General features: G+C 37.3%; 3 protein-coding genes across 5 annotated transcripts; all 3 read left to right on the top strand.

Moving 5' to 3' along the window:
- The first annotated feature begins 39,493 nt into the window (after nucleotides 1–39,493).
- Nucleotides 39,494–183,523, top strand: ABCC9 (ATP binding cassette subfamily C member 9). 3 transcript variants are annotated; one of them, XM_061204518.1, is made up of 41 exons: nucleotides 39,494–39,510; nucleotides 40,642–40,756; nucleotides 43,239–43,299; nucleotides 44,641–44,802; nucleotides 47,346–47,487; nucleotides 52,332–52,453; nucleotides 59,662–59,828; nucleotides 61,177–61,419; nucleotides 63,294–63,488; nucleotides 65,497–65,649; nucleotides 66,166–66,321; nucleotides 67,497–67,631; nucleotides 69,890–70,052; nucleotides 74,224–74,264; nucleotides 75,194–75,336; nucleotides 83,000–83,108; nucleotides 87,412–87,519; nucleotides 99,187–99,259; nucleotides 100,145–100,250; nucleotides 109,662–109,700; nucleotides 111,153–111,254; nucleotides 113,419–113,503; nucleotides 114,806–114,886; nucleotides 124,703–124,840; nucleotides 124,967–125,092; nucleotides 129,097–129,193; nucleotides 139,132–139,361; nucleotides 140,209–140,357; nucleotides 140,573–140,642; nucleotides 143,029–143,186; nucleotides 146,923–147,015; nucleotides 157,598–157,700; nucleotides 167,952–168,053; nucleotides 168,644–168,764; nucleotides 170,034–170,164; nucleotides 170,913–170,991; nucleotides 172,877–172,985; nucleotides 174,345–174,448; nucleotides 176,694–176,827; nucleotides 178,856–178,918; nucleotides 183,238–183,523. In XM_061204518.1, exons 4-41 carry the CDS (start codon nucleotides 44,661–44,663, stop codon nucleotides 183,373–183,375), a joined length of 4,650 nt encoding a protein of 1,549 aa, XP_061060501.1. In that variant the 5' UTR covers nucleotides 39,494–39,510; nucleotides 40,642–40,756; nucleotides 43,239–43,299; nucleotides 44,641–44,660; the 3' UTR covers nucleotides 183,376–183,523. The 3 variants fall into 3 exon arrangements, with proteins under 3 accessions (XP_061060501.1, XP_061060499.1, XP_061060498.1); XM_061204516.1 differs by lacking the exon at nucleotides 39,494–39,510 and adding an exon at nucleotides 40,087–40,292; XM_061204515.1 differs by lacking the exon at nucleotides 39,494–39,510 and adding an exon at nucleotides 40,087–40,288.
- Nucleotides 183,524–201,209: 17,686 nt separating this feature from the next.
- KCNJ8 (potassium inwardly rectifying channel subfamily J member 8) lies at nucleotides 201,210–209,348 on the top strand. Its single transcript, XM_061204820.1, has 3 exons — nucleotides 201,210–201,670; nucleotides 202,498–202,938; nucleotides 207,962–209,348. Exons 2-3 carry the CDS (start codon nucleotides 202,565–202,567, stop codon nucleotides 208,860–208,862), a joined length of 1,275 nt encoding a protein of 424 aa, XP_061060803.1. The 5' UTR covers nucleotides 201,210–201,670; nucleotides 202,498–202,564; the 3' UTR covers nucleotides 208,863–209,348.
- Nucleotides 209,349–267,438: 58,090 nt separating this feature from the next.
- Nucleotides 267,439–268,380, top strand: LOC133100553 (small ribosomal subunit protein uS5-like). Its single transcript, XM_061204783.1, has one exon. The coding sequence runs from the start codon at nucleotides 267,445–267,447 to the stop codon at nucleotides 268,333–268,335; it is 891 nt and encodes a 296-aa protein (XP_061060766.1). The 5' UTR covers nucleotides 267,439–267,444; the 3' UTR covers nucleotides 268,336–268,380.
- The last annotated feature ends 19,978 nt before the right edge of the window (nucleotides 268,381–288,358 follow it).

Genomic DNA, 288,358 nt, shown 5'->3' on the forward strand with positions numbered 1-288,358 from the left:
TTATTGTTGCCCTAGTGGCCAGGAGGAAAAGTGGGGATGGATTCTGACTGTGGTTCAGACTGTGCTTCAAGGGAGGGCTTCTGTATAATTGTCCATTAAGGGGGCAGTTCTGTCCCTTAATGGGGAGGAGTAGGCCATTTTCTGGGCTCTAACGGCAGGGGAATTTAGAGATTTGAGAATTTTGGATGACTCCATCAATATGTCAGGGTCTCACTTTTTCCCATATAAGGCCTGATCTTGGCACAGCAGGCAGAGCAGAACCTTGAGTTCTGCTACTCTTATTAAGTGTTGGGCTTGGTCCTCAGCTTTCACTGCCCACTAGCTATAGAATACTAAAATCTTTTGCGTGCTACAAAAGATTCCCTTGGGCTTACAAACTTAACTTTTAATTGCCAATTAATAACGTTCAGCCTTTGATTTTTTCCAGCTTGTCAATTGAGCTTAACACTCAATTCTTCTGTCCTTGTAGTTGTTGCTTACCCTCTACTTCTCAAATGCCAACAACATCACAAGTGCTTGTGTACTTTCTTTCACCAGAATTCCATTGCAGGTCACCACCAATGAAAGTTTTAACAGTAGCATGGCAACCTTATGCAGGAAATATCTGTGTTTCAGCTTCTACCGGTACTAGAATCCTCATTACCAGTTGAGTGGCACATAATCCAACCCCCAAATCCCATCTTAGTGTCTGCTTTCTTGGACTCCATTTCCGGTACTGATGGTTGCAGAAATTAGAGAGAAGGGAGTTTATTAGGGAGTGCTCTTGAGATCAACATCTATGAAATGGAAGAGAAAGAAAGGAGACAGGACTGTACAAAGGACATGTTGGCCTTTGCCATAGTCTCAACAAAGGCCTCAACTGACCCCAAGGGAAGTTCTGAAACTGGGATGTCCTTTAGGGTTGTCTCAACTTGGGGCAAGGCAGCTAGACTTTTATGCTCCTGAGTCAGTGAATACAGATCACCCTGGGAAGGCAGCATGACCTTGGGAGAGATGGGACTATTTAGCAGAGACATTCACCAAAGAGACAGCTGAGGCTGTCTGGTGAGCATTCTTCCAGCAGTTGGGGAAATAAATCCTTAATTTATGAAGGATGTATGGGTGGTGCATCATATCGATTACTGAGAACATGAGGGAACTTCTGGACATGGCTCATTTCAACAAGAATATGGGGAAATGCATGTGCAGTGGTTGGGCCATCTCTTATATTTTCTGTTTAAATATGCTTCATCACCACTCTGCTCTGCACTAACTGCCTCATGATACACAAGTGCATCTGCATCCATGAAATAGTCTCCTTTCAGAGTATCAAAGAGGACTTGTTTTATTTCCCTTATTGACCTACCTGGGCTTTCTACCATCTTAAGAACACTTAAAAAAATTTTTTTATACTGAGAAAGGAAGTAGGAATCTTTGAATCCAACCTCTTTCTCTTTTCCCCCTCTCTTGGCTTCTTTTCTAGTTTATAACATTCCTTATGCTGCATTCTCTAATTAATTTTTACTGTGAGTTATAGATATACAGTAAATATTGTTCCATTGTCTAAGTCCACCAGACTTGCCTTGTGATTTATAAATGGAACTTTGGAATTTAGGAATTCCTTTTCTCTTTAGCAGTTCTGGCTCTCAAAGTAAACTCTCTACAGAGTAAAAAGTTAAAAAAAAAATCTAATTTGGCAATCAAAGCTGACTAGGGAATTTATGGTTCTCCTGAAAGTCATTGTTTCAAAGGACGGAGAGTCATAAAGAATCAGAGTTTAATTGAAATGAACATAGTTGTGTTTAAAGTTTTCCAAATACTCTAGTTGTTATATAGCCGTGTCCCAAACTTTACATATATATTGGCATAATATATTTAAAATTTAAAAATTATTTGCCTCCCATCCCTGTTTTTGTATCCATTGCTAGACTCTATTCAAGTGGTAGAGACAATTTTTTATATGCACTGTCCTGAAGAGTTGGGCTGATACAGTGTACAGCAAATAAGCCAATTAAAATGCTTAACAGGATTTGGAAATCTATAGCAGAAGCAAATAATCTTGAAAACAAAGCTATAATTTGAAACAGCAAGGCTCTATTGAAAGAAAAAAGGATAAACGAATTCTGACTTACCTGAGCCAGTATAACTTGAAGCAGATTCAAAGGATACAGGATATGACACCAAAGTCTAAATTATACTACCCCCAGGAAAGATATAAGAGCCTGATGAGATGAAAGAAGGAAGTAGAGGTGAGTATTATTGAGAGCTTAGAACAAGTTGGTTTCTAAGAAAAGTTCTTCTCTACCTGCTTTCTGGCTAGGAGAACTGAAATTCTAGATAGGTTTGGAAGTATTGGAGAACACATGGTCCCCATTCTCTGGACTCCTGAGAGTGATATATGAGACCACAAACCTCATAGAGAAGTTCCATGTGTAACTTTACTGTGCCTTAGAGGTAGATGAGCAATGACTGAGGGAGGTGACTAGGCTGATGGGCCTGGGTGTGGCCTTAAAGAGCCACAATCAGCTCAAGGGACAGACATTACAATTCCATCCAATACCCTTTCTCCTTTCTCCCCCCACCCCCTGACATATGAAAGAAACATTTCCCAGTCCTCTTACAGTTAGGTGGGACCATGTTCCTAATTTGGCCGATAAAATGTGATTGGCAGTGAAGTTGTGTCAAGTTGGGGGCTGAAGTAGTGAAAACTCCCAAGTTGATTCTGGTTCTCTCTTCCCTACCACGGTGACAGAGAACCACGCAGTCTGGATAATATGGCTACAACATGGTTAATGAAATCTTCTTCAGCATGGTCCCTGAGTGACTATATGGAGCAGAACCGTCCAGAAAACCTCACTGGACAGGCAGCATGAGTTAGAAACAAACTTTTGCATGTTCAATCGCTGAGATTTGGGGTTAGCTTTCTTCCTCTCTCTTCCTTCCTTCCTTCCTCCCTCCTTCTCTCCCTCCCTTTCTTTCTTTCTCTTTCTTTCTTTTCTTCTTTCTTTCTTTCCTTCTTTCTTCTGCATAGCCTCTCCTATCCTATCAATGGGTAAGTAGATAAAAGTTCTCGAGGTTCCAAATAGCAGGAATCTGGAGGACCTAAAGAGACCCAAGGTTGGAATGAGGAAGATTAGTGTATGTGGATTTGGGCAGTAATTACTGGTTTCACGATGGCAACAAAAAGTCTAGATGTGATACAGCAAAGGCCAAAGACACTTTTTTCGTTACTGAGTAATGTGTAAGTATCATGTAAGTAATAATTATGTAAGTAATATATATGTAATATGTAATGTGTTCTCTAGAAATTTAAGTTTACTCTAAGGAAAGGGAAGAAGATGAAGAAAGGTAAAAGGGAAAATTTTGAGAGATTGGTTTTTTTTTGTTTGTTTGTTTTTTTATGGCTGTGCTGGGTCTTCGTTTCTGCGCGAAGGCTTTCTCTAGTTGGGGCAAGCGGGGGCCACTCTTCGTCGCGGTGCGCGGGCCTCTCACTATCGCGGCCTCTCTTGTTGCAGAGCACAGGCTCCAGACGCGCAGGCTCAGTAATTGTGGCTCACGGGCCTAGTTGCTCCGCGGCATGTGGGATCTTCCCAGACCAGGGCTCGAACCCGTGTGCCCTGCATTGGCAGGCAGATTCTCAACCACTGCGCCACCAGGGAAGCCCGAGAGATTCGTTTTAAGTAGTGAATTGCTCACTTTAAAAATCAGAAATAATGTCATTACCTTAAATGCAGAATTTATTTTTTCCTGTCATCCACAAAAAGTGAGAGTTCATAATGTAAATAGAGTAGACAAAGCAGAATCAAAGATAGTACCAAAAATCAATAAAAACCAGAATTGGCTTTATAGAAAATTGAGCTAGTGAAGAATTTTTAAAACCCTGAGAATGAATGAGGCACAATAATTAGAAAGAAGAGACAACATTAATTTTATTTCTAGATGATAAGATGGCTAACTTTAAAAAGTCCAATGATTCAACAGCAAAACTATTAGAACAACAAAAGAATCTCAGTAGATTCTCCAGTTTCAATACAAGTAAACATTAATTCAAAACAAATGAAACCACTAATTTCCCAAATTTAAAAAGCAGAAGTTATAAAATACAACTTTAAGATGTTCTATTCATACCAGTATATCAGTTATGTATTTGTGTTGCATTTTGTCACTAATCACAGAGTTTGGTAAGATGTCTAGTTTTTAAATAATAAATAAAATAATTTTTCTATATAAAATATCACAAGCTATAATATACAACTTTAAGATATTCCATTTACAATAGTGTATCAGTTATGAAATGCACTTTGCTGCTTGTAACAGGGATCGAAAATAAAAGCTGTATAAACAAAATAGAAGTCTCTTTATCTTTCACTAAAAAGAAGTCTAGAGATAGACAGTCCAGGGCTAGTATGGCTCTACAATTATCAAGTTTCTTATCTCTGCTTTGTCATCCTTGGAAAATGGCTTTTCTATCATTAAGTTTGCCCCATGTTTATAATGGCTGCTGGACCTCCAGCCATCACATTCATAGTCCTAACAGCAGGAAAGTGACGGTCAAATGGTTCATGTATCCTAGCTGTCTGTTCTCACTTTAATAAACCTTTCTAGGAGGGTCATCTAAAAAACTTTCACTTATGCGCCATTGGCCAGAAATTAGCCACAGGCCACACCTAGCTACAAGGGAGACTGAGAAATGTAGTCTTTTAACTGAGCACTTTGCCACCTTGAATCAAGCCAAGATAATTTTATTAAAGGAGAAAAGGAGAATGGATATTAGTGTTGGCAAGAAGCAATCTCTGCCGTAAATAGCATTTAAAAATGCATAATGTTTAGAACTATTGAAGATCTGTTCTTGGGCACATAAAATAAGATTTGAATAAACTAGGTTTTAGCAAAGTTGAAAAATATCTGAATGTAATTAGAATGCAATGGTGGCCTTGGGTGGGAGAGACCTGAGGATGGAATGGATTGTTGTCAAGTTTCTAGCTTTTGTTTGGGGTGGCGTTTGCAGGTGCTTTTTTCATTACTAAAAATTACTAGCTAACAATAAATAGAAGCAGACCCCATGTGAGCAAACAATAAAAGTGTGTCATGAGCCAATATTTTGTTATTCACCCATTTCACAAAAAGGTGCAATTTTTAAATTCTAATTTTTTAAATTCAAAAATAACTCTAAAATGCATATGGAAAAATAAATGGATGGGAAAGCCAAGAAAAAATGGGAAAAGGAGAATAAAGAAAAAAATGTGCACTGTCAAATTTTTAAAACTCCTAACACATTATTTTAACTAAGCACTTGGCTTCTTGGAAGGAGGAACTAGATCCTAAGTTCTAAGATCTAGTCATAAGCCCACCCTGTCATAGATTCATGGGTGACATCCTTTGTGTATTTTTTTTTAAGTTTTTTTTAAAAAATTAATTAATTAATTTATTTATTTATTTTTGGCTGTGTTGGGTCCTCGTTTCTGTGCGAGGGCTTTCTCTAGTTGCGGCAAGCGGGGGCCACTCTTCATCGCGGTGCACGGGCCTCTCACCATCGCGGCCTCTCTTGTTGCAGAGCACAGGCTCCAGACGCGCAGGCTCAGTAGTTGTGGCTCACGGGCCTAGTTGCTCCGCGGCATGTGGGATCTTCCCAGACCAGGGCTCGAACCCGTGTCCCCTGCATTAGCAGGCAGATTCTCAACCACTGCGCCACCAGGGAAGCCCTTTATGTATTTTATTGGGAGTAATGGAAAGGGACTCATCGTTCATCTTTCTGCACCAAAGAAAGGTGATCCTTGCTGTGCTCATCCTACTACGTTTTCCCATGACTCATCTAAGGATTTCAAGGTGCCTTTTTATGCTGTGTCATTATCACCTTCTGCAACAACTGTTGGATACTTAGCCCAATATCCATCTTCAATTTCTGCCTTGATCTTATTCAGAGCCACCAGTGGTGTGGAAGTGAAAATGTGTAACTACTAGGAAATTTTCTCAAAAGACAGCTGGCGTGCCCCTTTTGGCCCTTCTACCATTTCTTCCGTCCTGCTGCCTAAAATGCTGAAATGATGCATTTGTGAGCATAGTGGATGGGAGAGCTCCGTGAATCTCTGGGGTCCCTGTGAGAGCCCCTATACCAGGCTTGTGCTGCACTCTCTGATCTTCCTCACACACCAGAGCATGAACACACGCTTTTCAATTTCATTAGTAGGGTCTCTGTTATATGCAACTGAATCCAATCCTAACGGACGTAATTTCCTTCTATTGGTTATATGCCAAGCAATTTAAAGAATCAGAAGCCATGGGAAGCCAGCAGCAGAATGCTAAAGAGAATCTACATTCTGAAGCAGGATCTTGAAGATAGTGACGGAAAAGAGTCTTTTTCTTGTGCATTTGAAAAGACATCCTCTAAGACGCACATACATTATATTTTACTGGTATATTCTTACAAATAGAAAAATTACCCCTTCCAAAGCAGTCTCTTGCATCCTGCAAAAGCCTAAGAGCGCCTTGTATTAGCAATATGGAGACAAGATTTTGTATTTAAAAATAAACAATGGAATGTTAGTAAACAAAAATTCTCTGGGATTAACTAATGTTAATTAATCAAAATTAAACTTGCAGGCCAGAAAGCATGTTTGATGAAGCATAAATTGTCTATATAATGTCCAGGCACAGAGAAGTATGCCATTCCTATATGTTTGCACCTCTGCGATATTTTTGAATTTTTGTTCATTGACACAAGAAATAATCTTATCCAATTCTTTTAGATTGGCTACTAACCTGAAAGGTAGAAACCCTTATTGCCTTCCCATCTTGCTTTATCTTTTTGTATACGCTTGTGACTAACCTGATATGATATTCCCTGACTTTACACCAGTAGCCCATGCAAGCCAACTGCTGCCAACGCCGAGGCTTGCTCTCAAAGGAGGCTTTGTAAATATTGAAGGGAAAGCTAAGAATTAGCTATTTGCTTCTGTAATTTAAAGAGGCATCAAGAGTGTTTTAAACCTTATGTAAACATTCAGAGAATGACCAGAATAGAAATTACCAGAGATATTTTGTTCCCTCAGGGTTGTAAGAGACTAAAATGCTTTTTTTTAAATTATTTTTCCTTCTCCAACCATAATAAACACATTTATGAAATGGGTTAAAACCCTTTAATACATGTATGTTCTTAACCTCCCTTTTACTTTTGCCCACTTAAGCGGTACTAACTCTGTCTGCCCCGTGTCCTCTCCTCCTCCAGCATCGGAGGACAGTTCTACCTTTCCCAGCTGGGTTCTCCTAAGAAATCAGGACGAAAGTGATAGGAGCAGGACAAATACTATGATAGATTGTAGAATTAAGCAAAAATGGAAAAAAGAGAGGGGCCATGTATAATCTCCATGATGTTTGTGGTAAAAAAAAAGGAAAAACATTGAGTTATTTTGAGATTACTATTTTTGTATATGGATTGTGTAATTTTGAGTTATTGCTCTGAGACTTTAATAAGTTCATGGACTTAAACCCTCATAACTCTTCAGAGAGGGCTACCCTAAACTAGATCCATATTTCTCAGCTATTGAAAACCATGTTTTTTTAGATACACATAAAACTCTCATGACTACCCTACTTCCAGGGATGCTGACATAGCCCTCTAGGGCATAGTTGAAAGTCACTGGGTCATCGACCAAGGCAATCTAGTCAAGCTTTACTTTCTGTATATTGAATTATGAAAGCAATAGAATGCTTTTTCAAGAATATAGATATCTTATAATATATTGAGTGGTATATGACTTTTCATGCCAAAAATTGGATATGTTCCTTACTATCACTGTTACTTCAATGGAAAGTCCTTGCTCCAGATCTGAAGTGAAAGTTGCATAGATCCCAGCCAACAACCCAAAAGTCAAAAAGCAAAGTATGGTCAACTGGAGGAAGGAGCTGCATAGATGTAGGGGAGCTGGGAAGGAGAAGTGAAAAGTAAAAAAAAAAAAGACTTGGAAGCAAATGGAGGACTGTTGAGTACAGAGTGCAGGAGAGCTCTCACAGGGCAGGTCTCATTGGGTTAAGTAAGCTTTGCCAGAAGCTACCACCAACCCTAAAGGATCATGGGATTCCTGGCTGTTCCATGGCTCTAGCCTATGACAGGCAAACGGATTCCTCAAAAGTCTGTGGGCACAATATCCAATGGTCAGGGTCACTTCTAAGTTAGAAACTGCTGCATTGCTTCTTTGCAAGTGTATTTGAATCATGTTTCTCATCCTTCGAAAAGTGTAAAACAATTTTGGAAGAATTAATTATTCTTTTTTTCATAGCTAGTTAGATAATGCCATTTTATGATAAGATGTTTCTAAAAATTTGAGTGCCACCATAAAAGACACATCTTACATTAAAAAATTAAAGATAGAAAAAAGTAAAAATAAACATTTAAGATAGAGACAGTCTTCATGTTTTTTCCGTTCCGTGAATATATTCTCTCGGCAGTTTTGTTCAAAGGATATTTGTTTGGAGTCCATGTTACACTCATTGCTGGAGATACGGTGAAGAATAGGACCTTATCCCTGCCTTTCAGAAATGCTTTCAATGTGTCAATGCTATCATTCTTTCTGCAGTTACATTTTCTACAGTAAATTAGCAACATGCTGACATTTTTACGAATATTCAGTCCCTTAACTCAGCACTAGGGGGCGCAACACTGCAGAAGAAAAGCTGTGAACCTTTGAGCTTCCCAATCACTATAGGACTATTGAAAATTACCAAATTTCAGAAACGAATGGCTGAGAAGTAATAGAATGTCTAACAATCTGTATGGTGAGCAAATTCTATAACCAGACAGGAAAGCACCTTCTAAGTGAGGTTAGAAAGTGGAAGTTGAGGAAGCTGCTTTGGATAGCTAAAATCTTTTCCAGGGAATTTTTTTCCCAAGACTGGGACTTTTAAAGTCCATACATTAAACAGTATCCAGGAAACGAGGACATATCACTCTTAAGGACTTTGCTGCCAAGTTTTGCTAATTCACTGGGATAAGGTAAGAATAATTAGGTAGAGAAGAGTTTTTGGCTGAGAGCAACACAGTTATGACCTTGTCATAATAAGGAGACCCCTGAAAACAAAGGACTTTGAATGATAATTATATTATGCAGAGAACATACTATGTTGTCCTTGGTTAAAAACATTTAAAAAAAATTCAAGAAAATTTGAATCAAGGACAAAGAATTAGCGGAAAAATGTTTCAATACTGAGGATAAAAAAATAACTAACATGTCCTAAGTGTCTGTCCTTGTGCTTTACATAAGTTATCCTTTAAGTTTCTCTATGACCCTAATGAGGTAGGCAGTGCCAACCACATTTTTCAAATTAGAAAATAGGCTTCATCTGAACCAAGCATTATACTAATACTTGATTACTTGATCATCACACTGTAATATATTTACATAATAAATATGATCAGAATCGATACAAAACATGGTTAACTTTATTTTGAAATTTCATGCAAACACTGAAAATGTATATTGTCTAAGAAAAGCTAATTTTTGGCGTTTGACATTTAGTGGAAAAATTAATCCTTCAGAAGTAAATTATACATCTTATTACCAAAAGAGAAAGCTCAGCTCACATTGTTCTTGACTTTTAAAAGTGGTGGTTTTAACTTTAACTCGTTTGAGCTGAGCATGTAATAGGGTGTGTTTAGTATCAGAAGGCACTAATACCCTATAAAGTCCCTGTAATTCCTTATGCAGATTCAGGTGGTGTTGATGCCACTTTCTTTTGGTGGTTTCGTACTATGAATGTGTCGACATGGATGTGGAGGTATGATGTACCGACTCAGATCCTTTCCAGTAATCCCGTGGTGTTACTGACGGGTATGTCAGATTTGCTAACTCATAGCAGAGATCAAAAGACACTATGAGCTCATATTTTGAGCACAAAGAATGTCCCCTGCTCCCTTATCCTAAATTATGGGATGCCCTACCATTGGGTTTACAAAGTGGTGGGTTCCCATAGAACCCTGGGAGGAAAGAGAAAAGTGATCACACCCTGGAGAGTATAGTTCCTAAAGCATTTAACCAGTCCCCAACCCCCAAATTGGAAGAGGCACTAGACTTGCATATTCTGAAATTTGGGAGGTTCTAAAAATTGGGGAATATTGTTAACTTTTCATCTGGAGATTTCTGAAGGAAGGAAACACACTGATGAGGGGGTTCACTGAAGCAGGAGGCCAGCAGAGCAGGAGAATGTCATAGGATACACTGAAGGGGAGGCGTGAGGGTCACCATATCCCTGTTCCTGGATGGAATGGAAGCAGTGCTCAAGGAGAGAGCCCACAGTTGCGCAGAGGGACAGGAGCCACTTGTATCATTGCTCAGCAGAAGGGCTTGTGCATCACTGGTGTGGGTCTTGGAGAGATGCACATTGGCTGAGAAAACGCCCATCTGCCATTTACATGGAGACACCCACATCAGTGGAGACAACTGACATCTGGCTGAATCTGATTGAGCACAGGGACCCTCTCTCCTCCCTCTGAAAGCACCCGGCTGTGACATTGTCTTTGGCCAGGAGCTCCAATTCCCGGGGCCAAACCAGAGCATGGCATCAACAGCAGAAGCCCGCGAGGAGAAACAGGATTGGAGAGAAAATCAGGGAGGTGGAGGAGGACTTCATGACAAGATGACGTACAGGACACGTTTTCAGATCAGAGGAAAAAACTCAATGGGCAGGATTGAATTCATCAGGAAGGACTGAGTCAGGTTGGAGCAGTGGTTCGTGGGCTCCAATCCAAACTACCATGTTTGAAGCCTGGCTACTCCATTTACTAGCTACGTGACCTAGAACAATTAATTGTCCCTGCACCAAGGTTTTTTGAGAAACTTAAATGAGTTAGAACAGTGTCTTGAACATAAGAAACACTCAATACATGTCAGATGTAAGGACAATGGTGATGACAAGTTCACCACCCAGACACAAGTGGGCTCAGAAACTTGACCCCAGTCAGGAGAAAATACATTCTAAGTATTTATGTAAGTGAGTTCCAATGCTTGATGTACACCTCTTTCAATGTGTATGTTTAAATAAAGCATGATTTAAAGTTGTAAATAAAATATTCTTTTAGCAGTTCTAAAACTTGTTGTTAATGAAAAGTTCTTATAGCTTATGCAGTCATAAAATATTACATGTTAATTAAAGTTGAGTTCATAAAAATAAATTATAACCGAAGAGGTTGTTTTATTTAAACAAAATAGAAACATTCTTTACTTTTTAAAATAAAATCTCGAAGCATGGATTTAAAATTACCATCTGGTTTTGAAAACAAATGGCTATCACACACACTACTTTTTGTAAGATGAGATGTTAATTCCTTTGGGTGGCACACAGACTAGTTCTGGTCCCTGCCTGCCCATCTAAACACTTACTCTTCTGTCATAATATCCATTCTCTTGCCTTTACACGAGTTTTTTTTTTTTTTTCCTGATCATAGACACACACACACAGAGATACTCACACAGACACACACACAGACATACACACACACACACACCCCTTTGCTGTAGACAATGTCTTCTATTTTCTTCAAATATAATTTTAACTATCCATGAATTCATTCTTTCATCATTCATTTTTCATTTATATCAACATTCATTTTAACATTCATTCTTTCAACAACTATTTCCTGAACAAATAATTTGTTCAAGTATCATTCCATGCCTTTGGAGTAGAGCGATGAACAAAACAGACAAGGTCCCTCATCTCAAAGAAATGGCACACTAGTGGGAAGAGATAGAATAGGAAGACAAAAAAATGAATAACATTGGAATTTAGATCGGTGATCAGAAAAGACTTCCTGAGTGATAAAAGATGCCAGCTGCTAGGACATAAACTCAATAGTAGCAGAGACTTTTTGCCTCTTCTGTCCACTGCTGTAGCCCTGGGTGCCTAGGACAGTGCCAGGAACGTAATTGATCCTCCATAAACATCTGTTTTTGATGCAAACATGAATGTAATGGATTCTTTGGAATGCAAGGGCAAAGTGTTCCAGGAGGAATGAGCTTAGCATGTTTGAGGGAGACATACTTTCATCATAAATTATCGTAATGCTTCATAATTTCGTGATCCACCTACTGGGTTTTTTTTCCCTTTGTCATTGTCTTCTGCTCCTATCTTTATTATTTCTTTTATTCTACTTTCTTTGGGTTTACTCTATTTTTTTTCACTTCTTGATTCTGATGCTTAGTTTACTCATTTTTTTTTATTCATTTTACTAATGTATGAACATAACAGTATAAAATTTATCTAAGTATTGCTTTAACTCTATCCCAGTAGTTTTGATATGCAGTGTTTTCATAACACATAAACGGTTTAATCTCAATTTGGATGTTTTCTTTGACAAGTTAATTACTAAAATGAGTATTTTTAAATCCCTAAATATATGGGCTCCTGGTTATCTTGTTTTTAATTTTGTTATGGTAAGAAAATATGAGTCTGTATGATGTCAATTCTGTGGTATTTGTTGAGACTTGCTTTGTAGCCTAATATGAAGTCAAATTTTGTAAATGTTCCACGTGTGCTACAAAATGATTTTTTTTCTAATTATTAGATGCAAGTCTCTGTCTATATATATTATATCAAGTATGTTAACTGTGTTGTTCAAATCACCCATGTCTTTAGGAATTTTTCTTCTGTTTGTTCTAAAGTTTAGGATCACTATTGTAGTCTTGTCGCCTTCTCCTTGTAATCATGTTAGTTTTTGTTTTTCATATTATCGTAATTCACATATATTGTTAGGTGCATGAACAAGTTCAGAACTGATGTATCTTCCTGCTGAATTGCTCCTTTTATTATAATGTTTTTAAAATATAACAGTGCTCCCTTCCATCCAAATGTCTGTTTTGTCTGATACTGATATGGCCATATTAGCTGGAACCACCATATCATTCTGGTTTTCTCCTTTCTATATTTCACTTGTGTCCTTTCTTTTCTTTTCCTATTGGATAAATCACGTTTTTTCAAAATTTTCTTTTATTCTCTTTTTATTATTATGTGGCAAGAATGTATTCACTTTCTATGCTTTAAGTAGATTAATTAGCAATGTTTATATTTAATGTAGAAAGTATAAAGATAACCAGTATCTTTCCTCTTAGACAATATCAAATTGGCAGAATGCATTAACTCTGATCTCCTCTGCTGTCTGTTCACACATCATTGTTAAAATTCATCTTGCTTTTAAGCCAGCATCTCCCCAAATAAGCATTTTTGTTGTATGGATGGTAGTCTTTAGAGTCAATGCTAGTTTAGCTGGGTCCATAATGTTTATCTATTTTCTTTCTTTTTTTGTTCCACTGTTTCTTGCACCTCAGAACTTCCTCCTGAGGTTAATTTTTTTCTCTAGTGAAAATTTACTACTTATAAAACCTCATAGTCACTGTCTGAAATGTCTTTATTTTCCCCTTCTTCTTTAGTGATATTTCAGTTTAGTTTAGTTTATGTTGACAGTTATTTTCCACTTTGAAGACATTCTGTTACTGTCTTCTGGCCTCTCTTGCTGCTGCGGATTACACGTTCCTGGTAGTCTAATTATTGTTTATTTATTGATAATCTGTCTTTCCCCTCTGGTTACTTTTAAGATGTTCTCTCTGCTTTTGCGTTGTGTAATGTCTCTTTAGGGTGCATTTACTTTTTAATTCATCCTACATGGGAACTGCGCTGTTTCCTCTCTTCCATGACTTCTGTAAGCCACTCAGCCCATATTGTTTTATATCTTGCCTTTCCACCGCTCTCTCTCCTCCGAGGAACTGCTGCTGCTCTATGGCAAACATTCTCATCCTTCCCCTGTATCTCTTAAACTCTGTCATCTTTTCCATTTTTAGTTCTTGCCATCTGTATCCTGGATAATTCATATATTCCGTCAAGTTGTTTTTTCTGTTATTAGTCCTTAGTAGCACTAATACTTCTGCTATTGCTTTTGCAGACTGTCTCAGATGGATTTTTCCCCATATGTTTTGTCATTTTTTTCTAGAGAGCTTGTCTTTAGAGGTGCTTGTTTAGTTTCTTGACAGAATTCCATGGGAGTGGGTTGGGTCATGTTCCTTCAAACCAGACACTTGAGATGAGGATTCAGTGGCCGTGCTTCTTAAGGAAGTGTTCCAGGAAACAGGCAAGGGAGTGGCGGACAAACCGGACAGCGAAGAGGAGGAATCTGAACAAGGCATGATCTCAGGCAAAGTCCCACAGAAAGTGATCTCAGCCTGATCTTGCAAGGGACTCTGGAGTTGGTCGTGCCACGGAGTTGTTCCAACTGAGGAGAAGAGCTGAGAAAAGCATGGGGCGGTGGCTGTGTCTTGGAGGGCATTCTCTGAAAAAGGAGACCCAGTAGGTGCTGGATGGAAAAGCACACCAAAGAGGGAGTCCCCCACCCAAGAAACACTAAAAAATGGGTCCAGGGGATCTGGGTGAAGCATTGTCATTACCCACTACAGTGTCTCCGTGGGTGCTTTTGCATTGGATTCTGCCAGGCACTTAAGAGCACAGCTAGCTGAGGACCAATATTTATGTTTGCTTCTAGCTTGGGGATTCTCTGATACCATGTGGGCTTCCATTCTAAAAAGTGAAGGCTCAGGGAGCTGACTTCTCATTTAAGACTTGTTTTCACCCAAAGTACAAGCCAAGCTGAGCTTGCATGTCAGCTCCCTGGGCAGCTGAGCCACTTTTTTCCTTCCTAGATCCTCTTTACATTAAGGGCACATCTCCCAGAAGGCTTTTAAGCAAGGTTTCAGTTCCAAACGCTAATCTCCTGCCCTATGCAAGGGTTACAATTCAGTCCAGGTACTAGCTTGTCTAACCATTCCCTCTCATACCACTCCTTAGGGCTGCTCAGTATAAACTGTAAAGTCCTGCACTTACAGCTCTTTGACTCTGACATTTACATATTTCCTTTTCTTTTGGGAGAGCTTAGCTATGCATCAATCTTTTCTTATTTTAAATCTAGATTTTCTAGGAGACTGTGGTGTAGAAGATTTTTCACATAAGTTTGTCTACCATCTTACAGAAATGGGAGGTCCCACTGTAACTTTTGCCTGTTATCATTATAAAAATATAAATAATATAGGAAACTATACTTGATATTTTGTAAAAACCTATAAGGGAAAAGAATCTGAAAAATTATATATATATTTTATATATATATATATATAAAATTGAATCACTTTGCTGCACACCAGAAACTAACACAACATCTCACATCAACTATTCTTCAATTTAAATAAACAAACAAACAAATAAATAAAAGAATATAATATACCCTCCCTGAGGGTAGATACTGTATTTTTTGATCTCTATAACCTGGGCCAAGTAAATTGTAAGCCTTTGATAAATGTTTTTCCAAAAAATGACTAAGAGGCCCAGAAAGTATCTACCTTGAGGAAACAGACTCTATTTTGTTAATAGTCCATATTTGAGACCACAAAAAATGTTTAAATATATACCTGAGAAAGGATAGCCCCAGGTATATATTAGTAGTAATGGCATAGATCCTTTTACAGAAAAAGAACTCAGTACTAACTTTTATTTTTCAGTCACTAGTTTAAAAATGACTTGAAGATAAAAGTGCCTTGGTACTTCCTCTCTACATGTTACTAAATAGCTTCACTTTCTCTTTAACTTCTCTGTCAGCAGCATGTCTTCTAAATAGCCACGTGGAGTAATTGGATTCTTCAAGACATACATTGTTCTGTTAATAGCCCCCATCTCAGAAATTTAGGTCTAAAACCTGAGACAGCTTTTGCTTCTTTCTCCTGGTCTTTCATGTCACTTAGCTCCCAAGTATGTCAATTCTACCTCCCTGAGTCCTCCCCCCTCAGCCTCACATCTCTATTCTTCGTTCTGGTCCAGGAAAATCAGGCCAGTCTGACAGCTGGTAGATGTCTCTGCCTCTAGCAGGTCTCTTTCCCATTGTCCAACCTACAGATACTATCAGTTTAATTTACCTAAAACACAGTTTTAATCATATGTTTTTCTCGTTTAAGAATCTCTGTTTCCTATTTCCTAATGAAATAATAAATTTTCTAATCCGCCATTGAGAGTTCTCCTGGATTTGGATCTAACTTATTTCCTTTTCATCTTTTCTACTTCTCCTTTATATCCTCCCTGCCCCCTCCCCTCCCCCACTGGCACTCTGGTCAAACTGAATCTGTTACTGTTTTGATTCTATTATGAACCCTTCTCTTTGCTGATTTTAGTCCTTTTACCTTGACTGTTCTTGGCTTAACTAAAAGTCTCAGTTACACTCAGCTTTTTAATGGTGGGAATTGAATAAATACTTGTGGCATTAACTGTTTTTTGAATTAAGTGCAAGTCCTGAACTGCGTATGATCCTTCCGTCAATTGGCCCTGCATTTAAATGATAGTGGATGTCACTGGAGCTTCAAGGCTTTTTCTACATTCAGCAGGAGTCACTGTAACCAAAGAATGTTAAATGCCCAACCCAATCCAAAAATGGGCAGAAGACCTAAATAGACATTTCTCCAAAGAAGATATACAGATGGCCAACAGACACATGAAAGAATGCTCAACATCATTAATCATTAGAGAAATGCAAATCAAAACTACAATGAGATATCATCTCACACCGGTCAGAATGGCCATCATCAAAAAATCTAGAAACAATAAATGCTGGAGAGGGTGTGGAGAAAAGGGAACACTCTTGCACTGTTGGTGGGAAAGTAAATTGATACAGCCACTATGGAGAACAGTGTGGAGGTTCCTTAAAAAACTAAAAATAGAACTACCAGATGACCCAGCAATCCCACTACTGGCCATATACCCTGAGAAAACCATAATTCAAAAAGAGTCATGTACCACAATGTTCACTGCAGCTCTATTTACAATAGCCAGGACATGGAAGCAACCTAAGTGTCCATCATCGGATGAATGGATAAAGAAGATGTGGCACATATATACAATGGAATATTACTCAGCCATAAAAAGAAATGAAATGGAGGTATTTGTAGTGAGGTGGATGGAGTTAGAGTCTGTCATAGAGAGTGAAGTAAGTCAGAAAGAGAAAAACAAATACAGTATGCTAACACATATATATGGAATCTAAGGGGAAAAAAAAAAAAAAAGGTCATGAAGAACCTAGTGGCAAGACGGGGATAAAGACACAAACCTACTAGAGAATGGACTTGAGGATATGGGGAGGGGGAGGGGTAAGATGTGACAGGGTGAGAGAGTGGCATGGACATATATACACTACCAAATGTAAAATAGATAGCTAGTGGGAAGCAGCCGCATAGCACAGGGAGATCAGCTCGGTGCTTTGTGACTACCTAGAGGGGTGGGATAGGGAGGGTGGGAGGGAGGGAGATGCAAGAGGGAAGAGATATGGGAACATATGTATATGTATAACTGATTCACTTTGTTATAAAGCAGAAACTAACACACCATTGTAAAGCAATTATACTCCAATAAAGATGTTTAATAAAAAAAAAAAAAAAATGCCATTAGCACCAAAATAATGAACTCCTCTCTTTCACCCTGTCGAGTGCAGGGAATTAGGTGTCGATGGCCTTAGACGTTTGCACTCTAGTCTGGATAGAGATTTTGGCTGTGTCTGTGAAAGGGCTCTTTTTACTTCTCTTTTGGTTTTCAGCTTATTTAATCCTTCAATTTTGGATCTTCTATCTCTTCTCTTTCAAGATGAGTTTTATGTGGAAAGAACTTCAAATTCAAACAGGCAGTAAGATTCTTGCCCTGCTAGTCTCAGTTTGGACCCTAGGCATCTTGAGTGGACCCTAAATGGGTCCTTACTGTTAAGTTCAGTGATGGAGAAAAGCTAGAGGGAGGATATAGAGATCAAAGAGTTCCAGGAACTGAAATGTTGAGAAGTTCATATCCTCGAGAAGGATAAACAGGAAGAACACGTCACTATTATAACCAGAAGAGGAGATGAATGTAGTTGTGTGCTCTATGCCTACAGATGTATTTTTTTTTCTGTAGCATGAAAATAATTGGTTTTAAAAAGTCTCCCTTTTATACTCTTTTTCTTAAAAAAATAATATGTTTCTGAGCTAGCTGGAGAAACAACTGAAATGCAACTTTTCTTAGTTTTCATTTTATCCCAAAGAAAATGAAAAATCCCCATTTGCTGACTGTATGACAGGAAATGGGACTGAAGTCTTGAATTCTGATTATTTTTTCTTTAGTACTTTCCTAAAAGTACTGATGCAATATTGCCCCTTCTAGTCTTTCCCCTCCTAACGTTGTCTTATAAAGTAACAGCCCAAATAAAGATATGTGAGAAGGATTAAGTTTCCAGCAAGAAAATATTTTCACAAATGATTCAAATGCACCTGAACTTTCGGCTATGGTTCCAAAGTATTAAGCATTATTCTGATTTTCTCAAATGCAAGTAGCTGGGCTGAAAGCATTCCAGGTTGGTATTAGTGTAACACACAGAAGAGTCAAATAGAAGTTCAAGACTATTTATGAGGAGTGTTACACACGATTCTGCCCAGTATGGTCAACAGACTTGTAACGGTCATGACTTTGTGGAGCCTGCCATTCTGTCTGGAACAGTTTTTTGACTTTTTATAAAGACAGAAGAAGGATTCATTGAGAATAACTCTGTTTACACTGTAGGTGATAGTTGTATTCAGTTTCTTACTGAGATTATGCTATAACCATTATCAGCTATTCAGTTCCTTTCTGATAGCAATTTTCATTCTTTAGGAACTGGAGGAAACTCTTAAGCAAATGTACCGGGTATCTCAGCTTGCATCCTGGGTTGTAAGAATATCTTTGTAAGTCTGGAACATTAGGCATGGACAACATAACTGTTTTCCTACCACGAAAATATTCTTCCTAAGGTAAGAGTGAATATGAGTACAGAGTTTGGTCAAATCCAACGTTATTGTCAGAAGAGAGTGTGTTTGCATTTGTCACTTAATTATCAATCAGCTCAGTCGTCCTCAGCCTGCGAGCAGGGAGCTGCAAGGAAAAAGGAAGCAAAACCTCAAAAAGCTGTCATTCTACAGCCTCCATGAGACATTGAGTCCTGGTGGCATTGGTGACACAGGGACAGAATGTAAGCAGTGTTGACAACAGCTGCAATGGTGATATGGATGATGGTAAAGGGCTGGTTTCAGTGCCTTCTATTCCTGCATATAAGGCATCAGAACCCCTGCCTAGAGATCAGAATCCTTGGTCCTGGGCAACGTGGCATCATCATTAGTACTTCCTGTGGGACAGTGTCTGGACAGTGATACTGTCAATGGGTAACAATGGCATAGCTGCCCCTCTTAGGTGTAATTCGACACATTTTCTCTGGGATCTGGACCGAGAGTTAAAAAAATTCCAAACAAACAGTAGGTTCCCCCATGGCAGTCAACAGAATGTTATTAGGGTCCATGTAAGACACCCACTGGATATTCTTAAATTTATTTGGGAAGATCTTCTGAGGGATAGATTTCTTGAGGAGTAAGTAGGATTGCAGATAGCTTTAAAAAAAGAAAAAAAGGATGTTTTTGTAATCTTTTTCTTGGATCCAGACGGCTGTGATTCAGGAAATGTAGGTGATGATCAGAAGAATGGTCTCTGCTTTTTCTTCCTGAGTCTTCCAAGCTCTGCTGCCCTTCTGAGGATCTGTGTAGACGTTGAGGTGTGCTGCTCAAATCTCCCTTCCAAATGGTCTGCCACCCAGACACGAGGAGTGCAGGACCTGACAGTCTCCAGCATTTGGCTCCCTTGGGATGTGCCTCAGCTTTTGAACAGAGGTCAAGTTCTCGGCGTGCCCCCCAGCCAGTGATGGAGCAAAGTGACGCTGCAAGGTGGTACAAGGGCTTAGCTTTGGACAATCGTTGCTCCAGAGATCCCTGATGGGCTGGCACAGCTTTTGCCATGTGTGTGTCATGGTCTGACAGCCCCCCCCCCGCCCAATCCTACCTCCTCCTGTTTCCTTTGAAGGTGTTATACTCATTAATAAACCATCGGCACACACAACTCATCTCAGTATCTGCTTTCTAGAGAGTCCAACAGGAAGGGTAGCTCACACTGTCCTTGCTCTATACAGTTATGTTATGATATTCTGTGCAACAAGATATCCTTCTGCCCTAGGACCTCCATTATTAATTTTTTCTTATGCAAAAAGTCAAGTTGATGCTGTTAAAAGAGACCAAGTTTGGATTCAGATTATTCTGGGTTTGAATCTCAACTCTGCCTTATTATACTTAGCAATGTGAACTTGACCAAGTTGTTAACTTCCATGACCTCTATTTTCTTATCTTTCCAGTCTAGGCCTGAGCTAGAAAGAGATCCCCCATTGAATGGAAACATGGATGCGTATAATTGCTGTGCAAAACAATTAAACATCCTCTTAACAGTTCCGAAGACAGAGGTGTCATTTTATGCTCACTGTGGGCTATATGGATGTAGTTATATTTACTCTTAAGTTTTTTCCTTTCCTTTATAAGAAGAATTTACCACTAACGTGTAAAACGAATGAAACATTATTTTTTCTCCTTCTTCCTATTGAAAAGAAATTCCCTTCTCTGTAAAATTTTCTTGCACATTTTTTTCCCTTTCCCTTCAATAAAAATTCCTATTTTTATATCTCATCTCCTGCCTCTCCTTAAGTAAATCTTTTCCTTAAAGTTTTGTATATTTTCCTGTCCGTTGACTAAGTTATCGTCATTGTTTTGTTTTCCGGTGAGGAGAGGTATTAGCTCTTGGTCTTTATAATTAATAGGTAGGATTTCAGAGGTGAATTATGTCCATTTGGTTATTTACTGCATTTCAAAAGAGAGGTTTCACTCCATTTAGCTTCCTCTCGGTCTTTTAAAATAATTACTTGAGACATTTTCCCTGGTGTTTTTCCATAGAAACAAAAATTGGGAGAGAGATGGAAGGAGGAGAATTATGGAAAATATTTTAAGTGAAATTAGCTTTTTTTTTTTTTTTGCTTTTCACTTTTCCTGCCAAGTTTAAAACCATGAAATCTTGACTAGAGACTAAATACAAAAAAGCCCCAAATAAACTGAACCTGGCTTAAGTATGGTTACATATTCCTATATTATGTTTTGAGAAGGGATCTTTTCGATGTAATGAGTATTTATAATAAATAAAAACCAAATAAGAGCATCTTATGATTTTATGTGTTTTACAGTTTGCCAAGGATTTTCACTTTATCTTATTTTATTCTTGTGTAAAAAATACCCAAAAGCCTGAACTGTTCCTTCTGGACTTTCCAGAGTCTTCTTTATACAACACTAACTAAGAATACTGGAAGTGTGTAATAGAACGTTAAAATGAAAGTTTTGCTTAAGACCTTAAGACCACAGAGCCCAGAGATTCCAGGCACACATGGGACAGTCCTCCCCCAAAGAAATATGTATATATAAAATATATTAAAATATAGTGTAAGAAACGAAGATATTTCCACCACCTAAATCAGTAAGCCTATTCTTAGCAATGTATCCAAAAAATAATTCAACACAGGAAAGTAGGTGAGTACAGAAGATCTCTATATGGGTTTATATAAAATAGAAAAAAAGACGAAATCACCTAAATGTTCACCTGTTAGCTGATTTCCTATTGATATTAGGATAAAATTCAAGATCTCTCTTATGACCTTCCCAGGTTTTGCCAACCTGTCTCATCCGACCCTTCTTTGTCCTTAAAACACTTCAGCCACTGGCCTTCTATTAATGCCTCAAAGGCCCTTCCACCACAGGACCTTTGTACATATTCTCTTGACTTACACCATGATTAATTTCCCTGACCTCTCTTACCCTTCACCTGACTTACTCCTCATCTTCCAAGCTACAGCTGAAATGTAATTTCCATGGGGAAACTTCCCTGGCTAGATCTGATCTGGCGATAATATGCTCTCATCATACTTTGTTCTTTCCCTTTATAGCACTTATCACGATTTTATTTTTAACAGTGTTTCTTTTCATTTATTTAACAGCTTTCTTCCTTGCTAGACTTAAAGTTCTAGAAAAACAGGACATGTCTCTTGTTTAATGCTGTTTTTTCCTACCACATGTGAGACACACAGTAGACCATCAATAAATATTTATTGACAGAATAAATCAATCCAAGTCTTAATTCTCTTTGTTTCCAGAAACAAATGCTCTGTGAGACTTGTGGAACCAAGAACATCAACCTGTGGATTTTCAGGACTTCATTTTCATCAAGTTCTAATGAACTGGGCTTTCTCTTGCTTAAGACAGATATTGTTTCCCGCCACCCCCCAATGAATCATGAAAAAAGGGAAATGAACTCTTGAAATGGTTCACATTTGCAAAAGAATAAAAAATCATTATTACGTGACTGGGCCAATGTAATCTTAGTGCTTATCTGACTTTGTTAAATGCCCTCAGGATCTGTTTCCCAGATTAGCCTCTGTGATCTGCTATTCCAGGAACAACATCGGGTTCTTTTTTTTTGACTCTAGCCTTATATCCTTTTATAGTATTTCCTAAGGAAGTTCATCTCTATTCACATCCTCAACAGGAACTTGTAAATATTCAGTATTACATTCATGTGTCTGAGTCTGTATTTCCAGATTTATAAGACACATAGTTATGGAGATATAGATCTTACTCATGCTTTTACTTTTGTATAAACATTATGAGTAGCCTTCATTCCTACAAACCATCTTTGGGGAAACTGCACTCTGGTTTCTACTGCTCAACTCATGTAACTATAGCATGATTCAGAACAAAGCTCATTGTTTCATAAACAACACACTGGGTTCAAAATCCTATTGGGCTCATACCTGCAAGTGTCCTCACTGATATTTCTCCAAGAACACAGCTCTCTGCTCTTCACCTCTGCAGTTCTTCCCTCTTGAATCTCTGCTCTCATTTTAAAAAGACTTAAGGACAGGAGAATATCAAGATCTCCATGAAGCTTGCTATGGGCTAGAGGGCGAAAATAAATAAATAAATAAATAAATAAATAAATAAATAAATAAATAAATAAATAAATAAATATATATATATATATATATATATATATATATACACACACAAATGAACTTATTTGCAAAGCAGAAATAGACCCACAGACATAGAAAACAAATTTATGGTTACCAAAGGGGAAAGGAAAGGGGAAGGATAAATTAGGAGGTTGGAATTAACATATACACACTACTATATATAAGATAGATAACCAACAAGGACCTACTGTATAGCGCAGGGAACTATACTCAATATTTTGTAATAACCTATAAGGGAAAAGAATCTGAGAAAGAATATATATATATATATATCTATATATATATATATCTGAATCACTGTGCTGTACACCTTAAACTAACATGACATTGTAAATCAACTATACTTCAATAAAATTAAAAAGATACTTTATTGCTAAAAAGTGTTAACCATCATCTGACAATGCAGGGTTGCCACAAACCATCAGTTTGTAAAAAAACACATCTGCAAAGCGCGATAAGGCAAAGCACAATAAAACAAGGTTTGCCTGTAAAAAAAGAAAAAAGGAGATGATAGAAGACTACTTGTTTGGCCTTTTCTCATTTGTCTTCTGGGTTATCTATGCTTTGCACCTGAAGGGAGAAGAGACATAGTAGTGGACACGAAGACCGCTGCCTTCTAGGCTAGCTTGATCTGGGGAGGACTGTGTTGGCTGGAACCGGAGCCCATGCTATGGGGGAGAAACACTGCAAAGCCACATTGAAGGGGGTGCCATGACTGCAGTTACAGAAAGAAAGGGCTGTAGCAATCAATTTCACATCTACTATGTGGTAGACACTGTGCGAGATCCACAGTAGAACGATGCAAAAAATGAGGTATTTGGGAAACAGTCCGGGATTCGGAGAGGGAAAAGCATAAAAGAAAACATTTGGCAGTTGGATGAGCAAAAGCAAGGGTATTGAGGTGGTTAGAGCAGGGGGTGTACTGGAGCTGTGAGTAGTAGAGTTTGGATGGAATATAAGGGGTCAGGATCAGGCAAGCTTTGTGAGGACCTTAAGTGACAGAGTGAGTCATGAGAGATTTGTGAGTGTGATGAAGATGCACTTTAGGAGGATTAATATAATATGTACGTGTAAAATGCTTTAGGGTGAGAGAGACCATTATTGTCTTAAGTCTTAAGTGGTTGATATAGTAACCAATGAGACTCTCAGAGACAAGGGAGGCAGAAAGAAAGGAAAGAGGTGGAGGGAAGTCATTGTTAAGAATAACATGGATGATTTAATAACTGTATGAGTCTGGAGGGAGGAAGAATCAGAGAAAGTGAGCATTGAGTTCAAGATCCCTCCAAGACTTTAAATCTGAGTTATCTGAACAATTAAAGAGAGAATTGGGAGCTGAGGCTAGTTCAGGAGTGCGGGAACGAGAAAGAGGGAAAGAGAAGGAATATACCATAGATAGTTTACATTTTGATTATGCCTACAGTGCACTCTAATAATATATGTTTCAGAAAAAAAGTTTAGATTTTTACTGAAGTCCTAAATATATGGAGAAACGTTTCCTGTCCAATAACGATATTCTGGGTTTTCCCTACTGCCCTCCAAAATTATGTCTAACCCTTATGTAACTGTGGAGCAAACATATTGCATTTGCTTGTTTACTTATTGCTCCTCTGCAGTGTTCTCCATGCTCGTCAAATCCTGGTTATATTCCCAGTACCAATAGGTTTCTGGTGGGCGTGGGGAGAAATACATTTATCATCTTTTCACTAGTTTCTTCACCAATGGGAGCAGGGAGGGAGGTCCAAGAGGGAGGGGATAAATGTATACATGTAGCTGATTCATTTCGTTGAACAGCAGAAACTAACACAGCATTGAAAAGCAACTATACTCCAATTAAAAAAAAAAAAAGAGATTGTGAAATACTCAGCTGATTCAACAGTGAGGTTGAATAAGATGCTTGGCGTACTGCCTGGCACAGAGCAGTTGCTCAAATTACCTGTCACAGTTGTGACTTTTCATGAAAAAAAGGAGTGAATTTTTGTACCTTCCAGGCAAGCTCATAAAGAAAAGATTTTCTATTCTCCCCTTCAGACTCCTTCTCTGGCCAAATGATTTGCATTATTATTTCCCAACACTTTCTGTTCTTACCTAAGTTATGAAGATGATTGACTGCTTCTGCTTTCTGCTTCGCAGAGACTGGTCAGAGAAAGAGCTGACGCAATCTGCAGAAAGAAGAGAGGCACTAACCACCTGGACAATGGAAAGTTTGGATTTGATTGTTTGAATAGTGATTTCGTTATCTCATGGCTAACTGAATAAGGAAATGAAGATTAAAGTTAACTTGTAATTCCTGTAGCCCAAGAGTTGTATTTGGCACGATGACTCAGCAGCATTAACTGTATTTAGAAGTATTTTCTGGAAGTTATCCTGGTAAACAATCAGTTGTGAGGCCATTATATCACCATGTTTCTCAAACTGGGATATGTGCATTGGACGCTTGACACCACAGAGTAATCATGGAGCATATTCCTAAGGCATGGATTTTACTCAAAGATATACTTTTTTCCCTATTAACATCAACTTGGATATATTACTTAGTCATTCAACAAATATTTATTGCATTCTGGAAGAATGTCAGATTCTGGGAAATACTGATTTAGAAAATGGATATGGCTCTTTGGTGGCGGTGCTGGGGTTACAGGGTATAATGTAAAATTTGTTTGCATTTTTTTTTTTTATCACCTTTATTGGAGTATAATTGCTTTACAATGGTGTGTTTCTGCTTTATAACAAAGTGAATCAGCTATACATATACATATATCCCCATATCTCCTCCCTCTTGCATCTCCTGCCCACCCTCCCTATGTCACCCCTCTAGGTGGTCACAAAGCACGAAGCTGATCTCCCTGTGCTAAGCGGCTGCTTCCCACTAGCTATCTATTTTACATTTGGTAGTGTATATATGTCCATGTAACTCTCTCACTTCGTCCCAGCTTACCCTTCCCCCTCTCAGGGTCCTCAAGTCCATTCTCGATATCTGCATCTTTCTGTCCTGCCCCTAGGTTCTTCAGAACCATTTTTTAAAAAATTCTATATATATGTGTTAGCATACGGTATTTGTTTTTCTCTTTCTGACTTACTTCACTCTGTATGACAGACTCTAGGTCCATCCACCTCACTACAAATAACTCAAATTTGTTTCATTTTATGCCTGAGTAATATTCCATTTTATATATGTGTCACATCTTCTTTATCCATTCATCTGTCGATGGACACTTAGGTTGCTTTCATGTCCTGGCTATTGTAAATAGAGCTGAAATGAACACTGTGGTACATGACTCTTTTTGAATTATGGTTTTCTCAGGGTATATGGCCAGTAGTGGGATTGCTGGGTCGTATGGTAGTTCTATTTTTAGTTTTTTAAGAAACCTCCATACTGTTCTCCATAGTGGCTGTATCAATTTACACCCCCACCAACACTGCAAGAGGGTTCCCTTTTCTCCACACCCTCTCCAGCATTTATTGTTTGTAGATATTTTGATGATGGCCATTCTGACTGGTGTGAGGTGATACCTCACTGTGGTTTTGATTTGCATTTCTCTAATGATTAGTGATGTTGAGCATTCTTTCATGTGTTTGTTGGCAATCTGTATATCTTCTTTGGAGAAATGGCTATTTAGGTCTTCTGCCCATTTTTGGATTGGGTTGTTTGTTTTTTTTGATATTGAGCTGCTTGTAAATTTTGGAGATTAATCCTTTGTCAGTTGCTTCATTTGCAAATATTTTCCCCCATTCTGAGGGTTGTCTTTTTGTCTTGTTTATGGTTTCCTTTGCTGTGCAAAAGCTTTTAAGTTTCATTAGGTCCCATTTGTTTATTTCTGTTTTTATTTCCCTTTCTCTAGGAGGTGGGTCAAAAAGGATATTGCTGTGATTTATGTCATACAGTGTTCTGCCTATGTTTTCCTCTAAGAGTTTGATAGTGTCTGGCCTTACATTTAGGTCTTTAAACCATTTTGAGTTTATTTTTGTAATGGTGTTAGGGAGTGTTCTAATTTCATTCTTTTACATGTAATTTCATTTTTTACATTCTTTTTACATGTAATTTCATTTTTTACATTCTTTTTACATGTCCAGTTTTCCCAGCCCCACTTATTGAAAAGGCTGTCTTTTCTCCACTGTATATTCTTGCCTCCTTTATCAAAAATAAGGTGAGCATAGGTGCATGGGTTTATCTCTGGGCTTTCTATCCTGTTCCATTGATCTATATTTCTGTTTTTGTGCCAGTACCATACTATCTTGATTACTGTAGCTTTGTAGTATAGTCTGAAGTCAGGGAGCCTGATTCCTACAGCTCCATTTTTCTTTCTCAAGATTGCTTTGGCTATTCAGAGTCTTTTGTGTCTCCATAAAAATTCTGAAATTTTTGGTTCTAGTTCTGTGAAAATTGTCATTGGTAGTTTGATAAGGATTGGTTTGAATCCGTAAATTGCTTTGGGTAGTATAGTCATTTTCACAATGCTGATTCTTCCAATCCAAGAACATGGTATATCTCTCCATCTGTTTATATCATCATTAATTTCTTTCACCAGTATCTTATAGTTTTCTGCATACAGGGCTTTTGTCTCCTTAGGTAGGTTTATTCCTAGGTATTTTATTCTTTATGTTGCAATGGTAAATGGGAGTGTTTCCTTAATTTCTCTTTCAGATTTTTCATCATTAGTGTATAGGAATGCAAGAGATTTCTGTGCATTAATTTTGTATCCTGCTACTTTACCAAATACATTGATTAGCTCTAGTAGTTTCCTGGTAGCATCTTTAGGACACTCCATGCATGGTATCATGTCATCTGCAAACAGTGACAGCTTTACTTTTTCTTTTCCAATATGGATTCCTTTTATTCCTTTTTCTTCTCTGACTGCTGTGGCTAAAACTTCCAAAACTATGTTGAATAATAATGGTGAGAGTCGACAACCTTGTCTTCTTCCTGATCTTAGAGGAAATGGTTTCAGTTTTTCACTATTGAGTACGATGTTGGCTGTGGGTTTGTCATACATGACCTTTATTATGTTGAAGTAAGTTCCCTCTATGACTATTTTCTGGAGGGTTTTAATCATAAATGGGTGTTGAATTTTGTCGAAATGTTTTCTGCATCTATAGAGATGATCATATGGTTTTTCTCCTTCAATTTGTTAATATGTTTTATCACATTGATTGATTGGTGTACACTGAAGAATCCTTGCATTCCTGGGATAAATCCCACTTGATCATGGTGTTTGATCCTTTTAGTGTGCTCTTGGATTCTGTTTGCTAGTATTTTGTTGAGGATTTTTGCATCTATGCTCATCAGTGGTATCGGCCTGTAGTTTTCTTTCTTTGTGACATCTTTGTCTGGTTTTGTTATCAGGGTGATGGTGGCCTCGTAGAATGAGTTTGGGAGTGTTCCTCCTTCTGCTATATTTTGGAAGAGTTTGAGAAGGATAGGTGTTAGTTCTCTAAATGTTTGATAGAATTTGCCTGTGAAGCCAGCTGGTCTTGGGCTTGTTTGTTGGAAGATTTTTAATCACAGTCTCAATTTCAGTGCTTGTGATTGGTCTGTTTATATTTTCTATTTCTTGCTGGTTCAGTCTCGGAAGGTTGTGCTTTTCTAAGAATGTGTCCATTTCTTCCAGGTTGTCCATTTTATTGGCATATAGTTTTTTGTAGTAATCTCTCCTGATCCTTTGTATTTCTGCAGTGTCAGTTGTTACTTCTCCTTTTTCATTTCTAATTCTATTGACTTGAGTCTTGTCCCTTTTTTTCTTGATGAATCTGGCTAATGGTTTATCAAATTTGTTTATCTTCTCAAAGAACCAGCTTTTAGTTTTACTGATCTCTGCTACTGTTTCCTTCATTTCTTTTTCATTTATTTCTGATCTGATCTTTATGATTTCTTTCCTTCTGCTAACTTTGGGGTTTTTTGGTTCTTCTTTCTCTAATTGCTTTAGGTGTAAGTTTAGGGTTTTTATTTGAGATGTTTCTTGTTTCTTGAGGTAGGATTGTATTGCTATAAACTTCCCTCTTAGAACTGCTTTTGCTGCATCCCATAGGTTTTGGGTTATCATGTTTTCATTGTCATTTGTTTCTAGGTATTTTTTGATTCCCTCTTTGATTTCTTCAGTGATATCTTGGTTATTTAGTAGTGTATTGTTTAGCCGCCATGTATTTGTATGTTTTACAGATTTTTTTCCTGTAATTGATATCTAGTCTGTTAGTGTTGTGTTCGGAAAAGATACTTGATACAATTTCAATTTTCTTAAATTTACCAAGGCTTGATTTGTGACCCAAGATATGATCTGTCCTGGAGAAGGTTCCATGAGCACTTGAGAAGAAAGTGTATTCTGTTGTTTCTGGATGGAATGTCCTATAAATATCAATTAAGTCCATCTTGTTTAATGTATCACTTGAAGCTTGTGTTTCCTTATTTATTTTCATTTTGTATGATCTGTCCATTGGTGAAAGTGGGTGTTTAAGTCCCCTACCATGATTGTGTTACTGTTGATTTCCCGTTTTATGGCTGTTAGCATTTGCCTTATGTATTGAGGTGCTCCTATGTTGGGTGCATAAATATTTACAATTGTTATATCTTCTTCTTGGTTTGATCCCTTGATCATTATGTAGTGTCTTTCTTTCTCTCTTGTAATAGTCTGTATTTTAAAGTCTATTTGGTCTGATATGAGAATTGCTACTCCAGCTTTCTTTTGATTTTTCATTTGCATGGAATATCTTTTTCACTTGCAATCTGTATGTGTCCCTTGGTCTGAAGTGGGTCTCTTTTAGACAGCATATATGTGGGTCTTGTTTTTGTATCCATTCATTCAATGTTTGCATTTTTAAGTTGAAAATTAAGATGACAAGAAATTTTGGTCTTGAGGGGGACTTTGGATTAAACTGCCAAGTTCATGAAGGTATACATTCACTCCCCTCAAATACTGAGGGTGACTCTAAGGAAAAGCTTGGGAGGTAAGTAAGGAAAACTGTAGAAGCATGAGAGAAACAAGCCCTAATGTGTTTTACTGGAACAGACACAGTAGTATAAGGTCCCTACTCTGCCTATAAACTGCCAAAACTGTGAGAGGTTGGCAGCCTTTAGGGAATAGATATTGTCTTCATTGAAACTAGTCATTAATCCCTGGCCCAAAGAATCCACTTTGCTTGTGGCTTCTGATCACTGGTAGAACAAGCATGACTTTCATTCTCTCTTATTATTCAAGTGAAAATTTGGAAGGGGCTGGAGAAATATATTTCTACCCTCCTATACCCTGAAAAGAGTGCTTTGTTAGACATACACAGAATAATAATAGCTTTAAAACAGCATGTGTTTAATTTTGTAAACTCCAAGTAACATATATGATATAGATAAGCACACACATATAATACACATCTGGAGTTTTATATATACCTACATGAATACAGAAAAGTTTAATAATTAGACATATTGAAATATACTCTCTAAAATTTGGGCAGATCTGACATACTGTATAAAATTGCTTCTAGAATTTTGCCTACTAAATTCTTAAAAATTTAAACATATTAAGAGAAAGTGAGTTTTAATAAAAATAAGTAATTGTAGAATTCACAAAGGGAAAGCAATTATATGACCTTTAACTAATGTTAATTAGTTTAGTATAATATCTCTGGATGTCTATTTAAAGGATTATATAGGAAATACTTATAACTACCATATTAAGTATTAACAGGTTTCTTTTTAAATATGTCAAGCAGTTTACTTTTTCAAGTCATATAATTAATACCTTTGAAATGTTTACAGTATTAATTTAATGAGCTATTGTCAGAAATACTCCAGATGTAAATAATTTAATCAAATTTATTACAATACCCAAATTAGCAAGATGCAAATTCATTTATTTTTATTATATATTAGAAGTAAAAATAGTTTTACTATTTTCAGCTTGAATAAATAAAAATGTATAGTTTCCTGAAGTAGTTCATTTAACGAATGACAAAAGTATGAATCTTCTCTATTAATTGTGGAGATATTTATATTTGCCAACAATCATGTCTTTACTAAATCTGAAGAATTTTAGAGCCATCCCAGTACACTTTTAATTTACAAATAAAGATTTGAGGTCCCTTTCCCATTCTCTGTCTACATTATTTTTAATTCATCCTTGATATTATTTATATAATTTTTTCTTTTAATTTTCTTCCGTTTCACCAAGCCAATATTAATAAACAGCATATCTAGATTTGCCTGGCCCAACTCAAAGAAACCAATACTCATGAAATTAACATCGCTGAGATTTTCTACCAAACCAATGTAAAGGCAATGTTGTAGATATGCTCCAAATATGAATCCTAATGGGCAAGTGGATACTATTGCTTCCTGATAGTTCATAGTCATGCACTGAACTTGGGTGGTCACTATGGCCCACCTAGAATGAGGAACTCTCCAGTTTGGAGGTGCCTTAGGCTCAGAGAGGGCTACTTAGAGCCATGCAAGGTAGTTCCTTGTTGTATCACAGAAGCCTACTTCTACATTCTATTCTTTTCTGCCTCACTTGGCCTGTAGTAACAACAGAAAAATAAAGAGTAAAAAAGGACAATTATCTGGAAAACTCAGATTCGGACAATTATCTGGAAAACTCAGATTCCTTTAACACATTTTCATTGATTGTCTATTGTTTCCCAGATAATGCAATAGATATTGAAGCTACAGAGTTGAAGACACAGTCCTAGCTTTGAACTTTTTGAGTTCAAAACCTCATGGGAAGAGAGACATATAAATAAGTCGAATACAGAATAGTTCAATAAAAGATATAACCACGAGCAAAGAATGTAATTAAGAAGCCATGTTTAATAGCTGCATGAGGGAGAGAACAGCATTTCAGACAAGTGGAGCAAAATCAAGGGCAAAGACCTAGAAGACATAAAAAAAAATGATTTCTTTATGGATAGCGGGTGTGCCATATGCCTAGAGCATAAGGTGTTTGGATGATATTTAAAAATATGACTGGGAAAGTTAGAGTGCAAACTAAAGCATTCGGCTTTTATTGAGTAGATCACTCTTTCCCCAAATTTAATAGTGTTGAGAATCACCTAGGATGCTTGTAAAAATATATTGGTTTCTTATTGGAAGACCCCTTCCCCTGATCCAATAGGTCTTGCCAGAATTAGGCCCAGGAATTAGCATTTTAAACAACCATTCTGGTGCAGGTCATTGGCAGACCATACTTTGAGGGATTGGGGAGGAGTGACATGATTAGATCCGTGTTTACAAAGATAAGTCTGGAAACTGTGGTAGAAAAGGGGGAGGAGGACAATTTAGTCACGGAAACACCAGTTGGCAGGTAACAAAATAGGCTCAGTGAGAGACAAGAAGAGCATGAATTAAGGCAGCAGCAGGGGGTGGGGAAGAGAGATATGATAGGTAACTTATGAAGTAAATCTGACAGACATTCATAATCAATTGAATGTGTGTTGGAGAGCTGATTCAGTCAAAATTGTATGGTATAGGGGATGTGGCAGCATGAACAGAGATTGGGAATCAGAGGAGTGTGGGGTCGTGGAACAGTAAGTTCAATTATTGACATAGTGAGTTTGAGGTGCACTATTTGGGCTTTTTTCTCCCATCACAGATAGCGGAGTCCTTCGCTGGTTATCTTAAGCAAAATGAGGAACTCACAGGAATCCTGGGACACCTTAAGGACTATGAGAAGAAGTAGGCTGTTGGCTTAGATTAAGGGACACAAATACCATCCAGACTCTCTCCTGTCTCTAGTCTTTGCTCTCTGCAGATCCTCATCCCTTCTTTCTCTACTTCTATCAGAGTCAGTCACTGAGGGAGAGACTGAACTCTCTTTTTTCTCTCGTTTCTTTTCAGTTCCAATTTCAAAATATTTGGGAAAGATCTTGATTGGTCTAGCTTTGGCCATGTACCCATTAAATGTCAAATGAGACATGGTTAGGAAGCTGGGGTCACAAACTAACATTGCAGCTCCTATAGTAACCAGGTAGATCAAGAGAAGGGAGAATTCCTCGGACAAAGATGCTGGGCAGATAATATTGTAGGATTTACCAAAGATGCCTGTGGGACATCCATTTGGAGAAGTCACACTTGAAATAATAACTAAGGGAATTTGTTGGCTGCCTTCTGCATGGCAAACATTTTGCTCGGTACGTATTTCATTAAGTCATTCCCAACAGTCCACTGTAGTAAATACAACATTATCATACCCATTTTCAACTGAAGAAATTGAGTTTCAGAGAAGTAAGATAACTTTGCCTGAGGTCATACAGCAGGTAGTAACAAAACTTTCAGGAAAGTCTATGCTTTTTGATTATCACAACCATATTAGCTAAAGCCATGAGGATGAATAAGATCTCTCCTAGAGGGAGTCGAAGGTGATAAAGGAAGAGAGTGTACAGTGGAACCCACTTTTAGGGAGTGAGCAGACAAAGAGGATTCATTGAAGGGGATTGAGGAAAGGCAAGATATTAAAGAGAAGAAGAGTTTGATGTGTTAAAACTAAAGGAAGCAAGTTTTCAAAAAGGAAGACTAAGTCAAGAGTGTCAAAGTGGCAGAGAGAAGCCAAACAGAACTAAGGCTAAAAGAAGCTGCAGCATTTGGCAATTACACCTCTTGAGAATCTTCTGTTCCCTGTCCCATTGTGACTGATAGTTTAGGCCCTCACAATCTCTTAGTCCTCCCCAGGACTACTGTAAAAGCTTCCTGTTTTGCATCCCTGTCTCCATTCTCATCCTCACCAATCTAACTTCCACATTGCATTCAGAGAGATCTTTTAAAATCAGGGACCACAGCATCTCATGCTTGCTTAGAAAACCTGGGAAGAAGCTCCACATTGTTTAGTTTGAAATATATCCCATCATAAGCCAGTCTCTAGCAATCCTTTCAGCTCCAGCTCACTGTATTTTTATTTATGCTACTTTAAGGTACTTACAGTTCAAGCATGCGAGGTCTTAGGAGCTTCTGAGCATCTGCACATGCTGTTCTTATTGCTTAGGAGACTTTAAGCCTTCTTTTTTCCCAAATTAGGCTGGTAATGGAAAGATTCTATACCTTGGTTGTAGTGCTAGTCACATCGCAGTATATATTAGTCAAAACTCATAGAACTGTAAACCTAAAAGATTAGATTTGACCATATGTAAATTTTACCTAAATAAACGCTACTTAAAGGAATCTGGAGAGTCCCTAAATATTTGGCAATTAAAACGTTTCTAAATAATCAATGAGTCAAAGAAGAAATTTCAAAAAAATTTTAAAAATATAAAGTCAATAGCACCAAAATTATTTTTAAGCTAAATAAATAAATAAATAGATATCTCTAACTAAACTGATCAATAAAAAGCGAGAAAATGAAAACTACCAATATCAGGAATAAAAAGGGATATCAACAAAAATCCTACAGACATCAAAGGGATACTAAGGAAATATTATGAATGACAGTGTGCGAAGACATTTAGAAATTAGATTAAATGTACAAATTCCTTAAAAAGCACAGGGTATATAAACTGATACAAAAAGAAGCAGAAGATCTGAATACTACCGTATCTAGTAAAGAAATTAAGTTCTTAAATAAAAGCTGTTGTACAAGGAAAACTCCAGGCCCACATGACTTCAATTTTAAATTCTATAAAAAACTTGAGGAAAAAATAATAATAATCTTACAAAATTCTTTCAGAAAACAAAGGCAGAAGGAGCATTTTCAAATTCATTTTATGAGGCCAGCAAAATCCTGATGTCAAAACTGAATAAAAACATTACCAAAACAAACAAATAACAAAAACTCCCCCCCAAACCCAAAACCAAAAGTCAAAACACAAAGAAAGGAAAAGAAAGCTATAGACTATAGTCCCTCATTAAGATAGAGGTAAAATTTCTAAATAAGGTATTAGTAAATTGAATCTAGGAATATATAAAAATAAGATAATATCATCACCAAGGGAAATTTATCCCTGGAAGGTAAGGTTGGTTTAATACTAAAAAAAAAATCAAACAATTAATTTCAGCTTATTCATGGAATAAATGAGAAAAGCATATGATCGGCATAATAGATCCAGAAAAAATTTGACAGAATTCAACATCCATTTATGATAAACTCTTTCAGCAAACTATGAAGAGCAGTAAATATCCCCAGCCTGATGAAAGAGATCTATAGATAACCTGAAGATAACATCTTAATAGTGAAAGACTGAATCCTTTTACCACTCATATTAAGAACAAGCCAATGATACCAACTTTCATTATTTTTATTCAACATCATATAGGAGGTGCTAGCTAGGGCAATAGGCAAGAAAAAGGAAACAGGATACAGATAGGGAAGAAAGAAGTAAAACTTTACTTATAGATGACATAATCATGAATGTAGAAAATCTTAAATGATCTGTAAAAATACTAGAACTCATAAATGGATTTAGCAATATTGCAGGATACAAAGTCATTTCTATATTCTAGTAATGAGCACTGGAAAATGATATCTTAAAATACTATTTATAGTAGCATCAAAATCATAAATATTTTGGGATAGATTCCGTGAATTGTGTATAAAACCACAGTCAGGAAACTGTCCACAGCCCATATGAGGTTTAAAATTAAAAAAAAAACAAAAACAATAAAAAAGCACCAACAATACTAAATATTGCCAAGACTGAGGAGCAACTGGAACTCTCATGCTTTTCTGGAAGGAATGTTTTAATCACTTTGGAGAACATTTTGGCAATTTCTGTAACGTTAAATGTACAATTACTATATGAACCAGCAAATCCAGTGCTTGGTATTTTCCTGAAAGAGATGAAAACATATTTACAGAATTTCATTGAAGCTTTATTCATCATTGTCAAAAACTGGAAATAACCCAAATGTATATCTATAGGTGAATGGATAAAAAAATTGTGGTATATTCATACAATGGAGTTCTCAGAAATAAAAAGGAATAAATTACTGATGCATGCAACAGCATGGATGAATCTCAGAAATATTATGCTTAACCAAAGAAGCCAGACACAAAAGAATTATACTGTATGACTACATTTATATGACATTTCTAAATAGGCAAAACTAATCTCTTGTGATAGACCTTAGATTAGTGGTTACTCTAGGTGGGTGATGGTGAGACTGACTAGCCAGAGGCACAAGAGAACTTCCCAGAGAAATGAAAATATTCTATATCTTTTTGGGATCATGGTTATGTCAAAGCATTTCAGATTTTACATGTATAATGGATGGGTTTTATTTTATGAAAATTATATTTAACGAAGTTGATTTTAAAATATATTGTATATATTTCTAATGAAAACAAAAATGTTTTGTCTTCTTTTATAGTTAACACGGTTCTGGAATTAAGAATTGATAAAATTAGAGACAAAATACAATTAAGCTCTAAGTATTTGAGAGAGGGAAACAAGTTGGCTTAGTCAGTTTGGGCTGCTGTAACAAATTACCATGGATTGGGAGGCTTAAACAACAAACTCTTATTTCTTACCGTTGTGGAGGCTAAGAAGTCCAACATCAAGGCACCGGCAGATTTGGTTCTTGGTGGGGGCTCACTCTCTGGTTTGCAGCTATCTGCCTTCTTGATGTGTCCTCACATGGTAGAGAGCAGAGAAAGCAAGCTCTATCTCTTTCTCTTCTTATAAGGGCATGAGTACCATCATGGGAGCTCCACCTTCATGACATCATCTAAATCCAATTACCTCCCAAAGGCCCCACTTCCTAATGCCATTGAGGGTTAGAGTTTCAACATGTAAGATGGGGGTGGGGGGACACAAACATGAGTGCATAACACAAGTATACCACTATCTGTAGATAAAAATCATATTTTCTGGAAAGTCAAGGTGATATGGCAAAACAATACTGGGATTATTGAGAAAGCTTAATAAAGTGGCTGGATACAAGATAAATATATAATCAGCTTGAAAACATAAAAAATAGTGTATTCTTAATAACAGTACAAAATATGAAAACAAATATGTAGAATTTGTGTGACCAGTCGTTACAAGAAATGTACAGAACTATATAAATTTAATATCAAGATAAAAAGAAGAGTTAAATGGAAAAGACAGAACACTAAAAACATGACATTTCTTTATAAATTAATTCCTAGATTTAACGAACTCCAATAAAACCTCCAAAAGAGAGTAGCTAAGAAAATTTTGAAAAGCGTAAACAGAGGACTGGCACTACCACAGTTAAAATATACTTTAAAGCTATAATAATCATATCCACCTGATCATAGTAATAGAAAAAACTGAAAAACAGATTAATTGAACAGAACAAGTAGCCCAGAAATAGATCTTATTATAAAATAATTATATATATATGACAAAGGTGGCATAACACATCAGGGAAAAGGAAAACGATTATTCAGTAAATGGTGTAACAAATAAAATATGAATTTAGGTTCTTATCCCATGGCATATGCCAAAAAAAATTCTGGAATCAAATTTTAAAAAACCTTGAAAAAATATAAATGAAGGTCAATATTTATTAACTAAAGCCCTGGAATACAATGCAGTGGTAAAAAGCACCAAATTTGCCAAAGTAAACTTTCCTTTAGGAAGAAGCACCAGGAAGGCAAAGACCCTGCAGGTCGGACTCATCACGGACCTCCTTGTGCACATGATCCAGCACATGGTGTGTGCTCTAATAAATCTGTATAGAATGTATAAAAAGAATTATTTTTATTTTTTGTAAAGGTAGAACCACCATCATTTTTAAATGACAAATTGGAAAAATATTTGTCCTATATATGAAACAGGATTAATATCCCTCTCTTATTATAAGTTCATGCAAATGATAGGAACTTCATTAAAGCCCATTAGATGAACAAGTATGTGAACAAGCTGATCCTAATAGAGGGAATACAAAAGTTTATGAACATTTGAAAAACGTTGGATGTTAATAACATGTTATGTGTGAAATTACAAGATTTTTAAAAACGTTAAGAGATTCATTGCTGGTTTGGGTGCAAGTGTAATAAGTCATCTCGTAGAGTTTGGAGAGAGTTTACACAAACTAAAGGTAGTTATGCATTCTGTATCTACAGCCTTAAAAATATTTACTACTTTTGATCCTGTAATTACTTTTCTGAGAATGTATCTTAAAGAAACTATCTGCTACAAAAAAAAAACCAAAAAAACTTTTATTAATAAGTTCATCATAGGATTAACCATGGTAGTGAAAATCTGGCAACTTTCTGACCAACAATAAGAAAATGGATTTAAAATTATGGTATAGCCACAAAATGAAACATGATGCAGCCATTTAAAAGTATTTCTACAAAGATTTTAAAATGCCATCAGAAAATAATTGTTTTAAAAGATACTGTGAGGAGACAAATTATTTTGCAGCTGCCAACAATATAAAATATGCATAGAAAAAATAATCACAATAGCATACGTTTTAGCTTTTATTGAAGGGGCAGGCACTCTCTCAGAGCTTTAAAGGGATTACCGCATTTATCCTTACATAAAGCCTATGAAGCATGCATTTTTTTATTCGTCCCATTGAATATGTGAAGAAATTGACAGACAGAGGGATTAAGCAGTTTGTCCCAAGTCTCTGAGCTAACTAGTAGGGTAGCGGGATTTGATAGCAGGCTGGCTCCTGGATCCATGCTTTTTAACACTACACTTGTTTTGTTTTTGTTAAAATATAACTAAATGTTTTCAGTAGTTTTATAAGTTTGCGGGCTTATTGGTCACCCTTATACTTTTCCATACTTTCCAAAGTTTGACTTAAAAAAAATCTTTTTTAAAGCATGACTTTTAATGGTAACAAATGACCTTATTTGTTATATATATATATATATCTTTGTTAGATATATATATATATCTAACAAAGATATATATATATTTGTTAGATATATGTATCTTATATATCTATGTATCTATATCTATACATATATATGAAATCTCAAAGTCAACTTGATTTTGTGTGGTCACACTCAGAGTCTGTATCTGGGGATTATCGGCACCCCTTATCCCAGTTCTCTCTTCCTAGACGCGCTGGGAGCCTCTGGTCTCCCTTCTGGCTTGTTCACGGGGTCCCCACGGTTCAGGCCACAGTCCCGGGGTCCCCATCCTGGAAGCGCGCTTTCTCCCTGAGCCTGCGTCGCGGCAAACAGCTCCAGGGTGCAGTAGCCACGTTTTCAAAGTACGCGGGCCCCAAGTCTCCGGGAGCCTCCCGGTGTCGCCCCACGAGGCCCCGCAGACCCCTAGCGGCCGCGACTCCCGGCTTCAGTCGCTGGCCGAGGAGGCCGGGCCTCACCCGGGAAAGCAGCGACCTTCCGAGAGGGAGGCGCCCGCGGGGAAAGCCCGGGGCTGGCAGGGCGAGGGGCGGCTCTGACCCAGAGTCGGAGCGGCCGCCGGGGTTTGGGGTTTGGGGTTGGGGTCTGGGGACCAGCTCCGGCTGCCCGCGGGCCTGGAGTGGTGCTCCTCGGGGGTCGCGCACAGAGCCTCGGAGGCACCAGCCCTCTGGGCCGACCATCCTTTCTCAGATCAGGACAGTTGACGAAAACAATGGTTATTTCACGTTGACTGACCCCTGATAAAAACGAGTGTTAATTACAGAGGGTTGCCCGGGACAACATTTACGGCTTGCGTCCGGGTTGGGGAGTTCTTGTGGGGTGAGTGTATTTTAAACACGTTATCTCCTTGAGGCTTTATGATCTCTCTGGTCGGGAGCAAGCGTGAGGGGAACTGATTGTAAACCCGTGGGAAGCCAAAGCCCCACTTTCTGGGGGCAAGGGTTAAAGGTCGCCCTTCGGGAGCGCGGCGACTGGTCCAGAGGAGTCACCAGGTTTCCCGGGGCACTGGGGCGATTATTCGGCTCGAGCTTGCGTTGCTCAAGCGAGACATTCCCACGCAAGGATACAGCCTGGCAGCCGTTTCCTCCGTGTGGAATGAGCCCTTCCTTTCCCCGGTCCGCTCAGGGGGAAAATGGTGAAACCCCGAAATCCGCTTCTTTATGTGGTTAATACAAGGGCGCATACAGAGCCTGGGGTAAAAAAAAATTACAAGTGCAAGTGACCTTGCGTGTTTTAACGTTAGGAAACTCGACTCTGGGGATAACAGAATCGTAGATTGTGAAGTTTCGGCGTCTAATGAATTGGGGAGACGCACATTACTTGTAAAATCCTTGTCTCGCGCGCCCCAAGTTTGCCGCTCCGCGGCGGAAAGCTGGGCCGAGCGGGGGTGGGGAGGGTCTCCAGTCCCAGGCGCGGCGTTCGCTCGGGGCTTCTTCCCAGTTTCCTGCCTCGGAGTCGCCGCGTCCGCCTCAGCCCAGAGCAGTTTGTGCAATTGAGAAACTCGATAGGAGGCAGCAGCTGATCTCCCACCACCCTAAAAATAATCCGCTCGGCGCCCGGCGTGCTTCGGCCAGGGGAGGAAAACGCTGCCTTCGGAGTAAGTGAGTCCGTGTCTTCTACATAAATAGCGTTTCAGAATTTTACAGAAAACTCTCAGCTGTCGATTTTGATCTAATCTTTCGGCAAACAGAAGACTCCCGCGCACTCTCGCGGCGCTTCGCCGTGGCCGTCGCTATTTCTAGGATGAAGGGACCGGGCCCCAGCCGGGGAAGAGAGGGCGTGGAGATCAGGTTTCCAGCTTTACTTAGAAAACTCTGGTCGGCTCCTGCTTAAACCAACTGGATGTAGTGAAAGGAGTTATTACATTTTTTTTTTCCCTCTCAGACATTTCCGTCTTGTTCATGAGGTAACTTTCCATCTGCTTAATTTGTGTTCCTCTTTGATTTATAGGAGTTCTGCGTCCTGCTTTGAATTTTACACTTAAGACAGTGTAGGAAGCCGGTGTTTCGAAGGTAGTGCAAGTGCACCAGTAGGGGTTTGAAGCAGCGTCAAGCGATTGCCCAAGGTATTTATTTGTTGCTTTATTTGTCCAGTGTGGGATTAAAAAAAAAAAAAAAAAGAATCACTGGAGTGTCTGTGTAAGGAATCTTAACTGCTGAGTTGTTCCAACATTGCCTTTGGTATGCAGTAGAACTTCGATGGGTGCTTCAGATCAGGCACTAAATCAGAAGTCGGGACTTTTTTGCTTGTGATTTCCTACTTGGATGTGTCATTCATACATAGATAGACAGATGTCTTTTACTTCGTATTTTATGACCCATGGACTGAATAACTTCAAATAACTTAATTACATTTGTTTTCCTAAGTGATCTGATCCTGAACGTACCCTAGATGATGATAAAGCCTTGAGTAAGTTCTTTAAAATGTTGTGTTTGTGTCTCACAACATAATTTGGTTAATCTCTGAATAACTGAAGAAAGAGTTATTCTGTGTGTGAGAATGCAAGCTTTTTATATTGCATTTAGCATGTTTTCTTCAGGTGTTTCCAGCATGTTAAATTCTCTGGGATTGCTGTTCCATCAGAACTGACACTGTCTGCTGGGTGAACGGAAAAGAGTGCTAGTTTTCACTTATTTACTTTATATGCATCAACTGAATCCAAATGTTATAAGTCCTGAGGGTGTGGAACTTCACCCAATACATTTCAAGGCATAAGAATACTGAGGGTAGTACTCTTGCCATGAAATCATAAGTTTGGTCATCAAGGAGTATTTTTGTTTTACATTTTCTACTCTACAGACCATCCCTAGAATCGAAGTTTCACTTTTGGTGTCTGTCTTTAAAGTTCATTCAGTCAAATTCTCCAACCCTATCAGCTATCATAAACAGTTGAACATCTTTCTGTGGGTTTATGCTTGTGGGGAGAAAAATGTCATATCTTCCTATCAGGCCTCCTTCCCTCTCCCTCCCCCTGGATGCTGGGGCCTCTGTCAGTGTTGGCTGAACTAGACAGCTCCAGAAGGGGTGGGGCTGTAGGTGTCATGTGACAGCATTTATCCAGCAAGAGCAGCAATTTAGACCCTTCCCAAAGCATTCCCAGGGTTCTGGGAGGGAAACCCTGAATGACAATTGGAGATTTAAGAATTAGTTGCAAAATCCTGATTGAATAAAACGCCTCAGGTGAACACAAACAATGTCAACAGATCTGCAATAAGTTTACTTTTTCCCTCTTTTTGTCCGTGTTGGGTTGTAGTAAGGGCTGGTTATTAGAATGTGCCGCATACAGCCTGGGTGTTGGGGAGGAGAAGGCTAAGGGGTAAGGGGAAAAGGATAGAGGAAGAGGCAGAAGAAAAAGCAAAAGGAGGGATGCAGAGAGAGACAGTAAACAGGCTGGGAGCCAAGGGGAAATGTGAGGTTAAGATTATGGTAGAAAAACATCATTCTAAAGTTTTTACTTCACCAGTATGAAGTATGCACTTTAGTGCCATTATGTCATTGTATATTTCCCTGTCTTTTGGATCATAACCTTTACATTATACCAAGAATGTTTGGGATTAATCTAGTCTGATTTATATAGCCTAAGACCACAGGGACTGTTTCTGTTATGTGCAGTGCTGAACTCCTAGTGCCCAGTGCATGGTCAGCATCAAGAAGTGTTTTTACACTTAATCAATTAATGGCCTAAAGTCCCAGACATCAAGTGCATGGCTGAAAATATTCTTTGACTTTTTCAGATTGTTGTACTTTTCTGATATTTTCTTTCCACAGTTACGTATCCAAAGGTTTCTTAATTGGTAGGTTTCAGGATTGATTAAATACCTGGCAGGCAGTGCTTAGCATTAATGAAGTATATATATGTTTTGCAAATTCAGATTATATTTTAGCATCTGGCTCAGTGATCATGATGAAATATCAAGGTTTATAAATGTAGCCAATTGGAATACTATAACTTTTGATAAGATTATAAAACTAGCTAAAGTAAAAATTATTTTCTGGTTTGTTCTAGGAAAGAGTTTATACATGTCTTTCAATTAAGAGTGAACTTAAAGTTTCCTTTTATCACTTCTATTAAGTAAAGGATGTAGTCTTAAAAATTCCATTACAAGCTATTATTTTTCAGTTTCTGTTTTCTTCATTTTTACCAGAAATACATCTAACATACAATTATAAACTCAGAACTCCCATTTTACTGCTAGCTTAAAAATCTCAAGTCCTTTTAAAAATTCCCTTATCTAGCTTAGAACCTTAACGGTTGGTAAGGATTTGGCAAGTATATAACCTCACCTTGAGTTTTTAAAAAAATATAACATTTTTTTTTTAAAAAGATGAAAAAAGGTCTTGACTAGAGAACATAAGAAAAAAAAGTGTTACCAGAAATAATATGAGAGGAATTCCATATGACCACTTACAGACTGTTAATACACAGACTTTCTAACTAGTTGTTCTATTCATATGTTTTATAAAATTTTTGTTTAAAATTTGATTTCTCCAATAGTTTGCCTACTGTTGCCAGTCTTTTCTGTATAACACATTTTGTTTTTTTCTAGGAAAAAATATGATTCGTGACCATTGGTAAATCAATTATCAATGAAAGGGAAGAGAGAAAAGGTACTATTTTAGTTATCTAAACCTTTGCCAAGCTTGAATAACCTAACTCAGAATCCAAGGTGACGTAACTATGGAAAAAAAAAAAAGTCCAGTGAGGTTGAAAGCTTAAACGGCTGCTTATTTTAATATGAATAGATAAGAGATTGCTTTAAAAAAATAGGTTGGAAGCTATGTGATGGAGTGGGATGAACATAGTTTATAGTCAGACACATGTATGTGGATTCTGGCTACTCTACTGGTTGGCAAGTTATTGAACCTCTCTGAACATCAATAGCATCCTCTGTAAAATATGAAGAGCTCCACAAACATTGCTTCATTGTTCTGAGGGCTTAAATAATGTATGCAAAGTTCCCAGAATTTAGTAGGTGCTAAATAAATAGTAGACATTATAAAAGAAGTTTTCCGAATGCTAAAACTCTTGCTGGCATTTCACATTTGATGAAATAGACCCTCGCTCTTAGACCATGTTTCAGCACAGCAGTAAGAATTCATTGAAAATGTTGTAAGTCAGACCTTGTCACTCCTCTGATCTCCACCCTCTCAGGGGCTCCATTTCATTCAGAGTAGAAGCCAGAGTCCCAACAATGGCTAAGAAAACCGTGTGTAATCTTGACCTCTGTTTCTTCTCTAAGCTTGTCCACTTCTCTAATGGAATAGAGCTTTCCAATAAAAAGGCATCCTTTGTTTCAAAACTTGAGTAGGGTGCATTTCATGTAAGAATAGGCTGTGACCCTGGGACCTGAGTAGTTTCACTAACTTGTCACTTGAATTATATTTAATTAGTCTTAAACACTTGATTTTTCTGTTGTTCAGAAAAAGGCTGTATGCTGGTTGCCTCTGGGTTGGTCTCTTTGTATTACTATTTCCTGCAATGAATGAAATGTTGCAGTAAATTGTGTCCAGCTGAAGTTGTTTGTGAAAGCATTTTCAATGAATGACTATGGGAAAGGATTTGATATTACACCATTTTGACTTTTCAGCCAGTTTCATTTTTCCCCCTCCTTTTTCTTGATAAACAACCATTTTTGGTTTTTGATTATTTATTTAGACAAACACTCCTTTGAGCTACCACTATTGGTAGATATCAATTATTATGTATTTTCCAAATTAAAATGGAATATTTTAATCTGGAAAAAATACCTATTGAAAAGTGGACCTTATGGAAGGTATAAGGCCTTTAAAGATAAGTAAATCTTGAATAACTTTGGCATAGAGTTTTCTACTTCCTCAACTGCAAAGATAAAGGGGGTTAATTTTATGATATAACACCTCTTTAAGGCTATAATTTAATGAAGGAGAATTTCATAATAAGAGGCTTTTCCTCCTTTCTCTCCCGTTTAGAGTAAACTATATAAGAAGAAATGAGCCTTTCATTCTGTGGTAACAATATTTCTTCATATAATATCTATGATGGTGTGTTGCAAAATCCCTGTTTTGTGGATGCCCTCAACCTGGTCCCTCACGTCTTCCTGTTGTTTATCACTTTTCCAATATTGTTTATTGGTAAGTACCCTACTGTCCTACAGTTCATCACTTAGTGTTTATAAGAAGAGTCTTGTTAATGGCTGAGATTTGGTATAATGTTGATGTAATTTCTCGAGCATGAGAACTAGCATGTAAGTCTGTGGGAAAAGAACAAGCAAGTATTTCGTTTTCCAATTACTTATGTTTTTGGCGTCTGATATTCTATAGATAAAGTAGAAGTCACATGCCTTCTTAGAAATGGACTTCAAGTAGCAGCAGTTTTTTTAAAAGAGGAAAAGAGAATTATATGAGATAGATCAAAAGTATTTGGTGAGTGCTTGCTTTGTGCTAGGTGAAGAGAATGAAAAATGGGTAAAACACAGTACTTGCCTGGAATATTCACAGGAATTTTCCAGTGAAACAAGTGTGTCAGAAAGTGAAGAGAAATGCCAACACCACCTTGTAAGCACGTTTAAAGATACAGGAACAAATTATCCTGGGCGTTGCCTGCCAGAGCAACTAACTCTCTTTGGGGCTGGTGGGGACAATGCATAGAGTGACATGTTTGGGGACTTGAAAGATACAGAGCGTGCAAGTAAAAAATAGGGTGTGTTTCAGGTAGAAAGAGTACATGTGCAAACTATTTAGGAAGAAGGTAAAAATATAGTTTTCCCTATTATTTTGCAGTTTACATATATATATCCACACAAAATACAATTATTTAGAGCGATTATGTATAATTTGTATAACTTTCCCAAAACAACCAAAATAGACCTTTTAGCATTTTAAAATTTTAAAATATTTTTCATATATAAACATGACAGAGGTTAATGTAGTAAACATTTATTGACTTTACCACGCTCACTTTAAGGAATCTAAAAGTATGAATACCATTTCCTGATCCTCTTACTCTTCCTGCATCCTATGTTACTGTCCTTTCAAAAGAGGTAACCACTATTCTGAATTTGGTGCTTAATATTCCCATGCATGATTTTCCTCATAAAAATAAATGAAAAAACAATCAGAGTGTTCTCTTAAGCAAGCAAGCATAATTTAAGGATCTGCTTTAAAGAAATGTTTAAAAATAATTTGTAAGTTTTTATTTCTTCATTGAACAAGTCTTAATTGAGAGATTACTATGTACCTAGCATTCTAACAGTGACCAAAGGATTTCTGTTATATGACATATATTATGCAGAGGCCAACATAACTCTTGGCACATAGTTATTCATGTCAAACAAATGCATAGACATTAAATATATTGGGACCAGGACTTCTTGTTGTATGTGCGGTGGCATTTGTAGGACATTAAGAATGCCCTTTGGCCAAATGTAGACCATTGTTTTTTATTGCAATTTTACAGTTAATAATTCCTTTTTGACATCCAGTTAACTTATTGAGAGCAATTATTATTACAGTCCTGTTCGCATCTCTAGCAGGGAACACAGAGGCTGGCAAAAGGGTATTTGAATCAAGTGGAATTGGAATTAACATTGTCAAAGGGAAATGGTGGAGAAAAATTCAGACTACTGATCCATAACATTGGCTACTTGAGTTAGTGAGAAATCATAAATAAATCTCAAAGAAGTGTCACGTATAAGGAAAATGGAAATGTTGCGGAAAAAGACAGAGCTTGCCTGCAGGAGTTTACAGCATAAATTCTAGTAGAATGTGTGAAATGTAACTAATTTTCAAATAATGAACAACTAAGATATGAATCAGTATTCTTTTCAAAGAATGCTTTAGGGGTCCCTTTTGTCCAGAAATACAGAAATTTCTTCCTTCAGGACTTTTAGCACACACCCCTGTTCATTCTTGAAGTATGTGGGGTTTCTCTATAGTCAAAAAATTGAGAAAATAACGGTGACAAAAGAGACAAGAGTGGGGTCCTTTCTTAGCACCTCATATATGAGTTGACATTACTCTGTGTTTTTGAGGGGAAACCATCAAAATTTTACTAAAACGTAATCTGGTAACTAATTCTTTTCTTCAGTGAGGAGCTAAGGGTGAACCTATAATGTTCTTGAGCCTCCTTAAAAGCTTGTCAATCAACAACGCTTTAGCTTTCTTTGAGAAAATACCACTAGCACTGCTGAATAGTGCTGGCCGAGTCATAGGTTATCATTTTTCTCGCATGATATGCATATGGTAAGAGTTGACTCAACCAATGGGTCCTATATTTCATCACCAAGTATGGGGGTTTTTTTTGGTCAATCCTCCCACAGATCCCATCTCTTGAAAGATTTGAAACTCCAAATTGCTTTTGTTAATATCATCATTAATTTATTTTTCTTTTGAGTGAATCAGAGACCTGTCAGTAAGAGCTTAATGAACATGAAATAACCAGAGTTTGTGTTATTCCTGAGCAAGGCAACAAATGTTAACGTGTTAACCTAGGCAGTCTTGGAAAAATTAATTGAAGTTGTTCTTTTTTTTTTAACATAATGAAAATAGCCCAGGATTTCTATTGCTATCCTAGAAAGGAATAAGGTTTCAGGACCCCCCTGCCACCCAGCATATCACAATGTAAATTATTTCCATGATTCTAATTGATCCTTTGTTTATCTCTTTACCTTTTTCAGGGTGGGGGAGTCAAAGCTCAAAAGTACAAATTCATCACAATACATGGCTTCATTTTCCTGGACACAACCTGAGATGGATTCTTACGTTTGCCCTCCTATTTGTGCATGTGTGTGAAATAGCAGAAGGCATCGTTTCAGATTCGTAAGTGACTCCACTGAGTTAATGGGATTACGCAATCCTAGTGGGTACGTTGCTATGGATAGTAGTTGAGAGTGTGACGTACCAAGTCAGCCTTAACTGTTTGGTTATAACTTATTAGGCGCCACAGCTGTCACCCACTTTATACGATAAACATGCATGTTGTCTGTATTTTTGTGGTGCTGCATCCTTTCTCTGATAATACAAGTTCAGATCTCTGGGGCTTGTGTTCATTGCTGTGCTTTCTGTTTCTTCGCGCCTTTGTCTACAAAGCCCTGGCAGAAAGTTCTCTCTTTTTAAACACTTTGACGTTTACTGTATCTTTCAAAATAGATATAAATAGCAAGAAGGATTGTCTATTTTAACATATAGCGCCAATGGTTATATATTTATGTATAAATATATATACCCAGTTCTCAGATATTTCAATTTACTTTGTAAAATAGCAAAGATAGATGAGGCAGGCATTAAAGGAGTCTGAGAACCAGTGAGGATACGGCTACAAATTGAGGCAAAGCACATAACTATTTCAAAATCAGGATTTGTCATGAAACCCCTATTTTTGAAGGAATTTTGTCATTCTTATAAAAGAAGAAGTTTGTATTGGGCAGTTAGAATGTAATGAATTCTATTGAACTTGAACATAATGTGGGAGAAATATTTTTATCACATAGTAACAGAAAATAAACTCAAGTAATAGGAAAATTTTGATTATGAAATTACACTAAATGGTATATCTTTCATTGAAGAATTGATATGAAAAGGTCTTTAAAGTCTAAAAGAGAAAGTTTCAAAAATCATTTTCCTCTTATCGAATAAGAACCTCTCCTGAGTTTTGTTTTTCTGTCGCAGTTAACAAGGAATGAAACTTAAAGAGTTTTGTCATGGAGCCATCTATTTTGTAATGTTTTATGACAGTTCTTTGCATATATGTGCACATCTTAGTTTCTGATTAAAAGTAAAATCAGAGACCCTAAGATATGTCGCCTCTCCAAGCATTTAGAAGCTTATTGGCTGTTGTCTTATTGAGAATTGCTTACAACTCTTTGGCATTTTTGTATTATATTGTATTAGCGTATCCAATTCTAGTCTTCATTTTTTTATTCCCTTAACATATAGGCTAACTCTCCATGTTTTTATGGACTTGTATATAGTGGAAGTCCCATGTGTCCTAAAAGCTTGGCATCGTGTGGGCAAGGATGAGTCCTCCTTTCCAGCCTCATGGTTGATGTGTAGATTCAGTCAGAGACTTAGGACAGAGGCTGAGCTAATAATGAGGACATGTGCTAATGAAGGAACCTTTTTTTATAGCCGTAGTGATATAAGAGACCCATGCTAAAAACAAGAAGAAATACACCTTTGATCTTGTGCTACCCTCTCCCATTCTTTTGCTGCAGACTCTTCTCCTTCCCCTTTTCATCCAGGACTCTCCAAAAGACATCTTCCAGTTACTTCTGAACCCAAAAATTTTGTTTGCTTTCTCTCATGCCTTGTCCTATTCTGGAAACCGCTTCTGCAAGTATCCCAGAGAACATTAATGATGCCTTCATGGACATCTTTTCCTCTTTAACATACTTATTATATTTGACACTGCTGATCATGCCTTCCTTCTTTCTTTTTTTTTTTTTAACAAAATTTTAAGAACTGTTTTTTACCTAAAATATCACAAATGCCCATTATAATTAGTGAAACAATGCACAGACTTTCCTGATTGAATATTTGATTTTCTTTTTTAGTAATACAAATATTAAAGCTATTAATTTTTCTTTTGAAACATCTTGTTTTGCACCGGTTTTCCTAAGAAGTATTCTCTTTTTTATTTCTATCTAAATTATTTGTGATTCTGGTGGAGATACTCTCCTAGGTCTAGGAATCATTTTCAGTTTGCTCTTTAATCTGATTTGATTGGTTTATTATTAGAGCATGTAATTTATTAAATGAATACCTTCTGGGACATTAACATCTTCATTATAGTCAAATATTTCATCATTTTATAAGTAATTAATGAGTATTAAGAAATAATATATATTCTTTATAGGAGACAAAATTTTATTGAGTTTACTCATTGGATTGCTACAGTCTTGTATGTTCATTATTTTTATATTATTTAATCCATCAAATTCGAAAAGTGTAAATTAAAATCTTCACTAGTATTGTGTTTTCATTTAGGTTTTCATTTCTATCATTTTCTCTTTTTTTGAAATTGTTCTTTTTGTTTTCTGTGCTATATAGTTTTTGGTTTTCTCTCTAACTTTCTGACTAAAGATTTTCTGCTATAATGGGATATTTATGCTTCTACCAAAACACTTAAGTCTGCAAATCTTTCTCTGAAAATAATAGAGGTTAAAGGAAAGAATAGGGTTTTGGGACACTCAAAAACTATACTACATTGTAAGTAGAGCAGTTACAATGTGATAGAAATCTTAATAAAAATACTAGTATGGTTAAGAAACATATTAAATTCCTAATAAAGAAATAAAGTAAATATGACCCTTACTGTAGCTTCTGCTATCTTTATTAATCCTTTATTGTTGCCTCCCTTACTGTTTGTTATTCTTTTTCTAACTTCTTGAATTGACTACTTAATTTATTTATTATAATAATTTCTTATTGAGTATGTTTAAGATTATAATTTTCTTCTGGGTATGGTTTTGACCACATTTCATAGGCGTTGATGGGTAGTGTGCTCATTTTTTAATTTTCTAAATATTAAGTGGCCTTTTGATTCTTTCTTTGCTTCAATAATTAAAGAGTATTAGAAGCATTTCTTAATTGCCGTAACGATGAACTATTTATTTCCTACTTTTTCTCTTTGATTATTTGAACTGTTTCTGGGAGGAGGTGGGTGGTTTTTAAGCCAGCTCTTACGCTATCATAGTACTATCACATTTTCATTACCCTCTTTGTATTAATAACTCCAAATGTCCCTGATTATGTTCCAGATCTCCACATACACTTGCCTTTTAGGCATCTTCTTTTGCATGTTTATTAGACACCTTCACAATCCACACATTCCTCTCTCCAATGGGCTCTTCCTCTTAAAATCTTATCGCCATCTGCCCAAGCACCCTGGGAATTGTTCTCTACATCTCCATCACCGTCACACTCATACCCTAACGCTAAGTCCTGTTCATTTTGACAGTCTTTTCCAAGTGAACATATGACTTTAAACATACAATTAAAGCTATTCATAATTTGCTGTTCTACCAACATTAAATTACAGTTACTTTGGAGCATAAGTTAAATGGTTTAAAGTAAGCCTGTAACATACCTGCAAAACACCTTCCTAACTCATACATGCAAATTACTTCTCCAAGTAAAGGTCTCATCACTCTAACCTCTAAGTTACCCTGCTCCAGAAGTGACTACTCTAAGGCTTACTGTGGTCCAAAGAGAAGGAAGAAAAAGACTGTCAAAAGACTGTATTATCTCCTTCATGTTACTGCTGCCAAAGCTCAACTCAGGCTTTCATCATCTCTCACCTGGCCTCTTCCCATAGTTTACTAACTACTTTCCTTCTTCTGTGTCTCTCCCCTCACCTCAGACACACACAGTACCTACCAACTCCATCATCCACACTACTACCAGATTGATCTGTCTCTAAAACCCTAATCTTATTCTACCACTTTCCTGTTAAAGTATTTCTGTTTTCTGCAAGATTAGATTTTAGCTCCTTACCATGGCATACAATGCCTTTCATAATACAACTGATCTCAAACTTACTATTTAAAGAACATTAAACTACTTGGAATTTTGCACATTCTGTTCCCTGTTTTTTAAGTGCTCTTCCACCACTTTCCTGACTAGTGGCTTCCTTTTTATATTTCAGTTCTCATTGTCAACTATACCTTTTCTGAAACGACCTTCCCAAATCTTCCTCTTTCCTTCACTCTTGAACTATTTACTTCCTTCTCTATACCGTTTGTGTACCAATATATTTCAATAATTTGAGAAAATGTAAATGTTTAACTGTATGGCATTATTAATACAAATGGACTTGAGGGCTGTCTACCATGCACATCTGTCCTGGCATATTTCCAATCCACCTGAAGCTCTTTATTGCCCTCAGAATGAAGTCTCGTGTCCTTGCAGTCACACTGAATTGCTTGTAGTGGTACCCTTGGACGTATCTAGACCCTCTGCCTGGAACAGTCTTCCTCTCCTTCCTCTGAGGCGCAATTCCTCTTCTTAAGGTTTCAGTTTAGAAGTCACTTCTTTCTCAAGGCTTTCTCTGTCTCAGGCACTAGCCTTGCATGCGTTCCCAGTCCCTTCACCTGTGTTATAATTCCCTATTTCCTATTGTTCTTCTCAATAGACTCTAGACTTTGTGACCACAGACACTATATCTTGTCTTGTTCACTGTTGCATCCCACAATCTAATAGTGTCTGCACCAGCAAACACATATGTGTTGAATGAATTAATGAAAATGGAGAAGTCACTGAAGGCCATAAAGTTTGGGAAAACTATCAAAAGAATAAATGTACTTTAACATACAGTAGAGTTCATATCCAGCTGATTGTTTTTACTTGCTTCAGGTGTTAAATTATTTCAGCAGTTCTGCCCTTCAATATAGGAATTGTTATACATTTGCTTTTGTTGTAAGCGTTGTAACATCTTGTTTAGCTGTATTTACCCAACCCTCCATGTGAGGGTAAGTCTTTTCAGCAGAATTATGTCTTCCAATGTAATCTTCCTTGTATGTTCTTGTAGCATTCTGTATATAAAATACCTCATTTTGTATTTTAAATATTGCTAAGAGAACGTTTTAATGAAAAAGTTGGAAACAAAATGTGATGCTGTCTGGAACCATCAGCTGTAGACACTGATACTGTCCCGCTCTCTGTAGACGGCGAGAGTCTCGGCATCTCCACCTCTTCATGCCGGCCGTGATGGGATTTGTTGCCACTACAACATCAATAGTATATTATCATAATATTGAAACATCAAATTTTCCTAAATTACTTTTAGGTAAGTATGATCCAAGTGTTGTAATTGTTGTTTTTTCCCCAAAGAGCTATTTGTTTTTCTTTTTCCTCATAGTAAATGCTCTCAGCGAGGGTAAGGATTGGATGGCATGAGAAAACCATAATAATTAATTCTTCTTTAGTCTCCCATTAAATGTGGAGATGAAGTAAGTTGAGTTATTATAGGCTGTGAAAACTCTATCCCCTCAGGATATCTGATGAGCAAGTCATCCCAGCTAGTTCTGCATGTTTCTGCCTCTGGTTTGGAGGCCTGAGGCATTTTCTGAAGATCCAAGTCTTTCATGGATGCCATGGGCATGTCACACTCTTCCTAGAATTGCTGTTGAGGCATCGGGGGCCTCTCTGCAGCGGAGTGTGGTTCATTGCATGCTGAAAACTGTACTCTCCTGAGAAGCAGCTGCCCCCAAAGCATAGCCCCTCACATCTACATCCTGCCTAACATTACTTTTTATAATCCTCTCTTGCCTTCTTGTCCTGTGGAAATCAGAGACTGTCTAAAGTTTTCCTAATTTTATTTTTTGCTTTATGCTGAAATAAAGAACTCATCCCAAATAGTTACATATAATACTGTGATCCATCCTTGCATTCCTTGGTGTACACTTTCATATAGAAAGCTGAGGTGAAGATACAGAACGTGGATTATGCATGGGCTGCAGGGGCCTGTGTGTCCTCTAAAGTGGTAGGCAGAGTTGTATGTTTTTGTGTGAATAAATGTTTACAGTTTTCTAAGGTTCATGGATTTCGTTTGATATTTGATGAAAATGACATTGACTACTGAATATAGCAGTTAGGAAAAGGAATGATTAAACCATACAAATATTATTTTATTTGTTTATCCAGAGGACATTAAAATTTGAAATGAATAAGTGATAAGTGCTGATTATTTAATTCTGTGTTGCGTCACATTATATGATTCAGCAAAGGTAATCAAATAAAAACAAGTAGTCAGGGTTCAATATTAATTTAAAAGGCTTGTCCAAGTCAGAATTATCTTAATAGAAAGCTGTTTGGTACAAAATTGTAGGCAGATATTATTACGGAAATCTTATGTAGATGCCCAAAAAAGGCAACAGCAAAAATGTATATAACATTGGGAATTCAATACTCTTGACATTAAGTTTCTGAAAAACTGATGTGGATATAAGAGTTATAAGATGTAATTAGAAAGGAAATGTGCAATTTAATAATATTTTGAAGGAAATGCAGTCAGAATCCGGCTCTAAATTTTTATGTAGATACAAGACAGAGGGCACAATTTGATCATATTTCTGGAAGGACTTATAGAGTTAAAAGCTAGTCTAACTTTCTCCTTATTTTAGGAGAGAAATATTTGGACCTAGAAGAATCACACATTTTAAGAACCCAGAACTAGTAATTTTGTCCCAACATTATATTATGAACATCACCAAACATACAGAAAGTTGAAAGCATTAGATGAATACTTATTTTTCTACCACCTAGATTCTTCAGTGTACATTTTCTTCTATTTATTTTATCAAATATCTACATGTTTCCACTCCCCTATTCATCCATCAATTCATCTTAATTTTTTGATGCATTTTAAAGTAAGTCGCAGGGATTGCTATTCGTCACTCCCTGATTATTTCAGCATGCATATTATTAGCTAAAGTTAAATATTTGTTTGCAGTTCTTTTTGTGAGATAAAATTTACATACCAAAGTACAGAAATCTTAATTTGTTAAATGCATACACCTGTATAACCCTATCATGATCTAGAACACTCATCATCCGTGAAAGTTTTCTTGTGCCCCTTACTAATCAATCCTCATTTTCATCTCTGTAGAGGCACATCTAACCGATTTTTTTCTCACCATGGATTAGAGTTGCCTGTTCTAGAACTTCACATAAATTGAATCATACAGTGTAAACTCTTCTGTGTAAGACTTCTTTCTCTCAGCATGATTTTTGGAGGGTCATCCATAATGTAGTATCAATCAGTATTTTGTTCTTGTGATTGTTGGGTTGTATTCCACTGTGTAAATATACCACAGTTTTTCCATTCTGTTGTCAGTAGACCCCTGGACTGTCTCCGGATTTTGGCTATCATGAAAAAAAGCTGCTATAAACATGCATGTACAAGTTTTTTGTGAATGTATGTTTTTATTTCTCTTGGGTAAATACCTAGGAATGAAATTGCTGGGTCATAGGGTAGGTACATAAATGTTTATATTTGTAAGAAACCACCAGATTTTTTCTCAAAGTGGTTTATTTTACATGCTCACTAACAGTGTGTGGGAATTCCAGTTGTTTCACATCCGTTTGGTGATCTTGATTTTCTAATTTAGCCATGCTGGTGGGTGTGTACTAATAACACATTGTGGTTTTAATTTGCATTTCCCTGATGACTAATGATGTTGAACACTTTTGATGAGTTTATTGGCCATTTGTTATTTTTGTGAAGTGCATATTCATATCTCCTGCCCACTTTTTATTGGACTGCATTTTTATTATTGAGTTGTAGGAGTATTTTGTATATACTAGACACTAGCATGTCATCAGACACATGTTTTGAGAATATTTCCCTCCCAGTCTGTGGCTTGCAAACTCATTTACTTAACAGGGTCTTTTGATGAACAGATTTTAATTTTAATGTAGTATAATTTATTATTTTTTCATGTATAGTTATTGCTCTCTGTGTCTTAAATCTTTGCCTTCCCTCAAAATATGTTTGCCTCATATTCTCCTGGGTTTTTTAAGAAGCTTTATACTTTCAGTTTTTATTTTTAGGACTGTGATCCATTTAAAATTAGTTGTGTGTATGGTATATGAGGTTGGTGTCAAGGTTCTTTTTTTTTCCAAATGTATAGCTGTGTTTGAGCACCATTTGTGGAATAGACTTTCCGTTTCTCATTGGATTGCTTTGGCACCTTTGAAAAAATTAAAGCAAATGACTGTTTAAGTATGATCTATTTCTTGGCTCTATATTTTCCATTCCTTTGATGCATTCATGGATTTTTATGCCATCACTATTCTGTCTTGATTACTGTAGCTTTGGAGGTCTTGAAGTCATGTATTACGATCATACAGCTTGTTTTCTTTGTTTTTCTCCCAAGACTGTTTTGGATATTTTAGTTCTTTTTTATTACCATATACGGGTTAGAATCAGGTCGTCAGTTCCTACTTTAAAAAAAAATTCCTTGGGGGGCTTATGATAGGGATCGCACTGAATGTACAGAACAATTTGGGGGAGAACTGACATCTTAAAAATGTTGAGTCTCACAATCCATTCTTTACTTTTTTAGGTCTCCTTTCATTTCCTGTAGCAATATTTTATAGAGATGTAGAGATCTTTCATGTCTTGTTAAAATTATTATTAGCTTTTTTGTTTTACCACTGCTGTTATAAATGGAAGTGTATTTAAAATTTTATTTTCCAATTGTTTCTGCCAGTGTGTAACATACAATGGGTTTTTTATATTGACCTTATATCTTGCTACCTTGGAAATTCACTCATCACTTTTAATTATTGCTCTGTAAGTTTTTTGGGATTTTCTATATAAACAAACATACCATCTGAAAGTAGAGACAGTTATACTTGTTTCTTTTCAAACTTTATGCTTTTTTTTTTTTTCTTTTTCTTGCTATATTGCACTACGTAGAACCTCCAGTAAGATGCAGAATAGACATGGTGAGAGTGAAATCCTTATCTAGCTCCTGATTTTAGGGGAAAATAATCTTTCATACTTAATTATAAAATTGATTATAGGCTTTTTATATAGGACCTTATCAAGTAAGTTTTTTTTCTATGCAAAGCTTTGCTTTCTCAAGGGTTTCTTTTTTTTAGTCATGATAAATGTTGAATTTTATTGAAAGACTTTTTTTCTGCATCAGTTGTAGCAATTATATTTCTGTTGTTTCTGCTGATGTACACTGATTGGTTTTTCAAATGATAAAGTAACCGAGCATACTGGGCTAAGCCATACATTGTCATGATTCGTTATCCATGCTACATATTGCTAGAGTTTGTTAGGGTTTTTTACATTTATTGTGAGGGATATTGGTCTGGGTTTTGTTTTGTTTTTTCTCACAATAGCTTTGTCAGGCTTTTATATGCTGGGATACACAGATGAATTGGAAAATGTTCTCTATTTCTCTGTTTTCTGAAGGACATTGTGTGAGATTAATTTCATTTCTTCCTTAAATGTTCAGTAGAATTCACCAGTGAAGTCATCCGGGCCTGGAGTTTTAACTAAGGAGGGATTTTAAATTATAAATTTATTTCTTTATTATAGACTCTTCAGAGTATCTGTTTCTTCTTATGGCAGTTATAGTTTTTGAGAAAATTTCCTTTGTTTTTTTGAAATTACATAAGCTTATTTTTATTTTACTTTTTTTTTTAGATTCAAGGGAAGTTATCTTTATTTTCTTAACTTTTTATTTTATATTGGAGTATAGTTGATTAACAGTGTTGTGATAGTTGATAGTTCAGGTGTACAGCAAAGTGATTCAGTTATACATATACCTGTATCTATTCTTTTTCAAGTTCTTTTCCCATTTAGGTTGTTAGATAATATTGAGCAGAGTTCCCTGTGCTTTACAGTAGGTCCTTGTTGGTTATCCATTTTAAATATAGCACTGTGTACATGTCAATCCCAAACTCCCTAACTATCCCTCCCCCTCATCCTTCCCCCCTGGTAACCATAAGTTCATTCTCTAAGTCTATGAGTCTGTTTCTGTTTTGTAAATAAGTTCATTTGTATCTTTTCCTTTTAGATTCCACATATAGAGAAAATTTCTATTTCATCTAAGTTTTTTGATTTATTGTCATAAAAGTTGTTCAAGATATTCCCTGATCATACTTTTTAAGTACATAGGATACGTAGGGATAACTCTTCTTTTATTCCTTAAATTGGTAAATCTGTGTTGTTTTCCTGATCAGTCTAGCTGGGGACTTATCAATTTTCTTGATCTTTTCAAAAAAATCAACCTTGTTGGATTTGTTCATTTTCTGTTATTCATTTTCTAGCCTTTCACAGTTATCTCTCATCTTTTTATTTTGTTCATTGTTATTTCCTTAGCTTTTAATGTGGAAACTTAGGTCATTGATTTTGGACCTAATTTTTTCTAAAGTAAATATCTAAAGCCACAAATTTTCCTCTAAGTATTTTAGTTGCAATTCTTAATTTTTTAATCTGTAGTATTTTCCTTATAACTTAGTTGAAATATTTTCTAATTTCCCTAGTGATTTCTTTTTTAACATGTGGTTAATTAGAAATGTATTTTTTTAACACCTTTATTGGAGTATAATTGCTTTACAATGGTGTGTTAGTTTCTGCTTTATAACAAAGTGAATCAGCTATACATATACATATATCCCCATATCTCCTCCCTCTTGCATATTGTTTAATTTCCAAATATTTGGAGATGTCTAGATATCTTAGTGTGTGGAAAAACCCAAAGGTTACCTCCATTATCTCTGCCTAGTGTTCACACTCTGTATACTTTGAGTGTGAGTGGACCTGTAACTTGAGTGTGAGTGGACCTTGAGTGACTTGAGTATGAGTGGACCTGTGACTTGCTTCCAGCCAATAAGGTTTGGCAAAGATGAAGATACCAAATCTGTTGAGACTGTAGCCCTAGTCCACGCCTGGATTGCAGCCTCATGAGAACCTGAAGCAGAGAACCCAGTTGACCCACACCAGGACCTTTGATTCACAGAAACTGTGAGATAATAAATGTGTGTTGTTTTAAATTTCTGAACCTATCATAATTTGCTAAACAGCAATAAAAAAGTCAATATGCTTATTGTTCTTGATTTTTAATTTAACTTCATCGTGATCAGAGAACATTCTTTATATGATTTCCATTATTTTCAATTTATTGCTTCTTGTTTTCTGAGTATATAGTGTGTACTAGTACCATGTGAATTTAACAATAATATAGATTTTGAAGAGGTGGTGTATTTTTATAATATTAAAATCAATCTTATACATATAAAGTAGTTCAAGGTGGTTGATAATGTTCAGACTTTCTAAATCTTCATTAGGCATATGTGTACTTTTTATTGTCTTTATGAAAAATGACACATTTATCATTATTAAAAGTTTAAAACTTTTCTGATAATACTCTGTCTTGAAGTCTATTTTATCTGATACTAATATAACCACTCCGAGTTTCTAATGCTTCTTGTTTTCATTGTATAGCTTTTTCCACCCACTTATTTTCAATCTACTCTTTCTTTATATTAAAGGTGAATCTCTTTAGATAGCACATAATTTGGTCCGCTTATTTGTTCTAAATCCATTCTGACAATCCCTGTATTTTAAGCTAAAAAAAAAGATATAAGTTTCTATGCCAATGTTCAGTTATTTTTCTCTAAGGAAGTTGTGATCACCCTTAAACTTTCTGGTTTTGATAAGTGTTGTCCAAGCGGGATTGTCTTATGTGTATTTTAGATTTCTTCTTCCTCATCTCATATTCATTTGTACTGAGCTTTATTCAAAGTTCAAAGTATACTGGATCCTTGACAACAGATTTCTAGGAAAGTTTGTGCTTTCATCTCATATTTCTGCAAAATGCTGGCTGTGGTTATGAGATGATATAGATCCCTACTTTTCTGACCTACTTGTGGTCTCATTTGCTCTGTAGGATCAGTGTTCTTCTCTGTGTACTGTGGATGCCTGTGGTGTTTTAAACCATTTGAGTGAGAAGAATCACTTACTATCTGAATTCTGATCAGTAAAGCAGAAACCCTATTACATTGCTACATAGATTCCATAATAATTCCAGGATAACACCCCTGGAAATTGCAACATACTTACTAATGGATAGGTTACGCAGATAACAGTTTGTTAACTCTTCATATAATCAGGGCTTCTTAAAAAACAAGACCAAAAGATAAAATCAACTTTAAAGTCTATAGAATTAATTACACGTTAAGTTCTGTAGAGTATAGTCTGTCCTTATTTACATGTCTCCTTATATCTGCACATCTATCCCACATAATCAGGGTGGAAGCACTAATATTTTAAAGTCATTATCATACTTGCAACTCAAAACTCCAAAAGTGCACTAAAGCATATCTGTTGTTTTCTTAACAAATAAAATTATCTGGAAATAGAATATCTTAAATTGTCTTTGTCAACATTGTATTTATATTGAAATTTCAGTGAAGCTTTAAAAAATAGCAGTGAAAGATTGTATCTTTTCTTTTTACTTTTTATTTTTCCAGCCTTATTCCTGTATTGGGTAATGGCCTTTATCACGAAAACCATAAAGTTGGTCAAATACTGGCAGTCTGGTTGGGGAGTATCAGACCTGCGTTTCTGCATCACAGGCATAATGGTCATTTTGAATGGACTCCTGATGGCCGTGGAGATCAATGTCATTCGCGTCAGAGTAGGTATCTAGTGATTTTTGTATAGTTACTGGAGTTCAAGACCCAAATATTAAAGATCATTGTCAGTTAAGAATCAGTATTTAAGAGGATAAACAGTGGAATATCATCTACGTGTATAAATATAAAATTGAACTAATTACTAAGTTTCAGACCATTAATGTTCCCGAAATCTCAATATGACCCTGGAATCTATTTACTGTATTCATTCATAAATATTGATCGAGTGCCTATGATGTGCCAGACATTATGCTTAGTCTATATTATCGATGAAACTGTTTTCATCAGGTAGTTCCATCATCCATGATTGGTCCAAAGCAAACCTGGCTTAATCAAACTAGTGTATTCGCAGAAATTTTGAATGGAAAAGAAGATAACCTAATCCAGTTTGCTCATTTCATTGATGAAGAAACTTCTGTAGACATAACGCTAGCTTTATAGCCAAAGTAACATGGTCAAGTCTCATACCTGGTCTGTGATTACAAACCTATTGTACTTCCCGCCACATAACGCTGCCCGTTATATAGTGTGACATACTAGTGACTGATTTTTCAATGTTCATTTTCCATCACAGCACTCTGAGTTTGCTGTGAATGACATGATACATGTTGCAATGGATAGTGGAAACAGCGAACATCAGCCAGACCACAAATTAACAGAGAGTGACTCAACAGTGGTGTTGATAACACATTTAAGCAATCTGCATGATGTAAAAATATTCATTTGGTTGAATCTACCACTAAGTATCATGAAATATCGTGAAAGGATATCACGAAAGATTGATTTTTAGTGATAACTCTCTTTTAAAGGGGTAATTGATTTTTAGCATTGGCCCCAGTGTATTAAGTGTGAAATTCTGGAATTTAATTAGAATCTAGTCACAACGAAAGGGAATTTTTTTTTCCTCAAAAGAATATTTCAGAAAGGGATGGAAAGAAGTATGAAAATATAAATTTTGGCCTCATGAAATGAAAATGTAGAAAAGGTTAAAATTTTATTATTTATTTATTTATTTATTTATGGCTGTGTTGGGTCTTCGTTTCTGTGCAAGGGCTTTCTCTAGCTGTGGCAAGTGGGGGCCACTCTTCATCGCGGTGCGCGGGCCTCTCACCATCGCGGCCTCTCTTGTTGCAGCGCACAGGCTCCAGACGCGCAGGCTCAGTAATTGTGGCTCACGGGCCCAGTTGCTCCGCGGCATGTGGGATCTTCCCAGACCAGGGCTCGAACCTGTGTCCCCTGCATTGTCAGGCAGATTCTCAACCACTGCGCCACCAGGGAAACCCAAAATTTTATTTGTAATATGTGGAAAAAGAATTAGGTTGTTATCCTGTGGAATTTTTCTTGCCACAGAGATATGTGTTCTTCATGAATCCTCAGAAAGTGAAGCCTCCTGAAGACCTCCAGGATCTGGGTGTGAGATTTCTTCAGCCGTTTGTGAATTTACTGTCAAAAGCGACCTACTGGTGGATGAACACGCTCATCATATCTGCTCATAAAAAGCCTATTGATCTGAAGGCGATTGGAAAATTACCAATAGCAATGAGGGCGGTAACAAATTATGTTTGTTTGAAAGATGCGTATGAAGAACAAAAGGTAAGTGAGTATCTGTTTTTCATGTCCGTGACTGTAGAGAATGGGCCTATTAATATATAAAGGCGCTAAGCTTAAATAATACCTACAGTTAAGGAAGAGCAGATTTTCTCGATCTGTCTTTCCCAGTAGTTTTGAGTCATGTTAACTGGGCTGCTGAGAATATACCAGAAGAGCCTATGAAATATGGTGTGTTAGTTGCCCAGTCACTACATGAGGAGGGACAGAGAGAAGACTGTCTTTTCTCTAGGACCAAATGGAAAGTAAGAATTAAGTTCAGTAATTGTATATGTCTAATCCTTGTCACCCTATATTAATAATTCATGGAATTTTTATTGTCTTTTTTCAAGTAGCTTGTCAATAATTTTGTTATTTAAAGGGAAAATATCCATGAATAACTTTTGAGAAACTAAAACCCTTAAATTAATTATTAATTAAAATGTGGATTCTGTATTTCAAAATTGGGGAACTAAATTAAATAAAGGGGCATCATCTACCTACTCCATGTATCATCCTATATGTCTGGCAAAATTGGTTTCTTCTTGTACTTTCTTTGGGTATTTATAATTGCTTTTAAAATTTTAAATATCAGAATCTTTGGATAGTTTCAATTTGTCTTGTTATCATTCTGAGTAGTTCTGTGTGATAGCCACCGTGGTAGATGTATTTTATATTGCTATCACCTACAGATATTATTGTAATTAAAAATAGGAGTATTTACACCAACATTGGAAGGGAATTGGGTATGATGGATCAATTAAAGAGTTTTTGGCTGTTCTAAATCAAGATCAACAAAGCATTTATGGTAAATGATGAAAATGACCTCTGTTTTGTGTCAAAAATGTGTGTTATGAAATTAATATTGCAGGAAATGGTTACTACAAACGAACCTGAGTCATCTCTCTGGTTTCACCTCTGGGAAAAGTATTGCATAATATTTTAAAAACTTCTTTTCTAAAGTAAAGATGAATGCTATAGCCTAAGCATAGCTTAAATTTTCTGAGTGCTGTTTATAATACAGAGTCACTTGAACTCGGTGTGTTAATGTCTTTTATCAATAAACTTTAAAAAATAACTGAATTATTCATCTCACAGGGAGTTGAATATGAAACACGATTGAACTGTAATGCATTGAGTTAACTTCTTTGCCACAATGAAGAAACTCTGTCTACTTCCTCTCGAAGATGTAATTAGGATTGTTCAGGTCTTAAAATCTTTTCAACACATGATTGTAGAAGTGTGAAGCCATGAGTTGGCTTAAGCAAATATGCCATTCTTCATTCTGCATTTCTTTAAGGAATAACTAGGAAACACAAGTCTAACGTAACTTTTAAAAAATTATTGACCCCCATTTATGGAGATGGGAAATACCTGGAGAAGAAACTATTTGAAGTTGGATGATCTCTTTTGTTTAGCTTGTAACTTGATAGGTGAATCTCTTGTAATCTGGTGATTTCAGAAATCTTAACTAGACTGTCAATAACCTGGACCTTTGTATTTTACTATTTTCTTTTCCATACAGTGTTATTTGGTAATATTCATGACAGATTTATTCATTTTCTAAATCAAAGGGAATTAAAGTTAGTTTGGTCTTAAGAATTTGGGGTCATCTTTTGACAACTAAAAATGATACAAAATGTTTGAAAAACTGGTCTGGTTACTCTTCATTCTCTCTATTTCATTAAAACACATTCAGTAGTTATTGTTTACAAAGGATGCAAGGATACCAGACTATATGTACTGTATTGAAAGGGATTCAGTAACATTTATTTTTAATCTTTTAAAATATCAGAAATATTGGAAGAGATTTCCATAGTTCCTAAGATTAATTGCCGCTCTATTATTTTGGTTCATCAAGTTTTCTTATTTTCTTTCAGAAAAAAGTGGCCGATCATCCAAATCGGACTCCATCTATATGGCTAGCGATGTACACAGCTTTTGGGAGACCAATTCTACTTAGTAGCACATTTCGTTATCTTGCTGACTTACTGGGTTTTGCTGGACCTCTCTGTATTTCTGGAATAGTTCAACGTGTGAATGAAACCCAGAATGGGACAAATAACACAACAGGAGTAAGTTTGTGGTGCTTTTGAGAGGAAACATATTTTTGGCAAATTTCTTTATAATTGCTACTTTTTTAAAATGCAGTTTTATGAGCAGTTCAAACAGGCTTATTTACAGAGAATTGAATGCTTTTTAAAAGAAAGAAAACAATAGTTTTCCTTGTAGAGAAAAACATGAGTGTATGTATTCAATGAATGGATGTGGCCAACAAAATTATTTCTCAGATTCAGAGGCTATAAACATTTAATAAGCGTTTACTGTGTGCCGGAAACGATGCTCAGAAATTTCATATTGATTATTTTATTAGATCTTTATAGCAATTCTGTAAAGAATTTTCATGCATGAGTACATGAGGGTGGCTGAGTCACTTTTTTAGAGGCCTATGACCAATGATATTGGCAATGTGATTTTTAGTATGTACTTTTATCTTTTCCTATATAGTAAAAGCCATCACCCTGTTTCACAATGATCAGGGCAAGTCACATTATACTTTTATTAGATATATGTTACTGTTGGGGACTATATAGTATAAATTATTTGCTGTTATAAATTTATATCTTATATTTCCTGTTCTTAAGAAAGTCTGCATCATGAACTTCCTACCTAGTTTCTTTCTAAAATAAGAGTTGATTTCCCTAGTTTCACATATAGAAACTCTAGTCCAGATGAATCAGTTTTCCTTTTCTATTCTCTAAATCTAATTTCCTGTCCTCTTTTCTTTACCTATTAAAATTGTACACATTTTCAAAGCCTGCAGTAAATGCTGCGTCTTCGGTGAAACTTTTTCTGCTTGTCCTCGTTGGAATTTGACTCTCCTTGGTACCCTTCTAACACGTTGTTCACTTTGCATTGGCACTTACCATGAATGCTATTTATAATGAAGCAGGTTATTTGGATATACTTACCTTTCTAGGTTGTGAGCTCTTTTAAACAGAGCAACTAGGAACAGTTCCCATTTGTGCACACAATGCTTAGCCCAGTTCCTTGCATATATTAGTGCTCAATTGTAATAGAGGTGAACCAGATATTTTACGACTGAATACACGTTTGTGATGTTTTGTCCCTAGTAGCCTGATTTACATACAGATATCGGAATTCCACATAGAATTCCATCATCCCTCTCCCTTACACGTATTAACCACGTATTTTTCTGAGAAGGAAGACACTTACACATTTGTATGTATCCCCAGGAAAGGAGAGGAAGGGACCAGAAGTAGAATTTAACGGATCTAAACCATAAAAACTGAAGAGTGCCCAAACTGACATGATGTGTTGATTTGAGTGTTGCTTTTCCCTTACTTCTAACAAACAAGTTACCATATGCTAGTTACAAACAAAAAGCAATCAATCTGTATATTCTTATGATGACTTCAGTCATAATCTGACTAAAACAGTTTTTCATAAGTTGTGTTTTGTCACTGAAAGTGTCATGTGGGTGAAATAAATAGCCAAATTATGTATTTTATAATTTATAATTTATTTCATTATATGAATTCAGATAGATGATGATCAGAAAAAGTCAACTCTGTAGAATTATTTTAAATTAATAAGGCTATGGAAATTGTATTTTTGTTTCATTGGTCTTGGAAATTTTATTTTTGTCCCATTGGTCTTGCTGACTGACTATCAGCTTTGTAGCTTCTACTTCTAAATTACAGTCTAAACTAACTTCTATCTTGGTTTACTATTTTCCAGTTAACTAAGGTAGACTATATCTTTGTAGAAAATGTATTCAACTTAAAAATTTTAAATGTACCTTTTTTCCTACAAATGCCTTCAGGCATTTCCAGCCATCTTAATGATCAATTTGGGATTTTTTACATTGAACTGGTTTGTATTTGTATCTGTGGATATTATGAGGAAAAACCAAAATTGCCTTGCTGTGGCTCATTCCATTGCTGTACTATAAAGATATTGAGTTTTTATATTTAACAACCATGTATTGTTTAATACATGCAAACTGTATACCAGTATATGAACAGTTTTAATTTATATCGTTTTTTCTTTTGGGATAAGACTTCAGAAACCCTCTCATCAAAGGAATTTCTTGAAAATGCCTATGTTCTAGCAGTTCTTCTGTTCTTGGCTCTTATTCTGCAAAGGACATTTTTGCAGGCTTCCTACTATGTAACCATAGAGACTGGCATTAATCTCCGTGGAGCCCTGCTGGTACGTACAAGCTTTGAATGATCTTGGCCTCTTGAAAATGCCACATACCATCCAGTGATAGGAATGGTAGAGGCTTCAGTTTAGTTTTTTCCTTCCATTTTCACTGTGATATTATGACATCAACACTTCTAGGATCTACTTAATAAAAAAGAACCACAGAGCTAATTAATAAACCCACTGAATTAAAAATAATACTTATAATAATATATTAAAATATTTTGAAATCTTGCATTTATTTATTTCTGTTACTATTTTTTCCAGAGATTATGTTTAAATTTGAATATATGTTTAGATTATATCACCAGAAAAAATAAGTTTCTATTCAGTTGAGGACTGAAAGTAACAATACTGAAATGAAAATAATGGTTGACTTAAGAAGATAGCATTATAGGGTTTTTCTCCTTTTTTTCAAAAATTTTTAAAAAGTTATTTTTTTCAATGAAAATAAATAAGCATAATGTTGATTATTAAGTTTAGAGCTTCAAGTACATTTCTTTTTTTTTTTTTTCTTTTCAGGCCATGATATACAATAAAATCCTGCGGCTTTCTACATCTAATTTATCCATGGGTGAGATGACCCTGGGTCAGATCAATAACTTGGTTGCCATTGAAACCAATCAACTCATGTGGTTCTTGTTCCTGTGTCCCAATCTATGGGCTATGCCTGTTCAGGTAGATCAATATAAGTAAGATTCTTATTTGCAGAGGAAATAAGAACAAGAAGATATCAGTTTTAAAATTTATTGTTTGTTTTTTCATTTGTAATGGAAATCCAAATCCATGTGTATATCATTCACAGTGCTTGGCACAAAGTAAAGATTTAGAATATGCTTTGTTTTATTTTATCACAATGTGTTTATACACAGATCAACTAGGTAGCTGCCTACATGGTGTAATTTAAAGTGCATCAAAAATTCCAGGCTGCCTCTGAATGACTGCATCAGAGGTGACCTGAAGGAAATTTTCATTTTGATTGGAATTCCCAAAGAGCCTAATTGATTAGTCACTAAACGTGTGCCGTTGCCTCCAGAAGGTCACTAATAAGCTGTTATCATTGGCATATAGGCATGGGTTAAAGGCTTTAACTGTATGGATACAATCATTAGTTGACATCTTGAGCTATGATAAACTGAGCTTTTGGGAAATTAAAAAAAAAAAACAGCAAGAGAAGATAGCAGGGTTAAAATCTGAGTTTTAAAAAAACAAGAAGAAAGTGACAAACCGGAGAGGCTAGGCCTAAGTGGTTCAGTCTTCGGTTTGGGAAATAAATTTAAAAAGGGAAGTAAGGTAAGATGGGGCACCAACATTAGCTTCTCCACGGTTTTAGTTAGACCTACCCTTTTTGTCATTAAGTGACTTCTGGGGTCATTGAGGAGCTGACAAGCTCAGATCATTTAGTCCACAAACAACTCTCTTGTTCTCTTACATTATGATGCTGGTTCTTACTTTCTATCCCCCTTGCCTTGATAAGCTAATACAATTCCAAGAGAATATGGGATGTTAAATTCATGGCGGGTGACAACATTTTCAAGAAAAATTTTGTGTTCTTTTAAAAATTTGAAGCCTGTTTCAGGTTGAAAGCATCCTTGGGACCACTCTGCAACTTCATGCAGTAAATTGGTTCGGCACCAGTTGTACACATCATGACACTAAAAATAAATTCCAGCTATTTAGCCTTCGCCAAAGAAATCATAGTAAAACTCAACTGTCACAGTTGAGTTGACTTCCAAATACACTTAATATAATAATTAAGAAACACTGTCATTTCACTAAAAAAATCCTTCCTTTCATGCAGTGGTCCCCACACCCCTATTCTTTTTCCCCTTGCCTTGTGTTTTCCTTGCTAGATCATAATGGGCGTGATTCTGCTCTACAATTTGCTTGGGTCCAGCGCGTTGGTTGGTGCTGCTGTCATTGTGCTCCTTGCGCCAATTCAGTACTTCATTGCTACAAAGTTGGCAGAGGCTCAGAAGAGCACTCTTGTAAGTAACATCTTTTGGAAACTTTATTAGGAAAATCTAGTCGTGCGGTTTTATTTTTAAAATATAGGAAATTAATACATACCACTCGGGATTATTTGGAAATCATTATATTTCATTTCAGTTCTTAGGCAGCAAATGGGAAATTTCTGGGTTGCTCAACAATTTTTAAAAGTGGATTTGACATCTAAGACGGAATGATCTTAGACTCTAAACACAAGAATCCCAATGCCTGATGTTTTCACGAGTCATGATGTGCTGAGGCTTTGGATCTTCTTGTAGATCACTTACCTATACTTACGGGTACTAGAGAACCCACTTATGGGTACTTTTGATTACACGTACATTGGATGTCAATTACTGACGTGGGAGAAATGGATGGAGGAACAAATAAAGGGTCAGATTTGGTGCTTCTGAAATTAAATGTCCCTAGGGTTGAATCAGACCATGTGATGAGCTATGGAGTTACACTGAAATGTTTCAGTGGCAGCTGCTCTGCCTGAGTTTGTTCGTGGTCAACTTGGCAAGCAAGAAAAAGCTTGATTATTGACCCTTTCTGGCTTCAATTTGCCATGAAATCATTTTATTTGAGCAAGAATTGGCTTCTTTTAAAGAAATATTTGCAAATAATAAAATTGTTGACAGCATGTTTAGAAATAAAGTTTGATTAAATACGAGCAAGGCTGTCTGTAAATCAGGCGTGAAATGTAAGGATGCTGCCACTGGTGGACTGTTTCCCAAGTCGGTGTTTCCACCGTGACAAGCAAGTCCCATGTCACACAAGTGGTTTTTATCACTTGTTTTTCTGCTGCTTCTGATGAGGTTACTCATTATTTCTGTCTGAGCCATCTACCCTCTTTACTCCAGGACACGAATACAGAAAGGTGTGGAAGAGGGACACAAAGAGGGGACATGACAAACCAACATCTGACTTTCATTTAGCCATTCATACCGATTTGTTCACTCACCAAAGCAGTCATTGATAGGCACTTAAGACCCTCAAGAGACAAAAAGGTGAATAAAATCAGATCATTTTCTAATGCCATTTGCAGCAACATGGATGCAACTAGAGATTATCATACTAAGTGAAGTAAGTCAGAAAGAGAAAGACAGATATCATATGATATCACTTATATGTGGAATCTAAAAGATGACACAAATGAACCTATCTATGAAACAGAATCAGGGACATAGAGAACAGACTGATGGTTGCCAAGGGGGAGAGGTTGGGGGAGGGATGGAGTGGGAGTTTGGGGTTAGCAGATGTAGCATTTATACATAGAATGGATAAACAACAAGGTCCTACTGTATAGCGCAGGGAGCTATATTCAATATCCTATGAGAAACCGTAATGGAAAAGAATATAAAAAAAGAATGTGTATAATATATGTATAACTGAATCACTTTTCTGTACAGCAGTAATTAACACAACATTGTAAATCAACTATACTTCAAAAAAAATCAGATCATTTGCTGCTTTTGCTTCCTCCTATCTGCCTTTTGCCACTCTGCAGATCCTTTTGAGAGTTCACAGGTGATATTGTACTTTCCTAGTAATTCTAATGTAATATTTGGAGGAAACCGAAACAGTTGACTAAAGAGAGGCTTTTGGATCTGCTACACATCTCTTTACAGTTAATCCAAGTGGTTGGCAATCAGTACATCTAATTTAGGCCTTACACAAGAGCTTATGAAGAAGGAGGTGGAGAGTTCTTGAAGTTAAAAATAATAGGCTTGGTTTCAATAAGTGTCTTATGAAGACTCAATGTGAACACACACAATACTGTACCCTCACATTCCCAAATCAGAAGCAAACTGACTTTTCTTATATTCATTGTTTCTCTTTTCCTAAGTATGAGTGATAGTTCTGAGGGGAGAAAGAAATGATTTAGATATTAGAAGGAGCCATTGGAAGCCTCTTTATCATTTCCCTACATGTCTGTGTGTGTTGTCTGCAGACATTATTCAAGGAAATCATGTGAAACTTAAGAAACTGCTTTTGTTTAAACCAAAGCAACAGAGGCATAAACAGTTTTTTAGGTGGAAAGAAATTTGAGGCCGTCTCATTCAACTCTTCATTTTCACACTGGAGGCAGCAGTACAGAGAGTTTCACTGCTTCTCCCGGGAATCTCACAGCCATCATTAGACTCAGAGCCGGGCAGAAATCACGCTCTCCTCAATCCCTATCTAGTACGTGGTCTTGCCTCTCTGATTCACTTGGATGCAGCTTGCATTGTTTTTTTATTCCTTTCTTTTATAGGATTATTCCACTGAGAGACTGAAGAAAACAAACGAAATACTGAAAGGCATCAAACTTCTAAAGTTGTACGCCTGGGAGCACATCTTTTGCAAGAGTGTGGAAGAAACAAGAATGAAAGAACTATCCAGTCTCAAAACCTTTGCTCTTTATACATCACTCTCCAGTAAGTTGCTGTTGCTCTGAGGACCACCAAAAAACATGTGGTCTGTTCACTTTAACTTGTGATCATTGAGACATTCTAGGCATCAGAGGAAGCCCATTTATTTTCTCCATTTGTGTGGTCCAATAGCCGCTAGCCACGCGAGGTTATTTAAATTTAAAGAGCAGAGTTAGACAAGCTTAGAGTCAAGTAGACCTGAATTCAGTTCTTTACAAATGTGTGTCTTTGCCATGTTACTTGACATCCGAAATCCTTGGTTTCTTCATCTGTAAAATGGGGATGGTGATGATTAGTAGTACTGATAATTGAAACCCTCTTATCAGTTACAGTTGGGATGCATCATGGGTTTTCAGTAAAAATTTGTTTATTTAAATTGATTTGACTGTAATACTATTGATCTTCTTGTCCCCAAACGTCCTTAAAAATTATGTGAGGTTGTCTTCCCTGTCTCTCTGGGAGCTTATGTTATTATATTTCCTCGAAGATTGCATGTGAAATGCCAGTTTTGAAAATTGAGGAGAAAACAGTGTCAGCATTTCCAGATGAAAGAAGCCAAACTGCATTCACATAAAACCCTCTTTTCCAATACACTTTCAAGACTTTTTAAATACAAAGCATTTTCTCCACAACTCTAATTTTTAAAAAGCAATTGCTACAAAAATATTATTGTTTTTTTTCTCAAAGAGTGACACTGAGTACTCTCAAGAATAATGAGTTCGTGTTAGTACAATTCTTCTGAACTTAGCCAAACTGCTCTCACTAATATTTGATTTAGTTTGTGTGTCAGTTTTGCTCATTTCTATTGTTCCCCAGACCTTCAACAACTTAAAGTTTTGGAGGTTTATAGATTGTTTCCTTTGAATTCTAAACTACTTGAGTCCTTAGAGATTATAAACACTACTTTTGTGAAACGGATTTAAGGAAAATATTTGGTTTATATAGCTCATTTATTCTAGCCCTAATGCTGGATACATTAGAAATGAAATGGGGAGGAGATTTATCTTCCAGCTCTGCACCACTGCTAATATGGTGTCAAAACGCTAGAAGATGGAATGATCGATATCCACTTGCTTATATGATAGTACTCTAAGCTGCTGGCTCCTACAATATATTTCTCTCTGCAGTGGACTGAAGTTCTCATGGCGAGGATGGATACAGCCAGAAATAATGATGATAATAATAATAATAACAAAAATATATTGAGATACTCAGCCAATTATTGCCATAAGTAGCTTTACATATGTCATCCTATTTAATCCTCACAACAGCCCAATGATTTTGATTCTTTTTTTTTTCTTTTTTTTTTTTGGCCATGCCACATGGCTTGCAGGATCTTAGTTCCCTGACCAGGACCAGGATCGAACTCAGGCCCCAGCAATGAAAGTGCAGAGTCCTAACCACTGGACCGTCAGGGAATTCCCCAAAGATTTTGATTCTGTTATTACCTTCATTTTGCAAATTAAAAGATTAAAGTGGAGAGAGCTTAAGTAACTTGAATTTCCCCCAAATCATCCAGCTACTAAATGGCAGAGGTGGGTTGTTAACTCACCTTAACCCAGTTATGTAACATTTGGGTTGGTTTTTGAAAGTCAGAGACAAAAGAGAAGAGGACAGAGGAGGCCATACTGAAGAGAAAAACAAGAAATCATGACGATGAAAATGCATAATCATGTTTTTATGATTATAAGCAGCAGGAATTCTTATATCAGTGGTGTTATGTTCCACTTACACCACTTCCAAGTTTTCCGATTTGGTTATGTATGGTGTTGGTGGTGGTGAAGAGCTTCCATTATCTGAGTTGAATGGACCTGGCTCTAAATCTGAATTCTGCCACTTCATAGCAGTATGGCTTTGACCAAATTACTACTTCTATCCTCCAAGCCTCAATTTTTTCATGTGTAACAGTGGAAAATAACAATCTCTACCATGTAGGATTGTAGTAAAGATTAGAATAGATTAAGGAATGCTGCAAATGTTGATTGACTTGTTGATTGACTCTATTCCAGGCACTACATCAAGGGCTTCCTACTCATTGTTTTGTGTAACGCACCTGGCAAGTGGGCTAGTGTTCAGTAACCTCCCTCAGTTTCCTCTTCTAAAAATTGGTGTAATGAGAATAATACCTTTCTCACAGGTATATTGTGAGAGTCAAATGAGGCAGTGGACGTGGCACTGTTCTGTAACTGTTAAAAATATTTTGTAAATAGTATTTGCAGAGTACCATAAATTTAGACCAAAAAAAAAAAAAAAAGAAAGAAAGAAAGAAAAATGTCAACTGTATAACATGGTGGTTACCGTTGGGTCTTAGAGTGCAGGCTGACCTGGAATGAAATCCTGCCTCAGCAACTTGTCTGCTATACATCCTTGGTCAGCATTTGGTGGCGTCTTGGTTTCCTCATCAGGAAGTTGGGCTGTATTCAGCATACCTGGGGGAATTAAAATAAGATAATGTATGTAATGTGTATAGAAAAGCACCTGAAACATAAAAGCACTTAATCTGTGGTATCCGAAAATATTGAAAAGCAAAGTTAAACAGGATAAATACTAATAAAACTGAAGGTCCATCTCTATGAATCAGTGTTCTTGCCACTGGAGATCATATCTGGGGGCAAAAGAGATTCTGTTAAATCATTTCCTAATCTCCACTGCCAAATGGTCATGTGCTGTTTATGGATTTCATTTTTTGGCCAAAGACAAAGACACGATTTTATTTTTTCTCTCTTCACTTTGATAGAGTTTTATGCGGAGAAGTGGGAAGAGCATGAAGCTTTTGACCAGAAAGGTCTGGGTTTTATCCAAGCTCTGTCATCTCCTAGTTTGGACTCTTGCCTGTGACTCATCTTTCCTAAGTGGTTTCCTCATTATTGCGCAGGGTAGTTGTAATCATTAAATAGGAGAAGGCACTCCCGTCATACCTCAGTAATTGTGAGTTGTTGAGTAGTGGCAGAGTGAAGTGGTGGTGAGTACGGTCTGAGGAGCCCAGCTGTGTGACCTCGTGCATCCCATCCTCATCTTTATGATGAGGTAGGAAGGGTCCCCGATAACCTGCACTGGGTGCAGAGTGCCAAATAAATAGTTTTTAGTAAAATAGCAGCTGCTGTCACTCTTCCTCGTCAAGAGGAGATTACTTATTTAAAGATGTTTAGAATGAGTTATAAATAATGATGTGGAGGAAAAGAATGAAATACACTTAGAAAAAAAAGGTCATAATAGCCAGAGAAAGATGAAGACAGAAACATGATTCTTCATCTGTACTGTTATGAGTCTCAGAGCCGTGTTTGGATTGCTGCTACCGTACACGAATTCGGATTTGATAGCTAAGCCACCTCTGGACCTTCAGAAGCACAGGCTGAGTCTGTACACGGTGGTAAGGACAGTTCATGAGAGCGGATCATGAGAGCTGGTGATAGTTTTTAGATGCACTGTCTTCTGAGTGTCAAGAAAACTAGATTATAGTTCTTGCTCTGCCATTGCCTGGCCCTGTTACCAACAATGCAGTTACTTTTTGGTCCTCCGTTCCTAAAACTCTATGGTTTATGACAAAATAACTACAAATCATCAACTTGGCTTTTTATTTTTCCTATTACTTCCAAATGCTAGTACTTCAGCCTAAATATGAGTTTTTCTTATTTCAGTTCTGCATATTATGCTTATCAAATGATAGTGCAATATATTCCTGGAGAGATATTTAAACAAGCAGAGGGCCCAGGATATGGAGCTATTTTATTAAACAAAAGGTCTATAAGTGAAAATTAATATCACTGCTGGAAGGAGATTTTTCACGTGATGTCAAATTCTTTTTATCTGTGTAATATCCCAATTTTTATATTTTTAAGTCAGTTTAGTGGACCAAACAAAATACAGACCGTGAATACTCTGAAGAATGCATATGTGTTAAATTCTAATAACTTTATCTAAATTTTGCTCTTTGTAACATGTCATAAAAAAAATAATTTTTCACATTTTCTGGTTAAGCCTCACCTATGGGAGTTCACAACTGTGAACCAGGAAATACCAACTGGGAAATGTTTGTGGACTCAAGACAAAAATGTTACTTAATGTACTTGGTCCTTCCTGTCTTCAAGGAAAGTTAGAGTAATAATCGATGATTAATTAAAGTTACTGAAATGTCTCACAGTTCACTGAAACTAATGTATTTGGTTTCTTTCCACAGTCTTCATGAACGCGGCAATTCCCATAGCAGCTGTTCTTGCTGTAAGACACTTTTTCTTACCTTAAGAAATGGACTTAAGTCAGTGTTCAGAAATGACTTAGGAACAAGAATGGGTGGGTGGTAACCTATATTACCTCACCTTCAGTTTTCTCTTTGCTGTCTCCATTGTGATAGTTCTAATCTGGGGTTTCTCAACCGTGGCGCTGTGGACCTTTTTGGGTCCGATAATTAATTCTTTGTTGTGAGAACCTGTCCTCTGCATTAGGATGTCTAGCAGCATCCCTGGCTTCTACTTATTCGATGCCATTAGTACCATCAAAAATATCCCCAGACACTGCCAAATGTGTCCTGGGGAGCAAAATTAACAGAGGTTGAGAACTTACTGTCCTAATCTCCATGACCTGGTTCCTGGACATTCTTACAAGATAGTGCTAGATCAACAACTGGAAAATGTTAAATGATTACATTATATTTCAAACAAAAAGGACAAACCCAGGAACTAGTATTATACTTAGAAATATTTGTAAATAAGTCTGCCTTGGATACTATTGTTGGTGATTTTAGGAAAGATCCACAATAGGGACCCTAAAACAATGGAATGTTTCCTTTCTTCTCTCAGAAAATTTAGTATTGGTTGGAAAGAGCCTGAGTAGGTGTGAAAAACTCTGGATTCTCTCATGGTTATTCCCCCATCTCAGTAATTTGACAGAAGTTAATTTTCTAATCTGTCAATAGAATCTGTTTTGCCCCTTTCACAAGTTTACTGCTAGAATGAATGTAAACCATTAAGTACTCTACCAATAGCAAGTGTTATTTTTCTTAGGGAGGGATTTGGATGAAGTAATTGTATTATATTTTTCAGAGTTGCAATGGACATATTGGCATAGTAAAATTTGTTAGGCTTGTAAAATTGAATGCAAGTATTTGTGAACCTTTCTCCAGCTTTCTCTAAAATCCTTTCTTTGCACAGACGTTTGTGACCCATGCGTATGCCAGCGGGAACAATCTCAAACCTGCAGAAGCCTTTGCTTCACTGTCTCTCTTCCACATCCTGGTCACCCCTCTCTTCCTGCTCTCCACGGTGGTCAGATTTGCCGTCAAAGCCATCATCAGGTATGTGCTGGAATGTCTGGAGCTCTTTGCTTGGTTATAGAAATACTATCTGCTCATGGTAGTAAGTTAGAAAAAGTATAAAAAGAACATCCAAATCACTGCCCAGAGATAACTTGTTAAAATTTTGGTATGCTACCTTTCAGTTTTTTATCTATTTCATATAAAAATAATTATTCTAAAATAAAAATTTTGAACTTTGGGGGGTTATTTTTCCCCTCATTAAGACCATAATGCATGACGTTTATTGGCTACATGATATTCCATTGTTTGGAAGTATTCTAATTTATTTAATGGTTACCTCTTTCTTAGACATTTAGAATGTTTCTATTTTCACCCATGTAACATAAATAATGTAAATTACATTTGAGAGAAGCATCTTTTCATCTTTAAACTTTTCTCTGATTATTTTCTAAAGTCAGATTTCTAGAAGTGGTGATACTTGTTCTAATAGTATGCATCTTCTTAATGCCCTTGATGAGTATGGCCATGTTGTTTTCCATTGAAGGAGACGTAGGTTAAAATGTGTACAGATTTTTAAGTTTTTTTTAATGAATATGGCCATAATGTTTTCCAGCAAAGCTGGGCCAGTTTATGTTTTTACCAGCAGTGATGGAGAATGTTCATATCAATACATATTTTCTGTTTTAATTTTAGTTTAATTTGGCAAAAAAAATCCAGGCTCACAGTCTCTGAAAATGGAAAAACTTTGCAAAACTGAGCGCGGTGTTTTGTTAATTTTAAGTAGACTTCTATAGGTTTCTAAGCAGTGTAGACTTTATCTCAGACTCACAATTTCCCATAAAAATAGTTGTGGTCTGATAATGACCATTTCCCCACCATTTTTACTTGTATTATATAATAAGTATGTTACCAAACTATATTATACTACCCTGTATGTGCCATAGTGCCATAGCTATGTTTCAGTCTATATTATAAACAAGGTAGTCTTAAAGTAGTATTTTGCTTTTTGCTGTAAGGTCTTATAAACCTTATAAAACCTCAGCATGTTTCATAAACAGTCATTATATTTATATCTGGCCTTTGAAAGAAATGCCAAGATGTTTCAATACAGAAGGAAAATTGAGGCCTTAAATATACTAAACATAGTGTTGTCATTAACAGCAATGTAGAGCATCTACTGTAAGGTCCTTTAAAATGAAATACTTTCCCAATGTCTATGTATTGTTAAGCAAACTATTTTTTAATATTCAAGATACCAGAACCTCTAGTTTTAGGCAATAGTTTATATTGGCTTAACAAAGGCTTAATACCAAATATCATTAAAATTCATATACCTTATCTTACTATAAACCAAGTTCTGATTGTTTACACTAATACCGTAACAAGATTTCAATCCTATTCTGTAAGATATGCTGTTAGTAACAGATTCTGGAGCTGTTAAGAGTTTAAAGCTCAGGCCCTCTGACCTCATCTGCCCTCATTTTCTTATTGCTCTGACTTCTGAGACACTTGTACGGATCACTGACTGATTTCTGTAGCACCACTTCCAAATTAGGCAGTGCTCTGGAAGGGAAGCGACTTCAAACAATAAAACTGATAAATGGCCAGAGTCTGCTATTTTGGTTCTTATTTTCATTTTCTCCACTTAATAGCTGTCCCTCTCACGGTTGCCTTTTTAATTGAATTTGACTTTGTGCTACAAGTCAAACAGAAAGCAGTTGATAACTAATAATAGATCAGTCCTCTGAAATCAGGAGGTTACCAAGCACCGAAAGGACTTTAAGAGTTGTTGTGAAAAAAAATTAATAAATCTAGGAGTGTGGGTTTCCCCAAGTCCATAGTATACAATCCTGCTGTAGTAAATCCTAGTAAAGCTGAGGGTGGATCATAATCCCTGTATATTTCTGCATAGCACTCTCTCTTCTGTACGTTCCAAGGAAAAGGCATTTGCCAGTTTGATAAAGACCAGTCTGTTTTCAGGGCTCAGCTCCAGATTTCCCAAGCCATAGGCCAAATAGAATCAGCTTATAAAAACTTGCTTCTCTAAAATGAATTTCAGTGGTTGATTTGTGGGTCCTAGGGAGATGACCAGTCAACAGAGGAGGCCAGTCCTTTTTTCCCACTGTGTGCTGGTTCTCGGAACCCAGATGAGCTTCTTTCCCAGTGTGAACTGGGCTTGGCATTTCCTTCTCTGCCTGGGAACCCGTGACCAGGCTTTAATGCCAGTTGGCCCACAGCGAGTTGAGCAGCCTGTTTATAATCGGAGACTTTGGTTAGCTGATTTTGAAACCTCCTTTTCAGGACTGTGGAAGTCATAAGTTCTTTGCTACACTCTGAGATGCATGCAGAAATTTGGTGGGTTAGAATGGGGTGCAGCATACTCCGTAACTTGTGTTACGCGTGCCTGTAAGAGATGTGTAAACTTCTCTGCTGGAGGAAAATTCCATGCCATGTAAAATTCGTTGCTTCGAGAAAATTCTATGCTTTCTTTTAAAAATGTTTAGCTTGTTAGACAAAGTTGTCTTTGCGGTGCTCACCGGGTGGGACCTTATGTATGCATAATAAAATGGAAGAAAGAGGCAGTTAAGATTCAGGTTATCTCCTAGTAACCCCAGCACCCCACATCATTTGAGTTTTCTGGACCTTTTATGGTGATGTGTTCCAGTCTACATTTGCAAAACGGAGGGAAGAAATGAAGAGAAGTAGCAAAGTCACTAGTTTCTAAAATATTAAAATACTTGAATTAGTGATTTTTTTCATGATGCCTGCTGTACTTGTCCTCTTTGCTTTATTTGTAAGAAAATAGTTTATGTGTTTTGCTTTTCTGGAGGAAAAGGTTAAGTTGCTATATTGTATCCTTTATAAATAATTTGAGTTTAGGTTTCTGGTACTTGATGTACAATGCAGTATCTATATCCAGAGATGTTATTTACCAAGGAAAAAAGTGTGTAAAACTAATCCGTTGCTTTGGTGGAAGATAACTCTTGTGTCCTTTCTCTCATTTACCTCCCAAAGGAAAGTACGCTTGGCTAGTCTACTGTGATTACCTTCAATCAAATAAATTGTTACTATATTTATCATAGACCATGCTCACAGGTTGACCTGGTCCACATTTACAAAAATTTCATGGTTTCCACAAGAAAACACATAACTGCCAGCAACAAAATCAGTTATTCCCCCAAAATATAGCACCTGTCCAAGGTACTCAAGCTGTATATAAACACCCAAACTTGAAAAGTGAAAAAAATATCATTGGTAACAAAACCTTAAATACTTTGATGAATTACCTAAACAAATGAGAAATTAGTAAAACACTAAACTAAAAGGTGATGGAGGCAGGATAGGGAGTTGTTTGGTATCAAGTTTACCTGCTTTCAATACCTGCACAGCCATGGAATACTCACTGTTCAACCACAAGCATATTATTTGGTGCCTCTATGGCTCAGCTTCCTCACTTATCAGATGAGCATCATAATGGTTCCTGCTTCTGGTGGTTGGGAGAATTAAATGAGATAATACATGAAAAATGCCCAGCACATTGCCTACATATTTTAGATATTTAACAAATCTCCGTTTTACTAATTTAACACCATTTTATTGAACTCCGTTTCGTGCTTCAGAGATATATCTTTCTGTGGATCCACATTCATTTATTAAGCAGTTCAGGTACCTTGCTAGGCACTGGGGATGGCAAAGATGAAAGATGGAGTGAAATCCACAGGAGTCCACAGTCTAGCTGGAGAGACTGGGAAGGGAAGGGAATTACAACACGCATGTTATGCTGTGATAGAGCACTACACAGAATACCATGGGCCATATATGAGGCTCATTGAAGCTTATCAAGGGAGAAGGGAGACAGTCCGGTCAGTAAAGGTTTAAAGGCGGTGATAGCTCCTTCATGGTATCTTAAAGAATAGGTAGGACTTGGCCAGTTGAATAAAAAGGGAAAACACATTCTGTGTGAGGGAGCAATGTATGCAGGGGGAAGGGGTGAGCAGAGAGGTGAGAGATCTTGGTACCTTCTGGGGGCTAAAGGTAATTGCATGTAGTTGGAGAAAGGTCCTGATGAGGAAAGCACTGGGAGATGAAGCTGGAGAGTAAAATCCCAATCAGCCTGTAGATGATGCCAAGGATGCTGAAAGCTGCAGGGTGGCCATTTGTTATTTTAAGGAGAGGACTGTTGTATGAGCATATTTGCATTTTAAAAATATAACCCTGGCAGCATGGTGGAAATTACTTCACCCTTGGTCAGGATTCATGCATTTTCCATAGTTGTTTTGCCTCTGTGAGTTCTGAAAGGCCCTCATATGAACAGGAAATGTTTTTTGTATTACCTATTCATTCACCAGACATTTCTTGAGGAATTGCTACGTTATATTTTTGGCACTGGGCTAGATTCTGAAGATGAAAATTTTCACTTTTTAAGAGTTCAGAGTCTAGTGGGAGAGATAGACAGTAATAAAACAAACAAAATAGTGCAAGGGACCCTAGGCCAGAGAGCCTGGAATAATGGGGATGGGGAGGGGAAATGGAGGGGGAGATTCAGAAAAGTGCTAGTATTGGGTCCTCCGATGTTTATTGTAATTGGAGTTCCAAAGTGGGATCTTATGAAGAGGAAAGAAGTTCTCCCCATGCTCCAGTCATGCCCAGGGACCATTGCTTCCTGATATTCAGCAAGAATGGGTCTCATTAATTTCATAAAAGCTTCAGTAAGATTTGTGTGTGCTAGAAAGTGAAATGGAGAATTGAATCAACTGACCTTACTTAAATGTCTGAATCATTGGTTTATTCCTTCTTTGATTGATTCAGCAAACATTCATTGAGTAATGTGTACCAGGAGCTGCTGGACTTAGAGTTACAAAGGCACACGAGCCTGGCCCCATACTTTCCTTTGTGTGCAGAGACACAGTGTGAGGTTGTCTAAAAGTATTCCTTTGATTGACAAAGCTGTGCTCCTTAAAATCCAATCTCTTCTAAACATTGGAACAGAATGACAATTAAAGTCTGTAAAAGTGAAGAAAGGATACTGCCATTTAAGATGAATAAAATGCCATTTCTAAGGCATTTCTAACACCGTCTTTCAAATCTATGTGATCAGGCTTTGCTGTCAAAGACTCAAAGAGAGTACAAAACCCAAAGCTCTTCTTTCTTTTTTTGGTTCTGAAATTCTTTTTAAAATTGCAGTAAAATATACATAACATAAAATTTATCATTTAAATCATTTTAAGTGTACAGTTGAGCGGCATTAAGTACATTCACATTGTTGTGCAAATGTCACCACAATCCATCTCCAGAACTTTTTCAATTTCTCAAATTAAATTCTATACTCACTAAATGATAACTCCCCTTGTACCTACCTCTCCTCCCAGACCCTGGTGACCACCATTGACTTTCTGTCTGTATGAATTTGACTATCTATCTACCTCATATAAGTGGAATTATGCAATTTTTGTTTTTTGTGTGCCTGGCTTATCTTATTTAGCATAATGTTTTCAAGGTTCAGCCATGTTGTCATAACTTGAATATATTTAAGTAAGTCAGGAATTCCAGAACCATGAAAAAAAGTATGGCAGATGCTCAAAAAATTAAACATAGAATTACCATATGATTCAGCAATTCTACTTTTGGGTGTATACCCAAAAGAATTGAAAGCAGGGACTTGAATAGATATTTGTACATTCATCTTCATAGCAGCATTATTCACAATAGCCAAAAAGTGAAACAACCCAAATGTCCCTCAATTGATGAATAAACAAAATGCAGCATACACATAAAATGGAGTATCATTCAGCCAAAGCTTTCCTTAAACAATTATTTTTTTTAGTGGAATCTAAAAAATACAACAAACTCATGAATATAACAAAAAAGAAACAGACTCATAGATATAGAGAACTAGTGGTTCGTTTTAGTAGTTACCAGAGGGAAGGGGGAAGGGGCAACATAGGGGGTAGGGCATTAAGAGGTACAAATTATTATGTATAAAATAAGCTACAAAGATGTATTGTACAACATAGGGAATATAGCCAGTGTTTTATAACTATTAATATAAATGGGGTATAACATTTAAAAACTGTGACTCACTATATTGTACACCTGTAACTTATATAATATTGTATCAACTATACTTCAATTAAAAAATTACTTTTATGGATTAAGATATACACACTACTATATATAAAATAGATAACCAACAAGGACCTACTGTATAGCACAGGGAACTATACTCAATATTTTTTAATAACCTATAAGGGAAAAGAATCTGTAAAGGAATGTATATATGTAGATATATATATATCTGTAGATATATATATCTGGATCGCTGTGCTGTACACCTGAAACTAACATGATATTGTAAGTCAACTATACTTCAATAAAAAAAAGAATGAAAAAATTATTTCTTTTAGTTTCCTGTAAATGAAATTTAGAAGTTAATAGACTGCCCTAGTAGATTTTATCTACCTTTATGTTTCCAAAGAAAGGAAGCGGTTTCTATGACATGCAAGGCTAAAGAGCTTAAAGTTCATGGACAACAGACTGAATTGAATTTACTTTTCTTCATTTTATTAGTCTGTCACAAAAACAAACTCTGCAGACTTCTCTGGAGGCACTTAACTTGACTACAAGCTGAAATGAAAAATAAAAAATCTTTTGTTTCAAATGTGTATTTTCTAGTTTCCTACCAACGGCAATCTTTCCCCTGTAAGTGATGCCTCAGGTGCCAGGCCAGTTTGCCCACTGTTAGCATCTTAGCGTGCTAGAAGGAGCATTTCTTGTCTTTTCAACTTCACAGACTTCTCTGTAGTGAATCATTTTATTTATGGGAGGATGTTTTCAAATTGTGTTCTTGTTTTCTTCGATTCATTTTACTCTTGATCCTATGACACTGGTTTGAGAAAATTAGAATGGGTAGGGTAAGGGGGCCAAGGGGTCTTGTGTCCAGCCTCTGGAGACCACAGTAAAGAATGTTTGTAAATTACTCTTCTAGAACAGGGCTTCTCCAACTGTACCGTGCTTATGAAGCATCTCTGGATCTTCTTAAAATGTAGATTTTGACTCAGGAGGTCTTGGGTGGGGCCTGAGAGTCTAAGTTTCGAGTAAGCTCCCAGGTGATGTTGATGCCACTGATCTTGGCCAACGTTTTGCATAGTAATATTCTAGAGGGCCCTCTCCTTGCCAGATTGTGAAAATATGTCCAATATATACAGTAGTCCTTAAGCAAAATAGCATAGTGGGCAGGGACCCATGATCTGTGTGTTATATGCTGTATGCTTTTACTTAACTGCCCTGTACCTTATTTCCCTTCATTTGTAACATGAGAATAATGATACTTCCTTTGTTGGTGTTATTTTTTTTTAACCACCTTGTTTCAAGTCCCTCTCCAATTCTATTGTCTTTGACAAGAAATACAATTGCAAAAAAAAAAAAAAAGTGCAAAGGAGAGTTGGTTGAATTTAGGGTGACCAGTTGGTTCTGGTTTTTCTGAGATTTTTCCATTTTAAGCGCTGAAAGCCCCAGGTCCTGGGAGCCTGTTAGCCCCCAGCATCCTAGCTGAATTCCCAGTTGGTCCTGAGAAATGACTCTCAGAGCTGGCTTGCTTACCATGGTAACAGTGGGGGAAAAGTTTGTTTATTTAGGTAGAACTTCATTGGTGGTGGTTTTATTTTTATCCCTTATTGTGTGCTTGCGTGTTTGCCTTTTGCAGTGTTCAAAAGCTGAATGAGTTTCTCTTGAGTGATGAGATTGGTGAGGACAGCTGGCTGACTGGGGAAGGTTCTCTTCCATTTGAATCCTGTAAGAAACACACTGGAGCCGTAAGTGGTTTTCTTTGTTACGGGAGCTGTGAATAAGGGACAGTCCTGAGGATGGATGATTGAAAATGGGTGCAATTAGAAGAAATCGTATGCTTTACTTTTAACCTATATGAAGAAAAAATTGCCACCTGCTTCTGCAAAAAACCTTACAAGTCTAAAATCAATAAAGAAATGTATAAGGCTTGTCTTTATAAGTCATCAAAGGATTATCCCAAGAGGAACACCTCATGTTCAATTCAAAAGGAAATAGAGAGGTTGTCTACCCCAAGATTTATATAAAAATCATACAAAATAAGCTTACAACTCTTGTACCATATTCTTATAATACCTTTAACTATGTTATACTTTTTAGTTTAAAAAGTGCTTTTTTGATACATTGTGTCTTTTGACTCATTTAATATATTACACTACATTACCTATTTTGTTTTCTAGATGCATATATTTATTTGCATGTTGTATAGTTTGAATAGAGTCACAAGATTTTAGTGGGAGAGCCAGAATTAGAACCTGAGTCTTGTACCTCCTGAACCAGTTTATTCATCCATTGCACAAATATTTACTCATATCTACATGAAGCCTGGAAACACAGTCAATATTATTTTGTCATGTTTTACCTGGACTATAATGTGTATTATATATTTGCCTGTATTTCCAGACTTATCAGCTATCCTGTGCTTTGTGCCAAGACCTAGCGATGTAGCTCTGAACAAGGCAGGCAAGATCTTTCTTGTCACAGAGTTTGCTTTCTTGAGGCAGGAGTCAGATGATAAACAAGTAAACAAGTGAGATCAATTCCCTGTGGGAAGAAAATAAAAGAAGATATTAGAGAGTGACTGGGGTCCTCCAAGCAGGGTGGTCATTTCCCAGGAGGCCCCTGTGAAGAGCTGGCATTTGAGCTGAGACCTGAATGAAGAGTAGGTACCTCTTCTGCAAAGACCTAGAAAAGGGGCCAGATCATTTCAGGCAGAGAACTAGCAGATGCAAAGACCCTGAGGTGAGAATTAATTTGGTGTGTTCAAGGGACAGAGGGGCACTATGGCTGAAGCCTAGTAAAGAAGGGAGGATAAGACGAGGTAAGAACAAGGATTGAGAGTCCTGTAAACCAGGGAAAGAGTTTGGATTTTATTGGCATGCAATAGGAAACCACTGGAGGGTTTTAAAGAAGGGACTCATATAATTTTGTGTATATTTTTAAAGGATCACTCTGGCTGCTGGGTGAAGAGTTGTCATGGGGGACAAGAGTAGAACAGATAGATCAGTAAAGAGGTCATTATAATAACATAGACAAGAAATGATGATGGTTAGAATTTGTTTTTGTTGCAGTTGCACTGGACCTTGAGAAGAAGCTATCAAGTTCAGCGCACACTTTTTAGGCTGAGCTGATAAACACTGGCTGATAGGTTGAATGGAGGGAATGAGGGAGAAAGAAGGCTCAAGGATGAATCCTAGGTTATTGGCTTGACTACTGGGTAGACGGTGGAGCCAATAACTGAAATAGGGAAGCTGAGAAATGAGTAGGTTGCTGTTGAGGTGGAATCAAGAGGTATATTTTGCACATGATAATTTTGAGATATTTATTGACATCTAAGAAGAGAAGTCCCCCTTGGAGATGTAAATTTAAGAGCCACTGGCCATTAGATGATATTTAATGGGACTGGATTAAACCACTTTCTTGAAAGCCATGTCTGAAAAATTCTGAAGAAAGTCTTTAAAATTAATATGTCTATTTCATAACAGTAAAGTAGAAAGAAGTTCTTCTAAAATAAGTTAATAATTAGTTATTCATTTACTATTAGAGAAAAATGTTAATGTATTTACCATTTATGTAACCAAACAAAAATGCATGTGCAGTCTCCTGACAGGAATTGACTGAGGCTTGGAAAACCTTCACCAGGAAGTCAGTCTATATTAAATTTTTATTCACATCATGCTAAAAATAGTTAAGACAAGCACTTGGCTGTCTTTAGACTTGCTGATTTCTTCTGCTTTTCTGGAGTTATTTTTTTACTCTCTGTTGAGTTATTTTGTTGAGCAGGTGTGATTTTGTCTGAGTAGGAACCACCACCCATGCTTGTAGACGCTGCAGTAACAAAGCCTGAAAATGCTTGTGTGCTCTTGTGTGGACACGGACACCAAGACAGGAACACATCATAGACTGTGTACACTTTGAGGCAGCAGGAAAGTCAAGCATTTGATTAGAACCTGCCTTGTCTCACTTTAGATGATAGGAGATTCCCAAAGAACTTATTAGATCGTCTTTCAGAGATGTAGGGATGAGCAGAGGAAGATGGCCTCAGGAAAGGGAACAGAGGAGGTCAAGTTTGAGGGAGTGGAGTGAGGGAAATCTGAAGAGTGGTTTGTATGAGATGAGGGATAGAAGAAATATTGAACTGAGCAAAGGTTGGAAGGAAAAAAGACTCCCCTTCAGTTGCCTCCAGTATCTTCAGAGTTATTGAAACCAGACTGGACTTCTGATGTCTTTCGGGGCCATTCATCACTGCTGATGGGCCAAACCACAAATGACAAACTTTTAAAAATGAAGAGAAAAAAGCTGTGTGTTTGAAAAGAACACTAATGGAAACTCCTACTTGAGAGCGCTTAAGATGCTATGTATTCTGTAAAAGCTTAGAGTTAAGTGGTTTTGGCTGCAGAATCTCCACGGAGAATTAGTGACAGTCTAGAGCCAGAGTTTCTTCAAATTACATCTGTGAGACTCCGACTCAAATCTCTGTCAACACGTCTCCTCCTCCCACCCTCTCCTTAGTTTTGTGAAGAACATGAAGTCATTCCTTTTGGAACTCTGGGCGCAATACTACTATAGATGTTACGACTTTAGAAGACAGAGACTATATGTACAGATATAGACCTGTCTTGTGTGGGAAATATACTCAGCTTAAAGGATAGTGGCTTTCTACATCTCTCATGTAAGGTTATCTGTGAGGACTGTGGGAAGAAAAACAAAACTAAAAATGTCATGAGCACTCTTTCTCTGTCTCTCTTTTTAAAATTTAAAATGCATTCAGTAGTTTCTGTGCAACAGAACACTGGTAGTCCTTCTCAGTGACTTTTTAATCTCAGTATTGAACGGCGTGTAGCTTAGCAATGTGCTATTTGGTAGTTTGATATTCTGTTGATACGCTGATGGATATAAATTGGAGGGCGATATCTCGTTCAGATTAAATTACTGATTATTTGAGGACATTCCTGATTCCCATAATAGAACTCAACGGATTTATCAAAAAGCTAAACCTGCCGTTCCAAGCCAAAGGAAAAAAAAAAAGTTTCACAATTCTAGAATCCTTTGCTTTTATAGGTAATTTAACAGTTTTAAAGTGTTTTACTATTTAGCTTTCATAATCTCTATAAGGTATTTAAGTAAGACAGATAATCATTTATGTCGAAATACTTGCTTACTAGATCTCTGGGACAAATTTTGAGCTTATATATTTTTCTAAATTAGAGGTTTACAGAACTGAATTTTCTACCTTCTCTTTAGTCATTTGTCTCTATGTGAAATTAAACTCAAAATTAGAGAATGACAAGTTTCTAGTTATGACCTAATTTGAGCTCATTTTAAGTATGTGAAGATTGCCTAGCTTTAGCTGGCAACCTCCGTTTTATGGAGACTTTCTTTAGTCCTTTGGCTCAGAGCAATGCTATAACATTTGCGAAAAACTAGATCATTCTACAGTGCTTATGGATCTCCTTATGAAATAATATACATATTATAGGCAAAAAAGTCCTAGATGCTTTTTCTCATTCCACCATGGATCTTCAGGTGACATATAGCCCAGTCTGATTAATGTGAGTGTATCGGATTCAAAATCCTTATGATTCAGAGGGTGACCAAAAATGCACTGTTGGAACATTTACAAGCCCGACGGCCTAAGAATTAGATTCTAGTTTACCCTGAGTTAGCCTGCTTGCCTTTGGCCATGACACACAGCTTTTTACCGCCTGGGCCTGTTCATCCAGAAAGCTGGAGAAAGACTATCCAAAGCCTAGTTTGGTGCTCAGCACTTTAACTTCTATCGTTTGCAAGTATCACATCTTCATATTTTTATTTTTCTTAAAAAGTTTGTGAATCAGGTTTAAAATTATTGTGTAACACTTTTTCATTATCATTTGCTTTTTTTTGGCGGCAGGGGGACACCATAGAAATAATTAAAATATGACATTCACTTTACTCATTTCTTTTTCTTAGAATTTAAGTGGAGAAGTAGCAATGTGAGTTAATGTTCAGTAAAAACTCAAGTTTTTTCCATAGACCTTCAACTTGTGCTCTTTTCCATGTGGAATGCAGCAGCCAAAAACTATAAACAGGAAGCAGCCTGGAAGGTATCACCTGGACAGCTATGAGCAATCAACACGACGTCTGCGTCCCGTGGAGACCGAGGATATCGCAATAAAGGTTATTTTATTTCCTGAATTCTTACATGAATAGAAACATTGATGTTACTATTTTATGGTGAAGTTCTGCAAAAGTGTCCTACATCATGTCTTTAAAGTCTCTTTAGCATGGTCACTCATTCTCGAAAATATTCTGATAAGTTTATAATTCTCAGTGCTGCCTTGCCTCCCAACCACAGCTTTGCACCAGCAGTTGTTTAAATAACTGGAGGATGAATCTTTCTTCTGAATCTGCGTTAGAAGCTAGTATCCAACGTACTTCCGCTCATACTCTTATGTTTATCTACCAAGTAGATTAATTTCTAGAGAACGCCAATATTACAGGTCCAATTTTTGAGGAAGTAGATTAGATAACAATTATCTACAACCAGGAAAGGCTTAGACCTGGGTTGTGTGCTTCCACCCAGCTTCCCAATACTGCCTTTGACTCATCTCAAACAGCCTTTTTTTTTTTTTCTTAACATTTTTATTGGAGTATAATTGCTTTACAATGCTGTGTTAGTTACTGCTGTATAACAATCAGCTATATGTATACATATATCCCCATATCCCCTCCTTTTTGCATCTCCCTCCCCTGCTCCCTATCCCACCCCTCTAGGTGGTCACAAACCACTGAGCTGATCTCCCTGTGTCATGCAGCTGCTTCCCACTGGCTATTTTACATTTGGTAGTGTATATATGTCAATGTTACTTTCTCACTTCGTCCCAGTTTACCCTTCCCCCTCCCCGTGTCTTCAAGTCCATTCTCTACATCTGTGTCTTTATTCCTGTCCTGCCCATAGGTTCGTCAGAACCTTTTTTTTTTTTTTTAGATTCCATATATATGTGTTAGCATACGGTTTTTTTTTTAATACAGCAGGTTCTTAATACTTATCCATTTTATACATATTAGTGTACATTCAATCGCAATCTCCCAATTTATCACACTACCACCCCCCGCCACTTTCCCCCCTTGGTATCCATACGTTTGTTCTCTACATCTGTGTCTCTATTTCTGCCCTGCAAACCGGTTCATCTGTACCATGTTTCTAGGTTCCACATATATGCGTTAATATATGATATTTGTTTTTCTGACTTACTTCACTCCATATGACAGTCTCTAGATCCATCCATGTATCTACAAATGACCCAATTTCGTTCCTTTTTATGGCTGAGTAATATTCCACTGTATATATGTACCACATCTTCTTTATCCATTTGTCTGTCAATGGGCATTTAGGTTGCTTCCATGACCTGGCTATTGTAAATAGTGCTGCAATGAACATTGGGGTGCATGTGTCTTTTTGAATTATGGTTTTCTCTGGGTATATGCCCAGTAGTGGGATTGCTGGGTCATATGGTAATTCTATTTTAGGTTTTTAAGGAACCTCCATAGTGGCTGTATCAATTTACATTCCCACCAACAGTGAAAGAGGGTTCCCTTTTCTCCACACCCTCTCCAGCATTTATTGTTTGTAGATTTTTTGATGATGGCCATTCTGACTGGTGTGAGGTGATACCTTATTGTAGTTTTGATTTGCATTTCTCTAATGATTAGTGATGTTGAGCATCCTTTCATGTGTCTGTTGGCATTCTGTATATCTTCTTTGGAGAAATTTCTATTTAGGTCTTCTGCCCATTTTTGGATTGCATTGTCAAACAGCCTTTTTTTAAAAAAAAGTTATATTATTGAAGTATAGTTGATTTATAATGCTGTGTTAATTTCTGCTGTATAGCAAAGTGACTCAGTTATACATATATATACATTCTTTTTCATATTCTTTTCCATTATGGTTTATCAGCAGATATTGAATATAGTTCCCTCTTCTATACAGTAGGATCTTGTTTATCCATTCTGTATATAATAGTTTGCATCTGCTAATCCGAAACTCCCAATCGATCCCTCCCCCACCCGTCTCCCCCTTGGCAATTACAAGTCTGTTCTCTATGTGTGTGAGTCTGTTTCTGTCTCATAGATAAGTTCATTTGTGTCGTATTTTAGATTCCACATATAAGTGATATCATATGGTATTTGTCTTTCTCTTTCTGACTTACTTTACTTAGTATGATAATCTCTAAGTCCATCCATGTTCCTGCAAATGGTATTATTTCATTCTTTTTTTATGGCTGAGTAGTATTTCATTGTATATATGTACCACATCTTCTTTATCCATTCATCTGTCGATGGACATTTAGGTTGTTTCCATGTCTTGGCTATTGTGAATCGTGCCACAGTGAACATTGGGTGAAGGTATCTTTTCGAATTATAGTTTTGTCTGGATATATGCTGAGGAATGGGATTGCAGGATCATATGGCAACTCTATTTTTAGTTTTTAGAGGAACCTCCATACTGTTTTCCACAGTGTCTGCACCAATTTACATTCCCACCAATAGTGTAGGAGGGTTCACTTTTCTCCACACCCTCTCCAACATTTGTTATTTGTAGACTTTTTAATGATGGCCATTCTGACGGGTGTGCGGTGATACCTCATAGTTTTGATTTGTATTTCTCTAATAATTAGTGGTGTTGAGCATTGTTTCATGTGCCTGTCGGCCATCTGTATGTCTTTGGAGAAATGTCTATTTAGGTCTTCCTGAGGAAATCAACAAAAAATAACTAGAAACAAATGACAATGAAAACACTATGACACCAAACCTATGGGATGCAGCAAAAGCAGTTCTAAGAGGGAAGTTTATAGCAATACAATCCTATCTCAAGAAACAAGAAAAACTCAAATAAACAACCTAACCTTACACCTAAAGCAATTAGGGAAAGAAGAACAAAAAGACCCCAAAGTTAGCAGAAGGAAAGAAATCATAAAGATCAGAGCAGAAATAAATGAAAAAGAAATGAAAGAAACAATAACAAAGGTCAATAAAACTAAAAGCTTGTTCTTTGAGAAGATAAACAAAATTGATAAACCGTTAGCCAGACTCATCAAGAAAAAAAGGGAGAGGACTCAAATTAACAGAATTAGAAATGAAAAAGGAGAAGTAACAACTGACACTGCAGAAATACAAAGGATCGTGAGAGATTACTACAAGCAACTCTATGCCAATAAAATGGACAACCTGGAAGAAATGGACAAATTCTTAGAAAAGCACAACCTTCCGAGACTGAACCAGGAAGAAATAGAAAATATAAACAGACCAATCACAAGCACTGAAATTGAAACTGTGATTAAAAATCTTCCAACAAACAAAAGCCCAGGACCAGATGGCTTCACAGGCGAATTCTATCAAACATTTATAGAAGAGCTAACACCTGTCCTTCTCAAACTCTTCCAAAATGTAGCAGAGGGAGGAACACTCCCAAACTCATTCTACGAGGCCACCATCACCCTCATACCAAAACCAGACAAAGATGTCACAAAAAAAGAAAACTACAGAGCAATATCACTGATGAACATAGATGCAAAAATCCTCAACAAAATACTAGCAAACAGAATCCAACAGCACATTAAAAGGATCATGTGCCATGATCAAGTGGGGTTTATCCCAGGAATGCAAGGATTCTTCAATATACGCAGATCAACCAATGTGATACACCACATTAACAAACTGAAGGATAAAAACCATATGATAATCTCAGTAGATGCAGAAAAAGCTTTTGACAAAATTCAACACCCATTTATGATAAAAACTCTCCAGAAAGTAGGCATAGAGGGAACCTATGTCAACATAATAAAGGCCATATATGACAAACCCATAGCCAACATCGTTCTCAATGGTGAAAAACTGAAACCATTTCCACTAAGATCAGGAAAAAGACTATGTTGCCCACTCTCACCACTATTATTCAACATAGTTTTGGAAGTTTTAGCCAAAAAAAAGAAATAAAAGAATCCAAATTGGAAAAGAAGTAAAACTGTCACTGTTTGCAGATGACATGATACTATGTATAGAGAATCCTAAAGATGCTACCAGAAAACTACTAGAGCCAATCAACGAATTTGTTAGAGTAGCAGGATACAAAATTAATGCACAGAAATATCTTGCATTCCTATACACTAATGATGAAAAATCTGAAAGAGAAATTAAGGAAACACTCCCATTTACCATTGCAACAAAAAGAATAAAATACCTAGGAATAAACCTACCTAAGGAGACAAAAGACCTGTATGCAGAAAACTATATGACACTGATGAAAGAAATTAAAGATGATACAAACAGATGGAGAGAAATACCATGTTCTTGGATTGGAAGAATCAACATTATGAAAATGACTATACTACCCAAAGCAGTCTACAGATTCAATGCAATCCCTATCAAACTACCAATGGCATTTTTCACAGAACTAGAACAAAAAATTTCACAATTTGTATGGAAACACAAAAGACCCCGAATAGCCCAAGCAATCTTGAGAAAGAAAAACAAAGCTGGAGGAATCAGGCTCCCTGACTTCAGACTATACTACAAAGCTACAGTAATCAAGACAGTATGGTACTGGCACAAAAACAGAAATAATAGATCAATGGAACAGGATAGAAAGCCCAGAGATAAACCCATGCACATTTGGTCACCTTATCTTTGACAAAGGAAGCAAGAGAATACGATGGAGAAAAGGCAGGCTCCTCAGTAAGTGGTGCTGGGAAAACTGGACAGCTACATTCAAAAGGGTTGTTTGTTTTTTGTTATTGACACTCAGCCATTTGTACTCTTCCCAAGCATGAGTGCTTCATAGGACAGGCCACCACAGGAACACAGGCTGAGGACTGAGTGTTGGGATCAGCCCCTGGAAGGGGTCAGGGTTATGCAGGAACCAGAACAGATGCCTGCAGTAGTCAAGGGCCTCTGGACATCAGAGCCAACGGAGTCTGGAAACTAGGTGTTTAGAAGACTAGCCACATTGGCTGCTGGGGCTGTCCCACTCCCTGCCCTGTCCAGTCAGAGTGAGGGATGCTCAGTGAGTGGTACAGTAAAGCCAAGAACCACATTTAATTCTCCTCTCTCTCTCCTTATTGCCCGACACCATACCTGTCCCACGATAGGCTTTTAGCAACTGGAGCAAATGCGTTACTGGATGGAATAAGCTAATGCTAGCCTTCCCTTTGCCATTAATTTGATGTGTGATTTGGGCAAATTGCTTCTCTAAGCCATGGTCTGCCCCTCTTGAGGTGGGGATGCCATTTTAGTATGGTTGTTTTGAGGATAAGGTATATATCACCTGTGAATTTCAAAGAGCTGTAGTGACTCATTTTTAAAATATTTATTTATTTATTTATTTATTTTTGGCTGCGTTGGGCCTTCGTTGCTGCATGCGGGCTTTTCTCTAGTTGCGGCGAGCGGGGGCTACTCTGTTGCGGCGCACGGACTTCTCATTGTGGTGGCTTTTCTTGTGGCGGAGCACAGGCTGTAGGCATGCAGGCTTCAGTATTTGCAGCGTGTGGGCTCAGTAATTGTGGCTCTCGGGCTCTAGAGTGCAGGCTCAGTAGTTGTGGCTCGTGTGCTTATTAGTTGTTCTGTGGCATGTGGGATCTTCCCGGACCAGAGATCAAACCCATGTCCCCTGCGTTGGCAAGTGGATTCTTAACCACTGTGCTTCCAGGCAAGTCCTGTAGTGATTCTTAGTCTTGGCTGTACATTAGAATCACATATATATATATATATATATATATATATATATATATATATATATATATATATATATATGTATATGCATATGTATGTGTGTGTGTGTGTATATATATATATATAAAAACCTGGGCATCATTTTTGAAAACATCTCTAGTAGTTCCCTAGACAATTATAGTGTACAAGTAGGGTGTGAACTAAGCTATTAAAAAGTAAGTAATGAGAGACTAGAAAGGGTCCTCTATGCTGCAATTCTCAAATATGCCTAGAAAAGTATTAGTGACTAAAAAAAGTGTTTTTTAATCGACATTTTCTATTCAGTGTAGTGGGAACCTAAAAATACATCTTTTCCGCGTGCCTTATTCAATTTATTTTCATTTTTCATGGAAAAAAGGAAGGTTATCATGATTTTGTCCCCAGAATTGACCCTTCATGCACCAAAAAACCCACAAAAAAACAACAAACCCCTGCTCATCAATGTCCTGGAGTCTGCTATTCCACTGAATGGCCACTGCAGTTTTAAATACCCCTTCAAGCTCGAATTCACCGTTTATTCATAGTGGAAACTCCCAAATTGGTTATTACTCTTGTATTTTTGAAATCTTTTTTATTGTGAAATACAACATACCTACAGAAAAGTACATGCAACATGTATGCACTGTTAAATGAAAAAGTAAATACCTGTGCAACCACTACCAAGTGAAGAACATCATCAGCTTCCTCTGAAGGTCCCCCCAGCACACACTTTAGCTGCACTCTCTCTATCTCTCCCCCGAGATATAATCGCCACCCTGACTTTTGTGGTCATCATTTCCTTGATCATCCTTGCTATGTATGCCTCCCTAAAAATGTGCTTTAGTTTTTTTAAGTTTGAATATGTGCATGTACGTGTATGTGTGTTGCTTCTTCTATTCAACATTATGTGGATATAATTCATCCATGTTGCTATGTGAAGCTGTAATTCATTCATTCTCATCACTGTGTATCGTTTCATTGTATAAATATACCAGAACTTATTGATCTGTTATACTTTTGATGGACTTTTGGTTATTTTTTTTGAGGCTGTTGTGAACAATTGCTGAGTCATAGGGCTGTAGATCTTCAACTTTTCTTCACAATGGCCAACTTTTTTCTAAAGTGGTTGTGCCATTTTACACTTCCATTAACAGTGATTGAGGGACTTCCCTAGTGGCACAGTGGTTGAGAATCCGCCTGCCAATGCAGGGGACACAGGGTTCGATCCCTGGTCCTGGAAGATCCCACATGCCATGGAGCAGCTAAACCTGCAAGCCACAGCTACTGAGCCTGTGTGCCACAACTACTGAAGCCCGCTCGCCTAGAACCTGTGCTCCGCAACAAGAGAAGCCACCGCAATGAGAAGCCCACGCACTGCAATGAATAGTAGCCCCCGCCCGCCGCAACTAGAGAAAGCCCACGTGCAGCAACAAAGATCCAATGCAGCCAAAAATTAAAAAATAAATAAAATACATAAATTTATAAAAAAGAAAAACAGTGATCGAGAATTCCAGTTGGTCTCCCTCTTCACCAGTGCTTCCAATATTTTGCCAAAATGTGTGTTGTGTGTTGGGAGGAGGTGCAGTTGTATCTTGCTGTGGTTTTTATTTGTAATTTTCTGATTTCTAATGAGGTTGAGCACCTTTTCCTATATATATTGACCATTTGGGTTTGGAGCTCCTCTTGTGAATTGCCAGGTCATTTGTTCCCCCTGTTTAAAAAAATTCTGGGTACTACTTTGGCACTTATATATGTTACAGAATTCTTTTCCCACTCCATAGCTTGGCTTTTCACTCTCTTTATTGTATCAGAAATTCTTAATTTTAATGTAATCTAGTTTATAGAACTTTTCCTTTATGGCTAATGCTTTGCTTTTTGCCTCCTTTATGAAAACGTTTTTGGGGACTTTCCTGGTGGTCCATTGTTAAGACCTCACTTCCAATGTCGGGGGCATGTGTTTGATCCCTGGTTGGGGAACTAAGACCCCACTTGCCACATGGCGTGGCCAAAAATTTAAAAAAAAAAAAAAAAAAAAAGAAATCTTCTTCTACCAAAAGGTATAAAGATATTCTATATTGGTTCTTAAAATCCCTGGAGCTACACCTTTTGCTTTTAGTACTTTAATTGACCTAAAATCTATTTTTGTGGTTGGTATGAAGTAAGTTTGTGATTTAGTAGGGAAATCAGTAATAAATAATTTTAGCTGTAAGTTTAGCAGTAGTAAATTTAGTGGCAGTCATTTTACTGCATTTAGTAGTAAGTCAGTAAGGTCGGATTTAATTTTTTATATGATGTCAGGTTGTCCAGGCACTGTGTATCAGTCACCATACCCACTGACTTTTAGTGCCGTCTTGTCACACAGATTTCTTTCTTTATTTTTCTCTGATTTGTCTGTCCAGTATTCCACTGTTGTGATTATTATAGCTTTCTAATAAACACTGACATTTTTTAGGACAAATTCTTACACCTTATCTTTTTTCTTCTAAAATATCTTAGCTATTCTTGGCCTCTTTTGGAAGGAAAGAAGCTTAGGTGCTCCAGAGTATATATATCTTTTTGTACTTTTCCTTATACTATCACTAGACATTTCCTTACTCCTTGCTTTAATGAGATTTTTTTACAAACTATATTTTACTCAGCATTTTTATTTATTTTCGGCAGGAGAGAATGGACAATGGTGTGTGGAAGGTCCTGCCTTTAGATTTTCAAAAAATTATTTCAATTGAGGTGAAATTCACATAGCATAAAATTAACCATTTTCAAGTCAACAATTCAGTGGCATTTAGATTCCCAAAGTTGTACAACCATCCCACCTACTAGTCGCAAAATATTTTTATCACCCCAAAAGGAAACCCCGTACCCATTAAGCTGTCACTCCCCATTCCCCCCTTATTCTTGCCCCTGCCAACACCAATCTACTTTCTGTCTCTACGGATTTACCTATGCTGGATATTTCATATGAATGGAATCATACAGTAGGTGGCTTTTTGCATTGTCTCGTTCCTGCCTTTGCATTTTAATTCATCCTTTCCCTTTATCCCTGATCCTTATGCCTATATCCCCTCATCCTCCCAACAGTACGGTGCCAGCAATAATATGCTCAGTATATGCACTTAAACACACTCATATCCCTGTGAAATATGTAGTATTGTCATGAGCATTTATATTTTCAGTTTCCTGAAATTGTTTGCTCCTTCTAGCTGCACCACTGCATTCTGTAATATCCCTGCCTTTTACTTGTCCCCTAGTGATGGCTGCTGGGTTGGCCTCCATCCTTCCTCCATCACAAACCATGCTGTGATAACCATCTTTGTACCTATCCTTTTATGAACCTTTGCGGAGATTTATATATTAGCTGATTTTCCAAGGTCAAACAGCTAGTTTGGGAAGCCAGGATTTTAACCCTTATGGTGGAGAAGACGATTTTGTAAAAGGGAGGAGGGAATGGAAGGGCAAATCACAGCGGGAGGAATTCACTTTGACTCTCCTCCATCCCTCTCAAGTGAGCTCTGTTCCCTCTTATACTTCTGTGTAGGACCAAATCAGGAGGTGACACTGTATTCTTCTGGTTCTTCCCTGCTGCTTTCCAACCACATCTTTCCTCTCTCACACTCTTGTGAAGCTATAGCGTGTTGTACCTTTCTCACGTCTATGATCAGAGGACCTCATAATCACTCACCCACCTTCACTGAAGATTTAGGTGCCTGTTTCCGAGTCCAGCTTTCTACCTTAGTAAGTGCCACACCTGGATGTGATTTAAACTTCCAGGTTCACAGCCCATCTAGTATCCCAGCCCCCAAGCCCCTTAATCGACCACCCCTCCATTTCCACAAATTCACCTGCATTCACACTTGGCCACCACTTAGACGCACGGCCCCTCTGAGATCTTAGCCTCTGTTATACCAGCCAGTCACCGACATCACAGCCCTACCCTCCAGCTCCCTCAGGGCTTCACCTTCACTGGCATTGGCTTTTTTTTTCCCCGCATTATTTTTTATTTATTTTTTTATACAGCAGATTCTTATTAGTTATCCATTTTATACATATTAGTGTATATATGTCAATCCCAATCTCCCAATTCATCACACCACCATTGGCTTTTAACCTCATTGCAACCTGCGGTAACTTGAGCCCCTTCTTTTCTCCCAGCCCTTTCACATCCTTCTGTAGCCGTTCAACCCCATGCCTTCTGCGCTCCTGTCCCCAGGGTGCTAAGTTCTGTGGAGAAAACGACTTAATGGTACAAGTTGGCATGGCCAGAGCTTCATTACCTCCACCCTTGGCTGACTCTCCATGGTCCTTGGCAATCCTTTCCCATTCCTCCCTTCAGCATGATTCTCCATCACCTACAGTAGCTCTTCATCTGTCACTAATCTCCTCCCACCTCGTTCTCTCTCTCCTTTGGCCGCCTCCTGTTTCTACAGATAACCTTCCCTCTCAATTCATTGAAAACGTAAAGGTTGTTATGGAGGGCCTCTCAGTTCCATGCTGACCCTCTCCTCAGCCCATCTGTATTTGCACCTCATTTAGCCTGCTCTCCACTTTCTCCGAGAAAGAGGGATTCTCAGCCTTGAAGACGGTAGATTTTCTTTGAGCATCCTTTGTCACTTAGCCACTGTATCTTAAACCTCTGCCCCAGCCAGCTTTATTCATTATTTCTCATAACATGTTTCATGGTTTTCTGATCCTGAACCTGTTCTCACTGTAGTTCTTTACTCAGAAATACCTTTGCTGAAATTCAGCATATTTTCCAAAACTAGCTAAAAGGCCCTCCTTTTCAAAATATTTTCTTTTCTGACTCATCTCAGATGTAAATGATTTTCCTTATGAACTGCTGTTGAACTTTCGTCTGTCTGCCCCTCTATTTGTACTTAGCCCATACTCTCTTGCCTTGGTTTACTACTGAGTTGACTGTAAGCTCAATTGAGCAGGGAAGCAGGGAGGATGCACTATACCTTCTTTGTAGCCCACATCAGTCCTAACGCAGGACTTCACGTAGACTGGGTGCTCAGCAGGTATTTGTAAAGTGATCAGTTATTGAGCCCTTCCAGGCCACCCTCCTTCCAGGACTAATTTCATGCATATCTATGTGATGGATATTATTAAGTGCCAAGCTAGAGAAAACTTACATGGAAAAACATAATCTAGCCTTTTCAGGTAACTTTGCACTCTAGTTGTTCATTTTAAGAGCTTTTTAAGGATATTTTTAGTTATAATTTAGATATTACCAATCTATTCTGCAAAATTCCTGAACAAAAATGTGCTTAGAAATTTCATCACTTGGGGTTTGGAAACAAAATATTAATTTATGAGCAAAGTGTAGCCTTAATTTAGTTTCCTCTAATTTTTCAGGCACCTTCTCTCCCCTCATCTGTCTCTGTTCACCCTTCCAACCCTTGGGTTCTGTTATACCTCTTTCGTTTCCCATTTTTGTAACTGTTAAAACTATCAAGTTTTCTTGACACATATTAAAACAATAGATTGCTTTGGATGACTCTAAGGTCTTTTTGTTTGTTTGTTTGCTGGTTGTTGAGGTTTATACCACCAAGCAATGTTGCCTAATTTTTGTGCTGTTTCTTCCTCCCCTTTACTTTTTCTTTTAAGATCAATGAAGAGTGATAAATCCACATAGTTCAGGAAACTTATTCATTACAAAACCTTCCTTCTTAGCTAGTGGAGTCGTTTTGTTGGAACAATTTGTAGTTATTTCTGTTCTTTACTTTGCATCACAGGATTCTGGGAATTGCAGCAGTGAGAAAATAATCAGTGTAGCAGTTACATTGGCAAATATTTGGGTGATTGATTTTTAAGAATGTTCACATATAAATGATCCCAAATTTTCAGGGAAAATTGTTGCAATTTTTAGCATTCTTCATAATATCATTAATTCAAAGACCCTCCTCTCACTTCCATTCTTTTTGTGTTTCATTTATACCTCTAAGCAGTTATAACTCTAAATTAGAATTTCAGCACTGTGTGTTCTACTGTGTTGAAAGTCTTACAGTGCTTTAAAAAGAAATCTATTTTAATTGGAATAATTCTCTAACACCACATATATACATAATTTTATAATTTAATTTCTGTATTCTTATTTTCTAGGTCACAAATGGGTACTTTTCATGGGGCAGTGGTTTAGCTACCTTATCTAATATAAATATTCGAATTCCAACAGGTAAGAATCATTTGTTACTCGGGTTTGTAATTGTTAACTATCATGACCATGGTTTTCCAACATAACCGAGCCTAACAAAAGGAGAGAAAGACTTTTTCAAGACAAACATTACTAATATTTATTTGTACCATGAAGCTAATGAACCCCTGTATCACTGTGAGGATGACTGGGAATTATAAGACCTGCCTTACACTACAGAGTGTGGACCTTTGGACAAGTTATTTGCCATCCAAATGAATTGCTTTCAGTTTATTTGCTGATTTGTGGCATTTAAATAATGGAGTAGTTCATTTCTCATTTTTTTGAAGAAAGAATTTAAAGAAAGGATGTATGAGAAAGTAGTTTTCTATCCCTGAGGAAACCTGATGAAGTTTTCAAGATATTTAAGACATAAATACCCAATATTTTTATTTAAAATGTCTAGATAATTGAATAGAATTATTTTTTTGACTTGACCTCATGGTCAGTAGTTGGGATTTTTCTATTATACATGCAAATCAAAGTATTTTAAGAACAGCCCCCAAATCATTTTAAGCCCAATTATCTATTTTAGTTAAAATTGCCTTTTTCTCCTGAATGAATTGAATAATAAAGGTAACACTAATCTAGATGATTTAGGCAAGTATTTCACTGTTTTCTTTACTAGTGTCAGTTATTCTCATAGTTTTAAAAATAATACATCAAGACCTTTAGATTTTAATTTTTCTTCTATTTTCCAAAAAACTTATGTATCAGGGAAGGGAGCTGTTTAGAATGCTTTATTGCTGGAGACCAAAACTGGCCCATTGATTGTGAAACATAAGCCTTTTCTAAATGTGTTTTGATTTTATTTTACTAAGTGAATTCCATCTCATCCTGTTATTATCCTTTGTTTCTTTTCTGTAGGTCAGTTAACCATGATTGTGGGTCAGGTGGGATGTGGGAAGTCCTCTCTTCTCCTTGCCATCCTCGGTGAGATGCAGACACTGGAAGGAAAAGTTCACTGGAGCAAGTATGTGTATTTTTAATTGGTTTCTGTTGCTCTGTCATACATCTGATGATCTCTCAAGGGAAGAAATTAGAGCAATAGATTTCTGTGTTAGGAGTCTGAGGACCCCTCAGAAATAAGCATAGCTTAAAAAAAAATCAAATTAGTGGAAACGTTAAATGTTGTAAATTAAAAATTATAAAACAATTTATTACAGAGGTTTATCAGAGAGAAACTTGTATGTTGCTTTTAAGTAAGATTGGGATTGTAAAGATAGATTTTGAAAGTTATATGGGTAACACTCAAAGAAACACAACTTAAAAATTCATCCCATAATCAAAGAAGTTATGGAAAACTTGTATCATTTATAAAGCATATGTGCACACAGAGATTTAGTGGTCCAATGTTCAGAGAAGAAATATCGAATAATCTTTTCCAAACTCTTCATAAGGGGCTGAGAAATAATCCTTTTCTCTTCACATCCAACTTAAACTAGACACTAGAAGTGTCTAGTTAGGGACATGACTGGGTCAGACTAGCGTGTTGTGCAACCCCAAAGACATGGTACTTCTTCTGTATATTTGAATGGTTGTTTTGGGTTCTTCAGAGCACATTGTAGTAATAAAGTGACTCAGAACCATAATATTATATAATTGTGTAATAAAGAATGAATCATATTTCTTCAGTTTGATCTACCTGGTAGACCCCCCTCCCCCATTAGCATTTTATGGAGAAATTGTTTACAGTTTATCTAAGATATTGGATTGTAGACCAGTGGTTCCCAACCAGGTGTGATTTTGTCCCTAGTGGACATTGGGCAATGTCTGGAGACATTTTTGGTTGTCGTTCTAGGGGAATTGGGCTGCTACTGATCTAGTTAGTGGAGGCCAGAAATGCTAGTAGACATCCTACAACGCACAGGACCGCCTCCCCACAACAAAGAATTATCTGGCTCCAAATGTCAGTTGTGCTGAGGAAACCTTGCCCTAGACCTACACACGTCCTTTAATATCATTTAGTTCTTATCATTGTAAGTTCCATTGTGGCTTAATCTACTGTTTACATACACAGGCATCTCTTAAGAATGAGTAAAAACTATTTACAGGCATTTTTAGAATAGACTCTATTTTAAACTCCAATTAAGAGACGGAGATGCTTGGATGTGAAATTTGAGCTGGAAACAGCAGAACTATAAATCCTATTTTTGATATCCTTGGTGAAAGAAGGAGGCTGAGAAATGTTGAGGGTACAGTTTATTCCTGTTGGAGTAGTAGACATGGAACTGTTTAGTGCTTATCCAGTAGAGAGCTCGGTAATAACTGCTCCCTGCAGTTTGCTTCATGACGGGTCCCTGTTGATCCCTAAGGTCAGATGCTAGGTGGTGTGTACCCTGCCACCATCACCTGCCATCTTGGATGGATGCAGGTTTTGAGAAGCAGGTTTTACTGGATTAAATTACATTGTATGACATATGCGGCCATAATGAAGTTATTTGGCTTTTGTTTTTACCTTGTTTCACTAGCATTAAAACAGAGAGAAAGAATGAGAGACTGTGACAGAAAAAGCATGAGATTTTATTTTCATATCTCTAGAATGTTCTTAAAATCTAGTCTTCTCTAGTATTACTTAAGATTAGCTCCACTTGGGCCAAATTGACTCCCAATATTATCACTAATAATCATTATCATTTTGTTAGTGGATAAATAAATGATATGGGAATTAGGAAAGTATTTTACACAGTCTACTTATTTATTGAGTTTCTAAGCAAGATACATATATATATATGGGTATATATATATATATATCTTAAGCAAATTTATATCCTATCTCATTTCATAAAAGTTGTGAATTATTTTATATAACATACTATAATAAAGCTTGAAAAATAAAGATATCAAGAAGGAAAATAAGGTTTAGATAATAATCTGAGCAATTAATAGGGTAGAAATGCATGCATTGGAGTCTTGCATGTTTATAACACATGGGTCCCAAATTCCACTCTGAGCTTCATGAAAGCTAGTCAAAGAGGGAAACAAGAGATAAAAAACACACATATACTTAATAAAGTTTAAGTTTTTTTTTTTAAAGAAATAAGAAAGAAATATCTCCCATGGATCCTAATTTGAAAAAAGCTAAGAAAATGTTATATCTTAAAGTCAGAGCCAATAGAATGAAGATGTGAGAAAGGATTTAAGAAAATTCTAAGTACTTATAGAATCACTATAATTTAAAAATCATCTCTTTATGAATACTTGCCTTAATAGACAATAATTCCATTTCTTCATGGCAGAAAGGACTAAAATTTTCTTCAAAAAATATTTGGCTTTGTCTGACACACACACAAATTAAAAACTAACCCCCTAAGAGATTAGATAAGCTAACACAAGTTTTATTTTTCTTTATTTATGAGAACTACTTAATTTTTTTCCATGGTATCCTTAATATCTGATAAAACATATTTTCAAATCAGGCATGTTCAGAGAATACTGACCTTTTTAAAAGAGTTATTTGCAATGACTTTTCATCCTGGAAAAAAAAAAAACAAAAAACTTGTGCCTAGTCCAATAAGGATAGGCATATAAATGTTATTAGAATAAAGCTAATTTAGAAATTATCAATATTGATAGGTTGATGGTGTGTAAATGCAAAGTACTTTACCGCAGCAGACTGAATTGTTTGACGAATTTTTAAAGCTCAAAACAAAATAAAGCAAAACAATAAACTAAATGTTATGGTAAAGCACCAAGTGCCTTGCTGTCATTCTTTCATCATTGCACATACCTCTGGTTGCATGAATTTTATTTTTAAATGTGTCCTCATAGATGGCAGGACCAAAGTCCTATAAAGTACTCTGTCCTGTTACAGCAAGAAATATTTACTTTGGGAGGGAGAGAAGGCACTGTTGCTCATCCAGGATAGACCTACATGGGTAGAACTTGGTACACAAAGACATTTATACATAGATGCCTCCTTGGCAATTGCTACCTTTGACCTAGTCTGACGTGCAGTAGCCCCAGAAGAGAAAGGAGAGAGAGATGAGGGAGGGACTGAAAAATTCTCCAAATTTGTCAGAATGCCAGGGTTCTTGCCCCTGCATCTGGGTGTGCTCTGTATTTGTTGAAAAGCAAATGTTCTGCCTGACTGAAGTTGTCCTTTCCTAGTTGTCATGATAAATAATAATTCCTACTGACATCTTAGGAACTAGGACTAAATAAAACTCTTCACCTGATGGACGGTTCCAGTGAGGGAGTCCAGAATGTGTAATAATTGTGGTAATCATGTGAGACCTAGCCATCATTTATCTTTGGTTTCCCTTTCTTTTTCTTCCACCTTGCCCATGCCATCAGCCATCCTGTCAGACCCCATCTGTCATGATGTTCTATTTGCTAATGTCTTGGTGCTAATTTGCTAATTGGCTTTATAACAGCGGCTGAGTTACTCTAGGACTGGCGAATTGAGGAGTTACTCCTTTTCATGTGATGTTGCCTGGCATGAAGGGGTGATAACATGAGTCAGCTTTCCTGGATCAGACATGATATAGCATATTTGCGCCCACATCTAGCTCCCCTTCTTCCAAATATTGTTCCTGATTTAAGCTTGCAAAAGTCACTGTTTCCCATTCCATAAGGTACCAACCATGAACTTGGAAGTTGCTAGAATACCAAGTTTAACTTTTACTCTTGAAGGAAAATACACACAAAATCTTGCATGTGGAAGTGAAATTGGATGCCATTTTCCAGAAGGGGATTTTCCATTTGACCTCCTCGCTTTCTCGCTTGCCTTCATCACTGTTCACTGCCACATCGAATGGTGGACGATGAGTCTATAGACATGGAACCGGTGATTTTCATGTAATCACATAAGATCTGATGTTGGAATTCGGAGCTAACTCTATTTATTTATTTATTTAGGAAGAGAAGAAAATAACCTTCCTCAATTGAATTTGATTAAACATATCGTTAAGTGAAAAGTTTGGAGAGGTGGTCTCTAGAAGTTAAGGGCTACATTACTCATGGAAAATGAAAGAGAATAATTTTTTAATTTGTTCATGGGAAATGACTACCTACAAATGGATCTATATCTACCTTTTCTTTCTTCCTCTGAAACTAGTATATGTGATTTAACTTTCACTCTTAAAGGAAAATATATCTAAATCCTGCAAGGGGAGGACTTCAGAAGTGAAGATCCTCCATACGCTGTTTTGCCTTTTGCATGACATTACTACATGCATTAACCCTTCTTTCTGATAGAAGTCTTTAATTTCTTGCCCTCCTCATTTCATGATCCTCCATTTTATTTTATTTTATTTTTAAAGATTTTTTTGATGTGGACCATTTTTAAAGTCTTTATTGAATTTGTTACAGTATTGCTTCTGTTTTATGTTTTGGTGTTTTGGCCAAGGCATATGGGATCTTAGCTCCCCGACCAGGGATTGAACCCTCACCCACTGCATTGGAAGGTGAAGTCTTAACTACTGGACCACCAGGGAATTCCCATGATCCTCCCATTTTAAAAAAAGGTCTTTCCTATATCATAAACAATGGGAGCATTTCTCCTTTTAAAAGAAGAATCTACCCACACTTAACCTCCTTGTTCTCCTTCCTCTCAGCGCAATGCAGTCTGGCTGAAGAGTTCTCGTCATGACTGCCTAAATGCTCAATTGTCATAATTTGTTCTCAATCATGCTTAACTTCTCCATAGCTTTTGAAACTGTTCACCACGGATGACTCCTTGAAACCAACTCCTTTCTTGGTTTCCATGATACTTTCACTTATTCATTTGTTTAAAATGTGTATTGGACACCTGTAACATGCATATCATTGTATTCATTGTTGGGGGTAAATAACTGAACAAGGGAAACCAGCCCCCTATTCTCATGAAGTGTAGTGTTCAACAGGAAAGGCCACGAGGAAGTAAGAAAGTATTTTCATAATTATTTGGTTAAATTTTTTAAATATCAGGAAGAAAAAGTACAGGGTTTTATAAGAACAAATCATAGGTGACCTGAGTTGAGTTTGTGGGATCAACAAGGTTTTTTTTAGGGGGGGAGGCATACATGAATGATCCTTGAACTTACATTTTAAGAATAAGCCAAAAGTAATGAGTTAAACAGTAAGGAGCTGCAATACAAGTGGAGATGGAAGGTGAAGAAGAATATACAGCCTACTGTAGGATCCCCTTCCTTTATTTGTATCTTTGACTTCAGTTTTCTCTCTAAGTACTAATGACACACCAGTGTACATTTCTGGCCAAGAACCTTCTTCTGAAAACCTAATAGCTCCTCCAAAAAGTCTTATACAAGCTGCAAATTGAACACATCCAAACTGAGCTCCTGTTTCCAAAACCTGCTTCTCCGCCTGTATCCTCGAAGGGTTGTGTTCTCACCCCCTGAAATCAATTGGTAGGAGCCCAAGTCAGACCTCAAGGATTCAACCTAGATTCTTCTTTCTCTATCGCCTGCAAAATCCAACCAATCACTTTTCTTATGTCTGTTCTTCCATTTTTGTATCTATTTTAATTTTCCTGGTTCAGGTACTTAATCGCATTTGTGAACTACTCACTGTGAACTACTCACTCCCTCACCTTTCTTTACACTGTTGTGAGATTTACCTTTTGACATGAAAATCTAATTACTTTCTTCTTGCTTGTAATTCTTTCCTTGACTGGCCAAAGCGTAGAAGAAATATTCTAGACACCTTTGCATAAAAGGGCCTTTCCCGACGTGGTCCCTATCTAACTTCTTAAATTCATATCCTGCCATTCCACCCACCCTTTCCATTGTGTTCCAGTAACACTGGACTGCAGGTAGTTTTCAAATACACATACCTCCTCTGTAATGCCCTCTCCCAGGTTGGTGGCCTCACTCTTTTTTCTGGTGTCAACTCTGATGTTGTATCTTTGACAAAATCTTCTCTAATTTTCCCAGGTGGACTGAAATGTACCTTCTCTTCTGGTCCCTCTGCACTTTGTTCAAATAAGTAATGTGGGCTGGTCTCCTGCCTAATCTGAGACACCCTCAAGCCAAACATGTTGTCTTTTGCTTTTCATCTACTTCATATCTAACCTAGACCTGGGCTCTTTCCATTTCTCTTTGTAGACACACAGGACTCTCCTCTCTCTCTCTCTCTCTTTCTCTCTCTCTCTCTCTCTCTTTCCATCTCCATCCCTATTATCTTTCTAATCTCAGCCCACAGCCCCTTTCAACTACCACTCTCTCACCTTCTTTTTGTAGATAAAAAGGCCTTTCCTGGGACTTCCCTGGTGGTCCAGTGGATAAGACTCCGTGCTCCCAATGCAGGGGGCCTGGGTTCGATCCCTGGTTGGGGAACTAGATCCCACACGCATGCCGCAACTAAGAATCTGCATGCCCCAACTAAGACCTGGTGCAGCCAAAATAAATAAATATTTTAAATAGATTAATAAAGGTCTTTCCTCTTTCCCTCCAGTTCCTTTAATTCTCCTCTTGCCTCAGTCTACGGCAGTCTCATGTCTACCTCTGCCACTCCACTGAAACTATTCTTATCCAGTCCGTCAGTGCCATCCTAGTTATTAAATTCACTGTGCACTTTTAAAAAAAATTTATTTATTTTTTATTGGAGTGTAATTGCTTTACAAGGTTGTGTTAGTTTCTGCTGTACAACAAAGTGAATCAGCTATATGTACACCTATATCCCCTCCCTCTTGGACCTCCCTCCCAGCCCCCCCCATCCCACCCATCTAGGTCGTCACAGAGCACCAAGCTGAGCTCCCTGTGCTATACAGCAGGTTCCCACTAGCTATCTGTTTTACGCACGGTAGTGTATGCATGTCATTCCTAATCTCCCAATTCGTCCCACCCTCCCCTTCGCCCTTTGACCTCCTGTCTACTTGTCCTTTGTTGCCCATACCTTTCTTCTTCAAAAGGTTTCCTTGCTTAGTTTCCAGTGAAACTCACAGTCAAGTTTTCCTCTTAGAACTTTTGCCTGCTCCTCTCAATCCCTTCTGCAGATGTCTCTTCCTTGGCCATTTGTTAAATAGTGATATTTTTCAAGGTTCCGTCTTTGTCCCCTTCTTTTCTGCCTCTGTATATACTTGCTGGGCAATCACACAGCTTCCCATGATTTTAGTTTCCTCTATCTGCTCCTGCTCCTTTGTTCACTTCGTTGTGATAAGCTAGCATTGTTGAAGTCGTTTATTGGCTTTTCACTAGTAAAGGAAGGAATCCAAAGTCCTTGGGATCTAAGGCATATATTTTGAGGGAAAATCATCCCAAAGGCTTCATTTGTTTACCAGATCTCTCTCCTGAGCTTCAAATTCTGCTTTCTGGCCACGGTCATTCTGACATCCCTTAGGTATCTCAAACTGAATGTGTCTGATCCTGAATTTTATATCTTCCCCCACCATATGCATTTCCTCATCTGTGTCCCCTGTCTGTCACTCCTTCCTCCCTTCCATCCCTCCCCATCCTGTCAATCACACAATCCTAGGTATCTTTGAATGTGTCCACTTCTCTTCATTCATTCACCATCACCCAAAGTCAGGGCACTGCCTTCTCATCTCCAGTATCTGACAGCCTTCAAGGCTCTCTGTATTACCTCCCATCTTGCTCCCTCCAATTTATTTGTTACTTTCTGCAACTGGAGTGATATTTCTAAACTGAACCTGTTATCTCTTTCTTGTTTAAATCCTTTTAGTGTTTTCTGTGGCTCTGTGGAAAAGTTCAAACTCTGTAGAACGGTTTATGAGCTCCTTCATTATGGCTGTTCACCACTTGTTTTTAAAATTCATACTTTTCTTCTCTCACCATTGACACCCACATTTCAGAACTGGTAAATTTATATCAGCTTCTTGTATGACCAGGATACTTTAAGGTCATCCAATATGTATTTTATTTGGTCTGAAATATTCTTCACCTTTTCTCCATCTAGCCCACTCTTATCCCTCTGGCATCAACTCCTCTATTTACCCTGGTTTGCCAAAGGTGGATTGGATGTCCTTCATCTGTGCTCTAATATCACCTTTTGCTTCACCTATCATGGTGTTTATTCCCTTGTCACACTCCCACCAAACAGAAAGCAACATGAACGAAGGAATGACTTTTCTTTGTTTACTGTATCTCTAGTATTTTGGCACTAGGGGGTGATCAATAAATATTTTTCAATTGATATTAAATACATATAGTTGGAGTTAATCAATAGTAATTGAAAAAAATTGGTGACTTCCAAATTCATATCTCCAGTTCGGGCTGACATTTTCAAGTGTCTGATGGGCATTTCCACCTGATGGCCGATAGGAAAATTAATTCATTAATTTCTGCCATACACCTGGTCTTCCTCATCTGTTTTCTCTCTTCCTCAGATTAAATAAAACCATTGAGTTCATTTATTGGTTTTTTTACCACTAAAAAAAATAAAATAAAATCCAAATTTTTTGACATCTAAAGCATATTGTGTGGAAAATATCACTTGGGAAATTGTGCATTTCATTATTTTTATGAGCAACTTAAATCAGAGAATAATCATTATTGAGAGGGAAGGTTTAGTCTGAGATTGTTTTTCCATACCTCTGTTAACCACCCCATGATGTCATCAGAAATGTGCAGATAAGTGAAAATCTTATCATTAGAAACACTAAGCCAAACATCACCAAGTAATGTACTTAGGTACATTTTCTCCACAAAAGCATATGATGCTTTCCAAAGTGAAATAGGATCTGTTCTTGGAGTTCTTGTAGACTTTAATTATGTGTGTGGTTTTTGAATTCAGAATGATAGAGTTCAACTAAAATATTAAAATTTAGAATAATAAAAAAATAGGTCCTCGGGTGTTTTTTCCCCAATGAAATAGATATAACTAAATTTAATTAGCCAAACACCTTGTTTTACATAAATAATATCAATCAGTAATTAATTATACCCAAATGTTGCAGTGTGACCATGCATTGTGCATGTCCGTCTTTCTTACCAGTTCCTTAAGGGCCAGGCTGTGTCTAAACCCTTCAAGTTTAGAGAGCAAAAAGTATTTCTTTTTATGCCTTAGGGTAACTAATTAGGAATTTAGATAGATTAAATTCAAATATTAAAGGTAGGGAGCGCTTGGAAACATCAAATTCTTGTATAAACTAGGAAACTGTTCTGCAAAGTTTACCTAAATTTACACAGGTAGTTGGAGCAGAGTTGGGGCTAGAACATGTCCATTGTATGAACCCAAATTATATATGAAGGAGAACAGTGCTGTCCTTCTTTTGGAAGCTTACTAAGTAATTATTTCCTCACTGATGAAGATGTAAAAGAAGACGGGCATTTATCTGGTTTGCCTTTGGGACTAATATCAAAAAAACTATTTGGGAAATGTAGCTATTTTATATGTTCAATGTTTATCTTTTACCTGATATGTACACTCATTCATTCTATATTTATATTTCATAATTAATGAACATTGTTTGCCACACTTGCAGTGTAAATGAATCTGAACCTTCTTTTGAAGCAACCAGAAGGTATTATTTCTATTTTAATCTGCGTTTAATAAGAGTAACTTCCTTCCTCAGACTTTACCTGATACTCCATCTCTTACTCCTAGTCATTTTATTCATTCTGATAATGTACAAAGTCATTTATTAAAATGCGCTAGCAATATTTCCAGTAGCAGTAGTTCCCAACATTTGGAGGCTGCTAAAACAATTAATTTGCCAAACAAAATGGCCCATTGTGTCAACTGTTATCTTCTCCATGAGTCACATGGGTCTCAACTTTGGCTGAAACTCAAATGTTTTTAGCGAATTGGATTTGGGATTTCATAAAATAAAATTGCATAAGAATTAATATGTATATTGTTTATGAGTTAAACTGTGATGGGATCTGCTTCTAAGCTGGAGCTGGAGAGCCAAGTGCTTCATCCATTAAAAACAAAAAACAAAAAACAAAAACCTTAAAGGACCCGGGGCGGGGAGAGGGAAACAGACATGCCAGAGGTTGGGAACCACTGTTTTACCACACAGATGGTTTTCTAAGAGACTACTAGCGTACTGTATATTATCATGCCTTCTAAACTCCTAAGACATAATGTTTCAGGATGATCACTGAGCATGTCTAAGTACTTTTTTTCTTAACTCTATTCTCTTTTAACCTTAATTCCTTAATTAGTACTTACAGACCATAAACTAACTGTGGAAGTGTGAATTTTAAGCTGACCCCTTCCCTACCCCAATCTCATCATCTTCTGTATCTTCAGCTCATATGCATTTTCCTAATTATTGCAAATTAAAATCTGATGTATAGACATCTGGTAGAATTTGCAAGCCAAAAAAATGGGGGACAGGGAGGAGGCTATCATTTTTTTAAAAATAAACTATTTCAATATGTATTGAAATATGTGGTTTTTAAATGTGTAGTTTCATTATTGAAATGGACGCCTCAAGATTACTCTTTGTTTTGAAATATTTATATTATCTATTAATATTATCTATTACTTTAAAATATGTTCATTCAATTAAGCCACAAACACATACTATAATTACAGTATTAATTCACATCTTTTTAAAGATATTCATGTAAAATTCAGAGTTATGTAAAATGCTTTTAATATAAAGTAAAATATCCGTGGCTGTTAGAGAGTTAATTGCTATTTATCTTCAAATTATTTTTAAAATTATAGTCATTTTAAAAAATAACATTTTAATTAATAGTTCATACCGTAAAATACTTCTTTAGCATAGCAAAATAAAATTTGCACCTTGTGTGTTGTTTTAATTAAGTTCTCATCCCTTGAATTTAGTGGAATATTTAACCATTAATTAATAAGGTTGATGGTTGTTAAAATGTTCTCTTTTAGAAGTTCCCCATTTCTGTCTTTGAGATATTTTATCAACTTTCATTTTTCTTTGTTATACTAAAATACAGATTCAGCACAGCACCCTTGCTGTGTTTTGTTTTTCTTTTCCATTTTCCAGTAGGAACAGGTATTCTGTGGCTTACGCAGCTCAAAAGCCTTGGCTATTAAATGCTACAGTGGAAGAAAATATTACCTTTGGAAGTCCCTTCAACAAACAGAGGTAATTTTGAATGTATAAAATTTAGAACTCAAATGAGCAACTATTTCTAATCCCTATGTTTGGTTCACGGTTTCTGGAGTCTTTTTGTTTTAAATTTTTATTGGATTATAGTTGATTTACAATGTTGTGTTAGTTTCAGGTGTACAGCAAAGTGAACCAGTTATACATATACATAATCCACTCTTTTTTAGATTCTTTTCCCACATAGGCCATTACAGAGTGTTGAGTAGAGTTCCCTGTGCTATAGAGCAGGTTCTTATTAGTTATCTATTTTACATATAGTAGAGTGTATATGTCAGTCCCAATCTCCAAATTTATCCCTCCCCCCCACCTTATCCTCTGGTTCTGGAGTCTTTGTATCGGGACTTCCTTTCTTCTCTGTTTGCCCTGCGACCGTCCTCATCACCTGGTCTATTAAGTCAACTCTTGTAAGAGAAGCCTCGCTGGAAGTTTCAGCCCATCCTATACAATTATTGAGAAGAATTTGTACACCAAAAATAAACAGCCGTAACCGAAGTGTGTGTGTATGTGTGGGGAGGGGGTGGGCATGGTGCTGAGGTTGTTGGTAAACAGAAAAATCCCAGTAAGGGGCAGAAGGAGGGTTAACCGTGGACAGAAGAAAAGGAATACGGGATCCGAGGGGTCTGGTTACTCGGAGCAGCCAGAATATGTCCTCTTTCAATCATCTTTTAAACACCCGCTGGAATGTACAAAGGCAAGACCCTTTCCTTAAGCCACCTGCATGAGGGGTAGGGAGTGTCCTAAGACCCTGAGCTGGGTTCTGAAAGTTAAGGAAAATTAGGTCTGGGGAGAGGCATGAGGAAGGGGGAAGGGAGAGGAAAGTATGGGAGGAAAAACTCAAATTATATGGGATTGTTTGGGGCCTGGGAACAAACCAGACAGAAAGGGATCTGTGTGTATTGATGGCAGCAAACTAGATTGTAAAGGAAGGCTGAGATGAGACAGTCAAGTGCCTTAAAAGCCAGCCGGATATAAATCTGACATTCTCGGGAGGCACAGCAAGTGTTAAAAGGGGACTAACAAAGTAAATGTGATCTGGCAGTGTCATAAGAGATTTATGTGGGATGAATCTGTATTAGGAGCAAAAAGACATTTAGAAGTTTGTTGGGATAATGATCCAGGCATGCTGTGTTTGTTGCCTGCACTTGGCAGTGACTGTAGAAATGGAAGAAGAAGAGATGGTTGACAGAAAAGCATTCTAGAATAAGAATGGACAAAATAAGAGCAGGGGGAAGAAAAGGGAAGAATCAAGAATGACTTGAATATTTTAAGACCAGGTGATTGAGAAAATGAAACCATTGATATTTTCCCTAACACTCCCAGTGCCCATGCTTCCCTGTTTTCCAGTCCGTCCAATTTCCAGATCCAGCCTTAGGTCAACTTGAGTACATCAGTCCTCATTGTCTTCCGTTTTCTCCTCCCTTCAGCATCATGATTGTGGACACAGATTCCCCACCTGTAACCCATGCTTTAGCCCCAGTGAGCCTCCTCTTATCCCTCACACGCACCGTGAACTTGTTCACCTTCCCGCAGTTCCTTAAGCCTCCCTTCCCTCATTTTCATTCCTGGCAAATTACAGCTCGTCTTTCTGGATACACCTTACAGCTCGCCCCCTCTCAAAGACGTCACTAATTTCTCAGAGCAGTCGATCATTTCTTCCTCTGTATTCTAGGAGCACTTTATACCTACCCATCTATAATATTCAGTACCTAACAAGGTACATTTTTATTATATGTTTCTATGTCAATCTTCTGCTCCATTTAATAGTTTTTTTAAAAAAACTTTAACCACTTTTTTCACTGAAGTATAATTTACAATGTTGTGTTAGTTTCAGGTGTACAGCAAAGTGATTTAGTTGTACTTATTTATATCTATTCTTTTTCAGATTCTTTTCCATTATAGGTTATTACAAGACATGGAATATAGTTCCCTCTGCTATACAGTAGATCCTTGTTAATAGTTTTATAAAAGTGGGAACCAATATCTATTTATCTTTGTATCTACAAGCCTAGTGTAGAGGCTAGTATATACTTAGTAGTTCAATAAGTGTTTTATTTCAGCTTCCAAGACATTGGACCTGGGACTTAGTGTATGGACAGTATATTAATAGTGATCTAAAAACTCAAAATACTTTCTCCCAAAGGTACAAAGCTGTCACAGATGCCTGTTCTCTTCAGCCGGATATTGACTTACTACCATTCGGAGACCAAACTGAAATTGGAGAGAGGGTGAGCTATGTGTAGTTTAATTAAACAATGAACACAAATCTAGAAAAGTCTTCTGGTTGTCTTTAACCTTTCATGGAGCATAAGAAAATCTGAGAGCTCTGAATTATGTGTTTTCCTAGTGACAAGTTCTAGAAACAGGAGCACAGGAGTTCTTGATGCCACGTCTCTTAAGTATTTGTTGAGTAACCAGCATGCACTTCACATTTTGCTAGCTGCTTGAGAGTTCTCAAGGGAAGGGAAGCAGTCCCTGACTTTGATCAAATGTATTTTTACTTACTTGGAGTTTACTGTAAATTGGTTTGGAAACTGAGATTGCTTACGACAACTTCTTCCACTCTTGTCAACATCCATTTATTCCTGTTAAAGGGTTCTTTTTTCTTTGTGTAAACAGGTTTTACATTGGCATCATACTGTTCTATGACTAGCTGAAAAATATTTATACCTGTATGTAATCATTTATAACAATGTTGGCTAGAATTTTTGACTCTTATAGGTGGCAAGTACTGGGCAAAAGGCTTTATGTGCATTATTTACTTTTACAACAAAGCTGTTATATGGGTGTTTTGTTATCAGTGTATTGCAGCCAAGAAGACCAAGGCTGAGAAAGGTTAAGGAGCTTGCCCAGTCAGAGTCATTGGTGCAGGTGGGATTGGTCCAACTCTGTAGTCTGCGTTATTCATGGCTGTTCTTTATTGCAACCTAGTAGAGTGCTTAAGACATGACCTGGACTTCTCTGAGTCTTATTTCCACGTGGGGAAAAATGCCTACATGTTGAAATTGCTCTGACGAATAATAGAAATAAGGAATGGAAAGCCATTCACACCAGCCTGGCGCATACTAAGTGCTCAATAAATACTAGTTTTTCAAATTTTTATAATCAGTACTTGATTATAAAAGCATATTGCTGTGTAGTTCTGTTGAACAAAACTTGTAATATCGAATTTAAGAGGCATGTGTTCAGTATACTACAGACACAATTCATGAAACTGGAAACAATTTGGGGATTACTTGCATCTTCAGCACTCACCTTGGTTTATGGTTATTAATGCTTTGGTACAGCAGAGTTCTCTATCAGAGTGAAAAGAGGATTAATGTTATCAGTCAGAAATTACCTTAATATAATTCAAGTATTGACCACTAAACAGCTTGCATTTTATCTTACTAATGTTATCACAATTTAATTAATAAATTACCATTAATTTAAGATTCTTTTAGAGAAGTTTGTATTTTAAAGGGAATTTTTTAATCAACAGATCATCTACTAATATAAAAGGTGGATGTTTATGGATATTTCTTCTCTAGGGCATCAACTTGAGTGGGGGTCAGAGGCAAAGAATCTGTGTGGCCCGAGCTCTCTATCAAAATACCAACATTGTCTTCTTGGTAAGAATATGGCCTTTTCGTTTCTTTCTATTTCATTTTTCCCGCTGGACAAATGAGTCCTTAAAGAGACAAGTCAAGTAACTCAAGGAAAGACGGTTTAACTTGTGAAATTACAGAGAATTAAGGGGAGACAAATCTTCAGAGTACAAATCAAATCAACATCAAGATGAGAGTTGGGGGATCCAGAGGGACTGAGGTGCCCAAATGGTTACTTATATGAGTTTTTAAATCATGAGGATCATTAATGAAAGAGTATGGATGGTGCTGGATGAACTGGACAGGATCATAGGTCTTCTCATTTATATTTGCTGGCAAAAAAAGAGGGGCTGGAAAGTATACTCTTGGTGGACATAGGGGTTAGTAAGTATGCAACTCAGGCTGTGGATAAGATTTATCTGTGAAGCTTCCTGAAATTATTCTTAGAAATCTTGACACTACCCTAGACCTACTGAATCATAATCTATAAAGGCAGAGTTTAGAATCTGTATCTTAAAAAAGCTCCATAGATGATTGTCTTGTATTTATATCCTGGATTGATAACTTGCTTCTACCTGTGGATCCACAAATAAAATTCGATGATTATGTTGATTATGAATTTGCTCTAGTTTGGTTTCTCCAGAAGGATGTAGCCAAAATAACTTAGCTTACAAATAGACAGTGTATATTAGAGACCAGCAGGCTATGTAAATACATCCTTCCCCTGCTTTCTCCTTCTGTGCAGTTATTAACCATTTATAAATCTGGTTCTCCAACCTCCTTTAGAGTTTTCACTCCATCTAAAATCGAACATCTTCAAATTTAGTGGATTTTTCCACTAAATTTGGATCCATTACTGGGGATGGGAGTAGAATTTGGACATAGTGGTGGAAGTGCACTTCAGGTTAATGACCCTAAGAATACCTGTCCCCAAAATGTTCCAGAAAACACCACCATAAAAGCTATACCAGTATCTAGCAGTAACCTACGTAATTATATATCCTTTTCATAATGGGTGAACCCACAACTAGAAATGACTTCTTGAACTTTGGGATCAAGTAATGATTGAAGCACCTGAGGACCAAGTGACTTGGAAATCTGAAAGAGACAGAGGTTCTCTGAATGTAGTATTCTACTCCATTTCATTCCACTGCCTTCAATTTAATGATCCTTACTTCAGTTGTAGAATCATGGGATTCAAAGGAGTCATAGTGCTAACACTGTGGATTCCCAGCCATTCATTATAGAATTGCTTTTCGTATCATCTCTAACAGCTTCTTGATGACTCTCTCTGAAGACAGATTGCTTATCTTTTTTTTTTTTTAAAAACATCTTTATTGAAGTATAATTGCTTTACAATAGTGTGTTAGTTTCTGCTTTATAACAAAGTGAATCAGTTATACATACACATATGTTCCCATATCTCTTCCCTCTTGCATCTCCCTCCCTCCCACCCTCCCCATCCCACCCCTCTAGGTGGTCACAAAGCACCGAGCTGATCTCCCTGTGCTATGCGGCTGCTTCCCACTAGCTATCTATTTTACATTTGGTAGTGTATATATGTCCATGCCACTCTCTCACCCTGTCACATCTTACCCCTCCCCCTCCCCATATCCTCAAGTCCATTCTCTAGTAGGTCTGTGTCTTTATCCCCGTCTTGCCACTAGGTTCTTCATGACCTTTTTTTTTTTTCCCCCTTAGATTCCATATATATGTGTTAGCATACTGTATTTGTTTTTCTCTTTCTGACTTACTTCACTCTCTATGACAGACTCTAACTCCATCCACCTCACTACAAATACCTCCATTTCATTTCTTTTTATGGCTGAGTAATATTCCATTGTATATATGTGCCACATCTTCTTTATCCATTCATCCGATGATGGACACTTAGGTTGCTTCCATGTCCTGGCTATTGTAAATAGAGCTGCAATGAACATTTTGGTACATGACTCTTTTTGAATTATGGTTTTCTCAGGGTATATGCCCAGTAGTGGGATTGCTGGGTCGTATGGTAGTTCTATTTTTAGTTTTTTAAGGAACCTCCACACTGTTCTCCATAGTGGCTGTATCAATTTACTTTCCCACCAACAGTGCAAGAGTGTTCCCTTTTCTCCACACCCTCTCCAGCATTTATTGTTTCTAGATTTTTTGATGATGGCCATTCTGACCGGTGTGAGATGATATCTCATTGTAGTTTTGATTTGCATTTGTCTAATGATTAATGATGTTGAGCATTCTTTCATGTGTCTGTTGGCCATCTGTATATCTTCTTTGGAGAAATGTCTATTTAGGTCTTCTGCCCATTTTTGGATTGGGTTGTTTGTTTTTTTGATATTGAGCTGCATGAGCTGCTTGTAAATCTTGGAGATTAATCCTTTGTCAGTTGCTTCATTTGCAAATATTTTCTCCCATTCTGAGGGTTGTCTTTTGGTCTTGTTTATGGTTTCCTTTGCTGTGCAAAAGCTTTTAAGTTTCATTAGGTCCCATTTGTTTATTTGTGTTTTTATTTCCATTTCTCTAGGAGCTGGGTCAAAAAGAATCTTGCTGTGATTTATGTCATAGAGTGTTCTGCCTATGTTTTCCTCTAAGAGTTTGATAGTGTCTGGCCTTACACTTAGGTCTTTAATCCATTTTGAGTTTATTTTTGTGTATGGTGTCAGGGAGTGTTCTAATTTCATACTTTTACATGTATCTGTCCAATTTTCCCAGCACCACTTATTGAAGAGGCTGTCTTTTCTCCACTGTATATGCTTGCCTCCTTTATCAAAGATAAGGTGACCATATGTGCGTGGGTTTATCTCTGGGCTTTCTATCCTGTTCCATTGATCTATATTTCTGTTTTTGTGCCAGTACCAAACTGTCTTGATTACTGTAGCTTTGTAATATAGTCTGAAGTCAGGGAGCCTGATTCCTCCAGCTCCATTTTTTATTCTCAAGATTGCTTTGGCTATTCGGGGTCTTTTGTGTTTCCATACAAATTGTGAAATGTTTTGTTCTAGTTCTGTGAAAAATGCCAGTGGTAGTTTGATAGGGATTGCATTGAATCTGTAGATTGCAGATTGCTTATCTTTGAGGCAGTCTTTCCTTGTTGGTCCGTGTATGGGTTGCTATAACAAATTTCCATAATTGGTGGTTTACACAATACAAATTTATTATCCTGTAGTTCTGTAGGTTAGATATCCGACATGGGTCTCACACAGCTGAGATCAGAGTGTCTGCAGGGCTGTGTTCCCTTCTGGAGGCTACCGGGTAGAAAAGCCTTCCTTGCCTTTGCCAGCTTCTAGAGGCTGCCCACATTCCTTGGCTCACAGCTGCCTTCCTTCATCTTCAAAGCCAGCAACATCTGCAAAGCCAGCATCTCTGACCATTTTTACTACTCACTTCTCCCTCTCCACATCTGGGGAAGTTCTCTGCTTTCAAGGATTCATGCAATTAGTTTAGACCCATCAGGATAATCTTTCCATCTCAAGGTCTTTAATCTAAATCATATAGACATACCTTGGAGATATTGCAGGTTTGGTTCCAGATCATCATAATAAAGCGAGCATCGCAGTAAAGTGTGAGTCACGTGAATTTTTGGGTTTCCCAGTGCGTACAAAAGTTATGTTTACTACACTGTAATCTCTTAAGTGTGCAATAGCATTATGTCTAAAAAAACAATGTACATACCTTAATTAAAAAATACATCATTGATAAAACATGCTACCCATCATCTGAGCCTTCAGTAAGTGATAATCTTCTTGCAATAGTAACATCAAAGATCCTTGATCATAGATCACTGTAATATAATAATAATGAAAAAGTTTGAAAGTATTGTGAGAATTACCAAAATGTGACACAAAGACATGAGGTGAGTAAATGCTGTAGGAGAAATAGCGCCGATAGACTTGCTGGATGCAGGGTTGCCACAACTCTTCAATTTGTAAAAATACACAACTCTGTGAAGCACAATAAAGTGAAGTGCAATAAAACGAGGTATGCGTGTATCTGCAAAGTCCCATTTGGTATTAAGGTAACATAGTCACAAGTTCTGGGAATTAGAACATGGACATCTTTGGGGACCATTATTGTGCCTGCTGCGGATAACTTTCATTATTGGAAAGTTATTATGTGATTGAAATCTGTTTCTTTTTATTTTCCATTAATTGGTTCCCATTCTGCTTCTGCAGCAGCAAATATATTTCTTTTATATAGCCATAGTTCAATATTTTAATATTATTGTCGTAACTTGCCTTAATTTACTTTTTTCTAGGCTAAGCAAGCTTAATATTTTTAATTCTTTGTCAATTATATAATTTTTATAACTTTTTTTTACCTTTTCTTAATTCTGGATGTAATAGTGTTTGTCAGGGTCCCTTTGAAAAAGCATGTTCCAGATGCACTCTGCTCAACTCAGATAATCTTAAAACGAATAGATCTTATGATCTAAATATTATAGTTTCTTCATTGTAACCTAAAATTGAATAACGTTTTAGCAGCAACAGAATACTGTTGACGTGTTTTAACCATTTCCCCCAAATGAAAATATCTTACACTTCCATTGTTTAAAAATTCACAAAGCACTTTGAATCTCAGTATTATCTCATTTGATTCTTATGACTGTACTGCTAGGGTAGATGGTATCCTCATGTGAAGTGAGGAAACTTATACATAGAAAGGTGACGTGCCTTACTCAAGGACTAATAACTAGTGAGTGATACAGTCTGGGCTAGAACTCCATGTCTTTTGAGTACTGTTTTTCCGATCAGCTAAGATTCTCTGGTATTTTTTTAAAAAGTATTACTCTCAAGTTACTACCTGTGTTGTTTTTTTCTTTCCTTTCCCTCCCTCCCTCCCTCCCTCTCTCCTTCTTTCCTTCCTTCCTTCCTTTCTTCCTTCCTTCCTTCCATCCTTCTTCCTTTCCATCCATCAGTGTTTAGTGAATGTCATCAGTGCCATCTTATGTGCTGGGTAAAGGAAACAAAGTTTTCTCCTTTGTTATTCCTATCTTTAAGGATCTCACTTGTACAAATAATTAGTTAAGGTTTTACATTTTGCTCTGATCTCAAGTTAACCTTTATCAAATTAGCCTTTACACTGTATCAAAGCCATGTGAAACATCTTAATTATATATCAAACATATTAGTTATTTTTAAGGCTTTGTAGCATCTATAAATGTGCTGTGTCAGTGAATATATTTTTAAGAGGTTATTTCCAAAAACGTGTCCATAAAGAGTATACTACTAAAACATATTCATTGAATACAGGAAAGACTATATTAGTGAGAACTGTATATATGTATATAAAAATAAATAATATATTACTGAAAATGAAGAATTGACCATTCATTGATTTGGCTATTTGTCAAATTGTCTTGCACTCTTTAAAGAAAGTATCTCCCCAGAATGTTAGTACACAAACTGAATCATGAGAAATGATTAGCAATCCATCAAATCTAGATTATTATTGTTATATAAAAGGTTACATTTTACTGCAACACCAAGATGCCACATAATGAAGCCATGGCATATACATGATAGCAATCATTATTAAGGGCTTTTTATGACCTAGTCATGATTCTAAATACTTTATGTACATGAACTCACTGCATCCTCACAATAACCCTATTAGGTTTGACATTGTTATTATTAATGTTACCTTTATTTACACAATGATAATGTTGAGGCTTTGGGGGATAATTTATCCTAGGTCACACAGATAGTAATAGTGAAACAAGGATACAAACCCAGGTGATCTAATTCCATAGCCTGTGTCCTTAACCACTGCACTCTTCCTTGTTAAGAGATTCCTGGAAGTCACTAAATTCTCACTGTGGTGCTTTAAAGGGTTTAGCACAGTGTTAATCACCACAGCTTTATTTATAAGAAAATAATAATAAAATAACGCTTTTTAAATATTTTACAGAGACTTTTACAACATTATTTGATCTTTGCAGCAAACCTATGTGCTCTCTGACAGGTCTCTTTATTATCCCCATTTTACAGATGAAGTGACTGAGTTTGAAAAATTGCCCAGTGTCAGAGATCTACTCTGTTAACTACTTTCAAATATGCAACACAGTATTATTAACTATAGTCATAATGCTGTACATTCTATCCCGAGGACATGTTTATCTTACAACTGGAAGTTTGTACCTTTTGACCACTTTCACCAATTTTCCCCAACCCCACACCCCCACCTCTGGCAAACACCAATTTGTTTTCTGAATTTATGAGTTCACGTTTTTTTTTTTTTTTGGATTCCACGTATAAGTGAGAGCATATAGTATCTGTTTTTCTCTGTTTGACTTATTTTACTTGGCATAATGCCATCACAAATGGCAGAATTTCCTACCTTTTTATAGATGAATAATATTTCACATTGTCTTTACCCATTCATCCATTGATGGACATTTAGGTTGTTTCCATATCTTGGCTGTTGTACATAATGCTATAATGAACATGGAAGTTCTTAATGAACATTGAGATAATGATTTCATTTCCTTTAAATAAATACCCAGAAGTGGAATTGCTGGATCATATGGTAGTTCTATTTTTAAAAATTTGAGGAACCTCCATACTTCTTTTCCATGGTGGCTGCACCAATTTACATTTCCAACAACAGTGAACAAGAGTTCCCTTTTCTCCACATTCTCACCAACATTGGTTATTTCTTGTCTTTTTGATAATAGCCTATCTAACAGATGAGAGGTGATATCTCATAGTTTGATTTGTATTTCCCAGATAATTAATGATATTGAGCATCTTTTCATGTACTTGTTGGCCATTTGTATGTCTTCTTTGGAAAAATATCTATTCAGATCCTCTGACCATTTTTAAATTGGATTGTTGGGGTCGTTTTGCTATTGAGTTGTATGAGTTCTGTATATATTTTGGATATTAACCACTTATCATATATATGATTTGCAAATATTTTATCCCATTTCATAAGTTGCCTTTTCATTTCGTTGATGGTTTCCTTTACTGTACAAAAACGTTTTAGTTTGATGTAGTCTCACTTGTTTATTTTTGCATTTGTTCCTTTTGTTTTTGGTATCAGAATCTTAAAAAAGCATTTTCAAGACCAATGTCAGGGAGCTTATCCACTATGTTTTCTTCTAGGAGTTTTATGGTTTCAGGTCTTATGTTCATGTCTTTGATTCATTTTGAGCTGATTTTTATGTGTGATGTAAGATAGTAGTCCAGGTTCATTTATTTTACATGTGGTTGTCCAGTTTTCCCAGCACCATTTATCAAAGAGACTATCCTTCCCCCATTGTATATTCTTGGCCCCTTTGTTGTAAATTAATTGACCATATGTGCATGAGTTTATTTCTGGGCTCTCTGTGCTGTTCCATTGATCTATGTGTCTGTTTTTATGCCAATAAGATACTGTTTTGTTTATGATAGCTTTGTAATACAGTTTGAAATCAGGAAGTATGATACCTCCAGCTTTGTTATTCTTTCTCAAGATTGCTTTGGATATTAGGGGTCTTTTGTGGTTCTGTACAAAGTTTGGAATTGTTTGATTCATTTCTGTGAAAAATGTCATTGGAATTTTGATAGGGATTGCATTGAACCTCTAGATCATTTTCGATAGTATGGACATTTTAACAATATTAATTTTTCCAATCCATGAGCACAAGATATCTTTCCATTTATTTGTATTTTCTTCAGTTTCTTTCATCAGTGTCTTGGAGTTTTCAGTGCACAGGTCTTTTACCTCCTTGGTTAAGTTTATTCCTTAGACATTTCATTCTTTTTGATGCAATTACAAATGGGGTTGTTTTCCTAATTTCTCTTTCTGATAGTTTGTTATTAGTGTATAGAAATGCAACTGATTTTTGTATATTGATTTTGTATCCTGCAACTTTATTGACCTTGTTAATTAGTTCTGTTAGTTTTTTGGTGAAATCTTTAGGGTCTTCTATAGAAAAATGTCATCTGCAAATAGAGATAGTTTTACTTCTTCCTTTCTCATTTGGAAGTCTTTTATTTCTTTTTCTTGACTAATTGCTCTGGCTAGGACTTGCAGTACTATGTTGAATAAAAGTAGTGAGAGTTGGCATTGTTCTTGATCTTAGAGGGACAGTTTTCAGCTTTTTACCATTAAGTATGATGTTAGCTGTGGGCTTGTCATATATGACCTTTATTATGTTGAGGTATGTTCCCTCAATACCTACTTCATTCAGAATTTTTATCATTATTGAATGTTGAACTTTGTCAAATGCTTTTTCTGCATCTATTGAGTTTATCATATGATTTTTATCCTTCATTTTTTTATTGTGGTGTATCACATTGATTTGCAACTGTTGAACCATCCTTGCATCCCTGGGATAAATCCAACTTGATCATGGTGTTTGAATATTTTATTGACTGTTGAATTCAGTTTGTTAATATTTTGTTGAGAATTTTTGCATCTATGTTCATCAGAGACATTGATCTGTAATTTTCTTTTCTTGTGGTGTCTTTATGCTAGCTTTGTAAAATAAGTTTGGAAGTGTTCTTTCCTCTTCTGTTTTTTGGAAAGGTTTGAGAAGGATTGGTATTAATTCTTCTTTAAATGTTTGGTTGAATTCACCACTGAAGCCATCTGTTCCTGGACTTTTGTTTGTTGAGTGGTGTTTTTTGATTACTGATTCAATTCCCTTACCAGTAATTGGTCTGTTCAGATTTTCTAATTCTTCACGATTCAGTTTCTGTAGGTGTTTGTTTCTAGGAATTTATCCATGTCATTTAGGTGTCCAGTCTGTAGGTATATCATTTTTCATAGTAGTCTTATGATCCCTTGTATTTGTGTGGTATGAATTGTAACATTGCCTTTTTCATTTATAATTTTATTTGAATCCTCTCATTTTTTCTTGGTGAACCTAGCTAAAGGTTTATCCATTTTGTTTATCTTTGCAAAAAATCAGTTCCTAGTTTCATTGATCTTTTCTGTTGTCTTGTTAGTCTGGATTTTATATATTTCCACTCTGATCTTTGTTATTTCCTTCCTTCTACTAACTTTGGGCTTAGTTTGTTCTTTTTTTCTAATTTTTTGAGGTGTAAAGTTAAGTTGTTTATTTGAGGTCTTTCTTTTTTCTTAATATAGGCATTTATTGCTATAAAATTCTTTTAGAACTGCTTTTGCTGCATCCCATAAGTTTTGATATGTTGTGTTTCATTTTCATTTGTCTCAAGATAGTTTTTGATTTCCTCTTTTGATTTCTTCTTTGACCCATTAGTTGTTCAGGAGCATGTTGTTTCATCTCCACATATTTGTGAAATTTCCAGGGTTGGGGTTTATGGTGAGAGTGTGTCTCAGCCTTTCCTACTTATTTTGATGTATTTTCTCAGTTGCTTAATGTGTCAGAATCACTCAACTAGTTTCTGGATTTCTTTCAGAGGGAATTGCTCCATGTGTAGCTGTATATTCGGTGTGTCCGTGGTAGGAGAGAAATTCAGGAGCCTCCTATGTTGCCCTCTTGGTCTAGAGTCTACACCTATTTTTATTATTTAAACTTTATTGATAAAGTTTATTGATAAACTCCAATTATCATTTCATTCTTTGTTTTGGTTTTTTGTTATAGGTTGTCGAGTAATGTCGGTTTTTGAACTTGGATATTCTATACATAAGAATTCAAACTACTTCGAATACTGTTATTTACTTTTTAAATTAGTTTTTAAGTGAAAGAAAATAAAAGCTTCATTTTTAATTTAGTACCTTTTTTGTAATTTAAAGTTATTCAGAGTCTGTTTATTATAAATAGGATTTGTGAGATAATTTGCCTTTAGTTATTTATATTTCTGCTTTCTGGAGGATTTAGTTACAAAGAGAATATAAAAATTTTTCATCTCTCCATTTTACTTGTTGTAGGATGATCCATTTTCTGCCTTGGACATTCACTTGAGTGATCACTTAATGCAGGAAGGGATTTTGAAATTTCTCCAAGATGACAAGAGGACACTCGTTCTTGTGACTCACAAATTACAATATCTAACACATGCTGACTGGGTAAGAGTTTAAAAGAAGTTTCATTAATTTTTATATTACAGTTATATAAATGCTTTCTGAGATAAAGATAATTCTCGGCCAATTAAGGATTTTTGTCACAATTCTTCTAATATGTGCTTTCCTTAGATCATAGCCATGAAAGATGGAAGTGTTCTAAGAGAAGGAACTTTGAAGGACATTCAAACCAAAGATGTTGAGCTTTATGAACACTGGAAAACACTTATGAATCGGCAAGATCAAGAACTAGAAAAGGTAATTGCTCAGAGTTCAGAAGAGTTCAGAGTTGAGTTCAGAAGAGTCAGAAATATAGTGCATAATTACTAAAAAAACTTTTAGAGAAATATTACCATTTAATGTTTGATAATATTATAGTCCTCACCTGAAATCTGAAATAATTGTATATTTATATATCATTAATTGATAGACTACTTTGAAACTAAAAAATTGTAGTGATATCTTTCGGATGACGTGTTGTCAGCCTTTTAGAGGAATTTTATTTGAATTGGAGGCATATTACAATCATATGTGTGTTTAAAAGTTAAACTACTTGCTCAAGCATGCTATTTCTTCATTTTATCTTATTTTTCCTTATGTATGTCTTTTTTTCCTCACCTGTAATATGAGTATTTTCATTCACCATTTACAAATGGAGGGTTGTGGGCAAAACAAAATCTGAGATGATTTTGAAAGAAGGAAGAGCTATGAGCTGTGGGTATAGTGGTAAAGCATGTCTGGGATAGAGTTGGGGGGTGAAGGAAGGTAATCAGAAGGAAATAACAATAAAGCTTTATATTTGGATAGTTTTTAAAGTCCACAAAGCCTTTTTACATGATCTCTGTTAATTCTCACAAAATAAGCAAAAAATACGAGAAATAAGTAAAGAAAATATGATCTCACTCTTACAAATGAGAAAACTGAGGCTCAGAGAGGCTAAGTAATTTGCCTAAAGTTGTACAGTACATATAATAAGTGGTACCAATTGAATTTGAACCCAGGTCTATACCCAATGTAATTCCAGTATAATGTAAATATAACATTGAATGAAATGATAACAGAGTTGGAAACCAGATTGAGTATGATAAAAGAAGAACAACTCATGGTTGAGAGGTGAATTATAAATTGAATTAGTAAATTTTCAAAATGTTTTCTCTTGAGTTGGGACTAGGAAGTGTCTAGAATTCAGTAGTCCTGGCTAGGAATGAGCATTATAAAATGAAAATGCTTATATCAGTAAATTTCTGAAAAAAATCAGGAAATTAAAATGTATTATTTCATAAAGGAAAAAATGATCTATGTTTCAATAGCAAAAGGAAGATAAAAAGTCAGACAAACCATGAGATTGCTCTGTCTTCTGCAACTTTGCCAAAGATCTCAAAAGTAAACTACAAACTTCTCAAAATATGTAAGAAAAGATATATGTAAAAGTCTTTAAGTAGACTAGGACAAATCACAGAATCTTTGAAATGAGGATATTCATCAAAATATGACAATGTACAATTGGCAAGAGCCCACTTAAGAATTATGCGGTGGAGTGCTTGATTGTAAGCTTACTGGGATGGCTCCAAATGACATTTTTTCAGTGGTCTAGATGCCAGGGACAAAAGAAAATGATGTAAGCTTAAGGAGTGGACCATTTATGGTTTACTTTGGAAAGAAGATCTGGAAAAACACAGAGAGAGAGAGAGAGAGGACGCTCCTGGTTTGATTTTATAGTAATACTGATTATTGAGCAAGCCAGGAAGAAAGTCCATTACACTGTGTTTAGAAATGAAGTGATCACTCAAGATAGCCTAACTCTGTAATTAAAGACGCATCACAGGGTTATAAATCAGCTGAGGGAGATATGGAGCAAGTTAAGGTGTGGAAAGGGCAAATCCAGTTGCGGGGTGAACCAGTGGCCAGTAGAAGCCAGCATGAGCCATGCACCTGCCCAGAATCCTCACCTGGGGCTGGAGGGAGGTTACTGCCACCCAGAGAAGGGCAGGTGCCTGAAATTCATCTGAAGCCAGGGAGAGTCACACTGTGGGGAATAAGACCGCAACACCTTGGGGAAGTTTTCATAGAAACAGCTTCTGAATATGTTCTGTGGCAGGATGGGGTGTTTGCCTAGAACACTGGTTCTCAACCAGGGTCACTTTTGTCTTCTTGGGGACATTTGGCAACATCTAGAGACATGTTTAGTTGTCACAGTTGGGGAGCAGGTACTACTGGCATCTAGTGGGTAGAAGCCAGGGATGCTGTTAAACATTCTACAGTGCACAGGGCAGCCCCCATGACAAAGAATTTTCTGACCCAAAACGTCAGTAGGTTGAGAAAGGCTGGCTTAGAGCCAGAGCAGTTCAACCAAGTGGACAAGGGAGTGAAACTAAAGAACTCACTAAACATCCCATCTCAGGGCTTTAGACAGATCTGTCAGTTTAAGGGTTAAGGGATAAGGGGGAAAGAATATGTTAAAAGGATAGAAATGACAGCTATGAAAAGGAGAAGTTTATAACACTTTTAGCTGATTTAAATGTTATTAAAAATTCTATCTTGGATAGCATCACCCATTGTCTTCATAATGTTATTAAGCAAAATAAAGTAGCATCTTTGGACATTTCTTCCCCCAGCCTCCAACCCTCACCTTGACCTGACCCTTCACAGGCATTCAGTAAATATTTATTGGATGAATGAAACTAACTTTGTATTTACTTAATCCAGATATCAACACAATTTAAAATATTTAACCTCAAATGAGCTTAATATGAGCATTTACTCATAAGAAAAATGACTAAAGATTAAAGTCCCCAAGATGTTAAATCTTTTGTTCACACAGATTGGCGAGTTGAACAAGAACCAGATCTGTTTTTCCATGTACAGGTTTATTTCATTTCGTTACACTATGCACAAAGGATCCTTTTTAATTTTGGGTTTTATTTACTCTCATGTACAAGTGTTGGTTTTCATATCATTAGGCACAATTAAAAGCTAATGTAAATGTGATGAATTGGGAGATTGGGATTGACATATATACACTAATATGTATATAATAGATAACTAATAAGAACCTGGTGTATAAAAAAATAAATAAAATAAAATTCAAAAATTCAAAAAAAAAACTAATGTAAAATTGTCTCTGAAAAAATACTATTCAAGAGACACTTTCGCTTTTACTTTTTTTTTAATTCAAGAACTTGGAAGCGACAGAGCCTTCTAGAATAGCAAGTCTCCTAAATCACACATGTTGTATGAGGCCAAACAAACAAAAACAAAACAGGACCACTATCTAGAGACTGATCACCAAAGAATTATTGGTTTATCAGTGTCACAACTGTGATTTTTTTTTTTTATGTCAGCATGTACAGGAAGCTCTCAAATTACCATAGATTTGAAAAGTCTGTGGGTCAGTTATTTGGAACTCAGAATGCATTTCCCCACAGAAACAGGGAGATGGTTAGTTTCCCAGACTGTCGTGCAGAAGCTGATTTAACCCACAGCGTAACTGAACTGATGCTACTCGTCCAGTTATGAAGCCAAGGGGGCGGAGTGTTGGAAGCAGAGAACTGGAGAAAACAAAATGCTTTTCCCTTTCTCAGCACAGGACAAATCAGGAGCAACCCTTAAAAATTTGCAAAGTTTGTTTTTGCCATTTTTCTCTTCTTTCTGCTTATCTTCCCTTCCCAGGGCTTTCTCCTAAACTGCTAGGCAGCTGAATACCCTCCTTTCCCATTTGCTTCAAAATTACCCACCTTCCTTCAATTTCTATTGAAATCCCTTTCTTTTGTGCCGTTCCCTTAGTGAGATGCTCAGTCAGAAATTCATCTCGATTATAATTCATAATATTAGTGGATGACTGATAGTGCTTTTAACCAATCCAGAAACACATGCATTTTTCAAGGAAGATGTTTGTTAACATAGATGACTTTAGTTAGAAAAATTACTGGAGTACGTGAAAGTGACATAAAAGAGCAATGGTGGATCCAGGCTTTAAGGCTAGGGGAGGTGTCCCCCTGCCCCTGGGGTCAGCTCCATCACATTTTTACTACTTTTCCTGGCTTCTTGCTGCCCTACACCTCTGAGCTCTGAGACATTTTCCACAAACCTCAGGCATTACTCCTATGACAGGAGTTACCCATCCATCTGTAGCGTGAACAGAGAGCCCAAGACCCAGAAAGGTAACTAAGGATTGGTTCTTGGTACGTGTGGGTCGCTGATTGATAAGTAGAACTTGACTATGGCTGTGAGCTCCTTGAATGATAGCACAGTGTTTCCTGTAGGATATGGAAGCTGACCAAACAACTTTAGAGAGGAAAACACTCCGAAGAGCCATGTATTCAAGAGAGGCAAAAGCCCAACTGGAGGATGAAGACGAAGGTAGACCTTTTTTTATATCTGACACATTCAAACGGGTAATAGGATGTGAGGGTCTTTCTTTGGCAAATGATGTGTCAATATGTCAGTGAGGAATGAGTAGCCACTTTGCAGCAGGGAGAAAGGCCAAATCAAATACATAAAACTGAAATGGAAAGAATAGGAGTGAAGGAAAGGTGTATGCAATCAACCAACAAGCATCTTGAGGGACTTCCCACAGTGTGTCTTAGTATTTTTGTGTTGTGCGTGAGACAGAGCTGACAGAACAACAGGTCTAGACCGTTGTTCAGATAAATTGGAAAGGTGTAGTATAATAAAATGTCTGTCCTTTGGAAATAAACAATAAATGGGGAATATGGAGAAAATACTGCTTTGAAAGACTTATACTTGAGTCAGTAAGTTCTTATGGGGTTTTCATGATAACACAGCAATGAAGACTAAGAGGATGAGAAAGCTGTTTGTTATGTTTCAGTTTTCTGGATCTAGTAAGGTATAGCAGCGAAAAAAGGTTTATGGGAAATTTGAGGAATAAGATGAAATAGTTACATGACTTTCACATTTGTTACCGAGAAGTTTGTAAGATAAACCACACTTAAGTCCGTAGAGTAAATGCACTATACTTCATTTTTCCTACATGGTTTTTGCTTAAGACCACATTTCTACAAGCCAATTAAGAAAGAGAAAATTATAATTTCAAACTGAAGGACACAAAAATATGTTATCTTTACTCATCATATGATAATTATTGTGTTTCAATAAATACTCATTAAGTAAATAAATAAATGAATGAATAAATGAATTTTGTACTCCAGTTTCTTAGATTTAAGAATTTTTTTAAACATCTTTATTGGAGTATAATTGCTTTACAATGCTGTGTTAGTTTCTGCTGTATAACAAAATGAATCACCTATATGTGTACATATATCCCCATATCCCCTCCCTCTTGCATCTCCCTCCCAGCCTCCCTATCCCACCCATCTAGGTGGTCACAAGGCACTGAGCTGATCTCCCCATGCAATGCAGCTGCTTCCCACTAGCTATCTATTTTATATTTGGTAGTGTATATATTTCAATGATACTCTCTCAATTCATCCCAGCTTACCCTTCCCCCTCCCTGTGTCCTCAAGTCCATTCTCTAAGTCTGCATAGAGCATGGTTCATCAGAACCATTTTTTCTTTTTCTTTTTTTAGATTCCATATATATGTGTTAGCATATGGTATTTGTTTTTCTCTTTCTGACTTAATTCACTCTGTATGACAGACTCTAGGTCCATCCACCTCACTACAAATAACTCAATTTCGTTTCTTTTTATGGCTGAGTAATATTCCATTGTATATTTGTGCCACATCTTAATCTATTCATCTATTGATGGACACTTAGGTTGGTTCCATGTCCTGGCTATTGTAAATAGTGCTGCAATGAGTATTGTGGTACATGACTCTTTTTCAGTTACGGTTTTCTCAGGGTATATGCCCAGTAGTGGGATTGCTGGGTCATATGATGGTTCTATTTTTAGTTTTTTAAGCCCCCTCCATACTGTTCTCCATAGTGGCTGTATCAATTTACATTCCCACCTACAGTGCAAGAGGGTTTCCTTTTCTCCACACCCTCTCCAACATTTATTGTTTGTAGAGTTTTTGATGATGGCCATTCTGACCGGTGTGAGGTGATACCTCATTGTAGTTTTGATTTGCATTTCTCTAATGATTAGTGATGTTGAGCATCCTTTCATGTGTTTGTTGGCAAACTGTATATCTACTTTGGAGAAATGTCTATTTAGGTCTTCTCTCCATTTTTGGATTGGGTTGTTTGTTTTTTTGATATTGAGCTGCATGAGGTGCTTGTATATTTTGGAGATTAATCCTTTGTCAGTTGCTTCATTTACAAATACTTTCTCCCATTCTGAGGGTTGTCTTTTCATCTTGTTTATGGTTTCCTTTGCTGTGCAAAAGGTTTTAAGTTTCATTAGGTCCCATTTGTTTATTTTAGTTTTTATTTCCATTTCTCTAGGAGGTGGGTCAAAAAGGATCTTGCTGTTTTATGTCAAAGAGTGTTCTGCCTATGTTTTCCTCTAAGAGTTTTATAGTGTCTGGCCTTACATTTAGGTCTTTAATCCATTTTGGGATTATATTTGTGTATGGTGTTAGGGAGTGTTCTAATTTCATTCTTTTACATGTAGCTGTCCAGTTTTCCCAGCACCACTTATTGAAGAGGCTGTCTTTTCTCCATTGTATATTATTGCCTCCTTTATCAAAGATAAGGTGACCATATGTGTGTGGGTTTATCTCTGGGCTTTCTATCCTGTTCCATTGATCTATATTTCTGTTTTTGTGACACTACCATACTGTCTTGATTACTGTAGCTGTGTAGTATAGTCTGAAATCCAGGAGCCTGATTCCTCCAGCTCCATTTTTCTTTCTCAAGATTGCTTTGGCTGCTCAGGGTCTTTTGTGTTTCCATACAAATTGTGAAGTTTTTTGTTCTAGTTCTGTGAAAAATTACATTGGTAGTTTGATAGGGATTGCACTGAATCTGTAGATTGCTTTAGGAAGTATAGTCATTTTCACAATGTTCATTCTTCTAATCCAAGAACATGGTATATCTCTCTATCTGTTTGTATCATCTTTGATTTCTTTCATCAGTGTCTTATAGTTTTCTGCATATGGGTCTTTTTCTCCCTAGGTAGGTTTATTCCTAGGTATTTTATTCTTTTTGTTGCAGTCGTAAATGGGAGTGTTTTCTTAATTTCTCTTTCAGATTTTTCATCATTAGTGTATAGAAATGCAAGAGATTTCTGTGCATTAATTTTGTATCCTGCAACTTTACCAATTTCATTGATTAGCTCTGGTAGTTTTATGGTAGCATCTTAAGGATTCTGTATGTATAGTATCATGTCATCTGCAAACAATGACAATTTTACTTCTTCTTTTCCAATTTGGATTCCTTTTATTTCTTTTTCTTCTCTGATTGCTGTAGCTAAAACTTCCAACACTATGTTGAATAATAGTGGTGAGAGTGGACAACCTTGTCTTGTTCCTGATCTTAGTGGAAATGGTTTCAGTTTTTCACCATTGAGAATGATGTTGGCTGTGGGTTTGTCATATATGGCCTTTATTATGTTGACATAAGTTTCGTCAATGCGTACTTTCTGGAGGGTTTTTATCATAGTTGGGTGTTGAATTTTGTCGAAAGCTTTTTCTGCATCTATTGAGATTATCACATGGTTTTTATCCTTCAGTTTGTTAATATGGTGTATCACATTGATTGATTTGCATATATAGAAGAATCCTTGCATTCCTGGGATAAACCCCACTTGATCATGGTGTATGATCCTTTTAATGTGCTGTTGGATTCTGTCTGCTAGCATTTTGTTGAGGATTTTTGCATCTATGTTCATCAGTGATATTGGTCTGTAGTTTTCTTTTTTTTTGACATCTTTGTCTGGTTTTGGTATCAGGGTGATGGTGACCAGGTAGAATGAGTTTGGGAGTGTTCTTCCTTCTGCTATATTTTGGAAGAGTTTGAGAAGGATAGGTGTTAGCTCTTCTCTAAATGTTTGATAGAATTCACCTGCGAAGCCATCTGGTCCTGGGCTTTTGTTTGTTGGAAGATTTTTAATCATAGTTTCAATTTCAGTGCTTGTGATTTGTCTGTTTATATTTTCTATTTCTTTCTGGTTCAGTCTCAGAAGGTTGTGCTTTCCTAAGAATTTGTCCATTTCTTCCAGGTTGTCCATTTTATTGGCATATAGTTGCTTGTAGTAATCCCTCATGATTCTTTGTATTTCTGCAGTGTCAGTTGTTACTTCTCCTTTTTCATTTCTAATTCTGTTGATTTGAGTCTTCTCCCTTTTTTTCTTGATGAGTCTGGCTAGTGCTTTATCAAGTTTGTTCATCTTCTCAAAGAACCAGCCTTTAGTTTTATTGATCTTTGCTATTGTTTCCTTCATTTCTTTTTCATTTATTTCTGCTCTGATCTTTATGATTTCTTTCCTTCTGCTAACTTTGGGGGTTTTTTGTTCTTCTTTCTCTAATTGCTTTAGATGTAAGGTTAGGTTGTTTATTTGAGATTTTTCTTGTTTCTTGAGGTAGGATGGTATTGCTATAAACTTCCCTTTTAGAACTGCTTTTGCTGCATCCCGAATATTTGGGGTCATAGTGTTTTCATTGTCATTTGTTTCTAGGTATTTTTTGATTTCCTCTTTGATTTCTTCAGGGATCTCTTGGTTATTTAGTAGTGTATTGTTTAGCCTCCATTTGTTTGTATTTTTTACAGTTTTTTCCTGTAATTGATATCTAGTCTCATAGCAGTGTGGTCAGAAAAGATACTTGATACGATTTCAATTTTCTTAAGTTTACCAAGGCTTGATTTGTGACCCAAGGTATGATCTATCCTGGAGAATGTTCCATGAGCACTTGAGAAGAAAGTGTATTCTGTTGTTTTTAGATGGAATATCCTATAAATGTGTTAAGTCCATCTTGTTTAATATCATTTAAAACTTGTGTTTCCTTACTTACTTTCATTTTGGATGATCTGTCCATTGGCGAAAGTGGGGTGTTAAAGTCCCCTACTATCATTGTGTTACTGTCAATTTCCCCTTTTATGGCTGTTAGTATTTGCCTTATGTATTGAGGTGCTCCTATGTTGGGTGCATAAATATTTACAATTGTTATATCTTCTTCTTGGATTGATCCCTTGATCATTATGTAGTGTCCTTCTTTGTGTCTTGTAATAGTCTTTATTTTAAAGTGTATTTCGTCTGATATGAGGATTGCTACTCCAGCTTTCTTTTGATTTCCATTTGCATGGAATATCTTTTTCCATCCCTTCACTTTCAGTCTGTATGTGTCCCTAGGTCTGAAGTGGGTCTCTTGTAGAGAGCATATATATGGGTCTTGTTTTTGTATCCATTCAGCCAGTCTATGTCTTTTGGTTGGAGCATTTAATCCATTTACATTTAAGGTAATCATAGATATGTATGTGACTATTACCATTTTCTTAATTGTTTTGGGTTTGTTATTGTAGGTCTTTTCCTTCCCTTGTGTTTCCTGCCTAGAGAAGTTCCTTTAACATTTGTTGTAGAGCTGGTTTTGTGGTGCTGAATTCTCTCAGCTTTTGCTTGTCTGTAAAGGTTTTAATTTCTCTGTTGAATCTGAATGAGATCCTTGCTGGGTAGAGTAATCTTGGTTGTAGGATTTTCCCTTTCATCACTTTAAATATGTCCTGCCACACCCTTCTGGCTTGCAGAGTTTCTGCTGAAAGATCAGCTGTTAACCTTATGGGGATTCCCTTGTATGTTAATTGTTGCTTTCCCCTTGTTGTTTTTAATATTTTTTCTTTGTATTTAATTTGTGATAGTTTGATTAATATGTGTCTTTGTGTGTTTCTCCTCGGATTTATCCTGTATGGGACTCTCTGCACTTCCTGGACTTGACTGACTATTTCCTTTCCCATGTTAGGGAAGTTTTCAACTATAGTCTCTTCAAATATTTTCTCAGATCCTTTCTTTTTCTCTTCTTCTTCTGGGACCCCTATAATTCGAATGTTGGTGCATTTAATGTTGTCCCAGAGATCTCTGAGACTGTCCTCAATTCTTTTCATTCTTTTTTCTTTATTCTGCTCTGTGGTAGTTAGTTCCACTATTGTATCTTCCAGATCACTTATCCGTTCTTCTGCCTCAGTTATTCTGCTATTGATTCCTTCTAGAGAATTTCTAATTTCATTTATTGTGTTGTTCATCATTGTTTGTTTGCTCTTTAGTTCTTCTAGGTCCTTGTTAAATGTTTCCTGTATTTTCTTCATTCTTTTTCCAAGATTTTGGATCATCTTTACTGTCATTACTCTGAATTCTTTTTCAGGTAAGCTGCCTATTTCCGTTTCATTTGTTTGGTCTGGTGGGTTTTTACCTTGTTCCTTCATCTGCTGCATATTTCTCTGTCTTCTCATTTTGCTTAACTTACTGTGTTTAGGGTTAACACAGGCTGAAGGTTTGTAGTTCCTGTTGTTTTTGGTGTCTGCCCCCAGTGGGTAAGGTTGGTTCAGTGGTTTGTGTAGGCTTCCTGGTGGAGGGGACTGGTGCCTGTGTTCTGGTGGGTGGGGCTGAGTCTTGTCTTTCTGGTGGGCAGGGCTATGTCCAGTGGTGTGTTTTGGGGTGTCTGTCTACTTAGTATGATTTTAGGGAGCTTCTCTACTAATGAGTGGGGTTGTGTTCCTGTCTTGCTAGTTGTTTGGCATGGGATGTCCAACACTGGAGCTTGCTGGCCGTTGAGTGGAGCTGGGTCTCAGTGTTGAGACAGAGACCTCTTGGAGAGCTCTTGCTGATTGATATTACGTGGGGCCTAGAGGTCTCTGGTGGTCCAATGTTCTGATTTCGGCTGTCCCACCTCAGAGACTCAGGCCTGACATCAGGCCAGAGCACAAAGACCCTGTCAGCCACACAGCTCAGAATAAAAGGAAGAAAAAAAGAAAGAAAAATAATAATATAAAACAATTAAAATGTTTAAAAATTTAAAAAATTATTAAAATAAAAAAATAAAAAAGTAATTAAAAAAAAGAAGAGGGCAACCAAACCAATAAACAAATCCACCAATGATAATAAGCGCTAAAAACTATACTAAGATAAACATAAAGATCAGTAACTAGTCAGTCGCAGACAGCAAACCCCAAGTCTACAGTTGCTTCAACGTCCACTGCCTCAATTTTGGGATGATTTGTTGTCTATTCAGGTATTCCACAGATGCAGGGTACATCAAGTTGATTGTGGAGATTTAATCCACTGCTCCTGAGGCTGCTGGGAGAGATTTCCCTTTCTCTTCTTTGTTTGCACAGCTCCGGGGGTTCAGCTTTGGTTTTGGCCCCACCTCTGCATGTAGGTCACCCTCAGGCATCTGTTCCCCACCCAGACAGGACGGGGTTAAACTGGTGGCTGATTAGGGAGCTCTGGCTCACTCAGGCCGGGGGGGAGGGAAGGGTACAGTAGTTATAATTGGAATGCGGGGCCGAGCCAGCGGCGGCAGAGGCCAGCGTGACTTTGCAACAGCCTGAGGCTTACCGTGTGTTCTCCCAGGGAAGTTGTCCCTGGATCAAGGGACCCTGGCAGTGACGGGCTGTGCAGGCTTCCGGTGGGAGGGGTGTGTGGATAGTGACCTGTGCTTGCACACAGGATTCTTGGTGGCTGCAGTAGCAGCGTTAGCATTTCATGCCCATCTCAGGGGTCCGAGCTGATAGCCGTGGCTCGCGCCTGTCTCTGGAGCTCATTTAGGCGGTGCTCTGAATCCCCTCTCCTCGCGCACCCCGAAACAATGGCCTCTTGCCTCTTAGGCAGGTCCAGGCTTTTTCCCGGACTTCCACCCGGCTAGCTGTGGTGCACTATCCCCCTTCATGCTCTGTTTATGCAGCCAACCCCAGTCCTCTCCCTGGGATCCGACCTCCAAAGCCCGAGCCTCAGCTCCCAGCCCCCACCCGCCCTGGTGGGTGAGCAGAGAAGCCTCTCGGGCTGGTGAGTGCTGGTTGGCACCAATCCTCTGTGTGGGAATCTCTCTGTTTGCCCTCTGCACCCCTGTTGCTGCGCTCTCCTCCGTGACTCCGAAGCTTCTCCTCCCCACACCCTGTCTCCGCCAGTGAAGGGGTTCCTAGTGTGTGGAAACTTTTCCTCCTTCACAGTGTCCTCCCAGAGGTGCAGTTCCCATCGCTATACTTTTGTCTCTGTTTTTTCTTTTTTCTTTTGACCTACCCAGGTACGTGGGGATTTTCTTGCCTTTTGGGAAGTCTGAGGTCTTCTGCCAGCATTCAGTAGGTATTCTGTAGGAGTTGTTCCACATGTAGATGTATTTCTGATGTATTTGTGAGGAGGAAGGTGATCTCCACGTCTTACTCCTCCGCCGTCTTGAAGGTCTCCCCTAAGAAAGTTTTAAAAGAATGTTTGGGGACTTCTCTGGCGGTCCGGTGGTTAGGACTCAGCGCTTTCACTGCCATGGCCCTGGAATTCAATCCCTGGTCAGGGAGCTAAGATCCAGCAAGCCACATGCCGTGGCCACAAAAGCAAAAGCAAAAACAAACAAACAAAAAGAATGTCTGGTGCTGTAAACAGACAGCCTCTAGAATTGCAGTTACTCTCTCCAGTATTTCAGTAGTGAATATAGCATTTGAGAGGCTGACTCTGCCCTGGGCTTGCTGTGTTAATCCATTTTCTCAGGTATAAAATAAGATAATAATACTTTTCTTACAGAGTAGAAGGAAATAATTTATATCAAAGAGTCCAGTATGGTACGTATTACCTAGTAGATTGCTCCTCCTGGTGCTGTCAGTATGTCTGTTCAAGCCGCCAGGAAGGGAAAGAAGAAAGTAGTTGCCCATATTTTTTTCTACTGCTAACCATTGGCCAGTTCATCATCTGGACAGATTAGGTTCTGGGGAAGTGAAGAAATGCTGTCTTAACTGGGCAGCCATAGGCACGCTGAAATTTCAATTAATATGGAAACAGAGAATAGATATTGAGGAAACACAGTCTGCAAGTTTCTACCCCTTTGATCATGCAAATTTCGAATCCTGTTCTCACACATTGGACCCACCCTTACCAAAGGGTAGATTATCTGAGACCTGTTCGTTTTTTGTATCCAGCTTAAATATTAAGATCCTTGGTGATGCTCAGTCTTCCCATCATATCCCCACTTAGATCTCTGTTGTCTGATAACCTGTAAACCAGATTATCTATCTTTCCTACCCACAACCTGCTCACTATACAGTAGTGGAGTGCATACAGGATGACTGCAATGAAAACTGCCTTTGGGAAAAGAACGAATGGGAAATCCACAACAGTCACTAGACCATACGAATGATCAAATTTTGCTGCTCAGGAAATACCAAAATTCCCTGTCCTTGTAATGGAGTATGTTCTTAAGATAACCATCTAGAAGTTTCCAGGTGGCTTAAAGAGCTGAGAGGACATCCCTGCACATTGTCCTCTGTCCCCTGGCTTTGCCTTCTGGAAGGTTTCTTTTTGCCCATGCTCCTCCATGACCACATTTAAAACTAGCCATAGAGATTATGGATTATTCCCTCTTGAGCTATGCACAAATTTCAGAGACTGTCTCTCCTGGTGCAGTTTTACAAATTCAGAAATGTAGAGTTCAAAAAATTATAAATGTTTGCAGGCCTGTCATGTAGTGTTATTGGCAACACCATTCCTTCAATAACTTAGTGAACTTCTAGTCTATATTTCTAGTTAGTTTGATGTGTAATAAATCAGCAAATTAACTCATCCAGACATAGATTTTATGTTTATTTTTTCATTCACTCATTCTTTCATTTATTTATTCATTTTCACGTATTTTTTAACTTATGTTTTATTGAGGTAACATTGGTTTATAACATTATGTAAGTTTCATGTGTACAACATTATATTTCTACTTCTGTACACCCTACAGCATGCTCACCACCAAAACAGTTGATCCCCTTTACCCATTTCATCCCCCTCCCCCACCCCTTTCTCTTCTGGTAACCACTACTCTGTTCTCTGTATCCATGTGTGTTTTTGTGTGGTTTGAGTTGTTCATTTATTTTGGTTTTTTTGGTTGTTTTTTAAATTATACATATGAGTGAAATTGTACAGTATTTGTCTTTATCTGTCTGACTTGTTTCACTTAGCATAATACCCTCATCAAGATCCATCCATGTTGTCACATATGGCAACATTTCATCTTTTTCATGGCTGAGAATTATTCCGTTGTATATATACCACATCTTCTTTATCCATTCATCTGTTGATGGGCACTCATCTATTTTTTAAATGAAGTTTTTCCCTGCTAAAAGCATTTTAAATTTCTAAGACTAATATTTGTATTTCTATAAATTTGATGGAGGTTTGTGTGTAGAGGGTGGATAATACAAATTCTATCTTCCCGTTGCCTGTCAGAAGATTTAAAAAGTGTTTTGTATGCAGAGGAAGAGGAGGAGGAAGATGAGGATGATAACATGTCCACTGTAATGAGGCTGAGGACTAAAATGCCGTGGAAGACCTGTTGGCGGTACCTCACTTCTGGAGGATTCTTCTTGCTCTTCCTGATGATTTTCTCTAAGCTTTTGAAGCATTCTGTCATTGTAGCTATAGACTACTGGCTGGCCACATGGACCTCAGAGTACAGTATAAACAATACTGGAAAAGCTGATCAGGTACAGTGAAATGTTGAGATTAACAGTGATACCCTTTTATCTAGTTAGATGCAAATACTCTATGTGTCACAGGAATTTTGTGGGTTTTTTTTGTTTTGTTTTTAACTTATTTTATTGAAGTATAGTTGATTTACAGTGTGTTCATTTCTGCTGTACAGCAAAGTGATTCAGTTGTATATATATATGTATATTCTTTTTCATATTCTTTTCCATTATGGTTTATCACAGGATAATAAATATAGTTCCCTGTGCTATACAGTAGGACCTTGTTGTTTATCCATTCTAAATATAATAGTTTGCAGCTGCTAATCCCCAAATCCCAATCCATACCTACCCCACCCTCCTCCCCCTTGGCAACCACAGGTCTGTTCTCTGTGTCTGTCACAGGACTTTTGTAATGATTCAATAAGTTAATTAGAGCAGGACCTGAAATATATCATAAGAAGCATTTAAAGATAATGCTTGGATTTGGATTCAAGGGAGTTATACACATGATATATGTGTTTATGCATAATATACACACGGACTTTTGTTGTTGTTCTGATGGTATTTGAGTTTAACCAGTGAATTAGCTGTTCATTCTGAGATTAGAGATAGCAAGAATGAGCTTTGTGATGTAAAAACTCAAGAATATTTCAAACCAGAAAACAGACTCTAAGGCTTCATCTGCCCTTAGGCAAACCTTAAAGGAAGGTGAAGGAGTCTCCAAGAACTACACTCCTTCCACTGTCTAAATTGATGCAAGATAATGAAGTTGATATTGCCAGACTTTGATGTTGGGTGTTCTAGTAAGAAAAAACTCAGTTGATAATTTCTTATGTGCTTTCTTGTGTTGGCTGCTTTTTAGACCTACTATGTGGCTGGATTTAGCATACTTTGTGGAGCAGGTATTTTCCTCTGCCTTGTTACATCTCTCACTGTGGAATGGATGGGTGTCACAGCTGCCAAAAATCTTCACCACAATCTCCTCAATAAGATCATTCTTGGACCAATAAGGTAAAAAAAGTAGTTATTTACTTTACTCCCACACAGAAAATCATAAAAACATGCATTTTTAAATTGAAGTGAAATGTGAAATTTTGAAGAATTTATTGTCTTTCAGCAGATCAATAGGGATCTTCTCACTTTTATGACCCCAAAATGACTGTTAGCAGTGTTTAGGTTCCAGATAATTTAGTATTATCATACATTCCAATCTGTTCATTCCCTAGATTCTTTGATACCACACCACTGGGACTGATTCTCAATCGCTTTTCAGCTGATACAAATATCATTGATCAGGTGAGTGCCCAAGTTACTTCCAAGTTCAAAAATAAATTTCTCAGTGTAAGCTAAGTAACATTTTAAGACAAATCATGATTCCTGTTAACAATAGAGGATTTCTAAAACTTAAATGAAAGCCTGTTTGCATTCATATCAATATTACATATATGCATAAATGATTTCTGGAATAAAATCTTAAAGGAAAACCTTAATTCAAAAGCATTTATGCATGTGGAAGAGGATACTTAGAGAATCAGCATGAAATAAAGAGAAATAACAAAGAATGAACATTAAAATTTTTTATGTAAAAAGAAGTGATTTTGATCAATGTTGTATCTCCATTCACAGTGGAGGTGTTGTAAAGTTCTTAAAGCTTAGTATTAACACAGAGTGTCTCCCAGAAGTAAAGAATGGAATACCAAGCTGTCTTAGATGTCCTTTACTTTTGTTAGATTGGCTCTTGAATGAGAGAAACTTTAGATGGTGTGATATCTTAGGGAATATTTCAAGGATGCCCAGTTTAGTCTTAGGTCCTTAGGCCTCTAGAAGTTTGTCCTGAAGTTAAAGACCTCAAACTCTGAAATTGGATCACTCCATGAACTGACTCCTTAGGGTGATTGAGCAAAGACTTGGCAAATCCAGCCCTTTCCTTTTCTGATTTTCCAGAGTGACCTTAAGGACACCTAAATTACCATCAATTTAGTAAAAGAATGGTGCATGCAGCTGACTAAAATGTATGCTGAAAAATTTTGATGTTTTCACAACATTGGTGTCAGGTCATGCTACACCTAAAACACTTCCTAAGAAATACATATTGGAAAAGAAGAGACAGAACACTCCTTATTTGGAAGATGATACTATTGCTACCTAGAGAGTCCAAAACAATCAGTACAATAAAGAACCAACTAGAAAGTTAAGCAGAATATCTACATAAGACATACGATATAAAAGTCAGTAACTTTCTCTATACCAATTAAAAATTATGTGAAAAATAAATTTCACTTATAATAACAACAAAAACTATGAAAAGAAAAATAAACATAATATGAAGTGATCCAACAATCCTGGAAATCATAAAAATCATATATATATATATATATATATATATATATATATATATATATATATATATAAATTTCCCTATCAGATACCTAAAAAATACTATAAAATTCAAACACTCTGATGATCACAGAAAACAAGCAGATCAAAAGAACAAAGTGGAGAACTCAAAAACACCAGCATATCTTGAATCAGTAAGAAAAGGAATATTTTTTCAGTAAAGGGTGTTGGGACAGTTAACTACCTATAAAATACAAAGCAAATTCACATGTAATAAAGAGAGCCATCTAAAAACATAAAACTATAAAATAAAATGTAGGAGAGTAGTTTTAGAATTTTGGGTGGGTGGGAAAGGTCTTTATAAGTAAGACACAAAGCTCAGAAACAATAAGAGAAAAGGTCAACAGAAATGACTCTAAAATTTTAAACTTCTATTGAGCCAAAAGCATCAGAGACATATTTAAAATGTAATAGATTCGTTGGGAGAAAAACTGGCAACATATGTAAAGAAAGAGGATAAACATCCATGATACATAAAGGGCATCTAAAAATCAATAAGGAAGATAAACAATCCAATGAAAAATGTGCAAAGAATATGAGCAAGCAATTAAATTAAATTAATAGCGGAATAGCAAAATACGTTTTTTAATGCTACGCAGCTGTTAAAAAGAAATAGATTTGTATATAGTGGCATGGGAAGGTTTACAATCCATCTTGTTCAGTAAAACAAAACAAGCAAATGGACAAATAAGGTTTAGACTATAGTGCTATTTGTATAAAATCCCACAAGATAAATAGGTAGATAGGTGAATAACTGACCAAAGATAAGTAGATGGGTAGGTGGATAAACAATGGGAAGTGAGTGAAGTTGAAGGAGTGATGAATTGCTTATAATGAAAATGTTTGTATACTACTTTTGGAACTAATTATATAACTATGTTAATATAAAATTAATGATTTGGGGGCTTCCCTGGTGGCGCAGTGGTTGGGCATCCGCCTGCCAATGCAGGGGACACGGGTTCGAGCCCTGGTCTGGGAAGATCCCACATGCTGCAGAGCAACTAGGCCCATGTGCCACAACTACTGAGCCTGCGCGCCTGGAGCCCGTGCTCCGCAGCAAGAGAAGCCACTGCAAGCCCACGCACCGCAACAAAGAGTGGTCCCCGCTTGCCGCAACAAGAGAGGGCCCGAGTGCGACAGCGAAGACCCAATGCAGCCAAAAATAAATAAATAAAATAAATAAATTTATAAAAAATAAAAGTAAATTAAATTAATGATTTGTTGCCTTATAACCAATGTTTTATTTGAGCTAAAACATTTTCCTTTCAAACCACCTTTTTAACAGCATATCCCTCCAACTTTGGAATCTCTAACTCGCTCGACACTGCTCTGCGTGTCTGCCATTGGCATGATTTCTTATGCTACCCCTGTGTTCCTGGTTGCACTTGTGCCTCTTGGGGTCGCCTTTTATTTTATCCAGAAATACTTCCGCGTGGCCTCTAAGTAAGTAAAACAATGCACTATCCATCTTCAAAAGCCCATGTATTTGATTGTGATCCAGATTGGCTGTAACATTTTTCAAGATAAGGTATGGAATTTGGAAATGAAATCTAATTTAACTTGATGAAACCTATCCTGATATTATGTTTCATTTGAAGAGATATTTTCTTTCTGTAATTGGTTATCTGAGCCTTACATTGTTCTGGACTTATATTAACAAGTGGATTGAGCCCAATTTTTCATTCCATTGTCCTTTTTCTGAACATGGCATTGACAGAAAATTTATGAAATCAAATATAGTCCCAAAGGATAAGTGATTTAATATTGTTATATTCCACAAGTGGGGGAAAAAAAAGTAAAATATTTTCAAATGAGTAAAATGCACTCCATAAAAGATTAGTAGAAGTAAAAAGAGGTTAAAGAGATAAATCAGAGTGATAACTATAAAAGTAGAGAATCTTGAATGTCTGGTAGGAGTGCTGTAACTTTAAGAGGTTGGAAATTTTTAGATTGCATCATTTAACACGCCCTTGAATAGCCAGCCAAATAAATAAAAGATAGCCATGGATTGTAAATTCTTCTGTTAATATAAGATTTGTCATTTGCTGAGATGTTGAATAATTAAGTGAAATATAGTACCAGTTGTTTTGAAATTTCCAATTTAACTTTGAAGTCCATGCTTTAAATAATACAGTAAGTTTTATATTATCGCAGTAATCACTTTATTTCAGCAAACACTTAGCAAGCATTGTGTGTTGTAAATAACTGTGTAAGCCATGTGGCAGCGGAAGAGATCAACATGGCAAGGAACGATTCTCAAGAAACTTACAGTCTCTTGGGAAGATAAAAAATAAATAAGGTAACCCTTATATGTGGATCAAGTGCTGGAATAGGAAGGCAGATATTGAGTTTATTCAGTAAAATGAAAAGATTTAATAGAACTTGAGTGCAGGGAAAATGAAAAAAATCAGGTAACAAGAAAAGGCAAGATTATAGTTGGGAACCTCTGGATATATCTGCAACATTTCTTAATTAAAAAAATATGTATATAGTTGTTTCTCCCTCAGGGCTATGAATTAGGATCCTTCAGATGTTATGTTAAATCAAATGCTATGTTAAATCTAGGGATGCGTTTTCATCCCTAGCCTCTTCCCTTTGCTTGTAGCAAATTCAGACCAAAAGGAAGAGGCTAGCCATTAAATTTGCTCTTTCATTTCTTCTGGTATTATTGTTTTGTTTTGTTTTCTGGTATTATTGTTGATGCTGCTTGCTGGAGGGGCAGAAAAGTTCAGATACTTCATTTCTGCTGGCTGTTTCCAAATCTCACTTTGCCTTCTCACCACTGATATTCAACAGTCATGTTTTACTTCAATCTCATACTCATTTGGGCCTGTTTTCACTCCTGGGCAATACAAATTGAGTGCAAAAGCCAGGCAAATATTCTTAGTTCATTACAAATTTGAATTGTGAATTCTGTTCATTATAAGTAAGAATAATCCGTTAACATTGATAGTTAAAATATGCAGGGGATGAATTATTTTTAAAGGCTGAACATTGATAATGGATTATAAGCCATTCTTATTTGAAATTCTCCGAAAGTTTGCAAATAGGACCACATGATACTAAATCTCACAGACAAAAAGACCCTTCTAGATGTTGAGGTTCTGCGGACTCACCCATGCTGGAAAGCTCAGGCAGTTTAACAGACTATTTTGTAAACACCAAACGGAAAGAAGGTGGGGCACTAGCTACAGGAAATGCCATTAAATTTTGAATATCTAAAGTCAAAGACCTCATGTGTGGTTAGCTCTGTAAGTAAGCATTTCCTGCTTACAAGAATACAAGATCAAGCCGTATCCTCACCTTTTTGGTTCCATAAAATACAGTCCTATAAGCAGAGTTTCCTCCTTCCTCATTTTTCCCTTTCATGACAAACCTCAATGTAGTGACCAACTGTTACTTGTGTCAAATTTACAAATAGCCACTTTTCTGTTTAAAAATAGCAGACTCTTTACATTCCATCATATTCGTCCTCCTCCTCCCCTCTCTCTTTCCCTCCCCTCACTGCAGTTTCTGAAGTTAGTAAATCCATTTTAGAAACTTAAAAAGAAAAGACTTTGCGTTTGGTTGTGGGATGACCCAGGCAACCCAGAATGGCCTAAGATTATGTAACAGTTGAAGATTACGTTAACAATGTACTCAGTTCCCTTGACTCTGGCAGGTGAATGTTAGCACTGCTACTCTCATTCCCTCAACCCCAAAGACCCCGAGAAAGACAGAAAAAAGGCTGAAAAGAAAAAAGAGGCATGTTTTGAAATGTGTGTATAAATCTTAGCCTATTTTCTAGAAAGGCTAGCTTATGTGATTTAAAAAGTTGTCATGAGTGTGCATCTTTATGGAAAGGGTCCTATTCAGGCATTTGTCCACCAGACATTCATTGAGTGCTTTATATACCTGTAAATATATATTTACACTCGGAGGACCAGTGAATACAAGTTCCATTTAGGCAGGGATTCAATTTCATTGTGGCAGAAGCCAAACTCGTTACCTGTTTCTTCAAATATCTTTATTCTCTGTCCCCCATCCTGGTAAATAATACTGTCATTTTCCAAGGCTGCTGAGTAATTACCAAGTCATATTTGACTCGCCTCTCTTTTTTCATTTTAGTTTATTTTTTAATTGAAGGATAGTTAATTTACAATGTTGTATTAGTTTCAGGTGTACAGCAAAGTGATTCAGTCATACACACACACATATATTTATATTCTTTTTCAGATTCTTTTCCATTATAGCTTATTACCAGATATTAAGTATAGTTCCCTGTGCTATACAGTAGGTTCTTGTTGTTTACCTACGTTATATATGGTAGTGGGTATATGTTAATCCCAAACTCCTAATTTATCTCTCCCCCCATCCCCTTTGGAAACCGTAAGTTTGTTTTCTATATCTGTGCGGCTCTCTTCTCTTATTCACTCTGCTACGAGTTGATTGTAGCAGTTTAGAAGGCTACTTCTAGTAGGCTATCTCACAATCTCCCCTTATTTTAAATTTCACCCACATCACAATAATTAAGAACTTTTAAAAAAATTTCTTCCATAGACTATCTTTACTCACTGATTCTCTTCCATCCTTTACACTGTCTCCCAAGTTATGTTGCTTTAACCCAGCTCTGATCATTTTATTTCTAGTCCTCGGTGTTTTTTCCCAGACCATCCAGGATCTTCTACAGTCTAGCCCTGCCCATTGTTTTTCCAGCCTTTTCCCACTACAACACAAAGGATTCTGGCACCAGCCAGATTGAACTTGCCAGTTATTTAGTCTTCTGTGCTTGCTCTTGTTTGTTCCCTCAGCTGGAATGCACTTCTTCTTGTCTGTTTGGTTGAAGCCCTCCGCATGCTTAAGATTTGGCCTAAATCTCCACCTGCTCAAAGAAAATATTTCCCATCTCCTACATATAAATTAATTGCTCATTCCTCTGTGTCCCCATAACAGTTTACTTTAGCTGTGATACAAAGCTGATATTTTTGTACAACACATAATATTCAGCCTGGACCCGTATTTATCATACGTACTTATCTTTCTCTTCCTCTTTAGATTGTAAGCAGTTGAAGTTCTTGTTAATTGAGTGCTAGAGGAAAATCGTTGCGATGACAAATAATAACCTTAATTTAGAATGAATGCAGTAGTCTTTGAGTCTGAAGAAGTGTGAGGTTTATTTTTGCACTTGTCTCTGTCCTAGGGATCTCCAGGAACTTGATGATACTACCCAGCTCCCTCTGCTTTGCCACTTCTCAGAAACCGCTGAAGGACTCACCACTATTCGGGCATTTAGGTGAGTAGACATGTTTTCCTTTTGTTGATTAGGCAGTTACATCATCAACAAATATTTACCTACATATAACTGATCATTGCTCCCATTTTTGGATGCCCACTGTGTGCGTGGCCGTGTTCTAAACTAGTAGTAAGAAAAACGTGGCAGTAAATGATCACAGAGTTTAATTTTTTGAAATTTTAATAAGAATAAAGAAAGAATTAAGCATCATGTTGGAAGGATACTAGCTGTGGGATTTAGACCAGGCTTTTAAATTCCCTAGCCTCATCTCTGAAATGGGGAAATCAGTTTCGCTTCTTAGGCTTGTTGGACTAACTGATATAATGCATGTAAAGCATTAACCACAGTGGTTAGCAGAAAAGCACCAAACATAGAAGTTAAAATGAATGTATTAATAATAATAATAAAAGAAATATTATCACACCAAAGTTATTTTAGGATTTAATCAGTTTTCTTGAATGTTGGTAAACAGAGTAATATCCCAAGCTTTTCATCAAGAGTGTTTGCTTAATACACAAAGAATTACCTGACCCTGTTTTCCCTGTTCAGGTAAAATCAGAAAAGAAGGTGGCATCATTGAATGTTTCATTTACTCTAGAAAATCAACATCTTAAAGTATTATATCTTTATGCAGTGCTAAATGCAAACATGTATTGATTTCTTTTTTAAATTAATTAATTTTTTTATACAGCAGGTTCTTATTAGTTATTCATTTTATACATATTAGTGTATGTATGTCAATTCCAATCTCCCAGTTCATCCCACCACCACCCCCCGCCCTGCTTTCCCCCCTTGGTGTCCATACATTTGTTCTCTACATCTGTGTCTCTATTTCTGCCCTGCAAACCAGTTCATCTGTATCATTTTTCTAGATTCCACATATATGCGTTAATATACGATATTTGTTTTTCTCTTTCTGACTTACTTCACTCTGTATGACAGTCTCTAGATCCATCCACGTATCTACAAATGACCCAATTTCATTCTTTTTTATGTCTGAGTAGTATTCCATTGTATATATGTACCTCATCTCCTTTATCCATTCGTCTGTCGATGGGCATTTAGGTTACTTCCATGACCTGGCTATTGTAAACAGAGCTGCAATGAATATTTTGGTACATGACTCTTTCTGAATTATGGTTTTCTCTGGGTATATGCGCAGTAGTGGGATTGCTGGGTCGTATGGTAGTTCTATTTTCAGTTTTTTAAGGAACCTCCATACTGTTCTCCATAGTGGCTGTATCAATTTACATTCCCACCAACAGTGCAAGAGGGTTCCCTTTTCTCCACACCCTCTCCAGCATTTGTTGTTTGTAGATTTTCTGATGATGCCCATTCTAACCGGTGTGAGGTGATACCTCATTGTAGTTTTGATTTGCATTTCTCTAATGATAAGTGATGTTGAGCATCTTTTCATGTGCCTCTTGGCCACCTGTATGTCTTCTTTAGAGAAATGTCTATATAGGTCTTCTGCCCATTTTTTGGTTGGGCTGTTTGTTTTTTTTGTTTGTTTGTTTTTTAGAATTGCCATTATATGATGCTATCTTTTATTTTTAATTTTATTTTTTTTTTAATTTTATTTATTTATTTTTTGTCTGTGCTGGGTCTTCGCCTCGGCGCGAGGGCCCTCTCCAGTCGTGGCAAGCGGGGGCCACCCTCCATCGCGGTGCGTGGGCCCTACACCATCGCAGCCTCTCTTGTTGCGGAGAACAGGCCCCAGACGCGCAGGCTCGGCAATCGTGGCTCACGGGCCCAGTTGTTCCGTGGCACGTGGGATCCCCCCAGACCAGGGCTCGAACCCGCGTCCCCCGCACTAGCAGGCAGACTCCCAACCACTGCACCACCAGGGAAGCCCTGTTTGTTTTTTTAAAGTTGAGCTACAAGAGTTGTTTATATATTTGCAGATTAATCCTTTGTCCATTGATCCATTTGCAAATATTTTCTCCTATTCTGAGGGTTGTCTTTTCGTCTTGTTTATGGTTTCCTTTCCTGTGCAAAAGCTTGTAAGTTCCATTAGGTCCCATTTGTTTATTTTTGTTTTTATTTCCATTACTCTAGGAGGTGGGTCAAAAAAGATATTACTGTGATTTATGTCAGAGTGTTCTTCCTATGTTTTCCTCTAACAGTTTTATAGTGTCTGGTCTTACGTTTAGGTCCGTAATCCATTTTGAGTTTATTTTTGTGTATAGTGTTAGGGAGAGTTCTAATTTCATTCTTCTACATGTAGCTGTCCAGTTTTCTCAGCACCACTTATTGAAGAGACTGTCTTTTCTCCATTGTATATCCTTGCCTCCTTCATCATAGATTAGTTGACCATAGGTGCATGGGTATATCTCTGGGTTTTCTATCCTGTTCCATTGATCCATATTTCTGTTTTTGTGCCAGCACCATATTGTCTTGATTACTGTAGCTTTGTAGTATAGTCTGAAGTCAGGGAGTCTGATTCCTCCAGCACCGTTTTTTTCCCTCAAGATAGCTTTGGCTCTTCAGGGTCTTTTGCATCTCCATACAAATTTTAAGATTTTTTGTTCTAGTTCTGTAAAAAATGCCATTGGTAATTTGATAGGGATTGCATTGAATCTGTAGATTGCTTTGGGTAGTATAGTCATTTTCATCAAGAACATGCTGTATCTGCCCATCTGTTTGTGTCATCTTTTATTTCTTTCATCAGTGACTTATAGTTTTCTGAGTACAGGTCTTTTACCTCCTTGGGTAGGTTTATTCCTAGGTATTTTATTCTTTTTGTTGCAATGGTGAATGGGAATGCTTCCTTAATTTCTCTTTCTGATCTTTCACTGTTGGTGTATAAGAATGAAAGAGATTTCTGTGCATTAATATTGTATCCTGCAACTTTACCAATTTCATTGATTAGCTTTAGTAGTTTTCTCGTGGCATCTTTAGGATTCTCTATGTACACCATCATGTCATCTGCAAACAGTGACAGTTTTACTTCTTCTTTTCCAATTTTATTCCTTTTATTTCTTTTTCTTCTCTGATTGCCATGGCTAGGACTTCCAACACTATGTTGAATAATAGTGGCAAGAGTGGACATCCTTGTCTTGTTCCTGATCTTAGAGGAAATGCTTTCAGTTTTTCACCATTGAGGATGTTGTTTGCTGTGCGTTTGTGGTATATGGCCTTTATTATGTTGAGATAGGTTCCCTCTATGCCCACTTTCTGGAGAGTTTTTATCATAAATGGGTGTTGAATTTTGTCAAAAGCTTTTTCTGCATCTATTGAGATGATCATATGGTTTTTCTTCTTCAGTTGTTAATATGGTGTATCACATTGACTGATTTGCGTATATTGAAGAAACCTTGCATCCCTGGAATAAATCCCACTTGATCACGGTGTATGATCCTTTTAATGTGTTGTTGGATTCTGTTTGCTAGTATTTTGTTGAGGATTTTTGCATCTATATTCATCAGTGATATTGGTCTTTAATTTTCTTTTTTTGTAGTATCTTTGTCTGGTTTTGGTATCTGGGTGATGGTGACCTCATAGAATGAGTTTGGGAGTGTTCCTTCCTCTGCAATTTTTTGGAAGAGCTTGAGAAGGATGGGTGTTAGCTCTTCTCTAAATGTTTGATAGAATTCACCTGTGAAGCCATCTGGTCCTCGACTTGTTTGTTGGAAGATTTTTAATCACAGTTTCAATTTCATTACTTGTGATCGGTCTGTTCATATTTTCTATTTCTTCCTGGTTCAGTCTTGGAAGGTTATACCATTCTAAGAATTTGTCCATTTCTTCCAGGTTGTTCATTTTATTGGCATAGATAGAGTTACTTGTAGTAGTCTCTTATGATGCTTTGTATTTCTGCAGTGTCCATTGTAACTTCTCCTTTTTCTTTTGTAATTTTTTTGATTTGAGTCCTCTCACTCTTTTTCTTGATGAGTCTGGCTAAAGGCTTATCAATTTTATTTATCTTCTCAAAGAACCAGCTTTTTGTTTTACTGATCTTTGCTATTGTTTCCTTCATTTGTTTTTCATTTATTTCTGGTCTGATCTTTATGATTTCTTTCCTTCTGCTAACTTTGGGTTTTGTTTGTTCTTCTTTCTTTAATTCCTTTAGGTGTAAGGTTAGATTGTTTATTTGAGATTTTTCTTGTTTCTTAAGGTAGGATTGTATTGCTGTAAACTTCCCACTTAGAACTGCTTTTGCTGCATCCCATAGGTTTTGGATCGTTATGTTTTCATTGTCATTTGTCTCTAGGTATTTTTTGATTTTCTCTTTGATTTCTTCAGTGATCTCTTGGTCATTTAGTAGCGCATTGTTTAGCCTCCATGTGTTTGTGTTTTTACGTTATTTTTCCCTGTAATTTATTTCTAATCTCATAGCGTTGTGGTTGGAAAAGATGCTTGATATGTTTTCAATTTTCTTAAATTTACTGAGGCTTAATTTGTGACCCAAGATGTGATCTACCCTGGAGAATGTTCCATGTGCACTTGAGAAGGAAGTGTAATCTGCTGTTTTCGGATGGAATGTCCTGTAAATATGAGTTAAATCTATCTGGTCTGTTGTGTCATTTAAAGCTTGTGTTTCCTTATTTATTTTCTGTCCAGATGATCTGTCTATTCGTGTAAGTGGGGTGTTAAAGTCCCCCACTATTATCGTGTTACTCTTGATTTCCTCTTTTATAGCAGTTAGCATTTGCCTTATGTATTGAGGTACTCCTCTGTTAGGTGCATATATATTTACAATTGTTATATCTTCTTCTTGGATTGATCCTTGATCATTATGTAGTGTCCTTTCATGTCTCTTTATTTAACATTCTTTATTTTAAAGTCAATTTTATCTGATATGATTATTGCTATTCCAGCTTTCTTTTGATTTCCATTTGCATGGAATATCTTTTTCCATCCCCTCACTTTCAGTCTGTATGTGTCCCTAGGTCTGAAGTGGGTCTCTTGTAGACAGCATATAGATGGGTCTTGTTTTTGTATCCATTCAGCGAGCCTGTGTCTTTTGGTTGGAGCATTTAATCCATTCACATTTAAGGTAATTATCAATATGTATGTTCCTATGACCATTTTCTTAATTGTTTTGGGTTTGTTTTTGTAGGTCCTTTTCTTCTCTTGTGTTTCCCACTTAGAGAAATTCCTTTAGCATTTGTTGTAGAGCTGGTTTGGTGGTGCTGAATTCTCTTAGCTTTTGCTTTTCTGTAAAGCTTTTGATTTCTCTGTTGAATCTGAATGAGATCCTTGCCAGATAGAGTAATCTTGGTTGTAGGTACTTCCCTTTCATCACTTTAAATATATTGTGCCACTCCCTTCTGGCTTGTAGAGTTTCTGCAGAGAAATCAGCTGTTAACCTTATGGGAGTTCCCTTGTATGTTATTTGTCATTTTTCCTTTGTTGCTCTTAATAATTTTTCTTTGTCTTTAATTTTTGTCAATTTGATTACTGTGTGTCTCGGCATGTTTCTCCTTGGGTTTATCCTGCCTGGAACTCTGTGCTTCCTGAGCTTGAGTGGCTATTTCCTTTCCCATGTTAGGGGAGTTTTCGACTATAATCTCTTCAAATATTTTCTCGGGTCCTTTCTCTCTCTCTTCTCCTTCTGGGACCTCTATAATGCAAATGTTGGTGCATTTAATGTTGTCCCAGAGGTCTCTTAGGCTGTCTTCATTTCTTTTCATTCTTTGTTCCACAGCAGTGAATTCCACCAGTCTGTCTTTCAGGTCACTTATCCGTTCTTCTGCCTCATTTATTCTGCTATTGATTCTTTCTAGTGTACTTTTCATTTCAATTATTGTATTGTTCATCTCTGTTTTTTGTTCTTTAATTCTTCTAGGTGTTTGTTAAACATTTCTTGCATCTTCTCGATCTTTGCCTCCATTCTTTTCCAAGGTCCTGGATCACCTTCACTATCATTATTCTGAATTATTTTTCTGGAAGGTTGCCTATCTCCACTTCATTTAGTTCGTTTCTCTGGGTTTTTATTTTGTTCCTTCATCTGGTACATAGTCCTCTGCCTTTTCATTTTGTCTATCTTTCTGTGAATGTGGTTTTCATTCCACAGGCTGCAGGATTGTAGTTCTTCTTGCTTCTACTGTCTGCCCTCTGGTGGATGAGGCTATCTGAGAGGCTTGTGCAAGCTTCCTGATGGAAGGGACTGGTGGTGGGTAGGGCTGGGTGTTGCTCTGGTGGGCAGAGCTCAGTAAAACTTTAATCTGCTTGTCTGCTGATGGGTGGGGCTGAGTTCCCTCCCTGTTCGTTGTTTGGCCTGAGGCAACCCAGCAATGGAGGCTACAGGCTTTTTGGTGGGGCTAATGGCAGACTCTGGGAGGGCTCATGCCAAGGAGTACTTCCCAGATCTTCTGCTGCCATTGTCCTTGTCCCCATGGGGAGCCACAGCCACCCCCCCCCTCTGCAGGAGACCCTCCAACACTAACTGGTAGGTCTGGTTCAGTCTTCTATGGGATCACTGCTCCTTCCCCCTGGGTCCTGATGCGCACCCTACTTTGTGTATGCCCTCCAAGATTGGAGTCGCTGTTTCCCCCAGTCCTGTCAAAGTCCTGCAATCAAATCCCGCTAGCCTTCAAAGTCTGATTCTCTGGGAATTCTTCCTCCCGTTGCTGGACCCCCAGGTTGGGAGGCCTGATGTGGGGCTCAGAACCTTCACTCCAGTGGGTGGACTTCTGTGGTATAAGTGTTCTCCAGTTTGTGAGTCACCCACCCAGCGGTTATGGCACTTGATTTTATTGTGATTACGCCCCTCCTACTGTCTCATTGCAGCTTCTCCTTTGTCTTTGGATATGAGGTATCTCTTTCGGTGAGTTCCAGTGTCTTCCTGTAGATTATTGTTCAGCAGTTAGTTGTGATCTGTATCGATTTCAATTAGAGATTTTTCTAACCTAAGAAATATTTGTATTACACATATGTATATATATACATATAACTGGGTCAAAAAGTAGAATATAAAGATACAGCCACCATCTACAACATGCATCACAGAATTTCTACATAAATCTACCTAGGTTTCATTGTGAAGCATTTATACTTTTCACAGTGGTGTGTTTTCCCATCAGAGTGTGCAGTGCCTCTTATTGGAGATGGTAAAACCATTTATTGACTTTGAATGTAGGTATTAAGATAAGATTTATGTTCTAATAGTAGCCAGCAATGCCCAGTGGTACTCATAAGTACACCATATTAAAAATTACATTTTTCACCAAACAAGTCCTTTCAAGTTAATTTATTTGAGTTTTGAACACATGCTAGGTGCTGCTCTTGCTGCGGATATAGAAGGACTCCAAAGACATGGCCTTTGTTTCTAACCGAGATAAATACCACAGAGAAAATGGATGGGATAACATGGCAAGTGGGGGACAATCAGTGACCGGATTCAGGCAAAATGTTAGGTGGAAGAGTTGATGGGTTCAACAGAAAACAGCCTCTATTTTCTTCGTGAAGAACAAGGTCAGGTCATTTTCCGAGAGTGCTGAGGACTGGAATCACGTAAAGCATCTCGAAGGAAATGATGATTTAGCATGAAAGAGAAACTTGATCAAAAGTCAAGGTTTAGTTTTTTCACTTACCTTCTTCACCAGACACATGAGCAGAATTTGGCTTGACTATTTCTAATTTTACATCAGGAAAATTCTAGAGAGCTGTAAGAAAGACAAACTATTACATGACACCTAAGACGTGAATGATGATTGGAAGACACGAAAGACAACCCAACTTTTATGTAGCAGTACATGCATCAGACTCATCCAGATTTAGATCTTCCAGGGTTCATTTTTAAAGTAAATATAACGTACCACCAATATCAGCACTTTTAAACCAAAGGAAGTTTTACAATGTGGGGATAGTTTTGCTACCATGAAAAAAATTCTAGAATCTTTACATTTGGTAACTTGTGGTTAAGAATCAAACACATTCTTTTCCATCTATTTCTTCCTTTCTTTCAGGCTAGTAAGAGTCCCCAGAGTCCTCAGCGCTTTGGAAAGTTCGTATTTACTGATTAGGCTGCTTTCCTCCCCTGCGTTCAGGGTTCGTGGTGTACTCACAGGCAGCCGTGAACTCCCTCAAGTAGTTTACCACCAAAGGATCACAGTTAAATTAGACTGAGATTTCAGTGACCTTTCCTGATTTTTTTTTTGGTCTGACAGAATAAAGGTCTAAGAATGTTCAAAAGATGAGCTGGATGTGGATGAAAAGATACAGACTGAGTGTGTCAAAGTTTCCATTAGGAAAACAGAAGGGTTCTTGCCAAATAGAAACACACAGAAAGAATGTTCGCTGCATTTCCACCCCTCCCCTTTCACTGCTGCTTCAGATTGTTGCCAACTCCATTTACAAACTCTTTAAGAGTATATCTGCAGCAATATCCCCAAACTAAAGGAAGAGTGAGAAGAGCCCTAGACAAAGCACTTTGTCACAGTGAAGTGTTTGATGTTCATCTCAAGTGGAGTCCACAGGCTTTGGTCCAAACGCCCCCCCACCCCCCACCCCCAATCTCTCCATCACCACAGCCCTCTAGGGAGAAGGCCCTGTCTCCTGCAGCCCCTGAACATGTTGAGTTTTCTCATTTCTGTTCCTTTGCTCATGCTGTTCCTGGTACCTCCAGTGCTTTGTCCCCCCTTGTTCACCTGAAAAATTCAGCCCATTTCTTAAAACCTCACTCGGACCATCTTCCTAGTCCTTTGTGAAACTTACTTAATCCATCTTTCCCCACCCTCCACCCCATCCCCTGCCATTCTGATCCTCTGATCAGTCCAAATCATCGCCTTCCTTTATGTTCATGTAGCATTTTGCGCATAGGGCCGTTATGACTGGCTTCTGTGTTGTGCCTTCCTTCCTTGTTCATACCATGCTTCCCTCCTTCACTAAACAATGGGCTCCTCTAGGGCAGAGGTCGTGTCTTATTCGGACATATATATTCTAATGTCTCTCTCACTTAGTGCTCGTGCTTGATGAATGTTTCTGAATGAGTGGGTGAAAATCCACCTAACAATGCAAATACAGAATTGGATGTATCTGTTTACAGTTGAAATCCACTATCTCAGTAAATCCTATAACCCTATGAGTCATCCTACCTTAATTATTCACTCTGTCCATCTCTAAAAGGGTCATCACCAGGGTAGTCCTGTTTCTCTGTCTGCTCAGTCCCGCCCCAGTGCGTTGCTATTCAGCGCAGGTCCTCCTGTGCATGGCATTTGGGTCAAGGCTACATAACTCAAAGTGAGGTAATTATTTGGCTCTGATTGCTGTATCCTTTGATTAGTGTAGCTCAGATGTTGCTGTCTGACTCAATTATCTGATTTTTCTGGTTTGGCATATTGGAATGATCAGATTGATTGGATAAACATCAAGTATCTGCTTTATATTGGCCTGTATGGACGGCTTCATGGGCCAAGTGAACACCCCACCCTGGACTTCTTCATTTTTGACATAGTGATTGTTTATTATAAACTTTTGCAAATTGATTTGAAGATCTGGGGGGACTTGGAGCAGTCTCTTATCAAATAGGAATTACCACCGGGCTGTCAGAGGAAATTTGGCTGCTCCTTGCAAACATAATACATAGACAGGAGGTCTGTGTAAGATAAGCCATGACCACAGAAAATTGAACAAACCTTTGGCATTTCCTCCAGTCTTCAAACTAGTTATTTTGGTTATCTGATCCAGCTTTCCATTGTTTCTGTTACTGAGGGAAAATAATTGAAAAATAAAAAGAGGCTATTTTTGTGATGTAGAAAAGATTTATCACCATGTAACATGAGTTTCTTGGAGAAGTAGCTCACATGTTCGAATGGATGAAGTTTTTATTAGAAGTTTCCTTTATAACACAGGTTACACAGAATTTGGTCTGATTATGTTAATTCCCTAGAATGAACTTAATTTGGCCAAGAATCAGTATCTAAACTGTGTGTGTCATAGACCCTTGTAAGCACCACACACCAAGAGTTTCTTTCATGTAATGACCATTCTTACAAATAGTTTGGAACTTTGAGATTATATGATATCTTGCTTAACAAGGACATCTGTCATTTCCAAGGACCCCCATCCTCCACTTCTTGCCACTTCATTTTCCTTCGTTGAGTCCCAGAAACACTGAGCAAAAAGAAAAATTTTTAAGTATATATTTGCCTGTTACAAATGCATATTTTCCTGTCTTCCCTGAGTCTCTTCTAGTACCGTCCACCCAACTCCAACCATGCCATGTGGAAAAGTAAAATACATGCAATAAAAAGTAGGTGGAGTATATTGCATATCTGTACAACTTCTTCTGGTTTTTGTAGGGCACTTGCGACATAGACCATGCCTTGTTTTCATGGCTACCATCATTATGTGGAAATTTATGAAACAATCTTTAATAGGACTTTGTCATTGGAAAGATTCCTTTCCACAGCAGGGGTTGAGAAAGGAAGGAAACACTGCACGACACCATCTCTCAGTAAGGGTGCAGGAGAGCAGTAGCAGCTGGCCTTTATTTGCAAGTAGGAGTCCATTTACTAGTCATTCCATCCCATCAGTTTGTCACCGTGTTGAATAAATAGTGTAGTAGGAAGTGTGACTGTTTTTTATTATTTCTCCTGTTGTGTAGCTAACATCATAATATTTTTGTTTTCTGCAGGCATGAAACCAGATTTAAGCAACGAATGCTGGAACTGACAGACACGAACAACATTGCCTACTTATTTCTCTCAGCTGCCAACAGATGGCTAGAGGTCAGAACGGTACGTTCATGTCATGATTTTGAAATGGAAACCACACAGAAAAGAGGCCTGATGCAAAGAGGAAGACAGTTGTAAGAATTAGGCTTCCACTGAGATTCAGCACTCGCTTTGCATTTTCTGAACTTTAAAATAGCTCAGGTTTGTTTATATTACGGATGAAATTTGTCATAATGTTTTTAGCTAATGGCAAGACAAACAGCCCCAAATGCAAAAATTCATTTTGTGTTCATTAGCCGCTAGATTATATAAGTTAATGGAATAGCAAATATTTGTATAACTTCAGTTTTTTTTTTCATAAGAGCACATTTGACAAGTGAACAGATGTACTCATTTACTCCACTGAGCTGGACCGACCTGGAAGAGATGGTGGCTTTCTCTCTTTTAAGCCCGTGGAAGATCATGTTAGCCCAAAATGTAAAAAATTGCGATTAATCATCTGTTGCCTTCTTCTGCCCTATATAAAGGAGAAGAATGGGCACAAGCTTTGGCATCGTACAGACTTGGTCTAGCAAGTTAATGAATTTATCCAAGTCCCAGTTTGTCATTTGTAAAATAGGAGTAAGAATGTTACCTCATGGGGGTGTTAGGATTAAAAATAATAATATAAATCCCCTAGCTCACTGATTGGCAAGTGCACTCAACAAATGTCTTTTGAATGGATGGATGGATGGATGAATAAATGAATTGAAACAGTACCTGCCCTGGTAAGTGGTTAATAAGCCAACCAGTTGGGGTATGAAAGAAGTAGGAGACAGGTGAGACCCAAGTTCCAGAGGGAAGGGGATGTTGTTTGCAGACTGGTCTGCATAATCTGCAGTATGAATAAGACACTTCGGCAGTAACGATGAGTTGACCATCATCTTTTTTACAAAAATAATTATCTATCAGTTGTGAAAAGGAAAAGGAGGTTTACCCATGCTATTGTAAGAACCTCACTTCCGCTGATTAATCACCCCTACCACATGCACACTTTCTTTCAAAACTCAATGGACCAGAGAGGGCAGATGGTAATGGGAATTTGATAAAGTTGAAATGAAGGAGCCCAGATTAAAATCTGAGTTGTTGATGGATGGATACAGATTGGTAGGGAGTCTTGGATCCCCCTGTGAGCTGTAGTCGCCATGATTTCTCACTAGTTTACAGAGATTCTCTACCACTATATTAGTTATTGTGTAGACATTATCCAGCAACACAACACAATTATATTTCACAAATTTTAGGTAGGAAATTTCTTATGGGTTGCTGTGGGGATTGGGAGGGGGCAGGGCAGATTCTCCTGAATTATCTATAACTAGCATAAAGGCAGGTGAAGTGTTTAGGACTTAGAACCAAAATATTATTCTTAGATCTTACCCAGACCCTAATTCCTTGCTTTAAGCTTCTGTTTGTTTGTTTAAATCTGTTTTCTCCAAGGAAAAGAAATCATATCTGATAACAGAACTATTGATGAAATAGCTTCATCAAAGAATGTCCTAAAATCACAGGGAGAAAATATCAGTAGTTACCTTTGTATTTGATTTTCCTGAAGTTGAAGATCAAGTATGTTTTTTAGGGGCAAGTGTGTTTGCTTTGGACTTGAGGTGAGTGTCTGACCTGACTCCTGCTTCTACTCTTTAGCACTTCCTACTGTCAGGTTAATGGACAAATGTTTAACAAGAATCTTCAAGCAAACCATATGTTCTGCTCTCATAGCCAGAAGACAAGATATTAGAGCCTTCAGACTGCCAAGAAAGGGAAGGTCAGGAAAAATCCAGAGAGGAACAGCAGCCAGATTCAGAATGCGTTAGTTTAGCTTGACTCACACCCCGCTACTTAAACGCCCCCCCCATTAAAGGCAGCTGGACCTACTTGAATATAAAAGAATTCTAGTTCCACCTGCAGAAGTCTAAAAAAAATACTGATATGTGAAAAAGGAAGGGTGGAATCTGCCATTCATTCTGTTACCTTATAACACATTTGTTTTTGTGTCTTTTCTTTGTTTTCTGTGTATTATACTCTTTCCACGATTTGCTATCTAGCCTTACCAGATCTTTCCCTTAAAAACCAACACAAAAAAATTAAAGAATCCTTTGCTTCTATTTCTGATGAGTAAATGTAAAATTTGGTAAGAAACTTGTTGATTTACTGCAACATTCCAGGCATATCTGCTGATAGAAGTCAAGGTCCAAAGTCCTTTGTGGATGATTTGTCTCTTTCATCTATTGTATTTATGTATCAGTAAGTTTATGTGGGTATACACACAACACACACACACACACACACACACACACACACACACATGCTTCTAGACAATCCCAGAGATCCAACTTAAAACCAGTCAGATTTATTCTCTTTCTGTTCTTTGGGTATACCGAAAGTTTTTATTAGAATCAGAATATTTAGAATATTAGAATATTTACTTGAATATAAATGCTATAATCCAAGAACATATGCCACAGTAGGGGTGTTGAATGAATAAAGTAAAATAAAATGAATAAAAATAATGAATAAAAAATTTTAAAAATGAGTAAACTCCAATAAGGAAATAACCTTTCTCCCAATCATATACATGTAAATGACCTCATTACTACTATGCTTCTGTGGATGTGTCTGCATCACTGGAGATAAAATTTCCATTTGAATGAAATGGATCTTGTGTCAAAAATATGAGACATATGAACATTGAGAAACAGGACCTTGGAGACTGGGGTGTGAAATGTTCTCCGAACCCCACAGCTGGACATACTCTGCCTTGTAAGTCATTTACAAAAAATAAGTAATGAAAACTTCTATTTGGCCCAGTGACTCTGTCTGCATGGACCTTAATCTACAGTATCAACACAGCCCCCTCCATTCCCTATTCTCTGATATATTACTCAGCAAATTAACAAAAATATCTGCTGTAGCAAATATTCTTGGAGCTCCCATAGCAGAAGCACAGTTAAACCGTACCAGGAGGGGGGCAGCATTGGGCATAACTCAGAAGACGCCAGCAGATTTCCTGATACAGATCTGGGGATTTCACCAACTCTAATTCATGGACTCATGACCCAAGTGGAGAGAAAGAGGAGAAAACTTATCATAGTTTTCTGTGGCTGTTTTTCTCTTCCCTTTCTCTTCATTCTCAATTTTAGCTTTCCGGAGCAATGTCACTGAATTCTGTGGACAATCTCCAGGAGAAGGAAGGGAAACTAGAGTAAAAGCACCTTTTTTAAATTCAGGAAAATCCCTGAGCCCCATCCAATTTTTTTTATTATCTATTAAAAATATATATATATATATATATATATATATACATATGGCTCTTGTTTCTTTTCCTGGTCATGTTAGGTAAGTGTTAAGACAATTACAAGTTATTCCCTTTCTCTGGCTGAACAGTGTTCCCTATGGAAGATGTAGCCCTGCCCACCATGTTCATTTCATACTTATTCTGAATTGGGAAAAAAATAAAGTTCACCACACACTCCAATTAAAAAGGACAAGAATCTAAAAGAATAAAATAGTTTGGCTGGTAGAAAGTAGCCAGACTGTGACCACCCAGGTTACTTTGGCAGTGCAGGGCAGTGTTTCTCCTCTGGGTGCCAAGTGAAGTGGGCCACAGTCATGTGCAGTGTGTCACGACAGCCTAACCTTTGAATGCTGCTTATGTTCTTTTGTTCAGCACAGCGTTTTCTCTTCATCCCTCTGAACTAAACAATTCCAGTTCTTTGGCATCGGTGTTTCCATTTGCGAAAATTGTGTAACTCTATCTAAAGGGTGTCTTTCCAAGGCTTTGTCTTGCTGTGTATGGTGAAAGGATAAAAGAAAACTCACATCAAGAAGCCAAAAAAAAGTCTTTAGAATCAACAGGCTAAAGTGAAAATAGTCTTCAGGGTGAGCTTGCATGAGAGTCTATTTTGTGAAACAGCACAGAGCTTTTTTGTATGTTCATAACTCCATTATAGACAGGTGTGCGTTGATCTTGTTATGTGAAGACCCAGACACTCAGTGGAACCATAGACGTGGACTTCTGAGGGCTATGTGAAGGAGAAAGATAGTGTTGCTGATAACTATTTACAAGGGTGTCATATGGAAAATTACAGTTTTTACTATAATCCCACATATAGATAGAGAAATTATTGAATCACTAGAAATCTGACAAGAGGCTTCTCTTTTGACATAGGAATCAAAGGCTTCCCTTCTGGAGGGGAGTGTTGAACTCACAAACTCAATGGAAATTATAATGTATCACTATACTTATAAAAATGTCCTGCTGTTGGGCCCTCTCTGAGAATGGTCATTCACATATGTAGTAGCTTCTATTTCCTAAGTAGAATCTCTCATTCCATTGTAGCGTTTTGACTGAAGGTGTTTTTCATTCACTTGATTGGGTAGGATGTAGAAGGCCTTAGCAGAAGAATTTGTGCTTCTTGTGATCCCTAAGTGTTTACTCTCCTGTGTGTGAGTTATTCAGACCATCTGCTTCTCCTTTCTTAACTTATTGCCTTTAAGCCATTTTGTTGTTCACATGTTTGCAATGGAAAGGAAAGAAGGTGTGGAAAGGTAGAGTCACTTTATAATTCATTAAACTTGTTGTTTAATGGTAAAGGAAGTGGAAAACTGGGAGCTAACATAAGCTCTATCAATTTCACACGTCTATTACTCTTGTTGTATTTGAAAAGAAGTGATTGGAATTTAGTGGTTTTGCTATGAGATTTCTTGATAAATGTTATGCGCAAAGGAGCTTCCTCTCTTATGCAGATTGAGGTAAAATTCTGATCAAATGCTTCCAAAAATCTCCAGTTACTTTAAAAAAGAATGTTATTGAGCAGGGGTAGTAATCCTGAAGTGAGCTGAAAAGTGTCTCATTGATGTAACTAAAAGACAGCACGAATAGCACTTTTTTAAAAAAGAAAATGATGAAGAATATTTTTATAATAAATAACTGTTTTAGATGCTAAACTGCAGACATTTTGGCTTTTAAGCTCTTGTATCTATTTGAATTTACTAGATTGTGGAATTTGGAAGTGGGTTCATCTCCTGAAAAATTTGCTCTAAAGGTGCTTCAAAAAGCTATGCCTTGGACATATATACACTACCAAACGTAAAATAGATAGCAGTGGGAAGCAGCCGCATGGCACAGGGAGATCAGCTCGGAGTTTTGTGACCACCTAGGGGGGTGGGATAGGGAGGGTGGGAGGGAGATGCAAGAGGGAGGAGATATGGGGATATATGTATATGTATAGCTGATTCACTTTGTTATACAGCAGAAACTCACACACCATTGTAAAGCAATTATACTCCAATAAAGATGTTACAAAAAAAAAAAGAAGAAGAAAAAAAATGAGACAAGGCAGGGAAAGCTGTTGGCACAGTGCCTGCCATGTGACAAATGACCAATAAATGTTAGTTATTATTTTATTATTAACTAAAAAAAAAAAAAGAGAGAGAGGAATAAAGCAGGTGACTTTTTATAACTTCTAGCTTTTTCATATTGTATCTTATTTACAGAGAGGAAAAGTGGCCCCAAAAGTCTGTCAATATAATATAAATGTAGCAGAACAAGGTGTAACAATCGTTAGGTCATGTACATTCCAGGGATAGGAATAGGGTTTGGGGAGGCTGCCTGGCACATTTATGTTGCACAAAGCTCTTCCTCCCACAGAGCCTTCTCTTAGCCCCTTAACAGCCCTGTGAGATTTGTATCATTAAATACATGTTACACAAGTGGCTATTTAAGGTTACACAACCAGAAGAGAGAGTAGAGGGTATGTGGAATACTTATTGACCTCTTACGAATAAAAGGTCCTATGAATAAAAAAAAAAAAGCTATGCCTTTTTGCTGAGGTGTCAAGAAAATCTCTTTACATTATCTTTACATAAAAATGTTGGCATATTTTATTTACTAGACTAAGAATTAAAATAATGTCTAATGATCATACTGAAAACCTTACAAGTAGTTTTGAAAACATTAGCTCAATGAGAGAGACACGGAAAATATACACTGACTTTAACTTATTGATCTCTTCCCTCCCTTTTCTCTCTTCATTTGTTTTCACTTCTTTTGCTGGTTTCATTGCCAGGATGAGGCTAACCCACCTATTATCAGAATTACCATTTCAATTCAATAGAAAATAGTTTAAAGTATTATCTGATTGAATCTAACATTGAGTTCTATACAATGGTGGAATCCAGGGCCCAATATAGAATATAAAGATCCATAATAAATTAACTTAACAGGGAATGAGGTGGGAGGAAGAGAGATTGAGTGTGTAATGTTTTCCATTTCCTTTATACTATTTATATTAGGCCTACTGTCTAATTTCCATTTATTGAGACTCTGATTAATCTGTTGTTTCAGTATGTCAGTTGCGGCCTTGTTCTATTCCAGTCCTATTCAGATTGCTCTTTGTAACACAGAACACAGCATTTTATAAGTTTTTCCTGTACAATTGAAATAGCAAAATAATGAATAATTATTGGGAACTGAATGATGCAGTTCTTGACTTAAGAGTGCTTTTCACTTTAGAAAGGCAAAGAACTCCTAACACTTACACATAGCACAGCTTTCTAAGATAGTCATATCACAGTTCTAAGCGGGGGATAAAAAAATCATAAAACTTCGTGCTGGGCTTCCCACCTTGTCAAATATGCATCCTTGTAATATTTGTACATGTTCAACTCTTAAGTCTGGAAAAGGTATTGGTGGAAACTTAAATGACTCATAGGAGTCCTTTAGAAAAAAAAGTCAGAAGCCTGGATTTAGAAGGTATTTGGCTCATAGAAGAACTCAGTGAATGTTTTATGAAGGGCGTCCATGTATCCAGTCATGAATTCCATAAGGAATCATTGGACCTTTACAATGTACTTAGCATTACTGTATTCCTGTTGCTAGAAAATTTAGACAGACTCTTTCTTCATGGACTTAGATTCTAGTGAGAGTAAATGGGCTATGAACATGAGAACAAATAAGCAAATAAGCTCATTTCAGATAGCTCGAAGTGTGAGGAGGAAAACAAAGCAGGACAATGGGATAGAGAACAGCTCCAGGGCTGGGGGTGGGATCAGGAAGGGAAGGTCTCTCCAAAGAGGCGTATTTAAGAATTGACTCCTAAATGATGAGCAGTAGCCTGGTGTCTGAGACCTCTGGAAAGCATTTCAGGCAGAGTCAGTGGCAGAAACAAAGTTGGTATGTTCCCAATGTAACTGACCCGGGTCCTTGGAATCTTTAATTAATAGAAATTGATAAGAAGCCAGAGGAGAAATTTAGGCAAGGTTTTACTGGGACTCGTCCTACAGCACAAGGGAGTGAAAATAAGTAACAGGTGCGCTTGCTCACTTCCCGAGGAAGTGACAAGCTGATTCCTTAAATGGGATGAGGGTGAGGGAGGATCGGTGGGCTGGGGAGGAGGCGTGGTTTACGTGGTCTGCCCACCCCCTTGGTGGTGCTGTGCGCAGGGATCGTGCACAGTATCCTGCTTTTGCTTCTGGCACCTCAGAAATGACAGTTGGTTTGTGGCCTTTTTGTAGCTTATTATAATCACCCGAGCTGCGCATGCGTGCAGTTATTTTTAGTCCCTTAGAGTTTCTTTGTACTCTCTTGCTTGGGGGATTCATTTGTTCAGGTGCAAGCACTGCAGTAAAGGGTCCTAGGTCCCAGGTCCCAGCTTATCTCACCAAGGACAGGAAGACCAACATAGTTGGAGCAGGGTGAAGGAGCAGGAAAGGAATCTCGGATAAGGTCAGAGGAGGCAGGGTCTAGAATCCAGACTTTACATCATATAAGGCTTTGTAATTCATCAGACTCTGAATTTATTATAAGTGCGATAGGAAGGCATTGATAATTCTAAACAGGGAAGTTATATATACTTTTAAAAGAATATATGAATGAATGAATGGATAAATGGATGAATGAAAGAGGCTCTTCTTTCCAATGAGGTCAGCTGAGAGGAAGTGGAGAACAGAAATTAGTAAAAACATACCCTGCTTCAAACCCTTAAAGTGTATGTTGCCCACAGAAATTTCTCAGACGCCAACTGGCATATTTCTTTATATCAAGCTGGGAACATCTTGCTGGAAGTATCTCCTGGTGCTAACTTACTTTCTGAAACTTATCACACAAACGCTTTATGAGTCTTTTTAGAAAAGATAATATGGAAATAACAAATTTATAACATAACATTAAAAGTATTACCTTTCACAAGAGAGTGGGAAGGAAAAATTCATATTGCTGTAAATATTTTGGAAGTATTTTGGGAACACGTTGGCATTTATAAAATATAAAAGAGCAGCCCAGGCTGGTTAGATTCTGCATTCATGTAGTTGTTGCTTCAAATAAAGGGGGAAAATGAAGAACTGTCTGATTGGGATGTGACAAGTTGTTAACAAATGGATACATCGGAAGAAGCTATCAAAGGAGTATTTACTACCTCTATGGAATTTACTCCCTCAAGGGATTAACTCTCATGATTTCTTTCTTTATTTTGTGTAAAGATAATGGGAGTCATTACATAATTAAATTTTAGTGCCTGTTTTAACCTTTGATGTTTTATGATGCACACAAACTTTTAAGCTTGCTTCAAACCTTTGAAAATCATCCAGGGGGAGAAAAAGACATCCTGTTACATGGAGGGGGGTAAATCTAACTGATATTTAATCTTTTTTATTCCTTTCAAAATCCCTGTAAATTAGGTATCATTTCTATTTTCCGAAGAAGAAACTGAGTCTCAAAGGGGTTTAAATGACTCATCTAAGTTTACTAAGCTGGTAATTGACAAAGGCATCATTTGGACCCAGATCTCTGATTCCAAGGCTGGGATCATTGATTGCTCCCCAACAATTTGATCTTTGGTGCTATTTAAAAAGAGGCAAGGATACGCACATGCAAGCTGATTTGAGAAACTGCATTCTTTTTTTTAATATATATATATATTTTAGAAGTTTTATCGTTTTATTTTGTTTTATTTATTTATTTTTGGCTGCGTTGAGTCTTAGTTGCTGCGCGCTGGCGCTCTGCGTCGAGCGGGGCTACTCTTCGTTGCGGTGCACGGGCTTCTCATTGCAGTGGCTTCTCCCGTTGCAGAACACGGGCTCTAGGCACGCGGACTTCAGTAGCTGTGGCACGCGGGCTCAGTAGTTGTGGCTCACGGGCTCTAGAGCGCAGGCTCAGCAGCTGTGGCGCATGGGCTTAGTTGCTCAGCGGCATGTGAGATCTTCCCGGACCAGGGCTCAAACCCATGTCCCCTGCACTGGCAGGTGGATTCTCAACCACTGCACCACCAGAGAAGCCCCGAGAAACTGCATTCTTGACTTCAGCATGTTAAACACTCTATTACTGTCATTAAGGTCTTATCACCTAGTTACTAGTTATTATTTTGAGGTAGCAGAGGTTATCTTTCTAGAGAAGGTCATCACCAGTGAGATGAGACTTGAGATAATTCTAGAAAGTGTTCATGCCTGAACTTCTCTCTGCTTCTGGCATGTGTGACACATCAGCATGACAAGTTTTAAAGATTTCTTTTTCAAAAGATAAGACATAACAGTGCCTAAGAATGCTGGGAAATGGGGAAGAAAGAGTGTGTTAGAAAATGGACAGATGTCCCTTATCTCTCCTTTGAGTTTAAGGCTGGCCTTAATGAATTTTTTAAATTTCTCGGAAGAGTTTATCATTGAGTCATAGACAATTCAGATACTCTAAGACATGCCCATATTTCTAATTTAGGAAGAAAAATTACACTTATTCCTATTTCCGTGAAATCTGTAGATTTAATATCCCAGACTCTGAGACCAGATAGTCGACGATAGTTCAGATACAAATCCCAATAAGCTAACTAGAGGCAAACTTCTGCAAAGGCCTTGACTTAGCATACAAGAGAGCTAATCCCAACCCTGGTATAAGCACACATAAATTTAAGGTAGAAAGTTAAGTTCAAAAATAATTGCTTGTCTGGCAACACAATGCAGTAGATAAGAAAAAGAAAGAAAGAAAGAAAGAAAGAAAACCCTGTGTCTGATCCTGGTCATGCCAAAAATCGCAGCTTAATTTCTGACCGGGTGTTTAACGTCTCTGAAAGCATATCTGCATGAATATAACCAGGGCCTTGCATCGTTTCCCTTCCAGCCCTAATAGTGTGAGTTGTTATTCTTCCCTACCTTCTGTAACATTTTTCTGAAACTTAACAGGATACACAAGGAGTAGCGTTTATTCTCTTAGTGATCACCTGGGTTGATTGAGATCTTTGGTTTAAGAACTTGGGGAAAATCTTTTAATATTTTTTTCTCACTCCTTTTTAGGATTATCTGGGAGCTTGCATTGTTCTCACTGCATCAATTGCATCCATTAGTGGGTCTTCCAATTCTGGATTGGTGGGCTTAGGTCTTCTGTATGCACTTACGGTACGTATGGATGAAAATCTCTCTCTTTTTGCGCAGTGCTGGAAGTACTTTCTGTATGTGGTTATTATCAACTCTTATTCGTGGATGTTAGAGAGGAGTTAGAAGTTCATAACAAGATGACAGCCTGCAAAGAGTAGTAGATTTGGGCCCAAACCCAGCATTTTAGGATGGCATGGATTCATTTCTGATATTGCGAACCAATGTTTAGAAAGTCCTCAAACCCTATGGTCAGAGTTCTCCCAAGGCTGTTTGGAATTCTTGTCCTGAGTTGCTCACCACACATGTAGGGACACTAACTTGAATATGACTATAAATGAGGTAAATGGAAACAGAGGTCCATACAACTATCCACTGTGCAGGGAAGTCAGGACAGTTCACAGAACAGTGACATTTGAGGACCCTTGAAGAAGAGCGGACACTTTCTTTGCCAACTTTATCCCATGACATCCTCTCTGGTCTCTGATATCCTGCAGCATTTATGAATTGTACCTATATGAACTGTCCAAGTCATCCTATCCCCTAATATCCAGTGCTTAAAAAAATCGTGACTTCATTTTATATGTGTTCATTATTTTTGTCGCCTGACACAGATAACCAATTATTTGAATTGGGTTGTGAGGAACTTGGCCGATGTGGAGGTCCAGATGGGGGCAGTGAAGAAAGTGAACAGTTTCTTGACTATGGAGTCTGAGAACTATGAAGGCACCATGGGTATTGTGCTGAATATCATTTTGTTTCACTTAAATAGTTATTAAAAAAAAAAAGATTAGTTGTGTGTCAGGCACACTGTCATTTTTGCTTTTGTTTTCCACTTCAATAGCCAGAGAATCCCCTCTCATCTTGACTTTGCTTGATAAGGTACACCTGAACCTGAAAAAGATGTGATTATTTAGGCCTGAAAAGTCTTGGATACAACCAGAGTCCAAATTGATATTATTTAGTAATACTTAAAGAGAATGATATATTTGGACTTTATTGTATTAATTACCAACCTAAATTATGAACTATTCTATTCTCTTTCTCCAGACCGTATTAACTTAGATGGCAAGAAACTTGGATCTTAAAATACTAACTGAGATTCTTAGCCTTGCTAGAATAAAACTGGCAGAAAATTCAATACTGAGGACAGACTAATCTTCCTTAAATGTAAATCTCATGCTTCAAATGCACTCTCTTGCCTAAATCCTTCAATAGCTCTCCAGGTCTTCAAGGACAAAATCCAGATAACTTAGCTCAGTCAGCTAGACCCTTTGTTAGTCAACCCTTACCCACCTATCTACTCTCATTTCTCATCATCCACCTATACACCTTTTACTCGGGCCATACCAACATGCTATGCTTTCTTTATATCTTTGTTCTTCTCCCTCTATATATTTGAAGCAAATTTCCCTACCTCTTATCCTTTAAGATTCATCTCAGGCACCGTCTCCGCTTGAAACCCTCCTGGAACTCTTGGGTTACCACCATCTCTGCTCTCAGAACACCTTGGATTGGCCTCCATCACGTGACTCTCCATGCAGTCCTGTAGGGACTAACTCACTTGCATGCGTCCCCCGGGCACAATGAGCACCTTGAGGCATGTCTTCCATCTCCATATTCCCAGCATCCTGCACAACACCTTTCACATTTGAAGCACTCAAATATTTGATGACCAACTGAGTGAACAAATGAATCCATTCACAGATGAACCACCATGAATAGAATTGAGTGATGGAATGCTGGGAGACATGATGCCCATTAATGCTCCAAAATAGACACACAAAAGCTATTCTTGAAGTTCTTAATCAAGAGGCTTTTACTCTAAATGAAATTTTAATTAAAAAAACTCAGAACTTGGTTCAGTACTACTTTCAGTTTAGAAAAAAATTATGTGTGTATGTATAAATGTATATAAGTATGTGTGTGTTTCTTTCTACCTCTCTCTCTCTGTCTCTGTCTCTGTCTCTCTCTCTCTTCCCTTACCCCATCTCCACCCCCCAGATCCTTCTCAAGTTCCAGAACACTGGCCTCAGGAAGGGGAGATCAAGATTCATGATCTGTGTGTCAGATATGAAAATAATCTGAAGCCTGTTCTTAAACACGTCAAGGCTTACATCAAACCTGGGCAAAAGGTATGGAATTCACTGCCATTTGATTTATTTCATACAAACCCTCAGATGGAACCACTCCATTACCACCTGAGCTCTTTAGACATCCCAGCCAACCACAGCCTCACTGGGCTCCCATTATATTCCCTACACTTTATAAGTCAGATCATTTGCACAAAAGAGAAAAGGGAGAGAGTGGATCCAGATAAAATACACATTCTCTAAGTTGTATTGCCATTCATTCATCTCCCATGAAGGTCAAGAAAGTGAACAATAGGCATGTTTTTCAAAATTTCTAGCTTTTGGCTCATGACCATTCCAGATATCCCCTTGAGAACCTTTGTGTTTATACTAGCTCTAGTCCCAAAATGATTTATTTTAGTTACTGTAAAAAGAGCAAGTGTGCAGAAAAATGGACTCATTTTACATTTTGTTATAAAATCATCACTTCTGAGATAAAGTGGAACACTTGTTTGCTAGGTCAACAATATACTAAATGCAAAAATGAAGCCACAAAGGTAAAACAACACACCCACATAGAAATCAAAAGAGTTAGAGTGGAATCATTGAAGATTTGTTGAAGACCCCATGTTTTTAGCTTAATAATGATAATTCCTAAGGGAGATCTGAGAAGAAAATGATTATTTTAATGTAACTGTTTACATAGAGTTGCAGTTTCATCATGGTGTCTTACCTAAGGTAAAAATACTTCTGCCTATTTTCTATCTTTTGTCTGAGTCCTCTTCTCTCTGAGTGACAGTTGATTTCTTAGGTGGGCATATGTGGTCGCACTGGCAGTGGAAAGTCATCGTTATCTCTGGCTTTCTTCAGAATGGTTGATATATTTGATGGTGAGTTACTAACTAAACTTTTTCATTAGCTGTGTGATGCTCTTCCTTAAAAAAAAAAAAAAAATGCAACATCGACTTACCTAATCCTGCAGAAATAAAAAGTAAATATTTATAAGTACTCTGTGTCCTGAAACCCATGATTTGAGACAGGTATCCCAGATAAACAGTCTAGGAGTAAAGAAAAAACATAGAATTGGGGAAATAAAAGTATTAGCCCTAAACTCAGCTCTAGATATTATTATTAGACCATTCTATTAAATTGGTAAAATGAAAACAAGACCATCCATTTTGAATAGCAACAGATGGAGGTGGCATTTCAAGAGGAAGGAAGAGAGAAAAAGACTGTCTCGCTTCCTGCAAACTAAATATATATATATATATATCTCTTTCCATCAAAGGAATAAAAAGAAGATAAGTAATCTGCATTTTAATTTTGGTGCATGACTTTTACCATCATCTTTTTAATAACATGGTTTAATGATGTTGAACATTTTGTTAGGAGGCAACCATTGCTGTAAAGTGCCAAGCACATGTTGACAATATACAAAAATATTTATTCATCCACAAAATTATTAATAATATTGAACATGGAAGTAATCTAATCTTTGCTTTAGAAAAAATATGTCATTATTTAGTCTATCAAGTGACCTATAAATAGGCCAACACATACGCCATCTTGAATGAAAGGAGATCCGTCAGCTCAAGAAGTACTTAACTATTATTATCTGTAATGAATGTGATAATGGTGATAGTACCTCACATTTTTATCATCTTTGACAGTTTATATTATTTAATTTAATCTACACAACAGCTCTGTGGGATAAAGAGGTCAGTTTATGAACAACAAAGTTGAACTGTGGTCATTGCAGGTTCTTTGGGGTTTAGATTCAGTGACAGGGTAAGTATCTGCCTCTAGGTGAGCAGCTTGCTCTTTCCATGGCTGGTAATAAGACATAGATACTTTAAGGATTTTCTGTGGGATTTGCATTATAAGCCAATTACATGATCCAAAGACAATTGATTGAAACTTTTCATTAAAAAACTGTGGTTATGAGGAAACATATTAGATTAACCATATTCTCATGAGTCCAGAAACATCATTTCAGGCCCCATGAGGACTATGATGACTGTCTTTTTAATACTGTTAGGCGACTGAGATTTTAATAGATAATATATTATTCTTGAAAGAAAGTTTAAGCTAACATCTTGCCTGCTTTTGGGTCTAAATCCAGCTGGAAAAGGGACTCCAGTTGCCATTCTTCTCTGGGCACTCTCATCTCATAGAGCAATATTGTCTTTGCACAAAGCGATATGATAAAATAAATCTATCAGGGAAAGGCAAGGACATCAAGATTGTGCAAGTCTATGTACAGTGTGAAAAAATTCACTAAAATGTGATACCTATGTCATAGAATTTACTTTCTTACTTGTAATGCACTGTACTGTTCAATCAATAAACGAGTGAATAAGACAGACAAAAATGACCATCTTCAACGATCTTGTATTCTAGTTGGGGGAGAGAGACAATAAAAAAGGTCAGTAAATGTATATAGAATGTCCTATGAAGGAAAATAAAGCCAAGAACAGGATAAAGGAATATTGGAAGGAAGAGGAGCACTGAGGGAAAAAAGTACTTCTGGTTTGTATGAACCACATAAACTGCATAAAAAGTGGAAATCCCTTTATAGGAGAAAATACATAAGAGCAAGTATCACCGAAATGTATATTTTTCGTAGAGACATATCATGATGTTTTTAATACTTAAATGGAAAGCTTCCTCTTCTGAATTTCAGTTCTGAACTAGGAAAATACTTCCAATTTGTAAACAAATATTACTTTACTCGTGATTTTACTACATGCCGCCATTTTTGTTTTTCTTTAACAGGAAAGATTGTCATTGATGGGATAGACATTTCAAAACTGCCGCTGCACACACTACGTTCTAGACTTTCAATCATTCTGCAGGATCCAATACTATTCAGCGGTTCTATTCGGTAGGTGACGTATTCAGCAGAAACTCATGTGCCTCAGGACTTAGCCTTTGGCTCACAGGAGGGTTTTACTCAGAATTGCTTTTCAGGTAGGTGTGAAAGTTTGTCGCCAAGATGATGAGGTCAAATGCTCTGTCCCACAGTTTGGATTGGGGCACCTAGAGTGGCTAAATTAACCTATAGAAGCCCATCCTTTGTGCCTCCAGAAGTTCATCTCTTCTATCCGACCCTACAAACATCACTTTTTCCTCTGTACTTGGGGACAGTGATTCTTGGCAGACATTTCTGAGGTGTCCACCCTGCAGACACCCTGCCTATCTCTTGTGTGTCTGGTCTGGCCTCAGCAGATATTGAGTTTGGTTTATACCTTGATTCCCTCCCATCACCCACAACTTCTCCTCCTGCCGAAATTGCTCTGAAGAAGCTGCTACAGCCTTCTCCATGCCTGGTTTGTGGTTTCTCATGAAAAAAAAAAAAAGAATGGAGGTATCTACTCTTTGCTAGGTCCTTTAACTATTGATATATCATCTCACCAAATCCTCAGAACACTGCTCTAGTGTTCATATTATTGTCCCCATTTTACAGATGAGGATTTTGAACCTCAGAGAAGCTGTAGCTTGGCCAAGTTCATATACTTAGTAAGTGGTAACACTGCCATTCCAAATAAAGTTTGTCCAACGCCAAAGTCCACTGTGTCATCATCCACCAGATCATGGCTCTCATTCCATCCACCCTCTGTTCTCTCTTGCTCCCCTCCTCTATCTACTTAACTGCAAAGTATTTGCCACCTTTTACTAAATATTCCTTGTCTTGAAGAGAAGATGCATGTAAGATTGCTCCATATTCAATTGTAAAATTACTTTAATTAAAAGTTCTGGGCATATCAGATTATTTAGCAATATCATAGTAAATCTATATCTCTGAATATATTTATTATCATTATTGTTATTGTGGTTGGTGCAGCATAGCTCATCTGAAATAGCATTGCATGTTCCCATATAGATTTCTGTATTTAATGTCAGTTCTGTAGGAATAATTTGCTAGACACTATTCAAGTTATAGTAAACATAATATGAAAGTAGATGTATCCAATTTAATGAATTTTATCAAATCTTATCATGGATTTAAACTTACTAATTATATCATCGAAAACCATTGCCCATAACATTCAGGTCATTCATTGACCCATCAAGCATGAATTGAATGCCTGTTCTATCCTAAGCACTGTTGTAGATCCTGGGCATACAGCAGTAACCAAAACAAATAGGATTTACACTTTAAGGAAAGAACAGCAGTAAGCAAATGTACATTAAAAATCATTTTTAAAATTTATTCACTAATTAACTGATTTTTTTCCTACAGATTTAATTTAGATCCAGAGTGCAAATGCACGGATGACAGACTTTGGGAAGCTCTAGAAATTGCTCAGTTGAAGAATATGGTCAAATCCCTACCAGGAGGTCTAGGTATATTTTCTAAATGATACACTTATTTTTTACATATGCATTTAATTCTACATATCTACATTTTTTGCTGGAATCACATAATTCTAGTGTTAAATCTCCTTATGTTTAAAATAATCTCCTAAAGGTCATTAGGACACTTCAAAATCTAGTGTTTTTGCAGGGGTGCAAGAGGATGAAACCTTATAACCTTCTGTTCTATGCGAGCAGGCCAAAATATTCCAATTAATACATTTATCTCTTTAGTCTTTCCACCATTGATGGATATAGATCACTTTAATTAGAATGTTTCCTTGTGGTCATTCTGCTCACATGATTTACATGATCGCTTAACCCTCAGTAGGTAGATAAGAGGACTGAAAAGGCTGTGAGGTCCAAAGAGTACTTGGTGCCATTTAGAAGCAGGTATTTTCTCCACAGTAGCAGCCATTTTCTTTGTTGCGAGGAGGGCATATTCCTTTTACTTACATAACATAATTTTTTGGAAGACATTATTTTCTATTACCTAGCTGCAGGATCAGTTTGGGTACTTGTGTAAGATATGAAACATGTACTCAAACGATCCCTGAGTTAAATTCAGTCCCAGATGTAGTATAATTTCTGGCAAATAACCGATGATAAAAACAAAAGAGCAATGTGACTAACAAAAGAACAACATGATTAATGAAACAAGAGAGAGTTCACGATATAGTCTTTATTCATAAAAGCGAACATCTGTAGTTTTGGACTTCTGTTTCCTTAAAACCTGAACACATTTAAGAAAGCATTGGAAAGATTAATAGTTGGTTGATATTCTAATTTTAATACATAATATGTAGTTGCCAAATTGATTGTGTTGTTTGGCATCTAGTTTGTTTGTTTGTTTGTTTTTAATTAACCCACAAAATAAAATGATGTTTATTTGTTAGTTTATTTGGGAAAGGGGACTCAAAAACAATACCTTTTATGATTATAATTTAGTCCCAAGGAAAAGGCATCCCACAAATGAAATTGGGGCAGCGTGTCTTTAAGGATAGTTTTACTGACTTTGCCTGTGTCACTGTGGGAGTAATTGCAGAGGTCTGGGTGAAATTTCCCATAATAATTTTTGGTGTCTGCTCTGGAAAGCCCAGCTAATGTACTTGAAATTGAAAAGTCTACTTGCGATAATGCTTACAGACCTTTTTTCCTTGGTATTTAGAGACTCTGCCCTCCCCCCATTAATAATTGGAAAGGCAGACAATTACATCTTTATAGTTCTCTTCACTAACATGAGACCTGCATGTACCTGTTTTGAATCATGGGCATAGTGTTTGGGGGTTATGGTACAGTGTAAGCAACAGGGAATTGCATTTACACTATGTAATTGAATATTGTTTATGCTCATTGTCTTAATAAAGATTACATCAGTGGTTTGATAATGATCTGGTTCATGCCAACTCTAGTGAAGAACATTCATCATGCCCCACTTCCTTTTTATTTATTATATACATTAAAATTTGGAGAATAGATGCATAGCCTCCAAGCATGAGAAATTATAAGAATTTGATGCAGTGAGGCAATAATCGATAAAAATTTCCTCTCAGAGCCCTACTAAAAAGTGTTTGAATCCTAATAATATAGATTATTTTGGAAATAGAACCTAAGCTAAACTCACAGTAGTACTTTATAAAATGTGCTTGAAACCAAAAAAAAAAAAAGAAACTATAATGAGGACATAACTCATTTATCCATGCAATAAAGTTTCATTCAGCTACCATGTCAGACGCCAAGTGGTAAGTACTGGGGATACACTGATAAACAAAAACAAACCCAGTCCTTACCCACTAGGAGCTTAAAGTCCAGGGGGATGATATAATGGAAGGAGAACAGGTACTGGAGTTGAGAATATTCTGCTTCTTATCAAGCTCTACTACCAGTTAACTAGGTGATCTTGGGCAAGCCACATCATCTCTCTGGGCCTTGGATAATTATATTAAATAATTAAATAATCTCCAAGGTCTTTCAGTCTTTAAAATGTTTAACAGTATTTTATATCCTACTATAAGGGGGAATTTACCACCTGTCTTCAAACACAGGGTGACCCAGGATCATCTTCATTTTCCCCAATTAAAGTTCCTCTTTGCTTTTCCGATATGAAATCCTTGCACCAGTACAAAGTGATATGCAGCATGTTCTTGTAGGACATAATGTGTTTTCTACTACTTTGCCCAAGGAAAATGTTAGTATCATTTCTTTAATGAAGTCCTTGCTTCTTTTTTTCATTTAGATGCAGTTGTCACTGAAGGTGGGGAGAATTTTAGCGTTGGACAGAGACAGCTGTTCTGCCTTGCCAGGGCCTTTGTCCGCAAGAGCAGTATTCTCATCATGGACGAAGCGACAGCTTCCATCGACATGGCCACAGTGAGTGCATTATCAAAGCTTCTTTAAATTAATGAGTTGAAGAAATGCATGTGAAAATTACAATTTATTTTTCCTGATTGGATTCTGAATCCTCAGTACTATTGTTTTGAGTATCTTCTCAACCACCTCCTTGATCAACCAATGATACAGCACAATAGAATTTCAATAAAGGAGACTTGACTCTTCTTGTAAAGGACCTCCTATTGTCAATAAACATCATATAAATTTGTCATCACTTTTTTTTCTAGTTTTATTTTATTTTAATTTATTTTTCTCCATTCTACCTCTTTTTATTGAAGTATAGTTGATTTACAATGTGTGTTAGTTTCAGGTGTACATTAAAGTGATTCAGTTATACATACACATATATCTATTTTTTTCAGTGCCATCACTTTTTGATAAATCCTCAAAACAGTAAAATTCCAGGGCTCAGTTGATGAGAGTACTGTACTGTATTCAAGTATTCAAGTGTTGTGTCATGGAAGTTCTAAGATGAAGTATGCAAATCTCTATTTAATAGAATCTATTGATAATCGAAACCAATCATTTTCTAACGCAATTTGAAGATGGAGTCATTATAATTAATGTTGGCTAGAATTAATAATGGCCTTCTCAATGTATTCATGGTAATGAGGCAGAAACTTTGCCTTTTGAAAGATATCATTTAAAAGTGTCAAATAGGGGGAGGGATAAATTAGGAGTTTAAGATTAACATATACACACTACTGTATATAAAATAGATAATCAACAAGGACCTACTGTATAGCACAGGGAACTCTATTCAATATTCTGTAATAACCTATATGGGAAAAGAATCTGAAAAAGAATGGATATATGTATATGTGTAACTGAATCACTTAGCTGTACACCTGAAACTAACACAACATTATAAGTCAACTATACTCCAACATAAAATAAAAATTAAATTTAAAAAAAGTGTCAAATATGTCCAAGAAGGATCTGTCTGGAAGGCTGTGATTGAGTGGGGAAAATATCACATTGAACTGCTATCAATTAATGTTGTTCTTATAAAAGTTAACTTGATATTAAAAGTTTGGTATCAGAAAGGACAAAAATAAAAATCTTATTTCTTTTCTTACTGTACACTTTAGATTGAATAAAACTACCCAAAAAGGTGAAACAGTTTCAAGATTATTAACAGCCATATATATGGAGATGCTAATTTGACATCATTTATTTGTATTAAGTAAGACTAATCAGTTAAAGTACCTATTCAAAGTTTATATATCCTTCTCGGAGTTAAGATAATTTAAAGCAATGAAGTAGTTTCTAATGAAGCCATTTCACTAAGTAAACATAACTACATCAAAATTAGTATTAATTACTAAGTTCTGACAATATTGTGGCTTATTGTAAAGATAGTACTGCCTCAGTAAAGATGAGAGAGAGAGAAAGAGGGAGAATAAGAATGAATTAATTGGCAATAAACCATGTGATTGGAAGAAATAGCTCCTTCACTTTAAGACTTAGGTAATTGAGCTTTTTTTCTAGGAGAGAGGTAGAATCTTTACCCAGGACATCTTTTAAAATATAATGATAACAATGGTTTGTGGTGGGAATAAAAATAGTTCCTGCCTGGAATGTACTTTTATGGGTCAAAATCCAAATTTTTAGCATGTACTTTATTTTTTCCTTTTCTGACACAAAATTTAACACTATTTTAGGGTTTTATTAGTTTTGAATACATCCTTTTTATGGCATAACTCAAGTGAGCATTTCCACACCCATTTGGTTTCATTTTCCTCATTCAGTTTCCTGGCAATAAATCTATCAGTCATTCCTAGTTGATAAACTGAGTTTTATTTGCATTTTGAAGACACTACAGAAGCCAGCTGGAGCTTGCTGCTGGGCACTGCTCCCTGTTAGGCCTTCTGGAGAAGACTTAGCAGTGAGAGTTCTCAGAAGAGATTGGGCATGTTGAAGCATTGTTCTTGGGGACACAATATCAATATTATGGCAAGAGAAAGTAGTCCAGAGAAAATTCAGACTCTGTTTATTTTTTGGCAGGAAAACATTTTGCAGAAAGTGGTAATGACAGCTTTTGCAGACCGCACCGTTGTTACAATAGCTGTAAGTATGGGCGACAGAGTTGATTTACTGCTCTTTGGTTTTTCTTCCAAGATCCAGTATTCTTTATTTTTGAGCAATTAAAATATGTTGAATCATGTATTTCTCTGCTAATATTTCTGTATCCGTACAAAAAAAAGAAAAAAAAGAAACAAAAAACAGCTATGCTTTGAAAGCCTTTACACTGTTTTTTTCCAAGCTGTCTGCTGTACCTTCCTCTGCTAGGTTACAATGAAAAAACATTCTCAGTCTGGGGATTCCAGCAGGTCATGGCCTGTACTTTTTCACCAGATACAGATGGCAGTTCATATGGGATTATTCTTTTTTTTAATAATCGAATTGTCTGATGATCAGTTTCAGAAGCAAAATTCATTGGTTTGACTCCCTAGTCTGCTACTATTTGCACTTAATTTCTATGTTCCTATTTACTTAGCTGTTTGCAAAAAGACAACGAGACAGCTGTTCTGCCTTGCCAGGGCCTTTGTCCGCGAGAGCAGACAATCAAATTGAAAAACTGCTTAAATCTTTGTAATGCCCCTTATAGCTTACTTCAAAGAGGCCATGGTTTTGTCTCTTCCTCTTTGCAGATGGATGGATTCTTACTGACATTCAGGCTTAAATTTAACAGAACGACTTTTTAAATGAATTGCTTAGACATTTTCCCTCTTGCTGATTCTTTTCTCTTCTTTCCATTTTTCTTTTCTCTCCAGCACCGTGTCTCTTCAGTCTTGGATGCAGGCATTGTTTTAGTCTTATCAGAGGGTATATTAGTGGAGTGTGATACTGTTCCAAACTTGCTCGCTCTCAAGAATGGCCTCTTTTCCACTTTGGTGATGACCAACAAGTAGACATCCTGAGCTACTCTGCCAAGTAGCCCATTCTCTGGTAGTTATCTTAGCGACCTCCCCCCAGTAAGGCCCAGCAAAGGCAGAGATTAGAGGGGAGGGAGGTGTTGAGGGAACCAACTACAGGGTATTATTATACAAATCGGTTCAACTGGGGTGCTTCCGTCGTGCTCCATACAAACGTGGCACTTGAATATGTTTTCAAATGTATACATGCACGAGCGAGAGTCAGAAAACCTGGACCCAGTTTTACCTCTATCTTAAGGAACAATTTCTCTCTTCCTTGAGGATGTTCTGTAAGCGTCCTTAAAGTACCGTACACGTGATGTTCCTTACCTGTCCTGAAGAATGCATTGTTTAACTTAATAATTACTTAAGTTTAACAGTTGAGTCATAGGCGTTATGTATGGAGTGCTTGCTTGCGCTTCCAGTTTTGTGAATGATGCATGGGAGAAAGGGTACCCTTTGAAGTGCAGCTTTTTCAAGGTGGCTGGAAATGATTCCCCATCAGGGCCCACCTTCTGTAAACTGGGCCTAAGTAAAAAGAAATCCACTTTGTCTCACTTTCCCAGCGAACTCTGTGATTCTTTCTGCCCTGGAGTCACTTGATTAACTCATTCACACTAAAGTGTGAATGACTTAAGGAGTGAGAGAATTGGCTAACTTGAAAAATGTTTCTATAATATTTTCCAGAATTTTCTCACTGAAGAGATGGGGAGGATCCTGCTCCCCTGAAAAAGGCAGGTTAGAAGGGGAAAAACAGACCTTTGTTTACTCAAAGAACTAGTTTTCTTTACTCTGCATGAAGCATGGTATTGTTGGGTGGTCCCATTTAGTCAACACCTGAAAGATACTTGAGCATAATTTGTATTTTTTCATCAAAAAATTATGTTCTCTTACCCGATTTCTGTTCTCCTACATTCACTGATACTTTTCTGTGTACTTGTATATCTTTCACCCATTCTTCATTTCAAGACCATCAGTGTGGAGGTGGCCACCAGGATACCTAGAGTTCTTTCCCCTGGACACACAGAAAGCTGTGGAGGAGAACAGATTACTGTGGGATCAACTCCTTTCCCCAGGCTTATAGGAAGGAGAGCTCCACCAATTTGTGGTAGACCCCTTGTACAACAATCCTCAGCTCTATTAAGAGTAACTATTTTTCCTTCCCTGATAAAATTTGTTCTGTTACTTTTGGTAGCTGCCACTGAAAATTGTGGAATAACTTTAAAGATAACTTTCTCAGGCTTCTAAAAAGCAGCGCTCATACCCCAAAATAGTGCATGGCATTTTTTTAAGGAAGGTGATCTATTCTTCACTCTTGATGAAATTAATTTCTCTGGAGCATTTTGAAAATTTCATCATTGCTATGACAATTGATACCACACTTCGTCAAGTGAAAAATACTTTGGAGTAATAGAATAAACACTTGATATATTTATTTCTATAGGCCAAGTTTTTCAATATTTTTAAAAGTAAACATTATTTTAGAATATCAAGGTGATGTTTATAATATTCTGTTTATGGATTTAGAAACCAGGTTTTTTTAATATCTATGATATGGTTATTGAAGAACTAATTTTTTTGAAGGAAATGCATAGCAGCTATTAAATAGCTCATTATGTTTATTTTTTTTCTAAATGCATGGGGATGCAAGTGGCTCTGGTCCATTCTCAAAGATAGATAAACATTATCCTTCAAAGTGTGATAATTCCTAAATATATACCATTCATTACCTGTATTTAGTGAATGATGTAGGTTTGTCTATGGATGTTGAAAATAGTGGTGAATGTTCTAAGCTGTCATCTTTATCACATTCCATATACATGTTGCTTTTCCCCTCTAGTTGTGAGTGCCAGCCAGGATTGCTTGCTTTTCTGAAAGCATGAGCATTGAGACTACCCCATCTGCATGGCCCAGGGCAAGTGATAAGCCTTTGCTTCTGGGATGGCTTTAGCTTGGACTTTGGGTTGTTAGGAGAAGACACTTTGGAAGATTGTGTATCAGCTAAACAAATGATATTTCTAGGTTCGGCAGTCCCATCTTCATGCTGATGTTTTGACCTGTTCAGTCAAATAAATAAAAAGAAAGTAAAAGATCTCATTAATAATTTTTATATTGGTTACATGTTGAAATAACATTTGGGGTATATTGGTAAAATACATTACTAAAATAAATTCCACCTGTTTATTTGTGCTTATAAAATGTGGCTCCTAAGAGATTTAAAATTACATGTGCCTCACATTTATGACTCACATTATATTTCTATTGGACAGCACTTATCTTAGCAAGAGTAGTGAAAAGGTCCACTGCAAAGACTGTTCCCTTGTAAATCCTAATGATAAAAAAATTATAGTAGCTGACATTTATTATTTGCTCATATGTATCAGACAAAGTCCTGAATTTTTTTTTTACATGGATTATCTCATTTGATCCTCACCACCGTTCTCCAAGGCAGGTACTATGACGACCATCATTTCACTGATGTGAAAGGTGAAGCATACAAAAGTTGTTTGCTGCTCGAGATTTCACAACCAAAACATGAGTCCATTCTAACTTCAGAGCCTGCATTCTTAACCATGATGCTAAGAATGACAGGTGAACAATCCTCTAAGTACCAGATCCTCCCAACGAAATGGTCGGATGGCAGAGTGGAAATAGCTCACACTTTGAAGTTAATAAGTCTGGTGTGGTTGCTGGTTCTGCTACTTATTATCTGTGTGATACGCTTTTGCTTTATCTCTATGAACCCCAACGGTCTCCCCTATAAAGTGGAGAGAGATAACACCCACATTCGAGGAATGTTCTGATGATTAACAAGTATGTGTGTGGAGTACCTAATGTATAATATATGCTCAGTAGGTGGTAGCTTTTATAATGATGAATTACTAACACCAAAGCTTCTCTCCAGAGGGTACCATGTGGGAAGAGAGAATGAATGAGTGGCAGTGATCTCTAAAGGCAAAGAGACAGCATGCCTACCTAAAGTCCTGGATAATTCATTTTAACACTGCATGCCAGAATGGACTTCCCCACATGGTCTTCCTAGAATTGAACCACCTTCCAGAGTTCTTCAAATTGTGTGTTAGCCCACGGAATTATTGACTCTACTCAAGAGATAATTTTAGTCTAGATTAAACTATAACCCAACTGGTTCACGATGACTCTTCTTATCATTTAATTACTTGACAAACATTTGTTAGCCTACTCACATTTCCATGAAAATGATGAAACTACTATATTAGCTACACCCAATTTAATACAGCCTATATAAGACCATACTGGCCGGTGTTTAAAAGTATGTAAATCAATCATACTTTAAATAAGAAAGAAAAAGAGGGGCTGTGCTTCTTGCACCTCCTGGCTTCCCAAGATAAAGAAATGTCCTTGAATAATCAGTGAAATATGCATTTTCCATTGCTTTGGCTGGTGTCCTGAAATTTATAAAGAATACATTTACTCTTTTTTCACTCACAGCATCGGGTTCACACTATTCTGACGGCAGACCTAGTTATTGTGATGAAGCGAGGAAATATTTTAGAATATGACACTCCAGAAAGCCTCTTGGCCCAGGAAGATGGAGTATTTGCTTCTTTTGTTCGTGCAGACATGTGAAGGAATGTCTTAAAACCATACGTGTATTTAAAATAATGCTGTCATAACCTACTTAAAGGATCATCAGCTTGGCCTTTGGAAAGTGGCATCTTAAACTTTTATATGCTTTTGTGAAGCTTACTTGTTATGTTGTGGAATTTTGTAGTTAGTAACAATATCACTTTACCAGTGAATACTGTGTTTTCTATGTTGACATTTATTCTTCCTGGTTTTTTGTTTTGTTTTGCTTTCCAAGCTATTACTGCTTAATATGTTTATTACTGATGCTTTTTTCTAAAGATTAAGCTACATCACCTTTAAGAATAACAGGTTGTATTAAAACATGTAAGCTACTTTAAGTGGTAAATCAACTGCTATGTTTAAGTCTGGTAAATATCTCTCAGGCATAGAAGTTACAGTGAGTGTTCAGTATTATTGTACTCTGATTTATAAGAATATATTTCCCTTTTTGTTGGTGTCTCCAGATGTTATTGGAAGAAAATAAAAGGTAGACAGCTTTTCTAGTCAGTTAGAAAGTGAAACACTCAAATTCATTATCTGGGGTCTGAGAATATTTTCTGTATTCATTAACATTAGTAATACTGATGTTTCTTTTAGCAGTCTCTTTTTTTCATCTAAATTGTTTCCTGTCACCAAGAAGTCATCACATTTATGATAATGCTGTAAAGCCAAAACCTTCACTAGAAAGATCATGAAAAGAGTTTGAAAATTTGACAAATTATACCCAAGGTTCCATTTTTCCCTGTCTAGTAAGAGGAGAGTTCTTAAGATATCAGGCATATTGTGCCCTTTCCAGACTGAAGTTCAAAGAGTAATTAGGCTCAACCTTTCAGCGGCAGGTCAGCTACAGCTTTTTATGGTTTATTTAATCATTAGATATGGTTAATCATCAAGCCCTAAATTTCCTCAAGCCCTAAAATTCTACATTATTCAAGATTAGGGAGCATAGGCAAGTGGCCTTATTTTCACAGGATATATGTATACATACATACATACATATACATCTGTAGGTGTACATATATATGTAAAACAAGTATCTATTTCTAGGTGGAAGAGTGTACTTCTTTTAGACATTTATGCCCAATGGTGTCACACATGTATACATTTGCTCCTGCTCTAATTTTAATGTACATGTAAAAAGTGTATCAAAAATGTTATTCTAATTTTAATGTGCATGTTCACAATGCATTAAAATTTATGACATATTAGTGTTATGCTTGCTTAAATGTAAATTAATAGATTCAAAAAATATTAAAAGTTACCTTCACTGTCATGCTAGCAGCCAAAGCTTTCTACTGCAATTCTGTACCTGTTTGTATAAATATCATTGATTTTCATGTGAGGATCCATGGGCATTGTAAGATTGTGAAGAATTATGATTGACGAAAAAAGAGAATATATGCTCCCTCCCTATAGTTCTTGTGTTCAATTTATTGTATTGTGTATTCACGCTTGCCTGATGTTTACCTAAAATAAGTTTCACGAGGATGGACAAAAATGTTCTATGTTATTTAGCTCAAATTGTCACCTTTTGTTGTATATATAAAACTTCATTGGGAGAAAAATCCTCTTATTGTTTCCTAAAAGCTAAACAGAACAGAATCAGTAACTATTGATTTGATCTTGAAAATATTTTCTAAACATTCCACCAATCTCCTCACAGTATTTCTGACATTCAAATACTTTGTAAGGCTGAATTTACATGATGTTTGTTACCAAGTTATACCTCAATCTCACAGAGAAACTGGGAATTATCCACTGATGTAATCCCTCACAATATTTGTAAATTCTACTGCTATCCAGGCAACGTCAGCAGAAGCATATCTAATTACACTAAACAGAAAGTCACGTTTACCATTTTTACACCTAAGTGGTCACTGGTTTCCTCATAACTTTTAGTCACTTGAGTGTTTAATTGTTTACAAAACTAAATTGACTGAAAAGTCAAGGATGATTTTTTAAATTGTTTAATCATTTATTGTGTTATATGTATGATCTATTGAATATAGAAATGACTCATCTTGAAATAATATTTTACTAAATAAGTACATATCTATAGAAGAAGACCAGCCTTTACCTAATCAAATTTCACATTCACAAATTTTACGTTGAATTAACCAAATCGATTTTACCAATTTTAATTCCTTAATATTTGTTAAAAGCAGTAAATACATAAATCTTTATATGAAAATAGATTATTGATATTGTTGAGAGAGAAAAAATACTGCTCTTAAAGGATTGTGCATCCTCTACTTTTATGCTACTCCACACGATCAATATAAAAGTCAACTTCGCTCTAGACTAGATAAGAGAAGACCCTTCTAAGTAACTGATACTTGAGGTCTGGGACCAAGTCTTGTTTGTCTTTGTACCCTTGGCATATAATACAAGTGCCTGGACCACAGCAGGCCCTAATAAGTATAGTTGATTGATCCACTGATTAATTTCACCATGTGCCTATAACTCTTCACTTTCTGTGTTGTGTTTACTGTGAAAATATATTGCTTTGGTATTATATAATAAATTACTCTTTTTGTTTGCTTAATTAAAAAGGATGATTATTCTTTCACTTATAATACCGTTGGGGATCAACCATGACTGATCAATAGATGTAAGTTAACACAAGTTGACAAGACAGTACCTGATCATGCTTTGACAATTTTGTTTCACATCTGCCACAGTCATGCACTTTTTAGTTTTATATATAGGCTCTAGGGAAGTTTCCATCAAGTGGAACAACTATATCAATAAGTTTTATTACATCTCTAATTAAATAGCTGGATGTCTGGACTTTTCCCCAAGGTTTATTGATTAGTTCTTATGATTGCCTTCCAATATATCTTTTATGACATTTTGTACTACATTCTTTGGAGTTCTGTGACTTATACTACTATAATCCCTTATTAATCCATTATCCAAAGTTAAATGCAATCTTCTAATCTTAGCCTTTTAGAACAAGAAACAGTAGCCAAGAGGCTGTATCCTGTAACTTGTTTAATTTTTTCTTTAGTAACTATACATCATTTACAAGATTTGCTCAAGCATAAGTAAGATTCACCTAGCCCAAACTCTCCAGTGAAAGGGCTTATATCTGTATTTCTAGCAAATGCTTTCAGATGAGATTCATAATTAGCCAAGTTTGGGAATCGCTGATCTACCTCAGTCACCACTCTCATTTCTTTTTATTGTGCATAACATGGAGCCATAACATGCTGGAGGTGATTTCCACATGCTTCCTATCTTTGCTGACATTAACCTATCCTGGATTGCCAAAACAAGCGTCTCGGTGTCATTGAATGAACTGCCTTAGTTCCGTCATAAAGGAAACATAGTGAAATGAACTGAATCTTAGCTGAGAATATATAAACAAGGACGCTGAATGTGATTTTCTTTTGTGGTTTAATCAGCAATATGTGATCTAAGGGGTTTTAAAAAGATGTAAAGCTTTTTTTACCCACATCTGAATTCCCTGTTGAATCATTTGCATGTTATTCTGCTGAGTTTGAATTCATATTTCCAAAATGCTTATAGTGTGTAAATGTGATCATTGTGGGTAGGTTTCACTAACGATATTTCACAATATGGAAGGAAGACAAATTACCTGTGATGATTACTCCCCTTGCCACCTTCACATTTTTCCTGTAGGTATCATCATTGCTGACATATGAAAGTTGATATATTCATTCTACAATCTACTACATGATATTTAAATTATTTCTTTTTCTAGGGACTATAGCTAATTTCCCTTGTCATTCACACTATGGTCACCAATGCCCTATTTCTAAATTGACAAAGATCAAGGGAGCCATACCTGGCTAAATAAGTTAATTGGCTCAAAGAAGAAAGCCTTCTGTGATTTTAGTGCCACCAACCATCAGAGACCATCTCCAAATATATACTGCATATTAATGGCAAAGAGCGTTGTTTTCAGACAATTATTTTTTTATCACTTAATCTGCCCTTCGCATAAGTAACTTGTTCATATAACAGCAACAGTGCAACACTGGCTAATGCTGCTTCATTTCCATTTTTCTCTTAGACAGGGCTACGGTATGTGCTATTTATACACGTTATCAGTTTTTATTAAGTGAAAGACTGTTGACCTTTAATATTATCAGGGCTAAGTGGATTTAGGCCAACTCTTCCATATCTAAGTATTTGCACTTTGACTCATAGTAGTTGGAGCTTTGTTCCAACACTAGTTAAGTAAAGAGCAATTTTAAAAATTCCTAATCTCTTTCTTTCAGAGACCAGAAATGTTAATCAATCCTTCAAAAGTAGGCATAAACAGAATCCTCCAGTGAAGTTTACTCTTAACCCTCTTTCACAGGTTACAATCTATCTCCCAACCTCTCAATATGCATGCCCCCCCCACATACATATCATAGATAGATTCACTTCTATCATAACTTGCTGCCCTAAAGAAGTGTATAGTTGCTATGAATTTTTACAACACACATTAACACAATGCATAGATAAGTCAAATACAAGTGCTTAGAATGGATGGCAGAAAGAGATGCTTACAATCATAATATTCTTAAGTGTTTCTTCCAGACAGAAAAAAATCACCTTAGGAAGAAATTTCACTTCTTGATAAATCATAAAATGTATTTCCACACTTGGTCTTAGCCAGAAGGCTGAGAAGCGCTAATAAAATGTATTTCCAGTGATAGGAAGTTCAACCCACCTTTTCTACCAGTTTTTAAGATAACAGTAGCAACGCATTGCTGGGTTATGGTGGGCAGGTTCTTTTTAGTTCAACAAACGGATGATAATAATTGTTATGGGGACTTCCTTGGTGGTCCAGTGGTTAAGACTCTGGGCTTCCACTGCAAGGGGCATGAGTTCGATCCCTGGTCAGGGAACTAAGATCCTGCATGCCACATGGTACAGTCAAAAAATTTTTTTAAATAAATAAATTAATTAACAATACTAATAATAATTGTCATGAAAGCTAGTAAACCAGGCATTTTTGAAAGATGGTTGTCTCCCTACTAAGGAAGGTTGCATGAAAATAAACTTTGGTTACTTCGTCTTGATTATAATTTGTTGAGTATCTGCTAAGTGTCACCTTTGAATAACAGAGTGTGATTCAGGGAGATTATTTGCCAGGGTAGTACAAAGCTTTCTAGTATATTAAAATTAGTATAAAATCTTCTGAAATAACTATCTTTATTGTATTTATTTTACAGATGAGAAAACAGAGGTTAGGATTTAAATGAATTACCCCCAAATCATTGATTTAATCATTGATCTCTGTCCGACTCCAGAGATGGCACTTATAAACACCAGAGAATGGAAGTAGAAAGATGGGGGTGGTATTGAAGGGAGATTTGTGCATTGGAATCTAGGAAATGCAGAATTATTGGGTGTCAGAAAGTGAGGACTGGGCCAGTTCTAAAGACCGTCCACTCTCTGATACTCTCTGTCTCAAGCTTCTCAGCTTCCTCTTCCTTTCTGAGCTGCCATTTCCATCCCTCTGTCCACCCCTTCCTCATCTTGTGTGTAGCCTTTCTGACCATTCCTATCTCAGATGAAATCTTGGAGCCCCTGGGCCCACAACTCACTATCTTCACTTCTCAGATTGTCTATTTCCAAGTACCAAGCAAGGAATCTACTTTGTCCAGCTAATCTTTTGATCTTATGTGTGACTGGACAAATTTGCATCACTTCACTTTGGGTCAAGAATCAATCTCTGGCCTGAAAACCTGTGGCCAGAAGGTCTGAGCCAATTGAAAGTAATGTCTTCTGCTGAGGTGAATTTCACACAGTCTGGAGAGTGCCATGAAAGCAAGAATACAAACCCCAATCACAACCAGTAGTTCCAGGAAAAGAGCGATGAAACTGGGCTGGCTACTGATTATTTTCAGAAGAAAAAGGAAAATTGGAAGGAAGGAGAACCATTCTTCAATCACATGAGCACTCAAATGAGGTAGTTGACTAAACTCTTGGGCATTCTTCACATGTTCGCATACCCTACCTTTGCTCCAGAGAGAAGGAAAGTCCAAAGAAGGATATAATTTTCTTTTAAAATAAGAAAACAAGACAAAATCTCCTGCCATAAGTAACTTCCAAATACTGACTTTTTAAGCCCAAGTTTTATTTTCCTGTGACAATGACTGCATAACACACAGCCTGTGAGACATTTCCTCACAGCCACCCATTCAAAATGAGCAGTAACACTCACCTAGAACTGCACCATCCTTCTCATTTCAGGATCCCCAACACATATGACAATCACAAGCATACTTTAGATAGAGGCACCCATTTCTCCCAGTGATCTATCACTTCCATTTCTAAGTGCCAAGCACTTGGCCCAGGCACTGAATTCACTGTGTCCTTGGCAAACAGGAAAGAGAAAGTGGCAGAAGGCAGATTTGGGGGTGACACAATTTCACCTGAAAATAGGAGCTTCTTTTCTTTGTTCCCACTTGACAACTTCCAGCATATATTAAATGCAGTAAAATATTATATTGGAAACGCAAGGCATCTAGGCTTTTGGCCAAAAATGTAGGGGAAAAATTAGCAAGCCTAGTATTTCATGGGAAATTCTTGGCTTAAATAATATTTTAATAAAGCTTAGCTACATGTGCCAATAAAACATAGAGATGACAGAATGATTTATGATTTAAATATCATATAATCGCTGAAGTGTCTAGTACCATCTTATATCAAACAACATAAGAGAAGCAAATTCCCGGGGGCAAAGAAGAAAGGAGCAATGTGAAATCAATGCAGATATCAGTAGAGTGCATATTGCATAAACCATCTCATTAAAAATTTGATGAAAGGATAATAATAGCTAACATATCTTGAGAAGATATGATATGATCCTTATAAGTATACTCTCATTTAATCTTGACAGAAGCTCTATAAGGTAAGCATTATTATCCCCATTTTAGAATTGAGGTACAGATTGGCTAATTTGCCAAAGGTTTAGTGGAAATGGGATGCAAACTCAGGCGATCTGATTTCCAGGCTCATACTCATAGCCATGTGCTATACTAGACTAATGATTAAATTAGTTAATCATTTAACTTTTCTTGGGAATAAATTATTTATATGATATATGATCTATAATAACACAGAATTATGTCAGTCTACGTAGAATATATTGAAAAAGGAACTGGACCAGGAATTAGAAGACCTGAATTCTAGTTTCGATTCAATCACATATTGAATGTATGGCTTCGGACTTACCATTGAAAGCCTGAGTTTCCATCTCCTCATTTGCAAAAAGGAAAACAAGAAGGCATGATAACAACCGCCTGCTGGCCTCATCGAGTTTTTGTGAATCTTAAATTAAATGATGGTGAAAGAATTTTATGATTTGAAAAGCACATTCTGGTATGAAATATCAGCATTGAGAACCCACTACATATACCACATCTTAATAGTATTATAGGGATTTTTTAAGTCAGAAAATAAGCTTTTCCCTTTTTAACAAACTTGATATGATTCTAACTTTACAATGGTGAGATGATATATTCAAGCTGAAATATTATATAAAAATGGCTCCAGAATATCGATATCCTTGGGGTTCTGGAAAGGGCAAATGCAAAATCAGTCTTCTGGGGTACAACCTAGATGTCCTGGGGAGGACATAAAAAATTAAGTGAACTCACACTCAAAATTAAAACCACCAGGATGGGAATCAAGAGACACAACAGATAGGGATATTAGCACAAGAATGAGAAATAATAAAACAATCTATAAGAGACTTAAAAATATGTATGTTTGCCAAAAAGGATGTGAAAACGTGCTCAATATCATTCTTCATCAGGAATGCAAATAAAAAATTAAAATTAAAAAAAAAAACAAACACTACCTACCCACTGAAATGACTAAAACCACCAAGACTAACAATACCAAGTGTTGGTGAAGGTGGGACTCTCACACATTGTTGGAGAGAGTGTAAATGGCACAACCAGGGTCGAAAACTGGCTGTTCCTACTAAGGCTAAATATGTGCCTTTACCAGGACTCAACATTTCCACTCCTGGGCACCTATCCAAGAGAAATGAGTGCTTATGTCCACAAAAAGACTTGTACAGAAATGTTCAGAGCAGCTTAATTCATAAGAGTGAAAAAACCAAAAAAACAAAAACAGCCCAAATGGCCAACAATGGGAAGATGGATAAATAATGGTGGCTTATCCACACAAGGAAATACTATTCCTGGTATATGAAACAACATAGCCAAAGCTCACAAATATTATATTGAGTGAAAGAAGGCAGATACCAAAGAATATCTTTATACACGATTCCATGTATACCAAGCTAAGCAACAAGCAAAATATGCCAATGATAAAATAAGTCATAACAGACTGAGCTCTGGTGGGGAGCAATTACAGTCTGGAAAGAGGCAGAAGGAAATTTTCTAGGGTGATAGACATGTTTTATGTCTTGATCTGTAATCTGTATGGCAGTTACATAGTTGTTTACATGGGTTTTTTAAAAGGTAAGAAAAAGAACAAATTAATTTAAAATAACCAAATAGAATGTCTAGAAAAGAAAAAAAGCCATTAAAATTAAAAATTCAATGAACAGATTAAACAGCAATTAAGCTTAAATGATGAGAGACTTCTTCCATTGGAAACAGATCTAGAACGCACCTGGAATGCAACACAGAACAAGCTGATAGAAAATAAGAAGAGCACTGAAATGTAGAAAACAAACTAGTTACCAGTGGGAAGAGGGAAGGGGGGAGGGGCAACATAAGGGTAGGGGATGAAGAGGTACAAACTATTATGTACAAAATAAGCTACAAGGATATATCGTACAACACAGGGAATATTGCAAATATTTTATAATAACTATAAATGAAGTATAATCTTTAAAAATTGTGAATCACTATATTATACACCTGTAACATATAATATTGTACAGCGAGTATGCTTCAAAAAAAAAAAAAGAACACTGAAAAGATATGGAGGATAGGGACTTCCTTGGTGGCACAGTGATTAAGAATCCGTCTGCCCAACCCTCAGAATGGGAGAAAATATTTGCAAACGAATCAACGGACAAAGGATTAATCTCCAAAATATATAAACAGCTCATGTAGCTCAATATTAAAAAAAAAACCCAATCCAAAAATGGGCAGAAAACCTAAATAGACATTTCTCCAAAGAAGACATACAGATGGCCAAGAAGCACATGAAAAGCTGCTCAACATCACTAATTATTAGAGAAATGCAAATCAAAACTACAATGAGGTATCACCTCACACCAGTTAGAATGGGCATCATCAGAAAATCTACAAACAACAAATGCTGGAGAGGGTGTGGAGAAAAGGGAACCCTCTTGCACTGTTAGTGGGAATGTAAATTGATACAGCCACTATGGAGAACAGTATGGAGCTTCCTTAAAAAACTAAAAATAGAATTACCGTATGATCCAGCAATCCCACTACTGGGCATATACTCAGAGAAAACCATAATTCAAGAAGACACATGCACCCCAATGTTCATTGCAACACTATTTACAATAGCCAGGTCATGGAAGCAACCTAAATGCCCATTGACAGATGAATGGATGAAGAAGATGTGGTACATATATACAATGGAATATTACTCAGCCATAAAAAGGAACGAAACTGAGTCATTTGTTGAGACGTGGATGGATCTAGAGACTGTCATACAGAGTGAAATAAATCAGAAAGAGAAAAACAAATATCATATTTTAACGCATATACGTGGAACCTAGAAAAATGGTACAGATGAACCGGTTTGCAGGGCAGAAATTGAGACACAGATGTAGAGAACAAATGTATGGACCCCAAGCAGGGAAAGCAGCGGGGGAATGGGGGTGGTGGTGTGATGAATTGGGAGATTGGGATTGACATGTATACACTGATGTGTATAAAATTGATTAATAAGAACCTGCTGTATAAAAAAATAAATAAATTTTAAAAATTAAAAAAAAAAAAAGAAAGCAGGGATCAAAATCTAAAATCATAGATGCATGAAGAAACCCTCAAAGGATACGCAGACACTCGCAGTAGTGGTTGCCAGAAATAAGTGATAGTGGGAACTGGACAGATCAGCATCATGGAAGGGAGGTAGACGTCTCACTGAATAAATTTGTATATGTTCTAATATTTGATCAGTGTGAATATATGCTGTTTTTCATATAAGAAAGTATATGAAAAACAGCGTATTTTGTTTTTTAATAAGACAAAAATGCAACCTGGAAAACAAAAAAAAAAGAATCCGTCTGCCAATGCAGGGGACATGAGTTCGAGCCCTGGTCCGGGAAGATCCCACATGCTGCAGAGCAAATAAGCCCGTGCACCACAACTACTGAGCCTGCACTCTAGAGCCTGCGAGCCACAACTACTGAGCCCGTGTGCCACAAGTACTGAAGCCCACGCGCCTAGAGCCCATGCTCTGCAACAAGAAAAGCCACCACAATGAGAAGCCCACGCACCGCAATGAAGAGTAGCCCCCGCTCACCGCAACTAGAGAAAGCCTGCGTGCAGCAACGAAGACCTAATGCAGCCAAAATTAAATAAATAAATTTATTTTTTAAAAAAAGTTATGGAGGATAGATTTAGAAGGTCTGAAAGAGGGATCCCAGAGGGAAAAAAAGAGAATGAAGAGGATTCAAAGAGCCAGGAACTATTCCTAAAAAATTTGGACTCAGATGATTTCAAAAAGCCGCTAATCCCTATTCTGTTTAAACTATTCCAGTCCATAGAGAAGGAATATGCATCAATTTTTTTTACGAAGACTCATAACATTTACCCAAAATCAGGCAGAAATAAGACAGAAAGAATAATACAGACTAACTCACTTATAAATATCTACGCAAAACTCCTAAATAAATAGTAGGAAAGACAATCCAGCATTATATTAAAATAATCATTTATCATGACCAAGTGGAGTTTATCACAGGAATGTAAAAACAATTTGACTTTTTTTTAACCTAGTAACATAATTCACCCTATTAACTGGCCAAGGAAGGAAAAAAAAGTCACTTTGGTATATGCTAAAAAGGTCTTTTATGTAATTCATCATCCATTATTGATTTTGAAAAGTAGAAAAAACACACTACGTCAAAATGATAACCATGTAAACTATATATTCTGGAAGCATTTTCTCAAAATCACTAAAAAGAAAAGCATGTTTGATATCACCATTATTATTTACTATTGATCTGAAAATACCAACAAATGCAGGTTAAGAAAAATATACACAAATTATAAATTAATTAAATACTAATTAAAGAAGGGATTAAAGTTATGCATTAAAGTTATAATTATTTTAGAAAATATTATAAGTTTCATTGGCCTATGCTAAATCCTTTACACACTTACCTCATTTAATCTATACAACTCGAAGAGGTAGATGTTAGAGTTTCCATTGTACAGAAAAGGCAATTGAGGCTCAGAGCAATTTAGTGTGTTGCTCAAAGCCACCAACCAAGGAAATGGCAGAACTCGTAATTGATCCCACATCCTTCTGACTCTAAAACTATGTGAACTTCAACAAAAGATATACTTCATGCATCTTCCACAATTCCTCAATTTCAAAAAAAAGACTCAATTACATAATAAATTTCTGTAGATTTACAGAGAGGAGATCATTTTATTACCCCATTTATTCTAACAATAAATGAGGTAATTTGACATTTTAGATTAGTAACAAATATCAAATATTTAATTCTAATGTGAACCTGTTTAGAAAAACGGTCTTGTAAAAACTTTTCTGGCACAGGTAATTTTTACCTAAAGGAAAATTCAGGTCATTTAACAGCAGAAAAAAAATCCTGGCAAATGGTCATTGGGGCCAATGAGTCTAAATATCACTTTAAAATTTTCAACCTCTATAATCCCTCTGCAGCAGGCATTTTTGAAAGGTGGCAATAAGGAGTCACCTTACCAAGAAAGTTCTGGAAAATGTCAGGTTTCTCTTTCCAAGCACTGCATGAGTCACTGATTTTTCAAAACATAGTGATATGAAAGCTTAGCAATGGATCAAGACATGGTTGGGAATTGCTGTTTCCCCAAGAGCTTCAGAAAAGCCTATAGCAAGATAGATCCCAGGATCCTGCAAACTTGCCTTTCTTTTGCACAGGAATATCAAGGCATAATTTCAAGGTCTGGAAAAACGAATAGTGACAGCCATTATTCTTCATCTCCTCTTGGAAGAGACCCTACCAGCTTTATTTAGTACTAGCATTTTGTACACTAACAGCAGAAAATAATTACCACGGGTACTCTCTACTTGATTGAAGGAACCACTTTTCTCTTGGAGACACTATTACAGTAAACCAGACATGTTGATTTCCTGGGTCTCTATTTTATTACCAGTATCTTGGCTGGCTCCCTTTCAGTCCCCTGTCTTGATTAAATTCAGGAGTTGAGGAGATGCCAGTACAAGTACTGGATAGATAGGATTCTGAAGGTTGGTGAGGTCTCAAAAATAATACTCAAGTCTATAAAATGATATTATCATGTATTTTCTTTTCTTAGTCTTAGATTAGGAAAGATAGTTAAATAATAGTTAAAGGAACCTGCGGGTCTATCCTTCCCCCCTTCCCACTGCCATACAGCTCTGAGGTCTTTCTGACCATCACTAAACCAAAACAAGCCTAATTTATTAATAAGAACTGACGTTTCTAAGTACTTAGACAAGTCACCATCCACATCACCTTATATGGATTGTGTCCATTATTATTGTTCTCATAATAATTCTATGAGTTTCTTAAACCTAAGTGAACAAGAGAATCTCCAGGGGGACTCTTAAATGTGCTTTGTTAGAGGTGTTTATACCTTCTCATGAAAGATATTTTAATTTGGGGGCCAAAGATATTATATCTTATTCTATCCTTCCTCCATAAAAGCCTGGAGGAGCATAAAATAATGTAACCAGGTGTTTCCCACGTAGCTGGATCATGGATTAACAATCATCCCTTTGAGATATTGTTCAGTGAAAAGAGTTTAGGATTAGGGGTCAGATGTTTTGAGTTTGTTGTAGCTTTCCACCCACTAGGTATTTGATTTTACACATCATCGTGCTATACTCAAATCGACTGTTGTGTAAGATAAGGAAAATAACCTAATTCTCACACAGCTGCCCCTAAATTAGTTCAATATTTTTCATCACCTAGAATGTGCAGACTCTGAATCTTTATTCATTGGGTGAATGGAGAGATGGATAGATCAGTGAATGCACTTCCCAGTTTTCCCAATCTCATCTCCTGCTTTTCCTCATTTCCATCTGATATATGGATCTTGTTACTATTCTTCAAACACACCAAGCTTCTTCCCACCTCAAAGCCTTTATACTTGCTCTCAGGCTGCCTGAGCCCCTGGCTGATTCTTTTTTCAAATTTCACCTTCTTAAAGAGGTCTTTTCTGAACTCTATGTAAAATTGCCAATCGCTGGCCCCAGTTACTCTCAATCCTTATCCTGCTTTACTCTCTTTATAAGTTTCAAAACCATTGATAATTATAGAATATATTATTTGTCTACTTGTTCACTAACATCTTCCTCCCTAAGAATGCATTGGAGCAGGGACTTTGTTTTGCTCACCTGGTTGTATATTAAAAGGTAGTGACTGTTATGAATGCCCCCTTCCTGACTCGTAGATTCACACCTGTGAGCCGGCAAAAGTTTGAGGCCTTGAGCATGCAAACTGGATGGAGATCTTTTTCATTGAAGGTTCTAATGTATATCCTTAAAGAAAGGGGGTACCTAATTTAAAGGAGAGGGAGGCTCTTTTGCACATAAATAGATACGTATCTCAAAAAGAAATGTTCTCTGAACTCACTGGAACAGATAAGTACGAAGAGTTATATTGTCATTCCCATTTCATGATAACTCCAAAAAAGTGAGTTTATAACATGTTGTTTTGATTACTAGTTTATGTAACAGTTTTATTAAGCTGATTCCAAAGCAATATGTTCCAAAGTGGTTTATATGAGGACATTAATAAAGCAGCATACCAAGCAAATAGACCAACTGTTATTTGGGCTGCTAACATGAATCGTTTCCATTGTCATTTTGAAGACTCTCCAAATTCTTAAGTCTAATACAGCTCAGGAAAACCAAGAGTTCTAAATTCACAAGTCACGTCAAAGGCAAGATCATCAAATGCTAGGACTTCACCCTTTAGTCTCAAGAGTACTTTCAAGGATTTCACTGATTTGTATTTGGTAATCAAAGCAGCAGACAAACAGGAAAATCATCCGTCTTTCTCCACTTGTTTGAAGGCACCTGACAAACTTCTTTTCTTAGGAAAGTGAGAAATGCAGAAACTTCTTTATCTGCAAATGAAATGCACATAGGGTCTAAAAGGAATCTAACAGATATTTACTTATAAGTGAATAGATATCCTTGAATTGCTTCCCAATTACTGCATAAATTTCTCCGGGATGTAACATGAGCAGACAGATTCTTACAGGATTCCTGAAGAGTCAAGAAAATCATAAAATTTAAGGTTAGCTCTGTTCTAAACTCATTATAGGTCTTCTCTAGGGGTAATGCACAAATTAGTCCTCACTCTTGAAAGAGCAATTAGGAAATTATAGAACAGTTTAGAAAACCTTAAGTGGATGACAGCAAAATAGTGATTAAATAAGTAGATCAATAAAATAAGCCTGAAGCAGTAAATGTGTTCTTGAAAAATTGATTTCCTTCAGAAATTTCTCAGAGGTAAATTTAAATGTTCATTATTTGGCCCATAATATGAAAAGAGGACGATCAAAGGGGGAAGAACTAGAGATCAATTAATAATATATATTGAGCAGCTACTGTGTGTCCAGAAAGAGGTCTGGGGATACAGATATGTCTCCATTAGGCTCAAAAGTTGTCAAGAGAAACATAACTAGCAAATGCCAAGTTTAGACAAATTTAATATTTAAACAAGTTTAAGTACTGGGGACCTGGAGTGGTTAGGAGAGTTGCTGAGGAAGGAAGGAGTGGATAGTTTGAAGGGAGCAGAAAGAAAAGGTCAAGAGAGAAGGGAGAGGTGATGAGTAATGAAATCTTTGCAGACAGATATGGCCCTAGACTTCAAGGAGATCTCCAAGCTTCAGATTACCTGCGTGGGCTGTGAGAAATGGCTGCAAACACATAAAGCGAGGAAAGACAAGAGGTAGAGTAAGTGCAAGAAAGAGAGAAACATCATGTTGAGAGCACTATTCCTTCTTTCCTTCATTTGACAAGTATTTGTTGAGTACCCACTTCTAGGAGCTAGGAACAATTCCAGACACTGGGTCTGTAGTATTAACAACAAGCTATGTGCCCTCATGCAGCTTTCATTCAGTACAGAACAACTAGTTAAAGGAAAAAGACATAAAGAGTTGGTTTTTAAAAATGTCAGGAAGGGAATGGAAAGAGAAAAGAAAAAGAAAGTCTGTAATATTTCTATAGTACACATTCTCCATCTTTTTTCCAAATGGCTGCTATTTGTTTTCTAGGCATATTATTGCCAAAAATTTACTTATTAACTTCTTAAAATTAACTTTCATTATGTGCATTCTTAGTGCCCTTATTTTGAATTAATCAGTTTAAAGCATTAACTACTAAAAAGTAGGGTATAGAGTTCGTCACTTCAAAACAATTCAAAACTTGACTTGAAACTGCATATGTGGAAGAATATATCTCACTAGAAAAAAACTGAATCCTAAATATGTGTTATAGCAAAAGACCAGAATTTTCATAGGATGCCGACATGGATTTATTTGTTGCCAATCTTCTCATAATTCTCCTCAACACTTCACCTCTTCTTATTCAATTTTCCTACTATTTCTCTGTCATCACAGTAAATGTCACAGTCGCCTGTGACTTTACCCTCTCCCAATACTGACTTTGTAGCATTCCTTTTGCGTACATTTGTATATTGTCCACTGACATTGCTTATTAGCCCCAGACCTCATTCCTTCTCTGATTAACACAATAGTTTCCAGGGTCCCCTTCTGCCAATCACAGAATTTTGGAGCCTGAAGGGACTCGATTTAGCAATGCACCTTCAAAGCCATCTTGGCCTCTTTTTCCTGGTCAGTCCTCTTAAAGCAGGCACTTGCGGTGTTCTCTAATCAAAATCCTTCCATGGCTTACCACTACCTCCTAAAGACAGTCCAGACTCTCTTTTTTTGAGCATTTAAGGCTGTCTATGTATTTTTTTTTTTTTTCCGAGGCACCAACATGGTTGTCAACCTTACCCTTCCCATTCATTGACTCAAAAGTATTCTTCGAGCCCCTCTGTAATTGAAGCTGTGCTAGAGGCTTAAGATACAGTCACAGTTCTGCCCTCTAGAGCCCTCAGTTTCATGGGTTGTGGGGAAGGAGGAAGGGGATGGGACAAGTACATGAATAACCCATTACGTGTTCAGAGAGGTGGTGACAGAGGCTGCTCAGGGAGCACCGGACTCAAGCATCCAATCCTGCTCTTTTGTTGACCTTGCTTCATCAGTGCTGATTAAATTAGTTTGTTACTAAAACATGGTCCACTCTTGTCAATCCTCCCTCATGATCTTCCTTCTCAGTAGGAAGGAGGTCTTTTCTCTGCTTTTCTCTAGACCCAAATACATCTGGTCTTTCAAAGACTAGATCAGATGCCAAATAATCCATGTAGATTTCTTTCCTTAGTCTTCTAGTCTTAATATGTCTTGTTTAGTTCTATTTCCATTCTCATTCTAATCACATCCTTGCTTCTATTAGAGTTTATTATCAAATCCATGTCTCTTACTACAACTGTCTACCTCTTAAGAACAGCAACTGTGATATATATATATATATATATCCCTTCCCCAAATAGGTGTTCGATGAATGTTTCCCCAGCTAAAATAATAGGGAATAAATTGTACACCAAACAATTCTAAAATGGAATGATGAGGGGATAAACTGTACAATGTGATCCCCACACACTTGTAGTAAAACTGTCACATAAATTACTGTAAAAATTCACAACAGTAGAGGAGAGAGCTACCACTAACAGACGAGGATCCCCAGGCTCAAATTGAAGGGGTTAAGCAACTCTATCTGCAAGGGGGAAAAATGATTCTTCATTTGCCTTCATTAAAGACTAATTTTAGGTCTCTTGGTAATTAAATGAACACATTGTTTATGCTCCATACACTTTCTGCCCTGAGTCTTGGAAAATACATGAAATTTCCAAGAATTAAAGTTTCCATTAACACAAGTGCCAAATCAAGAGGTCTGACCTGTGGGAGAAAGCACATTTGTCTTTGCTGGCTCCTTTTCAAAAAGCTACAGAAAGATATTTACTGTATAACTTTCTTGTGCGCAATTGCTCTGTTTTATCATTGAGGCCTTCTAGACAAGACCGAGAAGCTGCCACATTTCAGAAAGCCACCAATTACTGAAGAACGACGGTTTGAGTTCTGAAGTGTTGACTGCAGTCCCTGTTCGGGGTAAAAAATTTTTATTGGAAGAGACTTCGAGCGGTTTTCTTCTTCCACTTTTTTTTCTTTTTTCTTTTTTTGTCGTAGTTGTGTGTTTGTGTGTGTATTTAATTCCCTGAGAACCAGTTTTGGCTGGTGAAGAAATACGTCAATACGAAGTGGGTTTCAGAACACTTCTTCCACTTATCATCCCTACTAGACGGAAATTTAATGTAAATCAGTATGTGGGCACACAGCCTAGACGCGTCAGAAGACTATTTTCTGATCTCTATATCTGGTTTTATGTAACCTGAAGTAGCACAGTTATCTACCCAGGTTAAAAAAAAAAAAAAAAAATCTCTTTACGTCAGTGAACTCGAACTCAGAAAATTCTCTCCCCGGAGCTGAGAGCCTTTTAAAGACATGCGTGTCACGCTGGCTGCAGGGGGTCGCAGCTACTGGGAAAAGGGCTGGTTCTACAGGCCCCGCCCTCCACCCCCCGTCGCCCCTCCCTCCGGCGGGCTCCCTACCTCCCCGGGACTCGCCTCTCCCCCACCCCCTCCCTCCCTCATCTCTGCAATTTCGGCCTCAGAGGTCTGGCGCGCGTCAAAGCCCGAAGTGGGAGGCTGATTTGTGGAGCATCACCCCCCAGTTCCTCTCCCCAAGCCTCTCCTCCGCCGTCGGCAGCGGCCAAGGGATAGAGCCGAGCAGGGGGAGGGGAAGAGCGACACCCATCCCCCTTCCTCCAGCCCTCCCCGCGTTCAGATTCAGCTGCACCTTTTATTATTTTAACTCTTCTCCCTAGGACGCGCGGCCCCCGGATCTGTCCCTCCGGCGGTCGCGGTCCCCGCTCCCGCGCCCGGAGATGGGACAGCGAGGGACCTGCTCGCGGTCGGCCGGCGTGTGCGGGGAGGTGCGGCCGCGGCGCCCGCTGCCCAGAGTCTGTAAGTTTCAACGCTCCTCTAAGCGGAGGGGAGGGGGAGGCTGAACGCATCCCCAAAAATGATTGAAAATGCAGACCACGGGCGAGGTTGACAGCGTCGGATGGAATTTCGGGGCACACTCTTTTAACTGACTCTATCCGCCGCCTGCAGGCTATTGTCCGGGGTTTTTCCTGCAGCTTGTATGTTTGATCCCTTCGTCGTCAAGAAGTTTTCAAGCTATTACATTATGAGTTCCAGTGGGATTTTTTTAAAAAGAATGCAACTCACACTTCTTTCAAATTTAAAATACCTCTACGTGATTTTCAGGTTACATAGCACATTGCTTATTATTATTTTGTCGAATTACAAGAAACATTCATACTGCGCAGGAGCTCACGGCCTTTGCCTATTTCTAAAAATAACAGAAAAAGAATTTCCCCTCTTTACTTTTAATATTGCTACATCATATGAATAGTTTAGTAAACAGATCCTTAATTTTCCTCATAGACGTCGCGTGCTGGTATCCTTGCACTAATCTACAGACGCGGGTAATTTCAGAATTATCACTGAGCCTGCTGTTTACAGGAAGGCTCCTGGTTTTGCTTAACTAAGGCTGTGCTCTTATGTGTTCAAAACGATAAGGAATATTAAAACAGTTCTGGTTCAGACCAAGTAATTTTCCCGGGATCCAAGAACTCAAGCACTAACTAGGCTCGTGTTTAGATTAATAAGATCATACCTTTAGCTTTGCACGTCACCTGGAATGTATAGACACACCCCTACATGCAAGGACTGAAGAGGTGAGGAAATGGGGGGGAAAGTTTTTAATCTTCGTTTCCCTGCTGCAGGACGGGTCCCGAGGGAAGGAGAGGCAGGTCGGAGACAGGTGTACAGGCTGGCTATGGTGACGGCACGATGTTGGCCAGAAAGAGCATCATCCCCGAGGAATATGTGCTGGCGCGCATCGCCGCGGAGAACTTGCGCAAACCGCGCATCAGGGACCGCCTGCCCAAGGCCCGCTTCATCGCCAAGAGCGGGGCCTGCAACCTGGCGCACAAAAACATCCGGGAGCAAGGACGGTTCCTCCAGGACATCTTCACTACCTTGGTGGACCTGAAATGGCGCCACACCCTGGTCATCTTTACCATGTCGTTCCTCTGCAGCTGGCTGCTCTTCGCCATCATGTGGTGGCTGGTGGCCTTTGCCCACGGGGACATCTATGCTTACATGGAGAAAAGTGGGATGGAGAAAAGTGGCTTGGAGTCCACCGTGTGTGTGACTAATGTCAGGTAAGAAGGCAGCGGGATGAGGCAGGGGTGGAAAACAGTACAGAAAAAAAGATGAAACTGTCCTTTCTCTCTTCACTCTGTTATTTTGTTGCAAGTGAACTAAAGAGTTTGTTTCAGTACCTTCAGAAGCAAAAAAGTAAAAACATAACAAAAACAACAACAACAAAACCAATCCAATGTATTAAAATTCTTTTCAGATGCAGCTTTATGGATGACGAGTCTTTGAAAATGTAGCACTTCAATCCTTTGAGCTGGCCTTGAAAATATTATACCAGTTATTTTAAAATGGTTGTGGTTCAAAGGATTCCACAGAGTGCCTTCCTCAAAAAAAACCACATACTGAGTTTTCAGTCTGAAAAAGCTGCTGTCCATAGTTCCAGCATCCACAAGGCAATAGCTCTGATCAACAAAAAATATTGTGCAAATGCTAGTAATGTTTTTCCACAACTTCTCTTACCAGTGACATTTTCAGAAATGAGAAAAATGGGCAAACACTGGTGGAGAGGTGTTCTAGATAAAAAAATAAAAAATAAAAATCCACCAGAAATGAAATAAACATAAGGCCTTCTTTATCAAGATTATCTTAAATAGCTGATTGCCTGCATTGAATTCCAAAATTAGAAGTTATGCTAAGGTTCAGAACTAGAAAAAAAAATATTTTTTAATGGAGATTGGTCCAAATTTTTAATGGAAGAGATTATGTAGAAGTGACTTAATGTTGTGGTTTTCTCTAAAAGTTTTAGTAGGATAGGAAGACAGTTCTTAGATTGCCCTAATTTTGCTTTTTTCTCTTATATCATAAATATTTCAAAGATAAGTAAAGTGAATTTGATTTCAGTGATTCTCCTCTCATAGATTCACATGGCCTAAGAACATTTACTTGGAGTGATTTGTCTCTTGTTTTGTTGGAAGATGGAAAAAGATAATATCTATTGCAAAAATATGCACTCTGCAGTGAAACATTAGTAGTAATACTAGCAACTTTTCCAGGACCTTTTCTCAATAATATTCCAAATTCACATAATTCATAAAGCAAAGCAACTGAGCAAGCACCATTCTTCCAGGAAACTGTAAAGAATAAGACCTTTGCTGACCCTGAAATCTTATGAAATTAGCATACCACTGCAAGAAGCAGAAACTCAGACTGTAAACTTGTCCATCCTTCCATTCCCTGAATAGTTGCAATGCCAGCTTATCAAGGGAGGTTGCAGTGTTTGTCGTAGAGATCACATGCCACAGATTTCAGCTCAGATTTTGAGGAAGAAAAACAAATTGAATCGATCCATTGTCTTTACCATCGAGTTAGGTATTATTTTCTTGTCTTAAACTTGTCACAAACTTTTGTCTCAGAGAAAATATAGGTGAAGAATGTAGGCGATCATCAGTACACCAAATATAAAGGAACAAAATACTGTGTTTAACAGGTATATGTAGGTCAGATATCATTATCTATAATATTTCTCTTTAAGAAATTTATTGGCACTGATGTCGGTGAATCATTTTCCTATCAAGGTACATTTTTAATAAACATGAAGTAGATACACATAAAAAGAGATAAAAGAAACAGAAATGATAAACCTCGGAAAAATAAAGGACAGATTTTATTCACAAGACAAATATATTGGCTTTTCCTGTGGGAAAAAAGTCATTAAGCAATTTATTAAAGATATGTCATCAAAAGTGAGATATTTTCAATGATTTTGTAAAAGAACATGACAGAGTGCACTGGTTATTAAAAGCTGTTTTACTGCTAGCTTTTATTGTTCAACAGGAGGTGTTCTGAGGCATGTTTATCCCCCTGATGGATTCCTGCTGGTTTGAACATTCAATTCACTATGAGAAATGGCATCGCAGATACAAGGAGACACACTTGATTTTATCAGTATGACAGTTTTAGCATTTTATTTATTTATTTTTCATTAGGTGATTCTCTAAAGCATATTTCCTTTTTTAAAATTTTTATTAAAATACAGTTGATTTAATCTTAGCATTTTAAATTGCACTTCTTACCTAAAAAATATTATTGGACATCTTGTAAGGTTAAAATCTTACTGGTTTTATTTTAACATTGTGGTACTATTTATCCTTCAATGCAACATACAATTTAATCTTAACCAACCGTACATAATACTTTTTCACCAAAAAAAAAAAAAAAAAAATAGAAACAGAAAAATCTCTATTCTCTCCCAAAGGGGATTTAAAAGATGACTAATAATGTGTCTAATTCTTTGCATTTCCTTTCCTTTCCTTTCATAAGTTCAGTGTCTCACCTTGTCATCAGAACCAAAAACACCTGATTGTAATGAATATTCTCCAGTGTATCCAAATAGCATTTAACATTCTCCTTCCAGGCTGGCTCACTTTCCCTTTCATGTGGATGACTTTCTAACATGAGTCAGAAAATAAACCAACATATTTCCTCTTGTAATTCAGCCTCACTCCCTCTGTAGCAGAACAAATGAGCAGTTAAACACTTTCATCTCTTGAGGTTGTTTAGCATGACAGGTGTTCATAAAAGGATGAGTCTTGCACAATATAATGTTTGGAAGTAAGTTCTTTCATAAAATAAACAACATACACAATATGGCACATGAATGACCTCTTAAGCCGTGAAAATGAAACATCTGGGCATATTCATCATTACGCTGCTCCCTGAAGCATGTATAATTAGAAATCAGTGTTGTATCCGTGCCCCTTCTCTGGGGTCTCTTCTTATTCTTTACCATGTTTTTGGATTATTCAGTATTAGCTCATGTGTAGCTAGTGCAAAAAGCAATCATTGCTTTTCATGAATCCTTTTAGCAACAGAAGAGGTAAGAAAGGCAATTTTCACACTCCATTTAAAAGTTAATTAGAAGAATCAACTATGTTTCAATTTAAAAAATATAAAAAATCCCTGATTATGAACCTGAATAGAAAAAAATCACCTGCGTGTGCTTGCCGACCATTCACAGTGTCCCGCCAAAGTGCAGTACTTGACTTAGTATTCAGATATTTAAATATTTGGTCTCTCATTGTGTGTGGCATCAATACACAGCTAATACTTTGACAGATGGTCTCTCATCTATAAAATTAGAAAAGTTTGAAATTGGGGTGTAGGGCAAACACAAGACTAAGACTGTTTCTATTAAGAAGCCACAGCAGTGTAGGATATGTAGTTAAATGAATAAATTAGTGATAAGAATAACCAAATGTGGTGCTTCTCAATCAGGGGAGATAAATCAGAATTATCTGCAAGCTTTTCAAAAGTTTTATCCAGGTCCACCCTAAACTACCAAATCAGGGTTTACACTGAGGTAAGGAAGAGAAGTGCAGTTTGAAAAAGCTTCCCAAGAAAACCCTGACACTTGTTGGCCCCTTCCCTGTGCTTCTTTCGGAGACTAGGCCAGAATTAAGAGAATTCATGTTCTTATTAATTATGTAATCTTGACACAGTCACTTATCTATCCCTACCTCACATCCTTCCTTTAATAACTTCAGTATTCTCTAGATCACTTAGAGAACAAAATGAGACAATCAGTAAGAAAACATGTTTCATTCCAAATGGCACATTTTTTTTTAATTAAAAATACTAGTATTTTTGAATGATGTGCTTTGTACCACTCTTTAGCACTGTGCTTTCTCTATATAAGGTACACAATCAGTGTTTGTTAGGGAGTACGACTTTAAAGGTTGTAAACAATAAAAAGTTCACTTATTACTCAGTACTTCCCATATGACTCAAGTCACTTAAACACAGATAGGCAATAAATAATAGACATCAACCTGGAAGAAAATTTCACAAAGTAAAATAAGCCCATAAATATAAATATGTCTAGGTATTATTTTAATGCTTTCACATAAACAGGCCCATCATTACATGATTTGAAAACATTAATAGAAGTGTATCCCAGAAGCCTGGGGGTAGATGCATGCGGAGAGAGAGAGAGAGGGAGAGAATGAACAAGTGCTTGTGTTTAGAACTGGGCATTTGATACATTAAGTTGGATAGTCTTTCTAAAAGCCTTTTATAACCTTTGGACATGGGACTTCCCTGGTGGCACAGTGGTTAAGAATCTGCCTGCCAATGCAGGGGACATGGGTTTGACCCCTGGTCTGGGAAGATGCCACGTGCCATGGAGCAACAAAGCCTGTGTGCCACAACTACTGAGTCTGCGCTCTAGAGCCCGTGCTCTGCAACAAGAGAAGCCACCGCAATGAGAAGCCCTCGCACCGCAACAAAGAGTAGCCCCCGCTCGCCGCAATTAGAGAAAGCCCGCGTGCAGCAACAAAGACCCAATGCAGCCAAAGATAATAAATAAATAAATAATTTTAAAAAAATAGCCTTTGGACATTGACAAATGAATGGATAAAGAAGATGTAGTGTGTATATATCTATATCTATATATAGATAGATATATACATACAATGGAATATTACTCGGCCATAAAAAGAATGAAATAATGCCATTTGCAGCAACATGGATGGACCTAGAGATTATCATACTAAATGAAGTAAATCAGACAGAGAAAGACAAATATCATATGATATTGCTTATATGTGGAATCTTTAAAAATGATAGAAATGAACTTATTTACAAAACAGAAATAGAGTCACAGACATAGAAAACAAACTTCTGGTTACCAAAGGGGAAAGGGTGAGGGAGGGATAAATAAGGAGTTTGGGATTAACATATACACACTACTATATACAAAATGGATAACCAACAAGGACCTACTGTATAGCACAGGGAACTATACTCAATATCTTATAATAACCTGTAATGGAAAGAATCTGAAAAAGAATATGTATGTGTGTGTGTGTATATATATATATATATACACACATATATATATATTTTTCTTTTTTTACTTTGCTGCACACCTGAAACAACTAACACAACACTGTAAAGCAACTATACTTTAATAAAATTTTTTTAAAAAATAGTCTTCGGAGGAAGAAAACGCAAAATTCAACTTAGCCTGTTATTTCGTGTTTCAAAATCTGATCCAATGGCATTGTTTTCTGGTCTCATTTCTTACAGGTCTTTCACCTCTGCTTTCCTCTTCTCCATTGAAGTTCAAGTGACAATTGGGTTTGGCGGGAGAATGATGACAGAGGAATGTCCTCTGGCCATCACAGTCCTGATTCTCCAGAACATTGTGGGTTTGATCATCAATGCAGTCATGTTGGGCTGCATATTCATGAAAACAGCCCAGGCTCACAGAAGGGCGGAAACCTTGATTTTCAGCCGGCATGCGGTGATCGCAGTCCGAAACGGCAAACTGTGTTTCATGTTCCGCGTGGGCGACCTAAGGAAAAGCATGATCATTAGTGCCTCGGTGCGCATCCAGGTGGTCAAGAAAACCACGACACCCGAAGGGGAGGTGGTGCCTATTCACCAACTAGACATTCCCGTTGATAACCCTCTTGAGAGTAATAACATTTTTCTGGTGGCCCCTTTGATCATCTGTCACGTGATTGACAAGCGCAGCCCCTTGTATGATATCTCCGCCACCGACCTCGCCAACCAAGACCTGGAGGTCATCGTGATTCTGGAAGGAGTGGTCGAAACTACTGGCATTACCACCCAAGCGAGAACCTCTTACATCGCTGAGGAGATCCAATGGGGCCATCGCTTCGTGTCCATCGTAACCGAGGAGGAAGGCGTGTATTCCGTGGATTACTCCAAATTTGGCAACACCGTGAAAGTAGCGGCTCCGAGGTGCAGCGCCCGAGAGCTGGACGAAAAGCCTTCCATTCTTATCCAAACCCTCCAGAAGAGTGAACTGTCCCACCAGAATTCTCTGAGGAAGCGCAATTCCATGAGAAGAAACAATTCCATGAGGAGGAATAATTCCATCCGCCGGAACAATTCATCCCTCATGGTGCCCAAGGTGCAATTTATGACTCCAGAAGGAAATCAGAACACGTCGGAATCCTGACAACAACACAACCCCCAGAAAGTCTTTGATAAGATGTTGAAGAGTTTCTACAGGGCACAGACTGAAACAGAGCTGGAACACAATAATTTGTCCTTCTTTATCTTAATGCACTAAATGATATGCATATTCCAACAGCAGCACTTTCTGTGTCAATAAACAGTAACACACAAGGTGGAGGGTTCTTGGCTCACTTGTTTCATCCATGCAGTATTCGCAGAGATAAGCTTAAGTTATGGAGGGGAAATGCTCTCATTTCTCTCAGTTTGAAACCCAAGAATTACATTAATAGTAATAGACCTTGAATATGAAAGTGGACCAAGGAATGATGCTGTATGGAATACTTAGCGGGTGACACCACAGTTGTCTCTGTTTCTATTGTTCACTCTGGAAATGTGATAGAATGGGCAGGGGGTCCCAAAATTGTGTTTTTCCTTTCTCTCTTCCTCTCTTTCTTTTTTTTTTTTTTTAACTGCACCAGTAAAGAAGCCTGAGACAAAAACTGCTTAGTTTTGTTTTTTTCTGTTTTGTTCTGTTGTTTATTTTTTGTTTATTTTTTAAATATTGAATTTTATTTTTTCTCAAATTGTATAGTATAAGCATAACTAGTATTAGGAAAATTACACTAAAATTTTAAGCAGGGACATCTGTGAAAGGAAAACAACAACAACTGAGATCAATTCTAGCATGTTTCTACATGAACGTAACTGAATCCAACTAGAAATCAAAATTCCTATTCCATTAAATCAACTATTGTAGTATAAGGCTCAAAGTTCCAAAGCTAGAAATCACCCCACAATATGATTGATGAAGCAAAGTTCCTGTTAACTTCTCATTCAGAGCCTTGAAAACATGAATAGAAACTTGCAAATCTATTTTTGGATTTCCCACAGAAAAACTGCTTAGTTCTGCATTTTCCCCGATGCTCAGCCAGGTGTCTGCAGTCCTGCTGGGGCTCCCAGCTGCTTAAAGACAAGCCATAGGCGGTACCAACTGACTAAGAACAACTCACAGAAGAAACATTTAACCTGAAAAGTTTTACCCATTTCCCTGTGAGTTGGAAAAATATTTTTATTAAAAAAAAGTTTAAAAAGCTGCTTAGTTCTCATCTACTTCTAAGTGGATTCTCTTAATTCACTTGGTTCTTCACAGTGACCTCCAGAGGTTTCTTTGTCCCCCTCATGGCCACCTGTTAGCAGAACTAGGCAAGGAGCTTTTGGAGAAAAGCTAAGAACATTCCTGCGTCATTTAGGACTGGATTCCCCAAAGGGACAGCTACTTCTTTTGCCTTCTCAGTTCTTGTTGAGAGCCTCCACTATAGTGAATATTTTATTAAAATATTTTCTTTGTATTCACTGTAGTTTTGCAATTTCTCTTTCACAAAATTATCCCTAGTGAAAGCTCAAGGAAAAACAACACATTTTTAGAGGCATGTGACACAGTGATCACACAGTGATGACATTCACCTCTGAGATCTCTCTCTCTGAGGGTCCCTCTCTTTGAGATCTGTTGTTCCAAGGGAACTACATTTTTAAAATTTCATGTTGATTTCATTTCATTCAAAGTTTTAGAATGTTCTCTTGGTTTTTCTATTTGAGCTTGATGTATCATGGAAATCCTGTAACCTTTTTTCTTTGCGTCTCCCACCTCCCATCTTAAAACTACATCTCCTCCTTAGTAATATCTGAACGCAGGCCTGGCATTTAAAGATTTAGCATTATCTCAATTGCTAAAGTGAGATTTTCTATCAACCCTTGATTTAATCATCCTTAGCTCTTGCCTCTTCAAGGAAGGGATGAGGGCACAGGGAGAGAAGTACAAAGCTAGTAAGCTATAGGCTTATTCTCATATTTCACATAGCTAAACATCCGAAAGCTGAGCTCTTGTGTAGCCTTTTACACAAATTTTTGAGGTCTCTATTTTACTTCATCTATGGACATTGGTATATTGAAACATTTCTGTACAGTTTTCAGTTTGCTAAAGAAAAATCTACCTTAATCAGATTTAGCCCACCAGTGATTACAGAGTTGGATATCAGACATCCTCGCAGTTCTGGCATAGATGTGGGTCCCCCTCTCCCATCCCAGGGAAACCGGACAGATGCAGAAGGCAACTGCCACACCAGCAAGAAGAACATGCGCAGTGCTTACCTGTTGTTCCGTGCAGTGGCAGCTCAACATCTGTGAAGGTGACACAGGCTGTGGGGCAGGTAATGTCTGGACACAGTGGGGCTGAGATGCAGGATTTCTGAGTCCAGGTGATACAGAGATGCTTGGCAGCCAGGGGCAAATCTAGCAATGGAGTTAGAGCAGTTCCACCAGCCACCTTCCAGCTGCAACCAAAGGCTGGGTGCCAAGGACCTGATGGCCATTGATTTCATGGGGAAGTCAGTGGAAGAGCTTGATGGGGCCCCTATGTCAAGTCATGGCTCAGATAAGGACATCATTTAGCTGGTGACAGCCACACCAAACAAAAGGTCACATCAATTTCTGAAAATCTGCAAGTGTTTTAGAACATTACAATGTTTTCAGAACCTATTTTTGCCAAAATATATTTAACTGGCTAAGCAGTTTTGGAACTGTTGAGTTTAGTTTTAGAAAATAAGATTCTTTATATGTGTGTGTGTATATAATTTTGACTTATGTATTGAATTTAAATATTATTTTATATTAAATACTTAGATTCTTCACTTCCGTCCGAGTCATCATACAGCAGCCACAATATTCTTTTAGATCATATTACATCACACCTCTGCTTAACACCCTCCTACGGCTTTCCATTTTTCTAAAAATGAAAATCAAAACCCTTTCCAGGGCCCACAAGACACTACATCTTATTACTATCTTTTCCCCTGAATCATTTCCATTCTACCACTCTGGCCTTGCTGTTCTCTGAAACAGAGCCATACATACTTTCATATCATGAGTTTGTTTCCACCAGGAACATTTCCCCAGAAGGCCTCCTGGTTCTCCTCCTGTGATTATTTAGGATTTCTGCTCCAGTGCCATCTCATGTGACAGTGCAGTATAGTGGTTAAGAAAATAGACTCCGCAGTCAGACCCTCTTGGTTTAAATTTCAGTTTTAACGCTTAGCATCTGTGAGGTCTTGACAAAATTAATATTTGTGCCTCATTTTCCTCATACATAAAATCAAAATGATTATAGTACCTACCTCATAAGTTGCTGTAAGAACTAAGGTAGCTAATGTATACAAAGGGCTTAAAATAGTTTGATTCATTCACAATGGACAAAAGCTAGAAATGAAGGACTGCCTTGAAATTAATTGGATTCTTAGTAAATGACATTCAGTGCATTATATTTGTTCTCTAGAACAGAGAAAAAAGATCTTTGCAACATGAATCTGATCTCTTAAAAATTCTGCAGCAGAGACCTTATACCCATACCCAGTTGCTTTTCCTGATTCTTTGATACCTGCCACCTGCCTGTTGTCAAATAGTATAATGTGTAGAATACTACAAAGTGTAAAGGGAAACATTTTACCTACAGAGGATATTTCTGGTTTCATGTATCTGTCATTAATTTATTTATCCAATAATATATATTGAACTTCTACCATGTCTGACATTCACCATCTGGCAAAAAAAACTAGGTGTGTTTCTTCTCTTTATGGAGGAGCGGAAATTTATAAGCAGGTTAGGTGCTGATTCTGCACCCAAATACTTTGAGATGGAAAGTATCAGGAGAGGAAAACTGGCTTAGGTGCCAGAATTGCATGATCAAAATTGAGACCTACCCTTGGTTACTGGGCAGGCGTGGGAAGGCAACAGAAGACCCAGAGCTGTGCCACAAGATAGTTTTGCGGAGAGCTGGGTGAGAAAATCGAACACTGCTCATCTTTAGAACTATCATTTTTTTCCTGCTTTACATTATCCCAGTCCCACGGTTTTATTCTACAATTCCTCATCATTTGCCACTTGGCTCAAGACTTTCTCTGAGTAAAAATCCTGGTCGCCTGGCCTCAGACATTTCTAACTATCTGGTGAAGTGTTTTAACACTCAGGTGTCTCAGAACCAGCAGAGACTTAAAGAGATGACCTCAGTTCCCAAAGAAAGTCTAACTCCCAGAGAAGTTATTAGCCGCTTAGTAAACATGGGGCAGCACTTTTCTCCCTCCATTGGTTGGAATCATTTATTTTTTACTCTTGTTTACAGATTTGGCATTTTCGGAAAAGAAATTTCCTCACAGATAATAAAATAATTATAGATAAAGAAGAAAGAATGAAAAGATATCTGCATCTCTTGGGGTTCCCACCCACAACTTTTGTCATTTTCACCATGTCCAAAGTAGAGGCAGAACTGAAATTAGTGTCTCCAAGGACCAGTGCATTAAAATAACCATAACAAATCCTACAGGCTGTTTAAGAGGAAACCCAAGGGCCATGCTCTTCCCATGATCTTTAGGCACAATTCTCATCAATGGTGATGGGAATTCCCCAGAGATCTAGGAAGGAAGTGACCCTAATTACACCCCCCTTGATAATTTACTGCACAGATTCAAGTTTAAGTTCATGAAAAGCTTAATCAGCCTTTAACTTCAGATCAAAATACCACATCAGAGCCCAGTTTCATTTTAGAGTATTTCTATCTTCATTAGTACTCATTTTCAATCGTTGTTCCGGTTCTCATGGAGATTTTCTTGGCTGTACTGTATGATACCCCTCCCCCAACTCCAACACTCTCTGGCATAATTTAAATGAAACTCTTATTTTTCACAGTGTTTATTTTAATCGCTTGAGAAAACAAAAATATTAAGGCTGGATTTCCACATACTATCGGACTATTCCAGCTTGTATTGAATAAATAGTGAAAAAGTGGAGGATAAAATAGTTACCTGTAAAACTGAAGTTAAAATATACTTTTCACTTATTAACAGATATATTAACAGATTTTTCAGGAGTCTTCACTTACTCGCCATTGACCGGTGAAAAAAGTCTACACTCTTTAAGCATGCTAGTCAAGGCTCTTTGCGGTTTGATTCCAACGCACCTTTTACAGCTTTGCTTCCTAACCCCTTCGAATAGTGCAATGTGTAAAATACTACAATGTATAACGTAGTGCTTCAAGTTCACTGACTGCTTCACTCATATTCAGTCTCCCATACAAGTCTGCAAGTCTCTGAGCTTGAAACTCTGTGCTTTCTCTACCTACCAAAATTACTGCTTTTACAAAGCCTTCTCAAATCCTCCATCTAAATTACTTCTTTCTCTCCACAGTGTGGACCCTGTTTATTGGTTATTTCATAATAACTGGCACTCTGTAACTTTCGGATATCATATGCATCTCTCCTCAGACTGTAAGTCTTTCCCCCAGGTGGCTTATCGCAGTGTTTGCCTAAAATAGATGGTGAAGCAGCCTGACAGTTATCGCCCCCAAATGCATTCTTCCTTCTTTCATAGCAACAGAGTTGTTCAGCTAGAGCTAACACATTCCCCTGTCTCTGTTAGCTGTGGCCATGTGCCTGATTTGGGGCCAATGGCCCATGAACAGAAGTCAGTGGACCACTTCCCATTCTTGATTTTAAAAACTCTGAGCTTATGTTTCTGTACCGTCTTTCCCCTCCCATGGACCGGACACATATGTGGTGGAGACCAGCTTTGACCAGGCTGATGACGTAAGAAGATGTGGTACGTGTGTGTGTGTGTGTGTGTGTGTGTATGTGTGTGTGTATAAAATGGAATATTACTCAGCCATAAAAAGAATGAAAAGAATGAGCAAAGTGGATGGACCTAGAGAATATTATGCTGCTTAGTGAAATAAATTAGATAGAGAAAGACAAATACTGTATAATATCACTTATATGTGGATCTAAAAAAACAATACAAATGAATGTATATGCAAAACAGAAACAGGCTTGCAGATATAGAAAATAAACTAGTGGTTACCAGTGTGGAGAGGAAGAGGGGATGGTAAGTTAGGGGTATGGGATTAAGAAATACAGACTACACTGGAATTCCCTGGTGGTCCAGTGGTTAGAATTTGGTGCTTTCACTGCCAGGGCCTGGGTTCAATCCGTGGTCAGGGAACTAAGATGCCGCATGCCATGCATCTTGGCCAAAAAGAAAAGAAATACAAACTACTAAGTATAACATAGATAAGCAACAAGGATATATTGTATAGCACAGAGAATTATAGCCATTATCTTGTAATAACTTTTAATAGAGTATAATCTATAAAAATACCGAATCACTATGCTGTACACATGAAACTAATATAACGCTGTAAATCAAATTATTAGAATCATTAGAAAACTGAATGAGTGTGAATAGGATTTTTAACTCAAAATGATGAGCTATGCCTTTAGGTCATCCCCTTATCACTAAAATAACAAAACACAAAGACTTTAAATCAAAATTAATCTAGTGCAGTCCCATTAATAAGATAGCTTTTCATCAATGGGAAAGAAACCCTGAGGAATTTCTGGAAAATATAAAGAAGATGGAATGGATTTGCTGGGAAAGCCAACCAGAGCTGAGACATATGACCCAGATTCACTCAAAAGAAGGAACAGAGTGGCTGAACAAGAGGTTCTGCAGCAGAGGTCAGAAAATACCCGAAGTTCAGAGACAGTACGATCTGGAAAGAGAAGCAGGAGCAGACAGTGATATGGAGGTAGTGCAGGGCTATAGAGACGTGGGCTGCTCTGCGGACAATGCTTGACATTGTGAGGACCCGGGGATCTACTACCTCAGGTCTCTCGCGAGGCCAAGGGGGCTCTGGGCCTGCAGATGACTTGGGCCACCAAAGTGATAGAGAGAAAAAGAAGAGGATCTCAATTGAGGGTAGCATTTGAATTAAAGTTTTATTCAATGCCCTTTGAAGTTTCCTAACATTGGGTCACAACTTATGTTTAAAGATTATGCATGTTGACACACTTTTTAACAGATCACAATTTTGGCATTCTCTAAAGGGCCTAAATTTGACAATGACATTAAATCTTACAAAAAAAAAAAAAAAAAGTCACCCAGGAACATAATTCAACTTATGATATTCCCATTTTAGGTGGAACTACCATTAGGCAGAAAGGAGTCCTGGCATGCCTTTAGTCTTTGCACTTGAATGGTATTATCCTGGATTTGGGAGAAAGAGCGAGCTGGTTGTCCAGGATGTGCAGTGGCTGTGGAAATGTGCGTCATCGTGGAGGCCATGTACAGAAGAAGATGTACAGAGAGCTTAATCTGGAATGCTCGGAGTGGCAACTATGGCAAACATAACAAAGAACAAGTGTTCAGCAAACACGCAGAATTTATCAAATTTAAATAACATTTCTGGCCTTTGAATAAAAGATTTTCTCTGTGTTTATTCAAAATAAAATGATTCTGTCCCTGACTTCCATTTGCAAACCACCATCAAAACCAATTGTGGGCTTCCCTGGTGGCGCAATGGTTAAGAACCTGCCTGCCACTGCAGGGGACACGGGTTTGATCCCTGATCCAGGAAGATACCACATGCTATGGAGCAACTAAGCCTGTGTGCTGCAACTACTGAGCCTGTGCTCTAGAGCCTGCGAGCCACAACTACTGAGCCTGTGTGCCACAACTGCTGAAGCCCGCACGCCTAGAGCCCGTGCTCCGCAACAAGAGAAGCCACCGCAACGAGAAGCCTGCGCACCACAACGAAGAGTAGCCCCCGCTCGCCGCAACTAGAGAAAGCCCGCACCCAGCAACAAAGACCCAACTCCACCATAAATAAATAAATAAAATTAAATAAAAATAAAAATTAAAAAAAAAACCAATTGTATTTTATTGGGGGAAAATGTGACTCTTTTCTCTTTTTAATCTTTTATTAGAGAAAATTTCAAACATGCAGAAGTGGAGAGAATAATATAATAAACTCCATATATTTATCACCCACCTCAACAATGACCAACTCATAACCAATCGTTTTTCCTCCTTTGCCCCCCTATAATTCCCTTTCTCTTTCTCTGATTGTTTTGAATTACTCCCAGCATTATATGCTTTTATCTGTAAATATTTTATTACATATCTAAAAGATAAGGAACCTTTAAAATAAATTATCACACCTAGAACAAAACCACCAACAACCTCTTAATGTCATCAGTATGCTCCAAAAATTATTATTGCCACAGCCATGGTAACGCTCATCCTTAGTGGTAATTAGAAATACTTATAGAATAGAAAATTTTATATATATTTGTTAAAACTATAATGTAACAACAAGGAGATTAGAATAAAAACAGGGTGTAGAATGTCCAGATCACCAAGAGGTAAAGACTAGTCAGTGAATCCAGTTAAAGGCAAGAGTACAAAAAATAAAAGAGAGAGTGAAAAATGGCAGAAATAAAATGAATTATATCAGCATAACAGAGGCACTTCTAGAAACAGGCACTAATGGAATTCTAACAAATTATACTTGAATATAGTTTTGATATTTTAATTTTTGGTAGGGTAGTCAAATCCTATTTACTCACTCCTACTTTTTAAATTCAAGTCAACTTCCCTTTATGGTTCCTTTAGACCCATTAGATGTCCATATCCATGGAAGCAATTATTTTACTATAAAAACAAAAAGGGAAAAAATGTTACAGTTGATTTTTCCTTAAAATGATGTGGCTTACATTATCTGCCTTTACAACTATTAATTGGTACCACTGATCAGTATAAAAAAAATTCCTCTATCAATAATTAGCTCCAGAGACACAGACGTCCTCTAAGCCCTAAAATCAACAGAATTAGGAAATCATTTGTGAAACTTTAGCATTATTTCTTGCAGTATTTCTTGCCTTTTAATTCAACATATCAACTATGTATATAACTACAATTGTTTTGGCACAGTAATTAGATGTAAGCATGAACATAACAAAACCTCATTGCTAAAGAAAATTGTAGTCCAATGAAGAGATGGTAGAAGGTTTAAAATAACAAGGCAGAACCTGGCAGGGCCATAAGAGGTGTGCAAACAAAAGACTATGTAAAAACTTGAGGGTGGGAATAACATTCAGATATCAAGACAAAAGAGAGGGAATACTTCGAGATGGGCTTAAATGATGGGCACTATTTCAACAGGCAGAGATGGCAAGGAGTACAACCAATGCAGAATAAGTGGCATTAACTCATTCAACATATATTTATTAAGCAAGGTGGTATGACACTGTTAAATGCTGGGAACACAGCTGTGAGCAAGATAGACAAGGTCCCTGGCTTCGTGGCTTTTACAATGTTGTGAAGGAGAACAAGCAACAAAAAAGTAAGCAAAAAAATTTTTTTAACCACAAGATAATTTCAGCTAGAGGTAAAAAGTAATGAAGAAAATAAACAAAGTGATGTGAATGACTGGGTAGGCCATGGGCAATTCTTTAGGTGGGATGAGGTAGGAAACCCTCTCTGAAAAGGTGAACTCTTTATTTTTATTTATTTATTTTATTTTTTAAAATTTTATTGGAGTATAGTTGATTTACAGTGTTGTGATAGGAGATTCTTTACCCATATAGGTTATTACTCAGTCTTACAGAACATCGAGTATAGTTCCCTGTGCTCTATAGTAGGTCCTTGTTGGTTATCTATTTTATACATAGTAGTGTGTATATGTCAATCCCAAGCTCCAATTTCAATTGAGACCTGCAGGACAAGAAGTTGCCAGAGGAAAGGCAATGAGAAGGGCAAAAGCTTGAGACAGGGCATGTTCCGAGTAATAAGACAGAGGCCCTGTGCCTGGGGGGAAGAGGGATTGAAGAGTCAGAGCACAAAAGGCCTCCACTTTTACTGTAGAAGGAATGGGGAGACACTGAAAGGACTTAGGCAGGGATCGTCACCATCTAATTTATATATATTTAGAGTTTATTCTGGTAGCTGCGAGCAAAGTGGAAAACGATGGGGCTTGCGGACTTCCCTGGTGGCGCAATCGTTAAGAATCTGCCTGCCAAAGCAGGGGACACGGGTTCGAGCCCTGGTCCGGGAAGATCCCACATGCCGTGGAGCAGCTAAGCCCGTGTGCCACAACTACTGAGCCTGTGCTCTAGAGCCCGAGCGCCGCAACTACTGAGCCCACGTGCCACAACCACTGAAGCCCGCACGCCTAGAGCCCGTGCTCCACAACAAGAGAATCCTCCACAATGAGAAGTCCACGCACTGCAACGAAGAGTAGCCCCCGCTTGCCGCAACTAGAGAAAGCCGGCATGCAGCAAAGACCCAATGCAGCCAAAAATAAAAATTAAAAAAAAAAAAAAGGACGAAAAATAAAAGAAAGTGGCTGGCTTGCTAGAGAACAGCAAGAAGGGATAAGTTGAAGTCTTTATGGAGGAAATAAATGAGAAAGAGGACAGTGATGAATTCGGAAAGTAGATTAGGGTCCTATTATGACCCTAATATGACCCTATTGGGTCATATTAGGCTTTGAGTTTTGGGGTGAGGAGTATGGATGTAATTTAGAAGGAAAGAGAAAGTTTAAACAAAGGATGTGATCATGGTTTCACTTTATGAAAACAGTTTTATTAACAATATGTTGGACTATTCTGAGAACAGAGAGGTATAAAGGTCAGATTGGAGGTAATTGTACCAGCCTAGGCAACAGGTAATGAGGGCTTCTAATAGGATTAGAGTAAGAAGAGTGTAAAAAAGACAAACGCACAAGACATTGTGAGAGAGAAAATCTCTGAAATTTTGAAATTTACTGAGAAGAAAGCAAGGGGCAGTAGGGGATCAAAGAAAAGTAACTATCATTTGGGTTGGGTTTTTTCATCATTCAAAAAATGGAAGATGAGGAATAAACGTGTGTGTGTATGTTTGGGTGGCATCTGCATAGACAACTCAAATTTGACCAGTCCTGCCAGAGGAGAGAAGAGAGAATACTAAGTAGAGCCAGGAAGAAAATTTGCTAAACTTTAGAGAGACAGGAAGAGGGAAAAGTCTGTTAAAAAAAAAAAGAAAATAAGTGTAAGAAAGGCAAGGGAAAAACCTGGAAAATTTATCACAGAAACCCTAAAATAGGAGAACTCTCCAAAGGATAAGAATGATCAATAGTATTAAAGTGACAGAGAAAGAAAAACAAGTCTCTTTGAGTCATTATGGTCCTTTTCAAATCATATTTTAAGACGATTTAATATCCTGACTTGATTCAGGTATATATGACTCAAGAAATATCCTAGTCAGGTTTCATCAGAGGTTACATACAGGTATTGACAAACTGCTGTGAAACATTTAGGATTGTCCATGTTATACCAATTGGTTGCATATCAGTGGACAAAGATAGTTCTTGGTGCTTCTCAGGTATTGATGCATTTTGTTACAGTTCAGAGACTAAAACTCCTTTCCCAAGGCATCCTCCAATTTCCAGAGCCTCAAACTCCTTGGCTGTGGTCATGCATTACCCATTTAATGAAGAGTCTAAACTTGGTGAAGGTATATAGTATATACATGAAACAGATTAATTATCTTCCAAGCACTGTCCTATGTAGATTCTGTCAAATTTCCCTTTCTGGTTGGGTAGAAAATCTCTTAATGAATTTTTGAGCAACTTCCAAAAACTTTGTTCATTTAAAATTTTAATTACGTATTAGAAGATAAACTTCTACTCTCCTACCACTGGCAAGGCTGTGGCCCGGGGGATTTGAAATGAATGGGGGGATGTGGCCCCTTCTTTTCATTCTCCTCCCCTTCCCTCACCTTCAAGGAATGGCCTATCTTTGGGACATCTCCTCCCTCTTCCTTTTTGACATCATGAGTATCAAGGAGACAAGTGGGAATAAGAGAGATGGTATAAAATACCTTATGTAACTGGTACCCAGTATGTTTCCATGTATTGCTAGTAGCCTCTCCCAATGTTATGGTCTCCATGAATATGTGTATGTATTTTTCTTGGGGTGATTTTAGCTTCCCTCAGTGAGGGTCTTCCCACACTCCGTTCATCCTTTGCCAGTGGCCATGCCTTCACTGTCTCTGTATTGGATATATATTGCTGTGTAACAATTACCACAAACTTAATGGCTTAAAACACAACATACATTTATTATCTCACAGTGTCTAAGCTAGGTCCTCCGCTTCAAGGTCTCTCATGAGGCTCAAAGAAATCTCATCTAAACACTTAACTGGGAAAGAATCTGCTTCCGAGTTCACATGGCTGCGGGCAGCATTCAGATCCTTGTGACCTGTTGGACTGAGGGCCTCAGTTCCTAGCTGATGGTCGGCCCATGGCCGCCCTCAGTTCCTTGCCACATGGGCCTCCCAACATGGCTGCATGCTTCATCAAAGCATGCAGGCCAAGAAGACAATAAAGAGAGTCAGCTAGCAAGATGTAAATTACAATCTTAGTAACAAAATCCTGGAAGTGACATTCCATCACCTTTGCCTTATTCTGTTGGTTAAAAGAGAGTCAAGGTTGTGAATGCTTGTGATGCTGAGATCATTGGATGCCATCTTAAAGTCGACCTGCCCTAGTTCCCTTTGGGTAAGACTGGAACACCCCCTTCTTCCTGCCCTACCCTTTATCCCTGCTCCTTCACTTGGAGGTTCAGAAAGAACTGAGATCCTCTTCTGTATCTTGTCTGGGGTGAGGTGTTTCCCTCATTTTCCCAGGGATATTATACCACAATCTCTTCACTCTGTTGTCACCATCAATTCTAGCAAGGTTCATACTTTCAGAATTGTCCAAATGACAAGCAGACACTAGCCTTCATATTCATATAGGGCTTGCAAACTCCAGGGGACACAAGTAAAGCTTTATCAAAAAGTTGGCTACATTCTCTATACTGAGAGGACCTGTAAGAACTACAATTTAGTAAACATCCATCCAGAGAGTGAAAGAGCCATCCTTATATTTTTCAGGCATCTGTTAACTTTACGAGTGAATCTCTTGGAGTCTTGTCTCATAGGGAATGAGAGGAAAAGCCACAGAACTCCCCATTAAAATGATGACACCTGACTTTAACCATTGCCCTTCTTCCCAGAGTCTTCTTATACAAGCACAGAAAATGCAGGAAGATTTGAGGCTGTAGCTAACCGTGGGAGGCAAGTTCTGTCATCCCTTATAAATGCTAGGGACAAGGTGGGTGAAGAGGCTATAGGTTTCCCATCAATCAACAGGATACATGGGGTAAGTAGCACTCTTTGACCCCAGGGTTAGCCCCAGTTGCCAATTCTGGGCGAGGAGAAAGTCCCTCTATGCATCCTCTTACACATCTAAGACTGAGAATAGTGTTAGATGGGTGTTTTTCTAAAGCCTTCCCCTCACCATCAACTTAGGTTGATAACTCAGGACTCCTGTAGTTGATCCAAGTACCGGTTCCACTTCATCTGCATCCTACCGTATTCCATCTTTAGCTCACATTTTTTTAAAAAGTGGTCACTTTGCCATGGTCCTAGTGAGATACAGGCTTGCACTCTTGGTCATTCCCTCTCTATTCTGTGTCTGTACATTTCTCTAAAGCAAGGCAATCTTTATCCACTTCCAAATCCTCAATTATTTTATGACTGGAATTTGAGCCTGGATCACATCATTTTCACCTCCTTATATTTAAATGCTTTCTAGCAGGGCAGGCATAAGAGAGCTGAGCCTCCTTAAAAATACTGAGCTATTTCTCATCTGCCATAGAAGAATGAAGAGTTATAGATTCTTAGAATGTTAACATTAAAAGGAAACTCTGAGGTTGTGTAAAGCAACTCTCTTCATTTTGTGGGTGAGCATCCTAAAGGTGAAGTTGTTTAAAAGAGGGTCAAATTAATTCACCTGGCTCCCAGTATCCTTCTACTGTACAATATAGTTGTTGAGGGGAAAAATGGGCAGAAATATTAAAATCACACCATATTTATCACAATTACATACATCATATATATTACACAATTTAAATCATGTCATATATATGAAGTGATTTTAACTGTGAGTTGCTGTATTTTTAAACTGGCTTGAAAGGCTGTCCCAATTTTGCACATTATAAATGAATTGTGCTACTTTGTTTTATGAGCTTTGAAATCAGACCACTTATACAACGCTTACAGAAAGTACTTGCTTCTCCTGTTACGATGCTTAGTGACCCATCTTGGGGGTGAAAGGGCAATTGAATCTCCCAGAATCTGGGAGAAGGAACTTTTCTATTGCATCTGCCAAAAGGGAGACTCCATTTTAGTTAATAATAAGTCTGTCTTAATTCAACATTTGTATGAGGTCCAAAGTCAGTTGCAGTAAATCTCAATAACTACTGCTCATTTCAAGTCAGAATCAGGCAGTTTGTTTATTTAAAACGCTTGCTCCATGGGTTACTCCCCTGGGAAAATGACCTTATTTTCATCTCAGGCCCAAGGGAAGCTTCTTACACTGTGGAATCTTATTCTAGAATGTGTCTGGAAAGATGAAAGTTACAGCTTATACTCAGCTAGCATCACATGATTCACCTCATTAACAAATTTTTTTATTTTTAAAAATAAAAGTAGGAAGACTGATACATTGTAACCCTTCTTACCTCCTGCCCCCCCCCCACTAGTCGAAATCAGAGTTGAGAACTGCCCAATGCCACCTACACTACTGCATTCTCTTTACTTTCAGTGCCCCAGAGGGACTTGGATCAGCTCTAAGAGTCCTCTTAGGGGTAAAGTCAAAGGAAAACTTTACTTTCAGTACCCCAGAGGTGACAACACCCGTAAAGTGAAAAGAAAATCAGGTGGTTCTATGGACTGTGGGTGGGTGTGAAGCAGTGTGATAGGTAAACTTACTGCAAACAACAAGGCATCTGGAATGGGCAGAAAACGAGTTTGGAGTTATCTTATGTAAATGTGGGACCTGTTGTCACTCTAGAACTCCTCCTCCTCCTCTCCCTCTCCCTCCTCCCTCCCCCTCTTCTCCTTCTCCTTCTTCTCCTTCTCCTTCGTCTCCTTCTCCTTCTTCTTCTTCATCTCCTTCTTCAAAACACTAACAGCTCAGCAGGAATTTGCAGTGCTTGCCTTTGGTTAGGAACCAGGTCTCTCTTGCACACACAACTAAGTTGTAAATACCCCTTGAGTGATAACACCTTATGTTATCTCAGTCACTAACACAATTCTCTGCATTAGTTAGTTTTTTGACTTTTCTTAGACCTCCAGCTAAGGAAATAAAACTGCAGAAAAGGAGCTTTGTAGCTGGAAGGAAAACACCATAAGCACAACTTCGGAGCATCTGGCTTCACCTTCTTAAAAGGCTGAAGAGGAAGGCTATAAAAACATGGATGTAAGCCATGATCTCACCATCCTCAGAAATCCTTGCATCTGGAGAGTGGGGGAGGGGAAGGGAAAGACAAGGTAAGAAAAGAAAAAAGGAACAGAGTAAATAAGAAAATAGTGGATAAAATTAGACTAGGTCACTATCTCACTTAGGACACACTCACCAGACTATTGAGTTTACACCTCGTGAATAATCACTCCATTTCTGGAGCCAGCCTTCCACTAGTCTCTGCAAATACAGTCTTGTTCTCCATCTGAGGTCATGAAAAAATCATTTTGACCAGGATGCTTAACAAAGATATTTACATTGAGACTGGACACCTTGTCTGGAAACATGGTGAGAACAGGCTCCCTAGTGACAATTTCAAGGTGACTCAATGTGTCAGGTGAAGCAGCCTAGGCTGGAGAATGGCAACCTGTGCAAGACGGAATCTGTAGGGAATGCCAGGCCAGCCTTGCTGCTTCTGCTGGTGTCAGTTACAGGGTGGAAGCAGAAGAGGAGCATGGAAAATGAGAGGGGACCCCATAAAGCTCTGTGTCCAGATTCATAGACTAACCTTCCTAATCACTCTCCAGACACCCTAGACACAAACTCTAAACAAATAGGCCCCCAGATCTATATAGGAAAAAATCCTCTAGTGCTCCATTTTCTTGGAACATTTACTCAAGGCATCTTGGTTGGAATAATAATCAAAGGGAAAAACAAGTATAAGTCCGTTCTTCTCATAATCAAAAAGAAAAATAAAGTAGTTCCCATATAAAAATTGCAGCACCACTTCAACTACACTGGGATGGGCTGAAAGGGAGGTGGTGTTTTCTTGACAGAAAAGATTTTCAAAAGCAAGGGTTGTCTTACTTTATGCTCTATATTCACAGAATTCAGGGTTTATTAATTTCAAGGCATTAAGAAAAAACAGTATGTTGTAAAAATAGCTTCTTCTGTAAGCTACCCACATTTTTTCAGGGTCTGGGCAAACCACTTAATGACCTATGATTTGCCAACTGGTAGCTGAGATACCAAATAAGTTCTGGCAAGGACTTAACCAGGAATCTATCACCTCACCCATAACTGTATCTATTTATAAAGTAATGAGACAGACTGTAATAATGCTTGAAAAATAGCTCAATAAAAAAGTTTGCATTTAAGCAATTGTTTAAAAACGTATTTTGCAGTTGTAAATTTAATGCAAGAGAGGTTTTCCCAAATGGGTGGAAAGTATAGTTTGACATAGAAGTTACTGGCTAGCTACTTCACTTGTAGCTTCCAATATGTAAAGCGAAAAGATAAATGTGCTGGGAAGTCACTATGCTAAGACACTAATATTAATACAGGTTTAGGTTCCTCAGAAAGACACAAAGAGCAGGAGGCAATGCAACTTCCATGAAAACGTATTCAGTGTTAAGAAAAATAAACTTATAACAACAGGGATTTAAAAAAACAAATCAATTTGGGGTGGTCATTCACTATACAAAAGACAATCCCATACAATGACATAGGCAAGATGGGAAACAAAGAAGCTCCAGGCCCTCCTTCCTTCACAGAGACACTGAGTTAACAATGATATACAGACCAGAATACTTCTGTGAGAACTCTAGAGACCAGCTGAGAAGCTACATCATCCAGGCCAATGTAAAGCCAAGAAGGGATTCAGGAAAACGGGTAGGTAGGAAATCTTCTGAGTTTTGCATGTCAGTCCACGCCCCTTCCCCAATGTAGCATAATGCTGGTGTGGTGCAACAGAGAGGAAGTCTCCCATAATGGTACTTCTCTCTCTGGACAGAAACAAAAGAGTGGACCATGCAGCCAAGGTTCTAGCTTGTCTGGGGGCTGCCTGAGAGACTGGTTTCTGTCTCTCCTGACTCCAAGTACTGACTGGACTGATGGCATAATTTGGAAGCTGCTGAAAATAGGCTAGCAACCGGGCACATTAGAGCTACAGTTCCACGTGCAAACGCCAAGGAGAGTAAGATCAGAAAATGTTTGAAAGGTCCTGGAACCTCTAGCCAGGCTGATTGCAGAAAGTCTTCTCCTGTAGGAAGCCAGTATGCAAAAACTAGGAGAGGTAGTTGTTTTCTTCAAATGCCCAAATCTCAGCAAAAGATTGAGGAGCACAAAGGAAACAGGGAAACATGGCTCCATCAATGGAACAAAATAAAACTCCAGAAACCAACTCTAAAAAAATGCAGATCTTTGAGCTGACAGTGAATTTTAAATTATTGTCAAAATGATGTTCAATGAGCTAAAAGAGAATATAGATAGACAACAAAAAGAAATCAGGAAAATTATGTATCAACAAAATGAGAATATCAACAAAGAGACAGAAACTATTAAAAAGTATCCAATGGAAATATTAAAAACAAACAAACAAAAATTCTCCAATGAGGATAAACCCAAAGAGAACTACAACGAGGCACATAATCAAACTGCCTAACATCAAAAACAAAGAAAGGATCTTGAAAGCAGCAGACATAAGCAACTTGTCACAGAAAAGGGAATGTCCATATAATTATCAGTGGATTTGTTAGAAGAAACTTTGCAGGCCAGAGGTAGTAGGATAATATATTTAAAGTGTTGAATAACAACAACAAAAATCTGTCAACCAAGAATACTGTAACCGGAAAAACTATACTTCAAAAATAAAGGAGAAGCTAAGAGTTTCCCAGGTAAACAAAAGCTGAAGGAGTTCCTTACTACTAGACCTGCTCTACAATAAAAGCTAAAGGGAGTTCTTCAAGTTGAAACAAAAGATTGGTAGACAGCAACTTAAAGCCACATGAAAATATAAAGTTCTCTAGTAAAAGCAAATACATGAATCTGTATTTCAGCAATTTTGGTGCATAGAATTTAAATGACAAAAGCACAAAAAGTAACTATAACTACAAAAAATTAACTATGTTAATTGGTATACAATATATAAAGATGTTATTTGTGACACCAATAACATCAAGTCAGGGGGTGGAGCTGTAAAGGAGAAGAGTTTTTGTATGCAATGGAAGTTAATTTGTTATTAATTTAAAATAGAATTCTAAAACTTTAAGACATTTTATGTAATTGCAATGGTAACAAAGAAAATATCTATAGAATATACAAAACAGAATATGACAGGAAACCAAGGCATGTCACTACAAAAGAATAATAAAACACAAAGGAAGACAGTAAGAGAAGAAAGGAAGGACAAAAAAGCTACAAGGCATACAGACAACAAAATGGTAATAGTAAGTTCTTCCCTATCCATAATTAATTTAAATATAAATTATTTTAAATATAAAATAAATATATTTTAATGTTATAAAGTAACATATTTAAATATAAATCAGAAGACATAAATTAGTTGAATGGATAAAAAAACATGATCCAATTACATGCTATCTACAAGAGACCCACTTTAGATCTAAGGACACACATAGGCTGAAAGTAAAAAGATGAAAAAAGATATTGCATACAAATGGTAAACAAGAAAGAAAAAGGGTGGCCATATTAATATCAGACAAAATAGACTTCATGTAAAACTGTTACCAGAGACAAAGAAGGACATTATATAATAACAAAGAGTCAATTCACCAAAAAGATATAATAATTATAAATATTTATGCCCAAACCTCAGAGCTCCTAAGTATGTGACGCAAACTATGACAGAACTAAAGGGAGAAATAGACAACAACATAAGAATTGCAGGAGATGTAAATGTCCCACTTTCAATAATGGATAAAAATACCAGGCAGAAGATCAATAAGAAAATGAAGGACTTGAACAACACTATAGATCAATTGGACCTAACAGATATATACAAAAGACTCCCTCCAACAACAGCAGAATATATATTTTTCTCAAGTGAACATGGAACATTCTCCAGGATAGACATGCGAGACCAAAAAATAAGTCTTAACAAATTTAAGGTTGAAATCATACAAAGTATTTTTTTCTGGTCACAATGGAATGAAACCCAACAGCAGAAGGAAAACTGGAAAACTCATAGATAGGTGGAAATTGAACAACACAATCTTAAACAACAAATAGGTCAAAAAAGAAGAGACATTAGAAATACCTTGAGACAAATAAAAATTTTTTAAAAAGTATACCAAAACTTATGATATGCAGTAAAAGAAGTACTAAGAGGGAAGTCTATAGCTATAAATGGGTACATTAAAAAACAAGAAAGATCTAAAATCAAAACCTAACTTTATACCTCAAGAAGCAAGAGAAATAAAAATATACTATACCCCAAACTAGAAGATGGATAGAAATAATAAAGATTAGAGCAGAGATAAATGAAGTAGAGAATAGAAAAACAATAGAAAAAAAATCAATGAAGCTAATTAAATTTTCTGTCTATTAGATTGACAAACCCTCAGATTAATGACAGAGAGAGAGAGAGAGAGAGAGAGAGAGAAAAGACTAAACAATTAAAAAAAAAAAAGACTAAACAATTAAAATCAGGAACAAAAGAGGGGACATTACAACCAATGCCATAGAAATAAAAAGGATTATAAGAGAATACTATGAACAATTCTATGCCAATTAATTGGATTGCCTAGAAGAAATGGATAGATTCCTAGAAGCACACATCTTACCAAGACTGAATCATGAAGAAATAGAAAATCTAAACAGACCAACAACTGGTAAGATTGAATCAGTAATCAAAAACCTTCCAACAAAGAAAAATCTCTGGACAAGATGGCTTCACTGGAAAATTCTACCAAATATTTAAAGAATTAACACCAATCCGTTTCAAACTCTTTCCAAAAACTGAAGAAGCGGGAACACTTTCAAATTCATCTATGAGGTCAGCATTACCTTGATAACAAAGACAGAAAAGAGAAAACTACAGACTAATATCCCTGATGAATATTGATGTAAAAATCCTCAACAAAATACTAGAAAACTGAATTTGACAACACATTAAAAGGATTATAAACCATGTTTAAATGGAATTTATTTTTGGAATTCAAGGATGGTTCAACTAATGAAAATCAGTCAGTGGAATACACAATATTAACAGAATGGAGCACAAAACCAAGTGATCATCTCAATTGAAGCTGAAAATGCATTTGGCAGGATTCAACACCCTATCAGGATAAAAACACTCAACAACTAGGAATGGAAAAAGAAACTACCCCAACATAAAGGCTGTGTATGAAAATCCTACAGTTAACATTATACTCAATAGTGAAAGACTGAAATCTTTTCCTCTAAGATCAGGAGCAAGGTAAGGATGCTGGCTCTCACTACTTCTATTAAATAGAGTATTGAAAGTCCCAGGCAGAGGAATTAGGCAATACAAAGAAAAAAAAAAAAAAAAAAGCATTCAAACTGGAAGGAAGAAGCAAAATTACCTCTGTTCCCAGATGACATATTCTTGTATGTAGAAAATCCTAAAGATTCTACAAAAACAAACTGTTAGAACTAATAAATTCAGCAAAGTTGCAGAATACAAAATCAACAACACAAAACTCAGTTGCATTTCCATACATGAACAATCCAAAAAGGAAATTAATAAAATAATTTCATTTACAATAACATCAAAAGAATAAAATACTTAGTAATAAACCTAACTAACCAAGGAGTTGAAAAACTTGTACACTGAAAACTATAAAACATTGCTGAAAGAAATTAAAGAAGACAAAAATAGAAATACATCTTGTATTCATGGGCTGGAAGAATTAATATTGCTAAAATGTGCATACTATCCACAGTAATAATTCAATGCAACCCCTATTAAAATCCCAATGGCATATTTTTTTACTGAAATAGAAAAAAAATAATCCTAAAATTCATATGAAACTACGAAAGACCCTGAGTAGCCAAAGCAATCTTGAGCAAGGAGAACAAAGCTGGAGGCATTACACTTCCTGATGTCAAACTATATTATAAAGCTTCCATAACCAAAATAGTATGGTACTGGCATTAAGACAAACATATAGACCAATAGAATAGAATAGCAAATCATGTAGTAATGCTACAATGTTTGAATTGTAGTGGCTTTATAGTTAAGTTATATAGCTGCCTGCTAATTAACAGATACTCAACTTCTAATAAAATTTATGACTTATACCTGAAAAAAAAAAAAAAAAGAATAGAATAGCAAGCCCAGAAATAAACCTTCATATATATTGACAAATGATCTTCAACAAGGGTGCCAAGTCCACTCAATGGAGGAAAAGACAGTCTTTTCAACAAATGGTGCTGGGAAACTGGATATCCACATGCAAAAAAAAAAAAAAAAAAATGAAGCTAGAAACTTATCTTGCACCATATACACAAATTAACTCAAAATGGTTGAAAAATCTAGATGGAAGACCCAAGACTATAAAGCTCCTAGAAGAAAACATAGGGGAAAATCTTCATGATCTTGGATTTTGTAATGTTTTCTTGGGTATGATACCAAAAGCACAGCAACAAAAGCAAAAACAGATTAATGAGATTACATCAAACCTGAAACATTTGTATATCAAAGGACACAATCAACAGAGTGAAAAGGCAACCTAAGGAACGGTAGAAAATATTTGCAAATCATGTTATCTGGATATGGGGTGACTATCCAGAATATATAAGGAACTGCTACAAGTCATCAACAATAAAATAAAATAACCTGATTAAAATATGGGCAAAGGACTTGAATAGAAATTTCTCCAAAGATGATATACAAATGGCCAATAAATACATTAAAAGTTGCTCAATGTCTCTAATCACTAAAGAAATGCAAATCCAAACCATAATTAGATGCCACCTCACACCCATTAGGATGGCTACTATATAAAAAAATAAACTAACAAATTAAAAAGTGTTGGTGAGAATATGGAGGAATTGGAACCATTGTGCACTGTTGCTGCAATTGTAAAATTGTGCAACTGCTATGGAAAACAGTATGGAAGTTCCTAAGAAAATTAAAAATAAAACTACCATATGATCCAGCGATCCCACTCTGGCTATATATCTAAAAGAACTGAAAAAACTGAAGAGATATTTCCACATGCATGTTTATAGCAGCATGATTCACAATAGCCAAGAGGTGGAAGTAATACAAATGTCCATTGACAGATAGGTGGATAAAGAAAATGTGGTATATACATACAATGGAATATTGTTCAGCCTTAAAAAGAAAGGAAATCCTGTCACATGCTACAACACGGATGAACACTGAGGACATTATGCTAAGTGAAATAAACCAGTCACAAAAAGACAAATACCATGTGATTCCTTTTATACGAGGTAGCTAAAGTAGTCAAATTCATAAGAAACAGAAAGTACAATGGTGGTTACCAGCATTAGGGGGAAGGGAAAAAAAGAGTTGTTGTTCAATGGGTACAGACTTTCAGTTTGGCAAGAAAAAGTTCTGGGGATCTGTTTCACAAAAATGTCTATATACATAACTCTACTGAACTGTACAATTAAAAATGGTTAAGATGGTAAATTTTATGTTATGTGTTTTTTACCATAGTAAAAGACAAAACCATAAAATTAACTAAGTGGGATTAAAAAAATATTTGATTTGTATATTTCTCTTTACAGCCCCTCCCAGAACTTTATCCTTGTATCTATATTCTGTAATAATAATAGTTCTAATCATTATTTGTGATACAATTAACAATTAATACAGCCAAGATAGATTAGAACCTAGATTTGCATAACTTCAAATTTTTGTACAATTTACTATGTGAAAATAATTTTTTCTTTGCTTTTAGTTTGTTTTGATTTCTTAATACACAGTCCAAATGAAAAAAAGGAGCTTGGTTAGGAGAATGTAAGTCTGAGAGAATCCTCAAAAGGTTTGTATTTTTACTTAAGGAAAAGGAAGAAAGTATGTCACTCTTCTGTTCCATAGAAAACCAGGGAGAAGTCCTGTGAGGAAGCAACAGATGGTTAGAAAAGCAGGAAAGACAAGCAAGGAGGGGAAAAACAACAGAAGGTAACCAGGGAATTAGAAAGTCATTCTCTAGCTCCTCACTAGCACCCAAAAGTCACTATTATCTGGCTCCCCAAAGATTTTCACCTTTCTGTTATCTTCTTTCTCGGACATTCTGTGCCAAGATACTGGAGCTACCATCATGACTTGTAGCTTAAAGAGTCCCTATTTCTCTCTCTAGCAGTTGGGAAGTGTGGAGAAAGTTGCTCCAGCCTCAGGAGAGAGATAACTGTGGCAGGTATTCAAAGTATGAAGTCTAAATGCATATTCTTGAATAAACACTATTATTCTTAGAAATTAACTTTCATAGTATTGAAAATACCCCTTGCACTTCAGGGAGCTTATGGGATGTAGAAAGTTGCTGCTGATGCCCTGCCCAGATCCACGTGAGAGGGCACCCATCCCGCAAGTACTGTGAACTGACCGGTAAGAGCTCACAACTACACCTTTCTCTCAGAATTGCCAAACAGGAACTACCTTGTATGGAAATGCCCGGAAAGTTATAACCTCCCTCTTTAGGGGTAGCCTGTGGCCACTGGTTGACTAATTCACGGGTTGAAAAGCCCAGCCCCCTTACCTAAATTTGGGACAATAGTATGGCACATTTTTAACTCTAGAGTTCTCCAAGGGATAGGTGAATCCAGACTTTAGCTGAAGCCCATTTTCCCTTGGCTTTTTCTCTTGTCCTCTCCTGCTTCCCTCAGTTTTTCACAGGTTTTTCTTCTGAGAGCACACCCTTAATAAACAACCTTCAAAAGAATCCCAGGATCTGGCTCTGCTTCTAGGGAACAAAACCCAAGACATGGGGAAAATAGATTTTTTATAAATAGACCTGAGAACCTAATTAGAATATAGGTTTTTATAGAAAACGCATTTCAAATTCAAATAAAGTCACGCACACATATTTTTTGAAATAAGCCCGTTATGCACCTAAGACTAAATATATATTAAAATACAGAGTGTTTTTTTTCAGATTGTTTTATAAACAAAACCAGATAAACGTATATGCAGAGAAATAACTACTCTTCTGCTTCTGGGTAATCACAGAGTAAATAGTTCAGAACTACCTTCTTGCTGAGAAGAAAAGAAAATTTGGAAAGTATTTTTAAAATTTTGTTTGAAAGCAACATAGAGTTAATAAGGTAGTAAAGAATGATGAGAAAAAAATCCATAGAAAGATAAAGGCTTAAGAAGGTGATCTAGAATTTAGGACCATTTTTCCCCTGCAGGAATTTGCAAATTCTATGCAGGTGAAGATAAAGTGATGACACACCAGGAGATAAGATAACATGAATAAACCAGCAGAAACAACACACAGTAGAAATAGACCCACAAAAACTCCAGATATTGGAGTTATCTCAGAGGTGTTTTAAACCAACAATACTCATTAGGTTCAAGGAAATGACGAGGTTAAAAATTTTAGCAGTGAATTGGAAATGAATATATATATATATATATATATATATATAATAGAGTAGAACTCAAAGTGTATAGCAGCAGGTGAAAAAGAGTGAGGAGATAATTACTGAACTGAAAGATAAAAATCCATAAATCCATAATGAAGTATGAAGAGACAAATGAGTGGAAAACCTAAAAGAGAAAGTAAAACAATTAACAACACTTGTGTTTGGAGTCCCAGAGAGAGAGGGAGAAAAGAAAATGATCAAAAGCAATGTTTGAAGAGATAATGGCTGAGAGCATCTCAAAATTAATAAAACCACAGATTCTAAAATCCCTTACCTATTCAACAAGAGAAGAAATATATCAACTTTCCAAGGATAAATTTGTGAAATGTAAACATATTTTTGGAAATATTATCTGTAGAACTGAAGTAATATCACTTCACAGGATTATTGTAGGATCAAATGTGGTAATATATATAGTTATTTCAACTATTTTATCTTAATGATAATTCTAAATTCTTTCATTTACTGAGCTAAAATCCCCTAAAAACTTTTATTTTATACAAGTCATGGAAACATTGGTTAAAAACCCACATAATTTATAGATTTGACTCATGTAACAACACTTGTTACAATATGTGAGTTATAACGTTAACTACAGTAAGTCTACATATGAACCTTCAAGTTGCGAACTTTCAAAGGTGCAAACGTGCGTTCCATCAACATCAGGTGTGAGTGAAATTGCAGCTTGCCCTCTGTCTCCTATTGCTGACGATCCTTCCGTTCTACCATCTCCCACCTCCTCTCCCTTCTCCAGTCAGTAACTCTTCTTGCCTGTTCACTCGATGCCAACCCCTGTATGCCAGCTGTTGTACTGTACTACTGTACTTTTCAAGGTACCGTACTGTAAGATTAAAAATGTTTTCTATATTTTTTGTATTTGTTTGTTTTTTATGTATTATTTGTGTGAAAAGTATTATAAACCTACTATGGTACAGTACTATATAGCTGATTGTGTTAGTTGGGTACCTAGGCTAACTTTGTTGGACTTATGAACAAATTGGACTTATGAACAAATTGGACTTACGAAAGTGCTCTCAGAAAGGAACTCGTTCGTATGTAGGGGACTTACTGTATTCTCCCTCTTAGCCTTTATAATTTTTAAGTGTAATATTTATTAGTCTTAAAAAGTTGCTGGAATGCTTTGGAAGTACTAGAGCCAAGTGGGGTTTTTCTGGCATTAAGGAAGGAACGTGGAAGAAAACTAGCAAAGTAAACCAACAACTGAAATTAAATAGTCCTCCAATGACTGTGGTATGGGATCAATATTTATTTATATGCTTGTGAAGATAAAGATCATGAAAATTCCAGGGATTATGTGATGCCCAAGTACATTTTTTTTAAAAATCCATATCCAATTCTTAAAAGCCACTATTAGATAATTACTGAACATTGATAATGCCAGGAAGTTGGGAAAGCAGAAAACTTGAAACTAGCTAATAAACATTTTAATGACCTAATAAGAGTATTTTCACCTACAGATATTGATCAAACTCCAGAAGAAGAGAGATCATTCAGCCAAGTTTACTATCCTCGCATGACCTATCTTGGCTGTTTATCTTTTTTGTCCTCTCTTGAGGTTCAAATCAAGACTTTCATGTTATAACAGAAGGATAATTTACTGAGTGAATTAAAGGAACTGACTTCCAGAGCCAAATGAACAAGGAAGCTTCACAAACATTTGTTTTTTTCTGGGATGTTTACTTTCAAAATCATAAATGTATGTACTTTAATAAGAAATTATTTAACCAGTAGAAAATAGTCTGCCCAGAGTTTCACTGTCATAACAGCTTCTATTCAATACAGTAAGACATACTTTTCTTTCCACATCAGATTTCATGACAATGTTTTCAGTTGGGGCCAGATTTTCAAAGATGAAGTACAACAACCAGGAAAGTATACAACTATAAAAATTATTTTTTACAGAAAATTAATAAACTTTAATAAATTATAGAAAATTAATAAACTTTAATTGGAGTCAAATAAATTTTGAATTAATTTGTGTACTAAATATGTATTCAGTGATCAACGATAGAGAGACAAGGACCATAGGCAAAAAAATGAGAAGATATAGAGCTAACTTGAAGGAGGTTGTACTCTAGAGGTGGGCACCCATGCGATCCACAATTGCAGAGTTGTTCAATAACTTAGAGGCAAAAAATGTTCGTGTGAGATATTATGAAACCATAGATACAGGTGTTTCTAAGTATTCTTGGGGAAATCCAAAGAGGCTTCAGAGAGGTCTGCCAAAAAGTTGAGAGAGAGGAAAAGGGGGCAGCAATCTAGTCTGTAAGAATAGTCTGTGTAAATGAATTACCTTAAATGCTGAAGCATAAAACAACAACAACAAGGGAGAAGTAGGGAATGAGATTATTTAGATAGACAGGGACTAGGTAATGAATGAGTTGAGACTTCCACCAACATGCCAGTTGCTTTTAAAAGAAACCAGTGGATCCCCAATCTCCCCTGATGGGGTCCAAGGGGAGACCGAGTAGGTGGGGCTGCAGGCCAGGCCTCTCGGAGTGAAATGGTGCCATTTGATATGCAGTGGATTCAAGCAACATTTTGATTGAAAAATCACTGCTGAAAGTAATGGGCTCTACAAAGGAATGTTATTCAGGTTTTCTCAAGAGCTGAATTAATCAGAATATATTTCACAAAATTAGTTTTAATATATTCCTATTTTGAAAGCCACATCATCCATTTTAAAAAGACAAGGAAAAATGACAAGAAACAGAGACAGGGACCCAGAAGATGACTGAGGGCAGCAGCTGAAGTCTAATAAACTGTATTTTGCTGTGTTAGATCATCTTTAAGTGGTTGGCAACATACCTGATATGGCATGCATCATCTGTTCCATCGAAAATTGCCATGTCTTGTTTGACAATCACAGATATAAATGATAGTTCTGTTTAATGAGGATATCTTTACATCTCACAGTTCTTCAATATCCTTCAACATATAGGAAGAATAAAGAAGTTATTAGCAGCAGAGTGTCCTACCTTTGGGAATAGGATACAATAATTCTGAATTCCAAAGATCGTGTAAAACTGATCAGCATGACCTTTAACGACACTGGATTCTCATTTAAACAACAGAAGCTCCATTACTTCGGGGTATCCCAGGCATTAATCATTAAACAGAATCAATAGGGAGAGATAGCAAATGCTTATCCCCAGATAAGCAGTAGTTGGTAAAATGTAGCTGGTATGAAATTGACTCTTGAAACCCTTCAAACCAAATAGAGTATTTCTAAAATGTTGTCTGTTATAAAATATGGTTCCTAGAACGGTTCTCACTTGGTTATTTTGAGAAGCTATGATTTGTTTAAAAATCTGCATATAAATCTCAAAATTCATTCTGCTATTATTGATGAAAATATGGAAACAAGAACAACTACACCACATGGAAGACTGTCTAGACAAGAATGTTGGGGTTTATGACTGAAATAAATTATTATTTTCTGAGAGCCAACAGTATGCTTGGCATTAAACAAGACAGCCAGAGAGCAGGACCCCAGCCTTTGGACTCACAGTTTAAGCCAGACACACAAACAACCAAATCATAAATCACAACAGCTAAAAAAAATATGGTGTAAATTTCACAGGCGTGAATTTTGGTGTTGATTTACTTTCTTGGCCATAATAAATAAGAGATACCAGAAATAGTCATCATAAAGATTGTCAATGAATGTTATTAATCCAGTCCCCTAATTAGCTACCTGAATGAATTTTAAAAGCAGATTTTTGACATTTAGCAAACATGGTAATGCATATTTTTAGCAGCAGCACTTATAAAACATTTTATTGCATGATGTTATGAAAAGCAAGTTATACATCATGTCCTTAACTTCTTCTTGTGTGTACGTTCGCTAATTTCCACTTTGCAATCTTTCTTGCCTTTGTGATCACTGGTCTTATTTGATGATGAATAGGAATAGAAAGCCAGTAAGAGTAATTTTTCCCTGCTTTTTTTCCTCTTAGGGTATATTTTTATATGCAATCATATGCATATAAATGTCACTCTGGCTCAGGACATCAGAAAAGCAAGATCCTCAATATTTTTCCTGTTGTCACCTTTCCAATGAGTGCCAAAGGTCTTGATAAATAGTCAGCTTTGAGGTTAGAAACCTATACTCGGTACAATTCACAAATTTTCTGTCTTTACCCTGCTGTAGAAATTAGGTGGTATTTAGGTTTTGACTAACATAGAACACCTATGGACCTCTGTTTCCTCACCTGTAAAATGGGGGTAACATGCAAAAAACAGAAGCCCTTAGTAACACTCAGTAACAGTGAGTATTATTGTTATTTAACACCATATTTATTTAAATAATTATTGTTTCTACATTGTCCAAGTTTATCATGGTAGAAAAATATAATAAAAAAAAGAGCTAACAGATGACATATTTTAGAATTATCTACACTGAAACCCCAAGGAAAGGAACGTATTTGCTTTTTTTATGTTTTTGGAGAGATAAAGCATGAGAATTGGGGGAACTGCATGACAGGTAATTCTTCCATTTAGGAGCCATTCAAAAAGAAGGGTCTAGCTGTTGTGTAGGGGTGGATGCAGGTTTTGTGAGTCTTGAAGTTTATACAATTTGAGATCCTTTTTAAGGTCATATACATATTTAATACAAAATTAAGTATTGTGGTTTTGATGGGATCCATGTACATAAGGATCACAGAAACTTAAATTTTATTAGATTCCTGGTGGATCTGCCCCTCAGGGTGAGATAAGGTGAACTTCAGATCCTTCCAATACCAGAGGGTAGAAATGAGAAATAGGATTAAGGTTAGTGCTTTGAAATTTGTAGAAACCAATGACCATGAAATCTTATTTACCTAGGTCAGTGCAGGAACCAAGAAGGCCCATCTTTATATCCAGAGAGTGTAACGTGGATACACTCACATGGTTAGAATAAGGTCTTGCTAAGCTCATATTCTGTAAAGAGTGCTATTCACCTGGTTCCACCCACCAAAGGACCCAATGTCAGAACTATGGTCAAAGTAGGAGGTACATAGTCCAGATACACAGAATAATCCCTACGCAGGCTGTTAAACATTGAAGTTTGTGTGGATGACCAAGGGATTTGTTTGGAGTATATTCTTTCATTCAGCAAATCCTTTTGGGAGATTTACTATGTGCCAGGCACTCTCCTAGGCGGCAGGGATGCAACAGTAAGAAAACCGATTTTTAAAAAATAGGGCAAAAAAATCCATTTCCATGCCTACCTTCTATTCAGAGAGTACAGAAGATAAACAACACAAAAAAGTAAATCTCATAGGGTATTTGAAGGCGATGTGTGCTGTAGAATATGAAGTAGGGAAGGGGGAGGAGGGCTGGGGAGGGAAGAGGTACGATTGAAAAGATCTAGGCCAGGAAAGGCTCCCTGTGAAAGTGATATTTGAGTAAAAGACTTGAAGGAGGAAAGTCTAAATGCAGCAAGCCATGTGGTTATCTGAGGAACAGGCCTTCCAGGACAAGGGAACAGCAAGTCCACATTGCCTAGAACAGTGCCTGGCACACAGCAGGGGTTCAACACATGTATTCCATAAAAAGGAAACGTGGGTTAGGCTCATCAAGATGAGTTTGGGGCGGTGATGCAGGAAGGAGAGCCATTTTTTTTCCTTTTGGCAACAGGGACCCTCAACAAAGGACAGAAGAGCAGAGGTCTCTGTTGTGGAGGTTCCGTGTTTCCGTGGCACCTGGTGTCACCATGGCCACTCAAGACCACTGTGGCATTTACTTGGGATGGCTCCCCCTTAGTCCTGTCCTGCCCACTTAGCATGGCTTCGATTTTGTCCTCTTTGGTACCAAACTCTGGGCCTCAGCAATGCACTCCATTACTTCCCAGACTCTTAGCATCTCTCCTGCCGGCCACTTTGTTTCGATCTGTTGCAGGTGCCTCAACTCACATCACTTCACATGACTAGCTGGAGAGTCCACAGTAATGGCACTGCTATCTTATTGTGACTATTGGCACAGATCAATCTACATTACCAGTCTACTACCAGGACAAACACAGCATTTATTTTTTCATAATGCCAAGCAAAATCATAATGTAGACTCTACTGTCAGTTATGTGAATTGAATCAGGAGGAGAAAGTTGTTTATAATCATCTAAAAATCACCTTCTGTATTTCACAAGGAATAGAACAGAATTCAGAGAAAAATCCAATGCCTATTACAATAATGCACTAAATCTCTTCTACTTACATTTCCCGACTTATACAGTTCATTTTCATTAGCTCATATAAACACTCAAGTCTGTAAAAGTTAGCAGTGTGACCAGTGCCAGACTAAAAGTAGACTGGAAAGAATTTGCTTATATACCCAACTATAATAATTTGAGAAACTGTAATGAGCTATGTCTTAGCCTCTCATTTATTCCTCCATCCCACCATAACCCTTTCCTGCAGCCATTCTGGAGAGATTCATTCTTTTGCTTCCCTTGGACAGATCTCAGCAACTAAAACTCCAGGTATCTGATTTATTGAGCACTCACTCTGGGCCAGGCCCTGACAGAAGGGGGCCACATACAGTGCCTCTTTTAAAATCACCAGTACCCTGGGGAAGAAGGTATAAAAAATTTAAGCTCAGATCAGACAAGTAACTTGACCAAGGTCACACAGTTTATGAGAGCCTAAACCTGGATTAAATCAGAGAGCTGGAGGATGCTAGAGCTTGATATTTTAACTGTATTCTCCACACTCCCAAGTGTTAATCCTGATAGGAGAGCAGGATCAGGCAGAGAGAAGACAGTATCCTCCTGACAGTAATAAACATCTTCCCAAGATACCTCCCTGAGGCCGACATTGTTACTTGTCTCTTTATCCCCTTGGTCATGGAAACCTGATTTTGTCTGGGGTGGGAAATAGTAAACAAAAAAGTAGCTAAATACTTTTTCATCTTTCCTTGCAACTAGAGCTGGCCGCACGACACACGGCCAATAATATGTAAATTAAATTCTGCTAGGCAGTTCTGGAAAAGGTTGTGCTTCCAACCTTTCCCAGAAGGAAACAAAGAACAAGCTTTACCAGAATCTTCCCTCCTCCTTTCTTCTGGCCCCAAATGTGAACAGAAGGCTGGTAGAGCTTGCAGTTGCCATCTCAAAACTATAAGGGAAAATCTAAAACAAAACAAAACAAAGACAAAAAACTCATGGAGATCTTAGCAATGAAATTGGAAGATTGGAACCTACATCAGACTACCTCCTCCTAGACAACTTGTTATAAAAGGAAAAGATATTCTTCATTTCCTCTATCATTGGCTGGGTGTTCTGTTACTTGTAGGTAGACACTGGTAGCTGACACAGGCCGTTAGAGAACGGAGTAACCCTGGGTCAGTGCTTCTCCGTGTTACTCTTCCATCCCAAACACATACCACCAACCAAAGATTTAAATGTTGTACAAGCTATAGAATCAAGGTTGAGCTATGTACTTTGAGGTCAGCTATTTCCTTATTCCACAGATCAATGTTTTTCCTTTCTATCATCTTTTTTTGTTCACTCTCTTTTGTTCTCTGTGCAAAAAAAGTACACATAAGAGTTATGTGAAATACTAGTCAGTGTTATCAAGTGGCAGACTAATATTAAAAAGCACGTAATGATCTCTAGTCTCTGTCTTCCTTTGATTTTTGTGTAATGAACTGAACTGAAGAATATGTTGTGATTTGGCTTTATTTGAATTTATTTGGTTTAACTCAAAGAAGGACCATGCCCTGATGCAATATTTTCAAGATGGCCAGGGTAGAGGACAAATCCAATCTAGTGAAAGAGACATTCTTTCCCAAAGTTACTAGAGCTGTCTTTCTGAAATTCATCTACATCTGCTCTGTGACATCAATAGAGAAATAAAATCTCCTGAAAGTGAAAATGGTCTTCAGAGGTGAGTTGTGTTCTAACTTAAAACCGTGGTACTCAAAGTGGGGTCCCCAGACCAGCAACATCAACATGATCTAGGAACTTGTTAGAAATTAAAATTCTCAAACTCCAGAAATCTGTCTTTCAACAAGCCCTCTAGGTGATTGTGGTAATGCTAAAGTTTGAAAACCACTACTTTTTTTTTTCTAGATTAATAATAAGAGAAGGAAATAATTGAAGTGCCTGGGAAGAATTTGGAAGAAGAAAAAGAAGTGAGGAAGAAGAAAAGAGAAAAAGGTTAGCATGATGGCTGATTGCTGTGGGACACCTTCTCATAATTATCCCTCATACTACCTTAACAAATTTTTTTGGCAAAATCTATAAAACATATGACAGTGGCTTTCTTGGGAAACTGATATGATTGAATTTGTTCGTACATGTAGAAACTGGTTAGGGTGGAGGCTGAATTCTGGGTATAGGTTGACATGGGGGGAAAAAGAGAAATTGCACAATCAAACAGAAGGGACAGGGAAGGCCCCACTGGCATCTGAATTACACATGGAATTTCCCTAAAGAAGTTCTCCTGATGACATTTGACACAGAATCTACATTTTTTGCAAATACTTCCCTTCCCGTCCTTCTTCCATCCTGACACCCCTGCATACGTGCTCCACCACCCTACACACATAAACACACAGACCTTCCTAGAGCTAGGAAAATATCATATTGCTTCAGCATTTTTTTAATTGGACACTTTTATCAACTCCTTGCTATCAGGTCTTGATGTAACATCCTGGTATTGTTTTTCCTCCCTGCTCACTCATTGGATTCAAGGTTCTTCCTGGAAGTGGATTTCCTGTTATCTTTAGGGAATCTTTGGAGGAAAATATCCCCTTAAAAACAGTTGCAGAAATCTTTCTTTGAAAGTTTTGTCATTTATTTGGAATTTTAACCTTCCACTTATATGTAATTTTCACTCTTGCATTGATTTGTGATCGCCTGCATCTAGCCTGTGAACGCCTTTATTTCTGAGACTTGTTATTCATCTTTGTGTTCGCAATGACTAGTAACAGTGCCTGACACATAGTGAGTACTCAGTAAATGTTTGATGAATAAATGAATGATGTTATCAATAGATGCTAAACTTTCCAAGGCCTCAGCTTTCCCCACTGGACTCCTGTGCTGGATACCTGCCCTCTACCCCCTCCACTCTCTTGTACTCTGATGCCTTGATGGTTTTGGCCAGTGGAGAGCCATGACAGGAGATTGGAGGGAGAGAGGAGAGTGAGGTCAGAGTATATATTCCCCTGCTGTCTCCTTCCCTGTGGAGCCATCTTGAATTGGTTCTGTCCCTTGACCTAAGGTCACTGCTCCTTTCAAGGTAGCCTTCTCCATGCTCTTCTTCCCCATTCTAGCAACTTCTTCCTGTCACTCCTTCGGGATAAGGAATGGTAATAGCTCTCCTGACCCTAACCAGGTTGACTAGCTTTTGTGGTTCCTCTATACCCTGCCCACATCCCTGTAAATAGACTCATTATTAAACCATCCGCAAATTATCCTGTTCTGAATGAGCCACCTGTTTACTGTTGGACCACTGACTCATCTAACTGTCAAATATAAAAATATTGGAAAACCTTCCATATCTTTAAATATTCACCAACAACTGGGTTGTTCTCAATACATGTTGTTTCTGCATAAATATGCTATTTTAGATATTTCCTAAGTATAGTATTTTACACTGAGGGACTTAGAAAACTTACGCCCCCTCTAGTCTCCTGTAGAGGCAGGGAGAGGGGCCCTGAGCCAAGCTGGATCTGTCTGTAAAATGCTCTAGCAGAGCCAGGATTCCTGCAAATAACTTCACGCAAGCGAAGGATTTCAGAGAATGCATAAATATACATGTAAAAGATATTCCATTTGGTTTTCACATGCATAATACAAGTTTTCCTGTGGGTATAATATCTTTGATTTATTACTTTTGCTTTTTGATTTGTTAGGATATTTACATCTTAAACCTTCTTTGCAGCAACAAAATCACTTATGAAACTTGAAAAAATGTACTTTGAAATCTATATTTCAAAATTTTTTAAACTTCTAAAAGCCCATCAGCTGGTTCTGATTGGAACCCAAGGTGGAACCCCAGTATATATTATAGTGGTACAGGGTTGGTATTAAATATTTTTACCTCTTTGATTTTTTAATATCCTTTTGTAAATGTAGTGCCACAGTACAGGATTGTAGATGACCCACATTCTTGTGTTTGCATCCAAGAGAAACGAAGGAGGAAATATCTGGGGAATCAGAGGTCCTCGCTTGTACTACTACATGGCTGCTATAAGCATGTCATTAATTTCTCTGCACTTTGTTCCTCTCACTTATAAAATAGACGAGTTGCAGTAAATGATCTCTAGCGTCATTTCCAAATCTGTAGATTTTTATCCTGATGTCTTTAGAAAAAAAGGGAATATGTTTCTTTTCAAAACTCAGTCTTCATAGCTGTGTCCTGGCTGGATAGAACCCCAAATGACTTGAAGCCCTATATCCATTATTTTCCAATTAAGAAAAATTCAACTCTGCTGCTCAACAAATTCTTGAAATTCTTCCTGCCCATAACTTCTGCTTCATTCACTGTTATTACCACAACTAATTTAATCGTTTCATATAATTATTGAAACAACACCTTCCCCAAATCTCACCCTCCAGAACTCCCGACCTCATACCTTCTTTTTGGAGAATGAACACAACGGCCCATACCACCTCTGTGTGCCTTACTTGGTCTATGATACCCAGATATGTTCCTTAAAATCTTGTGATCAAAGTACTCCACCAGGTCTCTCCCCACGGCTTCACTTCTTTTGTGATTTAAATTTACAGAAGACCTTCCTTGATCTATTCAATCTAGTCCTCTTGAAAACCTTTATGTTTCTTATTTTGAACTTCTGTATCCGAAAACATACCCAAGGTTAGCGCATGTTCCTGTGATTGCTGCTTCCTCCATAAAGCCTCCCTGGGCTGGAAGACCAATTAACACCTCAGTGTCACCTTCAACGACAGCAGGACCTCAGCAACTCCACCCTCTTCCTCATCCAACGATCGTGTCGAGCACCTATTCAGTGGGAGTACTCCGTACATTACCCACAAATGCTTGATGTCCTTTCACACATGAATATGAAATCTTGTCTATTTCACCGCCATTCATTGCTCAAATGGATAAGTATTTGCTTGTGCTCGCTTGCATCAGCGTAAGGCTGTGTGAATAAGGAACCACATCTGCTCACTGCAGTACAGTCATGGCACCAGGGGTCAGGGTCACACTGCTGAAGGCATTCCAGGCTTTGGGAACCCTCCGGGCCCAGGCACTAGTGAACACCGAGGTATGCTGCTCAGATCCTCTAGCTGCAATGAAGAACTTACTACCCCAGGAATGCTGCCTGCAGACAGCCCCTAGGGTCAGCCCCCTTCCAATATTGCCTCAACTGTCCAGTTTTTGTCCAAGTCAGTTTCCCTTTGAAGATGGCCTATATCTAAAAACTGTTTGGCCTGGGACTAGAAAAGTCCACCTCTCTCCTCTCAACTCAGGGTGGCTGTGAAGTGTCCTTCAGAACTTCCCATAGGGCTGGCTGAGGCTTCTGCTGAAACGGCCTTGAAGTTTGACTTTTTCCTCCACCCCGTTCTGCTTCCTTACCTTCTCTTTCACAAGCATGGATCCTAAGAGCCCTCTGTAAAATCCCTCCTGCATCCTGATCGCCATCTTAGAGTTTATTTCTCAGGGACCTCAACCTGCAACACACGTAATAGATGAGAAAAATTTCCCACCCCTAGAGGAGTAGGAATTTAGAGGGAGAGCCCACCTACAGCAGATAAGGTCTCAGTTTCCCACCTTCATTTTAGCTTTTTTAAAAAAGAATGAGACGTGGAGACCATATGTTAAATAAACTGATTCAGCAAACTGCCTGTACTTTTCAAGTCATGATAAGTCCTAAATTTAGTGAGTAGAAATAAACGTTTAGTGAGTAGAAATAAACGTTTAGTGAGAAACTATTTTTTTCCTCATAAAGTATTTTATATGCATTTAAGTAGTAAGACTTAAAAATATAAAACCACCTGAAAATTGTTATACCCCCAAAATAACGATAATATCTTAAATATTCTAATACCCAATCTATATTCAAATGTCCCCAGTTGTCTCAAATTTTTCTTTTGCAGTTGTTCTTTTCAGATAATAAGAATCAATAAAGTTCATTAATTGCATGGTTGCAATATCTCTTAACTACTTTATTTATTTATTTATTTATTGCTTTTTGTTTTTTAAACATCTTTATTGGAGTATAACTGCTTTACAATGGTGTGTTAGTTTCTGCTGTATAACAAAGTGAATCAGCTATACGTATACATATATACCCATATCTCCTCCCTCTTGCGTCTCCCTCCCACCCTCCCTATCCCACCCCTCTAGGTGGTCACAAAGCACCGAGCTGATCTCCCTGTGCTATGCGGCTGCTTCCCACTGCTATCTATTTTACATTCGGTAGTGTATATATGTCCATGCCACTCTCTCCTGTTGTCCCAGCTCACCCGTCCCCCTCCCCATTATCCTCAAGTCCATTCTCTAATAGGTCTGCGTCTTTATTCCCGTCTTGCCCCTAGGTTCTTCAGAACTTTTTTGTTTTTTTATTCCATATATGTGTGTTAGCATATGATATTTGTTTTTCTCTTTCTGACTTACTTCACTCTGTATGGCAGACTCTAGGTCCATTCACCTCACTACAGATAACTCAATTTTGTTTCCTTTTATGGCGGAGTAATATTCCGTTGTATAAATGTGCCACATCTTCTTTATCCATTCATCTGTTGATGGACACTTAGGTTGCTTCCATGTCCTGGCTATTGTAAATAGAGCTGAAATGAACATTTTGGTACATGACTCTTTTTGAATTATGGTTTTCTCAGGGTATATGCCCAGTAGTGGGATTGCTGGGTCATATGGTAGTTCTATTTTTAGTTTTTTAAGGAACCTCCGTACTGTTCTCCATAGTGGCTGTATCAATTTACATTCCCACCAACAGGGCAAGAGGGTTCCCTTTTCTCCACACCCTCTCCAGCATTTATTGTTTGTAGATTTTTTGATGATGGCCATTCTGACCGGTGTGAGATGATATCTCATTCTGATTTGCATTTGTCTAATGATTAATGATGTTGAGCATTCTTTCATGTGTTTGTTGACAATCTGTGTATCTTCTTTGGAGAAATGTCTACTAGAGCTAATCAATGAATTTGGTAAAGTAGCAGGATACAAACTTAATGCACAGAAATCTCTTGCATTCCTATACACTAATGATGAAAAATCTGAAAGAGAAATTAAGAAAACACTCCCATTTACCACTGCAACAAAAAGAATAAAATATCTAGGAATAAACCTACCTAAGGAGACAAAAGACCTGTATGAAGAAAATTATAAGACACTGATGAAAGAAATTAAAGATGATACAAATAGATGGAGAGATATACCATGCTCTTGGATTGGAAGAATCAACATTGTGAAAATGACTTTACTACCCAAAGCAATCTACAGATTCAATGCAATCCCTATCAAACTACCACTGGCATTTTTCACAGAACTAGAACAAAAAATTTCACAATTTGTATGGAAACACAAAAGACCCTGAATAGCCAAAGGAATCTTGAGAAAGAAAAACAGAGCTGGAGGAATCAGGCTCCCGGACTTCAGACTATACTACGAAGCTACAGTAATCAAGACAGTATGGTACTGGCACAAAAACAGAAATATAGATCAATGGAACAGGATAGAAAGCCCAGAGATAAACCCACACCCATATGGTCACCTTATCTTTGATAAAGGAGGCAAGAATATACAGTGGAGAAAATACAGCCTCTTCAATAAGTGGTGCTGGGAAAACTGGACAGCTACATGTAAAAGAATGAAATTAGAAAACTCCCTAACACCATACACAAAAAATAAACTCAAAATGGATTAAAGACCTAAATATAAGGCCAGACACTATCAAACTCTTAGAGGAAAACATAGGCAGAACACTCTATGACATAAATCATAGCAAGATCCTTTTTGACCCACCTCCCAGAGAAATGGAAATAAAAACAAAAATAAGCAAATGGGGCCTAATGAAACTCAAAAGCTTTTGTACAGCAAAAGAGACCATAAACAAGGTGAAAAGACAACCCTCAGAATGGGAGAAAATATTTGCAAATGAAGCAACTGACAAAGGATTAATCTCCAGAATTTACAAGCAGTTCATGCAGCTCAATATCAAGAAAACAAACAACCCAGTCCAAAAATGGGCAGAAGATCTCTTAAGTACTTTAGTCTATTTAGTTCTCCCTCCCTTCTCATGCTATTGAATTTGCTGGAGAAATCAGATTATTCATCCTTTATAGAATTGTACCCATATTCTAGAATTGTATGATTGTTTTTCTGTGATGTTTTTAATCAATATTTTTAATTGAAGTTTAGTTGATTTACAATGTGTTAATTTCTGCTGTACAACAAAGTGACAGTTATACATACAATTTTTTATATTCTATTCCATTATGGTTTATCATAGGATATTGAATATAGTTTTCTGTGCTATACAGTAGGACCTTGTTGTTTATCCATTCTATATATAAAAGCTACATCTGCTAACCCCAACCTCCCACTCCATCCCTCCCCTAACACCCTCCCCCTTGGCAACCACAAGTTTGTTCTCTATGTCCATGATCCTGTTTCTGTTTCATACATAGGTTCATTTGTGTCATATTTCAGATTCCACATGTAAGTGATATCATATGGTATTTGTCTTTCTCTTTCTGACTTACTTCACTTAGTATGATAATCTCTAGTTGCATCCATGTTGCTGCAAGTGGCATTATTTCATTCTTTATTATGGCTGAGTAATATTCCATTGTGTATATACACCACATCTTCTTTATCCATTCATCTGTCAATGGACATTTAGGTTGTTTCCATGTCTTGGCTATTGTAAATAGTGCTACTATGAACACAGGGGTGCATGTACCTTTTTGAATTATAGTTTTGTCTGGATATAGGCCCATGATATATGATTGCTGGATCATACGGTAATTCTATGTTTTAGTTTTCCGAGGAACCTCCACACTGTTTTCCACAGTGGCTGCACCAACTTACATTCCCACAAACAGTGTAAGAAGGTTCCCTTTTCTCCACACCCTCTCCAGCATTTGTTATTTGTAGACTTTCTAATGATGGCCATTCTGACCAATGTGAAGTGGTACCTCACTGTAGTTGTGATTTGCGTTTCAGTAAGAAACTATTAAGTTCTAGGCATTTTACCCACATTAGTTCATTCAGTCTTTATGGTTACTCCAAAAAGGCTAACATGCTCAAAGAGTTAAGGTAATTTGCCAGATATCACACCATTAATAAGTTAGTTAAAAACAATAGGACTTTGAACACTGCAAAAGATAAATGGACATAAGTTTTCAGCTCTTAAAAAAAGAGGCACTGGGGCTTCCCTGGTGGCGCAGTGGTTGAGAATCTGCCTGCCAATGCAGGGGACACGGGTTCGAGCCCTGGTCTGGGAGGATCCCACATGCCGCGGAGCAACTGGGCCCGTGAGCCACAATTACTGAGCCTGCGCGTCTGGAGCCTGTGCTCCGCAGCAAGAGAGGCCGCGGTAATGAGAGGCCCACGCACCGCGATGAAGAGTGGCCCCCACTTGCCACAACTAGAGAAAGCCCTCGCACAGAAATGAAGACCCAACACAGCCATAAATAATTAAATATAAATAAATAAATAAACCCAAAGTTAAAAAAAAAAAAAAAAAAGAAAACTGCAGGTTGGGGACTAAGTCTTACTGTCTTAAAAAAAAAAAAAAAAGAGGCACTAACTTAGATGTCTCCTTTCTGCCTGGCTCTTTAATACATGGTTTTAAAAAGATTTATACTCTGATTAAAGTGGAGACCACGTTGCTGAGTTTGCCTTTCAAAGCCACGTTGGAAACTTCCGCCAACTCTTGGTTAGATGTAGAGGAAAAGGAACCCTTCTTGTTCTTTGTCATCTATATACTCAACAGAACAAGAGCTTTACAATCAAGCATTATCACTTTCTGATGATGGCAATACATTAATCTACCAAGAATACGCTAGCGTTGGTACATATCAAGTACTTTTGTGAAATACAAGGTTTGGGGAATTTAAGAAGAAAATAAAAGGCATTAAATTATACTTTCCCCCAGATCAGCATCTCCCTTCTCTGGTTTTTTTGTCGAAGACCATCCCCCAAATGAGCTATTTAAACTCCTGGGAGGGCCTGTTTATTTTACGGCCCAGAGAAACGTGTTAAGTATTAGAGAATTGTGCCGAGAGACTGCTTAACGGGGTTTTTGTTAACTGACCTGAAATTTTCTGGGCCTTTTGCAAGACTTGAAAATTTCAAACTGGAGTTATGCATGTTTAGAATGGCCAGAAAAATCAACGTGAAAGGGACCAAAGAGACCTCTGGAGTGAAGGTCTCTTTCTCATGTAGACAGTTTAATAGCTGCGTGTGAAATAACAGCATGCTGTTAAAGATACTTTGGGAGGGCCGGTTTCACCCATAAAGCAGTGGATTTCCTGCGAGCATTGCAGAATGTTGCCATTGGCTCCTCACTGCTGGAAGGCTGCTCTTGGAATCCTCCAAAACTGGCTCTCTGATTCTTCTTGAGCAAAGATCACATTCAGCAAATCGTAAGAAGGGACAATAGGTCACTGGCTCTTTTAAAGAAAAGAAACACTACCATTTCCCTAGATAGGTCTCTAACCTAGTGGTGTTCATGTCTTAAATAACTTTGAGCCCTTAAGGAAAAATGCATCTTGTCAGTTTTCTTCAACTTCCTGCCAGGCTCTTTATCAGAAGAAATTAAATACCTGTCCTTGCAATCTTTATGTCCTGAGTAAACAGTGTCAGGAAAATTGTCTGAAATACCAATTTTTCTAATATTAGGAATTTTTATATTTTTTCACACATGACTATTTTTGCATTTCAGGTTTTTTTTTTAATTGAAGTATTGTTGTTTTACAATGTTGTGTTAATTTCTGCTGTACAGCAAAGTGACTCAGTTATACATATATATATATATATATATATATATATATATATATATATATATATATATACTCTTATTTATTTATTTATTTATTTTATTTATTTTATTTTTGGCTGCGTTGGGTCTTCGTTGTTGTGCTCAGGCTTTCTCTAGTTACAGCAAGTGGGGGCTACTCTTCCTTGCGGTGCGCGGGCTTCTCATTGCGATGGCTTCTCTTGTTGTGGAGCACGGGCTCTAGGCGCGTGGGCTTCAGTAGTTGCAACACGTGGGCTCAGTAGTTGTGGCTCACGGGCTCTAGAGAGCAGGCTCAGTAGCTGTGGTGCACAGGCTTAGTTGTTCTGCAGAATGTGGGATCTTCCCGGACCAGGGCTTGAACCCGTGTCTCCTGCACTGGCAGGCAGATTCTTAACCACTGCCCCACCAGGGAAGCCCTATACTCTTTTTCAAATTCTTTTCCATTATGGTTTGTCACAGGATATTGAATATAGTTCCCTGTGCTATACAATAGGACCTTGTTGTTTATCCAGTCTGTATGTAATAGTTTGCCTCTGCTAACCCCAAACTCCCACTCCATCCCTCTCCCACCCTCCCTCCCCCTTGGCAACCACAAGTCTATTCTCTATGTCACACATTACTTTTAATTCTTCTAATAGTAATATTGACTTGTAAAACAGTAAAGGGTCCTGGTTAAAGTGGCTATAAATGATGAATATTGATAGTGACCGTTTATTAAACACATACTAATCCTCACTATGGGCCAGGTACTAATTATGCAATTGGCACACGCATAATCTCAACAGCCCTCAAAGAAGAGTTAAAGAGGTTAGATAAAAAGCAATACAATAAAACTCAATCCCATATATGACTCACTCCAGATTGTGATTCTAAACCATTGAACTGTGCAGCGTCTCCAAAGTGAAGCTAGAAAACAAAGGGTGACCTCTTTCCTCCTTCCCTTCTCCAGAAATACTATTTACAATCCTCTCACAAGGCAAGAGAAGATAGGAGCTTGATACAGTCATATTTTATCATACAGTGACTTTGGGTGAAGAGTAATGAAACTTACTTCAGCCCCTGGCAAAATTCTTGCACATATCAAGCATATTGCTTGTTGTCTTTTGATCTTATTTGATAGATAGTTAGACGGATAGATAAATAAATACACACATATATTACAAATTATGTGTAACATATAAAGTATATATGAAAAAGTATACCAAAAAATTCTATAATGAAGGAACATTACATAAACATTTATGGAGAAGATACAAAAATGTTTTCAATGGAGGAAATTATATTTATTAAGGGAACCCTGCCAAGGACATTCATATTCTATCAATAGTTGAAAGGTATATATTTTGATTCCATTTTATAAATGAGTCTCCTGAGGATAAAGTTTGTGGCACAAGGTCACATGGATATTAAAGTTAATCATCTAAACTAAAGCACCCTCTCAAATTCTCAAATTGTCAACTTTCTTATCGTAATAACCTCACCATTTCCGGCTGATTTCCAACAGCTGTTTTTGTTATTGTTCTCGATGTTGTTTTCATTTCCTGCTCCCCATTTTCGTAGAGATATTTTCAGAATAAATCCGCCTTTCAGCCAAGATCAATTTGTCCTACTTTACTTCTCACCAAATGATGTAATATAAGGTTGACTCTATTGTAGTAGTTGCCAAACTTTGCTGACATTGAAATCATCTAGGAATCTGGAAAGACACACTCATATTGTATGCCTATCTGCAGACATTCTGATTTAACTAGTATGGTTTGTCATTGGGGAATCTGGGTGTTTTAAAGCAGTGGTTCACAACCTTTTTGTCAGCAGGGACTGGTTTTGTGGAAGACAATTTTTCCATGGACAAGGGTGGGGGGTGGGGGAATGGTTCAGGCGGTAATGCGAGTGATGGGGAGCGATGGGGAGCGGCAGATGAAGCTTCGTTTGCTTGCCCACTGCTCACCTCCTGCTGTGTGGCCCAATTCCTAACAGGCTGTGGACTGGTACCTGTCCATGGCCCGGGGGTTGGGGACCCCTGTTTTAAAGCTCCCCAATGTAATTGGTACAGCCACTATGGAAAACAGTATGGAGCTTCCTCAAATAACTAAAAATAGAGTTGCCATATGATCCAGCAATCCCACTCTTGGGCATATATTCGGACAAAACTATAATTCGAAAAGATACATGCACCCCAATGCTCATAGCAGCACTATTTATGATAGTTTAAGACATGGAAGCAACCTAAATCTCTATCAAAAGATGAATGGATAAAGAAGATGTGTTACATATATACAATGGGATATTACTCAGCCATAAAAAAGAATGAAATGAAATAATGCCTTTTGCAACAACATGAATGGACCTAGAGATTACCATACTAAGTGAAGTAAGTCAGAAAGAGAAAGACAAATATCATACAATATCACTTATACGTGGAATCTAAAATACGACACAAATGAACATATCTACGAAACAGAAACAGACTCAAGACATAGAGAACAGATTCGTGGTTGCCAAGAGGGAGGAGGGTGGAGGAGGGATGGATTGGGAGTTTGGGATTAGCAGATGCAAACTATTATATTTAGAACGGGTAAACAACAAGGTCCTACTGTATAGCACAGGGAATTACATTCAATATCCTGTAGTAAACCGTAACGGAAAAGAAAAAAAATGGCATAGGGAATTTTCACCATCTATTGTAAAGCAAACAAAGTTTACAAAATAATATGTTAAAAATATTCAGCTTAATCATAAAAAATAAAGCTCCCCAGGTGATTATAATGTGCAGCAAAATTTGAGAACCTTGCTCTTTGAGTTATTTTAGTCTTCTCAGGCTGGATCGCCAAAACTCCCAGCTAATGCCATTGAGCTATATTACTCGCTCTCCCTCTGTATTCCAGTCATCTGTGGACCTCCAGGACCCTCCCCTTATTCCTTGAAGATATTAGCAGTGGTCACTCCAAAACAATTACTGCCATAATTTTTGGTGGTTTCCATACCCAGGTAGACCATCCTTCCACTATCTTGCCCTTTCAGATTCTTGCCTCCTTCCTTGAATTGTGGTTGTCCTTAACACTGCCTAAGTCACCTCTGGCACAATCATACTCTCCTTATGCTTTACCGATGATTGCATCATTCCCCAAGCTCAATTTCAAATCACCACACTCTACCTTTCAGCGTTTGAGACAATACATCACTCCTTCCATCTTCAACCAGCTTCTCCACTCGGCTTCCAGAACTCCCCATTCTTTTGGTTCCCTTCCTACCTTTCCAGTCGCACTTTCTCAGTATCATTATTGCTTCCTCATCACCATCTTACACATGGAATTTTGGAATCCTTGGATTTCGACACTATTTTTCTTTCTCTTTATACCCTTATTCCCAGGTCATCTCAATCAGTCTCATGGTTTATAACCTCTGTGACAAAATGATTTGCAAATTTTTTGTCTCCAGCTTGGGCTACTTCCCTGAACTCATCTCAGATATCTCACTGCTGATTCAATGCAATCACTTGGATGCTCACAGTTAGATGCTAATAGTCATCTCAGAATTGGTGTGTTCAAAAACAAACTCTTGGCAGCTGTGGGTGTATGTCCATGAGGCCCACCTTGCTGCACCTGGACTCAGAAGGGGAAGGGACAGAAGAAGTGGATGCATTAGGCTAAAATGAAAGAGAAAAAGGATGAGCTAGAGAGGCAAGTAAAGTGTCTCAAAGCTGACTAGAAACCATTGAGTGAGATATGAGTTAATTGTCAGCCTCTGCTCTAGGAATTGCTTCTGATGTCTTCACATATTCAAAGGGTTTTTTCCCTCTTTCTTTTTTTCTTTTTTTTTGGTAAATCTCTATTCTTGATTTATTAAACTAAAAATAAAAGCTATGAAAAGATAATCAATCAATCAATCAATCAATCAATCTTGATTCCTTCCAACACCACCTACTCTTCCTCTAGTCCCATCTCAGTAACTTGCATCTTATTTCTTTCGGTTGCTTGGAACCAAAACCTTAGAGTCATTCTTGGCTATCTTTTTCTCCCACGCATCACATACAGTCCATCAGCATGTTCTGTTGGCTACTCTTTTAACATGTATTTTAAATCCAACTACTTATTACTTCCTCTATCACCCCCAGCCTGGTCTAAGCTGCCATGGAGTGCTGCCATTAGCCTCCTAACTGAGCTTACTGCTCCCACCACTTTTCCCTTCCAGTTTAGTCTCCTCCTGTGTATGGAGGTCTCCTTTAAAAATGGAAGACACATCATGTCACTCCTCAGCGCTGCATCACTTAGTGATTCAGTCTCACTTAGAATCATGCTGGGTGAGCTAAGATATGGCACAAATGATCTTATCTATGAAGCACAGGCAGACTTGCAGATATGGAGAGCGGACTTGTGGTTACCAGTGGAGAGTAGGGGTTGGGGGACGGATGGATTGGGAGTTTGGGATTAGCAGATGCAAACGTGATATATAGGATGGATGGACAACAATGTCCTGCTGTATAGCACAGGGAACTATATTCACTATCCTGTGATGGGCCATGGTGGAAAAGAATATGAAGAATATATATATATATATATATATATATATATATATATATATATATATGTGTATGGCTGACTCACTTTGCTGTACAGCAGAAATTGATACAACATTGTGAATCAACTATACTTCAATAAAATGTTTAAAAATGAAAAAATAAAAAAGCAAGGTCACTATAGGGATGGACAGGCCCTCTATTATCCGCCCCTTTGTGATCTCTGACACCCCTCTTACCACTCTCCCCCTCGCCCAATACACTCCAGCCTCCCTGGCCTCCTTGCTGTTCCTCAGATGTGACAAGTACTCTCCCACTTTGTTTCACTTCCTCTCCTCCTTGTCTGGATTCTTTTCTCTCAAACCTGCAGGGCTTTCTTCCTCACTGTCTTCAGGTCTACTCAGATGTTACATGCTCGGAAAACACTTCCCTGATTATTCTACATGAAAATTTACCCTGCCTTTTTAAAATCACTTATGGCCACCAACACATTACACCAGAAATCAACCAATTTTTCTGTAAGAGCCAGCTTGTAAATATTTTAGACTTTGGGAACCAAAGTTCTCGTGTCTGCCATAACTACTTAACTTTGCTATTGTAGTGCAAAAGCAGCCATAGATAATATGCAAAGGAATGGGCATTGCTGTATTCTAATGAAACAATAATTACACAAACAGGTGGTGGGCCAAATTTGGTCTATGAACCATAATTTGTCAACACCTGCCTTATATAGTACCTGTTTCTTACCTACACTCACCTTTTAGAATGTAAACTCTTTGTTGGCAAAGACTGCTCCATTTAATAGTAGATGGTCAATTAACATTTTAACATAAATATCGAATGTTGCATAAATCTACTTTTTTTTTGTAATTGTTGCATCTCTTTCTGTGATATTCTGCCATGGGTTGATCAGTACCAAAGGACAATATTTTCATCATTCAAGAAGTAACTGTGTATGTTTGGGCAGAAATTTTGACAGTTTCTACCATGGAAATGTACTGTTAAAAAAAGAAAAATCCAGTTAGTGGTCATTGGTAGATTTTTTCTTTGTAACATCTTCATTGGAGTAAAATTGCTTTACAATGTTGTGTTAGTTTCTGCTGTGTAACAAGGTGAATCAGCTATATGTATACATATATCCCCATATCCCCTCCCTCTTGCACCTCTCTCCCACCCTCCCTATCCCACCCCTCTAGGTGGTCACAAAGCAATTGGTAGATTTTTTTTAATGAAAATATAAAATCAATTCTTTGCATGTTCTGTGGTTAAACACACTATTATTGTTTGGCATCTTTGAACCGCATTTTCTTAAAAAACAAAAATTGCATTGAATCTGAATCAAATTGGATAAAGACCTAATCTATGTTTAATGTTTTAAAATAATGTAAAATTATAATTAAATATTTGCAATAGAATCTTTTTTTCTGAGAAAAGTTTTCCCTCTAAGGAAAATGGTCATTATTTTCAGTTTCACAAACCGCAGAAGACATACAAGCTCAGACTGTCAAATATACATTGTGCCTGGAAATCCACATCAATCCTTATATAGATGTTTCCAATGGAAGATTGCTCCAAATACCGTCAGAATCCCACTGCCATGAAATACCAAGTTGTTAATTCGAAAACAGAGTAAAAGCTTATGATTCTCAGCAATCCATCCTACTGGCTTGTTTCTGTGATAACTGTTGGATGGTCAGGATTGCTTCCAAAGATATGTTCAGACTAAAGTATCAGTGTATAATTTACTCAAGTTGAATTTTTCACTAACATAAAAATTTTCAATTTTGCACCTTGGCCTGAAACTAAAGCAAAATGTTCTCTTCCTGAAGTTATTTAATCTTATCTCCTATGTGTTCCTAAATTATGTCTTAAAAGCATCCTCCTGGTGTTCTTGACAGAAGCTGTTATGAGAAAATGTCAAGATTTCTTATTTTCCTAATTGTCATAGAAAATGCGAGAAATTTGCAAAGACTATGAGTTCCCGAAACACAAAATGCTTCTGCACTTAATACTTTCCAAGTATCCGCAGCTATCAGTTAGATATTTTTGATTTGCTACTAGATCATTATTCTGATAAGAACATAAAATAAGAATTAAGAAAAAGTATCCTTTTTTGATAATAAGCTGTCTTTGCTTCAAAATTGTTGCTCAAAAGTGAAATAAATAAATACATAGAAGTATCCAAACTAATCAAATTGCTTTCTCATCTCACGATGCTGTTCCCTACAGTCAGTTTTGGAAGATAAGGCTACTCCTCTTGCACTGACTCTGAACATTAAAATTTTCTGTCTATCTAGGCCTTGAATTATCACCTTATACTTTTCTAAAAACAGAAGTCCACTCACTCAGTTTATAATACATATTTCTAAAGGAAAATAAACACATTTCACTCAGATGTTTGCGAAACCAAACACGGACACTGTCATCCAAAGAGCAGAATTTATGGGAAAAAAAAAGAGAAAAGATGGTCCTGGGATCATTCAAATCCCAAAGGAAGAGAAAGACACATATCACTTAGCAAAAATTCCCACCAGAAACAAGTACACATGTACTTGAGACAACGAAAAGCTGAATGGAACCCAAAAACAATAGACAGATAAGGAGGTTTAGATGAGTGAAAACTATTTTTTGTTGTTTATATTACAGTGTTACAACTAGATCCTGGGGTAATTTTCCAGTGATAAATTTTTAAACCTTATTCAAATATGAAAGCTGTTTAAGATATTTACTTTAATATTTTAGTAAATGTTGGCTTAATGGGGGCCACCAATGTGTTTAAAAGTCTCAGTATTAAAATATTTGATTGAGGTTTTTTTGTTGTTTTTTTTTTGTTTTTTTGTTTTGCTTGAGATTTATTGATGAGAAAAAACTCATGTAAGTATTCTAAGGAAAGATAGCAGATGAATAAAATAGGGGCTGGGAGAGCTACTTTGGAAAGTCTCTTGTTAAAGTGTTCTTTGTAAATGTAAGTCACCACCAGTTGGACACCCAACTTCTTGCACCCTTGGACTAGGGTGTAGCCTGGCAGTCCAGCAGGGGAGGAGTGTTAGTCTAGCTTGAAAGAAAGAACATACCGAATGCTATAAACATTTTGTTGGTGCATCTCAAATAAACTTAAAGCTTAGTGCAATTCTATGCAAAATTCTAAACAAATATTTTTAACTTGGCAAATAATTCTAAACTTCTGTAAAGCTGAAATGGGAAAAAAAAAAAAACCAATGAATTTTTGTAAAGAACAAAATAGTGACATGAGGAATTTATCTTAGCAAGTGTTAAAATTTACTATAAAGCTATGCAATCAAAACTGTGGAGCTAGAACAAGGATGGACAGATCAGTGAAATACAATAGAGAGCCTAAGAATACACATAATTATATAAAAAATTGGTGTATGACATATGTGTGATGAGTAAGAAAATATGTGATCAGTAAAAAACAATGCAATAAATAAGAAAACGTAGGACAAGTAGGAAAAAAGATTATTCAATAAATGATTCTGGAAAATTGATCAATGATTAGAGAGAAAAAAACAAAAAAATTCTAAGTGCATTATAAAGTTAAATAATAAAAATCCAAAGCATAAAAATCAAAAGTTAGGAGAAAATATAAATAAATATTTTTAATGCTTTATATGGAAAAGCTCACGAAGAAAAAATTATTAAATTCAGTTATTTACAAGTATCAATACTATCAAAAATTTACAAGTATGGATTCAGGCAATGACCTTAATATATAATGAGTTCTTATGAACCTGACAGCAACACATCACACACCAAATTAAATTGGGGAAGAATCACAAATGGGCAGTTTACAAAAGAAAGAATTTAAATGTCTATTAAACATAGGAAATCGATATTCTCTCTAATAAGAAAAGAATGTAATTAAAAATACTAAGAAAACCTTTGCCTATAAAAATGTTTAAATATGTATGTATACTCAGTGACAATACCCAGAGCTGCAAAAATGGAGTGAAAGAGCACTGGTAAGTTGTTGGAATTATAAGTTGGTAAATATTTTCTAAAAGAAGAATACACAGATAAAATATTTTTAAAAATAAAATCAAAACTGAAATAAATGTCCAGCAAAAGGTAAACAGTTAAATAAACAATGGTTAGCAAGATTGTGCATTTGAATAATATTCATGATGGGTTATTAAAAAAACAAGTATCAAAATCATATATAATATGATCCCAATTTGTTAACACACATTTTCACAGAAAAAAACCCAGAAAAATAGATAAATATATTACTTACAATTTTTTGATCATTTCAGATTTGCCTTATTATCTTGATATTCCCCAGAATACCCCAAAGGGGTATGTATTGTTATTTTTAGAAATTATTATGTAAAGTAACATGTGTTTGCAGCCACCGGGTATCTGTCTGAAATTTAGTTGAATTATATGAGATGGTCCCTGTCCTCAAGGTGCTTACAGTTTCACTTGACACAAGCTCATTCATAAAAGAAAATTCAAGTATATATGACAGGGTATGTTCAAATATCAAAATAGGAGAAATTCAGAGGCTTTGTGGATTACAGTGGGCATGGAAGGGTGTCAGGGCTGGGTCTTGAAGGAAGATAATAATTTGTCGAATGAGAAAAGATAGGTGATAAAGACTTGAGAAGGGACTTCAGTCAGGACAGGATGTGACTTTTCTAAGGGACGATGTTAAGACATGCCTGACAATATACTGTACTTCATATTCTCTATCTTTTCCACAGTCATTTAAAAGTTGTAAGGTATCTGGAAAACTAACGTAAGTATACTACTAACATATCAAATACAACATTTGAAAACTTTCATTTTTTAACAGAGATTCTAGAGTAGCCTGTCTTTTTTGAGAAAGAGGAAAAACTCACGTTAAAAATTGACAACGACAGAAAGAGGAAGACAAATACCGTATGATATCACTTATATGTGGAATCTAAAATATGGCACAAATGAACTTATCTACAGAGACAGAAGACAGACTCACAGACATAGAGAACAGACTGTGGTTACCAAGGGGGGGTGGGAAGGGATTGATTGGGATTTTGGGGTTAGCAGATGCAAACTGGTGTATATAGAATGGATAAACAGCAAGATCCTACTGTATAGAACAGGGAACTATATTCAATATCCTGTGATAAACCATAATGGAAAAGAATATAAAAAAGAATTAAAAAAACAACAAATGAAATATTTAAATGTACGAGCGTTCTAAAATTTTTTCACAATTACAGATAGGCAACAAGTTAGGCATTGTGACTCCATCTAAATTCCTTAGAGACACATGGAACTATCCATTACTGACAAGTGGCTGTGGTGAGCAAGACTCGTATATGTGCTGTGTAGGAAAGAGAGAACTTTCCCATGACCTAAAGAGACTCTGCAAAGTGATCACAGATGGTTTATACCAGAAAAGTTGGAAAAATTATATGAAGTCCTGTGAAAAATCTTAGCTTGGAAAAAAATAAGAGGGAACAAATAAATAAGAGGTCACCAGCAACCTCCAAATTAAAGGAGGTCTCTCTGAATCCGCCTCTCTGAGATTTTAACATATGGACTTTCTAAATCACAAAGGTCTGGAGAGATGAGAACCAAAGTGAGTTCCAAATCCCTGAGTTTTATTATCCCATTGTTACACACTAGGGAGATTTATGGGAGCCTCTTCCATAAATGTTTTGACTGTAATAAAGAAATGACTCGTTCTCACTAGACCTTTTTAAAAAGAAGCGATGCATTATGCCAGGAAGAGTGCTGAGTAAATGGTGGGTGACCAGAACTCTAGCTGTCCTGATATTTATCATAGGGAAATGATGTCGAATACTTGACCTCACAGGGTTTTCACTTTCAGAACCTGCAGTTTGAAGACAGTGTTTGAAACTAGAATAACACAACCAGTCCTAAGCCGGCTGTGAAGATCTTGTTCAGTAGTATAAGTCAGAATGTTCAAAACTAGGAGATTCCAGTTAAATTCATAAAAATCTGGAGAGTGGGAAATACCCTAAAGACCACCAGGAAAAGCCTAATGGTCTCTGGGGTCATAGAAACCTCCTGGCATGCTCCCTTTATTTTATAATAACAATAGCAGCCTTGGATTGAATGCAATCTAAGATCAGGCTTGAGGTAAAGAGTAGTTTATTTATAAGGTAAATAATAATTTGAGGTAAATGATATCTCTATGAGATACATAATATTTTACAGATGAAAAAACTTGAGGCATAAGAGAAACTAAAAGTCGCTTGTCAGAGATGAGACATCTATGTGTCAGATCTGGGAGCCTTGTCCCATGCCGGAGCCTTGCTCTTAGGAGGCTGTGCCCCACCTCCTCCTATCAGAAAGAGCTGGGACCCAGTTGGGGCAAAGAACAGGTAAGCACCTTCCAAATAAGTGCTGGAAAGATCTATCCAATGTCATAAAAATAAAGAATAAGTACATTGAATTACCCCTCAGAAAGTATGGAAACTGAGACATAACCAAGTAACAACTTATTAGAAAAATCTGCATTTTGAAATTACTTTAGAATTCCATGGAGATGTTTTGTGTAATTGAAGATACAACCTCAAGATATCAATATTTGTTCCTTTTATGCTAAATGTTGGTGTGGAAACAATGCCACAATTTTCTTCACTCCCTGTTAATGAAAAAACAATTTAAAAAATGTTTTGCATACAGGAAGATTTTAAGAGGTTGTGATTGAGAGCATACTCTGCAGTTACCTGGGCTGAGTTGAATCTTGGTCCCAACACTTACTGTCTGTTACAAGTTATCTTAGTCATTGCTGTATCCTGAATGCCTAGAAAACAGGCTGACACCTAATAAACTGGTAATAAAGATTTATTGAATTTTTAGCATTTAATTCATTTTTTCCAGAAAATGGGAACTTGGTCTCTCTCTCTCTCTCTCTCTCTCTCTGTCTCTCTCTCTCTGTCTCTCTCTCTCTCCCACACAGGCACACACACACACACACACACAATCAAGACTTTCTTTTAAGTATAGTGCAGCATACCATTACTGTTCTTTTCTTTCTCTTTCTTGGTCATTTTTGAGAATAACCGCTTCTCCTGGAACAGTGGTATCTGTAGAACAGCATTAAAGCTATGTTGTGAATATTTTAACCATAGATTCAATGGGCACAAATGAGAAATTCATATTTTGAAGTCTAAAGTAGCTGTTTTGTCTACTTTGATCACATTAAATGAAACACATATTTCACTCCTGTCTGATTAAAAGGTCTTTAGCTAACATTTATTTTTCTGAAAAAAAGCAAAAGAAGTTGAGGGACTCCTTGGATGGCATCTCAGACGACCTAAGAAACCCACATTCCCTTAGCCTAGCTCTGATATTGCTCCTCTGAGAACTTGCAGCAATCAATAAAAATTTTAAAACCGTACAAAGAAACTAAATATTTCAAAGCATCCATAACCACCAAAATGAATAACTAATATAATGCCCTAGTGGTATAGAGACAGGAAATGGAGAACAAAGTGGAAAGTTCGATTTAGTGGAACATACATTACCCTTAAGTCTTTTGACTGCTTATTTAAATTTTCATTTGATTGTAATTCCAATTGTAATTAGACTCATCAATTCCCCTTAGACAATAAGACTAAGAGACTTTGCTTCTATCCTCACTTTATTACTAACGGGCTGAACAATTTAGCACAAATAATTTGACCTTTCTCAACCTTACTTTCTTCATATTTAACTAAGACAGTTGGAATAGAAAATTCCTAAAGGCCTTTTTAGTTCTAAAACACTGAGCTTTCAGGCTAATGACAAAAATGAGATCTAGAAGATGAACTGTGTTATAAATATTCAACGTTTTAATTTGTTTCTTCACTAATGACGGTCAATATGTATTGAGCCAAGCACTTTTCTAACACTTCATGTGTATAAACACTTTTAATCCTTCCAGCATCCCCATGAGATAAGCCTGTTATTATCCCAATTTTATAAACGAAAAAAGAAAAGCACAGTGATTACAATGCTAGTGGTCAGGCAATGTAGCTGGGATTCAAACCCAGGCCATCTGGCTCAGACCCCATGTGTTGAAGCACTCTGCAATTCTGCTAGAGCAAATTTCAAAACACTCATCCTGATCCGGCGGGGGGGAAAGACCCCACCCCTGGCCATCCCAGCAGTTGGTAAGGATTCCATTAATGCAGAATATCATGTCTTCTGAGAAACGCTGTTCTCCGTAGAGAAAAGTAGTTTGAAGGTTAAAGTTGATTTTTCCCCCAGAGAGTTATGTACATATCCCTAGCCCTTCCTACCTTTTAAATATTTTTTCTCTAGTTTTTAAATTACATAGTTTGATTGCTGTGATTGAAAAGTAACGCTGAGATAACAATAATTTGTTGTGTCAAGACGTGTAGAAATGAGCATCGCATAATTAGCTCAATACTATAAAGACAACTTTAGGAGATGCATTTGAAAATATGAGTATTGATTTCTCAGAATGTAATTGCTATTTGTTCTGGCCAAGGCTATTATAAAATATGGAATAGATGAAGGAGAAAAATTGTGCAAACAGTAACTTGGGTATGCCTGTACGTGTTGTATGATTGTGTACATGTGCATGTTTATAAATATGAATTACTAAAGATAGCAGAAGTCAGTTAAAGTTACAGCCTATTATTAACAAGTCCTAAAGAAAAAATAGATAAGTAAGATTTTAGGTATGTATGTATGTTGGCAAACTTGTATGTACTTACTAAGGCAGGTTCATAAGGTCTAATTAAGACTAAGTCAAAAATATATGTTGAACTTACAAGGTTGATAAACTCATTCTATTTGGGAATAAAACTTAATGTAAAGCTATGGTAACTCATACTGAATATTGGTGCAGTCCTAAATAAATAGGCCAGTAGAACAGTACAGTAAGACCTCACATATACAAATGAATTATGAGAGAATGGGATTGCATATCAGAGGAGAAAGTGTAGACTTTCAATAAATGATGTAAGGACAATAAATTTGTATCATTACTAGTCAGATAACCAAAGGATAGACAAAATTACTTTGTAAAAGAAGAACAAAGTTAGAGGACTAAACCACCTGACTTCAAGACTTACTTAAAGCTACAATAATCAAGAGCGTGTTGTATTGGTGTCGAGATAGACAAATAAATCAATGGAACAAAATGGAGTCCAGAAACAGATGCACACAGCACACACATCTATGGTCAATTGATTTATAACAAAGCTGCAAAGGCATTTAATGGAGAAAGGACAAAGGGTCTTTTCAACAAAGGGTGCAGGAACAATAGGATTTCCATATGTAAAAAAAGGATGAACTTCCATCCATAATTTTGCATCATAAACAAAAATTAACTCAAAATGGATAATAGACCTAAATTTAAAACCTACTTAAAACTATAAATCTTCTAGAAAAACAATTGTAGCAGAGAACATTTGTGACCTTGGGTTAGGCTGTAATTTATTAGCTATGACACCAAATGCACAGTACATAGGACAAAATGACACATCGGACTTCATCAAAATTAAAAATGCCTATTCTTTGAAAGAGTCTCTTAACAGAATGAAAAGACAAGCCATGGACTAAGAAAAAATGTTTGCAAATCACATAAAATACTTGTATCCAGACATTTACAATTCTCAAAATTCGATAATAAGAATATAAATATCCCAATTAAAAATGTGAACAGAAATTTGAACAGACACTTTATGAAATAAGATATACAGGTGACACATTAAAGGATGCTCAACATTACTGTCCATTAGGGTAGTAGAGATTAGAGACATGTAGCAATACCAATACACATCTATTAAAATATTTTTAAAATCTTAAAACTGACTATGTCAAGTGTTGACAAAGTTGTGGAGCAACTGGAACTCTCATATACTACTGCTGTGAATGTAAAGTGACACAACCAGTTAGGAAAAGAGTTTAGCATTTTTTTAAAAAAAAGTTAAACATATCTATCATATGATCAAGGCATTCCATTCCTAGGTATTTATCCAAGAAAAAAGCATATATCCAAACAAAAATGTACACACAAATGTTCATAGCATCTTTATATGTAATAGCTAAAAACTAGAAACAACTCAAAAGTGCATCAACCATTGAATGAATGAATAAATTGTAGTAAATACATACAATTGAATATTACTCTGCCAAAGAAAGGAATGAACTTGTTATACACCATAACATAGATAAATCTCAAAATAATTATGCTAAATGAAACAAGCTAAACATAAAAGAGTATATGGTGTGTGGGTCCATCTTTATAAAAGCCTAGAAAATACAAATTAATCTACACTGACAGAAAGCAGTTCAGTGCTTGCCTGGGAATAGGGGAGGTTGGGATGGGATGGGAGGGGTAGAATAAAAAAAGGGCATAAGGGAATTTAAGGGGGTTCTAAGTATGTTTATTATCTTGATTTTGTTTATGATTTCCCACTTGTGCATATGTTAAAACTTATCAAATTGTACTCTGTGTTAGTTTTCTATTTCTGCATAACAAATTATCACAAACTTAGTGGCTTAAAACAACATAAATTTATTATACCACTATTTCCGTGGGTCAGGAGTCCTAGTCAAATTATGGGTTACCTGGGTCAGGATCTCACCAGGCTGAAATCAAGTTGTCAGCCATAGCTGTTATCTCACTGGAAAATCGAGGTCTCATAATTCAGTGCCTTGTGGTTGTAGGATTAAGATCCCTGTTTTCTTACTAGATGCCAACCAGGGATTCTCTTAGCTCCTAGAAGCTGAGAGTTCTAGTCATATGGCCCTTTCACAACACAGAAGCTTACTTCTTCAAAGCAATCAGGAGAATCTCCCTCCAGTCTGTCCTGATGTTTTCTTCCATAACATAAACTAATCACAGAGTTATGATCTCATGGTTTTCACAGGTCCCACCCAAACTCAAGGGAGGGTATCCTAGTCAGCTGGGCTGCCATAACTAAATGCCATGGATGGGATGGCTTAAACCACAGAAATTTATCTTCTCATAGTTCCAGAGGCTGGGAAGTCCAAGATCAAGGCTGATTTGGTTCCTGGTGAGCTTTCTTCCTGGCTTGCTGATAGCTTTTTCACTATGTCCTCACTTAGCCTTCCTTCTCTCTCTCTCTCTCTGTCTCTCTTCCTTTTCTTATAAGCCCACTAATCCCATCATGAGTGCCCCATCCTTATGACCTAATTGAATCTTAATTACTCCCAAAGGCCCCATCTCTAATTTAGGGGTTAGAACTTCAACATATAAATTTTGTGGGGACATGTTCAGGCCATAATGGAGGGGATTATACAGGGTGTGTACAACAAGAGGTGGAAATCTTGAAGCCATCAGGGAGGGCCGCCTACTACCTATACTTTAAACACGTGCAGTTTATTTTATGTTAACAGAAAACATCAACATAAAAAAACAGGAAATGATAAAAGGGAAAGAAATTAGATTATTGTCAGACTTTTTGAAGTAATTTTTTATGTAAAAAAAAAAAGAGTAACATTTTAGATACTGAAAGAAAGATTATGTGAGCCATTGATTTTATATCCAATAAAACTCATTTTTAAATGTAAAGGGCACAGGCAAATTCAGGAAATGTTGTTTCTATTTTCTTCATTAGGAATCTACTACAGAATGTACTTTAGACAACCAAAATGAGTAGAGAATTATCAGCATGAGAAGAGATGATGAATATTAAACATATAGTTACTTGTAGAACTGACACTAAATGAGGAATAAAGGAGGACAGTAAAATATATAATGTCTTTATTTTTAAGCAAAGTAGTGAAGTTATAAAAGTTGGGTTTAATGTATAGAACATATTCAAAAAATAGTTTTAAAGTCCTCAGAAATTTTTAATTGTGGTGGTTTTATTATGATTATTTTAAGACTATCCTGTTTGTAACATGGGATAAAGTAATAGAGCGATTATGGGAAATTCTAATTATACTCTCTCCTGTATTCATGAGAACTGGGATTCTTGATGTGGAAGAAAGTGATTACAGTTAAGTAAAAACAAACATAACCTGCACTTATACGGTCAATCAATTTATGACAAAGGGGCCAAGAATATGCAATGGGGAAAAATAGTCTCTTCAATAAATGGTGTTGGGAAAACTGGACATCCCCATGCAAAACAATGAAAGTAGATCACTATCTTACACCATACACAAAAATCAACTCAAAATGGATTAAAGACTTGAACATAAGACCTGTAATCATAAGACTCCTAGAAGAAAACGTAGTGGGTAAGCTCTTTGACATGGGTCTTGTCAATAATTTTTTCAATCTGATTTTGATACCAAAAACAAAGGTAACAAAAGAACAAATAGACAAATGGGACTACATCAAGCTAAAAAGCTTCTGCACAGCAAAAAAACCGTCAACATGAAAGGGAAACTACAGAACGGGAGAAAATATTTGCAAATCACATATCTGACAAGGGGTTAATATCTAAAACATCAAAAGAACTCATACAATTCTATAGAAAAAATTTAAAAACTAATTCAAAAATGAGCAGAGGATCTGAATAGACATTTTCCCAAAGAAGACATACAGATGGACAAAAGTACATGAAAGTATGCTCAAAATCACTACTTGCTTTTTTTTTTCCCTAAAAACACCAAATGGCGGATGATGCCGGTGCTGCGGAAGGGCTCGGAGGCCCCGGAGGCCCCGGGGGCCCTGGCATGGGAGGCCGTGGTGGCTTCCGCGGAGGCTTCGGCAGCGGCGTACGGGGCCGGGGCCGGGGTCGCGGTCGGGGCCGGGGCCGAGGCCGCGGAGCTCGCGGAGGCAAGGCCAAGGACAAGGAGTGGCTCCCCGTCACCAAGCTGGGCCGCTTGGTCAAGGACATGAAGATCAAGTCCCTGGAGGAGATCTATCTCTTTTCTTTGCCCATCAAGGAATCTGAGATCATTGACTTTTTCTTGGGGGCATCTCTCAAGGACGAGGTTTTGAAGATCATGCCTGTGCAAAAGCAGACCCGTGCTGGCCAGCGGACCAGGTTCAAGGCGTTTGTCGCCATCGGGGATGACAACGTACATGTTGGTTTGGGTGTGAAGTGCTCTAAGGAGGTAGCCACTGCCATCCGTGGGGCCATCATTCTGGCCAAGCTCTCCATCGTCCCCGTGCGACGAGGCTACTGGGGGAACAAGATTGGCAAGCCCCATACCGTCCCTTGCAAGGTGACTGGCCGCTGTGGCTCTGTGCTGGTGCACCTCATCCCTGCCCCCAGGGGCACTGGCATCGTCTCAGCCCCTGTGCCCAAGAAGCTACTGATGATGGCTGGAATTGACGACTGCTACACCTCTGCTAGGGGCTGCACTGCAATGCTGGGCAACTTCGCCAAGGCCACTTTTGATGCCATTTCCAAGACCTACAGTTATCTCACTCCTGATCTCTGGAAAGAGACAGTGTTCACCACGTCTCCGTATCAGGAATTCACTCACCATCTTGTGAAGACCCACACCAGGGTTTCCGTGCAGAGGACCCAGGCTCCAGCTGTAGCCACCACATAGTTTTCTATAAGAAAAATAAAGTGATTGAAGCTAGTTTAAAAAAAAAAAAAAATCACTACTTGTCAGGGAAATGCAAAAAGCAATGATAAATCACCTCACACCTGTTATCAGAAAAGACAAGAAATAACCAGTGTTGGCAAAGATGTGGAGAAAAGGGAGAAAATCCTTGCACACTGTTGGTGGGAATGTAAGGTACAGCCACTATGGAAAACAGTATGGAATTTCCTCAAAAAATTAAAAATAAAAACTACATATGATCCAGCAATTACACTTTTGGGTATGTATTGGAAGGAAATGAAAACACTAACTTGAAAAGATATCTACATTCCCATGTTCACTGCAGCATAATTTACAATAACCAAGACATGGAGACAACCTAAGTGTCTATCATTGAGTGAATGGATTTTTTTTTTTTAAGTGTGGTGTATGCATACAATGGAATGTTACTCAGCCATATAAAAAGAAGGAAATCCTGCCATTTGCAACAATATGATTTGAACTTGAGGACATTATGCTAAGTGAAATAAATCAGAGAAAGACAAACACTGTATGATGTCACTTACATTGGAATTTAAAAAACAAAACCAAATAAACAAAGAAAAAAAAAAACCTCAACTCAGATACTGAAAACAGATTGGTGGTTGCCAGAGAAGGGGTGTGGTGGGCGTGTGAAATGGGTGAAGATGGTCAAAAGGTACAAACTTCCAGTTATAAAGTAAATAAGTCCTGGGGATGTAATATACAGCATGGTGACTATAGTTAATAATACTGTAGTGTATATCTGAAAGTTGATAAGAGAGTAAATCTTAAAAGTCTTCATCACAAGAAAAAAAATTTTTGGTAACTATTTACGAAAAAAGATGTTCCCTAGACTTATTACAGTGATCATTTCACAGTATATACAAATATTGAATCATTACATTTTATACCTGAAACTAATATAATATTATGTCAATTATATCTCAATAAAAATACATTTAAAAGGTAAATATACCATTGTAAAGCAATTACACTTCAATAAAGATGTTAAAAAAAAAAAAAAAAGGTAAATATAAATAAATCCATTGTGTCAGTTAGTGTATGGGCTAAGCTGCTATAACAAAAAGACCCCCAAATGCAAAGTCCTAAACAAGAGAGAAGGTTATTTCTTTTTCATGGTAATAGTGGAGGTAGGGAGTCCAGGGCTGTTGCAGTGGTTCTGCCATCCCCAAGCATCTGGTTTCTGTTTCTAGGTCTAAGGACATTGCTCCAATTTTCCTTAACTCCTAGCCTGGAGGAAAGGAAAGGACCAGAGGAGGGCATGTACATTTTTTTAAAGGCATGGTCTAGAATAGAGTTTCTCAACCTTGACACTGTTGACATTTGGGACCAGATAATTCTTTGTTGGGGGCAAGGGGCTGTTTCGTGCATTGTAGGATATTTAGCAGCATCCCTGGCCTCTACCCACTAGATGCCAGTAGTACCCCCAAGTTCTGACAACCAGAAATTTCTAAAGGGAGGGGATAGGCAAAAATCACTCCCATTGAAGAGTCCCTGATCTAGAAAAAGCACACATTACTTCTGATGTTTTCCTATTGCCTAGAACGTAGCTATACGGTCATAACGAGCTGGGCAGCCATACCCATCTAAAACTTGGGAGTTCTACTATTTAAAAAAGAGAGAGAGAGAGAGAGAAAATGAATGTTTGGGGATGACTAGTAGTCTTTGCATCCATTTCAGGCATGTGGACTGCCAAATTTCTGAAGTTCCACCTCAAGTCTGAGATACCTGCCCAGAATACACAATGAGGCTGGCTGTGGAGGGGAGGGAACAAAGGTGGTCACCAGGAGGAACTTCTAGGGTCCTTGACAAGAACTCAAAAAATATATATAATGTATGGTTTAAAACAGAGGAAAGAAAAAAGAGAAGGCTGGTTACAGATCTGGGGGAATCTAAGAAGAGGGGAAAATCCCAGTTTCCCACCAATAAGCCAACCCTTGGAGTGAAGAATTAGATCAGTTTCGTACAAGAATTTGTAAAAAATCAAACTGCAGCAAAGCTGGCCTCGCTTCTCTTTGAGCCTCCAGGAACAAAAACAAAAACAGCACACCCTCACACCCCCCCACACTAGAATTTTAATTGGAAATATATTGATACGATCTTACAAACTATTATATGTGTGTGTGCATGCACACATGTGTATATGCATATATGTGTGTATATGCATATGTGCATATACACTCATATACAAAGATTTCCTCCCTTTTCCACTCCTTTCCACAAGGGGTCTTCTGGCTACATGGTCCTGTCAAGACAATCACAAGAGTCAATTGTACATAATTCCTTGTGAAGGACAGATATTCAGGTCTCTTTCCACTAAGCTCAGTTATCTCCTCATATGAAGTGACAATTAGGCTCTACATCCCTCAGTGATCACACAGTCTTGGCTTCACATCTCCTGTAAGGAAATTCTTGGGGGCAAAAGCATCTATACACCTCCTTAAAACAGTATTTCTCAAGCTTGAGGCAGTCTAAATCTAAATTTAGACAGAATAGAATTCTAACTTTGCAAAGACAGAATTCAGCCAATACATACAATTTCTATTATTAAAGAAAACGCTTAATGCCTCAATCTGAAGGTACCGCATTTTAGCTCCCTCACTGGATTTCAGAGCTTCTCTAAGAGTAAAGGTAGGTGATCGATCACCCTTTATCTGCATGGAGAAGAGCTGCCACAAAGGCAAATTCCTGCATCACCACTGGGAGATGAACAAGAATCACTACTCCCCAAATGGAAAGTTTTCCCACCACCACGTTGAGGTCCAGAAGCTATCGAGCACTCAACATTTTAGAATAAGGCAACAAAGTCTTCTATCGAACAAATACAGTTTGGTCACATAGGTTTGCCAAAATGCCATGTGGTTTTTTATTTCCTAATACCTCAAATGTCCCCAAGCAAATTTTTAAACACACAAGTTATTCCTTCAAAATGCCAAGATTCCATGGGAACATTATATTCTGTTTTAAAAATAAAGTTTAAGGCTATTTGAAAATAAAGTATTAATCAGTCAATGCTGAGTAGCCAGATTCACAGCACACAGAAATATGTGATATGGTTTGAAGCTCTTCAGTGGAGACAGATATTAGAGACCCCTTGAAGACATAGGCTTTTAGAAAAACTTCTATATTAAAGCATGCTCTTAAGTCTCTTTGTCCTTTTAACAGAACAGAACATTTCAAAGCACTGAATTACCTTATTTAATCATCACTAAATTGTTCCAATTGTAACCAAGCAGGATACTGTGAGGCATTCATGGACAGACCCCTTCCCCCATGTCCTCTGTCTGCCTCTTGTTTGTAGAAAAGCTGTAGTCTCTCAGCCCTCCCCCGAGTCACAAAAGCCTGGTTCAAGAATTAATGATTAAAAGGAGGTGAACATGTAATGACAGAAAAAGGAGTTGGGCCAGGAGAACTAGTAACAATATAAACAGTAAATCAGCCATATGGCAGTCACAGAATCTTTAGTTCCTCCCTGAAATACATAGATAACAGTATCTGGTGCACATTCCTGAGTTGTTTTACAGATACTAAAGCCTCCACCAAATAGAAGAAGTTGACTACATGATGACCATGGACACGTAGCCCCCAGACCTACTGGAGTCTGAGAATTAATAATGTTAACCCTTGTGACACTGTCCAGTTACCTCACCATCAACCAATCAAAGAATTGTGCATGAGCTGATCACATACCCTGCAACACCCCTCCCTCACCTTGCCTTTAAAAATGCTACCCTGAAACCTGTCAGAGAGAGTTCGGGCTTTATGAGCATTAGCTGCCCCTTACCCCTTGTGTGGCACCTGCAATAAACGCTGCACTTTCTTTCACCACAACCTGGTGTCAGTAGATTGGCTTTACTGCTTCCAGCCCGTGGACCCAAGTTTGGTTGGGTAATGACTAAATTATTCCATTGAGTAGCATTGATTTTTGTTCAAAGGAAAAAAATATAATTTCTTTAGTCCTGTCTGCTTCTCCTTTTCCCTCCTCCTGCTTCACAAATTCAGGCCATTTCTGGCATTCATGGAGGTATTTCAAAATGCTGCGATAGGCATAAGAACTACATGCAGCTGTCCAGTTTTCCCAGCACCACTTATTGAAGAGGCTGTCTTTTCTCCATTCTATATTCTTGCCTCCTTTCTCAAAGATAAGGAGGCCATATGTGCGTGGGTTTATTTCTGGGCTTTCTATCCTGTTCCATTGATCTATATTTCTGTTTTTGTGCCAGTACCATACTGTCTTGATTACTTTAGCTTTGTAGTATAGTCTGAAGTCAGGGCACCTGATTCCTCCAGCTACATGTAAAAGAATGAAATTAAAACACTTCCTAGCATGATACACAAAAATAAACTCAAAATGGATTAAAGACCTAAATGTAAGGCCAGACACTGTAAAACTCTTAGAGGAAAACATAGGCAGAACACTCTATGACATAAATCACAGCAAGATCCTTTATGACCAACCTCCTAGAGTAATGAAAAAAACCAAAAATGAACAAATGAGACCTAATGAAACTTAAAATCTTTTGCACAGCAAACGAAACCATAAACAAGATGAAAAGACAAACTTCAGAATGAGAGAAGATATTTGCAAATGAAGCAACTGACAAAGAATTAATCTCCAAAATATACAAGCAGCTCATGAGCTTAATATCAAAAAAAAAAAAAACCCAATCCAAAAATGGGCAGAAGACTTAAATAGACATTTCTCCAAAGAAAACATACAGATGGCCAACAAACACATGAAAAGATGCTCAACATTGCTAATCATTAGAGAACTGCAAATCAAAACCACAATAAGGTATCACCTCACACTGGTCAGAATGGCCATCATCAGAAAATCTACAAACAATAAATGCTGGAGAGGGTGTGGAGAAAAGGGAACCTTCCTGCACTGTTAGTGGGAATGTAAATTGATAGAGCTGCTATGGAGAACAGTATGGAGAGTCCTTAAAAAACTAAAAATAAAACTACCATATGACCCAGCAATCTCACTACTGGGCATATACCCAGAAAAAAACATAATTCAAAAAGAGTCATGGGGGCTGAGTTCTGAGGAGAGCTGCTGTTTCACTTCCACTCTGAAGCCATGTGGCTGACAGTGTCTTGGTGCTCCACCCGGGTGTCAGGCCTGTTCCTCTGAGGTGGGAGAGCTGAGTTCAGGACATTGGTCCACCAGAGACCTCCTGTCTCCACGTAATATCAAACGGCGAAACCTCTCCCAGAGATCTCCATCTCAATGCTGAGACCCAGCTCCACTAAACGACCAGCAAGCTACAGTGCTGGACACCCTATGCCAAACAACTAGCAAGACAGGAACACAAACCTACCCATTAGCAGAGAGGCTGCCTAAAATCATAATAAGGTCACAGACAACCCAAAACACACCACCAGACACAGTACTGCCCCCCCAGAAAGACAGGATCCAGGCTCATCCACCAGAACACAGGCACTAGTCCCATCCACCAGGAAGCCTACACAGCCCACTGAACCTACCTTAGCCACTGGGGGCAGACACCAAAAAAAACGGGAACTGCAAACCTGCAGCCTACAAAAAGGAGACCCCAAACACAGTAAGTTAAGCAAAATAAGAGGACAGAAAAACACACAGCAGATGAAGAAGCAAAGTAAAAACCCACCAGACCAAACAAATGAAGAGAAATAGGCAGTCTACCTGAAAAAGAATTCAGAGTAATGATAGTAAAGATGATCCAAAATCTTGGAAATAGAAGGGAGAAAATACAAGAAATGTTTAACAAGGACCTAGAACTAAAGAGCAAACAAACAATGATGAACAACACAATAAATGAAATTAAAAATTCCCTAGAAGGAATCAATAGCAGAATAACTGAGACAGAAGAATGGATAAGTGACCTGGAAGATAAAATAGTGGAAATAACTCCCACAGAGCAGAATAAAGAAAAAAGAATGAAAAGAATTGAGGGCAGTCTTAGAGACCTCTGGGACAACATTAAATGCACCAACATTCGAATTATAAGGGTCCCAGAAGAAAAAGAGAAAAAGAAAGGGACTGAGAATATATTTGAAGAGACTATAGATGAAAAATTCCCTAACATGGGAAAGGAAATAGTCAATCAAGTCCAGGAAGCGCAGAGAGTCCCATACAGGATAAATCCAAGGAGAAACGTGCCAAGACACATATTAATCAAACTATCAAAAATTAAATACAGGGCTTCCCTGGTAGCGCAGTGGTTAAGAATCTGCCTGCCAGTGCAAGGGACACTTACCTGGCCCGGGAAGATCCCACATGCCGAGGAGCAACTAAGCCCATGTGCCACAACTACAGAGCCTGCACTCTAGAGCCCACAAGCCACAACTACTGAGCCCGTGTGCCACAACAACTGAAGCCTGTGCACCTAGAGCTCATGCTCCACAACAAGAGAAGCCACAACAATGAGAAGCCCGTGCACCAAAACAAAGAATAGCCCCCACTCACCACAACTGGAGAAAGCTCATGCACAGCAACAAAGACCCAACACAGCCAAAAATAAATAAATAAATTAATTAATTAATTTAAAAAATAATTAAATACAAAGAAAAAATATTCAAAGCAGCAAGGGAAAAACAACAAATAACATACAAGGGAATCCCCATAAGTTTAACAGCTGATCTTTCAGCAGGAACTCTGCAAGCCAGAAGGGAGTGGCAGGACATATTTAAAGTGATGAAAGGGAAAAACCTACAACCAAAATTACTCTACCCAGCAAGGGTCTCATTCAGGTTAGACAGAGAAATTAAAAACCTTACAGACAAGCAAAAGCTAAGAGAATTCAGCTCCACCAAACCAGCTTTACAACAAATGCTAAAGGAATTTCTCTAGGCAGGAAACACAAGAGGAGGAAAAGACCTACAATAACAAACCCAAAACAATTAAGAAAATGGTCATAGGAACATACATATCGATAATTACCTTAAATGTAAATGGATTAAATGCTCCAACCAAAAAACATAGATTGGCTGAATGGATGCAAAAACAAGACCCGCATATATGCTGTCTACAAGAGACCCACTTCAGACCTAGGGACACATACAGACTGAAAGTGAGGGGATGAAAACAGATATTCCATGCAAATGGAAATCAAAAGAAAGCTGGAGTAGCAATTCTCATATCAGACAAAACAGACTTTAAAATAAAGACTGTTACAAGAGACAAAGAAGGACACTACGTAATGATCAAGGGATCAATCCAAGAAGAAGATATAACAATTGTAATTATTTATGCACCCAACATAGGAGCACCTCAATACATAAGGCAAGTACTAACAGCCATAAAAGGGGAAATCGACAGTAACACAATCATAGTAGGGGACTTTAACACCCACTTTCACCAATGGATAGATCATCCAAAATGAAAATAAATAAGGAAACACAAGCTTTAAATGATACATTAAACAAGATGGACTTAATTGATATTTATAGGACATTCCATCCAAAAACAACAGAATACACATTCTTCTCAAGTGCTCATGTAACATTCTCCAAGATAGATCATATCTTGGGTCACAAATCAAGCCTTAGTAAATTTAAGAAAACTGAAATCATATCAAGTATCTTTTCCGACCACAACGTTATGAGACTAGATATCAATTACAGGAAAAAATCTGTAAAAAGTACAAACACATGGAGGCTAAACAATACACTACTTAATAACCAAGAGATCACTGACGAAATCAAATTGGAAATCAAAAAATACCTAGAAACAAATGATGACGAAAACACGATGACCCAAACCCTATGGGATGCAGCAAAAGCAGTTCTAAGAGGGAAGTTTATAGCATACAATCCTACCTCAAGAAACAAGAAATATCTCAAGTAAACAACCTAACCTTACACCTAAAGCAATTAGAGAAAGAAGAACAAAAAACCCCCAAAGTTAGCAGAAGGAAAGAAATCGTAAACATCAGATCAGAAATAAATGAAAAAGAAATGAAGGAAACAGTAGCAAAGATTAATAAAACTAAAAGCTGGTTCTTTGAGAAGATAAACAAAACTGATAAACCATTAGCCAGACTCATCAAGAAAAAAAGAGAGAAGACTCAAATTAATAGAATTAGAAATGAAAAAGGAGAGGTAACAACTGACACTGCAGAAATACAAAGGATCATGAGAGATTACTACAAGCAACTATATGCCAATAAAATGGACAACCTGGAAGAAATGGACAAATGCTTAGAAAAGCATAACGTTCTGAGACTAAACCAGGAAGATATAGAAAATATAAACAGACAAATCACAAGCGCTGAAATTGAGACTATGATTAAAAATCTTCCAACAAACAAAAGCCCAGGACCAGATGGCTTCACAGGCGAATTCTATCAAACATTTAGAGAAGAGCTAACACCCATCCTTCTCAAACTCTTCCAAAACATAGCAGAGAGAGGAACACTCCCAAACTCATTCTACGAGGCCACCATCACCCTGATACCAAAACCAGGCAAAGATGTCACAAAGAAAGAAAACTACAGGGCAATATCGCTGATGAATATAGATGCAAAAATCCTCAACAAAATACCAGCAAACAGAATCCAACAGCACATTAAAAGGATCATACACCATGATCAAGTGGGTTTTATCCCAGGGATGCAAGGATTCTTCAATATACGCAAATCAATCAATGTGATACACCATATTAACAAACCGAAGGATAAAAACCATATTATAATCTCAATAGATGCAGAAAAAGCTTTTGACAAAATTCAACACCCATTTATGATAAAAACTCTCCAGAAAGTAGGCATAGAGGGAACTTACCTCAACATAATACAAGCCATATATGACAAACCCACAGCCAACATCGTTCTCAATGGTGAAAAACTGAAACCATTTCCAGTAAGATCAGGAACAAGACAAGGTTGTCCACTCTCACCACTATTATTCAACATAGTTTTTGAAGTTTTAACCACAGCAATCAGAGAAGAAAAAGAAATAAAAGGAATCCAAATCAGAAAAGAAGAAGTAAAGCTGTCACTGTTTGCAAATGACATTATACTATACATAGAGAATCCTAAAGATGCTACCAGAAAACTACTAGAGCTAATCAATGAATTTGGTAAAGTAGCTAGATACAAAACTAATGCACAGAAATCTCTTGCATTCCTATACACTAATGATGAAAAATCTGAAAGAGAAATTAAGGAAACATTCCCATTTACCATTGCAACAAAAAGAATAAAATACCTGGGAATAAACCTAACTAAGGAGACAAAAGACCTGTATGCAGAAAACTATATGACACTGATGAAAGAAATTAAAGATGATACCAACAGATGGAGAGATATACCATGTTCTTGGATTGGAAGAATCAACATTGTGAAAATGACTATACTACACAAAGCAATCTACAGATTCAATGCAATCCCTATCAAACTACCACTGGCATTTTTCACAGAACTAGAACAAAATAATTCACAATTTGTATGGAAACACAAAAGACCCCTAATAGCCAAAGCAATCTTAAGAAAGAAAAGTGGAGCTGGAGGAATCAGGCTCCCGGACTTCAGACTATACTACGAAGCTACTGTAATCAAGACACTATGGTACTGGCACAAAAACAGAAATATAGATCAATGGAACAGGATAGAAAACCCAGAGATAAACCCACGCACATATGGTCACCTTATTTTTGATAAAGGAGGCAAAAATATACAATGGAGAAAAGATAGCCGCTTCAATAAGTGGTGCTGGGAAAACTGGACAGCCACATGTAAAAGAATGAAATTAGAACACTCCCTAACACCATATGCAAAAATAAACTCAAAATAGATTAAAGACCTAAATGTAAGGCCAGACACTGTAAAACTCTTAGGAAAACATAGGCAGAACACGCTATGACATAAATCACAGTAAGATCCTTTTTGACCCACCTCTTAGAGAAATGGAAATAAAAACAAAAATAAACAAATGGGACCTAGTGAAACTTAAAAGCTTTTTCACAGCAAAGGAAACCATAAACAAGATGAAAAGACAACCCTCAGAATGGGAGAAAATATTTGCAAGTGAAACAACTGACAAAGAATTAATCTCCAAAATTTACAAGCAGCTCATGCAGCTCAATATCAAAAAACAAACAACCCAATCCAAAAATGGGCAGAAGACCTAAATAGACATTTCTCCAAAGAAGATATACAGATTGCGAACAAACACATGAAAGGATGCTCAACATCACTAATCATTAGAGAAATGCAAATCAAAACTACAATGAGGTATCATCTCACACCAGTCAGAATGGCCATCGTCAAAAAATCTACAAACAATAAATGCTGGAGAGGGTGTGGAGAAAGGGGAACCCTCTTGCACTGTTGGTGGGAATGTAAATTGATACAGCCACTATGGAGAACAGTATGGAGGTTCCTTAAAAAACTAAAAATAGAACTATCATACAACCCAGCAATCCCACTCCTGGGCATATACCCTGAAAAAACCATAATTCAAAAAGAGTCATGTACCTCAGTGTTCACTGCATCTCTATTTACAATAGCCAGGACATGGAAGCAACTTAAGTGTCCATCGACAGATGAATGAATAAAGAAGATGTGGCACATATACACAATGGAATATTACTCAGCCATAAAAAGAAACGAAATTGAGTTATTTGTAGTGAGGTGGATGGACCTAGAGTCTGTCATACAGAGTGAAGTAAGTCAAAAAGAGAAAAATACTGTATGCTAACACATATATATGGAATCTAGAAAATTGGTGCTGATGAACCTAGTGGTAGGGCAGGAAAAAAGAGACAGACATAGAGAACGGACTTGAGGACACGCGACGGGGGGTTGGGGGGGAGAGGGGAAGCTGGGACGAAGTGAGAGAGTGGCATGGACACATATACACTACCAAATGTAAAATAGATAGCTAGTGGGAATCTGCTGCATAGCACAGGGAGATCAGCTTGGTGTTTTGTGACTACCTAGAGGGGTGGGATAGGGAGGGTGAGAGGGAGACGCAAGAGGGAGGGGATATGGGGATGTGTGTATACATATAGCTGATTCACTTTGTTGTACAGCAGAAACTAAAGTAAAGCAATTTTTATACTCCAATAAAGATGTATATATTAAAAAAAAACTAAAAATTCTTTTCCCCAGTAGATGCCATTAGGAAAATTCCAAACCAAAGGGAGACAGGGAAGTGAATGTTTATAGAGTGCAACCAGTGTGGAAGATAGAGCTTTGCTCCTTTGTAAACTAAATTCGAATCAGCCTACTTTTCTCCTGGGCGTAGGTTGAGAAAGAGAGAAAGTGAACTCCCCTTTGTTTGAATATCGCCTGCACGGCTGCACTTCCTAGGCTGTGTCTCAGTGAATCCCCATGTGGACATCGTTATCCCGAGGGTAGAAACATGCTCACATCTGTGTATCTGGCATGCAAAAGTGCACAAATCACACCCAGACCTATGGATTGTAATTGTAGAGATAATTGTATCTGACTGATAAAACTTGTGTTCCCTGCTCTGTAGCCACATCCTCGGTAGCAGAAGAAGCCATGAAAATTAGCTTCTCTGCTGCAGCTAAAAACAGATCAACTCATCACTCCAAGCTATTGAAAATGGTCCAGGTAAACCTCACAACCTAAAAATACAACGGACAAAAAATCCCATCGATTTCTAGCTCTTTTTCCATGTCTCTTGAATTTTGAGTGTGAACGTTTGGTTTAAAAACACCTCATCAAGCCAAGTTTAAAGAAGAATGTCCAAGCAGCCTTTTGGTTCAGCACAATTATAGGGTGTTTTTGTTCAATCTTTAGAAGGTTTTCATAGATATTTTTAAGAAATGGGAAAAAAACCAAGTTACACACAAAAAGTTTGCTTCCCAAGCTGAAACATGGACTTGTGAATCCAGGATAGTTGAACAAGAAAATTATTCTTGGAGAAAATATCTGAGAAAGAAAATATGCCATATTAAGGCAAACTGAGTAAGGAAGGTGATGATTAACTGCAATAGAGACCAGGGTCATGTCAGGTCCCACTTCACCTTTGGATAACTTCACTCCCTCAACCTTAAGGGAGTCGCGCCTAGGATGTGACAAGGATTGCTTATGACAGGTAATTTTTTTTCCCACATCTTTATTGGAGTATAATTGCTTTACAATGTTGTGTTAGTTTCTGCTGTATAACAAAGTGAATCAGTTATACATATACATATATCCCCATATCCCCTCCCTCTTGCGTCTCCCTCCCACCCTCCCTATCCCACCCCTCTAGGTCATCACAAAGCATCGAGGTGATCTCCCTGTGCTAAGTAGCAGCTTCCCACTAGCTATCTATTTTACATTTGGTAGTGTATATATGTCAATGCTACTCTCTCACTACATCCCAGCTTACCCTTCTCCCGCTGTGTCCTCAAGTCCGTTCTTTACGTCTGCATCTTTATTTCTGCCCTGCCACTGGGTTCATCAGTACCATTTTTTTAGATTCCACATATATGACTTAGCATGCGGTGTTTGTTTTTCTCTTTCTGACTTACTTCACTTGACAGGTGATTCTTGAGTCACATATATGCAACCACAAACGCAAAAGAGACTTCCCCCACGCCAATACGTGGTTTTACATACACTTTTATGCATAGAATCCAAGATAATCTTTCATTGTTTATTAAAGGCATTTCTTACTTAAGGGCATTCCAACTCCCACATAAAGTCACCTTATTTCCTGCACTTGCCTCAATGCACATTTTTCCACACTTTTTTTTTTTTTGCACCGGGAAACTGACTCTAGCATGCTGAGTTGTCATAGGAAACCCAGTGGGAATTTTTAGCCATCAGTTTTAACTTAGAGCCATTGATTCCTTTGTAGAATAATATCAAGCAGGAGAACAGTAACAAAGTTCCCCGGGGGGGCGGGGGGAGGAGGAGGTGGGTCGAAATGGATGGATGGGTTATTACTGCCATCTGGTGGCAAAGATGCAAAACTACAGGCGGTACATTGGCGCGATCAGAATGACTCATTCATTTGGGAAATGCATTGTTTTACAAACTGTTAAGAAAATGTTTAATTCCAAGATGATTACCAGATGTTTTGTTTCACTTACTTGATCCAGACCAGTTGGAATTTCAACTGTTCTCACTTTTTTCCTCAATATCCAGGAACATAAAGGTGTTGTGAGTTTTCGGGCCTAAAGACCACGGAAAAGATTTGATGATCGTTGTATCCATTTCACCTTCCTGTGGAACTCAGCCTCCAAAGCTTTTAATCTAAAACCGAAAGTTGATAGACATTCTATTAAGGGCGTGTAGCTTTCAAAGCGGGACACCTCATCATTTGTTTGCATCTATCAGGTTCTTATGGTATGTTTCCTAGGCAGTTGTCAACATGACAAAATCAGGTAAAATTCAGGATACCATTGCTTCAACAGGGCAGACTTGTAAAGTGTCTGATTATGACTGTGCAGGGGAATTCCACTCCTATGATATCTAGACGTCTTTTTAGGCCAAAGCCTCTATCATACGCTGAGCAATATCATCATCACCCACTACACATCATGTAATTTCTGTACAGGAAACCAAGCCTTCTTTCACTGCACACTTGCACAACTTGTTTGTTTCTGCCTTCAGGTCTTCACACTTTCTTTTCTTTCCACCTCTATTTCCTTCCACGCTCTCCTAGACAACTACCTGGGTCTTGGCCAAACTTCAAAATGGACCAAAGATCAAAAATGCTTCAAGGATTATCTGCACGTAGTTCTGATTACTACAATTATCATTGGGGAGGTTGCTTGCTATGGGTTAAGCACTCTTTTAAACACTTTATACATATATTATTTACAAATTGTCAGAAAAACTTGAGGAATTATTATCCCTATTTAAGGGTTGACAAATCTTGGCTCAGAGCAGTCAAGAACTGACCCACACCTACATAGGGAGTGGGTTAGAGAAAGAGTAGAGAAACCATGTTTGGAAGCAAAGCTCAGTCTAGGTTAGAGATTAAACTCATTCCTTCCCTCATAATCACACTATCAGCTCTTTAGCATGCATACATGTGCACACACACGCACACAAATGTGCATATGCACACAGAGTTTGGTATAACTGCTACAATATACATTTGCATATAATACTAACAGCACATATATATTCTCATTATCACTTGCCTGTGCAATTGCATCCATTTACCTCAACAGAGTCTGAATGATTTGAAATTAGAAATAATACCTGACATTTCCTTTTAGCAGCTCCAGAGAGACCACATTAGCAAGTCATATGGTCTTTTGATTCAGAGCGTGGATTCTGAAGTCAGACTACATTCTACCACCATCTGTACCATCTGGATGGGATTGAAAAACGTGCTTTCAGGGAACTCTACTCAATATTCTGTAATGGCCTATATGGGGAAAGAATCTAAGAAAGAGCAGATATATGTATATGTGTAACTGATTCACTTCACTGTACAGCAGAAACTAACACAACATTGTAAATCAACTATACTCCAATAAAGCTTTTTTTAAAAAAAGAAAAAGGTGCTTGACATCAAACACTCAGTTTGGTAACTTTGAAATATTCATAAGGCGTTTTGAAAATTAGATGAGATAATCCAGGAAAAGAGTTTAACTAACATCACGCTTGTTACATATCTCTCATGTATGAAGGGTGTTTTTATTTCTGCCCCTTCTACACACTGGCTATTCCATTCATACGGTTGATTAACTGTTTTCAGTGATACAGCCAGGCTTTCACAGCAGAAAAAGAAAAGAGCTCTTATACAGTATTGGGTGACTTGAATGGTAACGCTAGAATAACAAGACAAGATTCCTTTTATGGGCTGTAAATACAGTAAGGTCTGGATAGAGCATCTTTAGATATTGGAAAAAGCAGAGGGTACCAGACTCCTGAATTATCTAGCCTGGCAATGGCCGTATGGAAAGTTCTAAATGTGAAAATGGTAGCTTTGTCAGTTTTCTCCTAGAGGCATTCCAAAGACTGCCATCCTCCCTGTTCATCTCCAGTAAAACATAGTAACTAATACAGCTCCTCTAAATTTTGCCTTTTTCTAGGACTTTTCCCTAACATACAAACACAAAAAGGAATTGCAGCACAAAAACTGTTAAACTACGTAAATCCCAGAAATTATATTTGGAATAAACTTTATACTTTCTGCTTTCTAGTTTTGTAAGGGAAGTAAAATAGCAATCACTGGGAGAGAATTTTTATATTCCTGGGAAAATAATTTAAAGTGTTATTTTTAAGGAGAAGAGCAATCATCTCTCATCCTAGAAAATGAGAAGAATTTTTTCAAATTACTGTTTAAAGGGTGGTAGTTTTATAAAAGTTGTATGTAGTGGCGTGTGTGTGTGTGAACATGTATATATCATGTATTTATATTCTAAGTTGATATCATTTCTTAAACCACTGTCCCACTGCCATGGGCACTGATGCCTTAAGAATCCCCATTTCTGCCATGATCATGGCAAGTGTTACACACCTCAGAGACTATCCATTAAGATTAGAAAAAAAGTACAAAATCCTTTAGCCTTTATACAGCAAACCTATTTCTAAGAATCAATCTCAACCATACACTAGCAAGATCAAAAAATACATTTGCTCAAGATTATTCATTGCAAAAACAAAAAACAAAGAGAGCAAACAAAAAAAGAAAGAAAGGGACCTCTTTGGTGGCCCAGTGGTTAAGAATCTGCCTTCCAACGCAGGGAACTCGGGTTCGATCCCTGGTGGGGGAACTAAGATCCCACGTGCCGTGGGGCAACTAAGCCCTCACGCCGCAACTACTGAGCTCACCAGCCACAACTAGAGAGAGAAGCCAGCGCGCCGCAAGGAAGAGCCCTCGTGCTGCGACTAAGACCCAACACAGCCAAAAATATAAATATAAAAATAAATAAATAAATAGAAAGAAAGAAAGAAAAAAGATTATTCATTGCAGCATTATTTACCATATCAAAAGACTAAAAACAACTCAGATGCCCATCAAAATGGGACTAGTTAGTTAAATAATACATCTTTATGCAATCAAGTACTCTGCAGAGTTTAAAAAGGGATAGGAACTATCTCTATGCTCCATGCATTTCTGTGGATTATGAGGGATATTTTATTAAGTAAGAACAATCAAAGTAGAGAAAAACTTTTATAGTATGCTGTTATTTATCAAAAAACAGGAGCTACTGTGTTTATTTACACACATACATACTTTTTAATTTTTTTTATTGATGTATAGTTGATTTACAATGTTGTGTTAGTTTCAGGTGTACAGTAAAGTGATTCAGTTATACATATATATGTATGTATTCTTCTTCAGATTCTTTTCCTTATAGGTTATTACAAAATATTGAGTATAGTTCCCTGCGCTGTACAGTAGGCCCTTGTTGGTTAGCTATTTTATATATAGTAGTGCATATATATTACACACATCTATATATACACATATAAAATATCAATAGGACAAATCACAGAAATTTTTAAATACTTACCAATAGGCTAAGAGGGAATATAGAGTGGAAGAAAAGAGATAAAAGCTAGTCTTCTTTAAATATAGCTTGTTTTATAAATTTGAGTTGGAAACCATGTGAATTTTTAAATTTGAATATGTTATCATACATAAAAAGTTTCTATATTAGTTATGTACAAGTAACTCTCAAACAGTCATCTTTCTGCACATCCTTAATGGCATATAGTCTAAGGACAAAAAAAAAAAACCTTTAAAAATCACTTTGTTTCAGTAATTTGTATTTTTGGTGATAGTTGATGCTATTGTCATTCTGATGTTGTTGAGTGAGTCACGTAGGTTAAAGTAAATGAATAAGTATGTCTGTATCACTGACAAACAGGAATTTTAGCGTGAAAGAGGGAAAATACAATGGTAAGGTTAAAGAAATGAAATTGAAGTCTGTCTTCTTGAGTATTAATTGAAAATATCAGTGTGAACTCATGAGGAATTTTATCTTTAAAAAAAAAAAAAAGGATTTGAAGGATTGCTAACTCTGCCCTCTGAAAAGATCTAGAAATAATGACTAGCCCAGTAGTAAGAGTACCCTGAGTGCCTAGATTGTGGTCTCTAAATATTTTTTATTTTCCACTTAGATGGAACCTGGGCTTCTTGAAGAAATGGCTGATTCCAGATCTGGAGCAAGAAATTTACAGGATAAACTTGAACTTTCTTGTTGGGTCAAAAAGCAAGAAACACTGCCCAGATCATTTCCAAAGGACTCATGGTTCAACCCGAAAAGATTCCCACCATCCCAAAGTCAGACAATTAGAACACCAATAAGAGTAATAAATGCGATCACATAAAATATGTATAGCCCATGGTTTGTAATAATTTCAAGCAAGCAAACAAGCAAACTCATTGGCCATCCTTGGAAAATGATAGGGAACATAGTCATTTTGAAAACTAGTAAATAAAAGGAAAGAATCAAACTTTATCCTGCTTTTTCTATATAAATTATACTTCAGAGTAATTCAGTGGTTAATGAGGCTAGAGTTCTCTATATAGAAATATTCCAGCTAATAAAAAAGGGAATTGTAGAATAGTGATATTCTAATGCATATTGCTCTTTTGCAAACTCTAATGAGTTAATAGATTTAGACAATGATCATTAACAACTTCTAAAATCACAAAAAGAGAATCAGCTAGGCAATAGGTGCCTCTTGATATAAGTTCACTATCAACTATTCTTGCCCAAAAAATTAAACCTAAATTTCATCAAGACTAAATCTAACTACCATTTTACTGAAATTACAGAAACATATAAAATGATACCACAGATGCAATCGACAGAATCCAGTTTCTTCAACAAATAAATGACAAGTGGGAAAAATAAAATGATGGAGAGAGGCCCTCTGGACTAAAAAAGATTTGAGAGACAGATTAGCCAATTGCAGTTCATGAGTCTTATTTAGAACCTGATTTAAACAAAAACAAACTTGCAATAAATTGAGACAATGGGGAAAATTTGAACACTGACAGAATACTTGATGATATTAAGGAATAATTGTTAATATTTTTGTTGTGACAATGGTACTGTGGTTATGCTCAAAAGAGTTCCTATCTTTCAATGATACAGAAATATTTATAAATAAAACTGTGTCTGGATGTTGCTATAAAATGATCTGGTGTGTCAGGGGAGGTAAGTAGGGGCATAAAGAAAAAGCATTTGAGCTTGAATTGGTAATTGTTTGAAACTAGCAATGAGTATATGGGAGATAGTTACACAATTCTCTCTAGTTTTGTATATACTTGAAATTGTCCATAATAGAAAGTAAAAATAAAAGCTGGATTCTTACCATTAGCCAACACGGACTTGCATAACCTGATCCATGCCCACCTCTCCAATCCCCTCTCTCTCATTTTGTGTCAGCGACTCCGACCTTATTTCTTTTCTGTGATTACATCCAGCTCTTTGTCTAGAGAGAATGGAGAAGTATTTGAAGAGATAACAACAGCAAATTTCCCCCAAATTACTGACATTAAACATACACACAAGAAGCTAAAGGAAGCAATAAGTTTATATCTACTTGTCTTTTTTCTACTAATTCTAGTATTCTTAGCCAGTTAACAGATTTTCTATTCTATGGATATCTTGCACCCCAAGGCCATCCTAAATCCACCATTGACCACCTAGGTGGGTTTCAACTGAGAAAATCTCCTAGGTTCCATCCTTATTGATATCTGCATCCTCTGAATGACCCAGATACCAATATTAACAAGCCTGGGGGTTGAGGTTTACAGCGATTATAGATTCCATGCGATGCCTTTAAAGCCAAGGTGTACCAGGAGGGAGGAAGAATAATAGCTCTTTCTCATTTAATTTGATGCAGGAATGAAAAGGGAATAGAATGCTATCAACACAATTTTTGAGGTCTTCTGAAAGCACTGTCTTCCCCGACAGTTTTTAGGGCAAGGAAACTGATCTAAGGTAGATTGAAGGAGGAGGCTGGCTTCAGAAACAGGGACTAAACAGCGGGAGATCTGAGATAAATCAGGACAAAGGACAAGAAAATGGGGTTGGAGAAGAAAGCAACTGCAAATATGGCACGTTGTTTGTCCCCGAGGATGTCTTTAGAATGACACAAAACAAATTCTGCTTTGGTGTTTAGGGCCAGTTGTAGAAATCTGGTCATAAAATAAACAGGAGAAGACAAAGGGCATATTGCAGCAGGAAGATGGATGAATGCAGATGGTTATGTAATTTCGCAGCAGCTCCACACCCCTTGGCAAGAGCTGATTGTTCCAAAACCCAAGAATAGCTCCCCATGTGATCTCGGACTAACTGGGAACGAGGATGTACCTGGCGTGGCAAGGGGAGAGCTCGCCCAGAAAAGTGATGAGTGAGGAAATCATTTTCCCTGATAGACTTAGGTCAGCAACCTCAAAGAGAAGAGATTCGACGATTCAGAAGCCAACGATGGGCACCATTGTGCTGTTTTTAAAGAGGCAGGAGGCTGTTAACACCATATGCCATTCATCTCATTTATCCCCCAAATGGCAGTCTTTGAACATACGCTGTTTGCCAAGCCCTGAGCTAGACCTGGGGAATGCAACGCTGAGCAAAGCAGGCCTGGTGTGTGAAGATAGATTATCATGTCCTTGTGTATCAAGAAGTCGGTTGTCCAGAGACATTCAGTGAGAAGCCAGGCAAAGGGCTTTCCTAGGCTCACCTCTCTTGGCTTCTTTTGCCAATATTCCTTCCCTTCAAACCCCCGTGAGCCCCATTTTAAAGTTGACAGAGTCCATAAGAGATTAGTACACGGAACAAAGGATAGGAGACAAAGACCTCCAGAGGCCAGAACTCTTTGCAGAATTTTTGATGTACAGCAATGAAAAAAACAAAATCCTCAAAAATGTAGTTGTCTAAAAAGGACAAAATAGCTCAATAAAACTACACCCACTTCACCATCACTACTGTAGGCACTTTGTATAGACAAGTCAAGGTTGGCCTTGTCTGTTTCTATTTTGTCTGGTGTAGAAGATAATTCATATTATGACAAATGGCAGCATCGAAGAAGAATTGAATGAAGTCTGCTTTATTCCA

This window comes from Eubalaena glacialis, chromosome 11 (assembly GCF_028564815.1).
Source record: "Eubalaena glacialis isolate mEubGla1 chromosome 11, mEubGla1.1.hap2.+ XY, whole genome shotgun sequence".
Taxonomy (NCBI): Eukaryota; Metazoa; Chordata; class Mammalia; order Artiodactyla; family Balaenidae; genus Eubalaena; species Eubalaena glacialis.

Coding starts and splice junctions, on each gene's coding strand:
- ABCC9 (XM_061204518.1), top strand. CDS start 44,661: ATGAGCCTTTCATTCTGTGGTAACAATATTTCTTCATATAATATCTAT. Junction 140,358..140,572: donor ATCATTCTTGGACCAATAAG/GTAAAAAAAGTA, acceptor TTCATTCCCTAG/ATTCTTTGATACCACACCAC. Junction 178,919..183,237: donor GCACCGTTGTTACAATAGCT/GTAAGTATGGGC, acceptor TTTCACTCACAG/CATCGGGTTCACACTATTCT.
- LOC133100553 (XM_061204783.1), top strand. CDS start 267,445: ATGGCGGATGATGCCGGTGCTGCGGAAGGGCTCGGAGGCCCCGGAGGC.
- KCNJ8 (XM_061204820.1), top strand. CDS start 202,565: ATGTTGGCCAGAAAGAGCATCATCCCCGAGGAATATGTGCTGGCGCGC. Junction 202,939..207,961: donor GTGTGTGTGACTAATGTCAG/GTAAGAAGGCAG, acceptor CATTTCTTACAG/GTCTTTCACCTCTGCTTTCC.